The 261063-nt window shown below is 45.0% G+C and overlaps 7 protein-coding genes across 37 annotated transcripts; 4 read left to right on the top strand and 3 right to left on the bottom strand.

The window, feature by feature from the left end:
• The first annotated feature begins 42679 nt into the window (after positions 1-42679).
• SLC35C1 (solute carrier family 35 member C1) lies at positions 42680-46333 on the top strand. The gene is made up of 2 exons (XM_056492538.1): positions 42680-43345; positions 45077-46333. Exons 1-2 carry the CDS (start codon positions 42805-42807, stop codon positions 45634-45636), a joined length of 1101 nt encoding a protein of 366 aa, XP_056348513.1. The 5' UTR covers positions 42680-42804; the 3' UTR covers positions 45637-46333.
• Positions 46334-47364: 1031 nt separating this feature from the next.
• On the top strand, positions 47365-69849 carry CRY2 (cryptochrome circadian regulator 2). Of its 2 annotated transcripts, none has more exons than XM_056492706.1 (12): positions 47365-47593; positions 50325-50433; positions 53706-53848; positions 60744-60928; positions 62246-62334; positions 63394-63534; positions 64038-64349; positions 65409-65560; positions 65687-65889; positions 66355-66444; positions 66955-67093; positions 67578-69849. In XM_056492706.1, exons 1-11 carry the CDS (start codon positions 47397-47399, stop codon positions 67089-67091), a joined length of 1758 nt encoding a protein of 585 aa, XP_056348681.1. In that variant the 5' UTR covers positions 47365-47396; the 3' UTR covers positions 67092-67093; positions 67578-69849. The 2 variants fall into 2 exon arrangements, with proteins under 2 accessions (XP_056348681.1, XP_056348680.1); XM_056492705.1 differs by having other exon boundaries at positions 66952-67093.
• A 3560-nt stretch (positions 69850-73409) lies between these two features.
• On the top strand, positions 73410-96536 carry MAPK8IP1 (mitogen-activated protein kinase 8 interacting protein 1). Of its 2 annotated transcripts, XM_056494026.1 has the most exons (13): positions 73410-73513; positions 80486-80591; positions 86381-86611; positions 90002-90106; positions 90250-90331; positions 90835-91704; positions 92302-92377; positions 92790-92962; positions 93249-93358; positions 93481-93600; positions 94616-94686; positions 94986-95084; positions 95516-96536. In XM_056494026.1, the coding sequence occupies exons 1-13, from the start codon at positions 73428-73430 to the stop codon at positions 95586-95588; spliced, it is 2202 nt and encodes a 733-aa protein (XP_056350001.1). In that variant the 5' UTR covers positions 73410-73427; the 3' UTR covers positions 95589-96536. The 2 variants fall into 2 exon arrangements, with proteins under 2 accessions (XP_056350001.1, XP_056350002.1); XM_056494027.1 differs by lacking the exon at positions 90002-90106.
• FREY1 (Frey regulator of sperm-oocyte fusion 1) lies at positions 95792-97501 on the bottom strand. Its single transcript, XM_056494058.1, has 4 exons — positions 97218-97501; positions 96971-97044; positions 96705-96871; positions 95792-96016 (listed from the first exon to the last, which is right to left on the bottom strand). The coding sequence occupies exons 1-3, from the start codon at positions 97499-97501 to the stop codon at positions 96735-96737; spliced, it is 495 nt and encodes a 164-aa protein (XP_056350033.1). The 3' UTR covers positions 95792-96016; positions 96705-96734.
• A 414-nt stretch (positions 97502-97915) lies between these two features.
• On the bottom strand, positions 97916-104574 carry PEX16 (peroxisomal biogenesis factor 16). The gene is made up of 11 exons (XM_056494057.1): positions 104387-104574; positions 104237-104272; positions 103931-104007; positions 102557-102690; positions 102156-102262; positions 101725-101805; positions 100630-100782; positions 100222-100294; positions 99817-99936; positions 99543-99607; positions 97916-98439 (listed from the first exon to the last, which is right to left on the bottom strand). Exons 1-11 carry the CDS (start codon positions 104544-104546, stop codon positions 98381-98383), a joined length of 1065 nt encoding a protein of 354 aa, XP_056350032.1. The 5' UTR covers positions 104547-104574; the 3' UTR covers positions 97916-98380.
• Positions 104575-104599: 25 nt separating this feature from the next.
• On the top strand, positions 104600-127844 carry LARGE2 (LARGE xylosyl- and glucuronyltransferase 2). 3 transcript variants are annotated; one of them, XM_056494023.1, is made up of 16 exons: positions 104600-104677; positions 110101-110258; positions 121269-121442; positions 121724-121980; positions 122315-122397; positions 122648-122775; positions 123202-123369; positions 123525-123629; positions 123892-124004; positions 124112-124237; positions 124386-124541; positions 124627-124790; positions 125060-125338; positions 125680-125826; positions 125958-126153; positions 126270-127844. In XM_056494023.1, exons 3-16 carry the CDS (start codon positions 121325-121327, stop codon positions 126465-126467), a joined length of 2238 nt encoding a protein of 745 aa, XP_056349998.1. In that variant the 5' UTR covers positions 104600-104677; positions 110101-110258; positions 121269-121324; the 3' UTR covers positions 126468-127844. The 3 variants fall into 3 exon arrangements, with proteins under 3 accessions (XP_056349998.1, XP_056349999.1, XP_056350000.1); XM_056494024.1 differs by lacking the exon at positions 110101-110258 and having other exon boundaries at positions 104611-104677; XM_056494025.1 differs by lacking the exons at positions 104600-104677; positions 110101-110258 and adding an exon at positions 119455-119571.
• A 1123-nt stretch (positions 127845-128967) lies between these two features.
• Positions 128968-260648, bottom strand: PHF21A (PHD finger protein 21A). 27 transcript variants are annotated; one of them, XM_056494045.1, is made up of 19 exons: positions 260072-260648; positions 259343-259428; positions 229423-229463; positions 225546-225681; positions 221294-221326; positions 219114-219200; positions 160979-161179; positions 157390-157644; positions 155525-155611; positions 152994-153296; positions 151138-151236; positions 150003-150054; positions 149103-149182; positions 148610-148670; positions 146282-146304; positions 141351-141506; positions 139672-139747; positions 139235-139338; positions 128968-137931 (listed from the first exon to the last, which is right to left on the bottom strand). In XM_056494045.1, the coding sequence occupies exons 4-19, from the start codon at positions 225597-225599 to the stop codon at positions 137677-137679; spliced, it is 1926 nt and encodes a 641-aa protein (XP_056350020.1). In that variant the 5' UTR covers positions 225600-225681; positions 229423-229463; positions 259343-259428; positions 260072-260648; the 3' UTR covers positions 128968-137676. The 27 variants fall into 27 exon arrangements, with proteins under 27 accessions (XP_056350020.1, XP_056350021.1, XP_056350022.1 ...); XM_056494046.1 differs by having other exon boundaries at positions 153000-153296; positions 260072-260645; XM_056494047.1 differs by having other exon boundaries at positions 219114-219179; positions 260072-260645.
• Positions 260649-261063: the final 415 nt, after the last annotated feature.

Below are 261063 nucleotides of genomic sequence, written 5' to 3'. Positions count from 1 at the left end.
TCTGCGTCTGAAATTTTATGGTCTTGGGCAAAATCATTCAAGTGCTGGGCAAAAACTGACCCCATCCTCTCTCACAGACCTATGCCCCTGTCTGTGCCCTGGGCTGCTCAGAGGGCACTGAGCTCCCTCCTGGCAGTGCAGAACCTGTACTGCAGCCCTGGGAGGGCTGGGCAGGACGTGGTAACAAGGATGGGTTTAGCTGTTTATGATCCACAGTGGTGCTATTCAGAGTGTCCCATCTGCCACAGCTTCCATCTCCAGGGATCACAGGTGGTGCCCACAGTGCCAGGCAGCTCCATGGACTTTGATGGTCTTTGGAGAGTTTGAGTCAGCAAAGCTGCAGCCCTGCAGCCCAGCCCCACAGAGCCAGGGTGTGTGGGATTCACAGAAGAGCTGCTTGGTCCCAGCTGCCTTCCTCAACTGCTGTCTGGAGAAGTGCAGGATAATGTGCTCAGACAGTCAGTGATGGATGGCAGGGAAGTCCTCAGATGAGAAGGATGGCACTGCTTGTGGGGAGCAGGGGGGAGGCTGAAGGGCAGGGGCAGTGCATTCCCTGGAGCTGTGCAGAGCTGCTGATGTGGGAGTTATGGCCCTTTGGCATTGCAGCAAGGTCCCTAAAGGCTGGAGCTATGGGAGAAAGACTGCAGGAACAATTGGGAGCAGTAGCAGGGCTGCTGAGGGCTGTTTAGATCCCACTCCCAGCACCTTCTCACTGGATGTGTGGAACACACTGGGGTCAGGGTTTGTCCTGGAGTGCTGAGCTGCCCCATCATCCTGCTCCAGCTGCAGAGAGCAGAATCCTGCCATGGAGGGGACTTCTTCTCAGGGCACAGAAACAAGGCTTGGAACAAGGGAAGAGAAGGAGCAAACCTGAACCACCTTCTCAGGCTGACAGCAGTCACAGCCTGTCCTGGGAGGCCAGGGAGAAATGCTGTTTGACCCCATGTAGCACAACTTGGGTTGTGCTGGTGCTCACAGCATGACTGGGGTTTGCTTTTATATTGGTGGGCAAAAGAGCAAAAGAGTGATCTTCCTCCAAAGCATGAGGCAGCTCCTAAGCTTTCCTCCAGCAAGTTCTCCATTTCCCAGAAAACTAGGCAGTGTTTTTTGGGTGGAAATGGATACAGTAAGTCCATTACTGTCTGCAGGGCACCTGCTGCTTCTGTCATTTCTAACCAGCTCTGTGAGAGGAGTGTGTGGGAGTTACTCATTTCTGCAGTAATCTCTGTTTCCCAACAGCATCAACAAATGCAGGCTGTATCCAGAAAGTGGCTGGGGGAAAAGGCAGTGTGTCCTTCTGACTAATCTGCTTTTTCCCTGCTCAGATATGGAAGATTTGCCACAAGCCAGGGCAAACCCAAAATGTGTCCAAAGCCACACAAGAATAAACTCCTGTCCTATCCTCCCCTCTCTTATTCAGGTGGGAGGGAGGAAAGCCATGTGCTGGCATCCAGAGTTTCAAGCATCACCCTCTGATGGGGAGTCATGGCTGAGGTTCTGGTCCAGCAGAGTGGGGAGAGGCAGCCCCTGGGGCCACCCTGACCAGGGCACTCTTGGGTTAAACGTGAATCCCACCTAAGAGGGAAAGTGGGTCAGGGCACTCTCCCTCAGCTCACTATCAGGTTAATTTGATTCCTCTTAGTCAGAGCAGAAGGAAATTGCGGGCTCTGACTCCCACCCTTCCCTTTGATCTGTTTCGATTGCTGCAGGCACTTGCTTCTTTCTGCAGGGACTGGATTCAGAGCCTTAAAAAGCTGACGATGGTTTGCAAGACAAGTCTCTGGAGCAGGGTGAGATGGATTTGGGGGATGGGCCTGGGAAGAGCCCCTTCCCTCAGCAGAGCAGTGGCCTGGGTGAAAGCACCAGCTTTTTGCACATGAGCCCTGCTAGCCTTGCCTTGCTGCTGGGCTGCAGCAGCAGCTCCCCAGGGCTCACCATCACACCTGGACACCACTGTCCTCCCTGCAAAGAGCAGTGGTGAGTCCAGGTCCTCCTCTCCCTGGGGAACAGAGGCACCATGAAGCTCAGCACTAAAATGACCTGTTCCCATCTCTGCTTCCAGCGGTAGGGGAAGGGGAAGGCCATCCTTCCCTGGGCTGATGGCATGGGACCTCTCCTGCTCACCTAGAGCCTGGGAGGAGTTGGGCAAAGAGCAGCATGGTGCTGGCAGGTGGCACTGGTGCCTTTGTGTGTTTGTCCCATGTGCCACAGCTGCCCGTGTGCTGCAGCTTCCCACACTGCAGGTGTGGCTGTGCAGGCACGGGAGCTGCGGGATTCGCCTGCCCGAGCACCAGGCAGCGTGCATCCGTCTGTCTGTCCGTCCTGCTGCTGCCGGGGCTGGCTGCACGGGCTTCGGAGGGGGAGAGTGGAGCCAGCCGAGTGCTGCTGGTTTATTTTGCAGGCGACGATAATTTTCTGCCTGCTGCACACTCTTTAATTAAGCGCTCAGAGGATGTGGGGCAGAGGCGTAATGAGCACTCCGTTTGCATATCAAAAGGCAGCACCATTAATATCCCTGTGCTCAGGGGCTCCCAGAAGGCAGGCGGGTCAATGCCCTGCTCGGTGCGCTGGGGGCACCTGGGCTGTGCTGGGGCGATGGGCAGGGACGGGGAAGCCTCAGCTTCGTGCCCTGGGCTGCCAGCAGAAGGGCTTTGCCAAGGCAGGGAGGTAACAGGGCACTTTCTAAGCAAAGGGGGGTCTCACTGAGGATTTTTGGCAGTGTTGCCCAAACCCAGCCGCATCCCAGGCTGCTCTGCAGCAGTTCCTTTTCCCGACTCTCCTGCCAGCCTGGAGGAGTTGTCCCCAGGCGACCCCTTGCTGGCCAGTTGGAGTGGCCCTGGAAGGCTGCGCTGAAGCGGCTGATTGTTCAGATAAAGCTTATCCTGTTACCCAGGCTGCTTGTTGCCGTACGGCATTTGCACAGAGAAGTCCCTGTAGATCTCAATTTGGCCATGCTCAGACCGCAGGATTAAATGTTCCTTTGCTTCTGTCTCCTGCACGGAGGAAATCAGCTACCCGGGTGATGGTTTACTCCCACACATGCACTTGTCTTTCTCCTTAACTCTCTTCTAATTAAATATAAAAATTTCCCAGGGGATGGGAAAGACGGCATGCCAGGGCATCCTTGGCTCTCTCTGCATGTCTGGACACAGTGTGCTAACTGGGATTCTGTCCCTGCCAGGCTCTTGAGGATTTTGTCAGCAAGAGACTTGTTTTGAGCACTCGGGTTAGCCCATCCACTTTTCGGCAGGCTGAGCAGGCAGCCCCAGGTGGGACTTGTCTGGCAGGCACTTGGTTTCACTTCTGGAAAGCTGGGGGAAGTCTGTGTCGGCTTTGCAAAGTTCTGGGATGAGGAATGTGGTGCCCAGGATTTCTTCTGCTCTGCTCCTACTTTCTCTCAGCTCCCCCTGCTTCCGTGGAGCCTGTGTTTGTGTGGATAACCTCATGCACATGGTCTCAAGGAGACAAGGATTTGCAGCTTCTGGGGAAAGGGGACAAAAGAATTTCTAAGGCTTGATTTTCTGCCATGACCATCCTCCCAGTTAGAAAGGGCACTGAGAGATACTGTTAGGGGCTGCCTGTAGCTAACAGCACAAGAGACACAAGAGGGAAAAATGCCCTGGTGAAGGTGTAGCAAATACCTGGCTCTCTTTTCCTCCTATCCAGGTGCACTTGAAAATGCTTTTGGAGGACATAACCCTATCTGAGCAGGAATACATGCACTCCCTCAGCTGAGGAAACCCTTCCTGACTCCCCTGACCCTGCCTGGCTCCCCAGCAGCCCTCTCTGTCTGAGCCTCTCCATGGGCACGGGAAGAACAGGGAAGGCTTTCTAAAATACAGGAGCTCTGGTTTGGCAGCAGAGCACGTTAACAAAGGGAATTCTACTCTCCAAGTTCATTATCCATGCTGCCAGTCAACAAAATAAACTGATTTCTGTGCTGTCCCTCAAAAACTTTATATAAAAGCTGACCAAAGATACACTTAAGTTGATCATATTGCAAGGCAAATTTACTACCAGGTTCCTTTAAGCCAGTTAGAGGTAGAACAACACAATGATCAAATTAAGGGCACAATTAAGATCAAATTGATAGGTATGAATGTTCAAGTGCCAAGTGAACACAGCAGGTAATCACATCAAACAGTGAGGCTGATATTAGAAAGGATGACATGGTATTCATCTTCCACGTGCTCTGAGAGTCAGGGGAACAGCTGAATCACTTTCAGGTGAGGCTTCTGCCAGTGTCATGAGGGTATGGAGGCAGGGAAGGAGCTGCAGGACAGCTCCATAAGATCAAGCACCTGCTGCTGAGTGAAACTCCTGGTAGCAGTCCTCCACCTTGCTGAAGCTGAAGCCACTCGGGGTAGGGTGCACAGTGGTGCCTTAGACCTTTTGTGTCTTGGATTTGACTGTTGAAAAGACACACATAGAGGAATAAAAGCAGGTTTAAATGAGTATTAGTTCAAAGAGCTGATCATGGCCACCAAGCACTTCCTTGGATTGACAGGTCCTAATAATGTGTTAAATGTGGATATTGAGCGCTTGAATTTTAGTATTTTCATCCTGTCTAATGAGCCAGGTATGTGCTCCCTTCCTTATTTGCTGGGATCAGAGCAAAAAGTCCATGTAAACAAACTTTCCTGTCATCCCAAAAAGGCTCACTTCTTTCTCTAGAGGATTTTCTGAATTTTTGGGTTTGTTTCTTTTCTTCCAGCAATGCTGCTCTATCCCGAGCTCTTTTTCTTGGGAAGAAAAGGAGCTGCTGCCCATGAACCACCACAAGAAGGATGTATAGCTCACATGGGACCTGGCATGGCTTGCCTTGGTGAGCAGATGCCTGGGATGAGGAGGCCAGGACATTCCTTCATATGCATAGCAAGGTCTTGTACTCCTCCTGTTTTGGAGATCACTTTCCTGAGGAGCATTTGGCACATTGACTGTGAAGCAGGAGCATCACCACTGTCATATGTGACTGAAACATGGGGGCTCTCAGTAGTTACACTCAAAAAGGAGGAGCTGTTACAGTGTGTGTCCCGTGCAGGTGCTGGGTGCTCCTTAGTCCTGTCCCTCTTCACTGCCTGTTCTTTTCCTCCACTGCTTCAGTGCCTCATTCCCTTTCCCAAGGGGTTAAGGGCAGCCAGCTGTTCCACCAGCAGTTTTGGCACACAAGTATGTGGCATTAGGTAGGAGAAGAGGCTCTACCCCAGGCAAAGGGGATATAGTGGCCAGGGTGGCACAGGATTGTTTTTGGGGAGATATCCTGACCATCCTTGTTGTTTGTTAGGGACAGTTTAATTGAGTTTCCTCAGGGAGAAGCATTTCCATCTAATTTAGCTCTTAATTAACCCCGTGCATCCCAAAGAAGCTCCACAACCACTTGTAAATTAAATATGAAAAGCATTGTTTATCTAGGAATAGCAGCCTAATGGCTGCAAGTCTGATGTTTATAGGCACTAATGATGATGGATATGGGAGAGAGAAGTTGGGAAGCAAATGGAGAGGAAGAGTTTCTTTGCTCTTAAAATGTACAGATGCAGATGTGTAAGGGATATATTCCTTGGGCACAAATGGACTCTTTCCTCCCTTGATTAAAAATTAGTGTGAAAGAAGCACCAGGAGATTGGAGGAGCAATATTCCCACTGTAATAACTTGTGTCCTATATTGTGTTGTGGCAAGGTGAGCCACGGAGCTGGTGTTGCTGGAAAAATAGGAGAATCAGATCTTCTTGTTGCAATGGGAAATAGTTTTGTGGCTGATAGGAGCCAAAGAAGAGGAGACTCTTGATAGCAAGGTCTGTTCAGGTAGGAGCTGCTTCTGCGTGGGTGCAGGCCTGGGGCAGGGTGAGGAGCAAGGAGAGAGGCTGGCACAGCACACATGGGGCAGCCCCAAGCACAAGGCACAAATGCACAGAATGTCACCAGCAGCAGGGATGCTCTGGGTTGTGTGTTTATCTAATACAGCATCGAATCTCACTGAGTCTCTGGCCTCAAACAGCTATTTCCTGTGCAAAACCACCGTTATTTAATCTCACAGTGGGTGAAGCCGTGTTTTCCCACCTCATCCCTGCTTTTGTTTCAGCCCTTCTGCCAGGCAGCAGGGAAAACTCCACTCTCACATATTCTCTCTGCCCCTTGTTATTTTGTAAGGCTGGCTAGTGCCTCCCCTCCCCATCCCTCGGTGTCCCCTCCTCTTGCTGTCCCCATGCAGCCTGGTGCCACTTGTGCACATTGCCCGACCTGTCCTGGCTGCATGGAGCTTTCCCCAGCTGCTCCTGCTTTGTCAGCAGGGACTGTGGCCCGAGGTGTTCCTGGGGGCTCCCAGTTTCTTCTGGAGGATGGTACAGAAACCCCTCCCAGGTTTACAGAAGCCTGAAAGTTCTGTGCTGCAAAGTGCATTTCTTTGCATCGATACAATTTGTCACCGTGGTACCCATCCATACTGTGCCTTCGGGACTCCCTGACGCTCCTTGCTGCATCTTGTGCTCACGAATCACCTGAAAAATCTTGCACTTGTTCCTGCCTCTGGTCTCTGCTCCTCCATCCAGGCTGGTAATGACACCCCTGCATAGCAGGAAGCCTAGCACGTGTCCCGACTTCACCACTGCTGATCTTCTGCCATTATAAACCCAAACTATTTATCCTCTCTGCTTTGGGACTCCTTGCCAGGTTCCCATGCAAGAAAAAGATGGTGCCTTTTGCCCTCTGGCTAATTAGCTTTTCTAGCAGCAGTCTGGACAATCTTTTGTTGGAGGAGCTCTAAATAAATAGCCACTTGGTTGTTCTGCATCCGCCGCTGGGCTGATACGTTCAAGGAAATCTGAGAGATTAGTGCAACATGGTTTTCCTCTGAGGCACGCACACTGGGCTGTATTATGAGATGTTCTGTTTTTAATTATCATTCCAATCAATTTGGTGCACACAGATGTGCAATTTACTGATCTGTAATTCCCCAAATTACCCCTGGAGGCTTCATTTTTATTGTCAGTGTAACATTTGCTACCAACTATCTGCTGTTTGGTTTTTTTGGGGGGAAGGCTTTCTTCTTGTTGTTTTTTTGTTTTTACACCTTCAGCCATCTGCTCTCCAGAAATCCATTTTGCCTCATTCTTTTCTTTCTTGTTACCTGCTGTAATTTCTTGTTGCCAGGCAAGGTTTTGATTTCCCCATTTGGGAGTACCCCTGTGTGCAGCAGCTGAGCTGCAGGTACCTGGAGCCCAGTCTGGGCTGTGACAGCGATCCACTCTGCAGCCAAACCCTTTCTGCTGTAACCCCATCTGGGTTTCCCCTGGTAGCAGGCAGACACTGATCCCACTGCAGCTCCAGGTATACAGCTTAATTAATTAGTGCTTGTAGAGTGCAGTCAGGAGGTTCTGGGGAAGATGAACATGCCATAAGTGCCCTCTTTACAGAGAGATGTAATTGCTCCTCTCGGGGAGCTGCTGGTGTGAGGCAGAGGCAGCTAACAGACTCTGTGAGGAGGGGGGCAGTTGGCTATGTCTCCTCAAGGAGACATAATTTCCTCTCAGGAAATGGGGGAACAAAGCAAAGAAACACAGCAGGATGGAGGTGTCTGCATCTGGCCAAGAGCTCTGCCACCTGGAGGGCATTCCCTGTGGGGCCAGGTGCCAGTCTCAAAGACCCCAGTCCTGGCCATTCCTGGACTTGTCCATGCCCCAGCAGCCCTGGAAAATCCTCTCCTTATCCAAGCCTTGCATTTGTGTCCCCAGAGCATCCCAGACCCGAGGGTTCTCCTTGTAAACACCCACATCTGTGGCTCACAGGTCACCTGCTCAGCACTGGCCTCCTCTAGGAGATGCTGAATCTCACACTCCTGGGATGCTCTGTGTCCCATGGGGTGCTGCAGCCCTCCTCTGCTTACACTCTGTGGGTGCTTAATTACTAATAACAAATTCCTGAAACCTTGCTCTGACATGGGGAGCCACAGACAAGCTTGTGGCCCCTAGAGTCTCCCAAACTGGGCCTAGTCAAGAGACAGGGGAGATTTAAATCCAGCCCTTGTGCTGATGGGGCAGCTGGGCTGCCAGCACTGCAGGGGGCTGCCTGAGAGGGAGGTTTGAAAGCACAGTGACCTGGCAGTGGCAGTGAGTGCTAGGTTGTAGTTAATCTCCATTTAATTCTTTTTCAGATAATCCAGTCTCGGCTGTGGTCCCATGCTCCCTGACCCCTTAATCCTATTGCCACAGAACCAGTTTAATGGGGAAGCTGGTGAGAGCTTCTGTGAAATGGCTTGGGGCAACCCTCTGGGCCCCAGCTCTTTGTCTGCCCCACTTGCCTCCTCCATCCTGCCAGCATGGATCTGCCACTGACAGACCCCCTTTCTCCCCCTTCTCTTCTCAGCTCTCTTTCCTCCCCACTGGCTGGGAGAGACCCTCAGCCAAGAGCAGGCAGGGAAGGGGGATCCAGCTCCAGGCACTTTTACTGGGCAGCTGTGAGGTGATCTGTCTGGCAACACGAGCTAGACACCAGTTCTGCAAGCCTTGCTTGCTTGGAGAGGGTGATTGTGATGGACACAGCTGGAGGGGAGAGCAGAGCAGCCATCCCTCATGTCCCAGCTTTCAGGGAGGAGGCTGGTGCATGGAGAAGCAGCCAGTCAGCAGTGTGAGGACATCACCAGGAGGCAATTTGGGTTTTACACTTCAGAACTAGAGCTGATGGAAAAGCAGGTGGGTTTACAGTACCAAATGTCCCCCACTGTTCTGCTCCTTGCCAGGGAGCAGGCCACTCATCCAGGGGCCAGAGTAGAGCACAGCACCAGGGCTGGGTCCCCCTGGCTTTGGTCAGCTGGAAACACACCCACCTTGCTGTTCCTTCTGGTGCTGACATTTGTGTTTCCAGAGGGGCTGGAAGCACTGACCCTGCTGTGCAGATCCACACACACTGCTGAGGGTTTGCTTGGGCACTTCCCTGGCAGCACTCTGCAGCTCAAAGTGCTCCCTGGGGATGGGTTCTCTGTGTGTGAGGGACCCACGCTGGGGGGTCATTCTGGTGCCTTGCCAGGGCTTGCTGCCAGACCATAGAGGGCTCTGACCCTCCTCTGTGGCTGCAAAGCCACTCATTCATGAACAAGTGTTCCTGGGAGCCACACAGTCAAGCAGTGTTGTCCTCTGGGGACAGGAGCTGCCCCACCAACAGGCTGCTCTTCCTTGCTGGCTCCCCACCATCCTTCTCTGAAAGGCTGGTGGGGTTTGGATGCTGCCATGCCCTGCAAGTTCCCAGCAGGAGCCTTTACCCTCCACTGAATTTGGGAGTGAGAGCACAGATGTTCGGCTCCTTGGAGCCAGACAACAGGGAAACAACCTGTTCCTGTTCCTCTTCACGCTTCCCTGGACTGACACTAAGGGCAGATTCAATCATTTGTGAGCCCGGATGGGAGACAGAAAGGTGAAGTGTCCCGAATTGCCTGGGAAAGCTCATGTCTTTTCTGCCTGGCTCATCACCCTGCATCCCTCCTCAGGGGGAGTAAGGCCACAGAAGCCATGGGATCACAGGCAGGGGGTTCAATGCAGGCTCTGAGTGGCTCCCAGGATGCTCTTTTCTGTCAGCTTTTCCTGCAGTGTCTCTCCTTGGCTCTCCAGCAGTGCCCACAGAGCTGGAACCCCGTGGAGGTGGTGGATGGCTCTGCTAAAACCATCTTTTAAAGCTGAAGTTTTGCAAGGAGACACTTCATCTCTTGCTCCTTTGCTCTTGCATGCATATTCAGCCAGAAAAAGTGCTGTTCCCCTAAGGTGAAGTGGTAGGATATTAATTTTCTGAAGTTCTCGATAAGCTATTGAAGATTAATTTTAGGGAAAGCCAGGGGATATGATGGATTGGAGCCCAAGCTTGCTTAAATATGCAATATTAAAAATTGATCGTTGTCTCTCCTTGTCATACACCCTGCCCTGGTGTCTGGGGCAATCCCACAGTCTGACAAAATGCCAGGAAAATACTCAATAAGCCCCACGCCCAGCTGAGTGTAGATTTTAATAACTTGTGTTGTCATTATTATTTTTTAAATCACTTTTATGAGTTTTTGTTTTGTTTAATGCCTGGCTCTGTTGTGCAGATTGGCAGCTGGGGGCTCAGAAATCCTCCTCTACATGCCAGGCTGTGAGACATCAGCACCCAGCACAGCCTGCTTCCCTGTCCTCCCTGCCAACCCCAGCACGGGGGTGATGCTCCAGGTGACCCACGGAGAAGGCAGCCCACGGTGGGATCAGGGGTCTTGGCCAGGGAGACTGGCAGGTGCAGAGGGCTGGTGCAGCCTGGGAATATCCAGAGGAGGTGGTGCAGCATCATTCACACTTCTGAGGTTTCTTGGCTGCAGGAGGCAGCACTTGGTACACGGAGTGAATGTTGCATCTCTTACCTTCCTCAGTTGGAGCTCGTGGGCAGTTAATCCCTTTGCATCCACATGGCATTGTAAACATTCACTCTGGTATTTCCCACTTGCAGAGAAACAACAAAATTCTGCCAAAATATTGGAGTTCATCAAAGCAGTGAAGAACTGCTAAAGATATTTTTGAAGCTGGCTGCAGAGTGGGGGTCCCTCTGCAGCACAGAGCCCAAGATGACTCCATCAGGGCACTCAGCAGCAAGAAGAAAGCTCAGTGGGATTCCCATTCATTCCTGCCTGGCTGAGGGAAGTCCACCTATCCACTCCAATCAGAAAGCTGCTGACATGATTTTCCTCCCTGCAGTTAATGATTGCAGGAGGAGGGATTTGCTTGCATTTGCACTTCACAGAGAGCTGTGAGAAGAGCAAGAGGGTCCCACAGAGGTTTCAGGGAGAACAAGAGGCATGGTGTAATCTGGCATCAGGCTTTCCTAGCCAAGGTCCATTTTCTACAGCATAGCAATACTGAGATGCTGCAGTGCCTGATGCAACATAACCAACCATCTTCAGGGCCAGTTTGACCACTGGCCACTCCTTTGCTGTCCATCAGGGGTGACTGAGTTTCAGCTGGACTGCAGGGGCATGTGTGTGGGACCCTGAGGGGTGGCACTGTGACCTGTTTTGCCACACATCCCTGAGATGAGGTCAGCATAAGGAGCCAGAGTTGAATACAGAAGAGTAGCATGCTTGAGCAAAGAGCTGTTATTTGCCAAAGGTCTACTCTTCCCTGATTTGCACTTGGGCTGTAGTAGCACTTGTCCTAATGATTCATCTGTGCTCTTCATTGCAGCAGGCTTATGGTGAGGAGTGGTGTGTTTCCATAGCTCCCAGGGGTGTGCACACTGTGCTTGGAGTGCTGCAGCCCTCCCTAGCTCCTGCAGAGGGACAGGTTCAAAGCACTCATCTGCCCAGTCTGAAACACGCCAACTGGCCTCCACAGCTGTAGCCAGTGGTGGCCACCTTCTTCTCACCCATGTCCAGAGGCCAGGAATGGGGAGGCCCAGCAGGAAGGGTAGGACCAGACCATCAGCAAGCCCTAGCTTGGATGGACCAGCAGAAACTGATCACAGGCAGTGGCATGGTGTGTGTGCTGGGGACAGTGGTGATGCCAGTACTGAAGAGTGGTGCCAGGCATGGGTGTTACAGGGGCATTGGTGACTTAGGATGGCACAAGCTGAGGACACACTGGGTCACTCTGGATGACAGTCCAGCACACAGCTTTTTTTGTGACTACATTTAATGACACAATGGAGCACAACTCTCTGCAGTGTGACCCCCTCGATACCCAGCAGCTCAGGCAGGCGTGCTAACACTGTGCTCTTGTGCAGATAAACCCATCCTGCAGAAATATCAGCTCCATGCAGCACCAGCAGCACTGTGTTCCACCATTGGCAAGGCCAGGCAAGGGAAGAAAGACAGCAGGAAGGGGTAAGGAGTGGGGTGTTTCTTTTCTCCACCAAATGCAGTTTTATTTCTACGTTAAATATTTATAGAACCCTTCATTTAATATTTATAAAGTGAATGTCTTCGTGATAAATTACTAAGGAACACAACAGGGCAGCCTTACTGCTTGTCTTGGAGTGCTGGATGGGGACTGGGAGCTCCCCTTTCATCCAGTCTGCTCATGCCCTTCATCCAGCATCCCTAGGTGATACCTTGGGTTGTGGGACTGATAGAGGTACAGGACTGGGAAGGAGACTCCTCACTTTTCCTAGCCAAACTTAGGGTGCCTCTGACTGAGCTGTCTTCTCTCCTCCACCCTCATTTGAAGAGTGAGACTGCTTTGAGCCATGAAGTGCTGGGAGGGACCCTGGACTGGCATCAGAAGGGGTTTCCAGGCAGCCTGCAGCATGTGCTGGGGACAAGGAAAATAGGGGTTCAGAGGCCAGAGAGCAACCATGAACAGCTCTGGTTGGAGGAAGACTAGGTTTCCATGAACTAGGACAACATTCCAAGGTGACCTGAGCATCCTTTGAAAACTGGGCTGGATCAATGCTATTGATCCTCCTAATAATTTCCTCTCCAACAAAACATGGAGCAAAGCTCCTGAGCTCACAGACAAGCCATCAGCCTCCTGCCACAGTGTTCCAGGGTCTAGCCAGGAGCCCAAGGACCCCCATCCTTGTGGATGTGGACCACTGTGGCACCTCCAGTTCCTTCATGGTGACAGAGCTTGCCTCCCAGGGGAGTAGGGCAGTGTGGAGTGTCAGACCATGGCACTGGGGAAAGCACATCCCTTCCACAGTGCCTGCCCCACCCCTGAGATGGGTGTTCTGCACGGGGCAGTGGTGCTGGCAGGACAAAGCCATGGTTATGACGTTACCCAAGCTCTGCTATGGACCTTCCACACGGCAGCCACGCATCCCTGAGTTTTCCTGCTGCTGCAGTGTCATACCTGCAGCCAGCAAAGCAGTGGAAGCATCAGTGTAGGCAAAATAACACAAACCACCTGCATTTCAGCTACAGAGTCGCCAGCTGCTCTGGACCAGGTTAAATGACACTTCCCTGGAGCGTTTCAGGAACATTTTCTCTCTGGCTCAAGCTCCCTAACTAGGCCCAAGGAGGCAGCAAGGGAGCAGACGAGGTGGCCGAAAGCAATTTCAGCCCTTCTAAAGAAATAACTGGCATGTAACAGTGACAGGAAATTGTGCAATTAGTACAACAGGGCAATGTCAACAAGCTCTTAACGCCTGTTGTTATGGCAACACCAGGAAAAGCGATGTCGGTGCTGGAAAAATCCAGAGACTGAGAAATAACAGCAGCAGCCTGGGCTGCTGGGATGGCTCTGGCTGTGCCTGCAGGGCTCCAGTGCAGGAGCATCCCAAGAGCTGCCCAGGGATGTGACCACTGCCCCAAGGCCAGCCCCAACCCCGTGCCAGAGAGAGGATGGGCACAGGAATGTCAGATTTGTCTTTACAAATAAGCTGTGGGTCTGCTGGTAGATAAGGTTAGCACTGAGAGATCAAAGAAACAATGGGAAGGATTCCACTGATTGATGAATGGGAAAAAAAGATATTTGCCTTTACAAACAAACTGTAGGTTTGCTGATAAATGAAATTGGATATTGGAAGATGAAAGAAGCAATAGGGAAAAAACATAAATTCTGTAAGAATTAAAAATTAAAAGGGAGGGTTACATTAGAGGGGAATCTCAGGTGTCAGGCGTTCCAGAAATTCTGTGCCTCTCAAGTACCTCAGCCAATGGGGAAAGAGAGAAGGAAAGGCTGCCAGGAAATTGGGATAAAAGGAGGCTGCATCCTCCAAAACTTTGAGAGATTCCAGGGGAATGCCCCATGGCCTCTCCTTTTATTCGAATAAAGCAAAAAGGACTCCTCTGTCTCCTTTTTGGACATAAACCTCTGGTGTTTATGGATTAATTTTCCTGACAATGGGAAGAGGTACAGGACCTGACCTGGCATGCAGAAGCCAGAGCCACCAGCAGGGACCAGGGAAGACATTCCCGCATGCAGCCCCAGGAAGCTCTTCCCTGTGGCACTGCCCTGCAGGAGGGACAGCCTGGAGCAGCCCCAGTCATCCCTAGACACAGAAGTGGAACATCAAACTGTGGAGCTTGGCTCATCGTGCCAGTAAAGTGGAAATGAGTGAGCTGGTGAGAGAGAATATTGAGTGTTTTTCTGTTAGCAGAACTATGGTGCTTTGGGTCTGGCAGCACATTCTCTGATCCTGGTCAAATGTGAGCCAGGCCTTTCTAGCCCCCTGTGTGCCCCTTTAACCCAGCACTCTCCATGCCCACAGCAGGGCTGGTGCAGGGGACAGGAGGAGGCAGAGGGCTGCCCTGGAATTAGCTCAGCCCTCTGCTTCTGCCTGACCCATGCTCCAGCTGTGACCTGCACCAGCCCACAGACCCTGAGCCACTGGGCTTTCCAGCTGGAGCCTGGACTTGCCTGGTGATGGCTGAGCACAGGCTGTCCTCCCCCAGTGTCACCAGCCCAGCTCTGCACCCCTGGCTCACCTGTGGTGGAAGTTCAGCCACCTGGAGAGGCTGTGATTTGTGATTTGGGGTGCAGGTGGAGGGGGTCTGTGGAAGTGTGAGAGAGAGCCATTGATGATGGAGCTCAGAGCAGCTGTGGCACCCACCAGTAGAAAGGTGGGGGATTTCTCAACATGCACAAAATGTGCCTCCATTACCCTGTCCCAAAAATGTCAAAATGGAAAGGATTTGATTTCAGCTCACTGGGGCATACAGCAGCTCCCTCCCTCCCTCTCTCCCTGTGCTCCTGCCAGCCAGGGCAGGTCCCTACAGCAGGGTTCCCCCAGGAGTCATTTACACTCCTCTGTGGTTGTGCCCTCTGGTTTACCCCAGCATAAGCCCATGTGTACTCCGTTCTCAGCATCAGAGAGCTCTTGGTACGAAATTTGGTGCAAAAGAGCAAAGCAAAAGATTTGGGTTACTCCCTGCTCCCTTTTTGTAACATTAGATCTTTTCTGGACGAAAAAAGCATTTGTAAGAGGAGCATGAGAGACTGTAAGATGCTTTCAGAGGGAGCCAGGACTCCCAGAGTCACAGAGAGCATCATCCTTTGCAGCTCAGCTCTGTTGTTGAGGTCTCCTCTAAGGTTTGAGATGCCAGAGGGGCAGCAGCAGAAGGATGCTGGTCCATGAGAAGCTGCTGTGACATGCACACCCATGGAAGTTAGAAGCATATGGCTTCAAAGGGAGTGACATTCTGACCCCTTTGCAAAAAGCTGAGCAATGGAAGGATCAAAGCAGTAGAGAGAATTGTGTTTTGTTTAAAACTGTGGTCTTTCAGCAGCTTTTGAGGGAATCTTAAGAAAATGGGATCTTAAGTAATGGGATCTCCAAGAAAACAACAATGCAAACCTTGCAGTTGGTACAGTGAAGATGAGCAAAGAATTCCATGTGTTGTTTGGGAAATATTATTGCCCTTGAAGCAGTAGCTGACTTAGTCATTCAAGTAATTTAAGATGTTGGTGACTGAGTTTTTGAATACAAGAGGGTGCTTTTCCACCAGTAGAGCACTATGTGTTGTGCTTCCATCTGGCCAGACAGTTAACACCTTCCTTCATTCCACAAAGCTCCTATCGATTTTGCTGGGGCTGTTTGCAGAGCAAACGCTGTAGGTGTCTGTAAGGAGGCACAACTGAGTCCGCAGTGAGGTGGAAGCTTCTGGAAAGTTAATGAGCTGCTAATGAACGTGGCTGATTACCTGACGCTCTTGCCTGTGAAGGCAGTAACAGGACGTGTACCATGGTAGATCACTATAGCACAGCTTTGAAAAACCTCAGCACTGATCCTTCCCAAGTGACAGAACCATCAGGTCTCTGGGGTGATGTGATGTGGTCCATCAGCCCACTCTGCAGGTGAGGTCCAGGTGAAGGAGCATGACAGTAGAGTGCAGGAGGGTGGGGAAGGACTTGAGCTGCCTCTACACCCCTCTGCAGCTGCTACTTCAATTTCAGAAAGAGAAAACTATTCCAGAGAGATAACAGGGAGCTTTGATGAGCCTATTTCCCATCCCAGCCCACCTGCTAGGAAACATCTGGAGAGCTTCAGCATGACATTTCCTCCAGCACAACTGGCTGGTTCCTTTCTAGGCATCACAGTGAGCATCCTTCATTGCCTGTGGCTGTTTTGGTCCCTCACTGGTTTCCTGCCTGGGATCAGAAGCAAGGCAGGAGTGATCTCATATCTCGCACTGACCCTCAGTTCCATTTCATCCTTTTCTTCTTCTTTCTCATCATCCGTTTGTTCCCTGATCCCAAGTTATCTGCTGGTGTTATTTAGAACTGAGGGAGGGAGAATTTCTCTCCCTCCCAGTGAGCAGAGTCGCTCTCCAGCCCATGCTGAGCATCAGTGGACAGGACACACTTTGTCAACTCCAGGAGAGCAGCTCCAGCCTGTTATTACATTTCTTTCATCCTTGATCTTAGTGAGGAGAGCAAGTCTCTGATGCCACAAGCAGCCCTGGGATACCTGAGGGAAATCAGCTTCCTCTTGAAGACACCGTGGATGTCCTGTTCACTTACATCTGTACCCATCTCTACTCTGCATGAATACACAGAGGAAGAAAGTGGCAGTTTTGGAGTGTAGCTTGTTTGACTTCCTGATAAGTCTGTCTTGGGGTGACTTCATCCTATTCAGGAGGGAATAAAGTGAGTGAGCTGGAGAATGCATGTGAAGGAAATGTGGGCAGGAGGACAGCACACTTGGCAACACAGGAGTTCTCCAGCAGCAATCCCAAGCTCACCTTGGCACACTTGGGCTCACAGCAGGGAAGGAAAGATGAAAAACCTTTATCAGGATGATCAATTCTCCCCTCTTCCTGTGCTCCTGCTCTCAAAGACAACAATCCTGCACCAGGCAGCACTGTTGTTGTGGTGCCAGGACACAGGGCTGCTGCAGGTGAGAGTGGCAAAGGCTCTGCTCAAACACCTAGAGCCTCTTTGTGCTCTTGTCTAAGCCCAGGAGAGGTCAGAACAAAGGGAGTCTGAAACATTGGAAAGGGCTTGCTTCTGCAGCAGGAAAATCTCAGCAAGGACTTCTGAATATGAATGGTTATGGTTTGGGCAGAGGAAGAATGTGCAGAGAGCACCAGAAACAGGGCATAGGCCAGGGGCTGTTCCCCTGGGGCTTTTGCAGGTGATTTTTGCACTCTTGTGTAAAGTTTTCCAGAGGCTGCAGCAAATCTGCAGGTGAGAGGAATAATGTCCCTGAATCACTGTCGTCTCAAGAAGACATAATGTGAAAATACATGGTGAAAATAGTGTATGCAGTAGGACTTCTTAATGAATGGTGCAAAGAGGAGCAAGAAAGTAATCTGATTCACCCATCACCATGCATTTCAGCATCCTGGCTTTTGTGCTTCTGGGGCATGCAACTCAAGGGGCCTCTCCTTCCTCCAGTAGTCAGGGTTTCTCGTGTCCTGGCTTTTCCTCTTGCTCCCAGCTCAGTTTTCCAATCCTTTGATCAGCTGAGGCTGACCTCACCTCCTCCCTCCTCTCTCTGGACCATTCCTTGGATGATACTTGCAGGAACAAGAGAGAAGTCATCACTTCTCCAGCCCTGTTACTGAGTGTGTAAGTTCAGCTCCCAGAGCTTCCCCTCCCAGCCTCCTTGCTCCTTGGCCATACTGAATAAATGCTGGTTCTGTGCTGCCTCCTTTGATATCTGCAGAGGAAGCCTTTGCCAGCAGTGGATCTGTCTGATTTTTCTCACTTCACTGTGGCAGCTTTGGAGCTGCTGAGATCCCTGGAGACTCAGCAAGTCTTCAAACAGTCAAAGGAGCTGAGATCCGGTCTCCTGAGACATCTGAGCACAGCACAGCATCTGCTTTTTGATACAATGCTATCAAGACGTTTCTCTCTATTTCTTTTTTTTTCTCCAATTCAAGAGAATGGAGCTGGTTTCTCTCCTGCTGTTGTTGGGGGCCGTTGGAGAAGGAGGTGTTTTCATTTTAGCTCTTGAGTCAGAGAATAAAGGAGGAGGAGAAGGTGGGGGAGAGGAGGCAGGAAAGGAATATCTGAGAGGATAACAAGGGAGAACATCTGCTCATGGCTTTTCTGTAGGGTTGATCCTCTCTGAGCCACAGGAGGAGGCAGACAAAGGGCATTGTCTGGTGCTGGAAAGCAGAGCCTGGAGGTGAGCAGTGATGAAGAGGAGAGGGAGAGCAGGAAGGCTGCCAGGGCCAGGACACACCAGGGAGCCCAGCAGCACTTGGCAGGACAGGACTGAAGGGGTCACTGGCTTTGCTGAGCTTCCAACCAGGTGCCTTGACCCTTTGGCCAGTAAGCTGGTGTGGCAAAGCCAACCTGCTCCTTTCACCCATGCAGGAGAGGTATGAGTTTTGCCTCCTTCCAGTTCTGTGAGGCACCTTGTTGTACCTCTAATGCAGTGCAAATCCTCCCACAGGGCTTCCTGACCTGTCCTGTGCCCTGCCCTGCTGTCCAAGCCCACCTTCAGGCACTTGTGGCTCCCTCATCTTGGGAGCCACCTCTGCCAGTGCTTCCTGGATCCCAGTCCCTACTCCTGCCCTGGAGTGCTCCCCACAGAGACTGTCACAGGGATCAAACTGCTCAGATACAGTGATTCTCCAGGTTATCTGGATTGTCTCCTGCCAAGCAGCCAGGCCTGGAGCAGGATCTGGCAACATTCTGCCTTGAGTTGCAAGTTGCATTATTCCTAATCCCCATCAAGCTCCTTCTTTGGGTTTAGCTTGCAACCATTAGTATAAAAAACAGCCTTGGCATACAGTACCCCTCCTGCTTGGCTTAGCTCCAAACTCCTGCCTCACTGGACATCCCAGAGCCTTCTGCAGGAGTCTGCTTTGTCCCAGTTCTGCTTTGCCACGCTGTAATTTCTGCCTCAATATAACCACCTTGAAACCAGAGCCTTGCTGGAGCCCTCCAGGCACACTCTGTGTCCATGCAGGTACTCTCTGTTCACTTGCCTATCATGTCCCTTGGCACCAGCAGGACACAGGACCTTCAGCCAAGCTTCTGCTGTCTTGCTGGGTCATTTCAGCAGGGACCTTGCCTTCCCTTTGAGCTGGCTGCAGGTGTGGTGCCACTGATAATAGGCCCTTAAAAGTCTCTCTGTACATGCAGGGAATATGTCAGCTGTTAATACCCATATTTCCCATACTGCCCCTACTTATTCCCTGCTTCCACATGCATATTCTCTGACAAGCTTCCTTTCTTCTGCCTGAAGCAGGTTCATTTTTAATTCATCTGTGATTTCCTCTAGCTGCTCAGGGCACAGAGACTCTCTGGCTGCATCCCTGCATGAGAGGGAAGGGAGAAATGAAGGATGCTGGCAGAGTATGGCACTCCCCCCCACAACTCTGCACTTTATCTCAGCATCTTGAGAGTGCATCTCTCCCTCATTCTACCCACAGAGGGTCTAAGAGGCTTTTAAGCCCCTCTCACATAGGCATGCTCTCAAGTCTCCACCAATCTGTGGTGCTATTTATTAACAGACCCAGCAAAGGCTGGGTGAAACTTGTGAGTCATTAATTCAGCTGGAATGATGAGCTAATGAGAGGAACCTTGCAAGCTTCCCTCCCCACTCCTGGTTGTTCAGTGCATATTAATCTTCCTGTGTACATGTGCCAGCAGCATCCCCAGCAGCTGAGCACACTGCTGCATGTTTGCTTTATGGGCCGCTGTTCCCCGTGCCCAAGACCTCTGCTTGACTTGCTATAGTTCTTCCCAGCAAATTTGTTCCAAACCAGATGATTTAGTGGCAAGCAGAGACCTCGAGAGAGGGAGGAGAGGCAGTGCACATTAATGAAGCCCCTGTTAGCACTCGTGTGCTGTCACCTGGGTGGAGCCACAGCTGAAGTCCCCAGTTCCTTTTTGCCTGGTGGGACCGAGCATGTTCCTTCCTTCTGCACATGGTAACAGGCTTTGGGGTATGGATTTGTCCAGCTGGGCTGGATGGAGACACTTCAGCTGCTATAGGGCAGTCTCAGCATTGCTGAAGTATAATTAATTCTGTGCACTACCCAGGGGGTAGTGGGGAGTTTGAATTTGAAGGCTGTAAAACTCTCCAGGGTGAATGCATCCATCTTGATTTGAGCTTTGTGAGCTTTCCCAGTTGTATATCTCCTAAAAATATTCCCACAGAGTCACAAATTCCTGTAGAGGAACTGAAAGGCTGCCAACAAGAGGCTCACTTTTCTTACTTTCAGAAATAGCCCACAGCACTCTCGGGATCCATTGACCCCCGGCTGTAAACCACCGACCTGCAGCTTGTAGGGGAGGGAATGAGAGGGCAGCACTGTGATTTCCACTCAGATAAAGCTGTGCACTCCAAAACTACCAGGGCAGACTATCAGTTTAAAAACCCCTGGCACCATCAGGCCAAGGGCTGCATGCTCCCTGGGATGCTGGGAACGGGCAGCTGTCCAGTCCCTGCCAGGGTCCGGCACAGCACGAGGCTTGGCACACGCTGGGCTCCACTGCACATTGTCTACAGCGTGGTTTTCAGTTTCTCTTCTGACCATGAATGTTTGGTTTCTCTTTAAAGGAAAATTTCTACTGCCACCAGTGGAAGGACAGCCACAGGGTCTCAGCCTGGGCCAGGAAACAAAAGTGAGTGTGGTTTGATACCATCAAGCAACAACCCAGTTTTAGGTTTGAGCGTGGGAGGACTCTGCTTCTTTCTCAAGCTCAGATGGCTGCTATTGCCTGAGCCCTAGGAGCAGGATGTATTTAAATATTACTGCTAATTGGGAGTATTTTAAGTTTGTATTTCTCCTAAAAATTAGTTCTCTTGATTGGAAACTCTAAGTCAAAGCATAAAATAACTGTAGGTTGATAAACCTCATGTAAATGTAAGTACTCACAAAATGCCTGTTTATGGCTCAAAAGTAAAAGCTAAGCCAAGAACTCAGGAGGCACCCAAAACCTGGAATTAAACACAGCAGCAGAAGATGGCAGCAGCAATGGGCTAAGTGCAGCTAAAGGACTGTCCTTGGCTCAAGGATGAGCTTGGTCACATTTGGGAATCTGCTGCAAATACCAAAAAAGGAGAGAGGCTCATTTTCCACCCTTGTCCTAGCAGTGACATCTGCAAGGTTGAAATCTGAACTGCTGAAAATCCACAAGGACCCCATAGCCAGAAACCAAGCTGAGTTCATTAACTGCCTCTAATGCTGCCTTTAATAAATTGTATGGCTTTTAAATGCAAGCATATTTTGAGAGACCTCTTTTGTCTTGTATCTAGGACAGGTAAGACAGGATCGTAAAACCAAGTGCAGATTCTGACTTTGCACATGTTTCGGTTAATTACCATCCAAATTAAAGCTTATTCAACTGATGAATTTTTTAAAAATCATCTAGTGAATAAATGCAATATTAAGCCTTTCAACACAAAGTTAAAAAAAAAAATCCGAATAAATGTTAATTACATAATAGCTTTAATAAGCTGGTTTAACTACAGTGGAAGCTGGCAAAAAGCAAGTATTGGGTTTTGCTGACCAGCACCAGTCAGCTTGCTTCAGGAAAACAGGGAAGTAGCTCAAATGTGAAACAAGATTAGAGTGGATTATTTAAAGGCTTCCTGTTTACAGATTTAGATCAACTTGAATTGAAATCAATTCATCCTTCCTGCCTGGAAGCGGTTTGCTGAGGAAAACGATGATTTTGGCAGATCAGGGATTGTGGCAGGTGTGATTGCCCCTCATTACCTTTTCACATCTCTCCACAGAGAGGTGTTGTACCTAGTTTATATTTTTCAGAAGAAGGCTATGAGATGAGTGGATCATCTCTCAGTACTTCTACTGAAGAGACACTATTGAGCAAGGATTTCCATCACCCCTAGGATGCCACACTGCTGGATCATGCCATGGAGCTGCACGGTTGGCAATACCCTCGCCAGGTCCTCACCCCTGCAAGGAGGGAAGCAGGATGCTGGGTGCCTGCTGTCCCCAAGCACCCCAAAGCTGCAGTGACACACTTGTGTCCCCCATGTGCCCAGCCAGGAGAGGGGCTCCTGGCAGAGCTGCTGCAGACGGGGCTGGTGTGACAGGCAAATCCCCAGTGCCCCGGCAGTGCCAGATGCCTGGCACGTCAGTGTTGCTAAGAGAGGAGAAGTTTTAACGTGTTGATTAATGCCCTGACTCTGGGTGAGTAATTAGAATTAATGTGGGATATCAAATCAGGAAATCAGGCATTATTAGGAGGAATTAGTGATTTATTTTCATTTTACGCCTGGCTCACCCCGATCCCCCAACACAGACGGGGGATTTGGCAAGAGATGAAGTTCCTTACTTAGAGCACAAGGATGAAGAAGTAAGTGGTGATGGGAGGAGGAGGAAGAAAGGAGAGACAGCTCCTACATAGTTAATCTCATCACAGCCATGCCTCATCACTGCCTGTGACTGCTGGGAGCAAGGTGCAGAGCAGCAGTGAGGGACCATTGCCACTGCTTGGAGTCCCAGCCAACTGCAGCTGGAGACATGGTGAAAGCCCAGTAACCTTTTGAGCAGGGAGGTGCCATTCAAATATGGCAGAGGTAAATCCATGCCCCTACAGCATGGCAGGGCAGCAAAGCAGGGGGGAACCTCACTGGTGCTAATGCTGGGGGGCTTGGTCAGATGGGTCCTGCCCTGGCACAGCAATGGTGGTCAAGTGGGCTGCAGAACCTTTGCCCAAACGCCCTGCCACATCACAGCCACTGCTCCAAAGCTGCTGTCAGTCAGCACGTGGGTGCAAGAGCATGTGTGGCTGACAAACAGCTTGCAGCAGACAGATTCCCGAGGCACCACAGGGTGAGGGCAGGCTGGGAATCACAGACTCGTGGGATTGTTCTGCTTGGAAAAGACCTTTAAGATCACCAAGTCCAAACATTAACCTAGCACCACCAAGTCCACCACTAAACCACATTCCTAAGTGCCACATCTACATATCTTTTAAATATTTCCAGGGATGTGGACTCCAACACTTCTTTGGGCAGCCTATTCCAATGCTTGACTAAACCTTCAGTGAGGAAATTTTTCCTAATATCCAACTTAAACATCCCCTGGCACAGCTTGTGGCCATTGCCTCCTATCACTTGTTACTTGGAGGAAGAGACCAACCCCCTGCCTGGATACAACCTTGGTGAAAGGAGCAGGAATGCTTGGAGTGGCTTAGCAGGGACAAATGGCAGCAGAAGCATCCCACTAGCCTTTCATCACCCAAGCCCTGCATTTGCCGGGAGAATTTAAATGCTAATGAGAGCAGAGCTGGTGGTGGAGTAGGAGACCCAGAGCTGCTGGTGCCCAGCTGGAGTGCTGGTAGGAAGAAGCAGGGGGTAACCTCAGGGGGCAGTGCCCCAAAAAACTTCTTTTCATGATCAGACCTATTTTCAAATTCATCCTCTTAGGGCAGAAGTTTTAGACAGAATTTTTTCAGTCTTTCTTTTTTTCCCCCAAGAAAATGTCATTGGTATAGTTCATAGTACCCCCTGTAGCATCTCAGGCGTATTTAGTGCCTTTGATATGTGCAGTGTGCGTCCTCTCTCCCTCCCATGCAGTGGGAGAGAGCTTCAGGAGCAGTGCTCAATATGCACAAAGGCTGTCTCTCAAGAAGTTTATCTTCACCAGAAAAGGCAGGCAACCTTTCTATTTATAATTACTTTGAGCCTATAAACAGGTTAAAAAGCCTTCTCTCTCTTTCCTTTCTGTTCATTTGCCAGAAAAGAGAGGAAAGCAAACAAGCTGCAGCACTGTGTGGCTCAGTCAGGCTGTGTAGTGGAAAAATCCTGTGCTGTCCTGGGCATTGCAGATGGAGCCTGAGAGCCACAGCTCAGCCTTTACCTCGTACCTGAAGGTTTCGTCCCAGCTGAAGAGGCAGTCGATCTGCTCTTGCACAAAAAGAAAGCAAGACTTATTCAATGAGGTGCCCAGGAAGAAAAAGCAGTCCCTGCCCTGGCACACAGTCCTGTTCAGGGAGGCAAGGATGAAGAGCTGGGTTTGGCAGGGTATGAAGACAGCAAGAGTCCTGTCTACCAAGCAGGAGGGCTTGGGAGGTTTCAACCCCCACTAAGGTTCACTGACCATGCACTCTCCGAGGAGGCATAAGAAATTGCAGAGCTGACTGCTAAAATGCAGCCTGCTGTGAAACATCACAACGATTTACATGTAGATTTTAATCAGAATTGAGATGTATTTGTTTAATTAGCACCACTGCAACACAGGCTTGGATGGAAAAGCTTCACCAGGAAATCAGGTTAATGCAGAGCTGGACACTGAGCACCCCAGGAGAACAGGCTGCATCCAAAGAACCTGCTACATTGGGACAGCTTGATCACTCCTGCATGGGGAGCCAGAAGAGGCTTTCTAATGTGGCACTAGCAGGGCAATCAGCTCTTGGCTTTGACAGAAGATGCTTTAGCCTGAGGAAGAAAAGCTAGGGGCCATCACAGCAACCAGCAAGACCAAGTGTGGCAGGAAACAGTGGTTTTTCACCAAAAGCAGTATATGTCACTCAGTTGAGTTAAGTGAGGCTTAAAAACAAACCAAAAAAAAGCCCAACCAAACAAACACAAAGAGAAAGAAACATGTATTTAGAATAGTCTGCTTTCTCAGCCAGTGTCTGGAACATTTAGTCTCTGCCTGAAGACAGCCCAACCAAACCTGGAGCGGGAAGGAAGGGGTGATGCCAACTGGCACCTGCCAGCCCAAACACAAGGACACTCTTCAGAGCAAAACCAGGACTGCCTCAGCTGCATCTGAAGGGGCAGGGTCATCCAGCTGGGGTTGCAACATGCTCACAGTTTCTCTGTGATGGCACTGACAGTCCAGCTATGCAGTTACATGTAAGCCATACCAACAGCTAAAAGACATGAAGATATCACAAAAAACCTGCAGATGTCTGCATGTAAATTTTTGCCATATCAGTTGTTTCCAGCCTCTCAGAAAGAAACTGGGCATCTGCTCAGACCTGCTGGCAGAGCAGTGGCATTCTGGGGCCTGGGCTTGGGCACAGATACTGAGGGACACCATGGCAAGGAGCTGATGGGGGGCAAGAAGCAAAGCCATGGCTGGGAAGAGGGAAAGAGACAGAACTACACGAAGGGGAAAGCCCAGTACAGAAGGATGTGAAATCACCAGTGGGACAGAGTGGATGGTAAAGGACAGAGGTGCCAGCTGGCAGCTGCCTGCTGGCTGTGGAATAGGAACTGTGTCCTCCTCTGGCCATTTTCAGGGGGTAGCAAGGTGACAGTGACTTTCCCTGACCAGCTGTGAAGGAAAACTTGGATTACTGCAGGTGTCGCTTTCGGTGCTGGCTCCTGTACAGGGCAGGAGCAGGTTGAGGGTTTTAAATAATGAGGCACGATACGCTTGTGAGCTCAGTGATGGATTGAGAGTGGCATTAAATGGGACTCAGTGCCTGTCTTTATCTTGTCTTTAGCCATCACAGAGCGGGTGACATAAATGCTGAGCACTCAGGCCATGGGATCTGCTGCCTTTGCTGGCCTGGAAGCAGGTAATGCCAGCAGCAGAGTGCAGAAGGGGCCAGGGGCATCACAGACCCCACAGCCCTCTTTGCTCCTTGGTGCTCTGGAAGGTCCCTTCTGAAGGAAATGTGTTTGGAGGCCCTGTAACCCTGGCTTACTAAAAATTCTTCTTGTGCACATCCTCAATTCAAAAGAATTTGAGGAAGAACAAGAAAAATCAAAGGTTTTTTTCATACGAGGTACTCTATCTCATTACGTGGAGCTAAAAGATGTTCCCCCTGCCACTTCTGTCCTGATGACCCTCTTCCTTTGGTGCTGTCAGCTCTGATGTCACAGGGATGGGCTTGACTCACCCTGTCCAGGGCTGCAGCTCCTCCTCCCAGGGAAGTACTTCCACAGGAGCCCAGAGTGGGAGAGGGTGGATGGGCAATGCCCAGCATAACCCTGAATGCCCAGCCCTAATCCTGGGCTCTGCAGAGCTTGTCTCAGGGGCTGCCATCCCACTTGGCACATGGGCTGCCACGCTGCCTTCCACGGTGCCCCTCTGCTCCTTCTTGTCCAGGGGCTGCCAGACACCAGTGCCCTTCTCCCTTCATCTCCTGGAACCTGCAGGACACAGCTCAGCCAGCCCAAAGCAGGGGGCTGCTGAAACAAATCCCTAAGGAAGGGAGCAGCAAGTGCCACGTGGGGACAGGCCAGGGGCCAGAGCAAACATAGAAGTCAGGGCAGGGGAGAAGGCACGGTGGCAGGCTGGCTGCAGGCAGGGAGCTGCAGGCAGGCTCTGGCTCCGGCAGTGGCAGGCACAGGCAAGGCTGGGCTCCACTGCGGCAGATTGATAGGTGTCTGGTGGAAAACATCCTACTGATAGGCCAAGAACAAAAGGCAAACAGGGAGAAATGACAGCTGCTGCTGTAGCTTTTCCATCATCGGTGCCGATAGCAGCCGCAGCGCCTGCAGCCCCGCGATTGATGCGTCTCCGGGGACTCCGGAGCGCGGATGCCACAATCAGGAAGGATAAAAGAATTGCTTCTGGAACCCGGAGGAGCCTTCGGATCCTTATCAGGAACAAAAAGGACATCAATCTGGTGCCAGAACAGGCCTGTCAGGCGCAGCCACACGCTCAGCAGCCGGCCCAGCAAGGCTGGCAAAGCACATCCATGGCTGCCAGGCCCCCTCCCTCGCAGGAGAGCTCTGCTGCAGCCAAGCAGCAGCGGGCAGCAGCACCGAGACCCAGCCCCTGCTTGGCCAAGAAAATCCTTGGCAGGAAAGATGTGGTAAACAGAGCAGGAGATGAGGTTCTTTGGAGTCCCAGCTGGCTCTGGAGGGGTTGGCCCTCCGGGCTCGTGCAGGCTGACAGAGCAGCTGGCTGCCCCCTGAGCCCCAGCCGGAGCTGAGGTGCCTCCCAGCTGGTCCCCTGCTATCCAACCCCTCCAGTCCTTTGCACTGACAGTGGCAAGCATCCACTCCTCCACAATGCACAAAGCTGGCATTTCTCCTTCAGCTCTACAGTCAGGTTTAGTTTCTGGGCATGCTGAGAGGTAGGGAGGAGGCACAGAGCACACCTGTTGGTTGAAAAGCACCCAAGTGTTGTGGTCTCCTGGGACTCCCAGCCAAAGCCTGCTGCAGGAAGCCCAGCTGCTGCACCTCAGATCTGTGGGGGGGCCTGGTACTCACATGTCATGGAAACACAAGCAGCACCCTTTGTCTGCCAGCGCTCGTGGCTTGGAGCAGTGATCCCAAAGGACCTTAGTGCTGCCTCTCCTGATGCAACCTGGCTGGTATGCCTCCAGCTTCTTCTGGGGTAGGACAAACCAGCTGCTTGGTCACCTGGGCACAGCCAGCTCCTGGGCTGGCACAGCTGCCTCTCTCGTGGGTGGCCAGGGCAGCTGGGCTGGTGAATCTGGAGCTGGCAGAAGAATGGAGGCTGCTTTCTGCAGCATCCATGCCTCCTGCTGAAATCTTACACCCCCAGAGCCAGGTGTGGAGCTTCTTTACTCTCTGGTGTGCCACGACAGGGCTGAGGGGACCAAGGCTGCTTTCAGGACTGCACACATCCCCCTCACCCACTGTCCTCCACCCCAAAGCAGATGTAAAACACTTGGAGCACCATCCCCATAAAGCTAGGAAGAGTTGATTGACATCACTGTGCAAAGAGCTATTGCCTAATGCACCTGTGACAGCTATTTCTTAAAGTCCATTCCTTGTCTGATGGGGGAAGTAGGACAGCACATCAGCAGCCTGCTCTGAGCTGCTCCCCAGCCTGCAGAAAGGCTTGGGGACCATGGAGTGTCATGGCACAGAGTTATTCTGGGATGTGCAGGTACACCAAACCTCTTCTTTAAACCATGACTTTCCTGGTCGTGGTGATGAGCAGCAAAACCACGAGATTTGTGTGGCAGAAATGATTTTTAGCCAGAGAGGTGTTTTGTTTGGCTCTGTGCACACAGACACACGGCGTGCACAGCCACAGGGAGCTGTGCTGATTGAGTTAAGTGTGGCCAGACCTTGCTACGGTGCAGAACAAGTGGTAATGCTGTGTAAAGAGCTCTATGCTGTATGGAATTGAAGCCAAGAGAGAGTTTTCAACATCATGGGGAAATTACATTGTGGCTGTTTGAATGTCCACTGCTACTGCCCTCCAGAGAAGGCTGGAGATACTTCTCCCTCTTCTGGAACATTTGTCTCTGTGACTGTTTTGCATGGGCACTTCAGCTCATACAGGGCTATTGGGCAGCTGAGCTCCAGAGGAGGAAGGGTTTTGGGAAGGGTTTGAAGTGCTGCAGCCCACACACTGGCCATGCAGGGCAATGGTGGTGCCATTCACAGTGGGAGACACTTGGAAAAATACAAGGATTTGGGGACAAGGTTTTGAGACTCAAGGCAAGCTGGAGAGCTGTAAAGGGTGACCCCATTGCTGTGCCTTTCTCAGGATTTGCTTTTTCTTCTGCAAACCCAGTTCCCAATGGCAGGAGCATGTTTTTCTCTCTCTCCCACCTCACTTCACTTTTAAATAAGCTTCTATCCCTCACTGCTTGGAGAAACACTTTGAAAACCTGACCCTGATGCACCCTAAAAGCTCAGAAAGCAGGAAGTAAATAAAAAGAGCATTTTCCTTTCTAACTTAAAAAATCACATTTAAGAAAAAAGCCCAGCAATCTCCTAACCCTTCTTGCCCTGATTCAGGAGAATTTTTTTTCCTCTTTCCTTTCAAGGCTAGCGCCTCTGGGGGATTTGGAGTTGTGGTGGCAGTGCAGAAGAAGCCAATGTGGCCTCTGTGCCCCTTCCTGAGGATGTTCAGTGGTCCCAGTGGCTGACTAATGCTGTCACCTGCCAGCCAGCACTTAGTGGCTGTGGGGGACCATAGCACTGCTCTCACTGACACCCTTTCCTGATGTGGAGCTTTACCATGAGCTTGGATGCAGCCACAGAAGCTGTACCTGTGCTGAGAGCCTTGCCACCCTTCTCTGGGTCTAATTCATAGTCTGGCCAGGGGCTAATGCACTCACCTGGAGCTCTCTGGTGGCCAGTGGTCCCTGTCCTAGTCCCAGAACCCGTCCTGGGCACAGGGTTGTTTTTGGCAGAGAGGGCATCCAGCCCCCAGAGCATCCATGGATGAGGTGCTCCATATCTGCTCCCCACTTGTGCTCATCAGCTGTAGGTGCTGGCAGGAGATCTGGAGCTGGAAGTGGGCTGTGAGGCACTGGCAGGTAATTGCCAAAGCAAGCAGGGCTGCATTAATTGAGATGATGGCAGCCAGCAATGTGCTCTCCATTAGGCTTGGCTCTGCAGCAGCCTGTGGGGAAGCAGGAAGGACAGGGGGACAGGGGACAGAGTCTGCTTTGCCACAGTGATGCTTCAGGCAAGGCACTGCAAGGGGGCAGAGGGGAAAGCTGTGTCCCTCTGGGTGCTGTGAGCACTGTCAGCTGCACCTCTGCCACTCCCTGAGGCTGCACACCCCGCTGGTGTGGCTGTGCCTCCCCCAGCACTGAGCTGGCTTGGCTGCTGTGTGCTGGGGGAGCCCTGGCCAGGGGACAGTCCTGCCAGAGAGATGCCAGCGGCTGACGCAGCACAGGGTGGGAGGCAAGCAGCCATCTGTGACAGGCATGTGCCTGCCCAGCAGGGAGGGGGGAGCTGCAGCCCCCCTTTTCGCCCCCTCTCCTCCCACCTGCTCTAGAATCGTGCCTGGAGGTACTGCAGGCCCTGGGGGGATGCTGCAGCACCCTGTCCCCAAACGACTCACTGACGCACAGGGAAATATCACTCAGGCAACACGTGAGAGTGGGAGAAGAGGGAGGCGATGCAGGCCAGAAGCAAGGGGTGTGAGCAGAACTGAGGAGGCAGCTCAGGGCTGTCAAGGCAGAAATTTGGCCTCTCAGAGCTGGGGAGTGGCTGCAGACCTGGCTGGCTGAAGGTGCAGCAGGACAGAGGGGAACAGCACAGCCAGATGTGGTTCAGGTCCTACTGCCTGTGGCTCAGATCTTGCCTGGGGCCACCCTGCCAAGCTGCTAGAGCAGGGATGCTTTGGGTTAGCCTGGACTTGCCAGATCAGAGGGTTCTGCAGGAGCTGGGAGCAGTGGCCACAGGAGCTAATAGTTGCAAAGTGAATTGGAAAGAAAGAGGTTAGCTGCTGTGGTTTGTCTGCAGTGACCATGAGCAGGGCTGGAATGGGGTGCCCAGGAGATGGGCAGCAGCCAGTGACCACTTGTGCCATCCTCCCTGCTGTGTGCCATGGGCTGGGCTGCTCTGGAGGTGGATGCTCCTGAAACAAGCATGTGCCATCCACCAGGGATGTACCACTGCCCAGGGAAGGCTGTCACCAAGGTGAGGGACCTTGCTCTGTATGGGGGGCAGAAAACAGATGCAGCTGCCTAACACTGTGTGCTGCAGAGATCAAAGCCACCCTAATCACAGGTGGTGTTCTCAGCTCAGCCACAATGCTGCCCACTGAGCTGTAGGGGAATGGTTCAGTCAACAGCCTGAGGAGAAATGGTTCAAAAAAACAGCTGGTGTCACTGATGTGGGATGTGTGAGCCAAGGGTGAGGGCAGAGCCCTTCCCCTGTGTAAGAAAGAGGCTTGCAGGCACTGCATGGCCCAGAGGTGCTCTTTCAGCAGGCTGTCTCTTCCACACCCAGCACACAGAGGCGTGAGGAGGGACACCAAACATCTGCAGGAGTATAAACATCTCCTCTGGCCTTGACCAGGGGCTCAGGGACCCCCAAGGCACAACCTCACTGCATCCCATAGTGGGGCAGCTGGCAGGAGAAGGGAGGAGCTGGATGCAGCTGTTATGGCAACAGAAGTTCTCGAGATAGGGAAGGGAAAAGGCACTCTTTAAAGCATGTTTCCATGGCAACAAGCATCTTCAAAGGACTCTATAAAAACAGAAATTTAAAAAAATAATAAAAAGGTTTCCATAGAGGTGGGGACTTCTGTGAGCTGAGCTGCCTCAGGTGCTTTGAGAGTTAAATGAAGAGCCTGGGACTTCCTGGGAGGGGATAGGGCCAGCCCTTCAAGGCAAAGGGGAGTGGGGGGCAGAGTTTTGCAGACTGGGAGTTGTGTCATGCCCCCTTCCTCCACCCCATGTTTGCTGGTTTTTTGCTAGGTGCCATAGGTTTTTTGCTTTGTGCCATAGGATGGCCAAGTCTGGCAAAGACAGCAAGAAACAAATGGCCTGGAAGAAGCTGAGGGGAAAAGAAATACCTGTGCTCTTGCTTTGGCTCTTCCAGCCTTGCTTTCCTTACCCAGGGAAGGACCTCACATCGCTGCTGCAAGAGCTTGTGAGCTCTGCACCTCCCAGGGATGAGAGGCTGTAGGTGGTGAGCTTTGGGTCAACACTGGGAACATGCAGAGTGACTGCCTGCTGAGGACAGGGATGTGGCAGCATGGCCATGGCTGATGTGACAGCAAAGGGCAGCTGTCCATGGGGGAGCAGCAGTCACAGCCTGCTCTCTGTGGGGCTGGGATGACATGGGATGGCATGGCATGTCCACCCCCTTCCCTGCAGAGATGTGGACTCCCATGCCTTATTTTAACACTGCTGTTTAGCTTGTTGACTAAAAAATTCTTCGCTCAAGTGATCCTGATGCAGAATAATGCTCCTAATCCTGCCACCAGCCCCTTGGGATGCTGGAGAACAAGCACTTTCCTGAATCCATGCTCTACAATCACATACTTCCACTCCTTTGTCCCTGATACAATAATCCCGCACATGCTCCTCTACTTTTGCCAATAGATTTCGAGATGTAACCTTGCCTGAAGACTTCTTTGAGAGGCTTTTTTGTTTAATTGTCTGCCACAGCACAATATTATTGGCAAGTGGTGCAGGAGAGTTTGGCCTCACACAGTGTAACAGAGGCTAGAGGTATGTTGAAAAGGACAAGTAATAAAACAGAAGTGCATTAAAGGGCTTCCTTCAAGTGTGTAAGTGAGGGAGAGTCTACAAAACCAAAAGGGTGCAGCTTAAAGGACTGTCTGAGCTAGCTGGATACAGCAGGGCTGCTTGGCAGAGCATTTTCCTAGCTTGGAGGAGGCAGGAGGGGAATGATCCAGAGCAGGGCACTGACTGCCCAGGAGTGCCCTGTGCTGCTGCAAAGGCAGGAGGCACCACAGCTGGACTCCAGCTACTGTTCACTCCCTCCAGCAGCTCCAGGTAATGACACCAGGGTAAACCACTCACTGCAGTTACTTTTATCAGGTAATCAGAGTCACATCTGCAGCCCCACTAGCACAAAATGAGATATGAGAACCCACTGCTGGGGAATGTGGAGCTCAGCACGGGGTGTGTAACAAAGAGAACAGGGGGGATCAGGGTGATGCCATTCCAAATGTGCTGGGAAGTATGAACAAGGGATGAGCTGGGGATAAGATGCACACCAACAGACCTCACTCCTCTCCCTGTCAGACCCCAAGCACCTGCATCAGGACCAGGGGAACATGTGGGACTGGCTGTGCCTGAGATAATTCCCCTCCATCCTTGGGACTTGTTTTTCTCTAGCCTGTCTGCCTGTGTAGGCAGAGCTGGAGTGGGGCAGAAGTTGTGAGTGCTTGTTTTCAGTGAGCTCTTGGGAATTATCTTTATACCTTTTTAATATCCTTTGATGAATAAGTGGAAGCAAAGAAGGGGTGCCCACATTTTGGTTCTTACTATATGGACCCACAAAGAGCAGGGCAGCAGGGAAGCAATGCCACAAGATGCACTTCTGTCATTGGAATACAAGCTGCTGCAAGGAGCCCTGCAGCTCCTGGGTTATGTTACAGCAGCCAACAGCTCCTCTGTGAGGCGTAAACTGGCCCTTCTATGCTTTAATCCATGGAATAATTTTCAGGCTGCAACTTGCTGTGCATTGGAGCACTGTCAGCAGCCCTCTTGCTGCTCATATCCTGTGTTCTTGATACACAGAGAAAGATAAAAGGGGTTGTTTCAGTTTCACTGCAGCAGGAGCACTGAGCCTGCTTCCTGGGCCCATGCCCAGCCTGAGCCTGCTTCCCAGCCTCACACAGGCTTCTCCTCAACTGCATTTTACCTTTCTATTTACACAGAATCACAGAAGATGATGAGTTGGAAGGGACCCACAAGGATCATCAAGCCCATCTCCTGGCCCTGCAGGATCATCCCCAGAAGTCACCCCATGTGTCCAAACCTCTTGAACTCTGTCAGGCTGATGCTGTGACCACTTCCCTGGGGAGCCTGTTCCACTGCCCAGCCACTCTCTGGGTGAAGAACCTTTTCCTAATATCCAATCTAAACCTCCCCTGACACAAATACAGGCCATTCCCTCGGATTCTGTCACTGATCACGACAAAGAAGAGATCAGTGTCTGCCCCTCCTTTTCCCCCCATGAGGGAGAATTTTGCTGTCAGCCTCCACTCTGCCCTGGACTTTTTCTTGACTTGGGGTAGTGCTTCCTCAGTATCAAGATCCCAAGCTACACGGAGGTTGAGGATTTCAACTTACTAGTTTTGGGAGATACAGTTCCAAGTTGATCCCCTGTGCCCTATTCCAGCTCCTGTCCCCCCTTAGCTGTTCACAGGTTCTTCAGGTGCAACAGAACTGGGTGCTGGCTTTAAAGCATCCACTCCTGCATTTGCAGCATGGCCTTCATGCTATGCATATTCATTTAATAATAGCCAAGGCCCAGTGTATTCCCAGCCAAGCTTGACCTAAATTCAACAGCAAGGTTTATTCTGCAGCTTGAATTGCAGTGGGTAGGGGAGTCTGCAGCAGCTGGAGGAAAAAAGCAAACCTTGAAAGGGAGAAACTTGGATTGAATTAAATCTGAATCAAATCACAGCCATCTCCTCTGTGTTTCTTTCATTGGAAGTTCAAATTCTGTTTATTGTTCCCAGTGCCATAATTTTTAGTTTCCAGTGTGCTGCAGGATTTGCGAGCTCAAATGGCTGTAATTGTTATGCAGGGGAATTTTGATTGCTGTGGCTGCTAGAAATTGAGCAAGGGCTGTGGTGTAGTTTGGATGATGGTTTACCAGCTTTCAGAGTCAGCCCTCTGAAAGGTTACCTAGCAGTAAGGTTACTGCCTCTGTGAGGCAGTACTGGTTCGTTCTTTCATCACCTGTGGAAGGTGCTCACTGGGCTGATTTATTTTGTGTTACTGCCGTGACATTCAGGCATAAAGGGCATAAAGAGGTGTTCTCTGGGAAAATGAAGATATTCAGGGCTTCACAATGACAAGATAAACAGGCCTTACTCACGTGCTGTTAACCACTGTAACCCCAGGAGGGGTAGAGCAATGATATGCTTAATCCTGGCCTGCTTGGCCAACTCTAAACTTTGTTAGTCAGCTCCCTGGAGGAGGAACAAAGCTGCTCACGTATGTACAGCTCTAAGCTATTGGCTGTGCTCCAGAAAGCAGTCCTCTCTGCTGCTGGAGAAGGATGCTCACCAAAGCTTTGCTTGTGCTCTTTCAAACACAACCCCTTAAGAAATTAATGCTCAACAGATCCCACCTGAAATGTGCAGAGAAAGGAGAATGCCACATTTCCCTGAAAAGTGGCACGAGCACACTGTTGGCTTCAAGTGTGGCAGGAGCTTTCTGGGAGCTTTCTGTTAATGCCTTGTGCTGAAGAAGCTCTGGCATCCTCTTTAGCAAGGCCTTGGGTCCACCTCTACCATCTCAGCAGTGCTGGAAGAGACTGGGAACAGAGCTGGATGGAGTAGGATGAGGAGGGAGATGCCTTGGCTGGCCCTCCCCAAAAAAACATCAGAGCAAACCAAACAGCTGAGCAAGCCAGGCAGGAGTTTTCAGAGCCCAGTTAGGGGCAGACACTCTGCCCAATTGACCAGCAAAGCAGATGCCACAACAGATCCACTTCTTACCTGAAAAGCCAGCTTCAGCCCAACTGCAGAGAACAAAGCCAGAGCAAAGCAAAAGCAGATCACCCTTTGGTTTCTCCACCTGACCTAGCCTTAAAAACTCAATTTGAAGGTGGCATTAGGGAAGTAAGACATCGTTTATCAGGAGTGACAGATACAATCTATAAATTAGCATGCTCAGCCTGGGAGGCAGGAGGCAGAGATATCTATCACTTCCTCCCCAGCAGGCTGATACAGGCACACAAATTTGGCCAGTTCCCCAGAGCATCATCCAGTCTCCAGCAGATCTGACGACCCAGAAGTGCTGGGGAGGCAGGTGGGGATATTACATGGGAGAGACCTGGAGAAGAGTGGAGCTTCTGACTCCACCCCACCCTGTCCTCTGTGACCTGGGAACAAGTGGAGCCCCAGCCAAATGGGGTTCATGTCTCACTCTAAAGGCATACTACATTTTTAAACATGCTGTCAAGGCATCTGAAATAGGATGAGTTACAAAATGGCTGCAGTCCATTAGAGAAAAGCTAGCTATTTTAAGATACTTCTACATAGTTTGCACCCAAAAGAAAGGATAATCTATAGAATTATATTTGCTTTTTATGTGTATAAACTACTGTCTCTGTGCTCAGTAAATCTGGGGTTTTAGCCCAACCCTGGGAGATTCTGGGTGGCTTTTGGTGATGCCTGGCATTACTTTGTTGTAAAAGACACACAAGCAAGGACATGCACAGCACTGTCCTGAGGTGCTTGTCTCACTGAATCCCTTTTCTATGCAAAACCAGAGAAGCTGGCCCAAATGCTGGAAATAGGTTCATCAGGATGCCCCAGCACAGCCTCACTCCCACCCTAGATTCCTGAGTCTCTGAATCAGCCTGTCCCTGTGGGGAGGAATGACTCTGGGGTGGCTGAAGGGACCATTCCCTCCAAGGCACATGGAAATGAAATGATTAGGGAGCTCAGATGGTGCAGCCAGGAAGATTGTTAAAGGCCTCGTAAATAAGAGCCCATGTAGACAGCAGGTACTGTGGGGCTTTATGGGCCTATAAAACACCCTGAGCTGCCACAAAGGCTGGAAGGGTTGGGTAGGAAATCTAATTTCACAGGATTTAAAGCAGGTGAGAGAGATATAAATGTATGTTTTTAATAGTAATTAATGCTGCCATTCAGAAGCACTTAAGCAGTGGGTTTGGAGAGTTTCCAAAGGCTTGCCTCATAAATCACAGCCCTCTACCTGCCTGCTCCTAAGGGCTGGGCTACTGCTCCCTCACCTGACCTGGCCTTGGCAGAGGGGCATTTCCAGCTCCAGGCAGAGAGCTCAGCATCACTGCCCAAGCCATGGCAAGCAATCATTCCCAGCCATACTTTCAAACCAGGGGTCACCCTGGGATGCCATCCACCCTCTCTCAAGGTTATCCCCTCTTATTCAGAGATGGGGGACAAAGGAGCATCTTCTTCACTATTTTTTGTTTTTGTGGGCTGCTGGTTTTCACCTTGCCTTGTAGAGTCATTTTTGCTGCACAGGCAGCCGGGTCCCAGACAGTTCCTGCCTGGCAGGAGCAGAAAGCAGAGGCTGCTGCAGCCCACAGGGATGAGGTGCATACAGGGGGGTGCCCAGGAAACATTCAGGAACTGGGCAATGTATTTAATCTGTGATGTTTTGTGTGTCATACTGTGATTTCTAGTTTGTCACCTGGGCCTTCAGGGCTTGATTCCCTGCCCTTCTTGGGTGGTGACAGAGGCCAGCATGGGCAGCTAGAGATGTGCCTTAGCATCCCCATGCACCCCAGAAAGCAGTGGCAGAGCTCCCAGCCCTTGCTGCATTGTGTGCACCCCCTCCTGCCTCCCACGGCTGCACGAGGGTGGCAAGGTGACCAGCATGAGCTGCACCCCAGTCCTAGCCCCGGCCCCCAGCCCAGCCCCAGGCTTGTCCCACCCTGCCTGGGAGGGCTCCAACCGTGTGCCAGCCCTGCCCTCTAGTGTCCCTTCTGCCACAGCCGCTCCTCGCAGTCCAGCTCGTTCCGCAGCACCGCTGGTACAGATGTGCAGCCGGCACTTCGGTGGGACTGCTCCCAACACAGCTTGGCTCTCGCGCCAGGGAGCAGGAAAGGGGAACGATCCAGGCTCAGATATTTGCCAGATGGTGATGATGTCATTTGGGGTGGAAGGAACTTGCTACTACCTTTATCTCCAGTCTCTGCCCACGGTCAAAGTAGGTACCCATCGTTTCCATAGTCAAAATTCTGGAAAGGAAGCCAGGAGGGGACAAGACAACCAGGAGAAACCTTCATTACCTCTTTCTTATGCACTTCCACTTATGCACAGTGAGACTATCCTAGCTGGGGATACAGCATGCCCCAGATGCACAGAGGGTCTGAGATGTGGCCAATTTTATTAGCTGATGGGACACCTGCACTGCTTCCAGAAATAGCTCAGATTTGCAAAGCTCAGGGCTGCTTTGATGGGGTAGAGCCCTTGCAGAGGTCCTGTTGCCTCTCTACAGAGCTGAGTCAGCATGACTGCTCCAGGGACCTGGCACCAGATGTCCAGAGATGGAAGAGCCCAGGCAGTGCTGGTTTGGATCCAGCTTCAGAGCTAGTTTGGATCCAGCTGGGAGTTAGCCCCTTCTGGGCTGAGCTCCAGCAGATTCTGTGTGAGTGCCCCGTGTTCTAGGGTCCAGGAAGGTGTCTGAGCTGGGTGCAGCTGGATCCAAGCACTTTCCAGCTAGTGTCACCAGGCTGCTGCAGGACAGCATGTGGGGGAGGCACCAAAGCATTTTGCAGAAGCTGTCTGGGCCAACAAAGCTGGAACAGAACCACAGCTATAAAATCCACCTAGACCAAAACTGTTCCAATTCCGCAGTGACACCAGTCCCCCTCTGCACTGGACTCCCCTGGAGTTCCATGTTTTTCCACAATGAAACTGCAGCAACATCTATTACCCTGCTACAGCAGGAGGAGGGCTGCAGCAGTAAAACTCTGCCAAGGCCATTTCTCCTACAAACCGGGGGAGTCTGGAACAAAGCTGTATTGTAATGGGAAACATCAGTGCTAGCAATAGGTGTTGTATGAGGACAATACTAAGAGATTACTCAATTGTCTCCCCTGATTCATGTTTACTACCCTAGCAGACAGAGACCTGATTCAGCTAATCTGATCTGACACATCAATCTTAGATTTTGCATTGGCCTTCTTCTCCTGTATTGATTATCAGCAAATGCTAAATAATGGTATGACAGCTGAGACCTGTTTTTACCAGGTGATATCTGCAGTTCAAACTTGAAACCTTGAAAGCTCAAGCTAATTGTGATGATACACACAGCAAACCAGAGGAATCACCAGCAGGTCCAGTAAAGTATACTTACATGCTTGTATATATGTGTGTTGATACATGTATAAATCTAGATTGATATGTTAATTTGTAAGCTCTATGCTTTAGAAATGTCAGCATGAAGGATGTTTGTGTTAACTGGAAATCAGATGCCTGTACTTTTAAATACACTGCTGATAGGATTTTTTCCCGTGTCCCTTTCTAGATAGTGGAATGAGTCCTGTTTCTAACCCCAAACCCAGAAACAAGACTGGCAATGTTTTCTGCTGCTTTGTTTGCTCTTCTACATGACTTGCAGAGGGCCTATTCCTACAACAACACAGCGGTCGATATGTCCAGGTCCCTTGTGTGGCCAGAAATGCAATCTGTGCTGTCTCACCACCAGCTTTGATGTACACCCCAAAGCCCATTGCTGTTTTATCAGCCAGGCTGCTGGCTATCAGCTGATTTGCATGCTTTCAAGTAGGTCACCTAATTTTAGTGGGGAGAGCTCTCCCCTTGGAGGAGCAGCACCTCTCATAGTTAAAAAGGTTTTCTGATCACATAGGAAAGAAGTAAATAGGGTGCAGGAGTGTGTGTCTGTGGGTCTGTGTGTCTGTGTGCACGTCAGTAGCAGGCAGAGCATCAGGCGTGCAGGGCAGGCACCTCACAAGACATGTGAGCAAGGACACTACCAGCCAGATTTCCCTGCATAAAGAACCTGTCAAAGCTGCTTATTTTCCAGCCTCAGACCTCCACTGGTGATAATTGTTTATTTTGTAAGCACTCAGGCAACATGAAGCAGCACACTCCCAAGCCAGGAATAATCCTCACAATATGTGCTACCATGTTAACACACAACAGGCAGTAGGGTAAGAAAATACTGAGGTCTCATCTGCATATAGAAGTGAATCTTTGCTGCTGTAGCATAACAAACATGTTCTGTAGTGAAGTTAAAATTATTTATCTTCTCCAAAACCAAGGCTAAAAGGTAACTTCATCTGCCTGTAACTGCTTGCTTGTAAAATAATCAACAAAGCTGTAACAAGATCCTGAGGCCTGGAAACTTGAACCAGGCAATGCCAAGCATTAAAAGGAGTGTGCATTATTTAGTGGGAAAGAACCAGCCATCAGAATAACATTGCTAGTGCCCTATTGAATTCAGTCTCTGGAAGTATTTTTAATCAAAATTGATTTATTTTTTTTCTCATAGAAGATCAGGTTTAATTCAAGTAAGATTTAATTCAGGAAAGCCCAAGACTGATGTTGTACAGGAGGCCAGGCTATGTTGTCTAAACAGCTTATATTGGCATTATAACCTCCTTATTCCTACCTTTACTCTGAAATTTCTAAACCTATAACTTTAAACCACCTTTCCCCGCAAAGCAAGGCACCCTTGTGAGGCAGGTAGGCAGGCAGGGCTATGGCAGAGTAATTCTGCTGGTCAGTTTTTGCACCTAGGAAAGCCTTTTCTCAAAGCACTTGTCAAAACTATTGCTATGCTGTAGATAAGCTCTGCCTAGGGAGACTAACCAGCACAACTATCACAGAACTACCTCATTATTCAAGAACAAATCACTTTTATTTTGGAATACACTGTCAGCACCAGGGAGTTATATTGGCAGAGGTGAGAGAGTTATTCTGGTTGATTTTCCCATGCAGACGTGCCATACATGTGTGAGAGGGCTGTAGGATAATCCCCCAGGATAAGCAATGAGGATTTTATTGATTGGGATATTTCCAACTTCTGCAGGCCAAAGCAATCTTCTGTGCACTGAATGAGTGAACAAGACACAATGGGAGGGTTTTTTTGCCTTCTCCAACTCCTGTGTTTAGTTTAGAGAAGGCACTTTGCACAACACTAGCAAGTGACAGAGAAAAGAAATATATTTATATCTGACTCTGATTCTGCCAGAGGTACTGTCACTCTTGCAACATTAGTGGTAGGACAGGTCAAGTTCCTTGAAATTCAAGCCAAATTATGTGATGCTGAGGCCACAGGTATGTATAACAGGCCACGAGGACCTACAGAACCAACTGAGTGCCCTACACACAGGCTGTTTGCTTTCTTTTTTTCCTGACTCACACGACTTATGAGAGGAGTGCTGGGCCAGTCACTGGAAGAAGGTGGATGGGAAGGAACACAGGATATGAAGTAATGAGTAAGTGCTAGCTGACTTCTAGCAGCAGGATCAAAGCGTGGCTGAGCTGCAGGGAACACCCGCTGGTCATTTCAATAACAGCTTTCTTTCCCTGCCTTATTGCCAGCCCCTCTCAGAGTCACAATCTGCTGTTTCCATGGCAGGAGCTGCATCCACAGGATGTCACAGCCCATGTGAGCTCAGGCAAGCACCATGCATGGGGTGCTGTGCAGGCAGAGTGGGGAGAGTGAGCAGGCAAAACTCGCTTGGGGTTGCAAGGGCGCTACCAGGCACCTCTCACAAGGTGCAGGGCTGAGAGATGTTGCTCAGAATACAACTCTGAACACTCCTTCACCCTGCAGGGCACTTGGGTAGTCCAAAGCAAGCACACCAGCACCAGCTTTCTTTGTCCAGAGGGAACGTGACTCCCATCAGAGCCCAGATGCTCAGAAGGCAAGGACTGTGAGGAAGGGCAGAATCATTTACTAAACCAGCTGAGGCACCTGCAAGGAAAAAAAAAAAAATCAAGTGTGACTTCAGAGATTTGAGAAAAGAACGTTATGCCTGAAACATTTTCCAGCCACACCAACTGGCCCAATTAGGAACATCACTTTTCTCCCCACAACCCCCCTATACTTTTGTCCTTCCCAACTGTAAGAGCAGCAAAGATTGCCATGGGGGCCAATTAATGCTGCTGGCTTTGCTTCCAAAATCCTCTTAATTATGCCCTGTGCAAATTAGTGGGCCCCAGGACATTGCAAACCAGACAATTTGCAGAAGCCTCAGCTGAAATAAGTGAGGGTCATACTGACCAGTGTTTGACAGAGCTCACTGCTGCCTCCCCCACTACATGGAATCTGGCATTAATTTCAATTTATTTCATCCTGTCCAGCAGGTTGAATTCACAACATGCTAGAGTTTGTTATTGAAAGGCTTCTTTGTTATAAAGCAGCATTAAGAGAACATGGGATGTTTTGGCATGTGATTATGGGCAGATGGGTGTTTTATACCTGGAATGATGATGTGGGACTGTGGGATAACTGCATTAGCATGAGAATGTGTGAGGCCTATCCTAACACCCAGGCTACATTGAAAGCACTCAGCCTCTGTATTGCCTGCAATGTAGCAGGGTAGTGCACAAGTCAGCACAGGCTGTACCTCAGTACTGGAGAGGTAAATGGCATTGGCAGAGACATTCTCCTGGTGAGACATCAAAATTATTGATGCAGGAATGGGAACTAGGCAGCTGACTCTTGCCTGTGCTGTCCTTACTTGCACATGTCACCATGCCTACTTCATCTAAGTCGTATTGGGAAGGTTTTATTTACCTCCACAAAAATGCAAACCTGTTTTCTGTAAAGAAGACTTAGGCAGCAGAGTAAGCATACTGTGCTTTTGATGGGATGTGGGCAAAATCCATGCTAGCAAACCACTGCATGTCCAACACCAAGATCCCACTTGCTCCAGCCAGCACATGAAGGATGCTGACACGAGCCAGCAGAGCAGGGCTGTTCCTGACACAAGGACCACCACCAGTGCCCTCCTGCCACCCACTGCCCAGCCATGCCAGGTGGACACACTGCTGGTCACCATTAACACCCATGAGTGAGGCAGCCCCTCCCCAGCAGTCCCACAGCAAGACCCTCCCTCCTGGCTGTGGAGAGTGCCCAAGGATTGTCCTTGGGTGAATGCTCCTCATTAAACTGCCCCAGTTGCTATCTACCCCTGCTGTCCCAAAATAGGTTCTTTCACCCGGTGTGCAAGAACCAATCCACACACAGAGTTGAGGTATTTGATTTATATGCAGTTCTGCAGGGAAGGGGGTGCTGAGTGGCAAATCCACAAGGCCAGTGTGACAGCAACCAGAACTTTTCACTATTCACATATTTTCGCAAAGGTATTGTTTGCTATAGAACAAAGCTAATTCATTGGCTACAAGTTACCTAGATATTTTATTGATTAATATTCTATCTTCTATCGACTGACTATTTTCTTGCTTCTCGTGGTTATTGGTCTGCATGCTCAGTCTTTCTCTTCTTTTGGGTCAATGGGTTTCCTGAGCTGGTGCTCAGTGAGTTGGTGGTTGTAATCACCCCCTGTTAGAATTACTTTTTACCCGGTTGGAGCTGATCTCAGCACAGTTATTGAGTTGTCTTTATTAGTTTCTCCCTTAACTTAGGGGTACTGAAAAACATCCCAGGGCCTGTAAATTCTATATTCTTTGTGTGCCCTGTCAGCTTGTCCCCCAAGCTTTGCTAGCCTCCACCTGGGTCTGAGGTCGTTGAAACGTATGCAGACCTAAACCTTAACAAGGCTGTTCCGCCGACAAGTAATTTCTTTTTGACACTCCACTTAGGGCTTGCTTGTTCGCTGCTCTCTGTTCCACGGATTAAACCTCCTTTCTTGTTGATTCGGCCTGGAAGCACACAAAGTTCGGATATCGGAGAGCATCCTTTCTTAGGCGCTCCCGTATAATCTCACGGCTCTCCGGAGCGGCGCGGCGCGGCGCTGCCCCGGGGCGGAGCGGGCGGCGGGGCCGGGCCGGGCCGGGCCTTCCCCCGCCATGGCGGCGCGGCCGGGGCGGCGCCGAGCGGCGCCCGCGGGGCGTGAATAAAGCTCGGCGGGCGGGGCCGCGGCGCTCCGGGCCGCTCCGGGGCGGCGGCAGGACGAGGCGGGGGCCGGCGGCCGGCGCTGGCGGCCCGGCCCGCCATGAGCAGAGCGCAGCTGACGCGGACGGGCATCCTGCGGATGGCGCTGGGCGGCGGCGCCGACCCGCTGCTGCCGGCGGAGGGCGGCGGGGGCCGGCGGGCGCCCTTCCTGCTGCGGGCGCTGCGCATCGCCGTGGTGGTCTGCCTCTACTGGTTCACCTCCATCGCCATGGTCTTCCTCAACAAGTACCTGCTGGACAGCCCCTCGCTGCGCCTCGACGCCCCTCTCTTCGTCACCTTCTTCCAGTGCGCCCTGACGGCCGCGCTCTGCCTGGGCCTCAGCCTGGGGGCGGCCTGCGGGCCCCCCTGCTCCGGCTTGCCCGCCCTCCGCCTCGACCCCAAGGTGTCCCGCAGCGTGCTGCCCCTCTCCGCCGTCTTCATCGGCATGGTCACCTCCAACAACCTCTGCCTCAAGCATGTCGGCGTGGCCTTCTACAACGTGGGGCGCTCCCTCACCACCGTGTTCAACGTGCTGCTCTCCTACCTCCTCCTCAAGCAGACCACCTCCCTCTATGCCCTGCTGGCCTGCGGAGTCATCATAGGTGAGGGGGAGCAGGAAGGGCTGCACCCATCTAACATTGGAGAGACGGTGATGAGGTGTCTTTCCCTTGGGAAGTCAACCCCACCTGCATGGCAGCTTCCTGGTGGTGAGGTGGGGTAGCTCAGGGCTCATGCCTTGCTCTGTCTATGGCAAATTTTTGTGTCTGGAGGATGTAGGTGACGCATTAAGAAAAGAAATTACTCTCATTTGACATAGTTCCCTTTTTCCTTTGAGCACTAAAGCGTATCAACCCTCTAATGAAGTTTAATTGGCCTTACCTTTTTGTTTCTTCCCTCTGTACAGGCTATAAAATAGCAGGTGGCTTTCTCCCTGTTCCCAAGTCCTTGTTGATGATTAACTTTGGTAACAATGACATTTATGTCAGCACCACTGGGACCGTACAATAGAGGCAGCCAATTGGTTTTTACAATAGTCTGAACGCATGTGATGAAGGGTTAGCTGATCAAGCCGAGCATAAAACACTACGAGATCTAGTTGTGTGGTTAGGATGTAGGGCAAGGCATTGAGTGACTTAACAGGAATGCTTATAAATTGTCCATTCCAAAGGCAAAGTAATCCCAAAAGGTACCTTCCACTGAAGGGCCATTTGGATGCCAAGAGTGGTGTGCTGGTGATTTCAGTCTGGTTCCAGGTGTGCATGCGTTCATTCAGTGTTAGACAGCTGGATGGAATCAGATGAACATGGGAGAATCTCAGCTCCATGGAAGAAGTGAAGAGGAACAGAGCTACTGTATTTTCTACAAGTGATGCAAGCAATTGTCTTCAGCTAATCTTTTGTTCAGGCATTGCCCAGGAGTGTGGTGCCTGGCAGCCTGACAGGCTTTCTCTAAGATGAACACTCTGTCCTCCTGGCTCCATCTCCTTTTGCTGTGAGAGCGCTGCTGTGTGCCTATAGCAGCCTAGCTGAGCATCCTTTATGGCCTGACCCCAAGCCCCTCCTGTCTGTGCATCGAACCTAGTTGTATCTGGGCTTAGTTTCAAGAGTCAGGTGCTTTGCAGGCAACTTCCCAGACAACCTCCAACAAGAAGCACCTAATGGAAATGTGCAGTGCTCCTTCAGTAGCTCATCTCCCTTTTATGTTTTGCTTATGAGCTGCATGGGAGAGGTCTCCCTTTCTGCTCTGGAGATGCAAAGCCTGTAGCTCCTGTTTTGGAGGTGGTTAGACAGTGCTTTGCACATCAAAGTTTAGCATGAAGATACTGCACACAGTTTCTGCCTCTTTTTTGATCATGCTTAATATTACATCCATGTTTTTACTGTCTTTCCATCTTCTTCTCTGACCTATTTTTTCCTTCCTGTTAACAGCAGAGAAAAGTCTATAAAGCTGGGTTTATTTCAAACTTAGAAGAATATTTTTTCTATCTATGTGTCAGTTTTCAGCCTTCAATTAAAAAAAGGTCATCTGAAAATTACCTGTATGGAAAGAATAGCTGGAATAGTAGTTTGTGAACTAGTGCTGCCTGCTCATTGTGGGAATTAGTCCTCTGAGGTCGAATTACCTGCACAATAAATTTCCTGCGCTCCCAAAAGAAGTCTTCCCAGGACACTAGTCATGACATTTTGTGTGTTCACTTAATAGAAGGGGGAAGCCCTTAAGCCTGTTTCTTCTTGTTGTTGTTCACTAGAAAGTAAATTATGATTTTTTTGACTGTATATTTTTCTGTATATTTCAGCAGTTCTTCAGATGATGCCTGATTTGTTTGGTTGCAGGTGGCTTCTGGCTGGGTGTTGACCAGGAAGGAGCAGAGGGCACTCTGTCATGGACAGGTATATTCTTTGGGATCTTTGCAAGCCTTTGTGTCTCTCTCAATGCCATCTACACCAAGAAGGTGCTGCCTGTGGTGGATGGTAGCATCTGGCGCCTCACCTTCTACAACAACATCAACGCCTGTGTCCTGTTCTTCCCCCTCATGGTGCTGCTGGGCGAGTTCCGCACCCTCTACCACTTTGACAAGCTGGGGAGCCCCAGTTTCTGGGGCATGATGACCCTAGGGGGAGTGTTTGGCTTTGCCATTGGGTACGTGACTGGCCTTCAGATTAAGTTCACTAGCCCGCTCACCCACAACGTGTCTGGCACAGCCAAGGCCTGTGCACAAACAGTGCTGGCTGTTATCTACTTTGAGGAGACAAAGAGCTTCTTGTGGTGGACGAGTAACTTGATGGTTCTCGGGGGCTCCTTTGCCTACACGTGGGTGAAAGGACTGGAGATGAGAAAGGTGCAAGAAGATCCCAGTGTCAAAAGCGGTGAAAGAAATGAGACTGGTGTGTAGGTGGCTCCTGCACCTCTATTTTTGGGCCTGGAGGGGGATAAACCTTTGGTGCTCCTTTCCTCCTGGGGAGAAGAAGAGCAAGGAGCAGGAAAAATGCACCTGCAAAGTGTATAGGGAACTGTGTCAGGAACCAGAGCCAAAGACCTGACTGGATCATGTTTTATCTCACCCTGTGTCAGAGTTGGGGAGAGCATGTGTTGTAGAGATCAACTGGGGATTTTTTTGTGATTGTTTTTTTAAAATGGATGTTGTTATTTACCTAATCTGGGAAATTTGCATCTTGAGGGGGGAGGGGAGGGGTGGGCTCATATCAGACAAAGACCAGAATGGGAGCATTATGTAGTTAGGGATCTAGAATTAACTAAATGAATGCAATCTGAAGTTAAAAAATCCTGGACCTGCAGATAAGGAAGAAGCAAGTAGCCAGTCTGTTTGAGTTAGACTTCAGTAAACTGTTCTGCTGTATAAGGTTTTTGCAACAGCTGTTCTTCCTGTTGCCCCATTCAGTGCAGAGGATGGAAATTCTCTCCCTTCTGGCTATGTGCAAGTCTAAGTAACAGCAGTGCCTCCACAACACCTTTCCAAAGAGTCAGTATCACATCCTTCTGAGGTTTTATCCTGTATTGCTTTACACCTGACTTATCAGTTTGATGAAGCATGCTACGACTCAGGAATTAAACTTCTCATTCTCTCTGCACTGTGTCCAGTGAGGGAGAGCATGCTCGCTCCAGTGGCCTTTTTCCTGGAGGAGTGAGCTTGGCCTCCGAGACAGACCGGAGCAGAAAAGTTATGCTGAAACATTTGCTGCTTTAGGGTGGGGATCCCAGTTCACTGGGGGGTTCACAGCACATCTCGTTACCCTCTTTGTAGGGGTTGGGTTTCTATTGAAAATGGGGTTGTTACCCATTCACTTGTTTCAGGGAGCTTGTTCCGTGTTTACTTTGTAGCTCCTCTAGTTTTTGTGCCTTTGGATTTGTTCCTTTTAAACAACCCCGTGGCCAGCTCAGTGAATCCTTCAATGCAGTGAGTTTTACTCAACTGTATCAGTCCCTTTGCCTGGAACTTGCTGTCGGTCAGATCTGCAGAAATCTCTGCCCAACCCACCCCACCCCTCCATCTGGCTCTGTGCAATGTCTGTGTTGTGATTTCTGATTCCTGGGGTTAGCAGCAACATCCTGTGGCAAGCTGTGATGTTGCACCAGCTTTTTAAATCCCTGGCCCTTTTAAACATAAAGTTACTCAGCGATCCTGGGCAGTCCATGCCATTGCTTCATACCCTGCTCCATGGATCCTACATGATGTACCATGCCCTGTGAGTGATGTCTGGTCACACGTACCAAAGAACACTCAATTTCTGCCCAGAATATGTTCCTGTTGAATTTCGGCGTTTGGAAGGGACTCCTGCTCCAGCTTTCATGGCCACAGGTACCCTTTCAATGCAGGCAGGCATACGGGATCCTTAAACATTTTTTGTTGTTTTTTTTCTTTATTTTAAGGGAAGGGCAGATATGTAACGTTGGCCTGTCACGGCCATCCCTGCTGACTCAATTCGGTGTCGCTCTCTGCGGGTGGCAGCGGCGACATTTCCGGGGCGGTTTCAGGGACGCCGCCGCGCCGGCGGCAGCTGCGGCCTGGGCCGCTGGGGGGCAGCACGGCGACCCCGCGCGCCGCTCCGCCCCGCCCCGCGGCGCTGATTGGCTGCCGCCGCGCGCGCCAATCACGCGGAGGGGCGGGGCGCAGCCGCGGCTCGGGCGGCGGCGATGGCGGCGGCGGCGGCGGCCGCGCTGGGCCCGGCGCCGGCCCTGTGCCGCTCTGTGCACTGGTTCCGCCGCGGGCTGCGGCTCCACGACAACCCGGCGCTGCAGGAAGCGCTGCGGGACGCCACGTCCCTCCGCTGCATCTATATCCTGGACCCCTGGTTCGCCGCCTCCTCCGCCGTGGGCATCAACCGCTGGCGGTGAGTGGCAGCGGGCCTGCGGGCCGCGGTGGGACCGTGCGGGGCCAGGAGGCTCCCGCGGCAGCGCAGCGCTCTGGGCGCGGTGCGGGCCGTGGCGGTCAGGCCGCAGCAGTGTCGGGCGCGCTCACTGCTCCCCTCAGCCCTCCCGCAGGAGAGCGGCTGTGCCTTGTCCACTTGGCCTCGCCGCAGTTCTCTCAGCGGTGCTGCCCGCCTGTGTGGGAGGATGCCGTCGGCTTTATGTAATATCATTAGACTTTATCTGTGGGGCGAGTGTATGAGAGCAGCACCCGATGGGCGTGTGGCTTTGGGAAACCCTTTTCCCTGCATTTAGAGGCGAGTGCAAAGAATGCTCAGCTTGGTGGCTGCACCCCGCCTCCCCCCTGCCCTTGGGCTGCCGGGCGCGCGTAGGCATGTGCGCACGCAGCGCCCTTCCTCCCATCGCTCAGCTTTTTCAGGGAATACAGAGCGGCTGCTGCTGAGAAACTAGAGGTGAAGCTGTATGGGCTTTTCCTCTTCTCTGCAAGTGGAAAAATGTATAGCGTGAGTCATGTCTGTGCAAAGATCAAGACCTCATGTACCTGTAGCCAGTAACGTTACATAATGCTGTTGTGTCAAGTCTCAACAGCCTAAAACATTCGGAATCCCAGTCCAGAGGGATTCTCCTGGGCAAGACCCCTGCATACAGGTGAAGCCGATCTCCCATTACCCCCTCAGAGGAACAAGACAAGCGCCTGGCTAAAGATGCTTTGAGAGCCCTTGGAAATGTCACGTGGCTGTGCACCAGGGAAACTGTAGTTGTAATTGATTGATTCTGCTATGCACCTTAGCTTCATCTCAAGGAATGGGATTGTGTGGGTTATAGCTATGTGTTTCTAGAACTCTACAGCAGAGGAGGGCTTAAAAATTGCAAATGTGCAAGAGTTACCTCAGTGTAATCAAAGTACAGAAAATTATGAATTCTGTTATACGAGTCTGAATTGATCTTTTCATAGACCAGACTTTCTACAGGCAGTGGCAGACAGAAATGCCTTTCATGTGCTGCTGTTGTTGCTGACTGTCCTCATTTGGAAGAGCCAAAGTGTGCCACAACAGATAAATTCCTGATCTTTTTAATCCTTGTTTGTTTCCACCAATGTTGTGAAGGGAGGGAAACAGTTAAGAGTCTTCTTTATGTTGTAATCATGGAATATACGAGCAAGCAAAGTCTTTAAAAAATGTTTTCTTGGAGGTATGAAACTACTGCAGGTGTCAGGAATGAGCACCACTGGCTGTTAGGCAGAAAAAAAATGTTGGCCAAAGTTCCATTCATTCCCATTGTGAGCCTTGGCTTTGTTTTGCTAATTTTTTAATCCAAATATTTGTATTCAGAGTTCTGTTCTTCAAAGGCAAATGCTTATGTTTTACCTAGTTCCCACAAATTTATCATGTTGAAAAACCCCGTTATTTAACTGCACAGCATGTGTGAGCCATATGGGACTAACGCTTGTTAAAACTTTTAGAACACTTGGGACAGTCGATGCTCATACTTAATAAATGGAGAGTGGGCTGGGGCTCAGGGAGTGGTTTGTTTAGGTTACCTGGATCTGGTTCTGGGTGTTCTCCTTTGTGATAGAGTGCCCTTCCTTCTGTGAACCCTGCACCCTTTTCTATCTCCAGAAGTGCGAGCAGCCTTGTTCTATCTGTCAGCTCACAGTTCACGTTATGGGTGGTGCAGCCGAGGAGAGAGAAGTTGCCACTTTGCAGTGCAGTTGTAGCTTGGCTTTCATTAGCTGTGGGCGGTCTTTAGGGAGCTGAGGCGGGTGCTGGCTTTGAGAGATCACACTGCAGAGTGGGCATGGAGGAGTGAGGGGAAGGTGAGGGTTGGCAGGCTCACTTACAAAGGGTTGTGTGTTTGCCAGCAGAGACACTGAAGTTTTAAAGCTGGTATCTTCTGCAGAGTTAAACAAAGTGAAGTTACTATGTACGTGTGACTGGGAGAGCAAATATACATTTTGTGGTTTATAGCTTAGTGGGGGATCAGTAAGACATGCCATTAAATGCAGAAAGCACTTACATAGCATTTTAGGGGTTTGGGGGTGAGAGGGAATAGAAGAGTGTCTTGGTATGCTCTCATCTCTGTGTCTTCGTGCAAGGTGAATTGCGGTTCTCTTTGCAATTATTCAAAGTACAGATGATTCTCGTGCTCAATCTTGTGCTACTGATGAGCTAGGAGAGTACATTTCTCTGCTGTGACATGGTGTATTTGCAGCTAGAACTGTAAAACCTGCACAGTTCTTGCAGTATTTCATTACTTTCCTTGGAGTAATGCATCAGAACTTTTCTACTTCATATGCAAAATCCCTTTTTGCCCCAAAAACTGTGAAAAAATGTACAGTAGGGAATTACATGGTTTATGCTTTTTTCATTGTAACGTGGAGAGAAGAGCTGACAAAGATGTTCTCCCACCTCTGAGGGAGAATGTGGGAAGTGGGTTGCAGTAAGAAGAAAATCCTGGAAAACTCTTGGATCTGGTCAAGAACAAATTCCATATGAGTGAATGGGAGCTGGCTAGTGCTGCTATCTCATAAAAGTTGTTAGACAGATCAGAGATAAATATGAATTCTTGTTTTCTGGTTCTTGTCCAAACTTCCAGTTTGGTTTGGTGATGCTGGAGTTCCATGCAAATTCTCATTTTCCTTGTAGCTGTAACCCTGACTGACTGACACTAACTGCTGTTGTTTCTTCTCTGCAGATTTCTTCTCCAGTCCCTGGAAGATCTGGACAACAGTTTAAGGAAACTGAACTCTCGCTTGTTTGTTGTGCGAGGGCAGCCAACGGATGTCTTCCCAAGACTCTTTAAAGTAAGAGAACAATTTTTGGAGTATAATGAAGAAAAATTGATGACCTGGTGCTAAACTTGCTTTTACTTCCTAATGATTGGTGATTCCCTTGGCATCTCTTGAATTGTAACTAATTCTTCACTTTAACAAACTTTCCTGCTTAACTACAACTAATTAACTACTATCTATAAGGGCCAGATCCGTGCCTGAACTCAGAATTGCAAAGAAATGTAGTTGTAGGGTGTAACCTAGTATCAGGCTGCTCAGGCTTCTCTTTTTGGATGGTGATCCTGAACTTTTTTTCTTTAAGTCACCTCTCACAGGGCTGCTCTGTGACACACAGACCCTTCTTTGTTGAGAGCTTCTTCCCTAGTGGCTATTTGCTTACTGCACCTTTTATTTAGGAAGGCTGCTGGGTCCATAGACCTTTACAGACAACAGAAAAAAGTACACTGATCTGTATGTGAATTGCAAAGAGGATTTTGTGTTAAAATTTCAAAATTCAGGAGCTTTTATGTTAGCTGACTTTTCTTTTTCTGTTCAAGACTGCAGTTTAGTCATCTCAGCAGCAGGATGGATATAGCTTGGGTCCAAGCTTCCTGCTGATGTATTGTTTAGGATGTGGAATATGCAGTTACCTTGGTGATCAATAATGGATTAATGGGGTACATTTCTAAAGTGGTATGTCAGTACTGCAGATGTCAGAGCTAACAAGAGCATCTCCTTGAATATCAGGGCTTCTCATACAGTATCATTCTTCTCCATCCTGCTCTAAGATTGTATTTCCCAATGTCTTCGAAGCTTTTTGACGATGCCTTTGATAGCATGTCTCCCAGTAGTCCTGAGTTGGGGGTGTCATGTGGGCTGTGCCTTACATAGGGTTGACAAAACTAGTGTCCCCCAAATCCTACTATAGACCAGCTGCTGAGAAGGAGCGCTAAACTTGAATCTTCTTCTGTAAATGGTTCTGAGGTGTATTTTCAGGAGGAGGGCAGTTAGTACTGGGGAGAGGAGCTGGACTGTGCAGTGATACTTAATTTGGCTCCTGCATCTTAACACATGACACAAACTATGTGGTGCTTTTAGCCTTTTCAGAGTCTAGATTATTTTTATTTTTTGATCTGCAAATAAGTTCCAACTGATAGTAGTTCATGCCCTGTTTAGTTCAGGGTATTGACAGGATAGTTAAATCTTTATTGGAAAAAAAATGCTCATTTTAGTTAAGGAGCAAAAACTAGTTGGCAGAGTCTGGTTTGGAGAGATTGATTGTACAATCAGTCAGAACTGCTTTTTGCTGCAGTCTGTTTTGTCTGGGCAGATGAGCTGATGAGTATCTCAGATGTGCTGTAACAGAGCTGAAAAAAGTAGAGGGAAGTTTTGGTATTGGATGGTAAATGTCTAGCTTTGGTAGGGATTGAGACCTCTCCAGAGCTGCTGCACTGAACACTGAATCAGCAGCAGCTTATGCTTTGCTGTCAGCTTTTGTGGAGAGGAGAGTTATGTCACATTTGCTACTGCAATACTTAGACCTAATGTAATTTCTGATCTTGCTGCCAGTCACTGCAAAGGTGCTACTGTGCATGGATATGATACTGTGACAAGAATACTTGTTAGCAATGTGTTAACCTTTGCAGAAGTTTTTTGTCTCACTACTTCTGATCAAACATTTGTAGTTTTACCTCTTCTATAAAAGTGCACTCTTTGTTCACTGAAGTGTTTTCCCAATCCCTTTGGTGTTTTTTCCCCTAGCAGTGGCCTTCTCAAAACTGTAGGAAATACATGCCTTTAAAGTGTTGGATGCTTACCTAAATTCCCTGTTAGCCTTAATAGTTTTTTATTCCAGGTACTAATGTGTATTCCTTTGAGATCAAATCCATCTTTTTCAAGCCTTCCAGTTGATACTGGCTTTCTTATAGAAGAAAGAAAAGTTTAAAATGAAGCTGTTAAATCATGTAGGAACAGAGTAGAGCCTGGAATGTGTCTGTCTGACCCCTGCTCTGAGTTATGAATCCTGTCATGTTCTTACTTTGAGAAATGGGTGGAGGATCTCTTTAAGATGGACATTCATTGGTAACTCGTTAATTTCTCTATCCTTCCTAAAATTAATTTTGGGGCTGAATCTGCATGTTTGGAAATGTGTACAGTTGTTTTCTGCTTCTAAATCCCCTTCCTCATCTTTGGCATTATTTTTAATGATCTTCAGGGAACTAATCACATTTGTTCTTTGTGCTTTGCTTCTGTTTCGCAGGTAGAAAAGTCTCCTGTGTATACAGGGGTAATTTAGACTGTCTCAGCTGGAGAATATGGTTCTTAGTTGTGTGAGGGTTTTTTTTAAATGTCTGTAGATTTCTAGTTGTGTTTGCTAAACAAACCTGTGGGCTCCTGCTCTGCTTGATGGTTGTCTTGGGAGGGTCGCTGTGGTAACCATTAAACCTCTTCTCATAGGATTCATTTTCTGAAGAAAACTAGGCCATAGAGTTTGTAAGCAATCTGTGTTCTGTAAAGCCTGGAAGAGACTGATATGGCCTATACTGTGTAATTTGTAAGGGATCTGTTAGAGGTATGAAGATCAAAATAAGTGCATGGCTTGGCTAAGGGGGTTGGAACTAGGTGATCTTTAAGGTTCCTGACAACCCCTTCTGTATAGCATATAGAATTCTACAATTCTAAAATAACTCCAAAAAGGCAGGACTTTAAATCTGAATTGCAGTATCATACTTTCTTGTGCACACCAGTAAGGTTCACTCAGTTGCTGTCCTGTGTCTTGCAATTTCTTGATTCTTTCTGTTTGTGTTGGACATTGGTTCCCTATTGTGTGGTGTCTTTAAAGAGACATCAGAAAAAGTTGAGAATGTATTTGTTTTACTTAATGTCACCACATAAAAACACAGGGGTTGAGCATAACTTCTGTTGAAAGAGTTTTCTGAAATGCTTTTTCTGCAAATGCTGGAAGAGGGTAGTAAGGTTACTTCAGGACAGCAACAAAATGTGGTATTGGTAGGCTAAGGAAAACTGAGCTGAAACCTAAGACCAGTAATAGACAAGAACTGAACCTCCTCTGATGTGTTTTAAACCTGACATCTACAAATTTGCATAGCAGATGTGATGTTTGCTAGCACTGATAAAATTGTGCTTCTTTGGTTATCTCAAATCCAGATTGCTGTTCCTCACAGCAACACTCTAAAAGCTTCCAGAACTTTAAACTCCTGAGGAGTTCTGAAATCTTCATTTGTAATTGTGCTGGTTAGAAATAGTCTTCTGTTTGACAGCTGGGTGTATTGTTTTTCTTGCAGGAATGGGGAGTCACTCGTCTCACCTTTGAATACGACTCAGAGCCGTTTGGAAAGGAGAGGGATGCAGCTATCATCAAACTGGCCAAGGAGGCTGGTGTGGAGGTGGTGATAGAGAACTCCCACACCCTCTATGACCTGGACAGGTATGGGAAAAGGGCAGAGGTGCTGCCTGGGCTAGGCTGGGATTGTCATGTCTGCAAAGACTTCAGTCTTTTCCATTACACTGATCACGGTCATCCTGAGTGAGCCTATAAGGATTACTCTGCACACTCCACTTTTGATTAGAACACGTCAAAGTGCTGACAGTGACGTGAATATACAGAAAGGTGTTGCCTCAAGCTTATTAACTCTGTACTTAAGTGTAATTAATTCGCTCAGCTGTGTCCTATTGATTGCTTTCCTTGAGCATGTCCTCAATGTAATGGACTGCTTTTTTTTTTTTTTTAGCTTCATTGTAATAAAGGTAGTTGAGCTGTTGTCTCAAACAGGTTATGAAAGCAGGGCTTTTAAACAATGGATGTGTCAGGACAGCTGGAAGAAGTAGAACAAGGTAGATTGGGGCAAACTTTCCTTTTTCTAAAACCTGAATGCTTTTTCTTTGTTGTGTGTTTGCTGTGTTTGTTTTTTCGATGCTGAGTTTTAATATATTTACTTATATGTATAATCTGTCTATATACATTTAATTTTAAATGGTGGTGACAGTCTTTCAGCTAAGACTCTAGGGTATGCTTGACTTCAAAGTCAGTACAGTGTTTCAGTACTTACAATTTGCTTACAATTTGCTTGCTTTTTTTCTCCTTCCCTGGTGTTTTTTCCCTTTTTCTTTCTGATGTGACTTATGCCAGTAATGCTGAATGTAGATTTTCTCCTATAAATCTTTAACATCCATAATTTCCTATGGGAAGGAGCTTTTCAGATAGCAAATACTGCATGGAAATGTTTGTTGCTTGAATGAGGAGGATTCTTGAACCTGTGTCATGAGCAGGTACTGCTTTCTAATTCTGCATTAGAAGACCATATTTATTATCAGTGTTTCTTACATCCTCACCCCTCCAATGTCAATGGCCATCACATTCTTCTTCATGTCACCTATGTCTTTTCCAGTGGAGAGTTTCAGGTGGATTCTAAATCTCTTGTAAGTTTCATCACCTCTCTTTATACTTCTGGGTATTTCTAGAGGTGGAGAGCAGTAGTGAAAACAATGGCTAATGTACAAAATGTAGAAGCAGCATTGGTTTTTAGAGTGCTATGTGTCTTGTCTTTTCCTAACAGTCACTAGCATTATTTCTTCTTTTTTGAGTGCTGCTAAATATTTAACTGATGTCTCAGGACTTCCTTCCAGAATGGTCAGAGCTATTTGAGAGGCTGCTACTATATAAATAAGAGATTGAATAGCTATGTATATGGAGAAACAACATGACTAACACAATTTCATCTGATATTTTTGGCAGCTGGTTATGTGGTATATAGGGAAATTTTTAACGTACCTTTTATTTTTAGCTATCCCAGATATCTTACTGCATCAGTAAATTTTATCATCATGCTCTTTTTTGTCCCTTCCCAGATATTTTGTAAAAAATATTGAGCAACACAAGCCCAACTCAACTCTGTGTAGGATTTCTTTTCCTGTTGGATAGATTCCTTCTCTAATTATATATATTGAAGAATTTTCTGTCTCCGTGGACCTTTTCCTTTATTGCAAATTATTGTGGTTTCTTTAAACTTTTCAATGAGGGATCTTGTCGGATGGTTTCTCAAAATTGACATAGGATATATCAACTAAATTTCCTTTGCCTCAGGCTCAAATGTCTCTAATAGATTTTCAGGCACAACTTCCTTTTTACCAAGGCCAAATTAACCCTCTAGCATATTGCATATATCCATGCATTCACTGTTTCTGTTAGTGTTTTCTACCCATCTGTCTAATGCTCATATCAGTCTATTCATTTGTCCCTCTGATGCCCCTGAAATGTTTTTAAAATCTGAAGTTGTATTTACTTCCTTTTTTCCCTTATAGTATTTGGACAGTTTTATATTACATGCAGTAGCTATTAGTTTGTGTATTTCACGATGCCATTTACAATTTCAGGGTGAATATTTGGTGACCCTGGCAAGCTTTTCAAGCATAGTGTTGTTTTGTGGCACTTTTTCCTGGTCTCCCAATCTGTCATAGCATCTGATAGATTTTCTTTAAGAAAAACAAGAGTCCTAACCTCCCTAGATATCTTCATAGTGAATACATCTGCAAAAATATATGCAGGGGTTTTCTTGTGCTGTTACAGTCTCCTTTGTTTAATGAGTTGATCACCTCTTGGCCCTATAAATATCCTGAAGTGTCTATAAAGGGGGTGGTTTTGATTGGGTTTTTTTTTTTTTACTACTTACAGTTTTTTAAAAGATTTCTCAAACTTTCATTTAGATATTAGGAGGTGCAAGAAGATCACAGCTTTTAATTTAACCTACCAAAGTTTGGTGGGTTTCTCTCTTTGTCTTCATTTTCCCAAAAGATTCTGCCTCTCTTGTCTTAGCTGATTCTGTTCTTTAATTGTTTTGACTCTTGTGGTCTTTCTGAAATACTTTTTCACATCTGTATTGTATTGTTGCTCCTGGAAGGGTGTTAAATTGATGCATGCTAAAGTCACAGTTAGAGCAGGCAAGTGATAATTAGCATTTTCAGCTATATCTTAGCACTATCTAAGACTAAATCATGAATTGACGCTCCTTGTGGGTTCTTGATTTCTTGTTTCATGGAGCAGTCACTTATGGCAACTAGAAAGCTGGGTTTGGGTAAGAGATGGGGTGTGATAGATACCCCGTCTGTATGGATGTACCTGAAGTCTCCACTTGCTCTGACATTTCTTGGTTCTTGGCATCTCTGAGATTTCTCAGCAGGTGGTAATACGGTTTTGATACTGTATTTCTGCTGGAAGTCCCAGAGTATTTCTCCATCCAGCTGTGTTACTCAGATTTCTAACTCATGGTTTGTGTTGTCTCTCTGCTCACCCTAATGTTTTTCCTGCATAATTAGCAGGTGGTAATAATCCCTGATGGGGGCATCCCACTTCTCATCTTTCTTTAATCAGGTTTCTGATGAGATTAATCTAAATTGTTTGAAACTGGGCTGACAGTCTTTCACTACTACATAAATGAATTCATCACTTCCCATTTCCCCTGCAGTGTATTCCTGGTACCACCTCCACCAGCTCCTTTTAAACATTTGCCAAGAGCCTGTTCAGTTAACTTGTGAATTTGACCAGTTTTACCTAATAGGAAGATTATAATGTGCCTCTTGTTGGCACTGCCAGCATAGCTGTGTGATTATCAGAGCACCTTTCACCTCCTCTTCCCCAAAACAAGGACAGGGGTATAGAAAATGATCATTAGTGCTGGAAAATACTCCTAAGAAAATCTGGGAATTCCCAGTCAAGAATATCAATATTCAGATTATAGAAGCCAGACAGGAAAGAAAATCTCTTGGGTATCAGCTTAGCCTGCTCATAAGCCTTTACTTGACAATTATTTTGTCTGACAACTTCCAGATGACAGGTTATTTTGTCTCTTCCCTGGATCTGCCTGTTTTCTCCTCCTTAGGACCTAAATCCTTTGTAGTGTGTTTACTGATGGCCAGCACTGTGGTTTCTGTAGTCCCAGGCAGGCTGGGTTGTTCAGCAGGAGTGGTTTAGGTCAGAAAAGAACACCGATCTCTTGTGTTTGTAGCATACATCAAGATCAGCTTCTCCTCAAACACCCTTGCCTAAGGCTGAAATGACAGTAGAACGTGTTCTCATAGGAGCACGTACTAACTTAAAGGAGCCAAGCATGGGGAAGCACACATGCCTTGGTGCTTCTGCAGTTCAGTACACTATGCCAAAAAGATGGGTTATTTCTAAGAAGGTTTACTCAAACTTCTGCCTGCCACATCCTCTTCTGTCTTGCATGGTGCTCTGGTGTTAGGTGTTTGAGGCCAGCAGATGATACCCCACTGCTGATACCCAGCCTGTCATCAAGTCACTTCGTTATCTCTCATCTTAGAATGTGTTTCTGCAGAAGTTGAATTGTTTGTTCTTTGTTCAGCATCTGTTGGATGGAGAGATCAGTTGGTTATCTCTCCATCTCCTCTCTGAATCTGCCGAAATACCCCTTGTTCTGCATACACAGAGCCCTGCATGAGCTCTGTGGAGCGGGGATTTGGATCAGAGCAATTGCATAAGCTGGCAAGGCTAACGAAATAGTCCGCGTGAATTGGTGCTGGGTGTGTTGGGCAGCCTGCGTGCTGAGTGCTGGCAGCCAGCTCTTCCTCCTGCAAGGAAGCGGGGGAGCACACTCATCCATTGCCAGAACCCAGCCTTGTCCTTCGCAAGCGAGCTGAGGTGTCAGGGGTTTGAGGCCAGCAGCTTTCTAAGCCCATTAGCCATCCCGCAGGGGCACTGCTGTGGAGGTGATTCAGAAGGTGACACCTGTGGGGGCGTGCATTTGAGTCTGCAGACACTGTTGTCACAGGTGACTGACTGTAATCGTAGCAGTGCTGCAATTGTTTAGTCAGGTTTGGGTTGCCTGCTTTCCTGAGAGGAAGTGTGACTGTGTAACTGATGGTCAAACAGACCTTCATAACTTCTGGCATCAACATATTACTGTCAGATAGTGCTAGGTATCATATTCCTGCTTTGGCAGCACAGCCAGTTTTGGGTGTGCTCACTAACTAAGGTTAGGTTCTGTGTGATGAATGCAATGATTCTCTGTTCCACTTCAAGAAAACTAAAACAACTGCCATGTGTGGCAAATTGGGCTGGGGGAGATGGATGAAGTGGGGGTATTAAATCCTGGGGACGGACCTCCCTTTTTTTGTCACTGAAAGTCCTGTGAAAGTGTGTCGCCTGGATTAGAAGCTCTGTATGAAGAAGGAAAGGACTCCTACTTGGGGAGCTTCCTGTACAATTTTTTGTATAGTAGGCTGAACAGTACTACAATACCCAGGAAGTGTAGTATAATATCCCATATTGTGCAATACCTGATATTCAATACTTCTTTTCCTGGTGAAAGGTCCAGATTTCGTGCATAATGCCAGTGTCAGGTGCTATGAAATGTGCAGCTTGTCCCAGTCCTATCCTAAAATATTTGTGTCCCAGATCCAATAACTCTTTAAGAATTCAGGGCCTGTACTAGGTAACTTCACACACACTCACATGCTTGAGGATTTCAGGTACAGACACTAGCATCCATCTGCTAGTCACAGTGATTTGCTCCAAGTAGCTAGGTGTCCACAAAAGTTTTAGCTGTGGATCTTGTACAATGGTGTGGATCTCAGACTGAACGGCAGCTTTAGCAGGACTGGGCAAAAAAAGCAGTGTGGAAGAAGTAGCTTCCCTGCCCCCATCCAAATCACCTCAGGGCAAACATGGTGCAGCTTTGTCACATTTTCTCTTCCAAGCTCTGAATTCCTGGAAACAAGTGAGCTTCTCGAGAGTGCTGTAACTGGAAATGCCTCACTTCTCATCCAGTGGAAATGCTGATTTTCTGGGTATCTTTGGCTAGTCTTTCTTGGCTACTCACTAAGCAGCCATGGAGAAGAGTGTGGTGGGTAGTATTCATGAGTTCTGTCATTTCTTGCCATCTCTGGGATGGAACATGGAGACAGACAGTGAACAAGTGTATGCAGGAAAGCAGAGGAGATGCACTCTGGTGTGGTGATGCAGGACAGAATCTGTTGGCAACGTGTTGGCTGTAAGGCAGATGCAAATACATTTGTGTATGTCTCTGTGCCCACACCGTGGCCATGTTTATCGCCTGGCACTAAAATGTGCGGTACTTTGCACTCTGTGCGTATCCCGATGGCCTTCCCTCCCTGTGCTGTGTCTTTATCTCCCAGTGTTTACAACTTAAAAGCAGAAAAGCGGGAGGAAACTGCAGGAAGCTTAATGTTTAATCCGTTCAGCCGCGCTGCCCGTGGGGAAGGCTCGGTTTGCCCGGCCGGGTGTGTGGAGGGCCGGCTCCCGTGGCGGAGCGGCGGGGAGCCGGGTCAGCGCGGAGCACACGTGCGGGAGCGCCCGGGCCCGTGTCACTCCGCCCCGCCACACGTGCGGCCCCGGGGAGCGGCGGCACATGGCGCCCGCCCCGCGCTCGGCGCTAAGCCCGGCCCCTTGTATAAGCTTGTGATTGTCATGGCTAGGAAGGCTGCTGTGCTGCAGCTCCTCTGTGAGCTCTGGGTTTGCCTGCCTCCGCTTTATGCAATGCTGGCGAGCCCTGTGCTGTCGGCTTTGCTGTTAACTCCTTCCACTCCTGCAAAAGAGGGGTTAAAAATGGCGTCTTGCAGCCTGGGGAAGTTTACCTTGCGTGGGGGGCTTCTCAAAGCTCTCTGTCACAGGAAAATAAGACTACGTAGCCCCAGCAGGCTGAAGTAGAGGAATGGGGAATCTTGACTGTCTTTTTCCGTAGTGTGTTCTGAAACGGATCAATACCATGAGACAGGGCTGCTCGTGACCTTATGGCATGGAGGAGGATAGTGATCTCTCTAATCACGATGAGAGGAATGATGCAAACTGGGATTTGTCTCATCCAAGATAGGTGGAGGAGGGGTCACTAACAGGCTGAGTCTTCTGTGTCAGACAAGAAAAAGGTGAGAAGCAGGTTAGGATATCACAAGGTGTCAGGAGAATCGATGCAGGTCTAAGATTTGCCACCTTGGGGAGACAGAAAGGCAGAAATCAGATAGAGATTTCCTACAGGGGTCTGATGAGGAGCTCAGGGAGAGAGATGTGATGCTCAGCTTGATTCAGCTGGAGCTGTTTTGGTTTTGTTTTTTTTTTTTCCTATGGAGATGAGGAAGTATGTGGTGTTTTACGTATTTTAGGGTTTTGGTAGGTTGGTGTTAATATCCCTTTGAGGGATGCATCAAGTGAAATGTAGGTCTATAAGGATTTCTGCATCCAGACTGAAAGGCAATCCTGTGCAGAGATAGCAAGGTCTAGTTTGGATGTCATTTCCTTGTGTCTTCTGTGGTAGTGAGGCTGTGTTGTTTCACCTTGTTTATTTTATCTCCAGAATAATTGAGCTGAATGGCCACAAGCCACCCCTCACCTACAAGCGCTTCCAGGCCATCATTAGCCGTATGGAGCTCCCAAAGAAGCCAGTGAGCACTGTAATAAGTCAGCAGATGGAAACATGTAAAGTGGACATCCAGGAAAACCATGACGATGTCTATGGGGTCCCATCCCTGGAAGAGCTGGGTATGTGTCAAGAGTGAAGGAAAGGACTACTGCCAGCTGAAACAGGATCTAGTGGAACTGTTTCCAGTGGCTGGCACGTGTTCTCACCTGACATTGGATGCCTCTAGCCATAGAATGGCCTAATTTTTTCAGCAAGTGCCAGACCTTGTGATAACACACTGGCGTCCCTTGCACTGCTGTTGATGCCCAGCATCCCCTTTAGCATTGCTCTGAAGTGCTCTGCATCTGTCCTTGTGTTCCCTGCTATACTGAGCATGTAACCACTGTACTAGGATCTCATGTCCTCACCAGCTGCTTTCCTCCTGCTGCAGTCTCAGGCACGTTGTGTAACAGACCTGAAGATGTAAACTAACTGTGTACCAGGTTTAGATCATTTAATTAACTTATTGCCAAGCAGCACCATTTTGGGAACTTAGCAAGACAAAAGGTATTTCAAAAATTTCTTTCACTCATTGTGCTGTGCCTTACAGTCCTGTAAGACTTGAAGAAGGAGAATGTATAGCTGAGGTGTGAAGAATGTAAGACCTACATCAGGGAAGTGAATCTAAATGCAAGGGAAGAAAGTACTAATGCAGAATACTGTCTATGTGTCTGTGACTGGAGGCTCCATACCAGCTTTATAGAAAGTATCTCCTGGTACCTTAAGGCACGGTTTCAACAGTCATGTAAAAGCATGGGGCTTCACAGCAGGAGTATCCTAAGGGCTGCAGTCCTGCATGGATCTACTTTCTCTATGGTCTGGCCAAATGTGAGACTGCATGTAACTTTACACTGCTCTGCTTGCTGCCAGGGGAGGCTCTTCTGTCTGCCCAGAGCAGTGCAGGGAGACTGTATTATTGCTTTCCCCTTTGCAGTGTTCTTTTGCACTAATCCAGTGCCTTCCCCAGCACCAGCCTCAGCAGAATAGGAGCCTCACCAGGAGCAGCTGGGCTATCTAGTGAGCTGCTGATGTCGATGGCAAGGTGTTCTGTAAGGCAGAGCTGTGGAGCAGATGTTTCATTGCCAGCTGTTCTGGCCTTTGGAGCAGAGCCATGTGGGTAGTGCTGACACACCAGAGAGAATGCTGGCTGTGAGCAGTGGGGAAAGTCACCATAAGGCTGCCTGAAGCATTGCAGGGAGAGGCCCTTGAAGTGCAGTGTCATGAGCAGGCTCTCCCCATATCCTACATGATTTGCCTGCTGTACAAGGATTAGAGCAGCAAGTAAGCCACATTAAGCAACTGTAGTATGTACTGTCTTGCTGTTGTTAATGCATAATCCCATTTCTATGCCCTTTGTCTAGGCATGGCTTCAAATCTTACAAAGTTCTTTCTTTCAGGCTTTCCTACAGATGGTCTTGCCCCTGCAGTTTGGCAAGGAGGGGAGACAGAAGCTCTGGCACGGCTGGATAAACACTTGGAAAGAAAGGTAACCCATTATTTAAGTGGTGATTCCTGCAGTCTGTGGCTCCAAATGAAAAATGTAGTGTTGCCCATTACCCCATTCCCTGCTCTTCTTAGCAGTGCTCATAGCATTCACCTCTGGAAAGGAGTGTATGCTATTGTTGGAGATTCCTGTGATCTTAGATTTTGTGTGAAGCTGGGAAGTCACGGGCTTCCTCAGGTCCAAAAATTTATAGCAGTGTATTAAATATGCTGCTGCTTGAAGCACATTGGACTCTTTTCCTTGTTTCTACCTCTCAGTTTCATTTAGAGAAGTGCAAACTTGGAAATTCTCCTTTTAAGTTGTTCAGTCCCTGCTGCACACTGCACACCATCTTTTTACCTTTACCTGAGGTATTAGTGTGAGTACATGCTTATAAAAGAATGCCTTCCCCTTTTCCATCAGCTTCTTAATAGGGTGTCTCGCTGGCTGGCATTCCTTGAGCCCTTTGTTGAAATAATCAGATTTTGTTTCAGTGGTGCTACTGTTCTTGATTATAGTGCACAAGGCAAACAATTTCAAAGTAATGAAAGGTGACCCAGCTACCAAAGCATGACTCAATTTTAACCATTTTGTACTTCTTTAATGCTGTGTGGCTTGATGTCAGCTGTGAAAACCAAAGCATAAATGCTTGTGCTGAAGAGGGAATAAATTATCAACATAATGCTCCACAAAAGAGTGGAATTTCCCCAGTTTTCTTGTTCAGTGTGTGAAATGAGATAGACATACCTGGACATAAACAGTTGTGTTAGCTTGTATCCCTAGGAACTCTCAGGATTGTTAGCTCCTGTATGCAAAGCAAATTAATCTTCTTGGGCAAAATAACTGACTGGTTTAAATCCTGGGGCAAAGGTTTTGCATTTCTTGAATAGGCCATGGGGGTTGGGATTGCCTGCTAGTCATCTCTTCCAGCAGTGGCTGGAAATAAATAGAAGAGACTGGCTGTAAGATGTGAGTGGCCTCACCACCTGCACAGAGGCTTGCCTTTAGCAGTGTCCCACAAATACAGGAGGTTTTTGGCTCATTTCTCCTGGATCTGTCTAGGCATGGGTTGCAAATTACGAGCGACCAAGGATGAATGCCAATTCGTTGCTGGCCAGCCCCACGGGACTCAGTCCCTACCTGCGCTTCGGCTGCTTGTCCTGCCGCCTGTTTTACTATCGTCTCTGGGAGCTGTATAAGAAGGTGAGACAAAAGGTTCACCTGGAGGGCAGGTGAGATTTGAACATATATAGCATGATGCTGGTTGCCACACAGTGTGCCAGAATTGGTGCAGAAGATACAGTTGTCTCCCTAGTGTTTGGTTTTTGGGCTGAGCTTGTTGCTACTACAACAGGATACTTTTAGATAAGAGAGTAATTCTCCTGAATGTACTCACTCAGACCTTAAATCTGGTGGTACCTTGTTCTTCAGTCTAGACTTCTGTGTTATGAGCCATCTAGAGTCTTTTACTGTTAGTTTTACATTGTTCCAGTCACTTATCATTGTACTGAGTGAACCTGTGTCAGTGCTCTGACTTTACCATCTGGGCTTTCTGATAAGGGGTGATCTGGCGCTGAGCTCCTTTATGGCAGTGATCAGTAGCTGACATGGGAAGTGTGTGTAATGTAAATGCATGGGTGCCCCACAGCTCAGCTTCATGAAGCCAGTCCTTCCCTGCTTGTGAACAGGCTGTTCCCTCTCCGCAGGTGAAGCGGAACAGCACACCACCCCTGTCTCTGTATGGACAGCTTTTGTGGCGGGAGTTCTTCTACACAGCAGCCACCAACAACCCCAAGTTTGATCGCATGGAGGGGAATCCCATCTGCATACAAATCCCCTGGGACAGGAACCCTGAAGCCTTGGCAAAGTGGGCAGAGGGCAAGACAGGCTTCCCTTGGATCGATGCGATCATGACCCAGCTGAGACAAGAAGGGTGGATCCACCATCTGGCCAGGCACGCCGTGGCCTGCTTCCTGACCAGGGGTGACCTCTGGATCAGCTGGGAGTCAGGAGTCAGGGTGAGTCCTGGCATTTTCAGATATTTGCAGAAGGCCATAAGGAAAACAAAGTCTCCCTGGCACTTGCTGCAAGGATGGGCACACAGGTATGGCTTTTGCTTCATGTGTAAAAGGTGCATGGAAGAGAGGATTTGCTAGCAGGCTCTTGGCCAGCCAACAGCCTGACTTCTTTCTGCGTTCTACTGCGAGGCTCTGACTGTATCACAAGCCTCAAGTCACCATTACTAAATGTGTTTGGGACGCACTGGTACATCCAGACTTTGGGGTTTTGGGGGGCCTTTTAGTTTTATGGGGGGTTTTTTGTAAAAATTCTCTCAGTCCATCTGTTTTCTTTGCAAGTTTAATGTCACTTCTTAACTGGACCTTTTTCCTCATTATAAAATCCATCACTGTGCCGGTCAGGGAGCGCTCCATGACTGTGAAATCTGAGTCTAGAGTCTCTCAAGGAAAGAGGTAAAAGACCCTCCTCTTGGGCCATCTGAAGGGACAGACAGCTTGAACCTACCCAGTGTACTGCCCTACACAATAAGTGGAGGCAGGGGGATCTAGTCACAAAGCTAACAAAGAACGTAATTGAAAATGCAGCTGAAAGCGCAGCTTCTGTGCATGGATGTGAGTGAATTACTGCTGAAACCTTTCTGCCTATCGGTGGTAGTGTGCTCTGGGACCTTCAGAGGGGTTGTTTTCTTCTTGCTTTGGTGCATGTTCTTCTGTGCAGCATCCTCTCTTTCCCAAGGTTGGTGCTTTACTCTTGTTATGCCTGCCAGGCTAGGATCAATACCCAAAGCTTGCTGCAACACTAGGTAGTGATTTAGTCTGTAGCTGCATGAGAGATAAGCCATCACTTTATCAGTGTGAGCAGACTGTGCCTCTCTAAGTGAAAGTGTCAGGAATTGAGATACATTGAGCAGCCAACTGACTTCAGCCAGCAGATCGCCTCTGTGCTGCTGCTCTGTTCTCATAGTTCAGTGCCTGCCATTGGAAATAGCATCTTGGGTCCTACTGCCACAAAGTCCTGCCCAGGGAAGGTCTCAGTGCCTTTTCCTCCAATTGCTGCAGGTGTTTGACGAGCTGTTGCTGGATGCAGATTTCAGCGTGAATGCCGGCAGCTGGATGTGGCTCTCGTGCAGCGCGTTCTTCCAACAGTTCTTCCACTGTTACTGTCCTGTGGGCTTCGGACGGCGCACAGACCCCAGCGGTGACTACGTGAAGTAAGTGATGTTGCTGCAGGTGGTCTTTATTTCTGGGTCTGTAAGCTGAAGTCAATCAGTGGCTCACAGGTGCACGGCACTTCCTGTGCACTGTGTGTGCTACACTGCTTTTTACTTGTGTTGCAGGAGGTATCTGCCCAAACTAAAGGGTTTCCCCTCACGGTATATCTATGAACCATGGAATGCCCCGGAGTCTGTGCAGAAAGCAGCCAAGTGCATCATTGGGGTGGACTACCCCAAACCCATGGTGAACCACGCAGAGACCAGCCGACTGAACATCGAGCGCATGAAGCAGATCTACCAGCAGCTGTCACGCTACAGGGGCCTCTGTAAGTACCAGCCATTGCTAAAGTTTCTATCTTTAATAGGAGATAAAATGCTGTGAGGAAAGGTAGTGATTTAAAACAGGTATTACTTGTCTCTCTGGCCTGTCCGTGCAAGAGGAAGCAGTGCCTGCCAAACCTGCTCAGTTGGTTTCCAGGGAGACCTCCATTATATTCTCAGCTAAGAGTGGAGTTTGTTTAAGTCTGAGAGCTGCTGATAGCATGGCACCATCCATATACAACCAATGGTCCATTCTTCACTTTGTAAAAAAACTTAAGCAAGTGTACTCTAAATAAATTCTGCTGGATCATGGTGTGTGTCTAGTCAGCACTGGTTTAGTGCAGCTCTGAACTCCTCCTGCTTTGGGATGTGGATTGCTGGTTGGTGATCGCTAAGGTATTTCTGTGAAAAGATTCTCCCAGCCCAGATGTGTTTTGTTTCTTAACTAAGATCCTCTTGCTGTTCTCTAGGTTTACTGGCATCTGTCCCTTCATGTGTGGAAGATCTCAGTGGCCCGGTCACAGACTCGGCTTTGGGGCAGGGCTGCAGCACCAGTACAGGTGAGTTGAAGCTGTTTGTGTGCTTTTGATTTTCATGTCATCTTAAAGGTTATAGGCAGTAGAGGATCCTTTTCTAATAAGAAGAGGTTGTGTAGCTAGGAAAATATAGATTACATTCACATTCCTTTACAATTACTTCAGAAGTCCCCAGTGAGCCTTCATTTCTAAAAGGGCTGAAGGAGTAAGAGTTCATTAATGTGAATCTTTTATTGCCTGTGTGGGATCATATGCAGCCACTTGAGGGAGAAGTGCAGATCACTGTAGGGTTAATCAGGTATAATTAAGCTGTCCTCTGTCAATGGAGGATACTTTTGTGTTTGTTCTGGGTGACGTAATTCTGCTTTTAAAAAAGATTTTTTGGTAAAAGTTTTCAGGGAGGCTGTGACCAAATGTCTCTGTGCTTGTGCAGTCTTCTTTCTCCCAGCTGTGGGGCAGATTAGGTCAGGGTGTCCTTGTGAGGCCATCTAAACATGGGAACCATTGCAGTGACTATCCTTCCTTCTACAGCAGTGAGGCTGTCTCAAGCAGAGCAGGCTTCTCCAAAACGCAAACATGAGGGAGTGGAAGAGCCATGTCCTGAAGAACTGTACAAACGAGCCAAAGTGGCAGATCTCCCCGCTTCAGAGATCCCTGGCAAGAGTTTGTGATTGTGAGTAGCTCTTAGTGTGATCTGGCTTAAACTACCTGCTTCTGGAAGCTAACAGGGCTCAATCTTTACTCCCACCATTTTAATGAACAAAATAGACTTCCCTGTGGAGGGATGTGTAGGGCTCCTAAGTGTGGTTCTGCAGCCCAAAAATACAGCAGTGTGCCCTCCAGTTGTTTGGATTTTGTGTAACACGCTGTTAGCTCTGTTGCTGGTGGAGAGCGGTGCCCTGCTGCTGGAGCTGTCACGGAGCACAGCTGTTGGTGCATTTGCTCTTGTGAGGCTGCTTCTCCTTCCACAGAGTGGGCTCACAGCCAGGTTTTCCCCTATGGTGAGGGTATGGGCTACAGCAGGAGAGCAAGCAGGCCCAATCATCTACCTGCAATGCTCTACATCCCAGGAGGGAAGGAGCTGGTCACATATTCTGCCAACTTTTCAGTATGACAGGGAGGTCAAGGCAAATTCTCTCTTTTACTTTCTCCTACAGCCAGCGACAAGCACCTTGCAAGTGAAGAGGGAGAATGCTGAAGAGGTGACCAGAAGAGTAGGAACTGCTGACACAGAGGGACTGGAACTTGCCATCTGCAACAGAAAATCCAGGGTCTCATATAACTGTGTAATTCCAATAGCTGCCACAGAAGGGCACTGCATTACTTGTGCTTGGGAATATTTGGCTTTCTGGTCTCCAGAGAGCCAAATACATCTCTTCTCAGCCATGCCCACATTAAAGAGGGCAAGAACATTCTGTCAACTTGCTCACTCCCAGGTGTATCTTTCTTTTCTGACAATGGCTCAGTGCACATGACTTGATGCATTGATGTAGGAATCAGCATCTGCATGTCTCAGAAATAGTAAACATCCTTTGTCATCAATAGTACTTGGTAGTGATGTATGCTGATTAATTCAAATTATAGTAGGAGTTAAGAAGGAAGATGCTACAATGTCAAAAATAGAGTACTCATCCCACAAGAGAACAGGGAAAATTCAGTATTTCTTTCATTAGGCTAGGCTGACAAGAAAGGAAATGTTTTCTGAGTAAATCAAGGTAATGCTTATGTGGGATGCAAACAAAATGAAGGTCAACTGTAGCACAAGAACAGATACACTTGAAAGGCACTTAAAACTTTCCCTGCAAAAGAACCTTGCCACTGCGAGGTGAGCCATAGTGCTATTGCCTGGAATGGGCAGCTTCAGAGCTGTTTGATATCTGGGTAAGAGGAACTCTCTGCAACTCCCTGAAAGGAGGTTGTAGTTAGATGGGGGTTGGTCTCTTTTCCCAGGCAACCAGTGGCAGGACAAGAAGACACAGTGTTAAGCTGCACTGGGGAAGTTAAGGCTGGACATTAAGAAAGAGTTCTTCACAGAAAGAATGGTTGAGCATTGGAATGTGCTGCCCAGGGAGGTGTTTAAGAAAAGATTGGATGTGGTACTCAGTGCCATGGTCTAGTTGACGTACTGATGTTAGGTCATAGGTTGGACTCAATGATCTCAACAATCTTTTCCAACCTAGTTGATTCTGTGACTCTGAGAAGGAGGAATTCTTCAGAGAATAAGATCATGCCTTGATATGAGCAAAGCAGTGTCTCAGAATAGATCTGATCCAAGTAATAAGGAAGCTACACCTGGGCCCAGCACTCTACAGCATTTCCTTCCCTGAATGAGAGCTCTCAAATGGAGCCTGTGTCTGGTGTGTAGCCTGTGCAGTGCCTCATACTGCTAGAGGATGTATTACACATCAGCTCCCTGAAGTGAGTCTTCCTCGAGCTCAGAGTCCAGTGTCCATTTTGTTTGCTCTTTTCTGTGTTGGCATCTGTGTTTTTAATTTCCACACAGTAAACTCCTGTACCTGCCCACTGCTCCTCCTTGCCCCTTGTGTTCACACTGGTGCCGTGTAGCCTAGCGAGGTGATTGTGAAGCTTTCCTGGTTCTTAACCATACACTCCTTGCCAGATCCTGTTACTTGTCAGGTCAGCACAGTGCTGGCAGAGCACCTCTGCCAGCCACCAAGGAGTGCAAGAGAGGGTAGTACTACAGAAGATTCTCTCTTGTGGCTGTTTCCAAGAGGAATGACATTGAGTAGCTCGTCCCGTGCAGTGGGCTGCTGTTAGCACTGTTTTCATTTGCTGTCCAAAACCTTTCATCCCTGCCTGACACTGACAGTGTGGGGCTATATGTGAGCTTATGCAACTAACTGCTTGGGGAGTACAGGAGTTGTCTCCCACTGGGATAATCAGATTCAGTTTTGGAGCCTGTGTTTGAACCTAGAGCAACAGGGCTGTGAATAGAAACTGAGTCAAATGTACCTGAGAAACCTGAAGTGGTTGAATTGAGTCTGTGAATAAATTTAATGAATAGCTGAATAACCTTTCCTTCCCATTCCCTGGGGTATTGATCTTATGTTCTTTTTCCACAGAGAATCCACTGGGCAGACTGTGAGCAAGTAAACAAAGACACACTTTTCTTAACCTTACTTTCTTCTAAACTATTATTCATAGTCTGCCTGGTGGATAACCCAGTCATCAACAGGTCTTGTCCCCTTCAGTATGACCCAGCTGTTACTCCCATTGTCTTGGGGGTAGAAAGGTATAAAGAAAAAGAGATACTCCCCTACCCCCACCTTCTGCTGCAGAGAGAAGGAAGGGGAAAGACATGCACTTTGTACTCATAGGTTACAGAATTTGTGACTTCTGTCATTTGGAGAGTTTCATGCTTAGGCAATGGTCTGTAAATAAAACTTTTTATAAATGTCTTTAATCCTCTTTTTGCTGTCATCCAAATTATTTCACTTGGTAAATGGAATTCTTGGGGTTGGATCTGTGGGAGTAAAGAGTCAAAGGGTGGAGAGGCTACATCTCCTAAGTGGTCTAGAAGGTTTTGTGGAGGTGGGGGAGATCACATTTGCAAGGTTTCTGTTGGTACCTGGGACATGAAGGTGGTATTTGCAAGAGCTGCAGCTCAGGTAGTAGCACTGGGAATGACAGACACATCAGGCCAGCCAAAGAAACACGAGGGAAAAAGTTTCTTCAAGAAACCTTTTAAGTGGGCTGGGGTTAATCCACTCTGGCCTCTTCCCAACTGAAATTATAGACATGGATAGAACTGTGACAAGTAGGGAATGACTGTTCATTGTTTTCATTAATATTTAGAATTTGGCATATTTGGTTAAAGTACAAGATGGCAGATAGAACAAGTCTACACCTTGCTTAGCTTTGTGACAAGTTCTTCCTAAGTTGTGTGTGCTAACAGAGTTCAAAAAGACTTGGCCAGTTCATGAGGAAAGAAAAAGCCATCAGTAACTATTAGTAAAGATACCATCTTTGTTTCAGAAGCAGAAGAGGAGTGTTGGAGGGTGTTGTAAAGAAAGTAGCATGAAATGGATGCCAGTTTGGGGGTTTCTGTTTTTTGTGTCTCAGGGCAAGCTGGCAATACCTGACACAGGCACCCCCAACACAGGCATGATGTGAGCTCTTTGCTCAGGTAGAGGGAGAGTTGCCTTTTGATGCTCTGAGAGCAGTGGCTTTGGGATGCTCCCCAGGATTGTGAAGGTTCCTTTCAACTGAGGGGGGATACTGGGGCAGAGAAGTGCTGCAGAGCGTGAACAATTGTTCAGCTTGGGTCTCCTGTCAGTGATTGAGCCTTAGAAGTCACTAGCCAAGTCATTAACTGGTATTAAATAGACTAGACTTAGCAATCTAGTAACTAGCAAGGACGAAAAGTCAAGTTCTTCTGCATCCTGCTGTCCTCCTTGGTGCTCCTGTGTAGACCCACTTACTGGAAACCCTATCCTAGCAGAGTTACATGAGATATATTACTTTTCTTAGTAACCAGCAAGACTTAAGAAGAGCAATAGCCATGCAGTTTCTTGTTGAGGTTCTGCAGGGGCAGAAGTGCCTCAGTCATGGCATTGCTGAATTGTTCTCTTGTTTCTGTCAAGGACCTTCCAGTCTTGAAAAAGTAAAACTTCAGTGCTTGGGGTGGCTCACACAAGGCAAAAACGTTTTGAAAACAGCAGCCTGTGCCTTAGAAGATGATGAACCAGAATGACGGTAAACTCAGTCCAGCTTTTTCTAGCCAGAGTATAATAATGTAAATTAAAGCTGAGTAGACTGGGTTTGAGGTTCCTCCTCTGTGCTGGCCAGGATATTTCTTTTACCTGTCAAAGGAATGATGGTGATGTGGCTCAGGATTGCAAATGGGTAACCTTGGATTTCTAGCAGAGACTTCACTGCCTGCTCCATGTGCTAGTCTTGAAAAAATTCCCTTCTTCCATGTCTCTTCTGTCTGCACAAGGTAAGAGCTGGAGTGGCTTCAGGAGGGGCTGGCTGAAAGGTCTGGAAATAGAAAACACATCTGGATATGAAGAGATGGAGTTGGAAATGTGGCCATTTGAGACAGAGGGGGGAAAAAAACAGTGAAAAGGATGGCTGACGGAAAGACAGCAGAGTGCTGGTCTGGTATCACAGATACCAGATACTGCATCTGGTGGAGATCAGTTGGTTCAGCTGGGGGAGAGGAGCAGGAAAATTCTCAGCACATAACCTCTCCTCAGGTTTCCTTTAAGTCTACGAACAGTTGGTCTGAAGTGAACCTGATGGTCAGTTGGACAATTTGAAAGAGAAAAATCAGCAGATGCCTTGTGAGCAGAGATGCTGGCTAGGACGGAAGTGCAGTCTCTTAATTTGCAGCAGATGTGTGTGCAGTCTCCCAGGGGCCCTGTGCTCTACTGTGCATCTAAGGAATAGAGCTGACTGACAGCAGTGCAGCTAGAAAGGTCAAATTGGGTCTCCTGCCCGTCCAGCCTGAGCCAGGTGGTGACCTAACTAAAGGTCAGATCACTCAGGGGTGAGCTTTTGGTGCTTGGCATCCAAGCAGAGCTGCAGTGGTGGTGATCTGGCAGCATCCTTACCTTCTGCCTCAGGTCAGAGGCCAAATAACAGCCATGCTGCAGAGAAATCAAATTTTTGTAGGTGGGGTTTGTGCTTTGAGATGGAGCTACATCAAAGCTCCCTGAATGAATGCTGGTGAATTTCTTGGGTTCTTGGGTCCTGCAGGTAATACAGTTCAGTCAGTGCATCCAAATGGCAAAGGGGACACTTTAGATCACCCTCAGGAGGCTGCCCCAGGCTTACCTGCATATGGTGACCTCGGGCTGTGTTCTTGTCTCCATGCTAGTCCAGGAGTAACATCTCTTTCCAGTTTGTCTGGCAGGAGACCAAGACTCCTGAGAGAGAGCAGGACTGTATGCCTTGGAGGGCTCTGCTTGCTCTTCTCTGGAGGAGCAGCTGACGTCCTGGGTCTTGGCCAAGAGCTAATACCATCGCCTCAATGGCAGTCAGCTCTGTGGTGTGAGAAACACTGATGGGACCGGATATACCTTTAATGTTTGAAGTGCTAAAGGAGCACCACTCTTGGCATCCAGAACTGTCACAGACAGGGACGGGGACCACAGTGGGCACACAGAGAATAGGGGAAGTTCTCCTGTTCCTGTACAGAAGTAGCCTTGGGATCTAAAAACACTCATGCTGTCCACTTCTGTGCACAGCACAACCTGCACAGTCTTCTGAGATAGCCTGCAAAGCATGGGGAGTAAAGGCAGGGGAGAGAAACCTGCTCAGGCCAGTAAGGAGGAGTAGCAGCAATGAGTACCCACCCAAGATAAAAAGCTTCTTGGGACACAGCTGGATGCAAAAGTGGGTCTGCCCTTTCTGGGGAGAGAACTGAAACCTTGAGATGTATTTTTTCTCCCTCCTTTGTGCCTGTGGAAGGTGTGTGTATGCTGCTTTTTAAATTCCTTTTGTAGTGCTTACAGCCCTGCTAGGCTTGGACGGGGACAGGGTTTCTACTGGGGCTGTTTGTACTGGGGCTGCCAGACCTGTTGCCAGGTGCGGCAAACGTGCCATGGGTGCCAAAGCCCAGGGTGGCTGTTCCTGCTGCTCCTGCTGCCTCCAGGCACCTCCCCGCTGCCCAAGAGAGCCCTGCCAGTGGCCCTCTCTGTCCAGCCCCGAGCCCCCGAGCCCAGCCGGCCCCGCTCCCGGGCTTGCTGCTCCCGGCCTTGGGAGAGCCCTGCCCCTGAAGGTGCAGCCTGCAGCTGCGGGCACAGCTGGGGCCGGTCCCCGATGGGGTCGGTGCGAGGTGCCGCTCCCATCCGCGCCGTGCCCGTCCTGCAGCTGCCGCCGGGAGCCGCGGGATGGAGCCTCCGGCCGCGCCCCGCTGCCCCCGCCCCGGCGGCAGGTATGTCCCTCCCCGCCGGCACCGCCAGCATCCCCCTCCCTCCATCCCTCCTTCCCTGCCTCCCTCCCTCCCGCCCGCCCTCCGCCTGCATGGAGAGAGCCACAGAATGGCGGAGCGAGAGAAAGGAGCCGCATCCCCGCCCGCCTCCTCACCCTTCCTGGGGCTGCACCTCGCCTCGCCCCCCAATTTCAGGTACCGGCCGCCGTCCCCCCGCGGAACCCTCTCGGGGCTGCCCCTGCCCCCTGCCCGGGGCAGCGTTCCCCATCTGCTGCAGCCCCCGCCCGCACCGCCGCGCCGGCCCCTCGCTTCTTCCATCCCTTCTTCCCCCTCCCCGCGCATCCCCTGGGCCCCCTCCCCAGCCATCTCTTCTGCCCCTGCCCCCTCCCCAGCCATTCTTTCTACCCCCTCCCTGCGCATCCCCTTGGCCCCCCCTGCCCAGCCATCCCTTTTGCCCCCTCCCCAGCCATCCTTTCTGCCCCCACCCCCTGCCCAGCCATCCTTTCTGCCCCTACCCCCTGCCCAGCCATCCCTTCTGCCCCCACCCCAGCCACCGCTGAACCCCACCGCCGCCATCGCTCCAGCCCCCCATGGCAGCTCAGCCCGCCCACCCAAGCCATGCTGCCCTCACCCCACACATACACCACTGCAGCTTCCCAGCCCCCTGCTTAACCTCATGTCCCCCTCACACCCCACTCCTGCCCCCTTACCCGTCTTATCTCCTCTTCCTCATGGAAGGAAAAAAGCTTCATCTCTCTCCCCTCCCCAAGGAAAGCCTTTTTCTAGCCCTTTCCTAGAAATCCCAGGTGCTTCTGCTTCCTTCCTGCCCCTGTGAAACAGGAACCCCAAGTGAGATGGTGGGAGATTGCCAGAATTGATCCTCTTAGCAATACCAAGTGCTCCCATCGATTTGGGATGCAGGGGGCTGTGTCTCCTCTGAAACCCAATGAGCCTTGCCACAGGGACTTCCGATGGCATGGGCCAGGCCAGGGATGCCTGGGGCTTTTGGGGCCTCTGGTGCCTGCTGAGGGCAGCTCTGGGACAGGGATGGGTAAGGGAGGAGCCCTGCCCCTGCCTGCAGGTGCAGTGTTCACCTGCCATCAGGGGAGGCTCCTGGCAGCTGTGCCCTCACCAGCCATTCTCTCTGCTAGCCTCTGCCACCCAGGGGTGCTGGGGGGGGCTGCCTGAGAAGGGGGAATGGTACCAGCTGTTTGCATGCTGAGATTTTGGGTGGAAAGGAGGGGATGGTCCATACTTGGACCACAGCTCAGATCATGCCCTCCTCTGTCAGGCCCAGCCCCCGAGGCTGGGGAACCCCTGGGTCCCTGGGAGGAAACAGATGGGTGCAGTCGAGCAGAGGTGGCATTCAGGCAATTAATATTTGCAGGGCTGTGCTTGTGGAGCCCCTGTGCTGGTGGCTCCGGGGGTTTGGCAGCTGCCTCCGATTGCAGCGCTGCCTGCGAGAGCTGCTGGGAGCTGTTGCAACATGGCTGGTGTACCCTGAACGCTGCCTCTGGAGCCATCCTCCATGGAAAGGGGCTTGGCCACCGAGAGGCTGAGCTGTGAGCAGCTCTGGGCCTGCCTCCTGCACTGTCCTGCAGGTGGTGGCTGTCCCTGGGCACCCTCCTGCTCCCCAGCAGCTTGCCCTGGCAGGGAGAATGAACTGCTGCTTCCTGCTGTGCCTCAGACCTTTGGAAAAGCAGCCCTGTGTGCTGCCAGCCTGCTCCAGGGAAGAACTGACTGTGAAGGAGGCTGTGCAGCTGGGTGGAAAACTAGGGAATCAAGGCAGGAGTGCAAAACCTTCCCTGGTCACCAAGCTCAGGGTGTAAGTGGAAGAAATGCAGTGATGTGTCTGAGCCTGGGGCAGGGTCTGGCAGATCTCAGGCGATGTTGTGGCAGGGAGTGTCGTGTGAGAAGGGAGCCATGCTTGTGAAACACACACAGGCTGTGTGCATGTCCCAGGTCCTGCATTCCCTGCTGCAGGGCTCAGCGAGGGGCTGTCCCCCCCGATGAGCTGGACCCAGCAGTGGTGAGTGCAGCTCAGGGTGAAGGCTCAGACCATGGCTGGCAGTGAGGTGAGCCCTGCCCTCTGCCCCTGCTTGCTGCCTGCAGGATGAGGTGTTTCAGATTTCTGCCCTTTGGTGGATGCACCTGCACTCCCAGCTCAGTGGTGACATGCCTGCCCAAGCACTAGGTGATCATTGGCTTGAATTGAGAGGGGGCTTGGTCCTGGCCAGCAAGCAGACTGAAGCTCTGAAGAGACCAGGCATAGCAGCCTGGCAGTGATGGTTTGGTGTTGTCTGAGAAGCAGGAGGAAAAGGATGGTGAGGTGATCCCTCCTTTAGCCAGGAGATCCTCCAGAGGTGTCTGTTCATCACGACAAGAATAACAGCATTTTAGGAGACAGCAGTAAAAAAGTCATTCTCATCCAGCCTCCCTGTTGTCCTTAAGCTTCCCAAAGCCTTGCAGTGTGGTCTGTGTTCACTGGAGCTCCTTAACATCTTTCTCTGGGACACTGTGTTGCAGCTCCTTGCCCTGCTTTGTGGCAGGCTTTCCTGTGAGGGGCTCTCTGGGTTAGGGACCCCTCTACCCAGCATTAGAGGGGCAGGGAGGACTGGCACGACTGGGGTACAGTGAATGCAGGGCCCTGCAGAGCTCAGAGCTCAGCCTGCCCCACTGTCCCCAGGACTGTGGCTCTAGTGCAGCTGGCACCTGGGAGGGAGTCACTGGCTGATCCCCTCTATCTCCTTCACCTTTCCCTGATAAAAGCAAAGGACATCCATCTAGCTACTGGGCAAGAAGGGAAAAGAAACCCTCAGGGAGCTATTTCCATAAGTCAGGAGAGAGGGGAAACTACTCCACTATTCAGGGAGCCCTGTCAGAAATCACAGCCCTTTGGGAAGGGAGGAGGTCTCTGGGGAAAGAAGTTCTCTCTGTCTTGTAGGGAAGTTCAAAGACACACCTTCAGGCTGAGGCAAAAATCAGTGCTAGCACTGTGGTTTATTTCATATGTCTGCTGTGCTCATCTGGAGCTGTCAGCAAAGCCTGCTTGGAGGCAATGAATGGGCTGGGCATCAGAATGGGGCTACCTGTCTTGTGAGGGGAGACGAAAGGCTTGCCTTCCTCTGATGGAGAGAGAGGAGCCTTCCCATCAGTTCAAATAAAGCAGTCTCTGTGGCCACTGAGATGGAAGAAAAAGATGTAGGTTAGTATTATTTTTTCCACCAGTGCTGGTTACAGGACTTGCACATAGCAGACTATCAGAGTATGGCTCAGGCAGCTGGGCTTGTTGGAGTGCCCACCTTCATCATGCCATGCTGCCCTGGCCAAACCCCTGCATGGAAAATCCTCTGCAGCGGCAGTGGGCTGAGAGAGAGTGGAGTCAGGAGAGACACAGCAGCCAGGACTGATTATAAGGCTGTTCTTAGGACTGTGATCAAGCTGCCCCTGCCATGGGCAGGTGACATCTGCCTCTGTTCATGCACCCACATGTGTACTCTTGCTCACAGTTCCTGGGAATCCCAAGTTTATCAGTTCTCATGCATACAGCAGGGCTGCCTGCCTTCAGGTGCCTCTAGGCACATTCTTCAGGAAAGCACTCATAACTTGCAAGGACAGGGTTCTCCCACCCCCACAGATGCAGACAGACTCCCACATACCTGTGATGCCTTGGCCAAGGGAAATTGGCCAAAATACACATGTAGATCCTGCTCAGACTTTCACTGCCAATGATGGAGCTGAGAGGAGTCAGAGCTGTTTCATTTTGCTGGTATTTTTAGCCTCTTTGAGAAGCATGAGAGGAAGGAAGGGGTGTTTCCAGCACAGGGAGCAGAGGAAGGTAATGGAGAGCCTTTCTTGTATTTCCTAGGAAGTCCTGGAGCATCCATGTGAGAGGAGCAAAGGGTGGGAATAATACTGAGATAGAGATTTCTTTATTCATTGCATCAATTGAGGTTTCAAGCAGATGAGTGCCTCCAGGCAGAGCTGATAGAAGATGGAGTGCTGGATGCTGTTCTTGTGGGGCTGAGTGACAATGACCGCAGTATCATGAGTGACATTCACCAGTGGTGTGGCACTGGTGGGGAGAGAGCTTAAAACAGGTTAGGTCAGCAGGGCAGTCCGGGCCCTGAGGCATCACACACTTTAATCTGTCCAGGAGCAAAGCTGGGTCCCAGGCAGTGGTGGGAGGTTCACTCATTACTGGAAGCTCCTGGAGTGGGTGTCACTGGGGGCAGGAGAGCAGTGCTGTGATGGTGGCAGTGGCAGTGCCACCCCACTGTTTATCAGAGTGGGTGCAGCTCGTGGGGAGGTGCATCCCCTGCCCCACCTCAGAGTCATGGTGGGTGCCCCTTCTAGAGCTACTTTGGCCTCATCTTGATAGGGCAAGGAGTGAGTGGCTCTGAGAGGCATGGGGTGGTGGAGGATTATCTGAGGCCACTGTGCCAAGTTTGTCAGCAACACCTGACAGCCTCTCCTGGGAAAGACTCCTGTTTCCTTCAGCAGCAGAGGAGGGGTGGGGGCTGGCAGAGCAGCTCACCAGGTATTACTCTGGCCCTCAGCATGGGTTTGAGGTTGGAGGAGCCCAGGGATGGTCCTGCCTGAGGCAGTGAGTCAGGGAAGGGGCAGTGCTGCTAGCTGTCCCTTGGTGAAGGTGCTCCCCCAGGCTCGGAAGTGCAGCTGGCCATGATACCGTCCTGCTGTGCTGGAAACACTCTGGCCTTTGCATCAGCGAGTGGCCTGGCTCCACCTGGTGAGGAGCAGGACAGATGCTCCTGTCTGTGTCCCCCTGCTGTGGGGGACAGCAGCGCTGCAAGGGCAGGAGGAGGCCAGCTGCTGCGGGTTTCCATGATGGGGATAGCACACCCCCTGTGCCCCTGTGGGTGCTGAGGAGCCAGGAGCTGGAGCAAGACCAGGAGCCAGGCTGGCTGGCAGGCAGCGGCAGTCAGCATCCCAGCAGAGTGCAGGGACTTGGCGCTGGCTCAGCTGGGGAGGTTATTTTTTTTTATTTTTTTCCCCTCCAGGACAGCTGATTCCATCTATTTTTAATGAGCTTGCCCAGGTTGCGCAGTGAGGATACAGAGCAGCGCCGGCAGGCTCAGACTGCGACGGGGCAGGCGGAGAGGCGCCGGGCACCAGGGCTCGGCTGGCATCTCCCCATACTCCCCACAGCAGGTCTGGGGGCTTTTTTGGTGTGGGAGTGTGTCCCCCAGTGAAGGGGGGTCCCCTCAATGCAGCTGCCCTTGAAAATGGAGTCGAGCACCGAGGAGGAGAGCTGGCTGGAGGATCAGTGGGAGAAATGGTAGGGGATCGGCTGGGGCCAGGGGAGGGGGGACCGTCCCGCGGGCGTGCAGGGGAACGAGGGGCAGCCCCTTGCTCCTGGCACACCTCCCTCCTCCGGGAGTGGTGGCCACAGGACAGGAGCAAACTTGGCACGCAGCTGAGCCCGAAGTTTTCCTGGCTGTGCAGGGAGCTGCGTGGCAGCCAGGCTCCGGAGTGGCAGAAGGTGTCTGGACACCTCCTGCTGTGCCCCAGCCCTGCCAGGTGCTGGGAACGGCTCAGCATCTCCCCATTCCCGAGAGCACGGGCAGGGCTCCTGTCCCATGCTGGAGTGGGGTCACTGCCCTGTCAGGCTGCTCCTGCAGAGCCAGGCTCGCTGGCAGCCCCCCGGCAGAGCTGTGCCTCTGCCCGGACCCGCAGTGCTCCCTGCGCTCCCACAGCATTAGCAGAGCATGATGTCCCACCCTGGCAACGACCCGTGTAACCAGAGAGGAAATCAATCCGTGCTTTGAAGGCTCATCATGAGCCTCCTGCTCTGCATTCCTCCCTCCCATGGGCAGCAGGAGGAGGTAGGCAAGGGGGGGTCCAGTCATCCCACCCTGTGCTGAAGGCAGTGTCCTTGCACTCCTTGCAGGGGCTGTCCCCATGGGTATGGTTGTTCCCAGTTGTCTTCACCCCAGGGGACCACTGCTGGTGGGGTCCTCAGAAACAGAGGGAAGCTGCTGCTTCCCCCATGGGCTTCTCCTGCTCTTTTCCCTCTCCAGGAGCTGGGACAGGGGACATGTTACCCCTCCATGGCACTGGGTTGGTGCCACTGCAGGGGGGAGCCCCAAGATGTGCAAGCAATGCTTAAAGTGAGAGTGGGAGCTCTGCAGGTCACAAAACACCATTCTCATTCCTTTCTCACTGCACTGCTGGGGGCTTGGCATAGCCCTTTCACCCAAGTGTCTCCCAGCCAGAGGGGCTGGTCGCAAAGGGGAATGGTGGCAAGCAAAGCAGTGTCCACGGCCACTCCAGACAAATCTCAGAGGTCTGAGTAGGTTGGCCAAGGACTTTTGAGTTGGGCTCTTTTATTTATCTCTGTAGTAATGAATAACTGAGAAGAGCATTGAGGTACCACCATGTTGAAATGTTTTAGTGCTCAGAAGCCAAGAGCACCTCACCACTCCCCCGGGGCTCATAAGCACATTTTCAGCTGCTAAAAGGATCTCTCTTTTTCTGAAGGGGTGTAATGAGTCTGTGTGGCTGGTGCTGACAGCCCTAAGGGACCCTGAGGCCACGCAGACTGGCTCAGCAGCACCAGGGATGCCCATAGTCACACCCTGGGGAGTGATTTTGGTGCAGAGGGAAATCGCTGCCCTCTCTTACTGCAGCTCGGGCTAGTTGTGCCACGGCTGAGGGGTTTGCTGGGCTTACAAGTTCTGTGGGTCTCAATGTGGTCACCTGTCCCAGCAGGTCCATCCTCCAGATGTGCCTGTCACGACCTCCAGCCTTTGCCCTGGTGGGTATCTGTACCCAGTGGGACAATCCCAGAGGCTCCCTGGGATGGTGTGAGCAGGACAAACCTCCTGTGACAGGGCTGGCTGTACTGTCTCTTCCATGTTCTCTCACCCTGCATGTCCCTGCTGTCTTTGGTCAGGCAGGGGCTGCTTTGGGAAACACTCCTCCTGCCTCCCAGCAGCCATGGACCATGCCAAGCCCAGCCATTCCATAGGGGATACACCTATCCCCTCCAGGAAGGAGCTGCCTCCCCAGTTTTTCTTCCTAGTAGAGTCTGGAGAGCCTCTCCCGGGGTGTCAGTGCTGCTCCCAGCCCACAGGCAGCAGGGCACCCTGCACCCTCCTGTCACCACGGGGGCAGTGGGTGACCAGGCCATCTCCACCCCTCCAGGCTCACCCATGACATCAGCCTTGAGGAATTTGAGGATGAAGACCTCTCTGAGATCACTGATGAGTGTGGAATCAGCCTGCACTGCAAGGAGAGCCTGGCCACCCGGGTAAGTGTGATGGGGATGGGGGTGGGCAGAATGTGCCAGTGGGGCTGGCAGGACCATCAGCTCACATGCAGGAGCACCAGATCCCCAGACCAGATGCTTTCTCAAGGAGCCCACTGCCATGGCCCCAATCCCCTCTGCTGGGCACCTCTCCTCACTCCAACACAGTTCAGGTCCTTTCTGAACCAGCCTAACTCAAGTGACAAAAAAAGTATCTCAAAGCTGGTGCATCTTGGTTCCCACTGTGCTGTAGGGGTTGGAGTTTGTTCCTCAGGGATGAGCCCAAGGATTTGGTTGCAAATGGGGGCATGCCCCCGTTTGAGCAGGGGCACCTGACAAGCATTCTCAGGAATCAAGGACATTTGCAAGGTGGCACCAAAGGTCCCACCTGGGCTGTGCCTCCTGTCCCCACAGGCATCCCTGGACCTGGGGATGCAGCTGGGCTGGCATGGTGAGAGCTGTCCTCTGCTCAGAGGGTTCTGTCTGGCTTGCTAGCAAGCTTTAGCTGGAGCTGTTCACAGGTCCTGAGGAGGATGGAGACATGGAGGCTCCTGAAACAGGGATGAAGGAGGCAACTCTGATGCCAGCAGGCAGCAGGTGGAATAAGGATAGGAGCTGGGAAGACTGTGCAGGTGCTGCAACTGGGTCTCCCATCCATCTTAGAGCACACTGTCAAGAACCTGATGGGGTTCACACCACTGTTTGAACTTCCTTAGAATGCCATGGGAGCAGAAATGTGGAGATGAATTGATAGTTACATTGGATCTGGAAATATACAGGGTGTTAAAGGAAAAGCCATAGCCTGAGCATTCTCACGGCACTCAAGGAATCACACACACCACCTGAGATTTTAACTGCTGGGAGCAGAGTTTCTTTGTAGCAAGCAGCTCCAGTAAGCTGACAGGTGCCCTTTTCAACCCCTCACTCAAACACACACTCACTCTAAGGCTGACTCCTCCTCCTTCAGGCTTGACCCTGTAGCAAAGCCCCAGGCTGAGATTTTATAAAAATAAATAGTTTACTGTTACAGCACCAGGTCAGCTCAAGCTGAGTGCCTGTGGAGAAGGACCCTGAACAAAGAACCCCCTGGACAATTATACCCATACAACTCATGCACCCACCTCTCAGACACTCTCCATGCACCTCTTGGTCCAGTGGTGATTTTTAATCTGGGGTCTTCTAACATCTTACTGGGTTCTTTCTCTGTGTCTGTGCAGGCAGGCCATACACTGTTCTTATCTTGTGGAGTTACAGCTTCTGCTGACAGCTGGAGTCTCCTTGTCTTCTGGTTTGTACTTCTGGTGCACCTGCTCGCTGGCAGAGCATGGGGAAAAAAGCCCTAGGCTTGGGATAAACACTATTCAGCAACAACCACAGCAGCATCAGTGTGTTATCAGTGCTTCTCTCATAAGAAAGACAAACACAGCACTGCACCAGCTACTAGGAAAATTACTAGGAGAATTAACTAAATTCCAGACAAAAACATCTCTAGGTGTAAAGCCACAGCTTGTGGCCCAAGGCTTCAGCTGATCCAGCTACTGATGCTAGGCAAGTCAAGCTGAGCAAACCACATACTAGATCACACAGTATTGTAACTCTGAACCCAATCCAACTCATTTCACTTAAAACTTACTTATTTAAGCTAAGAACTAATACCTCTCAACACAGAGTTTCTGCACTTTGTCAATGTGTTTCCTGCTAAAGGATGCAAACGCTTGAGGAGCAGCCAAGTGGTTTGAGAATCACTGTGTCCCTCAGAGGAAATACTTCTTCTGCAAAACTGATAAAGACCCAGGGAGAACAGGAAAGGCACAAGAATTTGTCGCAGGTTTAAAATTAGAAAGTGAATTTGTGTCGTTTGGAATCCCTCACTGCAGGCAGGACAGTACAGGCAGACCTCATCCTTGGGAGGTGGAGGTGTCTTGCTGTGCTCCTTGGTCTACTTCGTGACCTTCCCAGCAAAAACTTGTCTGTTTCCAGATATGGGGCTGCTGCTCGATATCTGCTCCACCTGCAGCCTCCTCCTGCTCTAGGATGTCATGGCCAGATTTCCCTGGGACAGCCTGGGCGCGTGGGCTGTGCATGCTGAAGGGAGGAGGGATAATGCTGCAGGGAAAGCCAAGGGCAAAGCCAGTGCTGGGCATCCATGTGGGCACAGCCACAGCAAAGGCCTGGCATTGGGAAGATCCTCCTGCCTGCAATAGGTGGGGCAGAGATTGTGGGTATGTTGCTGGATTCTTCCTGTTACCCATCCCAGTTCCTCACTGAACAGGATTTTGTTGTTTTTTTTTTTTTTTCTTTACAGATTGAGAGTCCTTGGCTGAAGTTTAGCAGGGAGGGGAAAGGGCAGGGGGGTTCTTGCAGCTCAAGTGCTGCAGCCCTTCCTTGAGGGGGAGGAAAAATAGCTTCTTTTGCCCATTTGAAACAGTTTATTCAAGGGTTTTTGCATCCCTGTGCTGCAATACAGAGACCTGACCCTCAGCAGAGGGTTTGCTCAGGCTCTGGGAGCAAGCCCCGTGCCTTCCCTGGGGACAGCTCAGAGCTGCTTTACACAAATGTCTGGGTGCAGAGTCTGCTGGAGGTGGGAGGGGGATGCAAGGCTGCCGTAGGGGAAAGCAGTGAGTTATTCATAAACACAGCAAAGGAGGAAGCTTATCATGCTCAGAAAAAAAAGCCTGCTAAAAATATGTCCAAATGGTTTATATGGGACACAGAGGATTGCCTGAGGAGCAGAACTGAGAGTGGTGACAACAATGGCTGTGAGAGGGGCTTTCAATCCCAGATGTTGAAGGCGAGGGCCGGGGAGCTTTCCAAGGCGATTGCCATCCAGAGCGTGCTCGGGGCGACAGGGCACAGGATGTGTCTGATGGAAGCAGCCAGGCCCAGAGGGAGCAGCGTGGCTGGGGCTGCGTGCAGAGCATGGGCTGGCACATCAGAAATGGCCAGCAGTCAGCATCAGCATGATTGCACCGTGTGGGGCTGGCAGGTCAGCAGCGCTGGGACAGGGCGAGGGGCCCTGCTGATGCCCTGCCCGTGGCACAGGGCAGCACAGAGCAGCTGTGGCTAAATGTAGGTAGAAGGGTTGGTCACCCCTGCAGGGCCAGGCAGCTGGTGAAAGCCTGGCAGTGGTCTGCATTAAAAGGTCTGAAACAGCCATGAAGGTACAGATATGTGGAGGAAAAAGCAGATTTTTCAGCATAATAATACTGCTGGAAGTGCCAGGGGCTTTCTCTTGATGTTCAGCGCCACTGATCCAAGTGTGCTGCTGCTGGCAGCTGCTCCCAGAAGGCCAGTGGGACCCACTGCAAAGAGGGAAGCAGCTGCCATCAGCCTGTGATCTGGGGACTGCTGGGGAGCTGGATGTGTGGGCTGGGAGCAAAGGAGAGGGCAGTAAGGTGGCTGCTTGCCCCATGCAGCTTTTCACAGGCTGTGCCATGAAGCTGCCTCTGTGATGTGGGAGGTAGGACCAGCAGGAGCACCCCAGCATCACATCTGTCCCAGGGATAGGTCTGCAAGGAAGCACAAGTGTCCCTGTGACTGGCCTGGGGATGAGGTGTGCATCCTGTGTTCATCCTGCTGCAAGGTTTGAGTACTGCTCTCTTCACAGGGTGAAGGGACTTTGGGAAGTCATCTCATCATTTCATCTGTGCTGAGACATGACCATGCTCAGTCTGATCTTAGGTGACATTAGCTTGTTCCTAGAGGGCTCCCAGGCAGCCTGTTCTGGTGGGGCAGTGTCCTTGCAGTTAGAAAGGCTTCCCAATGTCTAGTCCCTGCCCTTGTTTTGCAGATCACTGCAGGTCTCACTCACATGGTAAGGTGATTGATTTCTGTGGGGTTTCAAAATCACTTTGTTGAGCTACAAGCCACAAATAATACTTGCAATGGCTGTAGTTTCCTCCTAGCTTTTGATCCTGGAATGCTGCACCCCTGCTAGGGTGCCCTTTTCTTCAGAATGACATTGATTTGTTTTTCTGCATCCTTCCAGGACTTTTCCCTCTGTGAGTTTTTGGAGTGATTGCTACAGGGTTATGGAAGCAGCATCATTAGCAGTCTAGTTTGAATGTCACCAGCTGACTCCAACACATCCACCTTGGCTAGGTATAATCTATTCAGTTGGCATTTCCCTCCAGTTCTTTTCCCTTGGTTTCCTTGTCAGAATCCATGTGATTTGTCACAGACAGAAATGCAGAATTTGTGGCATGAAGGCTAATGCTCAAAACAAGGGATTTAAATGTTTAAAGCCTCAAGAGGACAAGTATCAGTGGCAGTACTTCTCCAGTTGTTCACCCACTGCAGGACTTCAGCAGGGACACTGGAGGGAAATGACTCCCATGAGAGGGTTGGTTCTGTGCCTGCAGCAGGCAGAGCCCTGGCTGTGCTGGCTTTTGTCTGACAGTTCAGGAGCTGGTAGCAACCAGAGCTCTTGGAGTGGCTGCCAGAGCTGTTGGGGCTGTTTCTTCTCTCATGACTCAAGGGGCATTCTCCATGCAGCTGGAGGCACGGATAGTACCCAGCTGCAAGATCCTGCCCTTCCCCACCTCTGCCTGCTGCCGAGCTTGCAGTCACCACAAACAGCTGATAACACAGGCAATTCAACTCGCTGATGCCAAGTTACTGCCTCTATTGCTGGCTGCAGCAACTTGTGCATGTGCATGCTCCAGTTAATGCAAGGAGGGGGCTTGGGACCTTTAAACACACAGGGGGGACATTGGTGCCTCTGCACCCAGCAGCACAGCCACAAGGAGGGTGGTGGCTCAGCACTTGGGCCCAGCCAGGGTAGTGGGATGGGACACCTGCTCCTCACAGTCCCCACAGGCCACAGTGGCCACTCTGTTCCAAAAGGGTACAGGGGAAAGAGTGGGGCTGCCTCCAGCCAGAGCACAGCCACAACCAGCAGGTGACTGCAGAGCCAGTGCTGGGCATCCCTCCCATGTAGCCTCAGGTCCTGATATGAGCAAGTGCAAGGAGTGGGCAGAGAAGGCTTGTAAGATGAAAGATGGGTAAGACAAGAGGGAAGGAGCTGCTGGTCCAAGTGGGCATTACAGGGAAGGAGGACTCTGACTCCTTTCAGAGGTGTGCAGTGAAAATTTCATCCCCTCAGAGAGAAAAGGTAGTAGTAGTAGCAGTAGTAGTAGTGCAGTGCACGGTGCCAGTACCCAGTGTGGTGATGGTTCTCCACCTGTGAGTGTGTTCAGGTGTGATGGACAGGACCCCAAGCTCCAGGCAGGGGTGGAAAAGTCTGATCAAACTGATGACATGCTTGTATGAGTCCCAGCTGCCAGGACAGGAGCCAAGAAAGAGCGTAGTCTGCTTTGGAAGGAAGAATCATAGGGCAGCCCAGGCTGGAAAGGACCTCAAAGGATCACCTGGACAAACCTTTTGTGGGAAAGGGAGCCTGGGTGAGATGATCTTGTGCACTCTCTAGTGGCGTCTTGGAAATCTCCAGCCGTGAGGACTCTACCATTTCCCTGGGGAGGTTGTTCTGCAGAACGGTTGTTCTCACTGTAAAAAATGTCCTTGTTATGTCGAGATGAAACCTGGGTGTGCACGTTTGTGTGCTTGGTAGTGAACGTGACGGCTGCACGTCCCTGCAGACAGACACCTGCCGGGGATAAGGGAGGAAGGATGCTGCCCACACCTGCCTGGGGAGGCGGGGAGGGGGCGCGGGGCTCCGTGTGGGAATAACACCGCTGCCCCTTTAAAAGGCAGCGGGCGCGGTGGCGATGCGGCGCCCCGGCCCCCGTGGCCGGCCCCGCCGGTGGCCTGATCGCGGGCACTAATCCCGGCAGGGCCATGTGAGCCGGGCGGGCGGCGCGCCCCGGGCGGCGGGCGGCGAGGCCAGCCGGCTGCAGGCCGAGATGCTCCAGCTCGACCTCATCGACGCGGCGGGGGACACGCCGGCCGAGGAGCAGACGGCGCCCGAGCCGCTGCAGAAAGAGCCCCCGGCCGGGACCACCGAGGTCTACAGGCCGAAGCGACCCACAACCCTCAACCTCTTCCCGCAGGTGCCTCGCAGCCAGGTGAGCCGGGACGGGGGGTTCGGGGAGGAGGGTGCGGAGGAGGAGGAGGAAGGATGCTCGCGGCAGACGGGATCGCCTTTTGTCTCGGGCGGATGGAGGGAGGGAAGAGAAGGGGATGGTGGGGCTCGGCTGGAGGGAGGCAATAGAAGGGGATGGTGGGGCTCGGCTGGAGGGAGGCAATAGAAGGGGATGGTGGGGCTCGGCTGGAGGGGTGGCGATGCTCGGCGGGGCAGCCGCCCCCGCTGACCGGGGGGTCCCTTCCCACCGCCGCTCCTGTCCCCGGGCCGGGCACAGCTCAGGCCGGGCCGGAGGGAGCGATCTGCGGGCCCGCGGGTCCCCGATACCGGGGAGCCGAGCACGCCCTGCCGGGCCGCCCCTGCGCCCCGCCGAGCATCGCGGCTCTGCGTTCTCTGTGGGGCTGAGGCGCCGGGTGGCTCCTTCTTTCATCTCTGCTGCCGGGGTGGAGAGGGAGCACGCCGGGAATGGTGTCGGGACTGGGATGTGCCCCAGCAGGGTCCGTGCGGCAGGGGCAGGGTGGGAGCTGCGGATGCTCCCGTGGGATGGGGAGCGAGCGAGGCGTGGATAGCGAACGCGTGAATGAGCCATGGCGGGACGGGGCACCGGCCCAGGGCCGGCACCAGCCGCTGGCTGGGCTCCAGCTGCCCCGAGCTGGGGCAGCACCAGCTCTAGGGCAGGCTGGGGACACCGGGTGTCCCTTGCCTGGCAGTGGGGACCTGGTGGCCTCAGCTCCTGAGCGGTGGTGCCCGACAAGAGAAGCATTAATGTCAGAACCCCGTACAAAATCGGAGAGACAGAAAAGCAACGCCCAAAATGGTGGCCAGGAGGACAAGGGGGTTCTGTTGTCTCGCTCACGCTCCTATTTTGTAAAGATTTTGTGTGGTTTTAGCCAAGACTGCCTGCCCCACACAGCCGTGGTGTTACTGCCACCCCTGGGGTGGATGATGTTTTGGTGCCCCGCATGCTGATCCCCCGGGCAGCGGCTGGAGTCCCTTTGCTCTGGCGCTTCTGCAAACTTCACCAACCCACGCAAAGTGCACGACGTGCAGGGCTATTTTTGCCACCCTCCTCCATTCAGCTCTGCCTTCTGCCAAGTAGGAGGATTTTCGTCGCGGTGACGTTCAAGTGAGGAGCATGAAGAGAGAGGCAGGTGTCCCCGTGGGTGACAGATGGGGAGTAGTCGGAGCGGGGTGTCACCAGCCCAGCACCGCAGCTGATGCCAGCTCTCTGCCTGAGGCCACGGGCGGGAGGAGGAGGAGGAAGGCACAGAGCCAAGGATAGGCGCCCGCAGGCAGCTGGCACCAGGGACAAAGGCAGCAGGGCTGGGGAGAGGGGGTGGCTCCACCGAGCATAATGGACAAGGGGACAGCAGCAGCCTTGTCCCACCCTGTGCAGGGACCCCGAGGAGCAAGTGATACGTGGCAGCCACATCCAGCTGGGGGAGGTGGGGAACAGCAGGGCCCTCTCCCAGACACTCGGTCCCAGCCGGTGTCTGGGGGTGGGAGCAGGTCTCTGGAGAGGGATGAGGGTGGGGGAGTTGCAGAGATGGTGGGCTGGGGAGGGAAAGCTTATGGTCCTTTTGCAGGGAGATGGTGGAGGCTGTGGAGCTCACTGGGAGGCATGGGCACAGCTGAGCTGAGGACATGGGAAATGGGAGATGGGGGGCTTTGCTGCAGCTGGCAATGGGAGCCTGGAGCCTGGTGGCACAGGACTGCATGCCTGGCCCGGTAGGATAGTGCTGTTGGTAGGATCTAGTGAGAGGCTGGCTGTAAGGTGCTTGAGGTTCCTGTTCAGGCTGCTGCCTACCTCCAGCCAGAGACACTTTCTCCCTATCTTCATGTGGTGCACTGAGGAGAGGACAGGGTGCAGCCTGAAATCTGTCTCCACTTGTGTGACACACTCCATCCCCTTGACCTGCCCAGCTCCCTTCTCCTGCAGGTTGTCAGAAGAGGGACCATGGCCAAGCATCCTCTCTTGAATGCTCAGTTGGGGCACCAGGCACTCTGCCAGACAGGGTGTTCACAAAGCAAGGCATCATCCCACCCTCTGTTTTGTGAGGCCAGGATCTAGCCTGGTGAGGTCTCAGTTGCTGCTGGGCACTCTATGGTCATCATCCCAAGCAGGTGGTCTGGAAATGGTGAGGGGAACATCCCCACCTTCCAGAGGGCAAGAAACAGCTGTTGTGGCTGGCTAAGTTCATCCTCTAATGAATGCCTCTCCACCCTGGCAGGGCATTACAGACCCCTGAGTGCTCTGGCCCTGTGGGTGGGCTCAGTGGGCTGTGCCTGCTGCATTGCTGCCTCCTGCCCCAGTCCAGGCAGCCAGGCTGGCCTGTGTGTGCTGGCCCCGTGGCACTCTGCACGCAGAGGCCGTCGCTGTGACAGCTTGCCTGGCCCACATCCCGGCCATCGTGTCCCTGGGAAAGGCTAGCAGGGACGTGCTGTTATTTGCCTTGGCACAGGAGGGGCTCATGGAGGCCAAAGCTCTGTGAAGGGGGTCTCTCCCTCCCCACATGGAGGCAGGGATCTGGCAGGCATGGTTCAGCAGCATGTGACATGATGGAATTTTGGGGCAAAGGCTTCCTTCATGTCGGTGGGGGGAAGCAAAGTAAGGACAGAGTGCCTCCTGTGCTGCTGGGAACAGCTGTGGGTTGGTGATAAGGCCGTGAGAAAATCCAGGGAGTCCCAGCAGGGCTTTGGTACTTAAGCAAAAATGAACAGTGGAAAATGCCACTGCTGAAGCTGGGGCAGAAACACTCAGTGCCCGTAGGAGGGACTGGGAGTGTGCAGCCAGAGAGAACCTGGGGATGGAGGAGTGGATGAGGGCTGGCACTGCACCAGGCAGGGTGTCACACCCTGCAGAGATAGGCAAGGAGGATTTGTCCCCATCTGCAAGAGGGTCCTCATTAGAGAGGACTTGGTACTCTTTAGTCCCTGTGTCTTGCAGGGAGGCTGAGCATTGTGTTCCCTTGTGCACATGCATGGCCAGCCACCAAGGGCTAAGCAGGGAGGGCACAGCACCCACAGAAACTCACCCAAGCACGGGGAGCATGGATGGCCTGTCCCTGCCTCTTCTCTCCAGCTGCTCAGGATTGACATGTGCTAGTGAACTGTATATGTGTGTGTGTGTTTAGATTTGTGTATGTACACATTGTCTGTGTATGCCCCTGTATACACACAATATGGATGTCTCCAGGGGCAGGCATTAGTCTATCCAGCTCAGCTTCCAGCTGAGCAGCAGCACAACACCTGGTCCTTGGGATTTCCCCCATTTCATTAGCTGGGTGGTTTGAAGGTAGGCAGGGCTGGCAGGATGGGAGCAATGCATGCAGGCAGGCTCAAGTTTTGAATTTTTTGTCTTGGGATTGTCCAGCTATGGGCTTCTGCAGCCAAGTTTCCCCCGGTGGATGAATGCAACCCAGCTGGCTCCTTGCCCATCCTGTTCAGCCATCATGCCAGCTCTTGCAGCAGCAGCATGGTGAGATGTGGGGCTGGTGGGGGGTCTCCTCGAGCATCATGCCCAGCTGAGCAGGGTGCTGTGGGCCCAGGGAGGAATGGGTGCTGCTGTGCCACATGCTGTTTACTGTTTGGGCTGTAAGGCAGCTTTGTTCTTCTCCTCAGGACACTCTGAATAACAACTCTCTGGGGAAAAAGCACAGTTGGCAGGAGCGGGTGTCCCGGTCGTCATCCCCTCTGAAAACGGGTGAGTTCTCAGGCTTTTGGCCAGGGTCAGCTCCTTGCACCCTTTGATGGTGCTCAGGAGCCTGAGGCAAGTGGTGCTGGAGCAGGAGGTTGGGGAAAACATACCACATGGATGCAGGCTGCATGTCCATCTTGCTCTCTACAGTTACCTGAAAGGAGATTGTTAGTGAGCTGGGAGTTGCTCTCTTCTCCCAAGTAGCAAGCAGTAGAACAAGAGGAAATAGCCTCAAGTTGCAGCAGGGAAGATCTAGATTGGATATTAGAAAAAATTTCTTCATTGGGAGGTTGATGAAGTGTTGGAACAGGGAAGTCCTGGAATCACTGTCCCTGGAAGTGTTCAAAATTGTGTAGAGGTGGTGCTTAGAGACATGGTTTAGTGGTAGACTTGACAGAGTTATGGCTGGACTTGAGTGAGTCTGGGTGGCACCCCTGGACACCTTCCCTGCCAGGGAGCATCCCCCTCTGTGTGGCTGTCTACGCTGCTCTCCTCTCCTCTCCTTGCAGGTGAGCAGACCCCTCCCCATGACCACGTTTGCCTGAGTGATGAGGTCAATCACCAAAACAGCACAACCTCCACCAAAGACCGGGGCACCTCCACGGAGAGCCCGTGCCGGCGCTCAGCAGCCACGCAGATGGCCCCGGCCTGCGCGGCCGCGTCCCGGCCGCCCGAGAAGCACCAGCCGGGCCGGGCCCCGCCGCACGGCGCCAGCGTGGTGGTGGTGACCCGCGGCCCCGAGGCGCACCGCGACCGCATCCGCTACCAGACGGACGTCAGGCTGGAGGCCACCGAGGAGATCTACCTGACGCCCGTGCAGAAGAACTCGGACCCCCTGGAGACTGACAAGCCATTCCTGTCCCAGTCCAGTGAGAACCGCATGTCCATCAGCTCTGACATTGACACCTCCGGCTATTCGGCCCTGGCAGGGAAAACCAACCCCTCCATCAGCGAGGAGGACGAGGTGCTGGACTACATGTCCTCCCCTGACAAGACAAACCTGCCCAGGGCCGCCTGTGGTGGTGGGAACGGCGGCTCCCGGCCGGGGCACAACCTTCAGAGAGCCTCCGTGAGTTCGGACACCAGCGCCCTCTCCTATGACTCTGTCAAATACACGCTGGTGGTGGATGAGAACGTGCAGCTGGAGCTGGTCAGCCTCAAGCAGTGCTACTCGGGCTACAGCGACGAGAGCGACTCGGCCACGGTCTACGACAACTGCATCTCTTCACCCTATGAGTCGGCCATTGGCGAGGAGTACGAGGAGGATGCGCTGAAGCGTGACTCAGTCTGCCTCTCCGAGGACTCCACCCCCGAGGCAGACATCCACTTCTCCAAGAAGTTCCTCAATGTCTTCATGAGTGGTCGGGCACGCTCCTCCAGTGAGTGCTGGGTGCTGGGGGAGGTGGGCTGGTCTGCCTGTCCCTGGTACATGTTCAGGAGACAGGAAGCCACCAGCAGAAATGAGCCCCAGTTCTGCTGGCTGCAGCCTGTGGCTTTGTCCCTGGTGGTCCAGGAGGTATGGTAGAGCTTGGAAAAACTTCATAAGTGTCAGGTGGGGGCAGCAGTAGGTGTTTGAGGCTGCATTGAGGCTTGCCCAAGGTATGGCCATGCTGAGGGGATGCTGAATGAGCTCACAGGGAGTCATCATATTCCTGGCATGCCACACTCCTCTCCAAAGCCAGAAGAGCACTGGTGGCGTGCTCCAGCAGACAGGGTTTCCCATGGTGTGGCTGGCCCCATGCAGGTGTCACAGCTGTTTGTGGTGGTGCAGGGAGGTCTTTTTCCCAGCAGGAACTGATGGGCACCAGTGCAGTGGCTCCAGCTGTGCCTCTCTGTCCCTCCTGTGGCATCACATGGCTTTGTCTTGGATGAGCCATCCTGCAGCAGCCTCAGCAGACAGCCTGGCCCATGTCCTTCTCTTGGCTGTGATGCTGATCCCTCAATGCTGACACGTCCTCTTCTTCCTTTGTCCCCAGGTGCCGAGTCCTTTGGGCTGTTCTCCTGCATGATCAACGGGGAGGAGCAGGAGCAGACTCACCGTGCTGTTTTTAGGTGAGCTTGCAGGCACAGGCAGTGTACCCAGCCTCTATCAGGGGAAAACTGGTGCTGTACTCCCACCGAGGTGGGGCTAGCACAGACTCCAGTGTTTCTGGTGTGGGAAGCCCTGGGGAACAAACCAGTGCCTGTAGCTCATGCCCTACCCAGGAGCAACATTTGCCCAGGCTGCTGCAGGGCAAGACCTCCAAGGACAGTCTGAGAAGCACCTTGGGTGCTGCAATAGGGGATACCCTTGCATTAGGTGCCAGGATGCTGCTGCCTGTTGAGCCCAAACCTCCTCCAGTGCTTTATTTAGCGTGTCAGGTCCCCATGGTTACCAGGGCACTGCCTGGGTTGGTGGTGGGTACCCTAGCAGTGAGAAGGCCACCAGCACTGCTCGCCAGCCAGCTAGTGCCTCTCTGCCCAGGTTTGTGCCTCGCCACGCGGACGAGCTAGAGCTGGAGGTGGATGATCCTTTGCTGGTGGAGGTGCAGGCAGAAGATTATTGGTATGAGGCCTACAACATGCGCACAGGAGATCGGGGCATCTTTCCTGCCTACTATGCTATTGAAGTCACCAAGGACTCAGACCATGTAACAGGTACCAAGCCTCTGTCTGCAGCCTGCTGATATCTCCAGCTTGTACCACATCCTCCCTGCTGAGCAGTCTGGTGCTGAGCAGGGGGCTGAGGGGAGGACCAAACTGGGCATCAGCGGGGAGCGATGAGCGGGTTCTGCTGTGATGCTGGGAGTTGGTAGCTGCTGTTGGGGGACACATTTTCTGAGCAGGGAAAAGCACAGGGGTTGGAAGATGGAGAGGGGAGGTGGGGCTCAGCCCCCGTACCTGGTCACTGGAGATGATCCCTGCCATGTGCTCTCTCTTCCAGCCCTGGCCAAGAGCAGTGACTGGGTGGACCAGTTTCGGGTGAAGTTCCTTGGCTCTGTGCAGGTTCCCTACCACAAGGGCAATGATGTGCTCTGTGCGGCCATGCAGAAGGTAGTGTCCCACTCCACCCCTGGCAGCAGGAGTGCCTGCTCCTTCTGGCAGCAGGGCAGAGCCTCAGTGGGGAATTAACACCACTGCTCACGGGTCCCATGCCTTTGTCTCTCTCTCTGCAGATTGCCACCACGCGCCGCCTCACTGTGCACTTTAACCCCCCCTCCAGCTGCGTACTGGAGATCAGTGTGCGCGGGGTCAAGATTGCTGTCAAGGCTGACGACTCCAAGGAGCACAGCAAGGTAGTGCCGTGCTCATCTCATCCCTTCCCTGATTGCTGCTCTGAACTGGCTCGTGCCCTCTGTGCTACAGGCCATGGTTGCATGTGAAAATTAAGACTCTCCCCCCACATCTGAGGGTGTGAGAAGCCCTGTTTTAAGCTCACCATCAAGGTCTCCCATGCCTTACAAGGCGCCAGCTCTGGGCAGTGCTGGTAGCTGATGCTCTCACAGCTGCCAGGCACGTCACTGCACTGGGATGCTGCGAGCTGAGCTGTAGTTGTAGTCGGTAATCTGTCAGCTGCTTCTAAACCTTTCTGCTACTATTTTGAGTGGTGTCCTCCAGATCTGCCCTATAATCTCTTTATCTGGCAAGGCAGCCTGCTGATTAGCATTCTGCATAAGTAGCCTAGTAAAGCACATTGGGCTGCTGAGCAGAGGCAAGTGAGGGCTTTGCAGCAAGCTGTTGGGAAACCTCCCTTCCAACTGGGGGATAGGAATAGCTCACACTCTGACTGCTGTGAGAGAGCTGGGCTGAGGTTTCTACAAATCTTGCCTGTATCTAGAGGATGCCATCAACTTAGCTGCACTTAGGACTTATATAAATAAGTTTTCATTTCTAGCTGGTACCCTTTGACACCCAGGCTTGAATGACTTAATTAGTTCTAAGTTTTCTATTGACCTTCTGTTTGCTGGTGTTTCTGAGAGCCTTTTTAGTGAAGGAGTGCTGTGTGTGCTGGTGAACAGCAGCACTGACTCTAGCCTGAGTACAGTCTGACTCAGGGCCTCCAGGGAAATCCTGCAGGAGCTGCTGGCGGTAAAGGCAGCTGGGGTGAGAGCCAGCTGGGCTGCCTGGAAGAGCTCCCTTTGTTCAGGTGCTTGGAGCAAGCCTGAAACTGCTGCTGATAGCAGCCCAGGATTAGGCTCCAGTTACACTCCTCAGTCTCCAAGTGCCTATTTCCAGTGGCCAGAGACCAACTGCCCTGCAGAGGGTGGGGAGAAAAGCTCTGACAGTTCCCCTTTTTCTCTCTCCCCCCAGGTAAACAAGTGTAGCCATTTTTTCCAGCTGAAGAACATTTCCTTTTGTGGGTACCATCCAAAGAACAACAAGTGAGTAGCAAGGTGTAGTGCAGCTCCCAACACCAGTAGCTCAGCAGCGAGGCTTTGCTGCCCTCCTGCTTCCTGGGTGTAGGAAGGAAAGATGAGGTTTCCTTGGACCCCCAGTTTGGAGGGCTCCCCTTTCCCTGTGAGCCCAGTGCTGCAGCTCTGGACATGGGCTGTGGCATGACCCTGGGGTGGCCACCAGGATTTAACAGGGGGGTTTCAGGTCCCAAATCCCTGTGCTTAAGGGTGGGTACCTGTGCCTGCTGGTCTGCTGGTCCAGTCACATCCACTTTCTTTGCTCTCAGATATTTTGGGTTCATTACCAAGCACCCTGCTGACCACAGATTTGCCTGTCATGTCTTCGTCTCGGAGGAGTCCACGAAGCCACTGGCGGAGTCTGTAGGGTGAGTCCTGGCTGGACAGGGGAGGCTGGCTCATAAAGGACAGGAGAAACAAGAACTGAACCCTGCCATCTCCCCCTGCATGTGGGGCTTGGACCTGGCCCCAGGCTGGCACCTCTTCCTGCAGTGAGATGCTTGGCATGAGAGCCAGGGCTGACAGGGCTATGAGCATCATATTCCTGACAGTACTGGAACAAGTCCCAGTGCAAGGCTATGCAGGCAGATGGCTGAAAGTCATGCACTGTGCAGGGAATCAGAGCAAGGATGGAGACCCTGTGGCTCTGATGGCAGCTCTGGGACTAACGCAGAAGAGGTCAGGGGCTGTGGGGTCAGACAGGCCACAGGGTAGGGAGTGGGGGTCAGGATGGAAACAAGGATCTATAATGGCCTTGTGGGGAGGCTGCTGCTAAGCTTTGCCTGGTGCTGTGTTGCAGGAGGGCTTTCCAGCAATTCTACAAGGAGTATGTGGAGTACACATGCCCCACAGAGGACATCTACCTGGAGTAGGGGCTGGCACAGGCACCTCCTGCACAGGCAGGGCTGCAGTCTCACCCCTTCCCCGTGTCGTGCATGGACAAGAGCTGCTTTGAGCCTGGAGGAGGAGCGGGCCCGGGGCAGGGCTCCCCGGGGCACGGAGCGCCGCCTCTTTTCGTGACTCCCCTTCCTCGGGCTGGGGGGACGGGAGGGGGGAGGGCTGGACAAATTGTGTTCATTGTACAAAATATTCTTAGTTTATTCTATTGGAGAAGCACCCACTGGGTGCCCTGCTTGTGAGCAGTTGTGGGGGGGCAGTAGCGTGCTCGTGCCCTTTCCAGCTGCAGGCTGGGGTGACAGCATCTCCTTGTGACCATGGCACAGCTTCCTGTCACATCCATCTGGGGTGACTTTTAATTGCAGTGGCAGAGTCAGTCTCTTGCAGTATGATGACACAGCAGCTACAGAAAACAAGACCCACATGCTGGCTCCTGCCTGGGAGATGGGATCACCTCCCTGCCAGGCCCTGGGGAGATGACTGCTGGGCAGGGGTGGCAGAGGAAGCTCTAGTACCTCCTCTGCCAGAGCCAGAAAGAGATGAGACAGCTTTCCCCTGCCTCTGTCCCCATCCCCACCCCTTCCATCTTGTATCCATGCCCTGGGGAGAGAGAAAAATTCCCCTCATACCTCCCTGCAGTAACTATACCTTCGGGAGGGAAGCCTTTCTCTGCCCCTTTCCCCTCTCCCCCAGGATGCAGGTGGCAGAGGCAGGGCAGGGGCACCCCAGCTCTGTGGGGCTCAGCCCCTGCACAAAGCTGGGTGCCTGCCCAAAGTGGGGCAGGGAAGGGCTAAAGGCTGCAGGGAGCCGTGCGAAGCACCAGGGAGGTAGAAGAGCTCTCCCGGTCCCTGCAGCCAGTGATCTCTGTGCTTCAGCTGGATCTGCTGTGATGGCAACAACTATTAAATATGATGGTTCATGGAGCAGAGCTGCTGTGCTGTTTGTTTCCCACTACAAGGGGTTTGAGCCCTGGCTCCTCCTTTCCCTTGGGATCCCAAGAGGAACTGGAGCTTTGGCCCAAGAGCCCTGGCTGGCCAGAGACAGTATGATGATCGGAAGGGCCTTGTGGCAGCTGCTGCTGCAGCCCTCACCCTGGGCTGTGGGACACGGGGCACGCTGGCTCACAGGCGCCCATCATCGTAGTACTGCAGCAGGTCCAGCCCGTCGCGCTTGCTCTTGCCAGCCCGGCGCAGGTGCACTGGCCGCTCCGGCGCCGCCCGCGTGCTGAACCGGGGCTGCTTGGGCTTGATGCCGTAATCTGGGGGCGCAGCAGAGCTGGGCTCAGCCCTGCACAGCCACCCACCTGGAGGGGGGAGTGCATGGGAAGGGGTTCAGAGGGGCAGGGAGAGCACTGTACCATCCACCAGGCCAAAGTGCTTCTGTGGAAGCTCCAGGGGAGCAGAGAAATCGTCAGGAACTGAGTAGCTGTCCCTACGGAGGAAAACAAGGGCCAGGAGTGAGCCAAGGTCCTACAGCAGTTACCCAGGCTGGCACAAAAGCTCCCATGTGCTGCATCTTTCACCCAGTCTGGCCAGTTCTTGAGGCCTGGTAGTGCAAATCCCAGCCCTGTCAGGGGCCCTGGGGGAAGAGGGACGTGCCATCACCTCTGGTGCACAGGCTGTGGGAGGGCAGCCCCCAGCAGCAGGGCGAGGAGCAGCAGGCAGCACAGCATGGTGCACACTGACCGGTTCCACTGGTTCCGCAGCGAGGTCACAGAGGAGCCACCCTGGTTGCCCAGGACAGCTGCTGGGTGGGGCAGGGGACATGGCCCCTCCCAGGTGCTGCTGCTGTCATGTCCCTCTGTATAGTCAGAGCTCCAGGGCTGTCCCTGTCCCCCAGCACCTGCTTGTGCCTTCCTCTCAAACCCTCCAAAAGCAGACTCTTGCATCTCATCTCAGTAACACAGGCCTCTCCTAGGCCCTTTATTATACATAGCACAGCAGGTTTGCTGAACTAATCTCTTCTCTTCTGCCCTTGGCCAAGCCCCCAAGCACTGGCGGGCAGCCATTCTGCAAACCCTTTTACACACTTTAGGTGCTAGGAAAGCAGCACACTGCAGCTGTGTACCCCCGGGGGTGCCCCAGGACTCTGGGGGCTGAGGCAGGCATTGGGAATTACAGAGGCTATAGTCATCAGCTGAGCAACATGTGGAGCCCTGACTGACAGAGGCCACAGCAAAAGGCTGCTAAGGGACAGAGTATCCCAGGGCAGACAACTGCAAAAGCTGCTCTCTCTGACAAAGAGAGACCTGCTGGCAACCAGAGACAAGGGATCTCATGCAAAGAGGCAGAGGCTCTTCAGCTCAGTTCTCGCCATTCAGTCAGTTTATTTGACAGACAAATCAGCTCCAAGCAGATGGGCTAGGCCTGGCCAACACAAGCAGGTTGTGGGTCAACCTCAGTGCCTTGACCTGTGAGACAGTGCTCTCCAAAAAACCCCTACGCTGCCTGGCTTTATTATAGCACAGCTGTACAAAAGAAGAAAAATCAAGTGCTTCAAAAAAGAGGTTGCCTCATCAACCATCACTGCAGCCACAGAATGGTCCAGAGAAAGAGGTGGCCAGGGTCTTCCCACACGTTTAGTGTCCATCATTCATGCCTAGATCTGTTAAAAAAATCACATACAACCCCTCCCTGCTCTGCAGAACAGGAGCTTCTCATTTATGATTTAACTGAAAATTAGACATTATCAACATCCCTCCCCCAGTCTGCTTGCACTCCTTAGGAATGTCCAGCCATGATTTTAGCAGAGGGTAATCATCTTCTTATCAGCCCCAGTTATAGAAATAGATTTTCTGCCAAGCAGGCAAGTAATCCATCAGTGGCCCTGAAACAAGAGAACAGAGGGATCATACGTGTAGAAAGGCAATAATTTAAAGCTGTGTGTCTATGGGGTATATCCCCACTTCTCAAACCCCAAATCTCCACTTAGACAACACAGATGAACCCAAGAATAGAACAGTTACTTTTACCAAGATGTAAGGCAACACTGCAATGTGGTGCCAGAGATCAGAGCAGGACCAAGAGGGGCGTGAAACATGGTCAGCACACCATGGTGTGAGACACCAAGCACTCCTTCAGAGCTGACATGTTCGAACTCCAGTGGGAAAGGGGGTCTACAATGTGCAAGGGGAAAACCCACATGCAGGGAATCACGAGAACACTGCTGTGACAGGAAGAAGGAAGATAACTCAGCAATAGTGAGCAGGTGCAAACACAGAACCATCTGCTGTAGAGTGAAAATGCTTACGTTGCACAGGGCTTAATGCAGGCTCCAAAGCCTCTCTGAAATCACTAACTGGAGGAAGTGGCTCCTGAGCTAGCCAGCTTTGTGACCTCCCCAAAGAAAGGGCAATCCCATGATGCCAGGCTGATGTAATGTCACATCACTGCCATGAATCACTCCACAAAAGGATTAACATCATCAGCGGAAGAGTGGGGGAAAATGAAATGCTGGCCTATAATAAAGGGATCCTCTGGTGAAGAACTAGAACACAAGACCTGGTTCAGCCCTTCGATTTACAGTCAGTTTCTGCCTGGCTCAATACTTCCAGGCACCCATTTACTCCTCATGTCCACACTGCAGATTAGGGATCACAGAAGAGTTCAGAACAGGGCTGCAAAGTTGGGGCCCTGGTTTCCGAGCTGAGGTGCAGAAAGGACGCCCAGAACAGGCCTAGGTGGCAGACACAAGCTCTGCAGCCTCAGGGCACACAGAGGTTTACGACTGTCATCAAGCCAGGAATAAATTACCTTTTCCTTCAGCGTTTAAAAATTAGTCAAGCATCAACACAGGGTGCTCTAGTGCTACCCTCTCTAGGGACTTCCCAATTCCTTCCTTGGATTGGAAACCAATTGACAAATGTTCCAAACAGCCCTCATTTTTCTTCACCACACAGAAACGGGGATATAACAGTGAGACCCACTTACGTGTGATGAAGCCAACTCCAGGCACATAATCAGCCAACAAGCGCAGAAGGAGGAGGATCCTGCCCCTAGAAAGGGAGAGAGTATAAACAAGTTCAGCTGGACATCTCCTGCCCCAGCTGTTGAACACACTAACAGCAATGGCAGCTGTTACACAAGGGCTCAGATTAACCTGGTCAGAGGCACCTATACATCTTCAGATCTACTCACCCAGTCCCCTGATGCTATTTCACTGAAAAGGGAAATTTTCAGCAAAAGCCCAGCAAGGGTCCCTTACTCTGAGTATCGGTCATAGAAAGGAGATCTCAGCAGGTAGTACAGCAGCAGGATGGTTCGTCGCCTCAGCTCCGCCCGCTCTCGCCTGTTCAGGTCCTTCAGATCACTCAGCAAACTCAGACTGGAAGGACGAAGGCAGAGAGCTAAGTCACAGCAAAAGCAGCCAGCAGGGAAAAGAAAATGGGTTTCTAAAGCCCTCCACTCTCAGCTCCACGCAGAGCAGTCCGCACCAGCTCAAAACAGAGAGCGCTGTAAGTGTTGTAGAAGATGTGTCAATCTCTAAGCTAAAGACCAGCCACAGTGCATATTTCTCTCAGTAGGGCCTGCCCAGGACTGGGGAATGGGGAAGTCTGATGCCCAGCCACCACCAATCCAAGCATCAAGAAAGACTCTTCATCAGACTCACCTTGAGATGTCCAGGACTGCCGAGAGGAGCCAGGGCTTCCATGATCTCTGGCCCCATACTCCTAAACTCAATACTAGGAACACACAGTCAAGGAATTAAAATATGAGAAATTCCTAACAAGAGGCACACAGAGAAGTGATCTCCTGCATATCCACAAAGCTCTGCTAAGTGCAGGTGAACACACCCTAAGGCAGGGCCGGGGGCCCGGGGAAAAGGGCTGGAGGACTTGCACCCACAGCTGCAGCGGCTGAGGCCAGGCACCGAAGTGTCAGACAGGGAAAAGTCCCCTGCCCAAGGAGCGCGCAGGGAGCGGAGCGGGCGAGGCACTGCCCTGCTCCGGTCGAGCCCGCAGCACCCTCTGCTGGCACCCGGGAGCCGCGGGAGCCCGCACGGACAAGGGCAGGATACGGTGGAGCAGGGGGCGGGTGATGTAGATGGATTCTGCGATGGTTTCCTGGAGACCCAGAGGAGTGGGAGGCTGGTTCATCTCCTCCGCTCTTCGGCTCTGCGACTCCTCCCTCTGCTGGGGGGACCCCCAGTGCCGTGACTGCAGGGATGGGGCTGAAACAAGCAGGTCTGGTTAATAACACAAATAAACACAAACAAAAGCTATGTCCCAGCTGGAAATTACATGTCTGCTAGTTCACTGCACATGGCCCTGGAGCCCTTCGTCCCGCCAGCTGGTTGGATGGTGAGAAGAATCAGAAAAAGGTAAAACTGCATTTACATAGAACAGTTTAACAGCTGAAATAAAAATAAAAAACAAGAATAGTAACAATAACGGTAAAGAGAAGGAAGATAACAAAACCCAAGAAACACAAGTGATGTACAACCACTCACCATCCCAAGACTGATGCCCATCCCATTCCCAGAGACTGGCCACTCCCACATTCCCTCAGTTTATACAGTGGGCATGACTCTCTATGGTCTATGGAAGATCCCTTTGGCCAGTTCAGGTCATCCATCCTGACTATGCTCCCTCCCAGCTTTTTGTGCATCTCCTCACTAGCAGAACCCAGGAAACTGAAAAGTCCTTGACTTAGAGTAACCGCTACTTCTCAACAACCTACAATATCAGTCATAATAATGTCATCAACATTACTCTCATACTAAACCCAAAATAAGCACTGTACAAGCCACTAGGAAGAAAACCAATTCTATCCCAGCCCAAAACAGGACACCTTCCTGTGTCCCTGCTTTCTGCACTGTGAAGGTGTGAAACAGGAAAGCTTGAAGAGGTACTTGTAAGATCTGTACTCCTCAAAGCATAACCATGATGAAGAGCTCTCTGTTGCACAGCTCACTTGGGAAAGCACAGTTTAAGTGCTAAGCCTTGCAGCACGTCTCTGGTTGCTTTGACACCCCCACCTACCCACAGTGGACCCAGTGAGTGGCAAGATATGTCCCAATACAAGGTTCTACCCTTTACTGCTCACACTCATATCATCCATGAAGGCACAGAGCAGGAACTGCTCAGGCTGAAAAACAGGCACAGTTACTTACTGCTCTGTAGAGAGCGCACAACACGGCTGGAACGCCTGCCAACATAGGTCTGATCCTTCCCTGAGGAGCTGTCTTCCATGCCTGCAGAAGAAAACAGCCACAGGGGTCAGGCTTCAAAGCAATGCATTGAATTGCTGCCTGACATTGCCCAGGTCTAGGGCCTCTTTCCTCATCATCAGGCTACAGCATGTGCAGCCTGACTCAGACAGAAACTTTCAGTTTTGACTTCTCCATCCCCTCCTTCCAGATAGTAGGACAACCCTGCCACTAAATTAACTCGTCCTCTGCAAAGGGTGGAAAGTTCATCAGAGTACAGACACCTTATGGTTCCATGTGCTGCACAACCCACTGCTCTGACGAGTAATTCTAGCAGGACAAGACATGTGGCTCAGCAAGGCACCAAGCCAATGATGACAACACCATGGGCTCACCTTGAGGGTGGAGAGGCTGTTGCTTCTCCCTGTTCAGTGGCACAATGGGAGGAGACATCTGGATGCCAGCTTTGTACCACAGCAGGAGCAGGAGACGAAGGATGGCTCTGTGAACAGACATATGGAAGTCTTCAATACCTGACTATGGATTTGGGTTCTGTTACACTGGAGAGATGGCTTCCACAGAAGAGGGAAACACTTAGGTCTCCTCAGAGCAACTGGCAAGGTGAGAGGTGTAAGTGTGGCACAGAATCCAGTACACCATGAGGCTCCAAATTCCCCCAGCCTCAGGGACTGGCAGCTCAGTCCTGTGTGGGATTTTTTCCGGGGTACTATGGAGTGCCCTCCAGGTCCCCTTTCCGAGCGCACGCTGCCCCTTCCCCTCTGCCCGCAGCACTTACTTAGCCAGCTGGATGAGGACAATGATGGTCCACCGGCCCATCTCCCCCCACACCCTGGCTGTCCCCATCTCTGCAAAGACCTCCACGCATTCTAGCACACTCAGCCAGGTCAGCAGCTTCTGCTGGGGCAGCGACTGCAAAACACAGAGGGGAGGAGGGGGACAGGATGCAGGTTCTGCTCGGGAGTTAAAGAGGGCAGAAGCACAGCCCTGTCTGGTGGGACCCTCAGAAGTAAGCACCAGATGGCCTTGGAAGTCACAGCTCCAGAAAAAAAAGCAATGTCTTCACTGAGGCTGGAGTCTACACACAAGACCACTTATCTACCTCCAGGCAGGGGCACGAGACATCACAGTATCACATGGAGTTACTACTCCAAAAACAGGGAGAACATCACATACATGTTTTATATTGCCTCTACTCCAACTGACTCAGCAGGATAGCCTCCTGGGTTGTGGCATTGTGCCTGAGCTCCACAGCAAAACTGTCCCTTTCTCCTCATCCCAGAGTGGAGTCACAAGACAACCTCCTCTCTGGGAGTGTGCTTGAAGTAGAGGGAAGAGGACCCAGAGTCACAGCCCCACCAGAGTGAAAGTCAGCTGAAAGTCAGCATCAGTCTAGATTTCAGGCACGAACCCCAACAGTGCTCTTCCAGTCTAGTCTCTGCTCTCCCCATGGGAACTTACTACTGCTGCCAACCACAGAGTTTGATCCACTGAAAAGCATCAATAAACACAATACAGTTGAAAATTCTATCCAACTATAACCAGAGAAGCAAGTCTTCTGAATTTCTGTTACACATTTGATGCTCCCTTCAGGGAGCTGCCAACACCCAACCCACACATTGGGCAGGTTTGTAACAGAATAGCCTTGTCTGTAAAAAGCCAACCTCTTCCCCATTCTCCAAAGGGTTTAACAATGCAGGGAGCCAGCCTGGGGCTCATGCAAGAGAGACATAGTAGCAAGGCGCTTATATCTGATTTACTCAATACAATATGCAAAGGAAGAGTCTGACAGATGGAATCTGAGCTTCAGTGCTCCAGAGGCACTACTGTGTAAACAGCAGTGGTTTATTCATCAACACCTCTACCTAGCTCAAGTTCTGAGCTTCTCAAAAAAGCCTGTGGAGCTTCTGCTGCAAGTCAGGGCCTGATTTCTGTGGTCCAGGAAGTGCTCCGGCCACGCCTCCAAGCCAGGAGCTACGGGACAGGGCTGCTGTTCTACTTGCATTCAGAGGTTGCCTCTGGCTTCTCCATACCTGACCGCAAAGAGAGGTCACAGCAAAGACCTGTTAAGTTTCTACAGATACTCCCTGAAAGCTCCTGCAAGGAGGAAAGCATGTGTCCCAAATCCTCCTCCCACACACTCCAGCCTTACCACTGGCAGGCTTTGCTGCAGGTCCTTTCGGAGAATCCAGTCGTTTAACAGCACTAGGAGGTTGGAGGCAGAGTACACTGGAAAAGGAAGAGAACAACGCAGAATGGATGCACAGAAAGCAAGCCAAACCGGCCCTGCTGCCTCTGTCCCCGACAGGGAACGAGGGAAGGAGAGCAGCAAGATGTGCAGACTCCTCCCAGGAGCTGCCCGAGAATGCAGCCAGCCATGGACGAAAGCAGGGTCCGGGGAGCAGGACCCGCTGCACCGGGCAAGGACACAGCACCGGCCCGACCCGCTGCCACCTACCCAGCTCCGACAGCGCGTGCGAGTCCGAGAAGCGACCTGCGAAGGGAAGAGAGAGAGCGGCTACAGCGAGCGCCCGGAGCCGCGGGAGCCCCCGCTCCCCCCGGCCCAGACCCCGGCCGGACGGACGGAGGTTCGCCCGGCTCCCCGCACCTGGCAGCAGGTAGGAGAGCCCCCGCACGGTGCCCTCCAGCTGGGCCGTGGCGGCCGGGTGCCGCCTCACGTAGTCCTGGTAGCGCTGGCACAGCAGGCGCAGCCGCCACAGCGGGCCGGCTCCGCGGGCGCGGGCCGAGGCTGCCGCCACCGCCGCCATGGCGCCGCCGCCGCGCCGCTTCCGGGGCCGCCCCGCCAGCCCCGCCCCGGCAGCCCCGCCGCGCCGAGCGCCGAGCGGCGATGGGCGGTGGGGCGGCGCTTGGAGGAGCGGCGGCGGCGGCAGCCCGGCAGGTGAGGGCGGGCTGGGGTGCCCCGAGCGGCACCGCCGGGTGAGGAGCCGGGGTGCGGTCAGTTTTGGGGGGCCCCAGGGAGGAGTCGTTCCTCCAGCGCTGCGGCGGGCGGGGGTCTGCCCACGCGTGGGTCTGGCGCCCCGCGGGGCGGCTGCGGGCGGTGTGCACGGTACCGGCCGCCCGTCCGTCGGGGAGTGCTCGGGGGAGCTGTCGGGGCTGGCTGCGGCACCGGTAAAAAGTTCCCGGTGAGAACGGGAAAACGAGTGCGGGCGCCGGGAGCGGCGCCTGTCCCTTCGTCACTTGCCGGGGAGCGGCGTGCGGCACCCCAGTCCCAGCCGGGGCTCCATGGGCACCCGGGGCGCTGCTTGCCCTGCAGCGGGGAGCCTCGCTGCGCACCTGGCGTGGGGAAGGGTGAGGTGTGACCCAGGAGGCAGGGACAGCCTCCGCTCCGCTCGGCGCTGAACGGCCCGCGCCCGCCCGCTGGGTGCGGAGCAGGGGAGGTGCTGCCCCGGGGGCACGGAAAGGCTGGGGGGCTCGGGGACGGGGGATTTCATCCTCGCGTCCGTGCGTGACAGTGTGTGTCCCCGCCGGGGGCCGGGGCGCCGGGGCGGGCAGCAGAGGGGCGGTGGTCGCGCCGTGCGCTGGGGGCTCTCCCGGAGCCCCGCAGGACTCGCACGGCCCCGCTGCGCTCAGGGCTTGCCGCACCAGCACGGTGTCCGCGCTGGCGGGCGGGAGGAGGCGCGGGGCCCGCCTGCCCGCAGCCTGTTGCAGAAGTGGCTCCAGCCTGTGCCTGTGACCTCCCTCCCTCCCTCCCTCCGTGCCCTGCCCTGCCCGGCTGTGCCTCCAGCGCCCCTGCCCGCAGCCCGGCGTGGCTCCGCACGCTGCCCGGGGCAAAGAGCGGCGCTGCCCGTGGGCCGGGAGCGCTTCGTGGCCTCTCGGGTGCGCACGGAGCTGGGCCGAGCCGCCCCTCCTTCCTCCTGTCCGGTTACCTCCGCACAATGGGCACAGTGTGTGCCTGCGGCTTCCTCGGCGGGAATTACAGTTGCATGGGCAGGCACTTTATCCTTCCTGATCTCTCCTCTTCCCCCGAGGGTTTGTTTTCCAGCAGGCTGAGTTCAAAAAGGGCACGAGATACCGCTGGCAAGCAGTCTGGCGCTAACAAACCTTTTTAGTCAGAATCACATGGATTAGACCCAACCTTCCATTCACATGCAGTGCTACCTGCGAGTTTCTCCGAATTTCACGGTGGCTGGGTTGCTAGTGTAAGTGCGAAGGCAGGCGAGGTAGCACCCGAAGCCTGTGACAGAGTTACAGAGGTCTCCAGCACAGCTTACTGGGTAGGTGTGTGCTGCTGGTTACTCTAGGGGCATATCCAGTGCAGACTGCCAGAGCTTCTCTCCTTCAGAGAGATGCTCTAACTCTGCCAGACAGCAATCTGAGAGCTGGCTGCCGAGGAGACTGCCAAAGACACCTTGTCTTCAGCCAGAGGTGAAGCTTGATGCACAAAGTCCTTGTGCTACTCTGAACAGCGTAGCTAGATTCTGTCCCCGAGTAAGGAGCATTTTGACAGATGCTTCCTCTTCACCCCTTGCTCCCAAACTCTATCCCACTAACTGTCATGTCCCTTTTGTTCATCTCCTGCTTGCAGCAAGTGAGTTTGGAGGACAGTTTGAATAACCTCATGCTGCCTTTTTATGGTAAATATGTTGCAAGCACTGTAGGATGGGCAGCTTCTCAGAGCAGCAGCAAGTCCATGAGACTGGGCAAGACTTAAATTGCCTTGGCTTATGGTGCCCATGGTGTGTGTGGCAGCAGGAGGTGAAAGGCTGGGTTGAGGGGCTGGTTTCTCTCTTGGCTGTGCCCAGAATGATCTCGGAACAACTCTTTCCTTAGTGCTTACTGTCAGTCTGGGTGCTGAGGGCTTGTGCTTACTGGAAATCCACTGGCTGTAACCGAGGCCAAATAGTTCCAACGCTCAGATGCTGAGGGGTGCAGGCTCAGCACTAATGGTAAGAAAAGAAGCAAACCAGAAAAAAAAAAAAAAAAGCAATCATTCTGCCAGCCCATCGGTGGGTACAGTGCTGAAGTCCAGCTTGCTTGGCTACCTGTGTTTTCTCTTTGCTCAGATTCACGAGACCATGCTATTTCTGGGAAGCCTGACTCCAGGCACAGCACTGCCACAGGTATAAGGCAGCTCATTCTTAGTAAGCCTCAAAACACATCTTTCAGAGTGCTGGGTGAGGATGTTTTTGTACAGTACCTGCCAGGGTTGCAGCTGGGGAACAGGATGTGGGAGGATGCACTCAGTATATTGATGCTTGGCTGTGTCTTGGGAGATGGGTAGTTGGGGTGGGAAGTGGATATTCTCCCCAGCCTTGTCTTCCTGCTGACCTTCCCCTGCCAGAAGGGAAATAGCCTGGCAGTATGAGGTTGGGAATGTGGATCTTTCTGAAGTTGAAAGTGAAAGCAAGCAGCTGTGGTGAAGAATGAGATGGCCTTTCTGGTCCTATCTCTTTAGGGCTGCCCTTCCTGCCTTTCTCAGCTCTCACACCATGGTCTGGCTATGTATTTTCTTTGCTTCTGGATGAGCTCAGCCAATACTTTGGGATAGCTAGGGATAAATTATGACTTGCTCCAGATAACATACAGATGGAGGCATGTCCAGGGAGTATTTTAGTCCCTGTTACATGAACCCCTAGAATGGAAGGCCTTGTTCACTCATGGTATCCCACTGGAGGCCAACACCTTTCAGGAGAGCTCCAAATCTCTGTCCAAATGAGGAAACAAGGGCAATGAAGCACACCATGCTCTGAGCATGGCAATGCTGGTGGTGGCAGCTTGTACTTCTGATCTTGGAAAGGCCTTCTGGGGTCTGGAAAGGCAACAGCTGGCAGGGGAAGTTGCTGGTGTGGTACCTGAGTTCCTGAAGTGTTGCTGACAGGTCTGTTACTTGAAGCAGTAGTCTGACGGGAAGGGAAACCCAGGTCAAACGAGCTTAAGGGGCCTTTTAATGTGTGTTTTGACTTGGAGGCATTTTGTTGCTGTTCTCTGTCAGGGTGCCCCTGCCCTTCCCAGCTTAGCTCAGACTTGGCATCCCTGGAGAAAGGCTCTTTTTGGCTTCCCAGGAGGAGCAACATGTCTGGCAATGTGTGCAGAGCCCTGCTGCGAGATACTGACTGCCTCCTGCCTCCAGATGCCTTTTCCAGAAAGCCATTTAGAGCCACAGATTGTTACTTGGATAACTCCCTTCCCAGATTCATTAGCAATGTGCAGTCTCTCCTGTAATACTCAAATCTGCCTGTGCCAAAGGCTGAAAGGGAGAGGCCATGTCTTTTAATAACCATGTGTGATGCAGTTGGAAAAAACTTTTGGACACATAGTTCTCTGGTGGCCTGAGCTGATGGAAACACTCCAAGGGAGAGATACAGCTAGGCCCTGAGGGAGAGAGCACTGCAACTGCTTTTGGGTGTGTGAGGGGTAACTGCTTGTGGTTTCTGACCTTGCTTTCTCCCAGAATCACCCGAAGTTCCCCTGACCCCACCTGGAGAAGGCAGCAGACCTTGAGATCGGTCCCACCACGCTGCAGATCTTGCAGGTCCTGTGTGTGGTACTGTGTAAATAACTGCTGGTGGCTGGGCTGTGGCTGTATGATGTGGGCTCCATCCTGGAGATGAGGCTCCTCCATGTGCAAATGGGAACTCTGCTGTCCCAGTGATGCTATGGTGGATCCCAGTGGACAGTGCTGCTGTGTGACAGGCTCATATCCAGGTCTCCCCACTCAGTATTATCTCTGCTGAAGGGGCCTTTGCTTTTTGAACTCTTTGCTGTTGAAAATACTCAGTGTTGTCGCCAGCAGCTTCTGCTTCGTAGCCCAGGTGGAGGGATTTGGCTCTTACCTGCTGAACTGTTCCCTGGAAATATAAAGCTCTGATAGTACCTGGGGGAGGGCTGTGGGGTGCATGCCAGGAGGGTTTGGCACTCTGGTTCATACCCTGTTCCTACTGCTATCCATCTCTGAGTTTCCCCTTTTAGACCCCTTTGGTCTGAGGTGGGAGCTGACTGATTGGGAGAAACAGAGTGGGGATGATGGAGGAGACAGATCTTTTTTACTGACATCTGCTGTAGGGTCCATACGTGTCTTCTTTCACTGGCTGCCACCTTGTAGCCAGAACCTGAGGGAGACTCACAAAGCCGAAGTTTTGTTGGGCCTTGTTGCTGAGGAAGGGTTGTGCTGAGCAGTGCAGTGCTGTACTTCACTCTTAGAATTGCTGGATTTCACTGCTCAGGTAGCAGCTGTTGTTACTATTTTTTATTTCCAGCCCTTGTTGGGATTGATGTCACCTCCCTTCTGTCATATTGTGCTGTGCCAGCCTGGCCTGAGGTTTGCTGTGGCTAGGGGGGTGCAGGAATACAGCACACTGCACACTTGTTTCTCTGTTTGGGCTTTTAAAACAGTGGGACAGACCAGATACATGCTTTTAGTAGGTTTTTACCTGCTTTTAAGGTCCTGCTCCTGTTGCATCTTAGATCAATGATGTGTGGATAGAGAGTCTTCAAAACAAAATTCCCAATTCTTCTCCAGTTCCTTTGTCCCAGTATATTAGTTTATCTGTGCTTCTGTTCTGGGCTTTCTCCTGATAAGGAGCTAAGAATCCTTCTAGCCTGCTGGAAAAAGGGCTTATTCATTTCATCCTGCAGTTGCGGAATGTGTGTGCCCAGCTCTGTGGGAGTTGGAGGGAAGGGGTGCACTGTCAAGATGCCAGCAGAGGAGGAGGATTTCCTCTGAGGAGGAGTAACATGTGCAGACTGCTGTGTTCTCTTCAGCATAAGTTGCGTGTGCGGTGTTTTTTGCCTGCTTTCTCTCTCCTTTGCCTTTACTCCTTCTCCCTCCCTGTACATCTATTTGGATAGACTCTCTAACTGCCATTATGGGGCTGCCCAGGGCAAGTCACGGGGGCTCAGGTTACTGGACAGAGAGTTAATCCCTTTATTGCCTCACAAGTTAGACACTTGCTGCTGCTTTCATGTTTGGGAGGGGGCCAGAGAACTTGCATCCCTCCCCCAGCTCCTGATCCTGCTGAAGGATTGGTGTGAGGACTCACATGTGTTGCAATGGACCATGGTGACTGTGGCTTTGTCAGCAGTTTAGGGGACGTGTGTACAGCCCTCCTTGCATGGGTGGGGAACGTGCCAAGGACAGTGCAGTGAACTGGGACTGGGAATATGCAGCATGCAGGTAGTCATTCTCCCCTGGGCTGTCTGGGTAGCCTTGGGTGGCACTGAGCCAGGCTTTGTGACAGGCTGGAGGATAGGGACAGGACCAAGGTGTTGGGTGCTCTTATCTGTACTCTCAGATGTGCAGGGGCCTGTCCTCAGAGCTCTCCAGTGCAGTAGCTCTTCACGTGACTGTCTTTTGGGTTTCAGGTGACAGCAAGCTCCAAAACTCAAGTACAGCTGAGATGTCTTATCTGCCCTTCAAGCTGAGAATCCTTGGTTAGAGGGGGGTCCTCAAGGCACCACCAGGCCGTGCCAACTTATCCAGCTGTTCCTAGCCACTCCTGCAACATTGGCAGCCTTCAAAGGTTAGTTTATCATTTATGTTAAGTAGATGGTTTACATGGGGTTTTTCTCTTGCTGTTTAACACTTCTAAATCAGTAAACAGGGGATAAATGGCAGAGGGGCTTGGCTCTGTGGGTATTTGGGACCTGTGGGAGGCTCTGGAGACCACACTGGCAATAAGCCCCAATAACCCAGTTCTCTGAAGGGAAGGACCAGATTCTCCACAACAATCCTTTGAATAAAGTGTGATCCCATCTCTATGGCTGCTCCCCTGAGTGTGCGTGTTTGGATCCTTCTCCCCAGACAATACTATAGTCTTGTGTAGTAGGCAGTAAGTCACTGGGACCTGGACTGAGGAGCTGGAACGAGCTCTCTGAGCCAAGGAAAATGGGAAGACCCCCTTTTGAAGGCTGGGAGCTGGTGCTGGCATTGTTGTCTCCTAGCAGCTTCTTTCCCTCGGTCCGTTACATCGAGCGTTTCTTTGGGGCCACTGTTCTCAGTGGCCACCTCTCTCTCCCTGCCCCTCATTAGTGTAGGGCATGGCATGCCAGCAGGAGGGAGCCTCAGCATGTCTGCGCCTTGATCGGATTTGTCAAGGCTCCTTTCCTTTTCTTCCTGTTCATTGAGGTCTGAAACAAAGCAAACAGAGGAGAGGAATTCCAAAGAATAGGAGTGAGGGAAGAGAGGAACGCTGAAGTGACAGCTGCCCCTGCACACATGCACCCCCCTGCCTAGGTCTGGTGGGGCAGAGCTGGTGGCAGAGCATTTTGGGAGGTGAGGCCGTTCCTTGGCATTCTGTTCCCAGCTGCCTTTCTCTCTGTGCTGTAGGGCTCCTATCCTCACTGCCCAGGTAGCTTCCTGGAGCCTCAGGCTTGCTGCCTACTCTGCACAGGCACGTGCACCTGAGCACGGCTCGAGGGAAGCAAGGCATTATTTGAACTGCTTTGTTTGTCTTGGGCTGTGGAAAAAGGTTTCCCTCTTTACCTGTGTCAGGAAATTCTCCCCTACCAGGCAGATCCAAAGAAGCCCGACATGGAGCTGAACTCCTGTCTGGGTGCCAGGGCGGTGAGGCACTGGCCCCTCCCTGTCTTGGAGCCAGATAAGTGCTGGAACAAGGCCCTTTTGTGCAGACAGGTGTGTGAAGTGGAGACAAACGGGCTCTGGTGCTCATATTGTTTCCCAGGAGGCAGGAGGTTTGGGAGGGGAGTCATGGCCAGCCAGACAAAGCTGCCACAGGTAAAGCTTTGTCCAGTTTGATAGATCTCCTTGCTCCCTCCTTTGTGATCCCCAGGCCATCATGCAGTTTGCCCTTCATCTTGCCTCTGGCCCTCGCATAGATTGGATCAGGGAAGGCAATAGGATGCTCAACAGCCCCACTGTAAAGCACTTGAGGTGAAATACATCGCTGCTAGTAACACCCTCCTCCTTGCAATTAAACCGCAAGGAACAGCCTTTAAGCCACAGCCTCTTCTTTCCTTTGCTTTCCTTCTTCCTCCTTGTTCTCTACCTTCTGGCAATCTTTGCAATCCGTGGTTTAATTAAAGAGCAGAGCAAAGTACTTAGACTCCAAAATGTGCAGATTAAGGGGTTACTAATCCTCTTCCTCAATGGGTGCTCACATCCTGTCCAGCCTGTTATCAAGCTTCTGTTCCCTGAGTGGAAACTTGGCCAAACTTGAGACCTCTACCTCTCTTCCTGCTTGCTGCACTGAAGAGGAAGGGCGAGGGGTGACAGGAGAGCCATGGGGGAGAAGCAAAGCGAGCTGTGGGCTTACAAAATTCTCAAGGTGGGTTTGTAGTCAGCACTGGCTATCTTTGCTTTTTGTGTCCTCCCTGGTTTTGGTGCTCCAGGAGCAATAAAGCAGGGGTTTGGTGTTTTTCTTTTGGTTGTTTTGAGTGCTGTCTTTCTATTCTGACAAAATAACCTTTCTGTCAGAGGAAGAAACTGCTTCCCTTTGTGCATGTTCTTGTGTGTTTATTTGCTGGGTGATTTGGTTCAGGTGTGTGCCTTCCCTGTGCATGCACCCCTCTCTTGATCTCCCAAGAACCTCTTCTGTGCTCTTATTCCCAGTGTATGCCCAAGTGCTGCAGCACTGCTGAAAGAGCAGGGCTCCCTCACAAGAGTGGGGGGCTGGTGCCTGGCAGTGCTGCACGAGGCTGGTTGTATTCTCATCTGGAGAGGCTGAGATCTCTTTACAGGACATACAGTGTCAGTGAGAAGGGGAAGGTGGACTATTTGTGGATCCAGATGGAGGCACCAGGAGGGAAGAGGGAGTAGTGAGGATGAGTGTGGTGGGAAGGGTAGGACTCTTCCTAGAAGTATTCTGGAAGACCTGATCACAGGATGGTCTGAGCTCTTATGCCTCTCACTGCACAGAGGTTGCTGTGGACTACAGAAGATGGAGCTTTTGTCCTCAACCACTCATCTGCTGTTTGGTTGAGTTGAGCTATGCTGTTTCTTCCCTGCCTTTGTCCTTTGGTGTGCAAGTTCAAGGTTTAGCTCAGCAGTGTGAGAAGAAGAGGGATGGGAACACAAGGAGCAACAGGAAGGGAGGAGGGCTAATAATGGGTTTGGATGTTGGGAGTATTCTCCTTTCCACTGCCTGGCTTTGGGAGCTGCCTCCTCTCTGGGTTCCACTTCCCCTCCTTTTTTTGCCGTCATCAGTCACTACCTCATTTCCAGTTTGTAAGATGCCCTATATGTTTTCTTTGCAGGTAAGTTTTGTTCTTAGGCTGGACAGCAGTTTTTCCTCTGCAGTGTTGTCAGAGCCTCTTGGCAACGTGCAAGATTCTCTGTAGCTCAGAATCACTTCTGGTCTTACAAAACGCCCAGGGCACCCTGAGTGGATGGCACTATTGCTGCTTGGGTTTTTTAGAGCCTGCCCCGAGCCATTCTGGTTTGCTATTTATAGTGTGCTTGTTCCATTCCTGTGTGGAAGAGCTCTGCTTTCAGCCTCACTTGGGCACTGAGGGCATTGGTGCCAGGAATAGCTTTGGACAGGGAAGATATAGGAGTGGCTGCTTGAGCACAGCTCCCAGTTTGGGCTGGTCCCTTGTGGAAGAGGTACCAGGTTGCCTCTGTGAGCTCAGCTGCTTTCACCCAGAGAAAGGGGATTGCCTTTCTTTGTCAGTCAATGCCTTGTGTGTCATTGCCTGCTGGACTGGTTTGGCATTGTGAGAGATGGAATTTGGAAGAGTTGCTCCAGTGACCAGTACTAGCAGGACTAGTGAGGGACCACGGTGTCATGAGCCGATGGCATGAAGCTGTATCAGGAGAGGATTAGGTAGGTTATTAGGAAAAACCCAGAGGGTGGCTGGGCACTGGGACAGGCTCCCCAGAGAAGTGGTCGCAGCACCAAGCCTGACAGAGTTCAAGAAGCTTATGGACAATGCTCTCAGGCACATGGTGTAATTTCTGAGGTTGTCCTGTGCTGAGCTGGGAGTTGGATTTGGTCCTTGTGGGTCCCTTCCAACTCAGGATACTCTGTGATTCTGTGCTGGGAAGCCTTGCTCCTAGCATGCCCTCCAAGGAGAGATAGTGACCTTGTGTGTCCTGAACAGCTGCTCACTGGGTGTGTGGATCCCTTCTGCTGGGGTACCTGCCATTCCCTGAACAGGGCCCTGCTTTCCTCCCCCCAAGGAATTTTTGCTAACCCCAAGGGAACTCGAGCTAAGGCCTGAAAGGCCTTAAAAAAAAATCAACACCCTCCTCAGCACTGCTGCTTGGGCAAAGCTGCTCCAGCCTTTTGGCTCGTGATCCTCTCAGCTTGTCTGGAGACCAGAGCTGGACAAATAATTAATTGCTTGATTTAGTGCCCAAAATGAAAAGCTGGAGGGAGAAAAACTTAACACAGACAAATTTGAGAGATCCTTTATCTTTTCTTTTAAATGTAATGCAGCTCAATTACAAAAAAAAAAAAAAAAAAAAAAAAAAAAAAAAAAAAAAAAAAAAAAAAGGTGCAAAATGAGACTTTTTTGCTGCAAAAACAAAGCATTTTGTTCTTGTCCAAAACTTGTAGTGAAGGAGCAAATAGCTCTGAGCTGTCTGGAAACTGCAGTTTTCAATCAATAACTATTCAGCCAAAAACACTTACCCAGTTCTGCTGGTAACAATGCACAGCAGGCACCTGACAGCCTGGCTCACAGCCATGCCCCTGGCACCTCCCCAGAGGTGGATGGTGTCCTACCTCTTGTGAGCTTTTCCAGGTAGAGTGCCAACATGGCGTTGTTGGAGTCCCTTTGTCTCCTTTTTTGCTGTAATTAACCTAATTAATTTTGCCTGAGGTGATGCAGACTCACCAGCATGTGTAGGGGGGGTAGGTTTGGCCTGTTGTGCTGTGATATGGTCTCCCTTGTCCCACAGGGAGCACCACCTGCTGCAGGATGCTCAAAAGCATTTCAGGGGAGCAGGGGGATGTGGTGTTAGTCCATACCTATGGGCACTGCTGGCTGGGGTGTCAGTAGTACACAGAATGAATTCCCACCCCTTGCTGTATCAGCCTGCTAGGATGTCTAGGATGATCCTGCTAAGATGGGTGGATGCCTGCTGGGTGTTCCAGCTGAGCCAATGGCAGAGCTGGAACTGGTGGAGGGCTTGCTGCAGGTTGACTTGGATAGAAGCTGGAGTTCCTGGCTGCTGACCCTGCTCGGCTCTGGCCCCAGGAACTGTTGCAAGCCACAGCAGTGTAAGTGTCAGGAAATGGCAGAGGGAACAGGTATTGATGCCCATAGCACATCCGGAGACCAGGACATGGGGAACTTAATGGATTCTGAGCTGGCCATTAGCTGCAGCACAGACATCAGCAAAATGCAGATAGTAGAAACCTAACCCCATCAGAGAGAAGGGGAGCTGGAGATCAGCTCCTGTTTCAAGAGGCAGTTGGGGTCCTCCTGCACAGTGCCCAGGCCTGGTCCCTCCTGTGCCAAGCCATGCTGGGAGGGCAGGGAGGCGTGTGGAGGAGATTTGATTCAGGACTCTGTGGCCTCTGTGTCTGCCCTCAGTTAGGCTTGAGCTTCACCAGGCCCAGAAAAAGACCAGTCAGTGTTGGTACTTCACCTGTTGAGTATCCTCTTAGTATCAAACGACTTGTAGTCTAGAGAGGTAAAGCTGGAAGCAGTCTCTTGAGCACCTCCTCTGTGAGTTTCTTGGGGTCCTTCCAGCTTCTTCTTGGGCTTAAGAGGAGTGAGAGCACTTGGAGATGGTGTTGCTGTCTGGGTGGGCCCCCTTTACTTTGCCTTGTGGCACAATGCAGCTGCCCAGCTGTAAGCACCGTAGGATGTCTGGCAGGCTGAAGCCTCCTACACCAGGCTTGCACATTCTGCTGTGGCACTGCTGTCCCTGCGTGTGCCCTGCGTGCCCTCTGTGGCTGGGGCTCTGCTAGGCAGCTGAGCCCAGTGCCTGGCTGTGGGCAGGGAGAAAAGCAGACTCTGTCTAGCAGGGCCTTGTGATTGGAGTCCCTGCCAGGAGGAGCTGCTCCCCTGATGCATTCCTGGGTTTCAGACATGAAGAGGTAAGCAGCAAGGCATTCCTGTGTCAGACCCAGCCTGAGCTTGCTGGTTTCCTCTGGAAACAAGGAACAGTCTGGTGACAAGTGTCTCTGCTTCAGTAGAGAGGCTTGGAGCTTCAACACCCTTCAGAGACTTTTAGCTCCTCTTCCCCAGGTGCTGTGCTTCTGCCAGAGAAGGAGAAGATGGCTTTTCAGTGTGACCTCTGCAGAGTAAAAAACTGAACTCAGAGCAGCAGAACTGTGTGTGTGGTAATCTTACAGGCCTGAGAAGACCTTGATGATTGAGAATGAGCTGTAACTGAGGCACAGCTGCCTGTTGTCCCAGGAAGATCCTTTCCGGGATTTTCTCAGCAGCTTGGTGGTATCCAGGGCAGTAGGGAGATGAGGTGCTTCCTCCTTTCACAGCAGGTGTTGGTATCCAACTCTGTGGGTGCTGCTGGATCCCACCTCTAGAACATGGGGGCTGTTTTGCCAGAGGTTGCTCTTTCCAGGGAAACTCTCACTTAAGGTTTGCTTATCATAAGACTGGGGAGAGAGGGACGGCAAAGTAATCCGGAGCATGGGGTTTTAATCCTGCTCTCCTGGCCAAATTCCATTCCGCCTCTGTAAATTCCTGTAGCTATCCTGCTCTGCACTGCCTGTGTGGTATCTGCTGGCTGGCACAGCCCCCCTCAAGCAGCTTTTCAGGCATGGGGAGCAGGACAGGGAGGTGACCCTGAATCATAAGGCACTTTGTCAGATGGGTGCTGCAGTACGCACTAAAGGTGATCTGCTGAATGAGGAACCAGCCTGTCCCCTCCCATCTCTTTGTAAGAGCAAAAGTGATTATCCCCAGTTGCCTCTCTTCAAAGTGTGGTGCCTTTTCTGAGTTGCCAGTCTGGTTGTGCAGTCCTTGTCACAGCTTTCGGGCCCTTTCTCACCTTCTGCAAACCTGGGAAGCTGTTGTGTTGGGTTTCTAATGAGGCAGTCTAAGCAGGTCAGCTAAACTGTCACTGTTCCAAAAATGAGACCTGGGAGAAGAATTTGCAGTTTCTGTCACCTGCAGCTAGGTAAGACAACAGGCACCACAGCTCCATGAAATCACTCCTCTCCTGGCTGCCCTGCAGCTCTGTACTGGGAACAGCCAGGCTACCTCTTCACTCATAATGCCTGGTGGGGAGGCAGTAGAGGGGGCAGCAAGTCTGGGGCTGTCCCTGAGCCCCTTCAGGCCACTGGCTTGGTACCCACAGACAGTGTAGTTGTGCCTCAGCATCCCTCTGCAGCTACACAGCTCTAGAAGAGACAACAGACTAAGACACCCACTCTACCATGGGCCTTGCTGCCAAATGTGATGTTGTGGGAAAACAGAGCTGCTCCCCTCTATGCTTGCAGGGCAGGAGGAAACATGGTAATGTGATGGCAAAATTTCCACTGCCAGCTTTCCCTAAACATTAACTGCTCACCTGATTATTACTGAGCCGTAGAGAGCGAAGGCCATTCAGGCTGAGCGATGGAGCCTAAAAAGAAAAGGGGATTTCCTGCAAGAAAAGTGGATCTTGGAGGAGTGGAGTGCCAGCACATGGACAGCTCTCAGGGGGAGCCTGGGGCAAGCAAAGTGGCTGCACTTTCCCAGGAATAAAGGTTGCATACAGCCAGCTTTGGGCTCCTGCCCACACCTCAGAGGTTGGTGCGAGCATGCACTGGTGTTTGTGCAGCTGCCCAGCTCTGCTGGCGTGACATTCCCTGTCCCCTGGCCATTGCCCTGTTGTCACTGGAGGCAGGGTGTCCCAGGCATGAGACAAGACTTAGGTCCTGCCTCCCCCTTCCCTGGTTTCCACTGTCAGCTTTTTCCAGCTGGAGAGGGGACAGGAGTGCCTTTTTCTGTCCCAGTGGCTGTGTCTCCTGATGCCTGCTGAAGCAGGAGCTGCTTGCTCCTGGGAAGAATGTGGGGGAGGGAGGATAACCTGCTGTGAACAGCACTTCTGCCCCGCACCCGCTCTGGGGTTGGAAGGCGGCAGTATTGGGAAACCTCTCATCTTACTGCTGGCTGTGCTTGTCTGGTGAGCAAGGAGACTGAGGAGGGAGGGCGGAGAGGCCCCGTGCCTTGACTGCAGGGACGGCAGAGCCAGGAGCTTTACCTGGGAGCTTTATGTGCTGTGCCATGGCTGCTGGCACCCCTTGTGCCAAGGGGCTGCTTCCAGCCTTGCCCTCTGCTTGCCATGCCTCTAATGTTTCACAAAGGAGGAGAGGCTGTGTAGCTGCCTTCTGGCGTGCCATCTTCAGCCCCATGAGCACCCTAAAAATGCCCCAGCCGTGCCTGTGCTCATGTGCCTGTTCTTGCCCTGGCTGGAGAGGGCCTGGCTGGGTCTCAAAGCACTCGCTCTTGGTGCTGGGAGCAAAGGTATGGTGGCCAGGACAAGCGTGTGGAGAGGCCGTGGAGGTCAGCTGGAGCAGGAGCTGGTTTCCTCTGCTGGAGCGGTGCTGTTGGCAGTGGGCTGCAGGAGCTCTGGACTGCTCCCCAAGCATGGGTAAGCCCTGCGTGCCCACTCCCTCTGCTCTGATGGGTGCCTGGGGCAGGGCAGGACGGCTCCGGGAGCTGAGCATGTGCCCGGGGCAGGGCGGCTGGGGGAGCAAAGGGACGGGCCCCTGCCCTGGGCTCAGAGGAGCAGCAGGGCAGCCCGGGCGTTTCCTCTCCCTGCCGGGCAGGGCTGGGCTGAAGCGCTGCTGCGGAGCCGCTGCCTGTCGTAGCGGGGCTCTGCACGGCCGAGCAGCGGCTGCCCGAGCGGGAGGTGAGCGTGCCTGCCAGGGCAGCCACCCGGGCGCTGCTGTGGCTGCGCGGGCAGGCCGGGGCGAGCCGCCCTCGCCCGGGGCTCTGCGGTGGGGCAGTTCACATTGCAGCGGGGTGCTGTGCCGGCGCTGCTCCGCATCCCGCTCTTCTGCCTGCCGCCGCTCCTGGCGTCCCCCAGCCGCCCGCGGCTCTGGACACCCGCGGCAGGGCTTCTCCTCCTGCTCCAGCCCCGGGGCCGGCGGGGAGCTGCAGGTACAGCCTCTCTCTTCATAGTTAGCATTCCCAGCCCCGGCCTCCTGCTTCTCCTTCCACCATCCTGCTCACTCCTGGGGCAGGTCTGCTTGAACACTGCACCTTTCCAGTGAGCCCTGCTCTTCTGGGCCAGACCGAGGATGAGACAGCAGGGGACCAGTTCTTTCCCTTTCAGATCCATAGTAGGGCTTGCACTCTGCTTAGCTGATGGGCAAGTGCTCTGAGGGTGGCCAATATCTCTTCCCTCTGTGTAGCAGTAAAGGTCTGCATCCCACCCTCGCTGTGTTTGCATCCCAGATAGGCTGTAGAGCCATTCTTCGCCAGTCATGGGGAGAACAGGTGGGCTCTGCCACCATCCTGAGGCCCCCAAAGATCTCTCAGTGAGGACAAAGTCTCCTGCACCTGCCCCAACAGAAAAGGCAGGTGCTAGGAAGGGGGTAGATAATCCTGATGCTTTCTTTTTTCACTCTGAAGGAGGCATATTGAGTCCTGGGAGTGGGAAGGGGGCGGAAAGGAGGACGGATTCCTCCCAATTTACTTTGGGCAACTCTGTGTCCCTGGCGCTGGGGGCTCTTGAGTAGAAAGCGAATTTAATCTCTTGTTTTGTTTGTTCTTTCTTCCTCTGAAAGGGGGGCCGGCGGGGTGTGCGGGGGGAGCTTGGGTTTGAGAGCGAGGAGGAGGGGGAAAGTGTCAGATCTAGAAGGGAGGAGTAAAGGCAGGACGGGGAACGGCAGCCCGGGAGGGAGCAGCAGCAGTGAGCCCAGCCGGCTTGGGAGGCGCCGGGGAGGGAGGAGGCGAGGGGAGAGGCAGGTAAGGAAATCAACGCCTGGGGGGAAGGCGAGCAGCCAGGTGAGGAGCAGGACAAGGGGTGGCAGGAGGGGTGGGGGTGCTCTGAGGTGGGGGGTGGACGGATCCTTACGTGCCTCTGGGAGAGGTTTTGAAAACTGACTTGCTGCTGGTCCCATCTGGTCTCGCAGAATTGCCATCCTAGTAGTGTGGTCACATTCAGGCTGGGGACAGAGTACCATTCCTGCAGTGAGGGGCCATGGGGGCGAGTGGGAGCAGTGTGCCATCACCTTCTCTCTCCTTTGTGCTAAAGTTGCTTCCCAGCCCCTCGGCTTCCCCAAATGCTGGTGCTGGCTGACCTCCCTGGCCTTTCCTCACCATGCCCCCTCCAGCCTGGCCTGAACACCCTATAACTTTGTGTGAACCTCGGAATGTGGGACAGGAGACAGGTTGGCAGCAGCATGTGGAAGACCTCGGCATGCCCAGCATGGCCCGTGGCTGTGGGAGAGAAGGGTGCCTGGGCCTGGCGTGCTCCATGTGTCAGCTCCCCTTTCCCTGCGCTTGGCCTGCTCCATGGAGCACAAAGCAGGTCAAGCCCGGGCCCGGCTTGCAGGGAGCTGTGATGCCAGTAGACACCTCCTCTGCCAGGAAAAGGGGTGCAGCTGTCCGGCGCCGTGCCGAGTGCCACGGAGCTCAGTATCTCTGCTGGGCTGGCGTGGCCATGCCGCAGCCCTTGCAGAGCCCGGGTGTTCCTCCCTGAGGGTGCGTGGGGCCATCCATCCATCTGCAATTCCTGCAGCGGGCTGGGGCTGCACCCGGCCGCAGGGGCCGCGGCGAGGGCCGGGGGGGGCGGTGTGTGTGCTCCTAGGCTCCAGCCCCCGGGCCCCATGGGCATCTGCACATCAATGGGCTCCAGCGGGGTGTGTGCAGGGGGAGCAGACCCTAATCCGGCCCATTCAGCCCGACGGCAGCTTTTGTTGTCCAGATGTTGCTGCGCCGAGGGCGCGGAGCCAGGGCAGGGGTGCGGAGCAGGGCAGGCTGTGGCGGGCCCGGCGTCTCCTTCCTTCCCTCCCCGCGGGGCCTCGGCCTGCCCGGGCACCGGCTCCGCGGGGTCCCGCAGCGGGGCCCTGCCCCTCGGGAAGCGTCCCGTCGGCAGAGGAATGGGAGCGGCCAACACGCGTGGCGGAGCCGCGGCGGCCTGAGGAAGCCGGGGAGCAGCTTCCCACCAAGTGTTTGGGGTTTTCCCATCCAAGTGGGCGGGCGGCGCTTGGGTGCGGGAGTTTCCCGAGCCTCTCGGCCCTGGTGGCCGCGCTCCAGCCGAGGCGGCGGGGGAGGCACCGCGCCTTGCCGCGGGCAGGCCCCGGGACCGCCGCCGGGCTCGGAGGGGGGCTCAGCTTTATCACCTCTGCCCTCCTTCGTGAGCCCTGGGCCTGTGGGATGGCAGGCCGCAAGGCACAGAGCTGGGGGAAAATCGCTTGGAAACCTCATTTCCTTCCTATCCCCATTTCCCTCCGTATTTGAGGTCCCCCCCACAGGCTCTGCAGTCCTGTCTGGATTGTGGGACAAGTCCGGGAGGGTAAGTGTTCCATCATGGGCAGGTAATGGGTGATTGTTTCACTGCTTCAGTTGCCCAGGTACTGTCCTGGAGGGAGTAGGTGATAGGGAGATGTTGGCACACCTGGGTGCAAGCTACACCTCCCTCTTTTCCCTGTCCCTCACAGGCTCTAGGATGCCAGGGCCAGCCGGACTCGGGTTGCCCACCTGATCCTTGTTGCCCATGTCCTGCCAGCACATCATGTTGCGCTCCTGGCGCATGAAGCTGAAGTTGCTGCTCGCCACAGTGACCCTGGCCATTCTCCTCTCCTGGCTCTACCTCTTTGTGGGCAGCCTCGAATGTGAGTGAGTCCTTCTTGTCCTCCTCAGATCAAGGGACAGTCTGCAAGAGAGGGTGGGCAGCGGGGGATTAGGCCTTGGGATGGTTGCTCTGGCCATGCAACACTGCAGGTGTATATGACTTGAGGACATCTCCAGGAGATAGGGGAGCAGAGCTGAGATGTTGGCTGAGCACTTGTGAGACGTGCTGGGATCTCTCAGTTGTGTCTCTGCCCCACCACCACTCACACCTGGGCTCTCCTGGGCTTGCCATGCCCTTTGCCTCCCCCTGTCTCTTCCACAGATGGCCGCTTCCTGCTGCTGCCGCCATGTCTGGGCGAGCAGCCGAGCCGGGATGTGGAGCGGGAGGCGCTGGCCTCGCGGGTGCGCAGGGTGGAGCAGGAGAACCAGCAGCTCCGGCTGCAGCTCAGCCAGGCCCAGGCGGAGGGCAGCGATGGCAGCCCGCAGTGGGGGGCTTCTGCTGAGGACAGAGACCCCCCTGGGGGTGACAGGAGCAATCACACGGCCTGCCCCAAGCAGCGGACAGTGCACAAGTGTGAGGTGGGTGATGGCACCAGCACGTTGGCAATGTGGATAGCAAATGTCACATGGGAGGCTGGGACCCTGTGGAGCATGGATGTATGTGCAACTCACCTGGCACCACTCTCCCTCTGCTCAGTGGGTGAGGGTATCTTCCTTCTCCAGAGAAGGAGACCAGACAGGAGGAGTGGCAGCAAGACTTCTGCTCCTCGTTTCTGAGTTAGGGAATTCCCACCTCTCTTTGGGGCTCTTTCTGCATGGGAAAGGTTGGGCTTTGAAGCTCCTCCCTGTAGTGTGGTCCCAGGGAGGAGCTGGGGTGTCCATTCTCAGAAAGGCACCGTTTGTCTTTGGGCAGCTCCTTCACGTCGCGATTGTGTGCGCTGGGCACAATGCGAGCCGGGACGTGGTGACCCTGGTGAAATCCATCCTCTTCCACAGGTAATGGGGAGATGTGCCAGAGGCGTGCTGGTTGGGGTTCTCAGATGAGCTGCTGCAGGTTGCAGTGGGGCAGTGCTGCAGAAGAGAGGCTCTAGAACCTCTCTCTATCCCTTGTACCACTGCTTAAAGGGACAGAGGTTTTTTTCTCCATTTGCCTCCTCATCTGATGTCTGTCCCACAGAAGGGATGGGGGACTGTGCCCCCTTCATTCTGCTGTGATGCTGAATGTTGCTGTGCTTGTCTTTGACAGGAAAAACCCCCTCCACTTTCACTTCATCACCGACTCGGTGGCCCACCAGATCCTCCAGACACTCTTCCAGTCCTGGATGGTGCCTTCCGTCCATGTCAGCTTCTACAATGCCGATGACTTGAAGGCAGGTGCTTGCCCTCCCTTTGCCCTGTCCCAAGCCAATGCTTAGAGGGTCAAGGGGAGCAGCAGAGAGGGACGAGTGGATGGAGGGTGATTAATTTTTCTTGCTGATCCCTGGCTCAACCCCTCCTCTTTCCGGGCTTGTTGCTGGTACTGCTGAGAGGAGAGCACAAGACTGGTACTGGCAGGGTGGGGAGGTGCCTTGCAGTAGCAGTGCCTCTGTGGCAGAGCTGAGTGCCCCAGTGAGACACTGGGGTCAGGTGGGGGTTCTGTTTGCTGGAGGAAAGGCTCCAGGTTCAGCTGGCTCCACAACTCTGCATGCCCTTCTGTTGCTGGCCTCCTCTGCACGGGGTGCTGGGACACGCAGCTGTCCTGCCTGAGAAGGGAAGGGGCATGACCATGCCCAGCCCTGAGGTCTGTTGCCTTGCAGCCAGAGGTGTCGTGGATCCCCAACAAGCACTACTCCGGCATCTATGGGCTGATGAAGCTGACTCTTACCAAGGCACTGCCCTCCAACCTCTCCAAGGTCATTGTCTTGGACACGGACATCACCTTTGCCACCGACATTGCTGAGCTCTGGGCTGTCTTTGGAAAGTTTTCTGGTGAGGTCAGGGTGTCCTGAGGGCCCTGGCAGGGCCTTGGATGCTGGGCTCAGGGTGACAGTGCCTGCGTGCCGCAGTACCAGCACAGTGGGTTTGCTTGGGCCCTCTGAATCAACAGCAAGATGAGCTGTGTCCATGTCCCTCTGTTTCCTCAGAAAAGCAGGTGATTGGGCTAGTGGAGAACCAAAGTGACTGGTACTTAGGCAACCTGTGGAAAAACCACAAACCGTGGCCAGCCCTGGGACGTGGATTCAACACGGGTGAGTGTGGGCTGCCAGGGTGGAAGGTGCAGCCTCATGGCACATGCAGCTGAGGTGGCACTTGGCACAGGGGGACTGGGAGAGGCTGAGGTAAAGTAGCAAAGTGGTGGGCACAAGAGGACTGCTGCATTATCGCAGGGTTGTATGGGTGGGCACGGAAAAGTGGCATGTCCCAGGGCTGAAGGCATGCAGCAGCTGTGCCTCAGCTCTGTAGTGGCTGGGTGCTCTCTCGGTGACCCAGTGCCCTCTCCCTGGCACTCAGGGGTGATCCTGCTGCTGCTGGACCGCCTGCGTCGCCTGGGCTGGGAGCAGATGTGGCGGCTGACGGCGGAGCGGGAGCTCATGAGCATGCTCTCCACCTCGCTGGCTGATCAGGTAACTGTCCCTCCTCTGGGCCAGGATGGTCCTTCTGCATTCCCATAGCACTGCTGGCACAGGGGATCTTCCTCATCCACCTGTGCTCTCGCCTTTCTCTCTCCTAGGATATCTTCAATGCAGTGATCAAGCAGGACCCATCCCTGGTGTACCGGCTTCCCTGCTTCTGGAACGTGCAGCTGTCTGATCACACCCGCTCGGAGCAGTGCTACACCGAGCTCTCAGATCTCAAGGTGGGTGGCGTTGTCGCTTTTGAGACTCAGAAGGGCCTGAAGGACAGTGCAGGCACTGGAGCTCCAGGGGAGTCAGCGTGGGGTCTGAGGGCTTGGGGAGCCTGGTGCTGCTGACTTCCCTTACATGGGGTGACACACTACTGCTCAGGTGATCCACTGGAACTCGCCCAAGAAGCTGCGGGTGAAGAACAAGCACGTGGAGTTCTTCCGTAACCTCTACCTGACCTTCTTGGAGTATGATGGGAACCTGCTGCGCAGGGAGCTTTTTGGCTGTGCCAGTCTTCCCAGCCCACCCAGGGACCAGGTGAGGCTCACTGCAACTCTTCCCCAACCCCAGAGCTCTGGGTGGGCAGAGACCTCATGCAACCTCCTCCTTCATGGCGTTGCAGTTGCAGCAGGCGCTGGAGGAGTTGGATGAGGACGATCCCTGCTATGACTTCCGCCAGCAGCACCTCATGCAGCACCGCATCCACCTGTTCTTCCTGCAGTATGAGTTCCTGGCCCTTCCCAACCCCACCGATGTCACCCTCGTGGCCCAGCTCTCCATGGATAGGTATTTGCTAGTAGGACTGGTGCGAGGTTGGAACCCACCTCCACTCCTCTGGGCAGGCTCCACAGCTTTGGAGCTACCAGGGAATGTCATTTCATCATGCCAGCATTTGGCAGTGAAAACAGCACCCCAAGCTGGGAGCATGAGCTCTTCCTGCTCCCTCCTGAGCGGGCGTGACTGGCACGTGGCTCTCTGGAGGCGCCCAGCTCTGGGTTTGGCTCAGAAGCTGCCCCAGGGCAGGCTGTGCTCAGGCTGTGCCCTCTGCTCCCCAGGTTGCAGATGCTGGAGGCCATCTGCAAGCACTGGGCCGGCCCCATCAGCCTGGCGCTGTACATGTCGGACGCCGAGGCGCAGCAGTTCCTGCGCTACGCCCAGGCCTCGGAGGTGCTGAGCGCCCGCCGCAACGTCGCCTACCACATCGTCTACAAGGAGGGGCAGTTCTACCCCATCAACCTGCTGCGCAACGTGGCCTTGGCCAACACGCAGACGCCCTACGTCTTCCTGACCGACATCGACTTCCTGCCTATGTACGGCCTCTACGATTACCTCAGGTAAGGCTTCTTCCAGCTGGCTCTTGCTCAGCCTGCCGGGTTCCCCAAGCACCAGAGTTTTCAGGAAACGCCCTGGGCAGCAGCTCTTAATAGGCAGAAACTGTTTCCTTTGTGTTCAGCCTTGAGGTCCTGCCCTTAATTTTGTCAGACACCAGCAGATGGGGAAGGAGCTGTGACTGTGAGAGTTGCCCTGTTCCTCCTATCCCTGTGTGGTACCACTGCAAATTCTTAAAACCCATTAATACCTGTGTAGAGTGGTGGGCAGGCCGGAGGGGCTGAGGAAGGAGGCTGTGGCCATGCCTCACAGTCAAGGAGATCTCACACCCTTCCTGCTACCACAGGAACTCCATCCAACAGCTGGAGCTGCCCCAGAGGAAGGCAGCTCTCATCGTGCCGGCGTTTGAGACCCTGCACTACCGTCTGACCTTTCCCAAATCCAAAGCAGAGCTGCTCTCCATGCTGGACATGGGCTCCCTCTACACCTTCAGGTAAGGACTAGCACTATCCCGCCATCCCAGCAGTGTACCCTTGCCTTGGGGCTGTGTACCCCCTGTCTCAGGGGGTAGCAGACCCCCTGCATCCTCTACTGTCTCAGTCTCATTTCCATCTCTCCCCACAGGTACCATGTGTGGCCAAAGGGCCACGCCCCGACAGACTATGCCAAATGGCGGACGGCCACCGTGCCCTACCGCGTGGCATGGCAGCCAGACTTTGAGCCTTACGTTGTAGTGAGGCGAGACTGCCCCAGGTATGACCAGAGGTTCGTGGGCTTCGGCTGGAACAAAGTGTCCCACATCATGGAGCTGGATGCGCAGGTGGGTGAGGGGCTCCTGGCACGGCGAAGGCACTGGGTGCTAGGGGCTTGTGGCTGGGCGGTGACATGTTGGCACCACTGAGCTGCTGATGGTAAAGGCTGCTGCTCTGTCCCCAGGAATATGAGCTGCTGGTCCTGCCCAATGCCTTCATGATCCACATGCCCCACGCCCCCAGCTTCGACATCTCCAAGTTTCGCCTGAGTGCAGGGTACCGGGGCTGCCTGCAGACGCTGCGGGAGGAGTTCCACCAGGACCTGTCCCGGCGATACGGGGCTGCTGCACTCAAATACCTCACTGCTGAGAGAAGCCTGTGATGCCTGGGGACAGGGTTGTGGGGCACAAGCAGCACACTGGAGAAGGGAGGGCGCAGGGCATCCCTCCTGCCCCTGCCCACCGCCGCAGCCCAGCCCGAGGGAACGGAGGCGGCAGCACAGCCTCTCCAGCCCGTCAAAGGGGTGCCTGTAGATAAGATGGAAGACGTCAGCTGCAAGAACAGCCAGTGCCTGCAGGTCAAGCTCTGCAGCCTTCCTGTGTAAGAGGGAAACTTCCCCATGCCAGGGGTGAGGTCTCCTCCCTTCCTTCTTTCAGCGGATGTAGATTCCCAGTCTTTATTAGCTTACCTCACCTTGAGGCCTGGCTCCTCCAGAGATCTGGGAGCTCTACCTTACCCTGTTCTGCCTCTGCTCAATGATCCCAGGTCTCAGTCCTCCACACAGCCCTCTGGGGCTTTGGTGAGTTAGAGATGAGGTTGTAGAGCAACCCTTTACATTCTTTGTGGAGCAGGCTCAGAGGAAACCCAACACCCTGGGAGGAATGGCCAGGGAGTGCTGTGAGTAGTTGGAGCCTTGGTTCAAGCCCACATTGAGGCTGTCTGGTTAATGGGGGAAAGTATAATAATATTTCCCCACCTATATGGATGCAGTCTCTAGTGGAGCTGGCCCCACACAGGTGCTGTGGGAGTCTCTCAGAGCAGGAAGAGCTCCCAGAGCAGGATGGGCTGTCTGCTGTCCCCAGCAGTGAGCTCCCAGGATGGACCTGCACCTCCCAGCTGGGAGCAGCCATGCTGGTGACAGACCCTCTCCTGTGCTGGTATTGCCCCACAGGGCAGGGCTGCCAACCATCCCCATGGGCAGAACAACAACTTCATGGGCCAGCACAGGCTGGGAGAAGTTCCTGGTGGGGGCCACCCTGCTCCTCCTCTGCTCGCGGCAGCACAGTTGTTGCAATCAACAATCATGGCTGACACTGGACAAGACCATAGCTGATCACTGTGGCAAGGAGCCCCATGCTGGGGAGCAGCTTGACTGGACACTCTTCTACTGCTATCACACACTGGAGCACAGAGGATGCATTGCTTTCCTCACACTATTTAAATTATTTAATACTTTTCTCATAAGAATTCAGTAATTAGGGTGTCTGGGTTTTTTTTTTAATCTTTTCTTCTTCCCAGATGATTTTGCTGGTGGCCCTGGAGGCTCTCCAGGGCAGTTGCTGCTGCAGTCTTCACTGTTCTCTTAGCTTTGCTCTGGGCTGCAAGGGCCAGCTCTGTACAGGGTGAGGATTTCCGTCCATGGTGGGAGCGGCTAAGAGGAACCATAGAAAGCGCGGGGTATGGAAAGGGCACAAGCGCCTCTTGCTTATTCTCTCTTTTTAATTTAATTTTTAAATTAAAGCTTTTTTATTCTTTTTCACTTTGTTGTTAAAACTGCCTGGTTATTAATTTTTTTCTGCTGTGGGCCTGCACGTGTCCTTCTGCATGAGGAGGGAAGGCAGCAGGAGGAGAGCGATGTAGGAATAGCCCGAGGCACACAGGTGCCCTGTCAGCTCTGAAAGGGCTGCTGCTGCTGACTGCTGATGGTTCCTGTGCTGCAACGGGCCCCTGGCAGCCCGCCTGCACAGCCAGCACCCCTGAACTGGAGCCTGGGGCATCATGGCTTTGGCACAGAGACAGTTTAATCACACCCAAGGAGAAGAAGGTGTGGTTTCATGTGGTGGTGCTGCAGCTTGTCCCTGAGACTTAACTCTTGGGAATAAAAACTGGCTCTGAGGCCCCACGAGACGCCAGCCTCACATCTGCAGGGGGAAGGAGAGGATGGTTTGCCAGGAGCAAGTGTTGAGGCTTTATTCGGGAAAGGGCTGTGAAGACATTGCTCATCACTGTGAAGCTCAGTGCAGCTCCACCTCACAGTCCCTAGCAGGCAGCTTTTGTTTAATACAGCCCAAGCTCACTGATACTGTGTGCTGCTGCACTAAGAAAGATCAGAGGGGTAGATCAGATCTAGACAATGCTAGAGCCAGTGTGGAGCAGTGCTGAGATGGAGCAGGCCTCTTCCAGACAATTCTTTGGTAGATAGGAGGCAATAGAAACGCTGGCTCTGTGGTTGTTTTGGAAGGTGTGCTGATATGCCTATAGCAGGAGGGCTGTACACCACCATTTTCAGATAATCCTTCCCAGCCTAGACAGTCCCTAGCCCAAAATGTTCCTGCAAGGGTGGAGGTACCTGGAAGTAAGCCCAGCTTGGGCTGGTGTCCATGTGCCCTCTGCTGGGCAGCATCAGCTGGGAGGCACCAGAGAGTCAGAGCCAGGGAGATTGTCTGAGCTGAGCACAGCCCCTTTTGGAGCTCAAATTCATTTCTCCTAACGTAGTGCCCTTCTCCCTGCCAGGAACACGAGCCAGGGTGTTACACAGCCCTTGCACAGAGCCATGCTCAGAAACCACTTCTGGGGCTGGGGACTTGCTATGGGCTCTGCTACAACCACTGTGCCTATGGGACCCCTGTCCCCACCTGGTACATACAGCTAAGGAGACAAGAGATTTTACTGTGTTTTATTTAGTAAAATGTTAAAATAAATAAATACAAATTGATCAGATGCTCTGTACCCCCTCCCCCCAACTTTAATTTGCTAAAATCTAAACACATTTGTACCAGAACTGAAACCACAAGGAACTTGAAGGCAGCAGATACTGCAGATCACTATGAGCATCAGGCTAAAAAAAATAGAGATATTTAAAAAACCCAAACCAGTTCACAAGTGGGTGTTCTCATGGTGTGATTCTGTGACAACAGAGCAGTACCAGTCAGAAAGGGCATTTTACACCAGGGCCTCCAAGGAAGGGACATTGGTGGGGAATGGAGCAGCACAGGTGCCACTGGCTCATGGAGGACAGAGCCTGTGGCTTTGCCATTAGAAACCCAGCTGGGAGAGAAGCTGCCATCAGCCTGTGCTGCACCAGGCCCATGGCTGCAGGGACAGCACTGCCAGAACTGGGGGCTGGTCACCAATATCCCCTGGAGAAATCAAACCGACTGGGGAAGGACCAGGCTCAGACACAGAGCCCTTCAGGGTGAGCTCCTGCTCTGGACCCATGCCAGGAGCTGCTTTACAGCTCAGTCTTGGTGAAATGGGGAATGGGATGAAGCATGGCACACAGGTGGGGTGGTGGCATCAATAAATCTACAGAGATGGTGCTGCTGTGATGGCAGGAACATGAAGCCATAATTGAAGCCTGAGTATTTTCTCCTAAAGAAGCAGAGCTGCCTTCACAACCCTCCTGCCCTCAGCTGCAGACATGGGGGGTGTTTGCAGAGTAGAGCCAGTCAGTTCCCTAAAGAAAACTCTGCATCGGCAGCCACCCCAGTGCTGCACCAGACCTTGCAGGTGGCAGCAGCTCACCACCACCTGTGTACACTGCTGACACAGCAAAGTGTTTCCCTCCCCCACAGGAGGCTGGACAGGTCAGCACTAGCAGGCTCCCCTGCTTCCTGCTGTTATCTTGCTTAATCTTTGCCTAACAGAGTTTGGAACACATGGTTTGCTTCTGTGGGGCTGTGAGAGGAAGCCAAGACACCTCTGACTGTGTAAGATGGCATTTGGGGGGACCCTGCAGCTGTAACTGGAGTGAAGCAGCCTGTGGGTCATGACTGACTGCTGCTGGTTCTGCTTGTGTGGGGCTGCCAGGCAGAGTCTCAGAGGCTTATATAGAAGCAAAAACCTTTCTTAAGGAGGGTCTTGGCTGCCTGTCACATATGACATCAGGAGCGTCAACACACCTTCTGGAAGGGAGAGCTAAGAGGTAAGACACTGCCTGGCTTTAGAGTCAATCACTGCTTAGATGTCAGTGATAATTTAAGTAAAGAAACATAAGAGAGTATGATTAGAAATTACACATTAGCCCAGAACAAGCAGAAACATGCAGCCTCCCACCATCACCCAGCATGGGGCTTCTTTCAACAGTGCCTGCAGCCATGGAAATCTGCTCTTCCAGAGTCAGAACTGCCAGTACATGCCTCACAAAGGGAAACATGAGGCACAGAGCAATCTCTTTCCCTACCCCAGGAATTCTGGCCCCACCTGAGATGCCAACTCCTGGATAACAAGCCAGGGGAACTCCTGTCCTTACACGTGCACAGCATGCACCCAGTGCTCCTGCAGTATCAAACCTCAGTGCTGGGGATCCAAAATCAAGGGTGGCCACAGAACACAGGAGCTGCCCTGTGACACTGCCTCCCTTTCCACCTGAGCTATACCCCCAAGGCTCACTAATACCTGGTTGCTCACTAAGAAAAGTGTTTTCCTTGAAGCACAAAGGCATCAATACTTCATTTGTTTTCCAACAAAACAGATGTAAGAAGGCTGGTGACAAAAGGGTGAAGATTGGTTGAGGTATACTTTTGCCAGTGTAAATTTAGGAAAAAGAAAAAGGATGCAAAAATGGTGCTGAGCTGATCAATACTGCTCACTGCTGCTGCTGCCTTTCTGTGCCAGCTCTCCACCCACGACAGACAGCGCCACGCTCACAAGGCTTTTGAGTTCCCCAGGCACTCCTGATGGTAAGCAAGTCCTTAAGTACTTCTTCCTTTCTAGAACCAAGGACTGGGTTGAGTTTCTCCATCTGAAGCCTTTGACACATGCTTGGATACTAGAGAGTGAAGAACACTGGTTACACAGGAGAGCTGGGACAGCTGTTTTTCCAGGAGGGTGCCCAGGGTCTGGTTGCTTAAGGTAGCCTAGAGACACGCCCTCAGCTCCTCACAGGTTACATTAAACTTAACACATGTCCCTTGTTTGGCTGCACTGGTGAAATGCTCCTTTGCACGTGTCCCTAAAGAAACCAGATCCTGAGAAAACAGGGAGGCATTGCTCACACAGAGGGATTTTGGCACAGAACTGCCAGATAATGACAGCCCAGAAAACAGGTATCTTCCACAGATACTCCAGGAGGTGGCTGAGAAGTACCTGAATCACACATCCTACTCCACATAATCTTTTTCAATCACACAGAACCCAGGACTTCTGGGAGCTGATGCTGGTTTCAGCTAGGCTCATTGTAACACTTGAACAGGAAGGTGCAGCTGCACCAGCAGAGCTGAACCTTTAGCTATTTTGGGAAAGTTTATAGCCAAGAAAATCTTTAATTAATACAGTCCAGATTAGAGTAGGCTCTAGCAGCCTCAAGGTCTGCTTGATCTGCCTTATCCCCATGTTGTAGCTTAGAAGTCAAATAAGGTTCTCATCAGGATGGAATCACTCAGCAGCAGAAGCAGAGCTAGGGATGACTTAGTGCCTACTTCTTTTTCCATCTGCACCTAAGCAGCTCTTTTCTCCCACCACACCTGCTCCTTTTGGAATAGAGACTAACCCATGTCAGAAATCGAGGTAGGATAAAAGAGTGGTTTTGTTCTACTCATTCCATTGAACTTTCAAACCCTGTAACTGCAGGGATACCTCTCTACTCAGAAGGAAGACCTATTCCACTTCTGGATTTTTCCTACCCTCACTTTCTCTTCTCATGTTTTTCCATATTTTTTTCTCTCTATTCAGCTTTACCCATGTAATCTGTTTCCTTTGCTGCTCCTGCTTTTTCTCTCTTATATTCCATCTCCAGCCCTGTACCACTTCTCAAAAGAGGCTTCTGTCCTTTAATTTGTCCCTTTCAGCATCCACCTCTGGCCTGGGAAGATGGGAAGTCCTGGTCTGGCTGTTCTCATGAGATACCCTCCAGGGACTTGCACAGCAGTGTGATTGCCACAGCACCCGTGCTCTCAGCAAGCATCTTTTCCATTCACTACCCAGGTATTTTAGTTATACTGTCAGGGATACAGACAGATTCCCACACAGGTAAGCTCTTGGTTTTCTGATACAAGACCACAATTAATTAACCTCTGGGAGAGGCATTTGTTTTTTCATGGATCTTTAATTACCAAGCTTACCAGTGCATGGTATAAATAACTTTCTTTATTGGCAAGTTGATCAACTATGTGCTCAGCCTATACAAGACACAATGATGCAGAAAGTTCTTGTCCCAGATAAGACAGAAACAGGAGGGAAATAGGAGCTAAGGGTAAAGGATAGAGAGACTCATATTTTTCAAGTATCAACATTCCATTCTGTAGGAGATTACAAACAGGACTGAGGCTTAATGAAGGATCTGAGTAAGATGACAATAACCTGGAGACAAGACATCTGCGGGTCTCACATTTCCTGACCCCATCTGATTTTTGGGTCATTCCCTGGTTCAGGTCTGACCACTGAAAACAAGGATCCAGCAGAATGTCACTGCAAGGTTTGCTCACACCCCCTCAGAGACCAGTACCTAGCTGGCTGCTGGAGGGTCCTTTGGACCTTTCACCTTCTGAATGCCAGAAGCTACAGAATCCATAGTGCTTGGGAATGGCCTTTGCTGAGGTAGTTTGTTGGCCAGGCAAGCCTAAGTGCCAAATGAATTAGCTGCACAACAAAACATCTTCCTCTTTCTCCAGGTTCCTGACACCTACACACTTGCCAGAAAACTCTTTGCAGTAATCCAGCAAAGTTGAATTTGCCTTGGATCTCTAGAATTCCAAGGCAGGACAACAGGAGGTGAAGAAGGGACAAAACGGTTCTAAAAATATGTAACAAACTCTGCCCAAAGGGGCATGTCCACACGGAAGTGTAATAACCTCTGGTATTTTGGTGGTTATTTGAGCAGCTCACTGAGAGAGGCCCTCAGTAAAAGAGTAAATTTTTGTTTAACATCTTAATATGTTATTTTAAAAACACATTTCATTAAAAGCATGTGTTCATAAATAGTGCTTCAGAAGCAAAGAGGACAGGGTGCAACCCAGCTTAGGAAAAGAAAAGAAACGTGTGCACTGCAAATTCACAAATGTTTTCTGCTGTAAATACACATGAGAAACAAACGACAGAGTTTATTCTCTATATTGTGGGCAGCTACACAGCTTGGTGGAGCTAAGAGGGAGGTTTCTCTCCAGGTTCTCCTGAATGCTGACCATGCTGCTTTTCAGGACTGTCTCTGCAACAATACACGGAAGATGACTTGAAGCCAAGGAAGTCAGAATTAGGTTTCACATTTCTAGACATTTGGAATACAGACTGGCTTTCTTAAGCCTAGTGAAGATAAAATGCAATATTCTTTTTTTCTGCCATCAATAAAACTAATAGATCTACACATAAAATTATTGCCTCTTTAATTTCCAGGTTTTTAATTCATATCCCCACTGACAGAAACCCGCTTGCAACATACAACAAAGCCCTGTTTTGCTCATGCAAAATATTAGTTCATCCCACCATGTGGTAACTCCTGGCTAATGATGTCTTGGAAGAATCAGCCACACTACTCACCCTACCTTCCAATCATCCCTAGAAGTGTTGCTTGCTCCATGTTTTGTACAGCACTAAACCCACTGCTGGCTCTTAACAAAGACAATGAAAACACCAAGATGATACTAACTCTTCTAGCCAGGTCACAGGCTCACTTTCCCACTCTGAACCCAACACATCTTTTCAGCTGTTTAAAGAACAGATTGTACAGAGAAGGGAAAAAGAAACTTCTGCAATGCTTGATCTACTTCTGAGTAAAGGAGCAGAGTGACTTCTTAAAGCCCTTAGCACTTTTGATATGAGATTTCTTTGTGGTCTCATTTCTTCCCTTACAACAGAGATTTAAAAGCCACTCGTTTCCCACCAATGACAAGCAATGCCATAAGAATTAGTTAATGTCTTGATGGTAGTTTGGAAATACAAAACCACAGCCATTATGACAGCTTCCTAAAGAGCAGATATGTTAGTACAAACTCATTCTATCTCAAATATTACATGAGAAAAAAAAACCCAAACCAAGGCAAACTCAAAAGAAAAGCTTGAGCTTTAAGCTGTCACTGAGTTTAAACTTCTCCCTTGACTGGAATCTCTTAGAGCAGCTAGGAAAAAAACCATTTCCCCCTGTATTTAGCAAACACCAATTCCTCTTCCACCCTGTTGTTGGTAATTGGCTAGAGATAACCCAAATTTACTGTGTCTACACAGCAGCGTCATGGCTAGCATCAGTGCAGCCCTGGGAATGCTCCTTGCCTATTGGATGATACTGTTTCAGAGCCAGGAGATAAAGCATCCCAACAGGATTAGTGAGAGAGAAAAAAAACTACCTAAGCATCATCAGGAAGTCTAAGATAATTTTTCTGACAAGTAATGATTAACTAAAGGCATCCTTTTACAGTCTGGAACACAAATGCTGTAACAAAAGGGATATAAAATCTGTACTTATCTACTTGGATTCTGGAGACAAGCAGATGCCTCAGGAAAGCAGTAATAGCTGTTTTAACATCTCCTGTCTGGTTAACTGTGTGCAAATTCAAATATGGCCACTATGAATTTCACTTCCATCCTCTCCTGAACTGATCCTCTCCGTCAGCAAAGAATACAGAAGGACTGTTGAGTCTCCAGGCATAGCCTCCTACCTCCAAATAGTGCAGTGCTTCCAAGACAGCTCAGGTTAACACAGAAATAAGAGCGTGACGACCACAGACTCAGCATCCCTGAATCACCCAAGTGTTCAGCTGAAGACCAACATGTTCCAAAAGGCAGCTTCTCCTGAATATCTGGCTGTTAGCTGATGGCTCATATTCTACAGAAGGCTCATGCTCAGTTTGTTTTTTCTCTTCAATCCTTGAAATAGACTGTCCTTTGTTTAAAAGCTGTGGGTTGCTGGCCTAGTGCTGCCCAATGGTAATGACCTCATTGGTAACTGGATTGATGGAAGGACATTTTTAGTATGATCCATTTTGACAGTGTCTGCCCAGTTATCTCCTTGCCACTTCTGCTAACTTATCCTTCCAGCTCTGCTAGTTCCAGAACAGAACTCAAACATCAAAAGACAGAGTCAGGGTTATCACTGGTTCGGCTGAGAAGTGCGTGTAAGAGTCACTTTCCCAACTGAGACAAATGTGAGAACTCAGGATTATCAGTTCTGAGCTCAGAGCTGACAATAATGCACATTCCTACAGAAGGAATAAAAGTCCTTAAAGGGCAGAAGGGCAACCTAAAGGAGAGGGAATAAAACAGCTCCAAGAACAGCTCCATAGAACAGCTCCAGAGAAGCCCACTTGGCTGGGGCAGCAAAGAAACTCTCTCAGGCTAAGTTGTATCTGGAGTATTCACTTGCTCAGAAATGCATCCTTGAAATGCAAAATCTTTTCTACCTTCCCCTATGAACAGCTGAGCAGGTCTGCCTCGCCACCCAACACATGCTCTCAAGGCCACCACACTGGGGACACTGCCTCACCTTGTGTATGCAGTGGCTCAACTCTGCTCCCATGGGAAATAAAGGGAGTTTTCCTGGTGCTTCCAGTGGAAATGGACTTTGCCCAAATGTGTATATGCAGTAGTGAAACTAGACAGCTCTGGGACACAGCTTGATGTGACCAGAATCTGCACCCTAAACTGAGCCAGACCCCACAACCAGGAAGCACAAGGCAAGCTCTGCTGTCCAGAGTGAAAGGATTATACATTAGAGATGAACTTCTTGAACAAGAGGAGATAACGGAGGGTGATTTCAGCCCAACTCACTGTCTTTCATTCTCAAGCTTGAATCAGTCTGTATCACAGAACTATTAAAGCCTTAAAGAAGCATACTGCCAACTGCTTTTCTCTGGGTTACAAACACATGGAAGAATGGGAGAGAGATGGTAACAGCAGAGACAAGCCTGGGAGATCCTCCAGGTGGGGTGCGATCCAGCACTGTAGGATTTGATTCTCTTTAGACTTTAGCCAGTAGATGTATGGTAGAACCTATGGAAACTGTCCCATTAGATTTTAGAACACAAACACAGCAGAATGTCATCATAAATAAGCAAAGTCTGTGTTAAAAAATTCTAAGTACACAGCATTTTCTCCAGTTCTGACACCTTTTTAATAGAAATCACTTGTTTAGGAAACAAATAGCACTTTTGTAATTTTTTTTTACAATGTTTCTTACCTTGATCTTATTTTAAGTAACACTAGGAAGACCTCAATATCTTTTATTTTCCTTTTTAATTTAAAAAAGTTGTTTTTTTTCCCCCAGATACAAAGATTTTGCCCTTGCATAAAAAAACAGTGCCCAAAACGATGACACAAGGACTCACAAAGACTCACTGTATCTCACTGACACTATTACTTCTAATCTATACCATGCAAGGTCCCATCTACCTCTTTAATTAGACTGTCAGCCTGAAAAACAGCTTTTCTATTCCTTATTTAGTTCTTGTTACCAAAAGAAGAGAAAGGAAGTGAAAGAAAAGGACATTTCTCTGTTGAGTTCACACATCTGGGTTATGTGCTACTTTGTTCAGGATACCTTTGTTTTTTATAAATACAGAAAAGGGATGGAATCTCATTTTCAAGTAATTGATGCACATTTTCTCTTGGGACACCTCCATCCAATGTTCCAAGCTGACCCTGGATTCTGGCCCTCTATTTTATCACTCCCAAAACAGACTTTCTGGATGAGTGTGAGGACCCACAGGCTCTCAGGCACATGGTGTGATTCTTGGGGTGTCCTGCGTAGGGCCAGGAGTTGGACTCTGATCTTGATGGGTCCCTTCAAACTCAGCATATTCTATGATTCTATGTGCTGGTTACTCAGTGAAAAGTCCATCTCCTTTCCTTTTGTACATCTCCTGTCTAAACAATAGTAAATACTGCTTATTTGATAGACTTGTCCCTTCTGGGCACTGGGATTTGATAATTTATATTTCTGGTTTTTTGGTTTAATAGTACTGAGAGTTTAGAAACAGGAAAAGCCCATAGGCTCTTTGGACTTGTTTTTGTTTTCCCCTAGCTAAACAAACTGTTCTGCAAATAGGAACTTGAAACCTGCTCTCCTCCCTTATCCCTGCTCCTCACCCCAAACAAAAATAAAACAAACCTATAGTGGCTGTGGAGGCTGCTGCAGGCACACACTGGTGTAAAATATAGAGAGAGTAAATATATTATTTCACTTGGCATGGTGCTGGCAAAGAACCCCCAGCTGGCACTATTCATGTAACATGATCCAAACTTCGCATGTACACACAGAATAAGAAGGATCAATTGGCAAACTCCGGTGCCGCCTGGCACAAGCATCTTCACGCTCTCTCTGGAACCAAAGAACTAAAGAATTCTGCACTTTCCAGAAGAAATCCAGTTTTGCTTTTCTAGAGTTTCTTTATTTTGCTCTTTCTCCTCGCCGCCACCTCCCTTGGCTCCTTCTTAACTTCACTGTGTTATTTAGTCTCATCGCCCTTGTTACAGTTCACCATGCAGCTCTGGGAAGGGGAGGGGGCTAAGGTGGAGGTGGCAGCATTAGTATTGTTAGTGGAGTCCATGCCGTTGGAGATGGCTACTGAATTGACCTCAGAGTTTATGGGTTTTGAAAGGTCGATGCCTTGGATGAGGCGGATCAGCTGTTTTACCTTCTCCAAGGAGCTGTGCATCTCCTTCTGTTTTGCAAGGATGGTATTCTTCATTTCCATGCATTTCTACAGCAAAGCAGAAAATCAGTAATAAGTTTGAGCTTATGAATGAAAGAAGGCAAGAGAAGGAATATGATGTTCACAGATCTAAATGTAAGTAGGCAGAAAAGACTGCAGCTGCAACTTCACTATTCCAACCTAGAAGAAAAAGAGTCTCTAGGCTATGTTCAGAGGAAAATTCATATTTGCAGGCTGAGGAAATAAATTGCCAAGACATAGCTGTCACCTGGTATAGCTCCCTTTCATTCCAAGGTCTTGTGCAAATGAACACAGACAGCTCCATCCTTTTGTGTTTCCTTTGAAGGAAAACTTCCAAGTGTGTGTTCTTACTATTTTTTCTATTAGTATTGCATTACTGAAATTTCTTTAACTCAGATCTGCAAGCTCAGGCATCTCACTGCAGCTGACTGCTGACAGCGTGTGTGCAAACCATTAATGGGATACAGCCTTTGCTTTCACATACGTTTTAGTAGGAACATCACTTCCTTCTCTCAATAAGTAAAAGGGCACTTGAAAAGGAAACCAAACTCCTCTTCACTTGAAAATCTTATTTTGTGGCCACTTCATTCTCTTAGAAGTGGTACTAACATAGCTAGCTCATCAGCTAAATGTCAGGGCAAGGTAACTTTAAAAAAGCCCACAAATGATGTCTCAAGAGTGAAAAACTGCTTATATATATATTTGAAACTCACAAAAATGGTGGAACAGTAGCTATGTCTGTTACATTCAGGTTTTTACATGAATATGGCAACCTTCCTACATCTTTAAAATCTTTTATCCATGCTGATCTCCAGACACTGCTGGTTTTAGCTTTACTGTTTTGGACAGGTCTGATGTAAGTATGAACATTCTCTTTGCCCATTGCCAATCCTTCATGCTAAGGCCTTGCATCTGCTTGGGTAAACACTGAGAAACAGTGTTATTGTCTAGTGCTGCTTAGGTTACACTCAGCTACTGCTAACCAGAAAGAAGGTGACAGTCCCCAAGACTGCTAACCAGCCACTCACAATCATTTTATTTGTATTGACAGCATTGAGGAGTCTGTAAACATGGGATACTTTTGCTCTAATAGGCAAAGACAGGCAGCCTGGAAAGTACATCTGTATCCAAAATGTCTGTAATAATGAATCCAGCCTTACAGATGTTGCCACACAGAAGACTATGCTTTTTTTCATTATGTGATACTGACTAGGGCTGCACCAAGGAGGGGATGACAGGTCTAGTATATGAAGTTGCTCTATAATAGTTTTCACCCTGCAGTGTGGCACCAGAACACAGGTGAAGGGTTATTTGGAAGGACAATACTCACTGTTATAGAATTGCTGAGCTGTTTGACCTTCTGCTCTAGTTGTTCTCTTTCCTGTTTTAAATCTGAACTCCATTTAAGTAGTTTCTGTTTTTCCTCTTCTTTTGCTGAAAAACAGAGTATTACACAGAATATTTTAAATATTTCTCTTACAATAGTGGACAGAAGGTCTAAAGTGCTTCATGTAAAGCGGGGAATTGTGTTTAAACTAATGCTTAACAAGTTGTGCTCTGAATCACTCCCAAAATTTTACCTACATACACAAGCATAACAGACTTAAGAAATATTTAGACTACTATTTTTACTTCGCTAGTGATTACGGTTATTTCCTTTTGTATGACAAAATTTCCTTTTGTAAAGGAAGTACTGTTCCATCCCACTCTCAAAATAACATCTTCCATTATTAAAAGTGAAAAGAAAAGCATTCATCATTTTCTTACCTGCTTTATATGCAATATATGAATGAACAATTGCTAAAGTTCCTGGCCATGGGATTGCTTCTTCTTTCTTTAGCATCTGAAAGAAAATTTTCATAGAGATTTAGCTGGTAAAAAACCTACCAGAGAAAGCAAAAAGGACAGAGAGAAGGATGGAAAGACTGAGGATTTTCTTTCATGGTTATCATTAGCCTCAGCCCTGTTAACATGAAGCTTCACAGACCTGATCTGAAATTTAACAGAGGGAATTATTCACAACTGTATTGTGGCTCCCACAAAGCAAGCCTATTTCTTACAAATGTCAGCATTTTCCTAAATTCCCTCCATAGCCACAAATAAAGTCTACTAATGATACTGAACAACTTAAAAGAGGAATGAAAGAATAATGTATCTGAACTCAAAACTTGCCAGGAGACATAAACATTACTTCATGGTTCAGACAAATTGCTGATCTTAATTGTTCTGGGAAAAAAGTTTTCCTGCTACAGCCTAGTCTCCACACCATATATTCAAACATCACACTTCTGGCTAGTGAAACATGAAACTGTCCTATCACCTCTTCTTATCAGAATCATCTCAATAGATTCGTCAAACTCTCTTTATAAGGGTAAAGGACCATTTATGTCTTTCAGATCCTTCCTACATTTTGCTTCCCAACAAACTTTAAGAGGAAGGACAAGTATTTTTAGTACGTGATCAGAAGTAGTGTCTCAGAAGACAGAGGACTTGGTCAGTTTACAGTGAAGTTACTCAAATTTTGTCCTTAATTTTGTAGGAAGCTATCACAGAAACACGAAGAGGAGGGATAAGGTGAGAGTAGGCAAGAGCAGGAGTACCCAAGTCATAATACTCCCTCCTCTCTGGCAACTGCTGACCAAGTCACTTGAGTTTTGCATTTTCATTCTTCTGAGCAGCACATCATAGGTCTGGCTGTTTTCTTATGCTACCACCTGGCACACCGAAGGCCATGTGAGTGACCAAGCAATGTGCTGGGTTAGACAGGACACAGCTTCAGACTGCCTGTCATCAGCAGTATTTTGCAACTTCTAGAGTTCCATGAAAAGATTTGGAATACAACAGTTTACTTCTTCATCTTGTAATCCCAATGCAATTAAAAACAAATATTAAAATATAACCTGCTCACTTCAACTGTACATTTTCAGACAGTGATCTGGAAGGAAACTCTTCACCTATACTCATTATACTGATGCTGGATGATATTATTAAAGAGATCACTGAAGACAACCTTTCCAATGTTTGCTTATACAAAGAGAGGCTTATATGTTCTCTATCTATTGAGATAGGCTTGTGCAAATGTTTTATTTATTTGTCCAGAAGAATATACTAATAACTTTTGAAGAAACAATGAGTTTAAGATGAACAGCAGCATTTCTATGGGTTGTAGATAATCTTTCCCAAAAGTCTGCATATGTTGATCCAGAAAAAGAGTAAAAACATAAGGGTAACAAATAAAGACCCCAGATTCAGAAGCAAGATCTGACACACATTCCAACAGAGGTAATAATTCAATGAAATTCACACAAGCCTTATTGCACATGAAATAGATTTGTTTCGTGTTAGGCTGTCTTGGTCTAAGTAACCCAAGCAATCTGGTTACTTCCTTTAACACCAAAAAAATGTTCACACACATTGTACACAGCTCCCTGCCTGTCAAACAATACCTGGTCTTGACATTTGGGACAGATCCACATGCCCTTAGGAATGGTTTTCAGAGGTGGGTCCAGACAATCCAGGTGATAAACACGTGAACATGTGTCACACATCAGCAACTGCCCGCTTTTTCTGCAAACGCTGCAAAAATCCTCATGGATATCACCCTACAAAATAGTGGAGAAAGGGTTTGGGTGAGAGGAAGCAAGAGAGAGAAGGCAATAAGTGAACTTTGATGTTTGATATCTACATCTTAGTTGAATTCAAGGTTTACAGCACAAACTCTAAGAGGATTCCAAAAGGTCAAGCCCTTTTTAGACTGTGAAACAGGAAAACCATGCCAGATGTCAGAAACGCTGACATCTGTCCTCCCAAACACTCCCTCTGTCCTCCCAAGGCAAAATAGTACAGCAAACATTTATTACTATAGCTTCTCTTAACAATTGTTGCCCCACAGCCTTTCTTCTTTAAGATTCTCTCTTTACCCTGATCTTTTTATTTGCCTGTAGTGATGAGCTACCCACTTTCTTAACCCTCTTGATTTTTGGATGTAAGCCCAACTCCACTCCAGGAATGCTAATTTGGCTGTCTCTTGCCAGTAATAGCATGAAAGAAACCCCAGCTGAGTGATTTAAAAGAACGCTGTTAAATATTTAGGTCACCTTTAAAAATGAAACTGTAAGGAAAAGGTGTTGTGCTTCTATATGAAAAAGAATAGAATGAATCATGTTCTGAGACAATTCTTTTTACTTCACTTGGGCTACCTCAAGTTGCACCAAAACAGCTGTGACTCAAAACTTTCTCATTCTCTATAGAGAGTGGATTGTTTCATCACTAACACAGACTGAGAGACAGGATGAAAAAGTACCAAGACAGATTTTCTATCTTTTTTTAAAAAAAGAAAGAATGGAAAAAATGACTGGTAGTGTCTTTTAAAACAACTAGGTTTAGTTACTGTTGCATTTCCATCAGAGAGAGTTCTTTTCTACAGCCATTAACATCCCAAAAAGGTAGGTTTGATTTTTGTTTCTTTTTCTTCTCTCTATCTCCTCCTGCTTTGATTTGATTTTTGAATGAAGAGGTATGATAGAAAGGTGGCTCAGTGTCCATAGATGAAGCAAGGGGCACCCCACCCTCTCCTCTGACCAATGGGTTGACCTGGCAACTCCACATGTTCAAGGCCCCATCTGGTGTCTGAAGTACACACTTGTCCCTGACTTACAGTGAAGCTTCACACACCCCCCAGATATGCAAGACTGCAATCATAAGATGCATGTGTGGAGCAGAACTGTGGGTACACACTCTCCTGTATGAAATACCAGTGTATGCAAGGTTTCATTTTGGCACAGATCATCTCTTCACACATGTGAACAATTTCTATAAGTTTGGAGGGACAGCAGATTTGGCCGTGCACTCACACATTTAGGTGCCAGGCAAGAAAAATTACAGTAATTTCAACTATGGATGACATAATACACATGTAAAAAGAATGACACATGAGTAATCTGCTCAGGTTTCTACTTCCCAGCTCGATTGCTGATGAGGCCCTTCTTCAAAAGGAAGGCTATTCTTAATTCCCAAGGTTAACACTGATTTAATGTTTTGTAAAGGAGCAATCTTCAGTGAATTTTCAGTGCCATGTTTTGGATCCATAACTGAGTTATGGTATTACTTCACCTTAAAGACCAAAGATTCCTCAGTGTTAAATGAAGATCTAAATGAGTGACATTTCATGCTTCTTGTGAAGCGATGTGTTGTAACCAGGCTGGGAAGAGCTCCTTTCCCTCCATCATGCATTCTCTGAGTATGAGGAGAAGGCACCAGGCAAAGATATCATATAAGCTAAAATAAAATCCTCTTCAAGATAAGGAGAAGTTTAAGAGGGGAATTCTCTCATTTTAGAAAAAAAAAAAAATTATATTCTAGATAATGATGTATTTTAAAATGCTTTAGTTGCCACAGACTACACAATAGCTCTTGGTAACAAAGTGCAAAATTACTGGTGTGCTGAAAACCAAACCTGTTATGTCTCATACCCTGCAGAAAGAGCCCTACAAGAGAGACAAACGTGCAGTTTCTTCTTGAGGGGGAGACATTTAGAAATTTAGACCCAGAATATCCCAAATTCAACTGAGTGCTGCAAAACCTGTAGTGATACAGGTGACCAACGTGCAGTGCAGCTGAATGCATGGAGATGCCAACACACATGCACAGAATTCTGTTTTTGGTAAAATGTAAAATTCAGGGCAATTCCTCAGATTTAACAACTATCCTTACCAAAATCCCAGCCACTGTCTGATTCCAAAGAAATACCCCAGGTCTTATGGGCAGTTAATAAATATATTCATAAAGAGGGGGCTGGAATTGTTGTGGTGATATGCACCCAGCAACCTCAGCTTCTGAAGCAGCTTTGTGTTAGGCTACAGTCAGCCAACTCAGGCTAGAGCCATGCTCAGTGAGGCTGCTCAGAAATGCTACAGCCTAAAGTGCAAAGAATAATTTCAGAACAGATACCATAAAAGGTGATTTAACGTCACTTTCTGCTCTACTTCCTCTACACAAGGGACCAGGAAAGTAAATTTAAGCTTTCTGGACAGCTAACAGCTTTCTTTATTTTGATAAAGTGTCTAGAGCAGCAGAGCCTGGCTTTAGGCAATAGAAATGAATAACACAGTAACAAAAGCAGCTTGTGTGCTTGAGTTTGTAATATCTATACTTATATGTACATTTCACTGGAATAACATGGGAAAACAAAATATTCTGCAACAGCAATTGTTCATGATCATATAAATAAAGATGATCATAATGTATGATGTAAGTGAATTAAATTATCAGAAGCAATACCAATTCTGGCATATTCTAACTTTTATGGGCTTGACTTCGCAATCTCACTGTTCTACAATGCTCCTCTCAATTGAAACACTGTTTTGATATAAGTGTTTACTAATAAAAAAGCATTTTGTGACCAAAGACTTGAATCATTACTAAAACAGAGACTTTTGCACAATTCTTACTGCTGAGTAACTGACCTCCAAAGGCAATTGCCATCTTCCAGCTGAATATGCCACTACTGCATGAGGGAAACTGCACATAAGCAAGTGGCTCACAAGTAGCTCACATAACCATTTGGCAAGACAATTGCCAAATAGGAAAAAAGAAGGAGGGGGGAAAGGGAGAGATAAAAAAAAAAAGAGGCTTTGCTCAGTCCTGCCTACTGCATTATTTCCTTCCTCTTCCCTGGTCCTAGACCAACTTTCTACCCTTTATCACCAATCCCATCTTAAGTTTCTGCTTCATCCTCCCTTCAATATTTCTCCCTGTCATTCAGAGAATAACATTTCAGGAGAAATTCAAGAAGGCTGCTCTGGTATACTGTGCCTGATGTCAAGTGCTTGGCCTGATTTGCAATTTTCATAGGCTGGTTAAACACATGGATTACTCAAGTGCTAAATCAAATTTCTATTCTAAAGCCTATAGGAATTAGACGCTTAATGCAAAAATATTTTAAAGATATGCAAAGCTGCAGTTTTCTTCTTTATCTATGTGATGAACTGCTCAATTATTTTAACTTCTGAGAGTTCTGAAATAGCCTTTTCCTTAGGCATACACTTGTGTTTTCATTTTTAAGTGTTCAAAGTTTCAAATCAGAGTCTTTATCTACAGAAAACGTTTTCTGTCCTATCTAGAGACCTTTCTATATTCACATTATCTGCTAAAAGTGTAGACCCTCTTCAATGTGACATGGTGTGGCCTCACTGCCAAAAGAAGTGATCTTGATTTCTCTATATGCCTACTCATTTCACCCTGAATGAAGCTGGCACAAGAATATTGGTGTCTATAAAATTAACTGGATTAGGGTGTGATCCTGGCTAAGACTAACAACATTTAGCTATGTCAGTTCCTTTATGCAGATCACGATATGGCCTCAGATATATCTCTGCAGAAACAACACAGAAGGCATTCAAGGGATGAGAAAAGACTGCTGGTGACTGGCAGAATAGGTGTGCTCAATGGTAGGCACTGGCATAAACTGTGGCATGAGCATTTCAGTGGATCCTGAATTCTCCATCAAGAAGAACTGCAGAAGAAGATTGTAGCAACAGTATGAAGAAATAAGCAAACACCTTTTGATTCTTAAGCTGTGCCCTGTAAATACGAGACTTTTAAAAGCAAGCTCTTAAATGAAAGCACACTCCACCTCCTGAGGACAGTTTTATCCCCACTGAAAAGTCACAACACACTTTCTGCTAAATCAGTGCCACAAATGCTGCTCCTGGCTGTTGTGCATGACGAAGCAGTTTCCATCCTTCTCTCATCGTAGAAACACAACTTTTTGTTATTATGGCCTGTAACTAATACTTTTCATTCTCCTCTTCCCCACCCGCCCTCACACCCCCTGGCCCTTTTTCATGGATGACAGATTCAATTCAGTCAGACAAGATCTCAGACACTACACAAAGGAAATGAGCTCATCTAGCATGCCTGGTGCTTCCCAATGTTTCAATCCACTGAAGGAGTTATAAATAAAATTCCTACAGGATAACAACATAGGTGCAGGAGGAAAAAAGGAAGGGTGTTAAAAAAATGCTGGACTGTCACTGCACTGAATCAGAACAAATGATCAGGGAGATTAAAGAAACAAAACCTGCAATGATTTTCCTTGTGTCTGTTTTGTGTACTTCTAAAAGTAACCCCCTCCCCAAGAGTTACTTACGTCTGTGGAGCTGGGGCTAGGCAGGGACACGGGCTGAACAGCTGCGGGAAAAGTAAATGTGGTCTCTGTCTTTTCATTTTCAGGGGAGTCAGGATAACTGGACAGAGGGGACGTGGGGGTCAAAGCCCCGAACCCCAACACCGTGTTGTATTTAGGTGGACGACCTACATATTAACAACAGGGAACACAAACGAAAAAAAAAAAGAAAGGAAAAATGATCTTACATACCTTTGGCCAGTGGTCCTCATTGGCTAGCGTGAAAAAGGAAATGATGTAGCACAGAGAGGAAGTTAATATAAAAGTTACAAGTGGAAGGACAGAAGCAAAGATTTAAACATTTTTTTAGAAATCTTTAAGTAGAATTTTGCAAGGAAAGAACATTTAAAAGATGTATTTCAGAAGGAAATAGAAATAAGCTTTGTAGAGGGTCAAAGAATCATTCCCACAAAAGCAGCATGGGGACAGTTGCTACTCACAAAAATGAGGCTATTCAGTTTTTAGGGGAAAAAAGCTACAATAACTATTATTAAATCCTTTCTGCTGTTATCCCACACCTCCCCATCTTTCTAGTGCCAACATAAATCTACACATAGGTTAAATCCTTTATCAGAGGCCAACACTCACCACCCCACTACTTCTCCATTTTTTAAACCTGTTAATTCACAGATCAGCACTTTCTACCCTACTGGTACATTTTTAAAATTAGGCTACCTAAGAACAGATCTTATTTTCTAACCCATAACTACTATCAATTTTAACCTATCACTGGTCTTCTACTGTAACTTACTCCAAATTCTGAGCTCTTTCTCAGCCTAGTATGCTTGATTACGCACAATTTCTATATACTCCTTAACACTAGCAGTGTGTAAAATATCTTCATAACAATTCTTATAAAATTATGAATGCAAAGCAAGACAGCAAAAACAAAGTATGCAACCATCATTTCTGCCTTCCTTCTCCAGTGTAATTTGTGGATATGTAAACATAAAAGACTTAGGATCTAGGAATAATTCCCCAGATCTTATGTTTACAGATTGTCAGTCTATACCTATTAACATGCTAAACCTTGCATTTAAGGTCTGGATCTGTTCCAGAACGGACTATGTCCTTGGAAATGGATTTCTGCTAGTGGTGTCCATGGGTGAAATTTCTGACATGCTCAGCACCATCTATAATTAAACTAAAGCTCTCAAGGGCAAATGCTTACAAAAGCTTTTCACTCAATATATTGCTGTATTAAATTACAAAACAAATGTATACTTCCCAATCTTTTGTCAATTGAAAACATGTGCTACTAATTTGGTGCTGATGCAACGTAAAGGCTCACAACAGGGTGTAAAGAAAAAAACAGAAAGTAAAATAGTTGCAAAAACAGGCTAAGATAATATCAAGTACAAACTCATGCAATCATTTTCATTGATATAGTAATTGTTCATTATAAGGTCTAAAATAAAATTAAGAAATCGTTACCAGAAGAAGGAACATTTACTTATCCACAGAGTAAGTGCAAAAACTCTCTATTTAAAATCTACATCGAATAATTTTAAAAAATTCATTTAATATTATTAGGGAATAGCAGTAGAGACATATCTTTTATTTAAAAACAGCAGAGCTGCAGCAGTGTCAGCTTTGCCACATTGTCTGCTAGACTGAAAACATGGATCATATAAGAGAATATATTAAATTAGTATTTCATCTTGCAGCCAAAAGACTCAAAAGATAATGAAACTGGTCAGTGCTAGGTGAGAGACTGGGTTGATTTTTTTAAAAATCTGATTTATTGCCTCTTTTAGACAGAAAACTCAGGAATAGAGAAGGTATTATGAGTCTTTAAGGACTGCAAAAAATCATCAAAATCAGGCAAAGATTGTCAGGTAGGTGTGGTTGAGGCCATGTACAAATAATGGCATCACATTCTCCCCCATGCTGGTCTGTTTCACTGGTTTCACCACAATCTAAGTCTTAAAATTTTACCTGTTCTACAGAAGGATTTTTTCTGAATAATACTGCATGCCTATATGAAAGATTATCTCTCATTTAAGGACAAGTGGCACTCTGGTTGCAGTTAAAGTGCTTAGTACAAGTACAATAGCTTTTCTCACTCAAGGTAAGTTATTTTCAAGGACCCATCCCTATTCCCAGTGGGGAATAAGGCTTTGTCACACTAAGTTTCTTCTCCTATTCAGGGCACAAATGCTTTTTCCATAACCACTTTCTTCTTGACAGTAACAATACAATCTAGTCATTAACAAGGGGATCTTAACAGAAGCTTCATATCACTAAATGATGTTTAAACATCTCACATCTCTAGTGAATATCTAACGAATTGGGTGAGTTTTGTTTGGGGTTTTTTTTGAGAGAGAAACTGAAATGAAACATTGTGCTGCCTAATAGATCTTGTTATGCTAATCCCTAGAAGTCATGGCCTTTGCCTACCATGGAAATTTACTGGACAAATGAAGTAGTGGAGAGTCCTTCTTGTCTTTGAACTGACATGGGGACTACAAATGCAATGTGGAGGAAATGGGCAGGGAGACAGGTCTGGGTATACCTCACCTCTTTTACGTGTCCCAGGATGCATTGTGCTATTCAGGTACGTCACTGTACTCTTCTTGCGCTGCAGGAAGAAAGGAACAATTTCTGGTGGGGAACATTTCTGGCAATAACTATAAGCAGTGGCTGAGGAACAGCACAGTACTAAGAGATTACTGGCTTTTGTATTTTCTGAAGCACACCTTCAGAAAGGTTAGTTTTTTCACACTGCTTCTGACATCTGCACTGCTTCAGACTGATGTGAAAGCAGACCAACACATATTGCCATTTGGCGTGAGCTTTATAAAGGAGAAGGCAGAAAAAGATGTAAGTACTAGAAGGACACCCCAATGTATTTAAAAATCTGAGGGTTGTGTCATTGTAATGGCCTTCTGAACTATAAATGATAGCTTGCCTCTCTAGTTAGAACTGAGAAAGCTTAGAAGGTAAAAAGATGCTAGAAAGACACTCAAGATCAGAATGAAAATATCAGCTTCCCCCAGCAAAAAATTAATACCTCAGGCTCAAAAACGGCTCCACTGTACACTGGATTTGCTGTTGTTCTTCTTTTCCTCTCTTGTCGCTTACTTTGGATTTCTTGTAAAACAAAGCATCCAGGTTAGAAAAAATGGATCTCAGAAATTATATCAAGTCCCCAGAATTCAGTTTACATGTGAGAAGAGCTGCAAAGAGTCTACAGAACACCAGTCATGCCTGGTATAGGCAACTATGCTACACCTTTAACTTCTGAAGGTTTGAAAACTAACACCTGACAAGGAATACAAATACAGTGCTCACGTGACTAATGAAATCTTTGCCTTCTTTTCACCAACTAATCCACAACTAAGACACTTTAAACTCATGGTCAGTATAACTGGGATCTAAAAAAAAGGCCTCTGGTAACCTTAAAAGTTGATACTTAAATTACTTAACCTTAAGTTGATACTTAAAAATACAGTACAGAAATATGCAGGCAATTGTAATGATAGGCTGTCTTTCAACATATACGATTATAAATTTAAATTATAAATCAAATTATAATGCATTAACTCATTCACTACAAATTACAGTCCCATGAAATCATGAAATAAATGAAAAATCTAGATATAGGTTACAGTAAAATTATCCATGGTGTATCTTTGCAGATAGAGATATTGCCACAGATTTCTTTTCTACCATCAGAGCATACACTTTCTTCCCAGCCTCTGCTCTCTGGTGCATAAATAACAGCTTTGTTTCGATGTCATAAGAAGACCAAAAACACATGCACAACAAGCTAAGTTAAATCGAGTACAAACATACCAAAGGTACTATTGTACCAGAAAATACTGCTTTTAATACAAGAAATATTTTTGAATCCTACTTCCAACTCAGAATGACATGGAGCTGAACAACCAACCTAAGACATTTTTCCTACCTTCCAGGTGGTCATGAGTAACTAGTCCCAGAGACACCATGAAGGCAAGTTTCTGTGAGGGGTGAGAAAAAAGATCATGAAAAGTACAACTGTTAGGATGAGTCATTTATGCCCTTTAAAGACAGCTGACTAGTAATCAAGCACAAAAAAAAAAACACAACTTAGTGATACTTTGCTTCTGTAAATCCCTTTTCATTCATGTATGTCAAAGTTCTTGAAAAAGGATAGACAAGAGTCCCATTTTCTAGATGGGAACCTAGACTAAGATACTGGGAAATGCCCATTGCATATGATCACAGAGTTGGCAGAGCTGGGAACAAAAGAGCAGTCTCTTTACTTCCATTCCAGCACTGAACTGATGATCAGAAAATACTAACACAGTTCAATTGCCAGAAAAATATTGCTAGTTTAAGATCATTCTCCATCTACTGTGAACTACAAGGAGCTAACTCTAGCTTAGATTTGCTATTTGCTAAGTGCTATGGGTTTCTTAGAGGATTCTAATTTTAATGCAGGAAATGCAGAGACATGTAAAAATCAGAATTTTGCTAACTGACAACAGTTAGAGCTCACACAATAGTAAATTTGAATCCATCTATGGAAACAAATGTAGCAGAGCATTTAGTTGTAATCAGTTCCAAAGCTCTTCATGGCAGAAACACTTTAAGAAATAGTCATTCTGTCCTCTCTTTCACCCCAAATTAACTGGACTAAAACACAAGCAGAGTGTGAATATACATGACTCTTTCCTTCTTGCTCACCAGAGTAGAAATATTTATAAAGGAAAACAAAGACATTTATTCAGCTTTGAGAATAACTCCAGAGTCTAAAACCTCAAAGGAATGGAAATCAACTCCATAATCTAAACCCCTGTTTGAAGGAAGTATCATAGAGAAATGACAATCTTCTAACTTACAAAAGACTTAGAAGCCAAATGCATTCCAGAACTGAAAAATGCAATGCACTGTATCTACTTAGATTTTTTATTCTGTAGCCTTATCAACTATCACTGTCCAACAGGAATGTATGGAATGTTAAAGTTAAGAAGTCTTGGGGAAAGAGAGGGAAAAAATACTTTCTGAAGCACAGTGTCCTTTTATTTTCTTAAAAGAAAGCTCTGGGTATGTTCAGATACCTGTGGATTTTCTTCTCGTTTTGGCTTCGGTGCAGCAGGTGGAGTAACTGTACGACTTTCTGTTTGCTTCTCTTCTGTTTCCACATGTGGTTTAATAGTCTGAAAGAAAAGAGTGTTTCTCTCATTCAGTGATAAGAATGACTTTTTCTACTTTGACTGTTAAAGCAAAACAAATACTTTCACAGAAACAGGAGAAAAACGTTTAAAGCTGGCAGTGTACTAACAAAGACTTAATTGAGGAATCTGGTGTGAGAGGAATGTTAAATAAGGTATTTTCATGTAACAAAGAATGAAGCAGCCTTGTCACCAATCCATTACCCCACAGAGCCACACAAGATACAACAGTGATTTTAAGAGTTAACTTTGTTACAGAAATATCACCATAACGTATGGGAATAACAGACACTTCAAGAAAACTCATCTCATGAAGACTTCCACTTAGAAACCATTCTGCATGGCATATACATTTTCTTCATTTTTTTCATGGCATATACTTCTCACTCCTCAGCCTTCGTATGTTATAGAATTATAGATGGCTCAAAAACTGTCTCTCTGAATCCCTCAGTCTCAGTGGTTTCTGAAGCCTTTTTCTTTTCTCAGTCATAAATCTTCTGCATGACATTCCTCAGCCTATAGCATGGATGTTGAGGCTATAAACTGAGTAAGGTAAGCTACAGAGAGACAGACTTTTCCCCTTTATGATATGGAGAAACTATACAGAAAAATTAATGCGTTATTGAACCACCATTATTATTCTTTTTCTGTAGTTGCCAGTAATAATTCAAAGAGCAAATGAATATTGCTTACACCAAAAGGAACAGGCATCAAAAGTCAAATATTGTACAAATACAACTTCAAATCACATGGAAAGGGCAGACATTGCTGAGTAACCTGTGGAACAGCCCTAAGGTATCCAAGAACCTACTCTTGAGACTTCACAAGCAGAACTGAGCATAAGCACATCTTTCATGTACATGATTTTCATAGTGTCCATAAGTATTTCAAAAGCAGAAAGAAGGTCTTTCAAGGCATGTTAGTCTAGGAAAGCTTTATAAGTGACATATATACTGCTATTATCTATAAAAATTACATAAATATTACTTGTTATAGCATGCAATATAGTATACAACGTTACACTATTACTAACACACAATATATGAAAGAATTAAAAGTGAATCAGAATATTGCTTTACTTGAACAGACTGGCAAGGACTCTCAGTTGCAATCCACACTGACTTAAGTAATTTTTATTTTACAGACGTCTTTTCTGGAGAGAGACTTTAAATCTAAACATACAGAACTCTCTGCTTCTGAAGGTCTCCTTTCCACTCATTCAATCCAATTTAGACCCAGGGAACTATCAGACTTCAGAAGCTGAGTGAGACTATTTTGCGTCTAATCACAAGATTGCAAGCTCAAGGGATCACGGAAGAAATGGCTTCATTTATCCTATTAAATATCCCTACAATTATGTGAATTTTTTCCTTTCACATAACCACCCTTTGAAAAACAAAAGAGCTTGATATGAAAATGGATTTCAGCACTTGTATTTGTTCTTCAAGACACTAGTCAAACCCTGCAATGTAGCCTGTTTATGAACTACTGACGTTTAAACAGTAGAGGGAGCATAAAAACACTGAAGCAGGAGAAAAAGGTGCCAAGGGCTCATATTAAAGGAAATAATGGTAACTTCTATCCCAAGAGCTGCCAGTCATTCCATAATTTGTACTGCCATTGGAACATTAATATCTCCAGTATCCACTGAAAACTTCTCCCTGGATGCCGTCCTCTCCAAACCTGCAGAGTAAAGCAATAAACCCAGTACCTTGCATTAGTAGACACTTTAGACACTTTACCTGTACCTGTTTTTCAATGTTTGGTTTGCTGATCTGTACAGTCTGAGGTCCAGCGAGCCTGGTACCTGGTGCTGCTATCACGATGCTGGTGAGCTGTGCCATAGGGAAAGTTTTGGCTATGGTTGCTGTCTGCCCGTTAACTACACGAACTGGATGTATGGAGTTCTGAGAGTTGGGTAAAGAGGTGGGTGTGAACTTTGTTGTCAACATCACAGGCCTCTGAATAAGCTGAGGAGCTGCAAGCATTGGAGGAGGTGCAGGGGCAATAGGAATGTTATTTTGGGCAACTGGTTTAGGTCGAACCTACAAAAATAAAATAAGAAAAAGAATAAAAAAATGAAGAGAGGGATTTGTACATCAGTACTTCAGATCAACTTTTAACTAAGTCTTTCAATTCATCCTGTATAATGTGCAGGAGGCTGCTTGATTTTTTTTAGATAATGCAATTTTTAGTATACTGTCCCAAGTATGTTAAGAGAAAAAAGCACCACATTTTCAAGCCTACTTACATAAAACCCATCCATAACATTTGCATATATAGTCACCGTCCCTGAAATGGTATTTGGATGCACAGACACTTATACAGAATGTTTATTGCCAAATGCCTTATCTATATCTAAATTAACATCTTGGTTTTACAAGCCAAAAAAATCCATGTGATATTTACAGGCATAGCTGAAGCACTCATGTTAAAAAGTGTTTCAGGGCTTTGTAATGAACCTCCAAGAAGTTATGAACAGTTGACTGTGCCCTGAAACAAATAACTTTTTTCAGCAAATACCTGTTATCTGTTAACTCTATATATTATTTAATACCTGCACAACCAGTCTTGATACGCAAAAGAGAGTGACAAAGTTATGTATTAATCCCTTACTGAAAGTGCTGAAGGTACAGGTAAATGCAATCATTTCTGTTCTTTCACAAGAAAGAAAAGAGCCACAAGAATCTTCCAAAACTCCATCACCAAAATTTGCTTATTTCTTGTCACTGGTAAGTTTGTACTTAACAATGGACTTAATATATCATAACAAAGTACAGAAGCAGAGCACATTACTTCAAAAATAAAGCTTTTTTTTTTCCTTATTTGATTCCTATTGTCCACTTTTAATACTAGATAAAAAGCATTTTACCATGAAAAATTAGGTCACATTCCACCAGATCTAACCATACCCAAATCTTAATCAGATATCAGCCTTTATTTTCTCATTTTGCAATAGATTTAGACTTTTATTCACACTACTATATATTTCATATAAATTAAGTAGTTAATCCAAGATAATTTTTTTAACATAAAGAAGCAATCAGTGTCCTCTTCAAACCGTGAAAAGTAAACCACAACTTTTACTACTCAGCTGAAAACAGAGGTCTCTCTCCCTTGCAATACAGAAATACTTGGGAATAATCAAGAGACATCTCATTTCTTCTTTTTTCGCTCATGAGCAGCAACCAACAATCAATTTTAGGCCTTGTGTGATGCTTTGATTTTGATGACACCTATTCCATGGGTTCATTTCATTTATTGCAAACAAGATCATATATAATCATCATATGAAAATTCATAACTACAAACTCATACAGGCTGGAGGGCAGCTGAGGAGGTCTCTAATTTGACCTCCTGCTCAGAGCAGAGCCATCACTAAATGCAGATTGGGTGGCTCAAGTCTTTGTCCAGATAAGTCCTGTAAAATTTCATGGATGGAGCTTTTACATGTCTGGCAAGCCTCTTCCACTTCTAACTGTCCTCAAGGAGAGAAGTATTTTCTTATATGCAGTCTAAAACTTCTCTGTTCCAATTTATAAGCATTTCCTCTAATTGTCCTGCCAAGCATCTATGTCTCCAGCTTCATTTATTTCCTTGCTGATACTGAAAGAAACTGCTGTTAAGGTGCCTTCAAAGTCTCTTCTCCAATATTGAAAAACCCAGATTCCTCAGCCTCTCCTTACAGTCATATATTCCTGTCCCCCCAAGCTATTTTAGCAGCCTTCCTTCCCATGTTCCATTCAAATTTATCAACAAGAGATTCCAAAACTGCAGGGTGTTTATTGGACTTAGTTGTATGATTGCTGAGGAAAGGTGGATAATCTCCTTCCCTGAATCTACTGGCTGTAATCCTGTTGGAACAGCTCAATAGGCTGGTAGGTATCTTTGCTGTTAGCACACACCACTCATTTAGCTACCATCAACCAAGACCTTTTAAGCTGTGCAGCTCCTCAACCAGTCAGTCCCCAGCTTGTACCTGTGCAGGGGGTTAGTCCATTCCAGGTACAAGACTTTACCTTTTTTCATGCTAAGGCTCAAAAAATTCCTGCTGGCCCCTTCCTTTATCCTGTCTAGAGCTGTCTGCATGTCAGCACTGCTCTGAAAAATATGGACTGTGCCCTCAAATTTGTTATCATCTGCAAACCTGTTGAGGATGAATTGTTTTCTCCAGCACATCAGCAATAAAAACCACACAATGTTCATCAGAAGTCTCTTCTATCTAAGCTATAATTAAGTTCCTCCTCCTATTGTTTGTTCTCTGTAAACTCACCTGTGGAAGAAAATTTGGACGAGGAGTAAGTCTGGGAGGAGGGATGAACTGCGGCACTTTTATGGGCTGAGGTGTAGCCTGAACCTGCTGTAAGAAGATAGGAAAGCTCAGTAGCAGGAAAGAGGAAAATTCAGCTTTGAAGTTTTTCACCAAAATCAACACCCTGAATGTACTTTCAGAACTCAGTTTTCACTGTAAATAATTTTTCATACCAAGAGGTTCCTCATTAGAAATGTATTAAAGACAGAACTAAACCTTACTTTCTATATCCTATACACCTTGCTTCTTAAATTGCAAGCATATTTCCTTTTATTTCAACTGTACGAACTACTGTGGTCTGCGATCTAAAACCATTTCACTTAATGATAATAAAAAACTCATATTTGTTTTAATCATTAAAAAATGACATTACAACAGACAGAAAATAATAACACTTTGATGTCCACCTGTATTAAGTATGGTCTTTTCAGAGTGAATGGCACACAGAAGAATGAGAGACGATCTCATGCAAATAGCAAAGATCTGGAAGTTACAACTTTTAGGAATATTAATGAGACTATGAGGGGTTCTAAATACACAACCTGAAATTTTCAAAAGTAGGCCATTCATTTGAAACAATAAAGATCTGACTTTAAGGAAACCTAAGTACTTTCCTGAAAGTGTAACTGAAATCAGCTGCATGGAGCTGCCACATGATTAACCACTGAATAGCACTACCAGCTACCATAAGTACTTGGGGAGATTCTCTGAAATTAATGTCCTATACTATACTTCTATACTTCTGTCCGCCCACATAAGATTGCAATTTTCTTCAAAAAGGTCTTGTACTGATTAATTAGTACTTGGAAAAATATTCTAATAGTTTTGATGAAATTTGCTACAGAAACATAAATCATGGACTAGGATTAAAACAGAATTACCTCCTCAAATCAAAGTTATTCAGCAAGGAAATGAAGCACAGACACAAAGAACAGATGACAGTGGAGCAAGGGATGACACGGGAAGAGAGAACAGCAGAAAAAACTCCACTCAAATAGTCTTCTCTATTCTGATCACAAACATATGCCTCATTAGGAAGCAAAATTACTTCCATCTGCATTAAACTGTATTTTAATAAATATGGCTAAATTGGATTTACGTTTAATAAAGCCATAGCCTTTACTTCAGAAGTAAAATTTCCCTTTTATGTTGTTACATAATGCCTGGTTTCCAGAGCAAGAAGCCTATATAATCCAATTCTGAAACACTGGTTCTTTTATTTCTATGTGGCTAACTATTCTGGAAAAGACTGTTTCATGTAGCCAAAGCACAAAATTTGTATTTCCAAAATATATGTTTTTAAAGAAACAGCATCTGTTTATGTGTTTGAAAACGTGCTGAGTGAAGACATGGTAATGGGCAAACTTAAGGGATGTGTCAAACACCAGAGACTATATCACGGAAAGGGAACAACAAATTGACTCAAAAAACCCTAAGACAAGGACCCAAACTGATCAAATGAAGAAAGTCTGACATTTCCTTTGCCTAGGAAAAGAGTAGGAATTCTGCAGAACACAGCCATACAAATTCAGTAAGGGCAAAACAATCACTACTACCCCATGACTACAGTTACTAACAGGGAAAACTTTACATAGAGGTGATGACAGCACTGATTTAATTCTACAAAGCAAAACAGTAATAACAACCCCCCATGGAGAGAAGATGTTTTTCTTACAGACTATCACTTTAGCAATGTCAGCTAGAGAAGACTTGCACCATGTCCCTACTATCCTCCTTTCTGTGAGAAACTCTGGTTTTTTTTTCCAATAGCCCTCTTGTTACCCAAACCCACACATATCTGCAGGGCAAACACATGAAATGCTTACCAAAGTTACAGTGTTTTTTGTCACTATTTGGACTGCCTCAGCTCCTGGCCCAGTGACCTTATTTGTTGTCTGGAGGTTGACTGGTGCATTCTGCGCATCAGTGCTGAGGACTGCTTTCTGATTGTTGTTGATAGCAGTAACCATGGCAATGGTAGGTCTCTGACCCACAACAGAGGCAGGCATGGTCGCAGTTGCTGCTTTCAAGACGAGAGGTAGTGTCTTAGTGGTGATCATAGAAGCTGTAGTTACAGTTTTCTAAGGGAAACAGAAAATACACTGTAAGAGACAGAGACACTCCATATCAGACAGGACGTGGGTTGGTTAGTCAGAAACAATAGACAGCATGAGAAAGAAAAGGCAGCTCTGAGCCTATCTACCTGCTGTTCAGACAAGCACATTATCTTAAGCCTCTGAAAACTGGATAGCTAGAAGCATTCTCATTTAAGGCACCTGGCTGGTCTGTTTTAGTCACCTGCAGCATTGCAGATTGAATCAAAACAAATTCCTGAGAAAATACAATTAAGCATAAGTAGTGGCATATGCATTTTGGATCTTTCAGTTTCATATTACTTCCAAACATGCACTGTCAATATCAAACATATAAGGCAGAGGTTTATGAAACACAGCAGCAAAGTATCTTCTCACCAAGGAAAACTCCTGTTTTCAAATGGAAGCTGTAGTCACAGTGATCCTCACAATCAGAGGAAGAGGGGGAAAAACATTCATAAGTTGGTTTCTTTAAAAATAAAAATATATCTTTTTTTTTTGGGCATCCCTGTCTCAGCTTCAGCGATACATTGTTACCTCGCACTGAACTTTCTTTCCTAAGAGTATTGTTGTCCTGAAGTTGTAAGAGCTGGCTGTTAGTCTGCCCAGCTGCAGGCAATTAAGTTTAACTTCTGTGGAATGGGCTAGTTTTGGAATATGTATTTGACACCATGATTACTCTTGGCCTGTTTTAAAAAGAGTGGTTTTGAATCATGTAACACCAGCATTTATCTGAAATGCCTCAATACATCACGCCCAAAATTCCAAAGCTGAAGCAACTATCATTTCACAGATTTGCGAAATGTACTGTCTTCCAAGATGCTAAGATAAATGGACATTACAAATCTAATTCAAAAAGCAACAAGGTGAAAGTTTCCATATATAATCAGAACACAATGCAAACAGAAAACTTACGACAAGTGACACTCAACAGAATGGCAAATGATCTTATTTCTTTTCACTTTGGTGTAAAAAATCCATTGCACCAATGGCACTGCACCTTCAAAACTTAAGTGACATAATCGAATGTTGTTAAGTACTAAATAACCACCATTCCCTCCTGATGACAGCTCTGTGTTCTACAGATGAAAAAATGGAAAACCAGGGATCAGGCAGTCTTTGTGTTCTGAACATGCCTGATTTAGACTACTTGACTTTATCATACAAGACCTTTATCTTTTTTCTCATAAAATAATATATTTCCAGATGAATTCTTTAGTATTTTCACCAATACTGTCCCCTTCAACAAAAACAGTTTACCTCCACAACTCTAATTTCATATTAATTAAACTATGTCCCCTAACTGTTAATTATGCACAAGTGTGAAAACATTTACTGTATAATGCCAAATCAAAGGATAATTTATGCTTCAGTTTCATACATTTATAAAAAATCCAGACATAATTAAATTTTTCTTGTTGCAACACAATTTTCTTAACTTTTTATCTGAGATCTAACAAGTTTACCGACCTCTGCTGCACCTTCCCCAAAGCAAGAGACTACATTCCCATAATGCAGTAACATTATTCAAGCTTTTCCAATGAGATGTAACATGGTATCATTTTCACAAGCATTACATTCAACCATAAACATTTTAAAGAAAGGTGTAATCAATCATGTAATACAAGACTGTGACTCTTCCAAGGGGTTCTATTAACACTGCAAGTACTCAGCGTACAGTTTCAGTCAGACCACAGAGCTTGAATATCCCTGTTACTTTGCTGAGCATTAATTAGATTGCTTATTCTAAAAAGTAGCCAATGCATTCATCTATACTGAAGTGGCATTCATAGTAATTCTGCATTATTTCACATAATATTGCAGTAATATGATCTTTTAGCATGCTTGTTGCTTATGAAAATTTTAAAAGACCTTCTCATTAGACATATTATGTATATTAAAGTGTCACTGTTAATTATGGCATATATACCTTGATTCCTAAATTTGATTACTCTGAAAACAATCACTGAAAGCATTCTCTGTACTGAAACAGCCTTGAAAAATGTGTTATTTACAAAAGCATGCATGAACAAACTTCATAGAGAGACAAAATATTTGACTTTTCTTTGCCGAAAGAGATTGAGAGACAGTAAGACAGAGGCACAACCTTAGATGCAAAATGTGCAGAAACAAGTGCGGATACTTCACTATTTTAACAACATAAATAAAAACAGAAAAGCGTTAAGGATAAAAGCTGGCTTATTTATCCAAGGGACAGGACAACCTGCCTTCAAATTTGTAACTACTTTCCAAGTACTACTGTACAAGTACTAGTCAGAAGAGTGTAGCAGTTTTTTGACTCTTTCGCTAGAGGGCTCTTTAACTTTGAACAAAACCTCAATTTTTACAATCCAGGAAATGACCTGGAAGTTAATGAATGATTGCAAAGTGTGGAATACTGAGAAACACATGAAACTGTGGTTGCTCTCATGTTACTTGACTGAGAAACAGAGATCACTGATACAACAGTGATACATTGTTTGCCTATAAATACTTTATGACACAGTAATATTTGCTTCTTTGCTCCATTCTAGCTTTGATAGCAACTTCTTTTTACAGAACACCTCCCTGCATTTTCTAGCTGTTTTATTAGCACACTTTTGTGAATTCAGATATCTGAACAGGAGAAACTTGAAATTCCCCTCTTAAGCAAACCACTTTCTCTGTTGAGTTCTGGGATTACATCTCTAAACCTATACTGTACTGAAATACAGTTTACCTCCCCAATAAAGACCCTATTTTCTAAAACTTGAACTCTGTAATTAACACTGCACACTTTTAGACAAATCCTTGAAAATTCAAGCATTACTTGGTATGATTTACATCTGTTTAAGAAGAATCAAGCAGAAAGAAGAAGGAACTATGTTCTTGCATTTGTTCACATTTTTAGGGGGGACTTTGTTAGTAATTTAAAAATAAAGGATTTAAATCATACACCTCATACAGTGTGTATAAAGTATTTACTGATTCTTTAGACCAATTAGGTATGGTCAGACTCATTCACACACCTAGGGAAAAGACAGGCTCATTTGCTAAACTTTCACTTATTTTTAAGAAATGTGATACTGCCACTCTTCTTTTCTGTGGGGTTATGATTCAACTTTTAAACTATACATTATTCATTGTATACAACTCAGATTGGAGATTTTTGCCAAAAAAACCCAGAAAGACACATATCTGTGTGTGCATAGAAGAAGAAATTCGTATTGGTACACTAGCAAGCATAAGTGAAAGTTTGCAGCTTTCTCTCTGCACTTTTCCCTTTTTTAGTTTTCAGTAAACTTCACCTTTAGTAAGAAAAAGAATTGCTGTAGCTTTTTACCTGTGATCCTATCACGTTTGGAGAGGGTGCCGTGGACTGTTGCTGCTGTTGATGGTGATGCTGCTGTAGCTGTTGTAGTGGTTGTGGCTGTGGTGTCTGTAGTTTGTTTTCTGACTGTGCCAATGGCTGTATTTGAAATTTACTGTCTGGTTGTTCCTGTTTCACTATCAAATTCTTTCGAAGCTGTTCCACCACTCTTTTCTACCAGAGAAACAAAATCATAAACAGAAATGATGACAGTTATTTAGCTGCACATACTAGTGAAAATAATAACACTTAAAGATATATTTTTTTAGTGAAAATAAGGAACTGCTCAGAAGCTTAGTGGGATTTCTCTTTTTGGAATTTTAAGTATTGGTGTTATCTAATAAAATTGTCAGTGTAAAATTGGCCACAGAGGAGTATTACAGCCCAGAAAGGTGATCTCACTGTTCTTGTAGAAACCCACTGGCCAAAATTCAGCCGATTCACAAAACACTGCAAGACCTCAGTAACCTATATTTACATGATTCCACGTGCTTGACTCCTTCAAACATGCACCACTCCTAACCAGTGACAAGAAAGAACTTTGGGTTGAAATCACCCAGCTGACTTCAAGGCAACAGGCATGTAATTATGTACCAGGCACTGAAACTGAGAGACAGCCAGCCAATTTGAGTGCAAAGAAGGGCATGGATGCATGATCCTTCTCTTCAGTATTACTGTCACCTGAATAAGAATCAGCCAGGGCTAACAACATGGGAGAAAAATGGCACAGTTCTATTTCTTCCAGCTGATGGGCTTCCTATTACATTTTAGCTTCCAATAAAGTCTGAAATTATTTTAAAAAGAGGTTTCTTCTCCCGGTAGCCATTGTGGATCTTTAGAGAGCAACAGGATTTAAGAGCACACCAGGTGACTTGCAACATAAGATCCACGTTATCTGCATGGATAATAATGGCTCACAATTTATGTTCCTATTATACTTTTGTGTGGACAACAGTGAAAACACTGAGAGTTTTTATACCTTCTGCAGGCATGAGCAAAAATGGATATTTTTACACTACACTCTAACCACTCCCAAATTTGGACAGCTTTAAAAAGATTTAGCTATATACCTAAACCCCTCTGATCAAGAGCATATGCACACTCCCAATCAATTACACAACAAGGCTGTCTTTGGAAAAGAACAATGACGTCAACAAGCATGGGACAGGCTGAACCAAGAAAGCTCTGGTGGAAACAGGAATGATCAGGAAACCTCTACCAGAGTCAGGTGCTGACAGTGGATTGCTTGAAGAAGTTGTACTTGTATGGAAAAGAAAGTTAAAAATAACCATTTTGACAACACCAAATACTTTGATATTTTTGTTTTGTTTGTTTTGAAGCATTGGTATTCAGACACCATACTAAACATAGAGTTGGAGAAAAAAAACAAAAAATCCAGCTATTTACTACAACTGGAAGAATATTTTCCTCAAATTTCATTCACACATGGTTATGAAATTCTGAGCTAACAAAATATCTGTTTTCTTCATTTTGTGGATATACAGTAGACTTTTGGTTTTAAGTATCTTGCTTATGATGAGCTAAAAGAGCACAATGCCTCACACAGTAAGTGCGTACCACTAGCCCAATGAAGATAACAAAAACGGCAGGTTTCCAAATAATCAGATTTGAAAACTGGAACTTTAAAAATAAATAAACAAATAGAACCCACAAGCAACAAACTCCCCATCTGTGTTTCATAATGTCAAAATGTGTGAGTTCACATGATTGACCTTTTAGCAAAAGACTGAATTCAGCAACTTGAAGGTACAGAAAAAGGACTGCCTGGCTTCTACAAAACCCACAGCCCTGCCTGAGGATGCCTGCTCAGCTCTGACAAGAGAAACACAGGCCCAATCTCGCTAAAAATTCAGGGAGTTAGTAAAGGACAGCAGCCTGAATGAACTATTTTACCCTGCATCCAGTGAAGTGCTAAAAGCTGTCAAAGCCTAAATGCTGTAAATTGTTTGTTCCCTTCTGAAACAAGGATAAAATAACAGAAGTGCAGAAGGCATTTCCCTAATTCAGATATTTCACATTTTTAAATGTCCTGTTTCTATCAGCTTGCTCATACAGTACATGTAATATCTGAACCATCATTTAAAACTGCTTTCTGAAAAGATCAACCGTGTTAACATGCGAATCAAAGTGCAGCGTCAGCAAGCAGATACAAGAGCTGAAAACACATTTCCAGAGAGTAACCCAAGGGGGAGGAGAGGAAGAGGCAGCAAAGAGTAGAGGAAATAATGCAATGTACTTTTAGAATACCTGCCAAAAAATGGACTGCACATACACTACACAGGAGGCTAAAGAATTACCATACCCAGCATGAACAGGAAGGGACTTTTAGTCTTCTACAGCTGCCAGTATGAAATTCAGGGATAATGATGTTCTTCTACTGATTCCCTGACTGGAGGAAATCAGCAGCAAAGGCCCAAGAACGAATTTCCATCTTGTTCTTTACAAAGGGAGGAACATTGGTGAAAAGATTAAAAAAAAAAAAAAAAAAAAAAAGAGAGAGGGAGAGGCAGGCTGAGGACTCCTCTGCCATATTGCTACAGCAGGACAAGAGCCAGTGAGGAGAGCAGGGGAGCAGGAGCGAGGTGAGTCACATGGCATTCACACACTGCCTGTCCCAGCCCTGGGCCTGAACCACAGCCCGCAGAGATGGGGTAAAACAGAACTGAAGCACAATTTGTATTAGCGCCTTGTGCAAAAACTGAGGATCAGCATATTTGGCACAAGATGGATAACGTGAGTGGAAAAACGCTCTGGAACTCTACACTATCCTGTTGGAGGCTGCTGAGAGCTGCCTGGCAGCAGCATATCCTGCCATCCATATCCATTATGCAGATATTAAATTGGAAGGAACATCTAATGCTTTTAAGATTCAGAGAGTAAAACTGAAGTTTGCACTGCATGCCAATAGCTTACGCAGCTTAATAAGCTGCTTCTACCAACTGTCAGTAAAAATACCACACTGAAACTACAGAAATCATTTTACTATCTGCAAGATGTTGGGATTATCTGTTTGTTCGTAATTATCAAGAGAGACAGTCTGAACCGCATATTTCAAAGTCCACGTCTGAATTAGCAAAACCAGACGAGTCTCTCAGGGTCGCACCTACACAGGACCTCGGAGCAGATCTCCCAGTTTCAGCGCTGGCCTCTGCGCGGCTCAGCCCACGCCGCTGCTCTGACTGCACGCAGCGCACGGCTCCTCGGCAATCCTGCTGGCAGTGCTGCTCTGCAGCCACACAAGCGCCCAGCACGTGTCTGTCTGCAGCAACCTGAGCAGAGCCTCCCTCCTCCGGCAGGGAATTAATGGGAGGGTGCTATGAAAGAAACTCTTGTTTACTGTCAGACTTCATTAACACTGTGATTTAAAATTGTTCCTCCGTTATTTGACTGTTCTTAATCAATTTTAAAGACTGTGTATGCTGCAGAAAGTATGTTGGTATGACAGATTTGCCAAGGCTGACATCAAATCCTAGCTGCATGTCTTACAGACTGAATGCCAGTCAGATTCAGGTGTTCTAAAAATACCACATAATTCTTAAGAAATATTCCTAATTCTTTAAATGTAATCATTGCCATTTTTCTTTCCCACTCCTATTTAAGAATATTTAATTCTTTAAATCTGACAACTTCAACATTTTAAATGGAAATTAACTCAATCACAAATACATCATCATGCACACAACATAAGTTTTCTGCATGTCTTAAAGCTCTAGCTCTCCTCATATTCCTAGAATAGTTTCTTTTCCTGCCATAATATGAATACATAAAAAGCATTTGTCTTTCAAGTTTACTGAACCTTCCTCAAAACGGAATGCCAATCCTGTCTTTACATCCACAATGTGAAAGAATTTAATAATCTTATCCTTTCTTCCAAGCTGTATTCTACCCAAAAAGGAACTGCCAGCCCTACGCAATGGTTACTATCAGACTACTTGCAAACCCATTTGTTGAACATACCCTGTAACTACACTACATCATCTCAGAGCTCTTGCTGTCTTGACATCTTTATCGCTAATCTCATCAGGAACCATTCACACCACTGAGTTCGGAGACTGAGACATCTTATATGACCCTTCCTTAAAGTTAATAATTGCAATCAATATTGTGACATTTTGCTATACCACTTTCTCACTCATGCCACAGGCCAGATCCTAACACAGCATTGGAAGATTATTTTGGTTTGATTAAGTGGAAAATAGATCTTCTTGATCATGTATCTGTGCCAAAAGACATGTCCATGCTCATATAAAAACTACCATGAATATGTCGTTATAGGATAAGCAAAGTACTTGAAGCAAACTTAAAACTAAGTACAGTTTAAGGTTTTTATCCTTATTAGCTAAGCTATATTTCCTTTTCAATCAGTCAAGCAAAAAAATAGTTCTCTCAGTGTATCTCCCTTTTAAATACTACACCCCTGGTTGTATTTGGTGACACATTCTCCTCTTCTTTTAGGAAACATGTTCAGAAAAACACCCATATCTAAAGAAAGGTCTGCTTTTAAACTTCAAAAATCAATTAAAATATAAAGATATTTTAAAAATGAGAGAGTAAACCAGCATACTAAATAACCTTGCAATGCATACGCTTCATATCACAAAACCAAAGCTGATGTGGTTTGAACTGCTCAGCTGCCTGCCAGTGACAGGCTTTCTTGCTCTCCCAATCTCAGGAAGTCAGCTATTATGGATCCTCTCTTCCCTGTGCCCTCTAGTGACCAAGATGTTCTCTGGGATATAAAAGCTTCCTACTCCTGCAAGTGAAATGGTTAAGAGGAAGCACTGATTTCAAGTATGCTCCAACTTGGAAGTGGGGAGGATGGAGGGAATTTCACTACTCTGCTGTCTTCCTCTCCAGCCTCCCTTCTCTGTCAGTTCTATAGCCTGTTCTATACATGAAGAGAAAGAGACCAGAATTTCCACGGCAGAAAGAAGCTAAAAGATTTTGGAGGTCTGGTACAATTAGTCTTTAACCTACAAAGAGTGTGCGTTTTGGGAATAGAATTTGGGAATGGAAAGATTGCAAGCAAGGAGAGCAATTGTACACTCATCTACTGCTTTAAGATGGTATCTAAAATTTAAAATAGTGAAATCCAATTATAGAAATTGATGACGCAGAATCTACACCAGTAATGAAAAAAACCCTTTTGTACAAACTGGCTTGAATTAAATTCCATTGAAAGAATGATCTAAGGACTATAGAGATATTTTCAGCTATTTCTGTGGTATCCTGTATTTTTATGAAATTCTGTGCTTGTGGCGGTGCTTCACTTATAGCTAGATACGCTAGATCTTTCTATCAACTAGACCTAAACCAACTAAATTAGAAAGAATTTTACTTCCAGAAAAAAGAGTGATACAAATTCCTACTTCTTAAAGGTGATCAAAATAGCACCTATATCATTCAGTCAGAAAAGGCTCCCCCAGAGCAAGAGGAGCTTGAATGCAGAACAGAAATGTAGCTGTGGGACTGGGAGGCCACTTCCACCTCATACTCGAATGCCTGACTGAAATATGCACTATTTCTTTTTATAGCTGAAAAACATGGATTTTTTTAAAGCTTTAGTTAAAATACATTACCCAGTCAATGCTGCATTGCCAACATTCCCATAAGTGTCCCAAAGAGCATGCGCTGCTTTCAGCTCACAGAAAACACAGATAAAAGCAGCACAAAGACACAAGGACGTCTGCATGTCTAAAAGAGGTTGCAGAGCATGTGAGGGCAACTGGATGCTTCTCCTCCCTCTGCCATGATGGTCCTGTAGGATGAGCTTACACTTACAATACTGATGAGCACTGGAGATGAACCACTTAATTTTGGTACCTCTCAAATTCATGAGTTTGCTTTGCAGTCTCAATATTTTTAATACAATTTCTGATTATGGCATCTGGTACCTTGAGTAAAACGGAATTTACATAAAATTTAATTCCATAAAAATCTTCTTTAATGTTATTTGAGATAAATATTATTAGATAGTGTTGGAATTATGTGAAAAGTATTTTTGTCATTAAAAATGCTGGTAGACTCATCACAATTATATTTTAAATTAATTCCTACAGATGTCATTCTGAAACACACAGTTTAAACATGAACATAAAAATTTTGAAAGAGATGCTGAATATTTCCTTTATGAAAGAGAAATACCACTTAAAGCTACTAGAAATCATTCAGAAGTGGATTATGACAGTTCAGAAAATAATGTTCACTCCTTCACTCTTAACAGGGGAGAATGTTCAATTTTTTTTCATTTAAAAACATAGCTAGAATTATAAATTAAAATTGTCAAAAATAGCTGTTGTGCTATTCTGCTTCATGTGACTTCTTGATTGCTTTATTTTCAGTACCGTGTCTTTTACCATTTGCAGCACCACAAGACCAATTAATTTTTTGAAGGGAATGCTGTACTGAGAAATGCCTTATGCATCACTGTCTTCTTGTCTTAGAATATTTCCTCTTGCACAAAGCAGAGTACAGAGAATGAACTGGTAGAAGAAGTACACATACAATGCTTTCCTGCAGTTTACATATTAACTAAGTGTAATATCTAGCTTCTTACCCCAGCATGCATGTTAACAGAAAGAAATTTGCAAGAACAGCAACAATAATTAAACAATGAAGCAATTAATGAATGGGGAATTAAGTGTGTGACAGCACGCAAAACTGAACAGGAAAAAGAGTTAAATTAAGTACTTTGAATGTAATTAAGACATCATGAAATTAAAGGAATTAAACTAATTTTAAAAAAAATTTGACAAGATTTGACAAAGTTTGTCTTGCTTTAGGTTTTTCTCCTTTACTAAAATACTTTCAACTACAAATACAAACTGGTAAAAGCATATGGAGACAAGCTCATTGTGAAAACACTGAAGAAATTTAAGAATTAAACTGCTGACTACACTGAAAAGGTGCTCATTTTAATTTTATCTTGCCCATCTTATTGTTCTACCCCCATTTGTCTATTTCACAGAGAAAAAAAAACATTCTTAAGGGAAAAATAAAAAAAGCCATCTAGACATAGCTTCAGAAATGAAACAAGAGTTCTGTACTTCAATATAAAAAGTCTGTATGATCTCCAACTGAACCCAGTTTACTAGAAGCATGTAATGCAGTCTTGTAAAATCTGTTTTAGACTGAAGCCTAAAATACAAAATCTCAGAACAGAAAATACTGTGGATTATTATTCTTATGCACGAGAACACACAGGAACAGCTACACCCATGGGAAAGCCATTTGCATCTATACACAGTAGCTGTTTACTAAAGCTAAACACCTCTGCCAGGCCAGTCCCACTGTTTCTCTTCTTCTACCTGTGATTTACCTCATAACATGACATCCTTTAAACTGAATTTGTCTGCATTAAGCAGGCAAAGTAGAGCAATTTAAATAAGGAAACTTATTTCATGTTTTAGAAACAAACAAACTAAAGAGAAGTATACTTTTCAATCTGGTAACTCCTCATATTTTGAGTAACTAAAAGGGAAAGAATAGTCATAAAGTAATTTTACAACATACTACTGCACATTTTAATGTGCACAGTATCACGGTCCTTGACTAAAATTTAGTTAGCTTCAGCAGGGTTCTTGTGCATCCTACATTCTCATGATTGAATCACACCTCCTCTCTTCTTCACGAAAGGAAACACAAACAGTTCATGCTCATGTGCCTCAGGCATGATCAGAAATATCAAGCAAGATGACTAGTTTTACTAAATCACATAATAGAAATGCATTCTTTTGTGAACAGAAAGATGTGGATACTCAAATTCTATCATCCAACCCCCTATTGACAACTCTGATTTTGGTAACAGCATCTAATATTTCTTTTTCATAGTTGCTTTACAAATGTCACAAACCAAGACCAGCATTTTCCCTGTTGTCAATTAAATACTGTTTAGTGCTAGTTCAATTAAAACCTATAATTAATAATATCACATCACAGCTCACTGGTGATCTCTACTTCATAAGCAGAATGAGCAAAAAGTCACAGCTTAACCCCACCAAAATGAGAGATTTTTCTCTTCTTCCCAGTAATGTGAACAGTATATCAAATACAGGTGTTTTGTTCAGCTAAACATACCTGCTGGCCTATTCTCCTTAGTTAACCAAGGACAATCAAAACAAAGAAAAATGCCTGCTTCACAGAGAAGACATCAAATTAAATCACTGCTGGCCTTCAATTGTATCAAGGCTTGTGGACCAGGCAACAGTGACTCTGAAAAGTAATGCTATGGGGCTCTTCCTTGCCCTCCCAATTTAAATGGTATGGGGAGAGGAACTGTGTTTATCTTGGCACAAAAGATGCATTGCTAAGTATGGCTAAAACTACTCAACAACTGAAGATTTGCTGAACTACCACTGCTCCTAAATTAAAACACACAAAAATGGGCATTCTCCCAAAAGAATGGAAAGCTACCTTTTTTCTTGAGGGATGCAGAGGTACTGGACAGTTCAAAGGAAGACCACAACCATAAACAAGGATCCAACAAACTATGCTGTGTAATGTGAAGCTTACTGAGGCTTCCCATATCCAGTTTATTGAGAGGTGGCTACTCCCTGAGTACAGATATTAACATATAGAAAAGAAATCCAATTATGGGAGAATATTTTGATTCTCTAAGAAATGTAAAATTATGATTCTGTATCTGCAAGTTGAAGGTAGACAAATTTAACCCAGAAACGAGATGCAGATATGGTTAAATGCTGGACCAGCCTAACATGAGAGGTAATGGCCTACCATAGTTTAAAATTTCTAGAAAAGGGGTATAAAACTTTCCAAATGCTCCATCTGAGTTTTGGAGCAGACTGTAGAGTAGATGCGAGGGGGAGAGGGATCTGGTACTTGGGAAGCCTCTGCTCATTCTCATCTCTTACAATGGACAGTGCAAGTGCTATCACTGTTCCCAGCACGCTTCTCCAGCACTGAAACTCCACATAAAGACAGCCTTACTCTTCAGAACATGAACATGTCCAGAGGCACAAACAACTAGATATACTCAAGGTTCTTTCTTCACCTTCTTCTGAAACACAAGACTCTGGCCACAAGTAGAGAAAAAGAGGCTAAGCAAAACAAGTTTTTCTTCTTCCTTTGACTGCCTTTTTTTTGTATGCCTTCCTTACATACTTAGACTTTTACTGATTTTAGACTTGGAATGGGAAAAAAAATTCTCCAGGTCAGACTTCCTAGGATGTTTTTTGCCTTCCACTGCAATGCAGGATACGGATTGTCTGCTAGGATTCCCCTGAACAACCTGCTAACATCGCAAGAGGCTTCAAAATATTTGGCAGCACAATCCACCACCTGTTGTCTGAAAAACAAAGATGTGGAAGTCAAAAATTTAGTATACTTGATAACCAAACCGTCCAGTTCTCCCTGAATCAAAAGACATCAGACAGGATTACTGCAGTAGAATAGAATAGCCTCTAACACGCAGAAAGTTAAATCGGTAATTTCCTTGTCTTTTGGAACTGATGTGAGTTGTCTTCCCTCTACTTCCCAGCTGCAGTTTCATAATTAAAGTTTATCTGTATTCTATTAAAAGAGAAACAAAACAAAACGAAACAAAACCAACCCACAACTGCATGCTATAGACTAACGACAAAAAAAACATTTTAAGAACATGATCGTTTTCAACAGATATACATAGTACCTAAATTAATTCAGAGGATCAGGCACTAGTACCCAATCTTAATTTATGTAATCTCAAATTTTGTTTAGTCCCTGGATTATAAATCCCAGTAACTGTTCCTGCTTCCTCTAGACTCTTCTCTATGAAAGCTTAATGCCTTGGTATCAAAGTAGTAGGATGGTGCCATCACTTCATCCTGCAAGGTACTGGTTATGTGATACGCAGACATGAAGAGGGCACAAATAGCACACAAACATCTTTCTGCTATCAGTGGATACTTCACAGGATAATGGATTTGAGACCTGCTATATAAGTATGGACAATATCCTGCATGAAAAAGGTACTAATAGAGTTCACATAAAGGAACATAAACATTCCTACCCATAAGTTCATACTACTTCTTCACAGTGTGCCTGCCTGTTCAACAGTTATACTGTCATAATTTTAGACTGTTAAACCTCTGCTCTAGGGTTTATAAAAGATCAGAGTACTTGTCACTCTCAGTGCAGGTAGCGTGAGATAGAGTGGTTGAGCAGTTCATTCTTCTTTCTAATTACACTCCATTAACCTTCCACATGAGAGCTCCCCTGTGCTTTCATACCAGCAGCACCAACTGGCAGTGTTTGATAAGGCTCAGCAGCGTTTGCAGGACCAGCACGTGTAACTGAAGGAACACTTCAGCTCGGCAGCCCTCGTGAAGCTGCGCTGGTGCTCTGTCACTGAGCTGCAGTCAGATTCAGCTGAATTACACAGATGGACACCAGCCTCACCCTACCCACCTCCCTCACAACACTACCCCTTGATCTTCAGAGATACATGATTTATCAGAAAGCCAAATGCAGAACTAGAGAATTATTCACAATGGAGAGCCCAACAGTTATCACACTTTCACCTCACTGCAATGACCTGCCAAGAAAAATGTATTTAGAGCACTACAGCATGCAAGGCAATAGAAAAGAAGTTGTCGTTACACTATAATTAGATCACGCTAGTGTATGCAACCAGAGTACAGAGAAGAAGGAAAATTACTTCTGAAATTTCGATCTTTTTTCAATGCACTTTCAGTATCTGGGGTTTGTTGTATTTTCTGAAGACCACACTGCTTACAAACAGCATTATATTTCTCAATAACCTTCTCAACAGTGACCACATAAATGAACAACTTTTCTAAAAAGAGAAACTTCTTTGATTAATAATGTATTCTATGAGAGTTTTAAACTCAGTGCCAGGAAAGCTATTTTCCATGTGCATGAAGGTAGATTAGCATTTGTGTATACTGAGTAACAGTGTCAGCACATGCTTACACAGATAAAAGGGAAACAAATTTGGAAGGAGGGATTGTAAACAATCTGGAACAGAATCCAAATTATTTTAAAAATAAATGAAACATTATAAAATCTACACTTCTGAATGACATTTTACACAATTCCTTGAATTTTTTAACTGTTTCAAATTACTTCACAACATAAAGTCGTACATGGATCTGGTCTATATAAACGAGTGATGGCAATACTCTTTTTGCTATTATAGCTCCATTATCCTTTCCCACACCTCTCCTGTTTTTTAGCATATTTTGACACTTGCATATGTATGTATCTCCATAAATAAATATAACTTACTTCTACTGTAGGTTTCCCAACCTTCAGCTAATATTTTGAAATTACTGCTGTTTTCTAAGACTTGGTAAGTTGGAAGTGTCTGAAACAAAATCTGTTTGTGCTACAAGCCAAGCAATGAATCCAGCCCTGTCCTTGTTCAGAATGGTTCAGGAATTTTATTTCAGAGTTCTGGTGTGTGTTGTCAAAGATCCCCTCCAGTACAAAGAGAACAGAGGTGGTTCTTCTCTTATAACAGGGAGATAAATACTGCTTCCAAACCCACCTAAAAGTAACCTGAAGAGACTTAGTTTGCAAGGGTGATCATAAAAGACTGTTACACCCACCTTCTACATTTATAATAGATTTTGGACCTCCTTTCTCCAATTTTCTTAAATTTAGTCTAAAGATGCCAATTCAGTCTTTAACGCAATTTAACTCGTGCCATCTAAGCCTGTAATATACAACAGAAATGCAGAATTTGTGGAAGTGATCAACCACACTGAATCTAAAAATGTCAGGCTACTGAGGTTGCCTCCTCAGGAAAGCTAAATAGGCAGAGGACAGTTAGTTCTTACCTCTAAGACACACTTGCTCAAAGTGTGAACACAAGTATCTTTTTAACAACAATTTTTTTGAAAAATAATGAATTATCTTGTTGGGATACATTTGATATGAACAAAGTGCAAGATTAATTCCATTGGATATAATTTCTCTACTAAAGATCACTCTCAAACCTAATAAATTTGAAACAAACAGGTTAGGACATTGAAGAAATTCAAGTACAGCATCCCTATCTCCTGTTCTGTAAAAATTTATCCACAGTGCTTCAACACTATAATGCAATATAATCCTGTTTGATCGAGCTAGGATTAAAATTTGTCAGACTAGGATAACACTGAAGGAAAGCAGAATGACATTTCTGTGCCACACTTAGCTCTTACTTCTGTAAAAAAGGTTTTCACAATGAATTTTACCCAGTACCTCTATAACTTGTGCTCTCATATTTTTCAGAGTATGTACTAGAATCATGACTTAAAGCTCTGAAATTCCTGGCTAGTGTTCCTTCATCTAGTGTTGAAACTACTTTCAGAATAAAGTATTGAAGAGGTGCTTCCACCTCCTGGAGCAGTCAGCTGTTGCTGCTAACCCCATCCTGGAATACTGTTTTCTGACAAGTCGGCTATGCTCACCTCTGAAGAATGCAACACTCCAGCTGATGGAGATTTTTTTAACTAATCACCCGAGAAATGTACCTCTTTAGAACTTTTTGGTAATGTTTGCTATTTTCCCAATACCTCTTACTATAATAATATTTCAAAAGGAACTATTTCACTCTACACTGTCTTATTATTCTCTTTGTACAGAAGACTTCTCAAAAATAATCCAAGCACCTTCCTTTTATATTACATCAGTGCAGAAGATTTCTTGAGCATTTGGGGGGCCCATGAGGTGGGTGAATAGATCTTTTAACCCAGCACGAAGAGGTAAGAAAGAGAAAGTAAGCTCTCCTCTAATTCCTCTTTATACAATTCTCAACAATATAATATATGTGGTTTTAGGGAAGACCAAGATTTCTTCTGTGCCACTTCAGGCCCATATTAGATTTAAAAGGCAAATTAGCTTTAAAAAAAAAAGATTAAACAAAAACATTAAACATATTTTCATCACATAATGAAGTGCAAGTTCTTTTTCACACCATATGTTTGACTTGCTACTTACTGCAGAAAACATGCAATGTATAACCGGATAAACACATTTCATTCTACAAACTGGTCTGACGAGCTAAACCTGCACTAGGAGGTATCAGACAGTCTTAATGAAACTCAGAAGTATTACTTCATTGACATTCATTCAGCATTTCTTTCCTGACAATTCAGTTACAAATCTGTTCAGAAGCGTTAGGTCAAAACCCATGGACTTCTAAGAAACAGCATCATTGGGTCTCTCATATTTCTCTAAAGACACCTATCACATCTCTAACAGCTGTAAATCACAAAACAGTAGTTTTCCTCCACATGGTTTCACACAGACTTTTTTTTTTTTTTTGCACTGTTGAGAAGGACTGAAAGATTATAGAAACCTAGCAACTGAAGCACAGGTTGTTGCAGCAAACCATCTTGCGTTTTGTCCTCAGGTCTGGTAGCTTTACTCATACTAGGATCTCAAGCTCTCTTATTAACCCAGAAAACTAAAAAGTTTAAAGTGTGCTGTCTTTGCAACAAGAGTTTAAATAAAGTTTTATATATGTAATGTTTACCCTTTTAAACTCCTGTTTATAAAAATAAGCCACCACATAACCCTCTTTCTCAGATAACCTCCACAAAATGAGAAGCTGGAAGGAGCTTCACTTTCAGGGAGTAGGTTCTGTGGGATCTGAGGCTGAGGGACTATTAGATGAACAAAACAACTACCTCTGAATAAACCAAGTTGATGCTGAAATGCAGGGCTACTTTGGGTAAACAAGCTTCAGGGTTTCTTTTTGTTTTCTAACAAATACAACAGGGCACATATTCAAGAAAACAGAGCATAATTATTTGTTTGTTTTGGTAAAAGTATCCCCTATTGTAATTCATCTGGAGTTGAGACATCATGTAAGCAGACGAAAGAGGCTTTTAAAAGATCTATCCTACACACTTTTATATCACTAAATACATGCAAGTGCATGTTAGTAAATAGTAACCTAACTTTACTTTGAAAAAAGAAACACTTTGACCAAAAGCTGAGAAAACGTCAACCAATTGTAACAAAAATGTCAATGTGTAATAGGTGTTGCAGATATTTAAAAAAAAACAAAACCAAAAACCAACCAAACAGAAAAACCTCAACCCATTAACATGCAAACAGAAATACCTGACTTTGCACTGCATAGTCAGTATTAATATGAGCCAGTAGACAGTCATGGCAATTGTTTGGAGGATCATATAAATATGTTTGTGCTCAGTTGGTTAGAGCATGGTGCTAATAACGCCAAGGTCATGGGTCCCTTTCAACTCAGGCTATTCTGTGACTCTGTATCAAAATCACAGTAAATCCAAAACACATCTGTCAGTTTGATTAGGAAGACAGTCAAGCTGTCACTGATTGTGAGGAAGCTCAGAAGAAAACAAAAGAACAATATCAAAAAACAAAACCAGAAAACACAGAAAAGAGAAAGAAAAAACAGGTCTGCACAAGCAAAGAGCACTCACAGATAATGTAAAGCTGAATTGAAAAGTAGTGAAGTCAGACAAGCAAAAATTAGTCCTTTCTCACTGCCAGGGAGGACTTGTAGAAGAAAGCATTACATTTTATCAGAATGACTTGAAAAAAAGGGCACACTTCAGTCATACAAGTACCTTTTAAATTCCCGTCTCACTGATATGTCAGGCCTATTCCCAGAGGGAAGTCTGAGGTGGCACAAGTAGTAGTGCAGGGAATACTTTGAGATTTTTTGCAATGTATTTTCACTGAAGAAAAAAAATCGATATTTCATGTATATTTCATATATACATAAGCAAGAACTGAGCAGTAAAGCATGCTTGATTTAACCCCACAGACCCATATTCTTAATGGTTTTTCCCATTTTGCTTCCTTGCTGTTAGGTTGTATGATTAGCACACAATGCTCTGTACACCAAAAACCAAGTTTGCTAAGATCTTCTGAAATATTTAGCATATACTAGTACTGTGTAAACAGTAATAATAATTCAGAGACCTTTTCCTACTCTGCACTTTGAATATATTTATTATGAGCTAGACAAATAATGCAGGATAGTAGCATTCTGTCTCCACATTCCTCATCTTCCTCTTCCAATTTACCAGAGCAATGACGAAAGAGGGAGTTTTGCTCCAAGCCTTTAACTCTTACAGCAGCACAGATTCTCACACTGAATTGCTCTCTGAATTAGAGGATTCATCTTTTGCACAGGGCAGAAACTCATTTCCTTAATCAATTTAGAGAAGATCAGAAGCCTGCCCAGTGACCCACATTGCTCAAGAAACTGCACAAGCAGCAGAGGCTATAGAGGCAGCTGCTTTCAGGCCAGCAACAGCATGCTCAGCATGAACAGACTGTACTAAGATTTTTCTCCCACACACAAAACCAAACTGTTCCTGTGCCCCCTTTGTGCTGACGGAGCCTGTCTCTCAGTCGATGAGCAAGTCACTATTTAGAAAATTATTTCTCAACCTATTTTGGAAATCCACAATCACGTACAATTGGCAGCACTGGCGAGTATTCAGCAGCGATTTCAAAGGTTCTTTGTCCTGGGGAGGAGACAGGACCATTCACCAGCATGTCGGCAGAACTGCTGAGTACACAGCTGGAGCATTCATGGGGGAAGGGAAGACGCGTGTGATTCGGCAATTATATCAGTTAAATGCACAGATTTGAAGAATGATCACTTGGCATTTCTACTATTTTGCAAGTGAAAACTTTCAACACATTTGCCAGAAGTATTTGGCTGTTTTTTCTTGTAAGAGGATAGAAGATCAGTGCAGAGAAACATTAAACCACATGGACGTGCTACATAATTGGTTCTTTCAGCCCCTCGCAGCGCAAATGATTTGCAGTAACATGCTCTGATCTCCTTACTAGTTAACAGTCCAGTCCAAGACAAATACATCAAGAAAAGATAGAGAGGAAAAAGCTGTAGACAAGATTAACCACACAAGCTTGGTTTTTTCATGATGCTCACATTTTTTTCTATTACCCAGCTGCTAGATATTCAAGAGAAAACAGGGTGTACTGTAACAGCTACTACAACAGGCCACAGGAGCACAAGTCCAGTAAGAACCCTTTCTGTTTGGATCTTCACAGGGCTCTCACTTGTACAACAAAAAATGTCACTTTGATGCCCTGTTTGCATTCCATTTTCAACAACAATGAGGAGGATGGAGGTCTCTGGTTTCTATGACAACCCAGATGGGCCACAATACAAGATACTTACAAATGTTCAACTGCGGGGATGCCAGATCAAATTAAGCTAGAGTTTACATTACTTCATAGAAACTAAAATAAAGGAAAAAACCCAAACAAAACATGAATGTCAAAGGAAGGATGACATTTCCTTGGTACATTCCAAAAGATTTCTGGAAGTAGGTGGTAAAGAAAATAAGGATTTTTCCCTATGAAAATAAATAATATTGTCAACATAAGCAAATTGAAACCCTCATTTACATGAGTAAATGTTTTCATTAAAACTAGACTGCTGGAAAATTACCATCAGACATTAAAGGCGAAAAACAGATCCCAAAACATGATTTTATCAATTTACTTAACTCATTATGAAATTTCTAATTTTAATCCATGTTTTGTAGGGTTTGTTTATTGCCACAACTTGTATTTTGTGACATTGTTCAAGTTCTTGTTGTTTACCCTGATCTGGTTTTTTGTGACATTTTGCAAAGACATTCATATGTAGAAAATAGCCCATATTTTACTTCAGGAAATTAACTTAGCGAGTTATTTTAGTTCACATTAACAAAACTAAAAAACATTTAATATGTTCTCTTAGTAATTTAACTGGCCTGTTTTTACACAGGTGAGGTGATCTTACTTCTCAGACACATTGATTAACTCAATGTCCTTGGAAGGCAACTGTAATAAAAAACGCCAGCCAGTTTTGGCAACAAGAGTAAAATGTCTTCTGAAGAAACACCTGTAAAAGCTTTTTCTAAGATTTTCAGATGTGACATACACAGATATGTTTCCCAAAACAAACCAAGTTAAAGAATTTCTTAATAAATGTGTACTTTTAGGCACATTATTTTGAAAAATCTTCTGCTCCAAGTTAAGGTATTGTCTTTCTATTTAGTCACTGTTCTATTTCAAGTTACTCTCCATTCTCTCTTCTAACTTAATCATCAAGTAGTTAATAATATTCATTCAATATATGATAGCCAGAAAGGCTCATATTACAACAGATAACCATAGACTTTTAGAGGCTTATGCTCTTTGGGGAGAGGGAAGAGAGAAAGGCTTAACAGCTGTGCCTAGTCAAAATAATCCAAAATTAGAGGGACTGTAACATTTAAAATTGGAACACAGAACCTTAAAATCTGGGTCTGTGCAGCTGTTGTAACACTTTATTTAAAACTGCAGACACTCTCTCTTCATAAATTGCTCCCCTCTGCCACACTGCTACCCAGTACTATTTACAGAACGACTCCAGTCTGGCTTGCAAGTGCCACCTCATCACTCAGGAGCGCCTGGCGCTGCCAGCTGAGAACAACCACCCCTCACATGGGTCGGCCGAGCTGCCTGGCAGTGCCTGAGCCTCTCCTCCTGTTCTAGGAGCTAGGAGCCTGGGATCATGGAGCTAGAGAACATGCCCAAGGTGGGCTCTGAGACGTGCAGTTGGCACCTGCCCATCACCTGCTCCTCAGCAATCTCTTCCGCCGCAACTGTCCCCTGAATGCAGGACAGCCTGACGCTCCAATGGCTCTCACTATTGAAAGGAGCACAGCTGGAACGTGGCATGGCAGGCTGGGCTGAAGAAAAGCTGCCTGCTCTGTGCTCCCCAACTCGTGCAATGGCAAGCACCAGGGAGACACACTGTGGTGATGCTAACAGCATTTCAGGAGAGAGTGATTCAGGGATTTGCAAGGAGCTCCTGCAGAATGACCAGAGTGCCTCAGGACTGCAGGGGGAAGAGCTGAGGGCTGAAATTACACATCTATTATAACAATTAAAATACCTGACAACTCTGCACAGCTAATGGGAATATGCTGTGACACATTAGGATGCAGAAATGTAACCTGGAGGGGCTTGGTTAGCCTTAAACTTGGACTACACTGCCTAGACTTCAGATATACAGCTGGGCTGTGCTCCCATATCATATATAACTGCTACCTGTGTTTCACATAGAAAGTGAAAGACAAGGAACAGCATAATGAAAAAGAGAATTTGCAAAGTGCTAATGCTTACTAAAATTTTAACAGCTTAACAGGAAGAGCAAAATGGACTGGAAGTAAGTAGGAAGGAGCTGTAAGTTGCAAGCAGTGGTAGTGTTGCAGTGAAAAAGCTGCTTGATGTCATACAGTAAAAGTTGCTTTAATCACAATTTAGTGTAAGTATCGTGAGACTGAGACAAATAACCAGGCAAGTGGTTTCCTCTCACAATGTCTACGGCCAATCACACACCAGACACATTTCATAGCATGCATAGCACTACTCTGCAGTGATACTGCACAGATTAAAGTTTTGTTTGCAAGTTACACAGCATCTTCTATTGCACTGGCTTGATCAGCTATAGATTTCAAACAAGCACAGCTGCATAACTGATTGGTAACTCGTATAAGGAATTTGTACCTAGGATGGTATTCAATTCTTCTAATAATGTAATTAAAAATAATCTCTTGCACTATCAACAACACGAATGTACTAAGTATTGCTCAGCATGTGCCCTGTCTTCACAAATTCCAGACAGTTTAGACTACTTTACACATCTAAATACTTTTGCTGCTGTATTTTCTTCAAAAATCAATTAGAGTACTAAACACTTCTGCCTATTGTTTTCTGCCTTTGTACTTTTCCCCATATCTAGTCAAGCGTACAATGTATGCGCACACTAAAAAAAATATGTTCTCCAAAACTTTCCTCTACAAATGTTTCTGTATTAATTTTCAATTAATCAGAGTCAGAGTAAGAAACCTGAATAGTGACATTCTGGCAGTAAAAAACAAGCACTGAAAATAAACTGATGCTGTTCAAACTAGTGGCTGCTCCACACATCTCGAAGAAGATCTCCAGGATGTTTGCACTGTAAGACAAAACTCACTTTAACAGAACATGGAAGTTAGTAGCAAAAACTCTGATATCCTGAAGGCCTGGTCTTCAAAGAAATTAACTATTTAATGCACATGAGTAATCCTTTAGATTAACCCCATCCCTCCCTCAAAAAAAACAAAAACAACAAAATTGCTAAGTTTTGGTGGGGTTTTTTTGGTGTTTTTTTTTAATGAGCTGAAGCTGCTACAGAACAAAAAAACTCCAAAATCTCACAAATTTACAAGAGAGTTAAAAATAATGGATACTGCAAAGAAACAAACCAAACAAGATAAACAAGAAGCATCTCTTCTACCGCACTTTTTCCTCCAAACGACTACAATGCCTAACAAGTCATCCAGTGGTTCATCCTGTTTTATAAAACTTTCTTCTTCTTGGAAGATACTGAGAAAACTCCAGCTGGAGCGGAGTTTCGATCTTCACTTTCCAAAAGGATACCAAGCCAGGGGCGCACAAGCAGTTACACACGTAGCTGAGAAGGCGGCAGGCGCTCGCACGCAGCCGCCCGGGTGTCCCCAGCGCCGCGGCCGCAGGAATTCCGTCCCGTCCCGCCCCACGGGAGGCTCCGCGGCGCCGCAGCCGGGAGGGCACGGCCGCCATCTAGCGGGGACGCTCCGCCTTCCCTCCCTCCCTCGGCTCTCAGTAGGCACCACTGGAGGTGGAAATTTGCAGAAATATAAAAAGCGCACCGCCACTGTTGAACTTAAATTCCCACGCGGTTTTTCCGATCTCAAACCACACCTAAAGCTGTCTGCAGTGAAACTGAAGCGCTACTGTTACGCTGTAAAATTTTCATTCACGCTCATCTCCTAACAAAACTGTTCCAGATTTAACTCCACAGTCGGCACTAAACCTCTCTTGTGTGACATTATTTACTCCTAAGGCACATTATGGCGTTTGCATAGGCTCTAATAAAAGAGCGAACAAGACTTTAGAGACTTCCAATGCCAATCCCATTCCAGCTGCTGTGCACTGCTCCAGTGGTTCATGGCAGCTGGAAAAAAACAGTGGGAAGAGCAGCCCAGGCACCCCACCAAGCCAAGGCCTCTTCCTATATGTGGCACAGCTGGTACATGAATTTGGGCACTGCTCACTGCCAGGCACAACCAAAGCTGAACTTTACATCGACTCTCAGATTTATGCACCCTCGTGGCCAATGGAGGTACACAGCCAAGCAGGTGTTCAGCAAAAGGCTTTCAGGCTTCTCCAACTTAGAGCTTAGGCTGGTTCAGTTTCATCTGTCCTCAAATAAGAATAACATAACCAAAACAAACACTTATCTATAAAAATGTGAATAAAATAATATTACAAGAAATCTGGCCCTGCGTTTCTGTGAGTTATGGCAAAGTATGATTTACAAAATCACTGGATATTCTGAGTTTGAAGGGACGCACAAGGATTAAGTCCAACTCTTAAGTGAATGGCCCATAGAGGGATTAACACTGCAACCCTAGCATGATTGGAACCCTGCTCTAACCTGCATCCATCGAGAATGGATGTCTGATGTATGTCCAGATGCCTGAAAACAAATACTAATTTCCACCTGCTCCTAACAGCAATCTGCCTGGCCACATCCATCACACAAAAGGTTTCACACTCAAAAACAGCAGACACCTCTACTGCTCGCCTGACAGCCAGGACTCTAACAAGCACCACACGGAGATGTGTGCCAGTGCCAGTTGTCCAACAGTTACTCCAGGTCTCTCCAGCATCACATATTTTAATGTTTCAGATCTTAGAGTTACTAAGTCCCCTCAACAGGCAAAGCAGAAGTTGAGAAAAAGGTTGTTCCACAAAATACATGGCCGTAAGGAAGGTGTGGTGAACTCTAAGGCAAGGAATGCTCACTCACTATTTGTGTTTCTGTTCTAACACTTTATTATTGAACATGGACATAAACCATTCAATCTGTAAGGGTGACAGATTTTTTTTTTTCCCCCCGTATAGACAAATTAGTATAGATTGCTCAAGGGTATTTCTCATGAAACACAGTCCCAATACAAAAGTAAAAAGACTCATCCAGTCAGCATTTAAGTCGGCAGGTCAAATCCATATATTTGACTGTCCTGCATAAAACCACAACTCTAATCTGGTGCTTCTACTCAAAATAGGAGGAGGTTCTAGGAAATCCAATGCACATTCAAACATTACTTTAAAAATAGCTGTACTTTTGGCAAACACACCAACAAATTGCTTTTGTTACTTCTCCCACTATTCCATTAACTCCATCAAGACAGAGCCATGCTGAGAACTAATGAAAGGCCCTTGTTTCAAACCTTTCTGCAATCCACTTGCACAAGGACTGAAAGCATCATATTTATTATGATAGCCAGGAGCAAAATCTGTTGTTGGTTGGTTGGTGGGTTTTTTCTTAGTTTTCTTTCATAAATAACTGTCGGATTTAATACACATGAATATTTTCTAAAAAAAAATAAAAAATCATCATTGACAAAAATACCATAACTGAAATTGCACGGACACACAACAGAAGACAGGTGTTGGAAATTTCACTTGCTTCTCATGTATTTTGATGATGTCCCACACACCATATGTCGCTGTGTGTGGAGGCTGAGGCACCGCCCTCCTCTGTCCCAGCAGCTCTGTGGGAGCAGGAGCCCAAGGGGCTGACGGGTCAGCAGAAACTCCAGCATTGCAAAGAACAAGAATTGATTTTTCTTAACTCCACAGTTCTGAGATTAATCAGCTGCTCCCAAACTTTATAAATAAAGCAGTTAAATGCATCCAAGCACTTAGAAAAAACTCCTCCTTTCCTCTCTCCTGACGTTTTTGCACTGCTTCCAGGGGAAAAAACACAACTGTCAGTACAATTTTTTCATATACTAGAGACTTTAATCCTAACTAGGTCTTCTGTCTGTTTACATTATTAAGCAAAAATAAGCCTTTAAAAGTTGGAAAAGCTGAGTTAAACTGATATTGGTGAATGCAAAAAAGATTGAAAACATCAACCTTTTTATCCTTTAATTTAGGTTTGAACATGTAAGAAGGAATATGCTACAAAAAAAAATCAAGATAAAATTAGAATCCTTTGAAAAGGAAAGGAAGTTTAAATAAGGAACGTGCAAGCATGAACTTAGCTAAAAATAACAATGTAGTAATTAAGAAAACTTATCAGAACACAGACTCAAACAGAAATGTAAACATTTTTCTGTTTCATCTCAACAAGATCATGTCTCTACTTAAAACAGAAGCACCTTTTTAAAAGAGCATGGAAACCAAAAGAACAGAGGTTTTAAAAATGTGACAGTCAGATGGTGAACAGAACACTCTACTAAATTGTTTTCCGGGATACTGTTGGAAATCACTGATTGAAGAGCCTTACTCCAACAATCTTGTTTCAGGAAGCTACCGTTTTTGTTCCAGTACATTACTGACTTTCTGAGGTGTTATTAATAATTAAACTTTTCTTTTAAAATTACTCATTAATATTAACTTTGTCTAAAGTCTTCCTGGAACCTAATATTTTTAAGGAAAATAAAACAGTAAAAATACGCTAACCAAAACAGTTAAATAAAAGAACGCATTTAATTTAAGAAAGAATCTACTTCCTGTAAATTCACTTTCCACAATTCATCCTCAGCTATACAAAAAATGTTTTTAGCCTTCACGTTTTACACCCAGGAGAAATGGAAAAGTAATTGCAATTTACCAACCCGATCTCTAGTTTTGCTTCCTGTAGACTAATAGAGAGACTAAGAAAGCAAAAACTGCAGTTGAAACCACTGTATAGAAGCCTCAAACCTAAAAGGATAGCAAAGTCATTTGTCACCACTTGCATATGAAATGTGAGGAATAACCATTACTGAACTGGATCCAAACACATTGTACAAGAAAAGTCAGTCTAGCTCCCGGAGCTACTGAGTTTCACTTACTTCATTCTTACTTTTCTAAATTTTTTCCTATTGCCTAGTGCATCACAGCTCCACACTGTGGAACCAAATGCTTCTTTCTGACTAATACACACAGACTCAGATGACCATGCTAGGGCAACTTCCATACATTACACTTCAGGAGAGCTAATACAAAATAATTATTTACAACACCTGGAATCCCATCAGTCCAAATCTGCCTGAAGAGAAAGAATGCCTGAAATCACATCTTTTCTGCACACTTAGGCATCTACCCACATTACTCTGGCAATGCTTGGCTGCACATGTCCTTGTGGCTGGAGAACTTGCCCAAAAAGTGACAGATGACATTCATTTCCCCTTTCAGCTTAAGATAATATAAAAGTACATCTCTTTTCCCCAAGAGCTTTCTAAACCAAGGACACTTCTTATCTCCCCTTCTCTGCCTCAACGTAGAAAAAGAACCCAAAATTTACAGGGATAGAATGAAAAAGAAAGAGGAAGTATAAAGCAGAGGAATTTCTTCTGAGAGAGAATGCTACATCAGCACCACCATGTTTGTTTTAATTTTGTCTTTAATATCACCAGATAACATACATATAAAGTACTCCCATACAGTCTGGCTTATCAGGACTCCCCCCTCCCCCCACTTCTACTCCACTGCACACAAACTATAAAAATCCATCTTCTACATTCATTCAGTCACTGCCACGTCTCCTCCCTAGGAGTGAACAAAGCTCTGCAAGACATCCTGGAGGCATATTCCTACCCAGACTCTACCGAGAATCACACGCAATGGCTTCTGTCAGGTTTCAATTTAGTGGGAGGACTGTCTTAAAGCTCTACCTGAAAAAGCTACGTGTTACCTACAGGTTCCATCTGCTTCACTTGAAGAATCAATTAAGTCAATACTATTCCTCAGTCTTCTTTGGATTCATTTATTAACTTCTGTATCAAATAGTTCTGGCATTTTTATTTTACTTTCTTATTGAAACACTGTATACAAAGCAATGAAAAATTGCATAGAGAATGTACTGAAGAGAACTCTTAGAAATTCTCTAATATCACAACTCAGAAATTCTGGTCTGCAAAACTCTACCAACTATAAGCAGAAAACAACATGCAAAGCATTAAATTGTTTAAAGCTGTTCAAGTAAGTCTCAGAGTCTAGTTCTTTAAAAGCCTTTTCTATCCTCAGTTGCCTCAGAAAAAAATTAAAATTAGGTTGTTATTTGTGGATAACTACACCTTAAGACTACAAATATTTTTCCTTGTTTCTCACAGAGAGGAAAAAATGCTACACAAGATGACAGCTTCCAGCAAATAAGCACTGGCAGATGAGTCCAATGGGCTTTCTCATTTGCATTTTGTCCATAACAGACTTACAGAGAACTCTCACATAACACACGCCACTAACTGCTGTTTCCCCCCTCCAAAAACCTTATTTCCAAAGCAGAAAGCCAAAGTATAAGCAGTAGTTTTAAGAAGAAGTTACTAGAAACTACGAGGCCTGACTGTACCGGGTGTCTGACCAACAGGCCATGACAATTCTCTCTGCCATTCAAGCTGAGGAGCAGCAGCTGCTGTTCCTTCTCAATCCGTACTAAACTTCTTCTAAAATGTCCATCATATCGATTAACATTTTTTCTAAACTTCTTCTAAAAGTACCTAGTCAAGTTCATTTTCACATTGAAGTGAACTCCATACAGCACAAACAGAACCCACTTAAATCAGCTACAGAATTCCCAAACCCATATGTGGACGGGAAAAATCCAAATGTTGACTTTTGATAATTTCTTTTTGTTAAAATGAACATTTATTGCATGTTTTGGGTTCTGAAATGCACTGCACTAACACAGAATTATAGCAGAAATGACTGCAGTTCCCCAAGCAAGGATAATGAGTGTTTGTGTGTAGTTATGCAGATGCTCTGTGTAACTCCAGGTAGACAATGTGAAGGCAGTATGAACACCAACTGAATGCATGACAGCAGGACACCTTCCTTTTCTTCATCTCTAATAACCTGCAGGCGTCCAGCCTGCTTCTCATGGAGATGACAAATTACAATAATATAGCTCAGTGCAAAGCACTGGAAAAAGTTACAAGACTTGTCAGAGCAATGTATCTGTATCAAAAGCACATCTTCACTGTGACAGGATTCCAGTTAAAGCTACGAAAGAAGAGGGAGAGTAAGCAACAATTCAAAATTAAACTTCCAGAAATATACAGAGGGCAGTATTACCTATTTGAAAGTCAGCTCCTTAGAGGGAAATAATGTTTTGAAAGCTCAGGCCTATCAGTGAATATCAACATTTTCTGAAGTTTGAAGTATTGTTGTTGATACATCAACACAATATTATTTTTTTAAATAGCCAGTTTTGAAGTTCTCCATATGGCATCAGCTATGGCCTTGATGATTAAAAATTAATATGGTTTCTTTCTGTGCATACTATGACAGACACATTGTATTGTCTGAGGGCTAGAAATTTTGCATTTTAAATAGTTGGCTTTTGCTTTAACTTCTTGAATATACACAGAAAAGCCACTTCACATGTTTTTTAAAGCATTCTAAAGCATTTCTGGAGTGTCAGCATTCTCATTTGCCACTAGAAGCTCTTTCTGATGAGCTCAGGACTTCGACTTCAAATCAAGTTACATCAGAATGACATCAGCTGAATATTAATCAGGGTAGATGCACAAACAGGTGTGACAAAACCATGCTGCGACTAAAACAGGAAATTCTAGTTCATATCAACTCCCCCAAAAACTATCCATTTAAGTCTATCCAATAAAAAAATCAGAGTAACCTATTGAACATATTGAAATGACAGAAGTTTTCACTAAAAACACCATGCCCTGTAGAATCATCCTCTTGAAAATGCAAACAGCAAAATGTAAACTATGAGGTTAGCATAATTCCAGTATGGAGAATTACACATTCACTTCTGGGTGCTGATGGCAAGGCTGTAGTTACATGCTGCTATTATACACTGCTATACTACTGGAAGGCTCAGCCTGGTTACTACTCATTTCTCCAACTCTGTTGTTTCAGCTGTGGCTGGAATGAAACACACGTGACACAGGGAAGGCAAGGAGGTAATCTACAGCCAACAGAATAGTAACAGCAACCTACAATGTTGGAGCAAAGCACAACACTCTTGACCTTTGCTTTTAATATACCTCTTTCTCCAGGTATGCAGATAAAAAGTGAATATCCAGTGACACTGGATGGATAAAGTCGTGACATTAAAGTCGTGAACAAAACAGATCATGTGGACAAAGAGAGACTTGGGCAATGCTACTGCCCTGTGACCCCTAGACACAAAGAATCTGTATCTACTACTACACTATCAGATGAATTAAATTAAAATCTAGGGTACATTTTATTCATTAAGGCGCACAGGAAAGTTCGCAAACTTTGATTTTCATTTTTTCCTTTGAATAGAAATATCTTCATTTAAACAGCTGAGTTTTAATCTTTTCTGAGTTTGTATTTCTTTTTAACTTTGTAGACAAAAAAAGCTGGTTCACACTGGCAGTGAATCTATAAGACAATACAACAAAAGTCCCTAAAATTTTTACCAATTTTTTTTCTAACTCAGATCAATATAATTCTGAAGTAAAAATAAAACAAAACATACATTTATTCAAATTATGCACATATAGACTACTATGTTCAAAAATTATTATGTCATTTTACTAGACCTTATTGTTTTAATCTATGACTATAATTTGTGGCAAGAAGACTATTAATATTGTACCAGAACACTACACTTCTTTTAAAGAAGATCAGTACAAATATATTGAATGTGTTTGAAGGGAATGGAAGTTTATCAAGGATTGATTTGCATTTAAAACAGATGTATTAAACAGAGAAGGACCATCTGATAAGACAAAACTGAACTGTTTTTAGTAAACATGTCCTTCAAGCTTTTCTTCAGCTGCTTTTTACTTATAGATTAAGACAGAAAACATTTTCTTCATTATTGTTTTTCAGCTCTTTATGAAGCAATTATAAACCAAAATCAACTGAATACACATAAATGAGGAAATATGCTCTTTACCTGCAGAAGGGACTACTACTGTCATAATTCAATTTAACACATTTTCATGAGGCAGTTCATTTGAGTTCTTTAGGATGTCAAAAACAACCTTGCACTGTTTAATATTATCTTTATTAAAATCAGATTTATTCAAATTGAAGCAGGGCATGACATTGATTTGCAATAATTTTAAGTAGGTGCATTTCAAAATAAAAGGAGATATTTAAATGAACAATCTTTTCTTGGCTTTTTTTTTTTAATTATCAACTGCTAACTACTCATCATTGAACACTACACATTTATTTATAGGATGAACCAGGCAAATACCTAATAAAGTACAGTAATACTGCTGGCAATATTCAGGCCTTTATATAATGTTTACAAGCATAGTTAATCTTCACAATAACCTTGTAATGTTGGTAGGGAGTAAAGTATTCATTATTCTTTAACTTCACATATGGGAAAACTGAAACAGAGAGATTAATTTAGAAACAAAAATCAAGTCTAGGTCCCCCAAATGCAGTGTCAAGGCTGAAGTAAAAAAAAAAAAAAAGACTAATTTTAAAGGCACTAAAATCAATAAAAGCAGATGGGGCTCTGAGCCTATGAAAACAAGTTTTCTCCAGGAGTATGACTTTAGACTGTCATCTACTATGTCATCTACATCTACATCATCACCATATATCACTGTGGGATAACATTTTTATTACATTATAATATTGTATTATTACTATTATATTTTTGAATTTTATTACATTGTTTTCTGTAATTAATGAAATGGGTGCCCAGCTCTGTAGCATGTTTGGCCAGGTCCTGTTACAGTGTCTAGGCTGTTATCTTACCTACATTTTTCTAATAATTAATTACAACTAGGAATGCATGTTATTTCTTCAGATACAGAAACACAGAGAGGCCTTTATTTAATACTATGAAGAATAAAGAATTGTACAGCGTGTCAATGCCACCTTTGTCAGAATTACAGCAACCAAAGCACCAGCCTGGAATCATTTTTGCTTTGGTTTAAACATGAAGCACGACAAAGCTGGCTGCAGACTCACACAAGGAGGACACCTTCCTGCATGGATTTCTATGGTACAGAAGTAGAGAGACTACCATTGCCTCCTTTGGCTATCCTGATTATTCACCACAGGAAAATGGTATATGCTCTGCCATATTAGCCCAAGGTAAATAATTTCCTAGCAGGACATTGGTGCTCTTAAATTGTCTTTATTTCCCTTTAGGGCACAGCATTTTTTTCTAATAACCAGTGAATGAACTTATTCTCAGCTTCCATCTTACAGATCTGTTTTGATTTTTTGGAAAAAACCTGACCTTGCTTTGGGTCAGCACTTTCATTTCAACTTTGGTTTATTCCATTCCCCATGAACAAAAAGTTTGTTAAAATAATCACAGAAGGAACACTTCTTTGCATGTGCTGAGGGAGGAGCGGTGAAATGAAATGTATTCCAACACATAACTGACTTATGCGAGCACACGGAAATGAAAAATACACGTACTTGCCCAGAGCTGGTCTGGTCTTTGTTTCTGGGCTGGAACAGACTCCTGCCAGGGACATTAAAATCCAACGAGGAAAGGCAGTGCAGTAGCAGAAATATGACACAAGGTGGTGGTCACTGAAGCACGGAGGAGACGAAAGGAAGCAGAAAACCTGGCTGGGGAACGCCATAAAATGGGGATGTTGGCTCCAACTGCGGTATCTGTCTATCGGGCAGGGGATGCTCTAATCGAAAGCACTTCCTTTGAATCTAAGCCAAAAACTTAAAAGCATCGGCACAGCTGCCTGCATTGTTTTACTTTAGATTTCAAAAGGGGAGGAAAAAAATCCAGAACTACCCCCTAGCTCAGTTCACAAGCTCTACCAGTTTTCTCTGGCTGTGCCTGGAAACTCCTACAAACACACAAGCTAGCTAAGCAGACACACATACACAAATGTGTGTGAACGCTCCCCAGAGAGTATCCCTTTGGAAAAGGGCATGTGTTGTAAACCTGGAATTCCAAAAACTTACTATCAGCTTAAAACTTCAGAAAAATTATGTGGGTCAAAATGCCTTAAAATAAAAGCAGGAAAAGTAAAACACCAATATTTAACAGAAAGCCTTTTACCAAGCAAAAAAGGTTTATAGAAACCAGAAAATAAGCAAAGAACTCACTATAGAATAAGAAGGAAAAATGTAAAAAATAACTCATTTCATTACTGGTGTGATTGAAGAGGTTACTAGAGGCAAACACATAACCTTCAAAGGGAAAACTCACCCCCCACAAACCGTAGGAGGAAGCATCAGTTATGACAGGTGAAATCAAAGATGGAAATAAGGAGACATGAGAGGAAATGTGAACAGAAAATTGTAGAGCTACACCAGCAATACCAAGGCATTCCCAAAATGCATCAAAGCAGGAAGCTGCCAACCTGATGGGCTGCTGAGGAATCAATGGTTGGCTAAGGTCAATAATTTGCAGAGAAATCAAAATTATGTCGTTGTAACAGTCTTCTTCACAGAAGATGAATATATGCCTGTAACTTTATTTCTCATATATCTTGCTACAAAAAGGGAGATGCCAAAGAGATGATGTTGGAATCAAGATGATAAAAATGAAGAAATAGGCACTGAGAATATATATAAAATACCATGAAAGTATGAAGGAATTTAATAGGAAGGACTTGAGAAAGTGACAGAAACAGGCATTTTATATACACTATCAGATTAATATGTAAACTATAACTATATTAACAGATGAAAAAGGAAATTCTAGAAATTACAGCTTAACCAGCTTTTCTTCAGTGTAAGTTATTTTGCTTAGCTCAGACAAGCCTGTCAGCAATGACAAAGCAAAATCCATCAATAAGTATATCTGACATTGCAAAAACTGGAATGTTTCTTTGGGAATCTCAGTTTTTACACAATGTGAAAAATTATTTTTAAAAAAAGCAAAGATATAATACACAAATGGTATGGCACTATATGAATTAACAGTAGGCCTAGGATCCTGAGTATGTGTCCTCCTAATTCTGATCTCAGAAACAACCAAAGTGTAATTAATTCAGTAACAGACAAAACAAATGAGTAAGATTTAGAAAGATTTTAATATGAATTAGACTTACATAATTGATTCAGATTGAGTGAATTAATGCTACAGAAAAAACAAAGTCCTCTTAGCCCTTTTAAAAAGTGAACAGCAAAGGCATGTTGAAAAAATTTTATGTAAATGATTTTTTGATAATAGAAAATAAACTAATTTTGTATAATAACTTTTAGAATTCATAGCCACAAGATAGTGTGGTGAAGATCTTGCATGCATTTATTTAGGTATAGGCATCGTTATGTAAAGAAAAGACTCTTTCTACCCTTTTATTTCCCATTTGTCCCCAAAAGACAGAAAGTCTAATTTTTCCCAAGGATGAAGCTACCAAATCAATTACAATTTCATAGGACATTTTGAAAGCAGGAGAGCTAATTACATTATTTTACCTGTCTCCTTGTCAGGAGTACTCCAAACAGCAGATCAAGATGCAATGCAACACTCCAAACTGCTTAGCTGTATATCAGCCAATTTAGAATAATCTTACCACGAAACAATTTCAAATGTAAAAAACTGAGTTTTTAAAAAGATTTCTGAAGCTTGCCAGAATTTCAGAGTAAAGGAGCTGTGGCTGCTGGCTAGGTAAGAGGCTGGAGAGGAATGACCTTTGCATGAAATCAAATCAGTTGGTAAAACTTCTGCATATGAGTGGTGAAACAAGTCACTTGGGCTCTGTGCCTTCTGTGTTATGCAGACACCCAGGCAGAAATCACCTCCAAGTGGAATAAATGCCTGCCATTATATTTCCCCCATGTGACTTATAAATGGAATTGCCCTAGTGCTTAAAAAGGTACTTTTAAGGCATTACCACTAGGTGTGTTTAAAATGTCAATTAAAAATAAGGAAAAAAGCAAAACATGAAACAGGCTGGGAACTGTTAGCAATCCATTTTAATATGCAGCCAAGACTTGTGTGATATTCAATCTTACCTAATGTTATTACTTCAGATGGCATTCAAGACATGTAAACAAGCCCTACTACCCCAACAGGTTTGATTCATACAAAAATTCAATAACAAACTAGTAAAGACAGCTTCTCTATATGAAAGCACTACACCATCCAAAAATATTTTAAATACTTAAAATTTAGCTTGGTCCATTTATTTAATTTCCTTAGAATGTGAAAAATTTGCATTTCCTTAAGTACCAAATGCTTAACGTGTACATACAACCAATCACATGGGTCTGTGATGTGTTACAGCCCAGCCCAGTGCTCCAGCTACCAGCCTGCCCCATTATAAATAGGCTGCCAATCCGGGCAGCAGCAGCTGTCTCTCATCATTCTGCTTTCTCCCTCCATTTCTATTAGATTTCTAACACAATGTAGTGATTTCTGCATATTTCCTCCACACTCTGCAAATGGTGTGACAAGCACAAATGCATTTGCTTTTAAGATTATTCACAATGAACACAATTCTCCACTAACCCGTTACTGTTTACCTGATATGTATATGTGTACACACTAACTGGGCCTGCACATTTGCCTTGTTTGCTATAAGTCAAATGTTTAATATTATAACTCAGCTGTCTTTAGAGAAACTGAACTGCCTGTGCTACTAGACACAGATAAATAATATACTCATGCCTGAACACTGAAGCCTGCAGCAACAATCACAAGATGGTCCAGTCTGTGCCTGTATCATGCAATCAACACAAACTATCCAACTCAGTGAGGTACTTCTTCAAATACCAACACACTGAAAAGCATACCTGGAAGTCTGTCAGCTCATTTATAAACTACATATTAAATAAAAATCAAAATTATTATCAAAACCAACTTATTTCTCTATTATGCACAGAAATGCCATTAAAATACTTTATAATAATTACCATTCTGGAGTGCTTATATAAAGAGTGGTTCTCAGAGTACAATTCTTAATACAAAAAAAATAAGAAGTGATCTCTGGTTTTACATTTTCTTGTATGAAGTCTTTACACTGTTTCTACTTGAACACTTCCTTTCTGTCCTTAGGAGTATCTTCTCTTGACTATACTTTGTCAGACAAATATTAGTTTTATCTCATCCTGTTAACAAAATTTTATGTTCAGATACCACTATATCAGACTATATTCTTACAAGTTTTATTTTTAAGATAGAGTACATAAGTCAAAATTTCCTTGAAGGTCTGTTAATAATTATAATACTCCAAGTAACTGGGGATGCAGTCACAATTCTACACACTCCTTGGCCAAAAAATTCAAAGTCCACTTGATTTAGTGGCTATTTCAGTAAAGGTACATTATTTCATTTCAATATACACATATGCTATTACACAGTCTTTACTTCAGAATTTTCAGTGTGATCAATTTCAAGACTACATTTCCTACTGCACATTTCCTCTGAAATATTGAAATAAACATGTACAATGCACCTTCTGGTGTTTAAAGTTCAAGAAAGCTGGAAGCAGATGCTCTCAGCAAAAGACATTGATCAAGGTTAATCTTATGACTTCCTTCTTTTAGAGCAACACAGGACCGAGTCATTTGCTTCACACTTTTGCAGGCAGGATCCTACAACTAGAGACAAAACAGCATTGTACCAATAAAAAGCACAAAAAAATCCTCAAGACCCAACTACCTGCACTCTTATGCCAATCTTAACAAGATCATGCTGAACTAGAATTTTCAGTTGCTGCCAAAATTTTACCATGACTGAAGTATCAATATAGGTGACACAGACAAGTAAAGAAATAATGAGCAGAACTTTTCACTTGCTCTTCAAGTTTTGTCAGTATTAAAAAGTATAGATTCCTATTCCTGCCCAGGCCCTTACTGATACAACACAGAAACTCATTACTAATCTTTGCAAGCATAATACAGATTCTGAGGTTATATCTGCTTAAACCCATTGTATAGCACTGGAACACAAACAACATATTGGTTGGTTACTTTCCATCAGCTGGGGCTCCAGCAGAAACCATCTCATAATTCTCATTCCTGCTTCTATGTTCTACTCTTCTGCAGCTGACAACTTGAGGCTACTTAGTCCCAAGTTTTGCCACTATCAGCTTTTAAGAAATTTGAAGTACTTGATTAGCTGATACGCTGCAAAATGTAACTGTTGCTGGTAATGTCTTAAATGATTCTAGACATTCTTGCAGATGAGTATCTGTCTAGGCACTTAAAGGGAGCTGGTAATATGAGCAGCGTACAGTTTATAGATACAGCAACAGAAGTTACAGAAGGAGGAATAATAAACAGGAAAGATTTTTTTTTTTTTTTTTAAATAAAATCCAGCTCAGCTCCATAAAAGCAGCTGAGGAGTGTGCTGTTAAATGGGACTTGAAGGTGGCCAATCTAAGCACTTCTAAAGGTGAGTCCTGGGAGGTCACAGGATGCATAGATGGTAACATGGAAGATGACATGGAAGCAACTGCCTAAGAAGTGACAGATGGATGTGTGGGAACATAAAAGAAGTGGAGCGAGTGGGGGAGAGACAGGAAACTCATCGAGGAACATAAGTAAGGAAGGGCAGGATTATATAGAACTTTGAAAGTACTGAAAAGAGCTCAAATCTGATGCAAATATGGGTGGTGAACAGTAGGGGGAAATACAAAAATAAGAGTGACAATTAAATCAGCAAGCAGGAAGCATTATTTTAACAGCTACATGTTAGGAAGTGAAAAAAGTCTCTATTCCTTCTGTCATAATAGACATGTCTAGAACAGAGCTGAAGATAGTGCACTGGTTAAGACAAGGCATGAAATAAGGCTTGCTCATACGCATTTTTTTTTAAAAAAAGCATGTCTTAAGATGCTAAGAAAGCAAGCGCCAGATTTATACCTGACCTAGATGACTACAACCAATGGAATGAACATGCTAAAAAAAAATAAATCTAAAAATTGCACACCTGAATAACATAGAAACTGAAGACTGTATTGTCTGTAGCAGAAAAAGAAAACTAAGAATAAGAGACAGAAAGAGGACAAGAGATGAAACTTTGGCCCTACTGAAATAAATATGAAAATGTTCATCAGCTTCACTGCTATCTAGATTTTTAAAAATGAGATAATTCTGGCCATTTTTCAGCTGATGACATGGTATCTGGCAAACACCATGTGAACAGCTGCCTAATACTGGAAAATGGACCTGGAGATATCATGGAGAAGCAGAATAAAATATAGTTTCTTAACATATTCATATTAATAAGATCTCATTAAATAACTGGGGAAGAGTCCAGAGATTATAAAAGGAGCTAAATTTTTTTTTTTTGCCTTGTATCATCTGAATATCAAACTTCAGATATTTTTCACTATTTACATTCCAATTTTAAAAAGGACTACTCAGTTTAATTAATTCATTTTACCAATGTTTCAAAACAAGCAGACTTGTATTTCTACCAGTGCAATAAAAGACTGAATACTGGAAAAGTTTTGCAAAATGTTTGCTCCACATTCTTTTCCAAAGAGCTGTAGAGCCTGGCTATAGTTTTATACTCTATTAAACCTGCTGCAATCTTTAGAAAATAATTTCAAAGTTAGATAAAGACAAATTTTTCACAATGGCCCAAATGACTACAAAGTCTGTATTCAATTTGCACAAGGTGAGTAGATACTTGAAAATCTGCACCTTCATGAAAGTCAGTAAATACTAACTTTGGAGATTTATTCCATTATTCCTCTCGAATATGAAATGGACAAACCCAGGCTGACTGCAAATAAAGCATATTTGAGAAATAACCAAGGCCTATAAAAAGCAAGACTAACAATTTGTTCCACAATTAAAAAAAAAAAAAAAAGAAACCAAAACACTATTAAAAGCAGTTTTGTTTAGACAGCAGCTCCTGTGTTTGCAACACACATATCAGAATCGACAAAGCTCACCAGAAATGAATTTTTTTTACACAACTAGGATGCAACAGAAAAGTTGACAAAAAACTTGGCAAATAATGTTATCACATTAATTGCCTGGTTTAACTACTCTTAGAGATGTTGCTAATGGTGTGTTTCCAGGATTTTGCTTTTACTTTCACTTTTACATATGGACTAAACACCTAAATACACTTGTTTTTCATTCCTAATATGCTAAGACAATTTTTCACCAATTCAGTGAGTATTCACCCCAAAGAGCACTTCAAGAACTGACTCTATTTTCTAACTGACACTTTTCCAAAAGTGTCTGAGTCACATTTTTAGATATGGGAAAACTGACAGCAGGACCAATAAAAGTGCTTAAGAACACACCCACTTCCACTATTGACCGGCATTTTTACATTAATGAAAGACATACACTACAATTCACGTCTTACACGATCATTAACAATAATAATTTTTAAATATTCGAAGTTTTTGGTGTAGTGATTAAAAGCATTATGAGCACTGTCACCTTTATTCTATTTGGTATCTTTAAGAGTTTATTATCAATACTCTTCAGAATGACTGCAGGGAATGGTGCCCTGAAGGTTGCTTTGCACAGGCTGTCCACAGTTGGAGCATGTTTCCGGGATCTCCTCTGGACCGTGTCCATTTCAAGATCTATAGTTTCATTTTCTCTGACAACAGAGGTAATTTTTTTATTTAAAAGATGAAAGGCAGCTTAGAGTTTAATTATTTCTTAGTGATATTCAGAAAACACAAGTGTTTAATGGGATGCTTGATTCTGTACTCATTCAAGTAAACAGAAAATGTTTTTACTGATGAGAATAACATCTGGGGAGGAGCTGGAATATACTACACATTGTACCAAATAATTAGCAATACACAAAGATAAACTCTTTGATATGTTAATTGTATAATGTAAATATTCTGGTCCATTTGTCAGATGAGACTTTTTGTAAGTTATAAAGTTAAATAAAAAATTTTTAAACCTTTATTGTTAAATACTGCTGAATTCATCCCCATAGAATTTATTCAATAAAATTTATTAATTTCTGCTTCATTTCAAGACAAATTCAAACAAACTTTTAAAGTTTCCGTTAAATAACTTTGATCTATGTTCTTAATCTTCTTAGTTTATTCAACCGGCTTTAAAAAGTAGGAAAATATTTGTTGAGACCTTTTTCTAATCCAGAATTTCTCCTCAAAAATTGAAATTAAGACTATTGTTTTTAACAACAAAATAGTCTGTTCTTCTGTAAAATGAGCTAAATAATATAGAAAGGTATCCTTAGAATTAATCAGAAGTGAATATTTAATATAACCAATGACATGAGGGCAAGAGAGAGAGGATAAAACAACAGTGCTTGTGGGCATCTAACTCCCCTGTGAATATTGTGACACATGTATAGTGTATTTAGCACTCCTATTATATGCATCGACAGGTAAACAGGTCAAGTTTTCAATAAAAATAAATGAGTACAATTTTCTGTGCCATTTTTATTCTGATATTCATGAGTGGTGTTGCATATATTGAAATTTCCCAAACAAGCAGTGTAAATTGATGTGCAAGTTAGCCATTCCAAGCACTGTACCTATTAGTCTACTACTTCTCTAAATTTAGGTCACAAAAAAATATATCAGTCAATAGAACAGCGGATAATTCTGTTCCAGAGCCACATCTGTTCACAATCTGATGTCATTGTAAACATCAACTTACTACATTGATTTTGAAATATGATACAGGACTGAACTGGCACTCAACATTCAACCTGTTCCTTCCCTCCACTGACAGGGCAGCAACTGCAACAGAAATACCTTGGCTACTTTAGGGCAGAGCCCTACCTGCAGAACTGCCAACCACTCATTCTTTTTCTGTCCTCCCAGCACAAAGCAAATAACTAAAATCCACTGCCTTCTAAGAGCTTCTCCCAGAGCAAAGAAAAGCCATCATTAAAGAGAAACAGACAAACCAAAAACAAAGAACCAATGGAGGACAAGAAAATCTCAATATTTTTTTCCCGAAGAAGTTGAAAATTTTCTAAATTAGATTAAGTAAATATGTCAGAGTGAAGATCACTAGCAGTAGATCAGACCATATCTTCTCTCCTTCCACTCTTAATTTTATAGCAAAATGAAGCATGAAAGTATGTTCCAGATTCACATGTGAAACTACTGAACATTAAGACCTTGTCCTAAATAGGTGTTTATATTTGTAGGCTCGTCTACACAGATGGTTCTCCACCTACACACATGTAGACGGTGTCCAGACACTATGGCATTATACCAAACCAATGGGATTATAACAGAATTTGCCCTTCCCTGTGTATGAGCTACCAAAGTAGCTTATAATAGTATTTTGTCCCTCTTGCATATGAGACAATTTAATATTCAAAGGACCACACAAACATTAACAAATTGATCTGGAAAGTCTTTTTTAAGTTAGTGTACAGACGTAAATTCTACAAAGTAGAAATTTTGCATTCTACAACCCTGCATGTTCGAACAATTTTTGCACTTTCATTTCATGCACTAGGGAATAAAATCTTCATTTTATGTGACTTCCAGCATAATTACTTCTAAATGAATTAATTAAAGTGAATAAGAAAACAGCAGAACAAGGCAAACTAAGCCTATACCACAATATACTTCTTTTTCCCATTTGCAGCCTTCTTCATATGGCTTTGAATGAGGTCTCTTCTCTTCATGTGTGGATCTCTCATGGTATTTAAGTTTCAGGAGACTACATCTACAAACACTGCCACACAATTCCCCAGGTTTAATATAGTATTAAATACACACAATAAAAAGTGCCAAAAGATTAATTTCAAAATAAAACTACCCACTTTCAAAAATCAGCAGTTTTTTGTTTCAAGTGGAATATGAATATTTATATCTAAAAGCGACGATGCCAGAAGCAAACATTCCAAACAGGATTACTGATGTGGGCATTTCACTTCAGCACCCTGAAGGACATTCCTCTAATAATTTTCCTAGCCCTCAGAACTATAAATTGCAGATTAGGTGGCTACGTGTGAGGAAAACAATGAAAAATTAATCTCTTAGAACTATAAAATGTGCATTTAATGATTTATATCAGTCCACTTAATAATTGAATTTGCAGTAAATCAAGGGAGCTGGGCAAGTTTGGGTTTGTTGCTAACAGCTTTAAACGTGTTTCCATCTTTGCCATACATTAACAGAGCTTTCTCGCAGGGCACTGAGGTTCAGGCCAGCATAAACTTACCACTGACTGAAACCCATTTCAAACCTGAGATCAATTGCTCAAGGATAGATTGATTCTTACAACTTTTAATGCATTATACTTGAAGACAAGAAGCTGAGAAACATTACATCCTACCCAAATCTCCACCAAAAAAAAATTAAATCAAGACATTTTTTCCATCTAGATTATGCCATCTTTAAATTCAGCAGAAAGTAAAACTAGTTTGCTAGTCTTTGATCACCCTCCTTTGAACTATCACCCTGTTGCAAGGAACTTCAACCAAGTTGCAATTCCCCCAGTTTAATAGTAATGCAGGTTTGTTTGCAAAGTATGTGCTGTTAAAACATTGCATCTTATAATGTTTAAATTTACAATTAGCTTAGAATTGTTTTTAATTGCTTTTGTTGGGAGAGGAACAAGGGTCCTGCAGCAGCTCTTTCTTCCTTAAATTCACTATTTCACTTGCACAAACATTACTGCCTAGTGGAAAAGCTCTTATTACCTTGCACGCATTTTCCCTTGGAAGACCAGACTATATCTGAAAGTTTTTCCACATATGGTGTTCCACATATAAAAGATTTTTTAAAAAATACAATCTTTAAAAGGACATGATTTTAGAAAATAGAAGACCTAGCATTTATACACAGCTGTATGTATAGGTTATAGATATGGACAGCATGCGCTTCCATGTCCATGCCCATATGTGTAGTATCAGATCACATATATTCAACAGTAATGAACTCTCTGCATACTCTAGGCAGTTTGTAAACAGAAATTAATGTATCTTCAGCTACTTAGTCACTTGATGAAATACTCTGAGCCATGTTTAATTGATCAGGGATCTAGCACAGAAAAGCAAAAGGCTTTTTTAAGTACATCTAGTGAATGACAGGAAAGTAGGAATTAGAATTCAGAGCAGTTCTTAACTTCCAGACTATGATTTTTTTTTTTACCTACTCACTGAACAGAACGTGCTGCAAATGTGTTCTGTGAAGAAGAATATGGTGAAATAGTAAGGGGAAAATACAGATGGTAGACTGTTTTTTGTCCTCCTCTTTTTTGTTTTAAACTTCATAATGAGAATGACCAAAACTTAGTTCCCCCTTCCCCTCTTCCTTTCATGAGTACCCTCTCAGTTCCTTCCTCCTTCCAAGCAATAGAAAATCATTCTCTGAGCAGCTGGGATGCTTTAGGGTGAACAACACAGATCAGCATATCACAAGTGTAATTAAATTTTAAACCAGCCTTTTAAGGGGCAGTAGTTGAACAGAAAGCCCTTTGTATTTTTATCACATCAACAGCACTAGAAATCAAACTTGCAAATTTGATTATCCCTGGTTTGAAGGTTTTGCACATTACAGAGCACCCATGTGCCCTTTCTGCACAGCCACAGTGTGCCAACATGCCCTTTTCCACAGTATGTGGGGGAATACCTCCTGCCTCTTTTTCCTAAAACTCTTTGACTCCTTCTCAGTCAACTGTGCAAAATGTGGAAGCATTCACAGATGGGATGAAGACGCATGTAAGTTACAGGAAAATACTGCAGATCTTATGTTATTTATTGTGCATCCTTAAATACAGACTGACATCTGCCAGCTTACAGTTAAGCAAAATTCACATTTGAATCCACATATCCAGTAAGCAACCTAGTCAATAATTAAATTATGTCACATGACATGTATTTGTATGGAAGGTAATAGGACTCGATGAACGTTTACATTCAAGGGCCAACCCTTGCTAGAGCAGGACAGTCCACACAGCCAATGTCACACACAGGAACCAAAACAATCAGCAGCCACAGCTGGCCCAGCACGAATGTGCAGATAGCGCCACTATCTCAAGTAGAGACCAAAAGGAAAGGTTTGGTGGAAATCTGAAACAAGGATAAAACTCACACTTCAAGCTGGACAGAAGAAGGGCCTTAATTTCCACACCACCACATCCCTGAAGGTGAGCTTAAGCACTTTGCATATTAAAGCTGCAGTTTGCTAGTATGACTGGCATGCAGATTCAAGCTGATTTGAGCAGGGATACTCTTGCTATATCCCAGTTACTATCTTCTCACAGGTAACAAAGTACCTACTATTTGCTGATAGGATTTCATAGCTTGCTTTTCTGTTTTATACAGTAAGTGGTATGTCCTTCCCAGTTTTAGAACTTGCCTACGCCTCCAGATACACAATGGAAAGAAAGTACAAAAAGCCATTAAAAATCTATCACAATACAATGTTATTCAAAATCGGTTGACTAAAAAGATTAGTTTAAAAAAGTCTGATATTTAATGGAGACTCTGCTGCAGCACCTAAGGTGAGTTTCAAAGTATGCCATTTTTAGTGAAAGTTTCGTGTGTGCATTTGTATAGAAGTTTGTATAGAAATAGGACTGTGAAAACTTCTGAGAACTAACTAGGTTGGTTCTGCAATAAAAGTACACACCAAAAGAATTATTTTCTTTCATTAAATTTCATTAAATGCAAGCAGCATTGCTACTGTTTTCACTGTTTTTCCAGAGTCTGCATCTTGTCTTCTAGGATGGCATGCATCTGTATTTTAAGAGCACAATCAGTCCTTTAATATCACTTGTATGAGATTATATAGTTACTCGAGAGTTTTTAAAATGCTCGAAATACTGAAGAACATTTCTAGGTTATTGAAGTTTTCATCTATTATTGTTTGTTCCTAAAGTAATGGCTTAAAACCTGACTAGCTGTTACACACAATGGTAAGCTGTGCTTTTCTGTGGTTACCTATTTTACCTGAAATCCCCAATTTCTGCAAGCTTTACTAGCATTCAGCATGACGGATTATGAAGCCACATGCTACCCCATCATCTTTCACTGTAATTCTTGTAGGCTCTCTCTCCCTCTCTATAGCTTGTACAAGACTGTGTGTTCTGCAGTCAATTCACACACCTCACTGAACAGCAAGAGCACATATCTAGGCCCACAGCAGGGGGGTTAATTAACTGTGTAAGGGACAGAGCTGGCTCTAGAGTTATCTTTTACATGTATACAGAGAATAAACTAAGCTGACTCTCAGGGGGAAATGCAGTAAGCTTTGCACTTCTCATGTTCTCATAAAATGGCACTAATTTAAAAAAATAAATACAAGCAGCAGCTCTAGATTCTACTTGAGTAAGAAAGATCCCATCTGAAACACCAACAATGGAACACATAGTTTAAGACTTTTCAGACTGGAATAAGACCTTGCAGATGGACAAATGAAAACATTTATCTCCTTGTCATAGCACCTGTTCAGATCTACTGCATTTAATAAAGGTTGGATGCACAGGAGAGAGACATTGATTGCTTACTTTCACATTGAGTTAGCAGACAACACAGTAACAAAAAATATTTGCATACAGCACCCCTCCTTTTGGTGTTAACGCTAGCAGAGCTGCAGCAATGTTAATGCCCTGAAGAAGTTTTAGAAAAAAAAACCAAACACCAGTGTTTTCAAAACATTCTCCTAAAACATTGCAATGGAGGGGGCTTTCCATCCCAGGAAAATAAATTGTCAAATATACAAGTGAACATATTAAGACTGATGGCACATGCACTGAGATCAGACAGGGATACTAAGTAATACAAATGGGAAAACAACCTATACTTCCATTGAAATAATGCAAGCCCAGTCAATCAATCCTTTTGGGAGAGTGGCATCACTCTGTATTCATGAAGTACATACGTGCTTTGAGCAGGAGGTTGTACTAGATGACCTTTGTAGCTCCCTTTGTACCTACAGATTTCAACTTACCCCATCAAAACACCAATTTTTGTATCAGCCCAGAATGAACATTAGAAAAATAAAACTTGCATTATATGCTCTTGAGTATACCCCAAGCCTGAATTTCTCTATCTTTTTCACTTTCCCATCTCATAACAATCTTATTTCTTACCACTGAGGCATAACTCACTTCCAAGAAGCATCCTACAGGAGTTTGTGTCTCCAGAGTCATACTATGTGCTCTATTAACAGCGCATTTTGAGGAGGATGAAATAGAACAAATATAAGCCCAGGTCAAAGGATGTAACAATGCCAACCCCCACATAGTGAGCATCTCTGAGATGATCTAATTTGTGATACCTAGACTGTTGGACAATGGGAAGTGAATTTTCTTCAAGTTTCTTTTTTCATTGTAGTGATTGTGGTAGCTTGGTAGGGTAGAAAGGAATTTTTGGACTGTTTTTAAGCACCATTATGTTAGTCTTTGTCATTTACAATTCTTTCCTTGCAGACCTGGCTCCTGATTTGTCCAGGAACATCCTGACTGCATCAGAATGCAGCATGTTAAAAGTTTCACAGATGTCTTTCCTCCTTACCTCACACCCTGCTACCTTTTAAAGCAATTATGATGGAGAATTTGCAGGGGGGAGAGGAGCAGAAAACTCAGAATCTGCCCTACTTGGAAAAAGCAGAAGACCTCTTCTAAGTGCCTGCTCTGAAAGGTAAATTTTAATTAAATCAGAATGCCCATATTCTCATGTTTTATCATTCTTTGAGTTTCTTGAGCATTTTTTAATGATCAAGGGATAAATGTCCTAAGAATAACTGCAACATATTAATCTATAATAATGTTCTACAACATTGGACTGAAGTTACCACCTAGAATTCTTGATTCTGAAAGTGATTTTGTAAGTCACAATTCTAGCTTTCTGTTGGACTCAGCTACACTTTGAAACATAAGTGCAGAAAAGTTGTCTTCCTCAGTAGCTCGATCACAAATTTAAAGTCTAAAAAAAAAACCACCAAAGCCATCTCCCCTGTGGTGGTTTGACCTTGGCTGGACACCAAGTGCCCACCAAAGCTGCTCTGTCAATCCCTGTCAGACAGGGGAGAGAGAAAATATAAAGAAAGTGTCATGGGTCAAAAAAAGGACAGGGAGAGATCACTCACCAGTTACTGTCAAGGGTAAAATTGACTCAAAGAAATTAAATTTCATTTACTAACGATGAAATCAGAGAAGGATAATGAAAAACAAAATCAAATCTTAAAAACACTGTTCCCTCCCAACCCTTCCTCCTTCCCAAACTTAATTTTATTCCTGATTTTCTCTATCTCCTTCTGCCTTGAGGAGCAGGGAGATGGGAATGGGGATTATGGTCAATCCATCACATGTAGTTTTTGCTGCTGTTTGTAGTTTTTGCTGCTGAGAACTCCTTCCCCTACTCCAGTGTGGGGTCCCTTCCATAGGAGACAGCTTCACAGACTTCTCCTTCCCACGGGCTAAAGCGCATCACAAAGTGCTCACAGTAGGTCCCTTCTATGGGGTGGCATCCCTCAGGAATGCATTGCTCCAGAAGATTCCCTGTGGGGTCACAAGTCCTGACAGCAGATCTGCTCCAGCATGGGCTCCCTTCTCAGGTAGACACGTCCTGCCTGTGTACAGGGCTTCTCCAGGGTCCCGCGAGGGCTTCTCACAGGGTCACAGCCTGCTTTCAGGCCACCACTTGCTCTGATGTGGACTTCTCCACAGGTGGACCTCTGCTCCATGGATGCCTCCATGGGCTGCAGAGGCATAGCCTGACTCACCATGGTTTGCACCAAGGACTTCAAGGGAATGGTTGCTCCAGCACCTGGGCATCTTCTGCACCTCCTTGTTCACTGACTTTAGTGTCTGCAGATCTATTTCTCTCACACATTCTTACTCCTCCCTTCTCCAGCTGCAATCTTCTTCTGCATAACATTTTTTTTCTTTTTTCCTTCTTAAATGTGTTAACCCAGAAGCACTACTACCATCACTGATGGATTCAGCCTCAGCCAGTGGCAGGTCCATCTTAGAGCTGGTTGGAATTGTTTTATTGGATGTAGGGAAAGCTTCCAGCAGATGCTCTGAAAAACCAACCCTGTAGCCTCCCTGCTACCAAAACCTTGCAATGCAAAACCAATTCAAACCAGATGTCCCAAACAAATAGGTTTACTGTTATTTAAGCTGAATCAATGCTGAAGGACTTAGAAGGAAAAAAACACCCTTGTTTCTATTCCAATTCACACGTAAAAAATAACCCAACAATTTTTCAACAAGCTCCAAGTACAGGACAAATTCCCACTGTATCTATGGCTGTGTAAGACCACTGAAAACAAAAGAACTGGTAAAAAAGCTCACATTCTCCTAGGCAGAACTTACCAGCTTCCTCCTTTTTTATAACTGGGCAGCAGGAATGAGGATAGCCACAGTAGACCACCACTTAGGTCTGATTTTCTGTTGCCCATATATTGTTTTATTCAAAGCCAGAGATTAAGCAATAAACAAAGACTGACTGTAAAAGATTTCAGACAGTGCATTGCTTCCTGCTTGGACCTACTGCACATGATCTATATAAACCCTCAGGATTTGCAACGTAAGCTCTCAAGCAGAATTTAAAAGTTATGTCTCTCCAACTAATTCAGCTTGAAATTAGCTTAACAAAAATCGTAATACTGTAAGAAATCAGGTGCTCTCTGCTATCAGCTTCCAAAAAGTCTTCTCAGCTGTTTTTCGTAACTCAATTCGTAACTCAAGTTACAAGAATTCAAGTTCTTCAAAGAATACTCAAGAACTACTTTAGATTTCTTTTTGTGCTTCATCTTCATACTTATAGCATTAGGTAATACTGAAAATAGTATCAATTGTGACAAACAAAATGCAGAGCTTCAACAGAAATTTTCCATGTGCCTCTGTAACAATCTCCATACTCCATATACTTCAGTTCTAGTCATTTGGGTGCACTGCCTCATGCATAGGGCTACTGTATGAATCAGCTATTCCAGTGGGAGAGGCAAGAGAGACACAGTCTACCTTCCTTTCTGCCATTTAGGAGCTCCAAGTACATTTATTGGATCTGCATCCCTGGAAAAGGGAGACTACCAAACCAGAGACTGGGTTCAAAGCTGTAGTTGCACAGCTGTTTGGTCCAGGATAAATACAGTTGTCAAATGAAAACTGTTTCATCCTTTGTTTTGGTCCTTCCTTTCTGCCACTTCCCTTATGCCAAAAGCTGTGTTCATTCAGCTGCACACAAGCCAAGGCAGCAAAATGAATCATGCTCAAAAAGATGGCACATCTGAGAGATAGTCTTTAGCCAGACAACTTCTTGACTCCAGTCAAGAAGTCACTGCACAGCAACATGAGAACTAGTTCCAGCACAAGAGAGGAGCAGAAGACAGCAGCTAGACCAGGCAGGAAAACAGGTCACAGTTTCACAGCAGCTGTCCAATTTGAAGCATAATCAAAGAGGCCATTTAATCACAACCTGCAAAATTATAAGGAATGGGCTACTAACTCAGTTTTGTCTCTGAAATACAGTGAATGTGATGCCTTGGAAGCTCTGGCTCTAGAGGAAGACAACATAAAGAAGTGCAATCTGACTTTCCTTATTTCTGCACAGTGCTTCACTAGCTCCGCACAATGACACTACAAAGTGTTATCCATCAGCCCAACCACAGGACGTTCTTAAACAGATATTGCTCATCAACCTGCTTACAGTCTTTCAAGGACCATTAGGAAAAGACAAAGAAAATAGCAATTTTTAAAAAGCAGGCTTGGAGGGAATTTTCTGTGTAAGTCAAGCATTTATTTAAAAAAGCAGGTTCTTCTCTAGTCTGAGTTACCCAAGGCCTGTTACGAAATTAAAAAGTGAAAAAGCTTCTTAGAGAAACATTTATGTTCCTTAATGGGCAACACAGACAGAGAATAACTCTTTCTATACCTCATATGCCACATATCAATTAAATGATTTATGGAAATGCACTCTGCCCTACAAAATAAAAGGCTTCAAAACAGTCTACATTTTTTAGGGCAGGCAAGGTACCAAAATGCGCTGTGGAAAAAAAACCAAAAACATTTAAGGATACTTTCTTATTACTTTGTTTTCTATAGAACTTAATTGGACTCCTTACCAAAGCAGTTTAAATACAAATGTTAAATTACCTGAAGCCTTATAGTAAGCTATTTTTATTTCTTATGATACTACATTTGCTACTCACCATCTTTACATCTTTCCCAGCACACTGAAAGCACAGGCCTACTTTGGGCCATTTCCCAGTTGTAAAACCACCACAGCATACAACAGTGCAAACAGGATATGCACAAGCTGCATCATCCTTTCAGGTGATGCATCCCTCCCTCTCTCCAAAGTCTCTACTCTTTGCTGACTTCCAGAAACAGTAAGTGGGCTACAAAAAAGGCTTCTTTTCCAGTGAACAGGAATAGTCCAAGCAGGAATGAGGCAAAAACATGGTACAGTTGGGCAGCTTCCCTTAAAAGCAGATATGAAAGCAGAAATGGACACTGGAAAACACCAAGAAAATAGAAACAGGCAAGCACAATGGCAAGTGTTCTGAAGAGCTGACAGTGCATTTGGATGTAACTGCTCTTGCAATCCAAATCCAAGCACCAGAGGCAAAACTTTCTCTTTTGGCATCAGCACCTTATGTCATTACTTCTTTAGTAATAGAGAGGAAGCTACAGCTAAAGTTACAAACACTGCCGACCAAACACCACTAAGGCAGGCAAAGATCATGTGAGAATAGGCAGAGCTCCTACAAAGCCTTAAAACCAAATTACACATACCTCAACACCCAAATCCATTGATAAGAAAAAAGACCCAGTGACAACACCAAGCTCAGTGCAAACTTTCTCCTCAGAACTGGCTGCTAACAGGGCCTCTCCAGTCCTGCCTTCCTCACTTTTGGTTGAGACACACTCCTGCCCCTGTTCTGGTCAAGATAAGTGGATTCGTCTTTCAGCCTGACACAGCAGTAATGCTACCAAGTCTTGTAGAGTTTACCAGGTGAGCCAAGGATTATTACAGCACCCAGAATTTCTGCATGGCCTTAGAATGTGATGCTGGTATTAGATACCGTTAACAGAAAATTTAACGTTATAGAAGTCTATACAATTAATTTTCAAAATATTAGCTGGGGAGGGAAGGGGTAAGGAATCTGTTTTCTGAGATTTACTGGCTATCCCAATCTGTTCAAGTGAGCACAAACACTTTATCCTATGGGTTGTGGATACAATTGTAATGAAAATGCCCAAACAAACAAGAAAATGCCTCAAAGTGGGGTAGATTTTTAATCAACAACCAAATTCTCCTCTCATACAGAAGTTTATGAGACATTGTGTAACCAGTAAGTCAAACCTTGCCTTTTTAAGGAAAGGACTTAAACTAAAAATATCTTAGACTATTTAATATGGGTTCATACATGTAACTAAACACAGAAAAATCTCTAGGACCATAAGCAGTAAGATGAATTTTTTGTCTCAGCATTTTCTAGTCCTAATCAGCATTTTGCAAGAGCTGATCATTAATATTTTAAAGGCAAATAAAGGATGTAATGAAATTTTGGAGACATCTGACCCACTAAAATATTTTTGAAAGCTAAGGCTCAAAAGGACTGTATGTGTGTCAGTTAAGTGGGTCTCCTGCTAACTCAGGAGAGGTCAGAATTATCTGCTAAATGCCATAATACACATGGTATTTAAAACACACTTTTCTGAATAGAGAAATTTAAAAGCTAGCAAAACAGACACCATTCAAGATAATTAAGTGAACTATGAAGGTGAATGAGATTTTACCACTGCAAATCTTCAAATGATCAGCAATTTTCATTCAAGCAACTTTTGAATAACTTGGAACCCACAAAGATTATTCTCAGAAGTACATCAAGTTTAGTTCCACGTAGCTAAAAACAAATTATGTAAACCCATTATGAAATGACAGAATAAAGTGTTTACATCACTTAATACAGTAAAAGGAGATAAGCAGGATAAAGAAAGAGGAAAGGGCAAAACCTGTTTATTTACCCTTTACTTTCTAAAAAGTGCTACCTAGATTACTTCATATGCACCGTGCAGTAGTGCCACTGCTTTGAGAGCACACCTGACTATTGTAGGGGATGTACAAGCTTATTAAACACTAACTTTTGCTCTAAAGGAATTTAGTTTAAAAGTGGCATTTTCATTCAAAACTAAAAAGCAGAACAAAAGAAATAGAGAATTTCAAATTGGAAACTTTGTTCTTGAGCATGTTCTTGAGCAGAACTGTCTCTTGCTATTCAAATATAAACCCCAGCATACTATACATGGACTTAAATGTATCACTGTCACATTGCAGTCCAAGGTACGCTATACAAAAACAGGTACAATATATTAGTGTCCCATATAGTGCCACACTACTGCTCCATGGTCATCCTACAAAACACTTTATTGTCTGCAATCTTACAAGAAAAAGGAAGGTCAAGGGATACAGAAGCTGACACATTTTTATACTACCATAATGCATCTTCCCACAGCAAATGATAAAAGGAATACATCTGGCATTTACTACAAAGACACAACAAAACCATCAGCTGTATTTTTACCTGGTTTATCCAGGAAAATGTAATGCACAGCATCAGCAAGGTACATCTGTTTCCAAAAATGTTTGGCTATTTATTTACTCTCTTCTAAGTACTCTGTTTTCATGACTACTATTACACCTAGCAACTTTGGGGACCACATAAAAAAAAATGTTTGCAGATCCATCCAGCTGGCAAGCTAGTTTGCCCAACAGACCATTTTGCTTGTCTGCTGTTGGTGACACTGCTTGACTTCTTGCAGCACCCAGAGACATCTTCATTCTAAGTGCCAGTTTCTGTGAGTTCTTGAAGGTTTCCCTCTATAGCTTTCCATGTAAGTGGGCTTTAAAGGCCTTCAGGTTGCTAGTCTAAGAAGAATAGATGAAAAGCTGAAGATTAAAAATGGCATCATATCAGGGCTTACTGAACTCTAGCCATAGGATTTATTAGATTCTAAAATCTAAATTAACAATCACTGAGGGCCTGACACAATGCTCCTATTAGCAGGAGATGCACACAGCTCTAAACAAAAGGTTGTACAGAATATTCAAGAATGTAAAATTATCTGCAAATTTATAATAACTTCCACATTTCATAACTAAAAGCCCACTCCAAAAGATCTTTCCATTAACAGATCAAGACTGAATTTGTAGTATCTACATTTCTCATCTAACTAAACTGCATTTTGCTCAAAAATTAAAACCTCTGCAGAAATTCCATTCTTGATTCTTGAAATTGTCAGAAACAAAGTTATGCAACTACCTGAATGCATTTAAAAGGAATTTGAGAGAAATTACTGAGTCTCTCATCAGTTCTCTGTAACTGCTATGAATTTCAAATCTATTTTGTGACAGTCACATCTAAGTGAATATTTAAAGGAAATTAATATACTAACTTAATAAACTAAGTTTCCAAGTTTCAAACAGAGAACAGTACCTTTAGGCCACACAATTTTAATTGCCCAGCAGACAAATGTTAAGAGCTTAGTGTAGTGGGATGCTGTATACTGCTTTCCCCAAGTTTTACTTGGGAAAATGGGATACATCTGTTTCTTGAGATATATGACAAAATTTAGAATGAGTTGGAGAACCCAAGAACCTAATTTTGTCCAAGTTGATTGCTGAAGCATTTATTACTAGTCCAAAGGAGTGTGTGGAGCTTTTGATGCTAGAAAGCTGCTGACAATCATGCACTTCCACAGCACTCTGGGCTGGCCACAACTCTAAAGAGCCAACTGCTGCTCTGAAAAACTGCCATACTAGACCGAAAATGAAGCAATTTATAAAGAGAGTGAATGGATATGGAGCAAGACTCCACAGGCTTAAATACTGCCAAGTATTCAAATTTTCAGAAGTCTAAAATAAAAGGATAGTCACTTGCTGTTCTGCAGACATCAGGCAGCTCTAAAGCATATATCTCAAAAATTCACATCACATATTATAGTTCCGATGTAATTTTTTTGTTTTCAAAAGAAAAATAAGATAAACAAGTTCTGCCTTCTACAAACAGTACGAACAATCACTGAATAAGGAAAAAACTGGCTTATTTCTCCTTGCTACACAGGGCAGTCTGGGTTCAACACTTTAACACACTAATGGCCATTTACTATTGACACATTGCCAACATTTTACTGAGGAAACCTTGAGAAAGAACAGGCAGGGGAAAAAATAAAGTAATTATAACTTAACTGTTTCTAACTTGCCTAACTTTGGAGGGAGTTCACAGGACAAAGAAAATATGCTCATTGCAACTTAAGGGCTTTCTCCTGGCTAGCTTTTAAAAGTCTACTGTAAGAAGACACTTAGAATTAAAAAGATACAGAATAGAACAAGAATTATTTTTCATGGAACACATCAGATAAATTCTATAGGGAAATCAAGTAATGAGCTGAAGCCTAATCTTTCTAGTAGTTTTTTGTAGTCAGTAAAGTGAGAGTTGCCTTCACAAAGCCAACACAGAATGGTAAAAATTAGGTTCCCTTGTCTGAATTGCCTCCTGGTGGTGTCTCCACCACCCTACTGATCCCCCACGTTTGGACTTCATTTCAGCAAAATTTCCATTCGAATTCCACAGTCACCATAGCCTAAATCAATGGGTTATGATTGTTACATTACTGTTAGTGGTTTAGCACAAAGGAGGAGATAAAGAGAAGCTCAAAGAATAATGGACCTAATTAAAACAAAACCACACCAAGAAAACTTACATTTTTTTCTGGCCACCACCTATCTTCCCTGACGCTATGTCAGATGTCTCTGTTAACTTGCAATCTAACAGCAGGGGAAAAGTTGCTCTAAAGGGACTATATGCTTTTTGGAGTTTCTGAAGGTCAGAACAAGCATTTGAAAAGTTAACTCAGATGTGAATAGAATCATAAAGAAAGTGACTCTGTATAATGACCAGAAATAGGTGAATTCACATTGACTTGGCCTATATTTGAAGAAAACAAAACACTCTTAATTCCATGAACAGAAAATGCATACCAGATTATCACCTCAGTGAACATCAAGATTTTCTAAGGATGAAGACTACATTCTCTGTCTCCAACAGTGCCAATATAGAAAAGAAAGCACAGAGACTTCATGAAACTCTGTGAGGAGCATTCTTACCTTTTAATACTTTAGGTTCGTTTACCCTTTAAGCCCTTCAAGACTATCACAGTCTCCACAATAAAATAGGGAAAAAAATCCATAGGGAGTAATAAGGACAAACATTCAGTTAGAAAAGTGAAACCCAAAAAAAAAAATCTTTTCATAATGTGTACATTCATTTGGTCTACTCATGCTGCCCTAATACGTCATTTCTCTAAATAAATTCCAGAAAGGTGTATTTCCTCTTTATTTGTCCACTACAAAAGACCCTTAGTCCATCTGTAAAAGCCAGTACAATTAAGAGAAAAAAATTCCAAACTAGCATTGCAACATTATCACACGCACCTCAGTCCTTTTCGAACCTATGCACCAGGAGTTGAAGTGAGTGGTTCCTCAAAGCCTTATGAAGGTGTAACACATGATCCATACGTGGGAAAACACCAGCTAACACTGTCTACCTGAGTCAGTCTTGTTCTTGGTGTAGTACCAACAAATAAGATACCATTTAGTAATAAAAGTATTTCGACCTATGGCTGTACTACAGTCAGTAATGCATAGCACAAAAAAACCCACATTTCAGGAAGTGGCTTATTTTCAAATGAAGTACCAGGCAGCAGAGAACAAACAGAAGAGACAAGCTTTTGCCTGTACTCTAAATACTGGACACACTTTCTTCTCCTCTCCAAAATTCAGCACACTTCATGAAATTGGTGACCAAACAATTCTGATAGCAACTAAAGATCCATAAGGCTCTGAAAACCAGATTCCTGGATTTGATTCCTTTTCTAACTTGTAATAATAAATCAAAATACTGTTTCTGTGGCTGTGAGGTTATTTCACTGAGGCATGCAGAACAGAGCAGAATGAACTTTAATCTGTTTTAACTTATAAAAATTCATTAGTAGATTTGATCGCTTTTCCCAGCATACAACTAAGAGGCGTTTAAGGGTGCTATGCAAAACAGCCTAAATCCCAGCTATCATCATCTAATGCTTCACTTGTTTTCCCTTCAAGTATAAAAGGGAATAGTAGGCCTTGAAATAACCACTGATGTGTGAGGTTATCCAGCAAGTCAAAACATGCAGGAGCATCTAATAACCAACTCTCTCCATCAGTAGGGGATTTTCAAGGAAACACTGTAGTTTAATTGCCCATTTTCTATCTACAATGTTGATTTTCAAGCAGAGCAGGCTATTTTGGAGTTATGCCCTGGCTTATAGGAAGATGAAAGATGTATCCAACTAGGTTCAATTTAAAAAGTTCTCCAGCTGCCTCCAAATCTGTCTTAAATACAGCATGAACTCAAAAGTTGAGCTGGAAAATCAGTGTTGAGGGAAGAGTAGCGGGGGGGAAGGTGGGGAGAGCTTTTCTTCTTTTTAATGACATCACAAAATGGTCACTTACATTTCCTAAATTGAGTTACTCCAGTTTTAATGTACATTAGATATGCAAAAATTAAGTTCACAAGCCAACAGTGAGAAGTCTAGGTGGAGTTACATTAAGAGAAGAATGGGAAATCCAAGTTTACATGCCGGTATGGGCTTAATCATGATTTAAGCTTTATAAAAGGTCTGAGACAGCTTAGCAATATTTCAGTCATATACAAATGATTATAACATCTGTTTTGCAAGAGAATTTGTGGCAAAAGAGGCAGCAGGGAGAGATGCATCCACTCTGCCTATCTACAATCATCTGTGCAACATCCAAAATTTGCTTCAGCCAGTATATCTTGAGAATATGGAAGATGATAACTTAATGAGAAGTCATTATATTCCCATTTTCACACAATATTTGGATGCAAATTAAATAAATACCAGAGATTAAAATAGTAAGCTTAGGCAGATTTTTCAAATATTCACCTCTAAACAGGTGCTGTTCACACCGATCAGAGGGTTCAAAAGGATCTGACAACTGAGGCAGTTAGTTAACTTACTTCTCCTTATGTCCAGGTAGACCAGTATCTTTTTGACAGGAAAAAATGACTGACTACTTCAAATCATCTAAGAAGGATTCTACAAACAGGGGTTTTTTTAATGTATTTTATAACTGCTTTATAAACAGTTGGCATAAATGTGCGCTCGCAGTTACATGCAAATTAGCATATTTTTATCATTCATGCCATTTACTTAAAAAAGATCAGTGTTTAGAAATATGTACAGCTCCAGATAAACAACTGGAACTGAAATTAAGCATCACCTGCTTCAAGGTATTAGTAACTAAACATTCATATGGGATATCTGCAGACTTGATCTATTACTGATAGAATAACTGACATTTTAATACACCCTCCATCAATCGTGGAGAAAGGAGGCATCAGAAACTCCAGACAAAACTGGCAGGAATAAGTAGTGACCTTATTATTAAATTCCAGATTTTTAGTCCTAAGTTCTGGTGGTGTTCATCTGGTATAGCTACAACACACAGGCATACCTTGCCTACCTTCTTATGCTCAAGCATGAAGTGCTGTTTCCTACCTGTTAACTGTACCCAGTTTCCCTCCTGCTCTCTAGGTTTCTGAAGCTTACAGTCCTCTCACCAAAACACTGATGCTTCTCTTTACAGAACATGATGGAACATGTTTCGGGTGCAATTTTCTGATAATGTGCTCAAAAAGCCTCCATAAAAATTCACCTTTACTATGATTGACAACTGTACAAGAAGAACAGTCTCATAGGATGAATTTATGCACATTATCAATCTTTTCATTACTAAGTTATGGTACCTGTAATAAATATAGCAACAGTAATGCTTAAAAGCTATTTCTGATAGTTTTTGGAAACTTGTTATTTAAGTTTCCTTTGTCAATCTAAACCACATGTTTACATTTATTCAACTGTACAAAACCACAGTTAAATTACTCTGTCATTTTTTCTACCCATCCCAAATCCTCTTTCTCATTACTTGCTATTTAGTGGCAAGGCTAAAAGGAGTCTCACCCTGAACACACAAGACTTAGAACAACCTCATCAATCTCAATCTGCTGTAAATTCTAAATAGAAGCAAAATTCACTAGATTTGCCTATTCATAATAATAAACTTGCTTTTACAGTGTGCATTTTTTCTAATTATATTCTACAGTTTCAACTGCTCTTCACAATAAAGTATGTTAAAGTTTCTCCCCTGTGAAAAAATAAAACCAAAAGCGTCTCCATATAGCATATATATGCTGACAACTATTTTTGATTACTTTTTCCTGCATATACACAATTCTTCAGAAATAAAAATAACAAAAGGATACACTTATTTATTTTCACGTCAAGAGGAAATACATGAGAATACTAGTTCAAGTTTTCACAACACTATTCTTAAAGATTCAATGAATTATAGGAAGAGACATTTACATTTTATTTTCAAATATAAGGGAAATTATGATTTCTTTTGTACATGCTTATCACCATTACCCTTTTATCATAGAGTCAAAAGACTATTTGTGTAAGCTTTCTTTCATATTTAAGACAGAATATTGCTCTAACTTTTCCAGGAGTTGTGATAAGGACACATTTAGAAATTCCTCTATATCTGACACGATATTGCTAAAAAAACCCACGCTTTTTTGCTGCCCACATGACCTCTTCCTTGTCTTCCAAATAAAGTACTATTATGATACATACTCAATCATTTAATTAACTATGGGGGGAAAAAGGGAAGGAGAAAAGGTACTACTTCAAGATTGCATCCCTCCCTTCTTTAAACTAGCCCTGCTCTACCTCAGCCTTTCACCAGTGTCACTGGTAACAATTTCCATCTCATCTCACCAAAACAAACAAAAAAGAAATAAACAATAAATAATAAACTAATAAACTTCCTCATGGAAAAAAAAGTTTAAAAATACATTCTTTAAGTTTTCATATTGTTAAGAGTGTATTGAACCTAGACAAAAGCTGAGTAGTGCGAAGTAACTGTGGGTAAAGTTCTACAAGTAAGAATGCCAAGAGAAGACACTATCATAGAACAAAAAGTGAAGGAAAAAGTGCTAAGACTGTGACTTTCTTCCAAAGATGTGAAAACACAGGAAAAAAGCAGTGTTCCAAAGCAATAGAATTAATTCACATTTACAACTCAACCTCAGATTTAGCAATTACAACTGTTCTGAAAAAATCACTCTTAACCTCTGTTAATTAAAGAGGGGGGTTGAAAAAGAAAGAGGAAACCATTTTTTAAACCAATGCATTCAGAGTTTCCAGACTGCAGCTCTCACATTTATAGCTGAGGAGCAACACTATTAAACTGAATTCTCCTTATTGCCCATAGATTAGAAAAGAAGTAAGAATAGTTTAGAACTCTGTGAAAATAATACAAAGAGACTAGCAGAGGGAAACCAGCTAATCTGAAGGACTCAAGCTTACTGCCCTTCAAATGCAAGTTATCTTCAAGCAAGTTTTTTCTCTTTCTGCAGTTTTCCTTTCAAGTGTTAACACACTCAGCATACATTGCTCCATCGTCTCTCAGGTGTAACAAATCAAAGTCTTTATTTTCACCTCTGACATCTTCCAAAAACATATGAATATATGACATACCTTATGCTGTACCAGTTCAACCCTGCATTAGCTAACAATTTTTTTTAGGTTTAAGCCTACACACTGTATAGCCTACTCGCTTTCTTTTTTGTACTTTGCCAGATCTCCTCAATTTCACAAACTTCTGAACAGAACTGTCATTATTAATTCTCAGCAAGACACCTAAGCCACTATAAATCACTGCAGCGACTGGCAGCAAGTGTCAGCACTACTCTCACAATGCTTCAGAAACAGAGGGAAGTCTTAAAGCAACTAAAAGCTTTTAGCTAAACCTACCGCTGACTTGGTTCTTGCACAAGTCTTCATCCAACTTCATTAAATAAGAGAGCAAAGAAAAAGCATGCATTAGAGTGACATAACATTTCACAAGCCAGAAATATTTTATTATTCTGACTCTAACACCAGCATCTCAGCTCCATGTCTCCAAGCAGGGACACCACACATGCTGGAACTTTAGTTTCTCAAACTTCATTAAAAGGTTATTGAACAGGGACCATATGCATCCTATAACTGCCCACAGTGGAGCTGGGCCCTCAGAGTTTATTCACTGGATATCAGGCATCAGAACTAAATGGCTCTAACCAAGAGTACAGATAACACATTGCACCCCTTCTTAACACAAGCACTGTATGATGTCAAGCATTATATTTACTGTGCAAAACCGCCTATTTCTCCATGGTGTGTGAAAATGAAATTGTTGATTCATATTCAACCCATAAAGCAATTGATAATAATGATTTTTTCCTGAAGAGAAGTGAAAGTGAAAACAGAAAAAAAGGGCTTTGTTGTAGTCTCCAAGGTGCTACACAACTGCATTGCTAAGCCACAGATTTCTATACAACAGATTCCTGCAAATAAAGAGGGAGTGAGCACTTCTCTGCACAGGGAAGTTGTGGTTCTTTTCCCAGAACTTACATTTATCGTGATCATTGCATTTTAGCAGTCATACTACTTTAACAACATTATCATCTGGAACACTGGCAGCTCTGCAGTCCAGTGGTAGAGATAACAAAATACTTAAACTTCAACAATCATTCACTGTTTTTCTGATAATTAAACACACAAAAATACAAAGTAGCAACCTACTGTGACTTCATATGGACTGTGTGGTAGAAGTAAAATCAAACTTATTTTTCAATATCTTTTAGAAACTTAACCCATGTTCATCCCATGAAGAAGTGTGCTTTAGCACTTTGAGTTTAATAGAAAAGATTAGCTCCATTTCTAGTGATGGGTAATTTAAAATACATGTTAGTATAGTCCATTCAGCAGCATAACTTTAGAGAGTTATAAATACAAGTTTAAAAGGTATGGCAGGATGTACTTGCTTTCTTACATTCCACTCAGTGTCTCTCTGCCTGTCCAGGCTCATCACGTAAACTGGTAGTCAATACAGCTTGCTTCATGGCATCAAGACAAGCTCATTTTGAAATTATCATGGGCATCCAGAGCTTACCAGAGAATTCTGAAAGAGCTTGCTGTGAGACATAGCCACATGCAGAGGCTCATGCTGGTTTTAGAGAATAAATCATCTTCAAGAGAGGCATGCTATCACATCAGTGAAACCTCAGTTTTTGTTGTGCTACTGTTCTCATTAAAAAATAATTTTCCTTATTATCTTTATATGTTTTGTTGCAGATTCACTGTTCCCCTATCAAATCATACTATAATTTTTCAGTAAAGGAGATTTCTAGATAAATGTTAATCACTGTCTGTCCATTTTCTTAGGGATAGTGATACTCAAAACAAAACACATGCAGCAAGTAACAGATGAATGGAGGTATCTAGTTGTGACACTCATGCATTTTACCAATGCTCTAAAATTTTTCCCTCTTCAAAGGTCTAATCTATTGACCTTATTTTGTTCCATTATTGACATACTAAGGAATACAATTAAGGGACTACTTAAGTTGGTTAACTAGGGATGGGATAGTGTGGTGTATGAGGGGTTTGAGCATGTGTTGCTCTTTTATGTTTTTAAAAACAAAAGTGAGAACAAGTTTTGTAGATATCTCAATATTATACATTTTTCTTCTTGTTATTCACAAGGCCCATGTTCAAGTTCAACAGTCTTTCTCTTAAGCATTCAGTTGTAATTATTACTCATACTTAAAGCTGTCAAACAGAATTCCTACCAAATGGCAACCATAACATAATTGTGCTATAATTTACCATGGTAAAATTTTCAAATTGTTGATTAAGTACCCATAACTGACATACATTTAGGTGGTCTTGACATTAAGAAAAATTCCAGCATACTCACCATATACACAGTGGACCTACTAAGTCAAAATCTAGAAATTTGCCTAAACCAGAATGGTTGAGTTTAGAAGATCCAAGATAATAAAGAAAGTGATAAAATTAATCTGTTTTCCCATCTCCCTTTAATATAAATCTTCATTTCAATACAAGAAAAATTGCTACAGATTCCACTGATTAAACTAGTTTCTCATTTGACAGACTCATAATAATTCATCCTATCCTTTGTTAAAAAAACCAATAAAAATCAAAAATGTCTGGTTGCCCATGCTTATTTTTGCACTTAAAGATTTAGCAGCTCTCTTGGAAGTTAGGAAAAGAGACATCTTTAGAGCATAGTGTTAAAAATACATCTCTGTTTCCTTACCTGTTTCTCACTCAGAGCTGTGATTTTGGCTTGAAGTTCATGAAGTTGTTTCTTCAAATCAGCGTTCTGATTAGAAAGAAAAAATATCTGTGAGAAAGATATTCCATTTGTTAACAAAGAGTAGTAGCAGGAAGGTGGGTTTTTTGTTTGTTTTGTTCTTGCATAGTTACTACAAATATAGCACCTCTGGATGTAAAGCCAATAAAATTCAAATGGCTCAACAAAGCCTTATTTAAGTTGCTGAGTGCAACAATAATCAGAGGACCTTTCTAGCACTCAGAGAGATAGCCCAGTTTGGAAAGAAGATTTCATTAAAACATCCATTAGTGCTTATCACATTATAAAGCGCATTTGTACACTTCATCAAGTTTACAAATTAAACAATAAATGTTTGTTAATATGTAATATAACAGTATCATACTGTATATAACAGTACACTATGGTATGTTATCTAAAACATTCTCACCTATGCTACTTATGCAAACACATTTACACTTAACTGTGTAGAGTATCAAGCATATCTATTAAATCTTAACTGACACATATATAAGTTGAAGACTAATATACTTTAAGTCCTTATTTCCATGTGTGCTTATGCCTTAGACTGTGCTAAAGAGAACTACATTTGCTTTGACACATCATTCATATCAGCACTTTGCTTGCAGTAGCACTTTTCTAAGTTTCAGATTTTAAAGCCAAAAGCAACACTAGAAAGATACAGATGGAAAACAATTTTTACAAGGACTTTTTCTTTTCTACTGAAATAAAAAAAAAAATTAAAGAAACAACTGTCCTTAGTTTAAAACCTGTGAAGCTCTGCAGAAACGTGACAGGAAATCAGGTTTTCCTTTATTTTTCTCTTTTCCCACTTTTTTATTCTCATTTATGTTGTGAAGCTTTTATACTAGATTATTCAGGTTTAGTCTACTAGGCAGAAATATTAAAACATAAGACTAATATCATCACTTCATGCATATTCCCTATTTTTGTAATCCTCCATTTTTGAAATGCATTTTGATCTCATATTGCACATAGCCTCCGACTCCAGCAAAACCAGATATTTACCAGTCATCCTCCCTTCTTCTAGATTCTCCTTAACAATTTGGGATAAAAACGCATTAAGAGCGTTGGAAGCAGGGACCAGATTTACTTTTCCTGACTCTAGGAACTTTGCATGGCTGCTTGCAGCATGACCTCACTTTCAGCAAATATGAACTGAAAGCAAACTGCTCTGCAGACTAATTGTTAGCAGACCTGCCCAGTGAATAAGAGCAGCAGATCTTACCCAAATCCCATCAGAATAAGAACGTTCAAAAAAACACATTTCCCAATACACCCTGCTTAACCCTCCCTGCCAGAGGTTTAACTGCCAGTGTTATTAAAAGCTGTCTTCTCACTTCACTGAGCCCAGAAAAAAAGAAGTACATTCATAAAATTACAGGGCATTTACTACTGTATGGGGATGGAAGCTCTTAACAGCAAGACTCAAGTGAGCGGCCTTTATCCCTCTACTCTACATTTCAGACTGGTTTGAGAGCTCCACAGAACTCCCCATCAAGCATCCAGGAATTTTTAATTGCTATACAAAAAAACCCAAGGACCTTACACAGTCATTGGGAAAGGGATGACTCCTGCTGTATATGCAGGGAGTCCAGTTATCCAACTTCAGTAGCTCTGAAACTTCCCAAGGATAGGTATCCATTCTATGGCCACTACAGGGCTGGTAAGGCACCCAAGGCAGGCAATCTGAACACTAACTCAAGCTATACCGTTTGGACTGAATTTCTTGGATAGAACATTCTCTCTCTTCTTGTACTGCAAACTTTCTGATACTTCAAAAAGAAAAAAAAGTTATTGTGAATAATGACAACTTTTGTAGAGAGCAGCTTCCAATAGAATCAGAAACTTACTGCTCATCTGAACTGCACCATAGTCCAGAAAAGTTGCTTGCTTTAAACTATTAGGAATATGAGTCAAAAAGCTCCATTATAACAAGAATTTTGGTTTTGTTTTAAACCATCCAACAGTCATTGTCCAAAAACTTATGAACAAGTTTTCTTCTTAATACTGTGTTAGCAAGTAAGAAGGTGATCCAGAAATAACTAAAATTCTCAAGTTTCATGCACTGTTATTTCCTGCATTTTTAAGTGATATTATCCAATATAATAATAAATAGTTACCTGTGGATCTTGCTTCATTTGGGCAACCAATTTCTAGAAAGAAAAAAAATGCAACAATACAATGAAGATTTTTGTTATAAATCTTGTTGAGCAATTAAAAATTCAGTATTTTTAACAAACCTTTGTAAAAGCAAAATATTTAATTTACAGCATTTCAGTAGCAAAGTCTGGAGTCCAGCATTATAACACTTCCAAACCCATTCTATTAATACAGTAAAAGTACTGTATCAAGCCATCACTTCTGCTTCTCCTAAACAGCTCTTGAACAAGTGATGCTTTTTAAAGACAATTTAAGCCAGCTGGGTAAGATAATCTAATAGTTGTGTCTCCTCTGGAACTGCTGCCCTCTTTGCTTGAGTCCCAAGAAATACAAACCACAGATAACTGCTGCAGGCACAAAAGCTGTTTGTATATTCAAGGGCAGAATGCTTCAAGTACTAAAGCTCTTCCTGTGTGTTGGCTTGGCTGGTACCAGATGGAAGACCCATGTTCAGAAGTATCCTTGCCACTTTTCTCCCTCAGAAAGAGATTGAGATCGTTGCAGAAGAGATGCCCTCCACATCCAAAGGAAAACAGACAGATTGTTACCATTCACTATTCTTCCTCCCTCACTTCCTTCAGGCAGCTGCAGGAGAATGCTGTCTATTGCTAAGCAAGGGAAAAGTTACCAAAGAAAACCAGAGCCCAGAATGAAGACACAACGTAAACCAACTCCTAAAAACTCCTAGTACCTTTTTAGGTAAATTTGTAGAAATTTACATCACTAATGTTTTCAAAGACTATGATTTAGGTTTAGTAGCTACTAACACACATTCCTTTCATCGATCTGCTTGAATTACTTTTTGAACCAGGAAAACATTCTAGATTCTGTGACCACAAGTTCCCAAGTTAAATTACAGGACTCTTATGTAAAAGCATGACCTCCTTTTTCTTTTGAATCTGTTCCCTTACAATGCAAGCATGAAGGACTAATACAATTATGAAAAACCAGAGATGACTTGAGTCAAGAGGAGTTGGAACCTGGACTTGATGACCCTTACAGATCTCTTTCAACTTAAGACATTGTATGATTCTATGGCTGCTTCTCTATTTAGCTCTTTCTTGCATTTTTCCATACCACATATGCCCCCATCAGTCCTCACTTCTTCAGATTGAGAGACTCCTCATGCACAAATCATTCCTTTGCTTTGTTCACTCTTAGCACTCTCCATAATTCTCTGGTTTGTCTCTAGCATCTGGAGACAAAGTTTAAAACTACAACTACATACAACACTCAAGTACTCCGTACTGCAAAAACTCCTTCCACTGTGCCAACAGCCAGTTCACAGCCTGCTATTACAGATGTAAAACTGGGCCTGTTTTTCCAAAGTGCATCACTTGGCATTTATCTACACTGAGTATTATTGTTTCATCATGCTGCCATTCAGCATCACAGGAATGCACTTAGCTTATTTTTCCTTGGTGCTTCCTGCCACATTGGAGCTTAACAAGCAACAAATCTGTTAGTTTTTATATAAAGTGCTCCCGCAGACACAGTCATAAGACAATACAGTCAAAACTGTAAACTCTACACAAAATATTGGTAAATTTTTGGATCACACAGTACTACGTCATGCAATCCTAAGGAAAAAAAATTATTCTTAAACATTAGCTAAATTTAAGGTATTTTAAAAACCACTGATCTTTTTGCCATGAAATAAGAGAACGACAAGGATGCTTTAGGTTCTTTCCACACATCACCTTGAGGAATCATCTATGAAACTCAATCCTTCTGTAAGAATAGCTAAATATAAGTCCTTTAACACCTCTTGTGATCAAAACTATGAAGATAGATTGCTTCAAACTTATCTTAATTAAGTCAACACAGTAGCAGAATGAACTACTTAGACTTGATGCATCTCTTTTCAGGACAAGCAATATAGTCTTGACATGGAAGACATTAGAATATTCAAGTTGTACACTCATATAGAAGTGATCTGGTCACGTGTCATTCATAGTGGATTCTCTGACCATAGAAAGTAGACAAAAAAGTAGCTTTTATTGAATAGCTAAACACCTTTTTTGGGTTTTTAGTGGTAGATTTAGATACACTTTGGCAAAGCAGCATTATGAAAGCTTCAGCCAGAGTTCTGGAATTGAAACAGAAGAGGCAAAACCCACTTGCTCAGCCATGTAAGCAGTCTCAGGCAACACACTGCATCAGGAAAACGGGAGGGTTTGGCTACAGAGCTGAGCTGAATTCCTTATGCTCATCACAGACACCTGTCCACCACTTCCAACAGGACAACAAACCATTGACTGTGTGAGTGTTGGCAAGCTTTGTTAGGGAGTCCTCAGAAAAAGAAATACTAGAGAAGTAAAAGATGACAAGAGACAATTCTTCATAAATCCTGAGTGAAAAGAAGGAACATATTATATCTCTTTAGGTCACAAAATTCAGAGCTATACAAGAAAGTTCAGGCATTTCATTTGAAGATTTTTTTTTTTTTGGTGCCAGAACCAGTTTAATTTCTATCAGTGTGCGTGCTGACAAGCAATAACCACACAAGCACAGTTCACAAAACCTTTACTGAAGCACCCAACACTTTGTTGCAAGTGTTAATTTCCACTGTAAATATATAGATTTTTTCTTAGCCTTAATTGTAGAAATATATAGCATCTTGAATTAAAAAAGACAACCTTCTGATATAATGGTTCTTCTAGTTTCAGCAACTAAAACCAAATCTAATTCTTGTTGATTTTTTTGTGCAGAGCTCACTTTTAATGACAACTGGGCAAAGTTAAAGCAAAGAAAGTCAAAAACCCTACCAACTTTAAGCTGCTAAAGAAGGATCTTTTTGGACATTTCTCAGTCTTCATCCCTGTTCATCAGTGTCACTATGAAAACAGATGCTAAAGATTATTCAAAATTCATAGTCTTAAAATTTTTTGTTCACTTGGGCATAAAGGGGAATGAAGATGCACACAAGGGGTAAATGCTGTCATACAAACACGAACGTGATTAATATTTTGATTGCTTTACAGTAGTTAATACTTGAAAAAATTACTTACTGGCCTTAAATATTTTTACGTCTGCAGCAAAATGCCATTGGTAATTTCTGAACTTCCTTACCTCCAGAACAAAAACTTTATTGAAGTTTTGAATACAAAGGCCTTGGAGTGACTGAGAACAGCAAAATACTCATCTGTAGTTCTGGAAATCCATCCTTAGCTTTTTCAGGTTTTCCTCCCTGGCTGTAAGTTGGATTTTGTTAAAGCAGACATAGCTTGACTTTACTAATCCACCCAATCAAGTTCTTGCAATATGTGCATCTCTGCAGCAAGTACTGAACAAGCCATATAGATCACATCTTAGACAAGTCACCAAGTAATTTTTCGAATTTCCTATGATGGACTACACTGATCAGTTACTTATCATATATTTCTTTTATCCCTGTGTAACAGTTGTGAGTTTCAGATTACTGAAGAGCATCAGAAATACTTGGAGAATTGTGATTAGAAAAGGTCTCATTGTTAAATTTAACATTTCAAGTTGGCAGCTAGTCTGTAATAATGGCTGTAATATGGCTGTAATAATTTTCTTCCAGTAGTTAATATGCAAATGACCTCCTATATTTACTAAATTAGGTTTTAATATCATTAGTAGTAATAGTTCATCACTGACATTGTAAAACAATGGCAATCTGCAATCCCACTGCCACATAGTATTGAACAGGTTGCCAAGCAAAAAGATCCAACAGGTAAAAATTAACAAAGCCCAAGCACTATAACACTTTGGCTATCAAAAATATCATTTAGAGGCTACTAAAGTAAAAGATATTCCAGAAGAGAAGTGCCAGATTAAACTATGTAGCACTAAATACATTTCACTTCAAAGACCCTCCACCATATTTCTCCATTGCCAACTAAATACTGAAGTTGGCTTCAGAACATCAGAAAAACCTTCCAGACTGAAGCTGAACATGGTTTTCAGAATGTTTTCATTACTGCTACAAAATACTAAAAAATACTAAAAAAAAAAAAAAAAAAAAAAATTTCCACCCACAGCTTGATATGTAGATTTTTCACATTTGCTAAAAAACAACAGGTGGTCAGGTCAAAATGGCGAGTATAAAATTCTGAAGTAGTTTCAAGCTTATAAAACAATTATTACTATAGCTGAAGTCCCATTGCTTAATGCTCCCGTTAGTAGTAATACTGTCAGCAGTACTAATGCTGCTTTTGCTTTAAAGCAAGGAAGTATATAAATTACCTGGTGAACCTGAATTTCCACTTTCAGAGCCTCCTGTAGAGTCTGCAGCTCCATTCTCTACCTTCTCCACTTTTTCTAGAAGTGTCTTTGCTGATTCCAGTGCCTTTAGTTTCTGTTTTCCTCTTTAACACCAGTCCTATAGAAAAATAAAGGGTTTGTTCTGGTTAGTGAAGGAGAAGAGTTAATTTGAAAAAAGGAGATTATAGCACAACAGGAATTCAACAGTGAACTATATTCAAATGCAGCCTTCTAGCCTAAATACAGTCAGTCTTTTGAAGACAAGAAATCTGCAGGCTCTACAAAATGCCTGCCTTGGAGTCATTTAGCCAAATTTGTTACTTCCCACATATCCCAAAGTTGACATACTTATCCCTTATCTTAGTTTGCAGGCAGCTATTTCCTACCAATATCCTATTGCAGTTGCATATTAAATTAAGAAATTTAACTACCGACAATGTTTTAAAAATCTGCGTAGATGAAAACTTATTCTGGAGAACAAAATTCAACAACCACAATAAATAGTTAAATTGAATGTACTGCATTAACACACTTCCATGATACTATAGAGGCATTATTAGGTGGGACAGTGTGCATGTTATTTAACACAAGAACATTAATATATTAATAACTCATTGCCTAAAGTTTGTGCCAAGTTAGTAATTTCAGTTGAAATCTGTTCTGAAGGAACAGAAGAGTGATATTAATCAGCACAAGACATTTTAAAAAGATTAATTTTATGATCTTTCTAATCTTGGAAATCTACTTGTAGATCATGAGTAAGAAGTTTAGCATCTTCATTTGTACTACAAACAAATTAATATCCCCAATCTCTGACATAGAAAAGCATCATCAAACAAACTTCTGAAAGCTCTTAACGCTGGACAAGAGTTGTTGTTTTTGGTTTTTTTTTCAGAAATATGTTAAAAGTACCGGCTTCTGAAACAGGATTCTCATATGTTCAAATCACAGTGGAACCTCTATAATAACATCCATGAATACATATACATGAAAGTCACTGGCAAACATTATATAGTGATTTTTACAGTCACTTCCATCCAAATACCACAATTAAGGAATTGCTGGAGTGTTAAAATAGTTCCTGTTTTTTACTATTTGAAAATTGCTCACAATCATTGCACAGGTGTTGTTGCGAACTCAGAGGCCTTCCTAATGAGACTACAATGTTTTCAAAAGGATCCTGACAGCTTTGATTAGACATGCAGGCTGTAAAAAGAGAGTAATTCCCATAAGTTAAAGAACTTTATTTTAATGTTGTCTCACTTCAGTAAACTGAAGTAGTGGACAAATTTGTGAACTCCTGAAAATAAAAATGTTGAAGGTGTGTTTTGTTTTGTTTATTTATCATTTATCTTTTCAAACAGAATTATATTACAAAAAGAGAAGACTATAAAGGGGGGTTAAAAAGCGTTATATTTAAACTCTTTGTCCGTGTTGTCTGCTGTTAGCTTTAAGTTGCTTATTTAAATAACAAAGGCCTGATCAAATTTTCTAGCCAACACATGAAATGACCTTCTGCAAGGGCCTCTCCCACATGTGACACAGATGAGTGAAAACAGCTGCCTTTGCAGCACTAGTCTCTATAAAACTGTAATCTGTATCAAGGGATACATGGAAATTACATATAGTTCCCTGTCCTATTACCACAAACAGTAATGAGAAAACAGAATCACGGATTATTACTTTCACTTACTGACAAGAACAATTATAGCATGCTTCAAGTCCCTACCACTGCAGTTTCAAAAGTCATGCTTCAGAAAACCACGTGGGAGACTGGTTAATAAAACTGGATCCCATTGCAGAGGCTAAAAGTCTTTCTAACCCTTGGAAATTCAGTTTCAGGGTAAAGACAGGCAGATATGGTCAGTTTCTTTCTCAGAAGGCACACACAATGAATAGTTCGTATTGCTCTGTAGCTACATGCTAAGTTGAAAGTCGAGTGCAGAATAGCAAAACAGTTATCTCAACTGAGAACATAAAAAATATCCATCACTTAAATATATGTAACTGTAAAGTCCAATACATGTTCATAGCAAATATATGGTATTTCTGTAAGAGAACATATAATGATTGAGCAACTTCTATTAATGCACAACTTAATTTGACATAGAAATTGTAGTATTGATGGCTCATAGAAACTAATCCAAGCTAATTGCATTTATGCCCTGAATAGCTAGCAAGATTTCTCAAAATTAGTTTTTAAGAGGTTCAAGAAAAAAGTGACACTGCCTTGCAGAAAAAAAGTAGTTGCTCAGCCTAGCTATGTTTATAGGGGTATAAACACGAAAAAAATATATTTGATTTAAAAGTTTGGTGAAGTTGTCAAATTCTGAACATGAAATGCATACAATTGTTTCTTTCTAGAACACATACTTGCAGCTTCCCTTCCCAAGAAGGAATAACTAACTATTCAGTTATCCCTGTCTAGAATTTCCCCGAAGTACCCTATACACACATACAGTGTTTAACAACCAATACAGTTTAAAAAAAACAAAAAAAGAACCAAAATAAAAACCAAAAAACCCCAAATCATTCCTTACATCCAGCAAAACCAAACTGCTTTTTTCTGGTTGACATTGAATAATGTCTATAAATATCTGTCAGGGCATCTGGTTAAATATTGCTCATACTTCCTTTGAGAGGAGGTAAAAAACTACATACGTGGTTATACAGTATGCCAGTGCAAAGACTTTCAGTATTTTTGAACTTTTATTCTTTTAGACTGAACTTAAAGGGAAGATTTAAAAACTTAAGTTTGGTAGCATTATAAACTACCTATAATACTACATTCAAAGAGGCATAAAACCACCTCTGAGTGAATCATAGAATATGGTGCATTTTCCACTTTACTTTTACAGCAGTGGAATTATTTCTAAAATAAAATAAAAAGCTTGTAGATGTCTGAAACCGCATGGATGGCTTGGCCTGCAAAAATTCTTTATCTCATTATTTTTGAAGGAAGACAAGCAAATGCCTTGCTCAATGCCAGAACTGGTGATTTCCAAAAGGAAGGCATAGGATTCAGGAGTACATGCACCTCTTGTACATCCAGACATACTTCCAAGTCGCAGCCAGGAAGAACACTGAGCAAGAGGTAAATTAGGCATTTTTGGATGGATTTCAACTATCGGAGGCAGCAGTCCTCCATTCAATTTCTTGCTGGCATTCATTTATTACCAATAATCACTTATTTCTTAAGTGGTTGCTCCAAGACTTATAATTTCATACTCAGGTAAGTGCCCCAATGCACTGCATATAGACTATTTAATATTCAAAGACTGAATGAAACTTTTAACTCTACAATAATCACATAAGTGCATTCACACTTCTGTTATCTCAATTAAATACAATCTACATGAGAACCTCTAAAATATCACAGTACTATTTCAACAATGGCTATTTTGGAAGCTACACTAGAAACACAGCTGACAAGGCATATATATTTATATAAACAAAGGTAGGACACACACAAAGCCATGAATGCCTTCTGTGTGTATGGAAGTACTCAGAATAACTCAGAATTTTAGAGACAAGTCTTTCTGAGCCAAAAACCCCTTCAAATAAATTTGGTTTTCACATTACACAGGAAAAAAAACCCAACTTAATAATATTATTATTTTTGAGTAGATGAATTTAAATGTCCATTGTCCTTGGGCCCAAATCTCAGCCTTACAGAGATTTTATTTATAAAACTGGGGCTTCCATCAGCAACATTTAGTTTTTAAGATTTAATTCCTGAATATAAGAATAGATAGAATTTCAGTTTCAGTAACCATCAAACTTTTCCAGGAATGGAGTCCAGCTGTTCATATCATCTATTCTTAGGTAAGCCATTTTACCCTTGGGAAGAAGTACTTACCAGTTTTGAGTAAGTTATCCCTTTCAGCTCTCTACCCCCTCCTACAAAAGAAAAACAACAACAACAGAAAAAAAAAAAAAAGATAATTACAAATATTTAAACTAGAGTTTGAAACAAAAAAAAAAAAAAAATATTTGAAAAGTTGGAGAGGGAAGGGCTGGGATTTTAGAAAGGGGTTTTTGGTTGTTTTTTTCTTCAGGGGAGTTGGAATATTTTTTTTTAATGCTGAAGTTAACTATAAAACACCACTTTAAAAGAAAATCTATTTGAAGTGGCAGGGAAAACTAAGGAGACCTACCATTTTAACCTGGAATAAAATACAAACTATTACTGTTACTAGGGGAAGAAACAATTAGAGATACAAATTTTTGTACCTCTGTGCAAGGTCAATGTCACCCTCGCACAGAGTAAAGGCCTCTCCATTACATTTATTAAGATCTATATCGTAAGCCCTGTCAGTTGCCACAGCTAAATGTGACGAGGTTACCCACCCTAGACGTTTGCTCATCATCTCTGCTAGAGGTTACACCAACACCAAAAGATGGTAAAGCAGGTGATAGGTCAGCACAGTCACTAGAGCTCAGACCCCAGAGTACTGCTGGGGACTGAAACAAACAGCAGCATAAGCCAATATGGTGAGACACGAAGTGTGGAGGCCAAGAAGGAGAACTGCCCACTACGCTGCCTGGGTCATGGTAGAACATTGTGCAGAACAGCAAGGTAATACCTCTGAAATCACCACATGAATCATAAAAAAACTCATGAGTCAGAGTTCTAAAATGATAGTTACAATATAAATAACTCATATGCTCAATTGCTTTGTCTGATGCTAAAAAACAGGCTCCAAAATACTCCCAGTTTTCTAGTAAAATACTAGAATATTAGCACATTTGAAGCTTTAACTTCACAACTAACAAGATCTTTGCAGATGTTTCTATCCACACGTAAGTCGTCAAGAGGCTGTAGTTTAAGCCCCAGTCTTACAGAAAGATAACAGCAGTCGAAAGTCACAATCATCTCTCACTCCCTGGAGACCAGCACAAGTGGAGGTTTTCCATTTACTAACCAGCAGAACTGGGTGCTGAGGACCACTAAGAACAGAAAAGGGAACAGGAAGCCTACTGCTGGCAGTAACAGTATTGCCAGTCTCCTAGTCTCAAATTTTATTGTGCATTTTGAACCACAGAATATTACAGATGATGTCTAATTTTAGAGCAATTTCAGGTTAGTTTACATAACATCCAGCTGCTAGCATGATAGGTTATGAACTGGGAAGTATGGAGTGATTTGAGGTTGTATTCAAAGTAAGTACACTTGCTCTGGATACTGCAGAATTTTAAATATGTCATTTTTGAGGGTGCTGAAGAAACAGGTATTATTCTCCCATAGACTCTAGTGTTTCTTCTTGGTATTAAAATCCCTTTTATCATCTCCACCTCTCACGATCAGTCAGTCACTTAATATGTCCAGAAACCTACAGAGGAAGCCCTTTCACCATGCAAGTACTAAGTGCCCTCTTCAACAAGCAACTACAACTCTCTGTCCACTCTATTAATAAAATAATAATAATAATAAAAAATCTCACTGCTCTAGATTATTGCCTTTGGAAAGCTAAACAAAACAGTCAGTACTACACATCTGCAAATGCAGTCTTAGAATAAATAAGCACGCTTTTTATTTAAAAAAAGAAAAATATCAATTTACTTGTAGCACAAGTACACACAACCTGACAAGAAAGCTGTCACTTAAAAATAACAGCAACTGTTCCTTCCTTCCTATTTTCCCCCCACGTAGAGACTCGCCTCCATAGCAGGACCATCAAGATGGAACTGTGCAGAAAAAAGCTGCGCAGTTACAAACCTTCAGATTGCATTTAATCTTGCTGCAACCCCAGACTCAGAAGCCAGGTGCTCCCAAGGACAAAGTTTAGAACATAAGGAGTTTAATCGTGACTATCCAAGTGAACCACTGTGTTGCCTTGGAGAAGTCACTTAGAGAGGACTTATATAGGGAGTGGAAATACATTTGCATCCTCTTCTGTACATAATTTACTACAGGCTTTTTCTAAATGTTTAGAACAGTTAACCTTTGAATGTCAAATCTCTGGCAACACAAAATTCTGACCTCACGCAGGTATACTATTTTTACTAACATCCCTGCCTCGTTAATAGGGAGGAAAGCACAAAAAATGAAGTATCAATTGAATTTCTTGTCATTCTGAACTTTTGATTTGCATGGCTTTTTAAACTCAACTTCTAAGTCTTATAACAAATAAAAAACTGGTTTCTTCATAAGCAATGCACTAATGAGAGCCACAGAAAATTGTGCCTGATACAGGCCAGTTTTCTTAAATAGACAATTGAGACAGAGAAATGAAGAACAAATACCCTAATATTGGCAACCCCAAGCATGTTAAACAGATTTAAGTTTTCAACTGCTTTAGCATTTTTATAGTAGAGAACAGCATACGACCAACTATATCTGTAATCTGGTTCTTGACAAGTTCCTGTATTTGTGGATACTGGGAACAACTGGAATAGTATTAATGAAAAAGGGATAAAGTCTGCTCTGTAGATGAAATGAGGTTATTTCCTCATCACAGCAAAAGTATAAACAGAAACTCACACTGCCTCTCTCATTCTCACTACAAAACACATTACAAAGTTAAGATTAGACAGCTCACAATCACTCATATCAATAGAGAAGTCTGAAGAGTTTAGCATTATATGGGATCTCTAACAAAAACTTCAACAGCAGAAATGTATACAAAATCTCAGCTATCCATTTTTCTGAGGTAGCCTTTTGAAGGCTCTAGAAACATGCTGTGAACGGTCCAAGGCAAGAGCCTGCAAGGTTAACTCTCAGATTATTACAATATATTCTGCAATATTTTGGGGGTTTTTAAACCCCAGGTCTGGGAGTCAAATGAAGAGCACTGCCTTCTTCCCAAAATACATATATGATCTGTGACTAGAAAAGTTACTAATTTCATGGGACGGTTATGATAAAACTAAGATCTCAAAACTCCTGTGTTTAAGGCTTGATAGCACCTGAGGACATTAGAAGAACACATGGTAGTGGAAACATTTTAGCATACAGCACCTGAAGGTTTAAGACTATTTAAATACTAATTATCTGTATATTAAGATGTCTGGTTATAACAATTAGATACTTATTACTACCTTCAAGTTACACAATAAAGTTTATGCTACTGTAAGCAGAGACTAACTTGGAAAAGCTGTAAAGAATTAAGTGTCATGTTCAGCAAGTTTTTCTTTAAGTTCTTCCTAACTCTAGAAACTAGCAAATGTTTACTTGTCAGACCATGGAACTCTATACATCCATATAATGTTACAATATTTAATTATGTATATTTTACTTTTTGCCAAAAGGATCTTGGTCTTGTTCAGTGCACAGAATGAACTCAGAAAAAAGAAAGGACAGGCAATTGTGAATCTGATATTCTTTCACATTTCAGAAAACTGCTCTAGAATATGAGGGTAAAGCATTACTAATTTGTGTGTGTGTGTGTGTGTATGTGTGTGTGTGTATGTGTGTGTGTGTATGTGTGTGTGTGTGTGCCTGCACAAAATTTAGAGTTTTTTCTCTGGACTTATATTTTTTTATATGAACTCCTCAAAGCAACAGTTCTCCCTCCTATATTTGAATGACATCCTGTATATAGAGAGCACTCTATTGCTATCTTCTCAGAAAACAAGCCATAGCAGATACTTTACTGTGATTTTCAAGTCAGCAACTCATATTCCTTCACAGGGCAGGATTTCTGCGGTCTTAAGAAGACCAAACACAGGCCAGACAGAGTATATAACCAATTTCAAATTACATTATTATTAGGTTCATGTTTCAATGACCATCACTAGCAGCACTGGTGCTGCTGCGTCTGTGGTAAAAGCCTCCTTTGTGCCAGTGCACAGAATCTGATCTTCCTCTTGTGCTGCAGCTGGGAGAATTCCCAGTCAGCCCCAGTAACACATGCCAGGCAGGTGGTAAAGGGACAGGATTGCTCAAGATAACTGAGACTGAAGTGTACAAGCCATGCCTTCCAGCTTGTCCATCTGTACAACTGCTCAGTTCTCCTCTTTCCTTATCCCCATAAAACACTGATAGATGAACTCCCCTAAACTGGTCAAGGAGCCTGGATTTTCTGCTTACGCATGCAGACAATTTACAGGATTCAAACTACAAACTTCAGTTCTACCTAAAAGTTCTTCTGCTGTTATGATTCACCACAAAACAAATAGAGTTTGGACTTTAACACACCTGAAGCTGACTTCACTTGGGCATAGATTGCTTCAACCCTCCCTGAAACACTTTATAAAACCACCAAACTAAGTTTAAATAGAAGTGTGCAACACCATCGTTTGTCTTTGCAGAAGCAGTACTATATTTAACACATAGAAAATGAGCTAGAAGACTTGTTACAGTTTTAAAAACTATCTCTAGTGTAAAGATAAGACCACTTCACGATCTGATTCTTAAAATATCAACCAAAACTAGCCATGGCACCAAACATGGAAACAGCTGGCAACAGTTGACAATTACCCTCTTAGCTCTTGTCCTACAACTACAGCTCCATTGGGCATTAGTAACTTTTCCTGAACACAGTCTTCCCTAGCATCTTGGGGGTGGGATGGAGTATGAAATCATACTCTCTGGCAAAATGATAAACGACATTTGGCCTAGTAGAAAGTCAGCACAAACATGTTTTTAAATCTCAAAATCACCTCTGTCACTTGAGCAGATTCGAGATATGTTGCTCTACACTCTTTACCCATGCATAAGCCCCTCTTCTTTGCACAGTCTTAAACTACTTCTCCTACTTCTTGAATCAGAGAAGCCTCTCTAACCCATTAGTAACCATTAGTAAGCCTGGCAGATGTTCTTTCTGACTTGGTATCAAAGGTTCCACATTTAACCTAACAATTAATAAAATTACCAAGAATGAAATTCTCTCTCCTTTTTGCACCCAGACACCAGTGTGCAGGGACATTTTACAGCACTGTTGCATTCAGTAGTTCCAGTATTGCAGAACCAGTAATTCTCACTTTGCTCAGTGAGTTCCTATTCACCAGGTTCAAGGTAAATACAAAATAATCTTATATGCAGTGTGGCTAAATTCCTGTTCATGTAAAAAAAAAAACTTGCAAGACCTGGACTTTTACTTCAGTGAATTTTTAAAAACACTATTTAGCTAAACACACACCAAGAGAACCCTCAGTACTAATTAGATCTCTGTTTTACTAACAGTGCAACAGCAAAGTTTCATATTTGAAGTAGGGAGCTGAAGAATCTTTTGCAAAATTAAAATATTTACATGATGTGAAGGTATAAATCAGCAGAAGGGAGAGTTTGGCATTTGTTTCTAAAATTTTTTTGCTGCATTATTCGATATTCATTCCATAAAGTTGCTGGAAACATGGGTTGTTTGGGATTTTTTTTAAAAAAACATTGTGTAACAATTTACCTTCAAAAATATGTCAGTTAATCTGATAAATCTTAAAATTGTTATGAATTATTTTCAAGTATTTACAAAGTATATATACCACTGGGAAGGAAAATAAGATGGCAGGTCAACAAAAAATGGAAGGAGCTGTCCCCTCCTAGCTGTAATAGCCCACTGTTTGGTCTCAAAATTTCTATGAAATGCAAAGGGAAGTTATTTGAATGTTTGTGGTTTATGGTTTTGTTTTGGTTTTTAATAGCATGTCTAGCAAAATCTGTTTATTAACCTATATTGTTCTTAACCTGTGTTGCAAATTTCTCATTCCAGTCCCTCAGAAGTTCCTGCCTTCCTTTCGTACTTCAAAGACAAAAGACTGCTTGAGAAAAAGGGGACGAAATGGAGTCGAGCGGAGGAGAGAAGACTCTTTCTAGAATGAGCACACACCATAAATCCTAATAATTTATTTAAAGATAAAGATGCAAGGAACAAGAAAAATTAAGAAAACTCTACCCCAGTACCTGTTAAATTTTTCCTCTGAAATTCCATTAAGAAAGGAGGGATCTCTGATTTCTAGTTTTATCCTGTTAAACATGAGAAGAAATTTCTCATTGAGTGCCAAACCCTTTTTCCCCTCCAAGCAACCCACTTTATCTTGAAAAGAACTGGCTTGTGGGAATGATACATTAGTGAGGCAGAAGTGCCTTAAGAGTTTTGGGAAGAGGTCCAGAGTACAAAAGGGGATCTGGGTAGTGTTGCGAGACTACAGGCATGAAATGCAAAACTAGAGGTGCCTCTGAGTATCACTGGAAGTGCAACTGCAGAGAACCTCAGGTATGTGCACATCCTGCTTGTACAGACTATTCTTTGAATTTTATCTATCTGCCAGAGACGTTCAGAGGACACAAAAAAAAAAAGCAGAAGAGCAGCCAACGCCTCAACAACACAGACATGATACTCAAGGACAGCCTTGGCCTTCCATTTCCACGGGGAAAGAGGTGCTGTTACCGCAGTCGGCCAGCAGGGGGAAATGCCAAACAAGTGAAGGAAAAAAAAAAAAAAAAAAAGTTAAAAGAGAAAACAGTAAACATGAGGAATAAAATTCAACAAACGACACACACATCCCCTCAGCTGAGATGGAAGGAAGAGATTCTGCTCTTGGAGAGGGAAAGCATGAGAAATGGAGTATTATATGACTCAAAGCATTCTTCCAGAATTTAGAAAGGAAACAGTGAAAGTGCAAGAACAAAACACAAGCAAGTAAAGGCAAGCTTTCAGTTTCGTGTTAGCACAGAGTGACTGCAAACCAAAGTTTTCTTACATCTAGCGTTTTAATGAAAAGCAAAATATTGTGACTAAACAACTGAGAGAACTAAGCTGAAAGATTATATATTTTTAAAGGACTACCCAACATGAATGTATGAATTAATTTATTTAAAGTGAGCACACATATTCTAGAAAATCATTCTGCATTACAGAAGACTTCATATTACATTTATACAGAATCCCAAGAGTCTGGACTTCTTTTTTTTTTCCCTTCTAAGAGATTTCAGAAGAGCAGGGCTCCAATTAAGAGACCCTGAATTTCCTTCTACCTTATAAATATTACCTATACAGCATTTCCATGCCTACCAAGTATAGTGAAAACTACTTAATGGAAGTGTCAGTTAAGTGAATAAATCTGTGTTAAATGCATTTTGATGAAGGGCAATTGTATGTAACACACAAGAAACAGACACAATTCCACAATGTATTTTAAAATTAAGAAATAAAAAAACAAAATGTGATAATTTGTTGAACAAGAAAATTTAGCGAGCATTTGCAATAAAGAAAAAAAAACCCAAGTCCTGCAATCACAAGGGCTTTCTGTTTAAAATATCACTGGCTGAGAATCACAAGGAGCAGCAGTGAGATTTTCAGTGACAGATTTAGGGAGAAAAGCTACACAAGCTTCTACTGGTGTTACTGTTCCACAAATATCAGACAAAAGCCAGGTACACATGTAATAACACGTGAACATTAAAAATGCAGGTGTATTTTGATTAGTGATTATATGGCAGGGTACCTTAAAATAACAAGTAATCTTTTATAGTTTCGTATTTTTAAAGTTCTTTCAAAATCAGATGCTGTACTTTCAGTAAAACTCTTGTCTCAATGTGTCCATGAAATCGAAATGACAGTTTGCCAAGAATGCACAAGGAAAGTTTAGACTAACGGTATATCAAGAGACCTAAGTGAAGCCTAGTTCTGCTCAAAGTTTATAGTTCTACCTTCAGTTTCTTTATTATTTAGCCTACAAGCTAAATAACACTCCCACAGTCAGCTAATCTAGCTGACCAAGGCGCTCTCCTTCATTCCCTCTGCCAGCTGCAAGGTCCTACCTCCAGCAGTCCCCATCTTTTCCAGGAGGAATGGTGGGCGAGGGGGCATCACACTCCACAAAAAGTTGAAGTGGTTCACAGATTGGTCAGGGGAACATCATGAACAAGCTTAAGCAGTAGAAACACTGTGCTGGCAGCAGCAGGGACACCATCCTTTCTTCCTTCAGCAGTTAAGTTCCAGCGTGCTATACTGGGTACAGTACTGAGCACTTTGCTGATTCTTTTCAATTAAAACAATCATCAAGAAATGACCTTTCACTTTCCCCACGTGGTCAGAAATTTGGCTTGTGAGTCACATTTTCAGTGACAGAGTCACATTTGAACATCCCTTTAATTTTGAAACTGGAAGACCTACATGACATCTAGGGATAAAGATGATCTGAGTTTGGCAGTCTTGATTCCTTTTTGTTCTGCTTGTTACTCAGGCAGAATAGAAATCACTATTATTTTCTGTGCAACCTCATTATGGCACAGGCATTCTTTAAATATTAAGATTAAGCCAACCTATGCTGACTTGGCTATGGTCAACTTCCATGTCAGTATAGTTCAACAGGTACTGGCCCACACTTAGTCCGTCATAATTCTTACAATAAATTGGATTCTTCAATTTAATTATTTCATAACATGCATTAAAAAGAAATAATTTAATGTTTATAAGATACAGTAGCAAAAACTTGAAAATTAGCTGATAATATACATTCTTGTATTCTGTATTTCATGATACTTAAAAAATACTTACAAGAATATAGGAGTTTGCTTCATCTTATGTAGAGCTTTCATTTTACAGGAAGCGACATGGCTCAAAATGAAAAATCATTCATAAATTCTTGCCTTTACAACACTATAGATCACTTGCTCTAATATGTTAGGCTTCAAAATTATTGCCAAAAGACAATATGAAAATGATTTGTTGGAGAACAGATGTTCACATGAAAAAAGTATCAAAAGAACAATGGTTTGTTTCTTAATCTGTCTTCAGATTTTATGAACAAGATGAAAAAGGTAATGCTTCTCACCTGCTAAAAGTGATTTTTTTTTTTCCAGAGCAAATACTGGCAATTTAATTTCACAAAGTTCTACGTAAAACAGACACAGACTTCTGTTGATTCTGTCGGGTGCTCTGAACTCTGAAAAGGTGTCTGGGACCCTCTGCTGCTACCAGACAGGTATCACATTTTCCTCTCCTTTTGACTACAACATCTGTTCTAAGTACAGCCTGCTTGCATTTAGTAAAAAAACATTCTCATTCTATATTTGCATTTGATTCCCTTTTTACCCAAACTTACTTCAATTTCACCAACTATTATTTCATTAAACCATGTTGTCATCTTGGCATTCCTGATCTCCTGAGCAGAGAGACCAGCAAAGAAAGAAAAATAAAAGGAAAAAGACCAGCTTAAAATCCTCCAATAAGTACTGTATTCCCTATGTAGAGATTAATTAGATAAGGATCAATAAGGTTTCCAAGAGTTTCTAGTTTTGTGTACTGATAAATTATGATAGAGCATATAAAGCTATCAATGTGTTTCACACATAGCCTAAATAAAAAGGCAGTAAACAGAATTAGGTAAAACACACTTGTTTCAAACTCTGAACATACCAGAATATTGAAAGCGCCTTTCTCTCCCCCTCCATCCCAAAATAAAAGCGTGAGTGAGAAGGGATTTCATTACATTCTTAGAACTGTGAGGAGCGAAGTCAAAGGCAGCCAGTGGCGTTTAGCATGCAGGCTGTACACACTCCCAAGTACGTCACACTGACAAAACACGCTGGCGGAGCTATCTGCCTTCCCAAGGCCTCCAACGCACTGTCGCTAGGCCTAAATCAGGTAGCACTGTGTGCTGTGCTGCTGCAGATGAGCAGGAGTCCACCCCTTCTCCCCATTTCCTTTAGATTTAACTACCAGATTGTTCCAGCATCAGCTTTTTCTCTCTGCTTCCTTCAGCTGTAATGACTGTATTTAAAAAGACGACAGCATCACAATTTACTGTGCAAGATTCAGCCCTAATCTTTTTCCTTCTTTACTACACCAGCTCCCCTGCAGCTTCTGAGCCATTGTCGGCTGTTGTTTTGTGTTCCTTGAATGCAACAGGACTTGGCCTGCCAGGCTGCATCACTGTTTTCACAGCACACCTCTAAGAGGAAGAAAATCTCCTCTTCCCTGCTTCCTGCTGAGCACTGTGAATATTTGGATTTTTCCTTTCTCCCAACAGATACACAAGTCCAACAATGTTGAATATTCACACATTCCTCTCTTTCAACACCAGTTCCTTCTTTCCCTGTTTATTTTCATACAAAACTATTAAATGAAGGTGTAACTAAACTGTGGCCCAAGTACCTCAGAAGTTCTTTTACAGAGAATTTGATTCTTCTGCTAGGGTAGTTCTATTCTGACAACTCCTTTGAGCCATTTACTTTACCTAATGCAACATTTTCCTGCTCTTAGGATTTCTAATTTACCATATAGCTTTGCAAAACTCACGTGCAGGACAAAGAGTTTTGTCTCTGTAAGTCATGAACTCATTCATTCAGACAAGATGGAATAATGGTGTGATAAAAACCACAAACTCATAGTTTTGCCCTGGATGATACTCACGTGAACTACTCAATGCAACACAGCCTCATGGGACTGACACAAAACTACTGGGGAAACACAATAGCATCAACTAAAGTATAGATGACCTCCCAAAACTCACCTTTACCAGGCCAAACAAAACTGGGTAACCTTCTGGAGGTCAAACATGTATCAGAATACTTCATTAAATAAATAAATACATAAACACACACAAAAAATCCCTTTAAAAATCATTAAGACTTCAAGGTAAGTATAGAGATGCAAACTTTACCCAAATAGTGGAGGCAAAAATTGATTGTATTTTTTTCTTAAAAAAAATGTAATTCCACACTCAAAAAAAAATCAAGACAAAACCCAAAAAAAAATCACCAGTTTGTTCCTTCCAGGGAACAGTTCAACTCAATTCCAAAAGGAAAGATTTTTCTGGGCAAAAGTAGAATTTTCAGTTTTCCAGAATATATACAATTTTTTATATATATATATATAATTATTTAAACAGCGATTTAACTAGCTCATTGCAATGGAAACCCTGACTTCAGAAAGTATTTATGACAGAGTCCTAATGAACTATTAGACAACAACCTACACAAAAAAGATGGACAAGTGAGAACAAGTTTATACACACACCTTGGAAAGACCTGTTTTCTATTCTCCATTACAAATTTGTTCTGATCTTAGCAGCTGTTTCCTTCTCTCTATTCTGCACAATATACCTCAACTAAATTACAAATTTTGTTTCAGTCCCTTGTCTTTCAAAAAACACCTGCCCTAGAAGGAAGGAAAAGAAGGATACCACTCTCCACAGTCTTTTCAGTCCCCTCTGATTAAAAAAAAAAAAAATACATGCTTGTTCCAGACAGAAGGTATTTAAGTTTCTGAAACCAAACATGATAATTTTAAAGAATTCTAAAACCAGAGGTATTTAATGTAAGTAACTCCCAGTGAGAGTCCCTCTTGTCATTTTAACCTGTGCTAAATGGCATATTTTCAAATAATCTATTGGAGAAACAGTAAGAATTTCAATTATTTCAGCCCTTTCTATTTTCTCAAGTTGCATTACCAAGAACATAACATCTGGCACAAGTTCTGTGGGGGAAGAGGCTTATACATCAACCTTTCACAGGCTCCAGTCCTGAAAGAGGGCAGAACGGTAAAAAATACTTTTTTCTGAAAAGGACAGGAATGGTTGTTTACTGGTCAGATCAAAGGACCTTGGGATCAACAGTAACATGTGTTGCCAATTTCTGAACTAGTTCATTTGACTTGCCTCTGTCAAATCACTAAGAGTTTCAGCTTCCAAATACTAAATAATGATACCTGATTTATAACAATGCAAGTATTAATTTCTTGGCTTTGTATGTTTTTAGAAGTGTCTGTTCACTAACACACAAAACAATGCTTTGTCCAATTAGTGACCAACAAACAAAGCAAGTTTCAGCTGCTTAACTTCATGAGCTACAAAACCAAAACACATTATTCAGTCTTCTCATTCATGAACATCAAAAACTGTCAGTCATACTTTACAAAAATCTGCAAAGTTCTTACTCAAGCATTAAGGTAAGAGCAATTTTTATGAATTGAACTTTTTGTGGTTATTAAGTTCCTGCTGCAGTCACACAGTACACTAGAGAGTGTTCAAATTCCTCAACAGTTTAATACTAACCTACTAAAAAAACATTTTTTCCACAACTTGCAAAGCATCACAAGCATGCACCCACACAAGAGTACAAAGTGCTAAAGAGCTTCTGAATACAATCATGTAAAATTATAATTCAAATTACCAGAGGCAATTACAAACAGCAAGAAGTTGAAGGATTGATTTCCCCAATAATAACATAAATCACCTAGATATCTGAAAACTTGAATAGTCCATGCACACTGAGCAATGCCAAAGTAAAGGATGCAATTCCTACAGCAGGTAAATCAGCACTACCATGTGTTGCCAAGTTCTAGACTAGTTCATTTGAATATCCTCTGTCAAGTTGCAGTCTGGATGTCACATCTGCATGTTCCTACATGACATATTAGTCTCCTTGTCCTGCAGGTTAGGAGTCTTCTGGACAGAAGTGTCTGTTGTAGCCCTTCTTCCTACCCCCCAGATATAGAAATGAACACTCACGCACTGCTGCATGAGTTTAATTATTTAACACCAAATCAATACTTAGAGCAGCAAACGACAGGTAAATTCATATATAGAGAAGCATAATATTCAAATGAAGCATTACTTTTAAGCAGTATTTATTCTCTGAGAAGTGTCTGTTCCCACAGTTCAACCTGTTAATACTAACTTCCCCCCATCATAAAATTAAGATATTCTAGTTAGACAAGGAGTAAACCTATGAAAGTTAACACATGTCATTTGCCTGACAGTCAAATTGCCTTAAAACTCATTGATATCAATGCTAGGTGAGTGAGAAGTTTTGAGTTTCAAACCAGAGTACCAAATTTAAAAAAAAATAAAAAATCTACCACAATAACAAAATGAGATGGGCAGTGGATTCTTGGTATCTATTAAAATAAACTCACAGCTGGTCTTAGTAAAGACATAACAGACTTGGTTAAAAATGCAAGACAAAGACTTCCACAAACTGGAAGAGAAAAGAACTGAAGAAAAGATACTGGGATGAGGCAGGATGTAGGAACAAATTATGGAGGGAGGAATGAATTATATCACCCTTTGAAGGTGACATAATTCATGATACTAAGATTACAAAGCACTGGCCATTTAAACAAAAAACCCAAAACTTAGAAAACAAAACCACACACACACAAAGAAGAAAAAAAAAATAAAAAAAAACACAACAGCAAGACCCCACATTTCTAAGGCACGCTCTCTGCCAAGTATTCATATAATAGATTGCAATCTTAATGAAATTAAGCTTTTGGACATCCAGCTTCAAAGCAAATGAAAAGAGATGCTGGAAGACCTACATCTCAAATACCAAAAGGTTCATACACCATATTGCAACAAAAAGAAGTAAACCCATTTGTACACCTCATACCACCTTATAGTAATAGCCATGAGGGTACCTACACAAAAGTAATAAAGAAAATAAAAAGAAAGAAAACACTGAACAGTGAAAGAGCAGGGAAGTTACCACAACAAGGATCAGGGTTAAGTCTGTGAACATACTTTTAATTTATCTGGCAAAAAGGAAGATTGCACACATTGTGATTCTCTCCATTATTTCAGATAGTTGTAATTAAAGTAAACTTCAGAGAGTTACAGCGGATCTGATAATGCCAAATGACTGGTTTACATTTGTCATTTTGTTGTCCCAGGTCAAGAAGTGCAAAATAATATACTTGGAGGAAAAAATAATCTAACTATAAATACACGATGATGAATTGAAACTAGGCATGACTACTTACAAAAAAGATTTCAAGATTACTGCAAGAAAACTGTTCAACTCTCAGAAGCAAGAAGTCTGAGAAAAGTCTCAGAAGGTATTAGAAACAGAACAGAGAAAAAACAGGGTACATTCTGCTGTGATACATGCTGCACATAATTCTGGATGCTCCACCTCAAAAAAGGGAGAAATAGAAACAGTACAAAACGGAATGACAAGAAGACAGTACGTTTAAAACAAATGAAACTATTTTTTTCTTGCACCAACCTATCACACACACAGAAAATGCAGGTAAAACTGCATGAAATTTGCTGCTGTGCAACACTATGAAAGCCACAGGTATTTATAAACTAGTTCAAAAAGGCAGCAAATTCACTTATAAATAGTTTGATGTTGCTATTCACAGTGCAATAGCACAAATGCAGCTTCCATCTCAGACAGCAGCTAAACAACTGTCAGAAATCTACTGTTAATATTTCAGCAGCTGACAGAATGCACCCATTTCCTACACTGTTCAGTCAGATGCTGCTGCTAGACACTGATAAAGGCAAGATGCTGGATTAGATGGACATTTGGTCCAGCAGAGTATGTTAGTTTCTAGGTTTAATCACATTGAGCAGCCATACTGGTGTATGTCTTGGTTTGTTTTGGAGATTGGTTTTATGGTAAATAAACCAGGCTATAATTCAAGCACATAATGTTAAAAGCAGAAATAGCAACTTCTGAAGCATAAATTAAACTGGTTTGTGTAATATAATGCAACACTGAAATAAAGCCATGAGCAAGTATTGAGGGCTATAGAGTTTTTTTGGTTTTATATAACCAACCAGACTGATGAAAAATTCTCCTCCAAGCCCCTCACCAATCAGACTGTCAACATAAGGAAACTCAGGCAGTCTCTCCTGGCTGAGAAAGACTTAGAAAGCTGGAAAGCAGCACTAAACATAAGCAATAGATGCTTGCTGCAAAAACTGCCAAGACCCATTTAAGACTGGCAACAATTTGGCATCCTCCCAGCTGACCAGAGGGAAGATCTCCTGAACCAATGGATTCAAAAGGAGCATGTAAATTAATGTCTGACTCCTCTCCAACAAAACTGACTTTGTTTCAGGTCCTGCCTGACCCTGGAAGAGTGCAGGATGCTCTCTGTTTTAATAAGGAAGTCTAGGTGAAAAAGTACTACTGTCACAGAAAATGCATAAACTCAAGCTGAGGCCCAGGACAAACATCGAACAGAATTTTGCTAGAAGAATTGCTAATCCTGATAGAAAGCACTGCCTAAACAATTTGGTGAATGTCTGCTTTCTCATCACTGTCAGCTTCCTTCTCTTCTGACAGATGAGCTTTTGAAGATAGCCAAACTGAAAGCCATGTAGGATAAACAAACAGGTCTCAATCAGTGGGAAACAGAGAAGTTTAATTTTCTAAAGCCCAGAATTACAACAGGTCTGGAAAACAAAGCAAGTGTCCAGTATATAAAACCTTCCAGTATTGCTTTAGGCAATAAGATGAAGATGAACATACCCAATAAGCTTATCATCTTTACCAGGAACAAGCAAGTATCAAGGATAAAAACATGCAAAAAAACAGAAGCAGCTTTATGAGCAGTTTCATGAACTCACAGATACTGCCTCAATGAGATTACTGCTCATCTACGCTATTGAGAAAGCTGACCACAATCCAGTTTATATGAGAAAGATCCAGTTTACATGAGAAATCCCTTAAGCCACATAAAAAGACAAGAAAATAAGAATTTCTGGCTATGTTATTTTTTCCCTTCATTTCACATAGGGACTATTATAATTTTGTTATTTAAATAACCATCTCCTTATGGAATCATAAGAGGTTGGTTTGGGGTTCTTTCATTTTGTTTTGCAGAGGAGGGTATCATCTAGACCAGTAATAGCATTGAAATTGGTCTTGCTGAAAGAAAACAGCAACACAATGCCCTTATCATCCTAGAGATCATTGGTGTAAACTACACCAGCAACAAATAGCACTACAAACTAACAATTCAAAGAAATTGACACCCTTGTTTGTAGTTGGGAACTTTTGATTTACTAGATGTTTTCTCACTGCATGAGATGACATAGGCTCAATGTTTCAGGTTGAATTTGTTGGTATCCCTGAGAGAAATACAAGAAGATATAATCATGTGTGTACTGAGTTTATTCATGCTTCAGTACTTCTGTTGATCATCCATGGGGCAACATTTCTCTCTTCTCCATCCCATCAGTAAACCCATCAGACACGCATAATTTGTCCTCCTGATACATAACTTGGAAAGTTTTCTTCTCAAGTGCTCCATGTCTAATTGAGAGTAACTTCTAGTGTAGATAAAGAATAGAAGAGCTCCAAACAGTTCTTCTCAAATCTCATTCACATTTTTTGCTCCCAAGAAAAAATAAATGCTTATCCTCTGACTGTCCTCTCAAGTTCAAGGTGAGTTTCTGCTCTTTCCTCATATCTACTGATACTTCTTCAACTACTACTACAAAAAAAAACCTCTGTTGATTCCCATATATTTCAAAATACATTTTGATTCCTCTTCCTTCATTTTCACAGATGGAGGAACAACTGGAAAACTGTACAGATATCTCTAGATTTATGCACATTTGCCTGCAATTCCAAGCCATTAGTCCTAGTGATGATGAAGGCTGATCTTCCAGCACACTACAGTTTCCATGAAGTTGCATACTTCACATTTCCATGATACTTCCACACAAAGCAAAACTTCCTTCTTTTGCATACAAAGAACAAGAATTGAAAGTCTTCTCTCTGAAGAATGCAGTGCCAGCCAACAATGTCTCTTTGGATCTCAGGCCTTTAATACCAAGGCAATATACCCTGCCCTGAGATTTATTTTACAAACATTTCATTAAGGAGTGGTGATGTATGCGGGACTAATTGCACATAAACAGGAAAAGTATGCCAATCACTGAATTGTTAGCACAAGATACTCTCTGAAATTTCATTACACCCATCTATAAATCAAGACATAACCAAAACAAGAATTCTACTTCACAGAAGTCATGCTGCACAGTATGATACGTACTGGTTACTTAAGCTGCCTTGTGTTTGGCCTTGAAGCTGTCTCCACAGTTACAGAATAGAGATGTCACAACATACAAATAGTTCAGTAAAGACACTGTACTAACCCAGCTTACTGATGAAAGACAACTCCAGGCTTATGCAGAAGCAGTCTCAAAACATGAACAACTCTTAACGAAACATTAGAGGGGCATATGCCAAAGTTTCTGTGTTCCACAAATACTCTAAGACACTGGCAGAGACACCAATGGCTGTAGCTGGAGATTATCCAGAACAAGAGATGCATTTGAAAGATCATGATACAATATCCCACCAGAGCCCAAGAGCTAACAACATGGCTTGTCACAGACTAGCCATGTTGTTAGAGTTCTAGAGTTCAAAGAGTTCTAAGCATGAGAGTCACGGTTTTAGATGAGACATTTACAGAAAATAGTGAGGCGTATAACAAAAGAGAAGCCATACTTTCCATGTTTGCACTGGAATATAGTGCCCTTATTATGCAGTACTAAGAGTTCGTGGAAGCAAGACTGGACCCAGCCAGCTGTGACAGATGCAGAAACTTGAGTATTGCTGACTCTACTGATTTTTCACTTGGAAAAGGCATTTCTCCAAATTAACAGAACAAGATATCTGTCCCTGAACAGTACTCACTTGGGAGGATTGAAGAATTCTGCTCACATAAGCTGTACACAAAATAGTTTTAACAAGCAGTTAAGACTTCAGCAGTGACGACACTCGTTGCTCAGTGTTACTTTTGCTGTGCACTGAACCATTCCACCCAACAAGATGTGTAAAATCCTTTGTACCACATTCAAAGTGTGGCACAGAAGCAGTATGCAGTAAAGTTACTTGAACCTCATTCACATTTAGGACATAGACAAAGTACATTTAGGAAATGTTTTAGAAAAAAATCATACCTACATGATAATATACAATTTCTTGTATTAATACGTTGCAACAGAGCTAGAAAGGTAAACAAAATTTCAATAGCAACAACCACCATCACCATCTTTCTTCTCTTTTTTTCCACATTCTCCAGAACTTAGGACTCTTTCTTTGCACCAATGCTTACCCATGCAACTCAGATTTTACTGGATTTCAAATTCACATTTATTATTATCTCCCCATGCATCAGAAGGTCTCCCATCCACATTCAAGTCTTTACTTTTCCTTCAACCCAAGATAACAAAAAAAATATCTCCAACACTTAAAAAAGAAAAAAAGTACCCTATTTATTTTGTACAACCAGCTTTATAAGAATCTCACTTCCACTGGGACAACACTACCTGTTTGTACACCACCCATACCTAATCAGTGTATCAGTTTCAGGCTCACTTTTGTTTACAATATAGCAACATTAAGAATATGAATTAAGCAGACAGTTTTCTGGATTAAATACACAAGGGAAGGTCTCCATTTCTAGTTTAAGGTCTTCAATAAAATTACTGCAATGCAGAATAAATCAATTTCTCTACCTCAGTTTCTAATCCAAACATGGGAATAATGCTACTTACCTGACTGACCTGTTATCTTTTAAGCAGAGCAGATTCTCAAATAACAACAAGCACACCTATACTCCAGTGAATAAACTATGCTGATTCACAATAGCAGATTGCCTGGGCCAAATTCCATGTTGTATTAACAAGTCAACAGGAAGCACTCCAAAATTATTACACTGATGTGCTCTGATCTTCTTTCTCCTACATACCAGTCAACTGGCATTCTCACTGCTCCCAGTACACAGGTATCAATCTCAAATACTGTCTTTCCTTTCCCTTTTATTATATTCTCCCTCCTTACCCCCTAAAAGACTTTTTTTTCTTCTTTCTTCTCCTCAAAAGTATACAAATGGGAACTGTAGCATCTGGAGAATGGTATTTGTAGCTGGGGTAGTCACAGTCAGTGTGGGAGTACTGATGGTAGTCACTAATCTGAGAAGAAGAATTCAAGTAACCTTACATTTCGTAGTTCTTTTCTTCACAAAACCATGATTATTCAATACAAGTAAAAAAATTTACACACTAGATTACAAACATAACACTGAATCACTGGGCCAATCTAACATGGAATCATATAAGCATACAATTAGCATTTAATAGAAGAAAAGTGCAAGACTGCGGTACAATGGAAGTAGACTTCAGATACAAGAAAATTAAGTGTCCAAAACAGCTTTACTCACACTGATTGCCACAGATTTTTAATTGATTGTTTACTTAAAGTTGAAAGAATAAATTGTAGGTTTATCTAATTTTAGTGGCTACTATAAACAATTGAAAGGCATACAATTTTCAACCTTCAATGCTGACAGAGAGTGAAAGGGTATCACAGAGCATGGTATGATTGCACTTCCTGAACAAAAGGCTGGCAGTTTTAAGAAGGTTATTGTGGCAGCCAATTATTTTTATTCGCAAGGGACTAGGGTGCTTCACCAAGAGAAGGCAGTAACATGCTGCTGAGGGACACTCCTTCACATCCCCTCACACCATCATCACCACAATCTTCTCCTGCTCTCCTGGGATTCAATGATTCCATGTACATAACAGCCCTATTCCAACATTGTCCTAGAAGACAGAGCAAACCACCACGAAGCAGGAAGTGTTATCACAACAGCAGAGACCAAGATGAGACAAAACAGTGTGGAGCACCAAACTAGTACTGCATATGCCAGTATGCATTTGTATATGCTGATATGCAGTTGTATCAAGACCAGCACACACACTACTGCATTATCAGTGTAGTGCCCATCATTATAGAGACTGCTTTGCAAAGTTATTCTTTGAACAAGTTCTGTTGTTTAAAAATCAATGCTCAGATTTTTAATGATCCTATTGTTGTACTACAAAAGATGTTTAAACACATCTCTCTACACACAGACACATACACACAAATTCTCATACTTTGTCCTTACATGTTCCTCTCCTTGCCATTTCAAGAACAAGGTTTGTTTGTTTTTTGTTTGGGTTTTTTTTTCCTTTTTATAATGTCTTTGAGAAAAATCACAGTTCCTATCAATTTAAACTCTGGTTATTATCCAGTGGGGTGAAGCCATGAGGAGCAGGAATATACAAGAACATGTATTGTATAATTTTAAGTCCCCTTCTAATATAACTTCTGATCCCCAAGAAACCCATATGAGTCTTACTGTCTATTGGAATACCAAAGAGGTGTCATAGGTGAAGGATTAAAATGCATCCTGCACATGTGAGAATATGGAAAAAGTATGTTTAAAAATATGCAGATAGTATTTAACTCCATTTCCTAATTTATGCAAGAACTTCTGAAGAAATTACAGGAGCTTCTGGTATACCTGAGAGAAAAGAACTTGCATGTGTAATGTATAATACTTTCCATACACGAGCAGGGATTTAACAGATACTTCTGCCCTTCTCTAGTTTAAGTTTTCAAAAGTCTTAGAGTGAGACAATCTATATACATGATGATGAAATTAACCAATATATTACCAATGAATTTAATATAAGGAAAAGCCAGCATATTTTAACAAAAACAATCATGAGCACGGAAGTGTAGATTAAGTTACCAAAAGGAAGGCAGAAAGCAAGCCCAAAGTGATAAGGAATTGTACAGTTTTATCTTACTTCAGGAAGGAATAAACCTAAGATCAGTATTTTTGCTCATGCAATTTTGTAGCAATGATAACGTCAGTGCAATACAATCTGAGGAAGGTATTCGCAGTGTCACTGACCTACACCAAACTAATAGACTCTGTAGCTGAGAAGAAACTGCTACCACAGTAGGGCACTGACCTGGCACCTGCCTCTAACAGGGCAACACCACCAGGTTTTCACTGACTGCAAAGACAGCAGCTCATCACCGAGGAAAAAACATTTCATTACACTAAACACTACACAGGTTGTTCATCAACAGCTAGGCATCCAAATATAATTCCTTCAAGAAGTAAGGTGGAAGAAGACATCGTAAGTCTTATGGCAAGAAAGAACTGCCATACGCGGATGAGAATTATGGGAAGGGAGGCTATTTCCATGTTTATTTTAGAGGCTGACATCCAAAAGTAGAGCAGATGAAATACGCCTAATTGCAGGTAGAAAGTGAAAACTAAGTCTGATTCTGAAACAAGTGTCATAGTAAGAAATCCACTGACTTCAGGAGGTTTCTCTAAGACCACAAAATAAGAGTTATGGTGTGGTGGGATTCCTCCTTGGGAGAAGAACTGCAGTTGGCTCAAGGGCAGGTACATTCAGAAACAGCACAAACCTTACCAGTGCAACCCAATTTATTTCTGACCAGAAGCACCCTCTGAAAGGGTAAAAAAGGGAAGCTCAGGTAGCCACATCCTTTCCATTTGGGGTCACTGACAAAAGAATCATTAATACAGCAAACTCATTCTACACACAATAGATTTACATGATGAAGATGCTTATCAGAGACAATTACTGCAAGCTAAGCAGCAGTGAAATGTGTCTGGAGCTCCAGCTAGATGCAAATTACCAAAAAGCTTCATTATTAGAAATATAGGCCACTGTAATCCTTTTAGAGTTATGAAAAATGTTTGTTAGTGAGGTTGGGACACTGGATTTTTATTGTACTTTTAATTGTTCGGGCTTTATTTTTTCTAAGTCCATCACAAGTCAGGTTATTCAAATTTCAGACTAAATATTTCAATGGGAACAGTTTTGTCACACTGGCAAGAGGGATAGACAGAAAGTATTCCTTGGACACATCAAGGACTAATTTCTGGCTTTCATGCAAAATTTTGTTGCGCTAACAAATTAAGTAAAAGCCTTGAATAAATACATTCCAAGTTCTTGCAAAGCATCACAAAAGCTCAGTATTAGCCACTATTTAAAGGCATAGAAAAGACACTTGGAGACAAAGTACCCATCGTGAGATCCCCCAGGGATCACCAGCAGCCTCTTAAACAGGTGCCAGATTCTTCAAATTTTGTCCAGTGCTTCAGGCCTGCAAAATCCACTTAAAACTCTATTTCAGGGGGAAAAGAATGAAATCCTGGTGCTCTCAGTTCCACTGTGAAGTCTCCCGTTGGCTTGAGCAGAACCATAATTTCTTCACAGATCAGATTTGCTCTTACGAGATAAGAAGTACTTCTAGAAGTTTTTTATTTACAACTATGCATCAAACCCTTTTGTATATCCTTACTTCTCACTTTCCTTATCTAGGATACCCTGATACAGCAGCATTACAAAGGGCACTGTTGCAGGCTCTCTACAGAGGGTAAAACGTCCTTGAAGGACAAGATGCATCACCTTTCCAATACATATAGATTTATCTTGGTTTCTTCTCTTGCCCGTTGGGTAGGCCCAATCAGCCAATGAAAGGAAAGTTCATCCTTGCACAGCAACAATGTCAGCCATTCTAATCATGTCAAGATTCTAATAGCAACTATTTCAGCTAAGTGCTTGATCCGTCAGCAATTTGCTCCACATGGGCTGCGAAAGGGCTGGGAACACTTAAAGAAAACTATATTGCTCTTTACCAAGTCCTGTCCAATTACAGCATCCATAAGGTTTTAGACAAATCCCTCCACCTTTTTGTATCAGTTTTAAACAGTGTCAATAACATACAGTGTGTACAATGTATCAGTGCTGACAAAATACAATCCTGCCTCAAGGAAGCTACTACCACATAAATATCTCTCATATATATAATCTGTATAGGTGAAGGAATGAGCAACTTTTTTTCGGCTTTGAGTGGTTTTTTTGCACAACTATGAAGCACAGGTGAATTCTGAATTTATAATGAGCAGAATTTCTGGACAATTACTAAAAGAAGAATTTTGTCACACAGACCTAGATATCAGCTAATTATGGTGATTACAAAGAAGCTACTTTCCACCATTAGAAGCTTGGTGGTCTTAATCCTGCTGCTACTTATATACATTCTGATTTCAAGCATTCAGCTATTCTCTCTAACTTCTGAAGGACTTAGTGTTAAAATAACATGATTTCTTGCAAGACTGGAGCTCTAATTAATTTCCCAAAAAAAAACATAAAAACAAAGCGTATTTCATATTGTCTGACACCTAAATACAAGCCTATTTATATTAATATTTCATACAAACTGAAGAACAAAGAAATTGACAGGGATCAGTTAAAGTTAAGTGTTTGCTCACTTGAAAACAAACTGCATTTTCCAAATCATGGCACAGAAGATTACAGCAAATACTAAACTTGTTCCTTGATGAAAAACCTAAATCAAATTAATGTTCACATTAACTTTGGCAAATCTGACTGAGACTGTTGTGTGAAAACACACAATTCCTATGGATATAAATAAAGTATTCTGAAAAGTTACTGTTCTTTTATACCTACTTCAGAAACACTTCACGTTCTTTGATGCAAGTCTGACGTGAGTTTGAGCGCAGCGGTCAGGACTAAACACACCTAACAAAAGCTGCCAGATGTGTTCTGCTTCTGGTGGCACCTGCCAGTACCTGTGTTTGTGACTGTGTCCCCTTGGGAACCAGAAATGGAGTCACTAGCACCCACAGCACGAACACAAATTGGGTCCCCTGCTCTGATGCATAAGGCAGCTATGTCATCACTCGCTCTCAAAAAACACAGCAAAGAAGTGAGTTGTCATCAGTAAAAAATACTGTTAAAACTCTCTTTCACTGTGTGAAAAGAAATCCACTGTGACCCACCGTCCTCCCAGCAACTGGAAAGGACAACATGGCTACCATACTGCCAGTAACAGAAACCCCTTTCTGCCAAATGTTCCCATCCATAACATTGCTTTGAAAGACTAAAAGTCCCCAGAATATCAAATAAGATACTTGCAATCACAGATGAAGCAAGGTGTTAGTACAATTAATACATTCTTTGTACAAAAACACATAAGCAGTTGGAAGACTTCCTTCACAGACTGCTTTTCTCTAAACATATTACCCAACTATAAACCATTCTTGACTTCTAAAAAAACAAAAATACCTGACTGCTACACAGGCTTAAGCTGACCAACAAAACTGGATAAGGTATTGAGAACTGCATTTCTAGAACATGATAGCATCTTTTACTCTTCACTCCAAATTCCCAACTTCTGCTCAAGAAAACTACAGATCCCAGGATGCCCTAGGACAGCACAATCCTGGCAGGTCACTGCAATAAAAACACAGCACTGCACACTGGGGCCTGTAGTTTCCACGAGCACATTCTTACTCAAGATGAGACCAGATGTAGGCCATATTGCACACTTCCACCAGCCTGCAAACAAGACACACATCCCAAACAGGAAGACTGCTGCTGGTAATCATCAGGTAAGCTGGATTGATACCCAGTTCTTGTGTGTTGAAGTTAAGAGGCCAAAGGTTTCAGCAGAAATAAATATCAGCTAACCAAGAGTCCTCATAGAACAGCAGTTTGGCTACTTTCAAACATGCACAGTTTGTTGTAGTTTTTTAACATCTTTTACTGAAGTGCAACAAGAATTTATGGGGTTTTTCTCCCAAGACTGCTACATATAATAACATTAAAGTGTATTCTTTTGAATAGCAATAGGAAAAGTATATTTGGTGAGAGGCATATTCTCTCTGTCCAGAATCCAGTTATCTGGAAACAAATTGCTCTCCTCCTCCATTTCCACAATGTGCTGAAGCAGGGGCTTGCCTCTCTTCTGAAAAGAAGTGGCTCTTAGCTGAAAATTAAATAGCTGTGTCTCAGCGTAGGCCTCGGAGAGGAATACGCTGTACTTCAGTAAAGGGAATGGCAGCTCCCCCTACCAGTCTGTTCTAAAAAGGTTTTAATCGAGGAAGGAAACAACCAGGGAACAAAATAAATAAGTCCTCCTCGTTTTTTCCCCCTCCCACTTCCCTTAACTCTGGATTATTATTATTAAAGCAATTTAAAAACAATAATATGCATATAAAATTTCATCTAAGAACTTACATGCTTCCCTAGTCCTTGTAGTACAGTCTTTGCAGCATTTCCAGGCTAGCAGGCAGCACCTACAGAAACATGCAAAAGGAAAAGGCTGGCCCAAGAGAAAGACAGCATCCCAGTGCAAGAGAAAGAAATGGTGATGCTTCAGTCGCGTGAAAGTCATCCTGATGCACTTCCCTATAGAGGCAAGAGGCCTCAGGAGCATCTAAAGGTTTTGTCAATACAGCAATGCTGTCCATAGGCCAGACAGCTGTTGCCATAGTTACTATCAGCCAGCTTATCAGAAAATAATTATTGCAATTACTCAGAAGTTTTGTTAAAACAATTTAAAGCTTCAAAAGGATACCACTTGATCTCTTCAATTAACTGTTTGCAACTATGCTGCCTTTGGGATCCATACAGTTAACTTGAATCTGCCGGGTTGAAGTGGAAGAGGAGAAGGAATCAATGCTCCTTCTCCCTTTCATACTGACAGCTTATGTTTCATACGCAGAAACAAGGAAGCTGAAGCACCCATAAGCTTGGCTGCTCTGCTAGAGTTCTCTCACAGGCCATCTTAGAGTCACAGGCTTAAATCTGCCCTCATTTGTTTTAACTACTCACACATACATACTGCAATTTCAAGGAACACACTGGCTACGTTTCCAAAGCGTACTTTTAATTACACATGCAAAGGTAGACAGAGGCAGGTGACAACTTCTGTACCAAGTGAACTTTCTCTTTTGTCCTACAAGTGCAGTACTATCAGGCGGAAGGGCGGAATCAGAAAACACACATTTTAAGAAATCAGGCATTAAAAATGCATAAGAGCTGTATGAACGTGGCCTAAAACACAGCTCACATGAAGCAGAGCCTCACTGCTCCTGTACCACTTACAGTTGCATTCCCACCAGTAACAACAAACATTAGGTTTGGGCTGGGGTCTGGTGGGGGGGAGGCAGCATGTTTGTTTTGTGGTGTGCGGTTTTTCAAAGCATGCTTTGAGCATACAGCCTCTAATCAAAAGAGTGAGCATTTGTAATGACAGCGAACAAGAAATCTCGGGCAAGAGGGAACAAATAATAGGTCAAACCATCTAGGCAGAGCTTTTAAGGTATGGGGAACTTGATAATTCCATCAGAGATATTAAACTGGTGTAAAAGGTATACCAGAAAACAAATGCTACAGATGAGCCTGTATCAAGCAACACATTTTTTCCTCAAAAACCTGGAATGACCAAAGCATTAAAATAAAAGATTCATGGTGAAGTTGGGCTTTGTTAAGACAGTAGATAGGGTGGTCCTCTCAAACCAAAGGAAGGGACCTGTGAGAACTTTCTACAGCTATAAAAATTATTGTAGGGACAGGTGACTCTAACTGCAGAATCGCCTGAAAGGTGCAAGTGAACCTTTCCTCATCACTAAGTATTTTTTTAAAACTCTTCAGATTTCTACACATTTTACAGCCATTCTATGATCTATGCTTTTGTGAAGTTTTGACATAACAAAGCAGAATCAAACAAACTTTAAATCATGCTTTTACAATTTCAGTCCAGAGAAGAAACTTTGTAAAGTGCAGGAGCCATAAGTAAAAACTTATGAAGGAAACAAAGCAGCTATTTTATTTTTTTTTAATCAGACTCTATGCACCATAAGGAAAAAAAAAAAAAAGAAAGGAAAATTAGAAAATACAAAGTTGCCCCCCCCACACCAAATGTAAATAAAATTCTTTTTTGCCTGCATAATGCATATCTCTACTACCAGCACAAGTCAGACACTGGCTTTGTGCTACACTGAACATGAAATATTACTGTAAGATACCTATAAAAACTATCCTTATATACCCTCTAATTACAGGGTATAGAAGTAAGTACCAGCCCTTTGCATTTGGCAGGCATCTCAAAACCCTTCTGCGCTCTGCCCCACCTTTCCACTATATGGTTTGTTCCTAAATAACCTTTGTGCTGTTAAAATACATCAGAAACAGGATGTGAGCTGCTTTCTGGCACAGAGTAATTGAACAAGGGCAATTCACCAATGTACAGGAGCCAGGCCTTTTGTAGAGTCCTACACTTCTAGTATACAGCTACACATGTGACTGCACAGTTGCGAGCATAAAGGGTGAAGGGACATTGAAGAAATATTATTAGAAGCTTAATAATAGGTTTTAGCACTGCCCCTTCTACACAAGAAGCTTTTCCTGAAGAAGATGCTTTGCAGCTCACATCCCTGTGAGATGGCCCTCCAAAAAGCAAAGCTCTATCACCCTATGAAGTTCTTTCTTGTATTTAATATTTTAAACAAGCACAACCAACAAACCCAAAACAGTAAAAAGGTTAGGGTCACCAACACATGTTTCTCACATGACATTCATCTTGAGTTTCTGGTACCCATGCAAAAAACACATGAAATAAGATAGTCCATCAAGGCTTCTTCAAACTGGACGAAAATAAAAGAGAAATCTCCATTGCAAACAACCGGCAGTATCAATTCATTTGACCAAATAAAATTCATGGCTCTGAGAATAAGGATAAAGGAACTGAACAGCTACAATGTGTTCATTATAAACAAATTCCATTAACAACTCAAGTGATAGCCAGGCTCACTATCAAAGCTTTCCAACTGCACACAGAATTATTCAACTTCTTAAGGACTCAATAAAATACATCTTATTTCCTAAAAAAACCAAAAAACAAACAAACAAAAAAGTCCATGAAAATTGTGTCCTTTGTAAGAATCCACACCAAGATATTTTAATTTTTTTTATAGCATAATTTCTATCGTGATGATTAATAGGCACGCACAAAACCTCATCTCTAAATAAAAAAGTAAAGTTGGAATAAGAAATAGTTAGGATCAATATTTAAAGCTGATACTTAGGATCAATATTTAAAGCTGAAGCTGAATAGCGTACAGTGAAGAGATACATTTACAAAACCTAAACTTAAAGTGAAGATTTCACTGTTGAAGCTGGAAAACACAATAGTACTTTTCTCTAAGCAGCCTAAGTTTTAATTTCCTACTTTTGCTTAAGTTCTTTGAAGGGGAGATTTTTTATTTTCCCTAAAGGAAGAAAACCATTTTCAAATGCCTGCTTCCATCAACAAAACTAGTTCAGGATGCACAGAGAGGAGAGCAAAGATTAAAAACTTTCAGGTAAAAATCTTAAAAACACTAAAGGCAAAATAATTATTAATAACAAAAGACTCCTCCACATAACATTTTGAACTACACAACATGTTAGCTTCACTAGTTAAATGAAAAATCACCAAAACCCATAATGGGATCCACTCCAAATTTCTTGTTGCTCAGGTCACTCAGGCTAAAATATCAGGATATGACATAGCTGACATCCATCTGGTAGCAAAGCACCTACCTTCTGCTGGACAACGGGTCTCTTATGACTTTGAAGAGATACTCTATACACAGTATTATACAACGTGAAATGAATGGATAGAGGCTGCTCCATAATCCCTCTCTATCAGCTCAAACCCCTAGCTGATATAACTATCATAAATAAACTCTCTATCATAGTGAAGTTGAAAGTTTTAAAAACATTTTAAAATCTCATCATATATTTTTTAAATACAGTTTTAAAGTTTCATTTACTGAGTTACTGAAGTCCTTTCTAGAAAACAACAATAAAAAATGCCCCCAAAGAAAGTTTCATTTAGCTATCATGAAGCATGCACAGATATAAACAAAATTTCCAAAGACTGTGATGTTTCTCCTAAGGTATGATAATTAACTCCTTTAACTAATATGGGTAGTTATGCTATTTTTTTATTTAAGATCCTATTCTCAGTAGTAATTTAACATCAGTATTTAATAAAAACTATAAAGTTGTATTCTACACAATCACTAAAAAGTTTAATATTAAAGTCCTGTCATTACCTGGTAAGTTCTGTCATACCCTGGTAGAAGTAATGAATTTTAGAATTTTAAGGGGTTTTTTTTAAACAAGGTATTGAAACACATGTTATTTTTTTTCACAAATGAAGCCTCAAAATAAACCTCCCTTCATCAAAGTTAGAAATTCCCCTGCTATGTAGCAGGTCTAGCCTCACCAGCTAACTCTGGGAAATCACAGGGAAGCCAAATTATAAAATTGAAACTAAGCAGGTGTCTTCATTGTTAGAAGTGAGCACAATGAGAAAGGGGGGGGGGGGGGAAGAGAGGAAATTAAAAAAAAAAAAAAAAAAAAAAAAAAAAAAAAAAAAAAAAAAGAGTAAACAGACAGCCAAAACCCATTTTATTTCTGATACCTGAAAATCTACAGCTAAGCAAAAAAGATGCAACTATCTGCACATATGGGTGTACAGGAGTATCCATCCTTTAACCTGATAACAAGTAACAGCACAAGAAAATTGCTTGACCCAAAGAAGCCTACCTCCTCCTCAAGCCCTGCCATTACAGAACGCACATCCCCACCTGATTTCTCCACGCTCAGACCCACCGTACATCACGGCACACAACTTTCTCGTGACACGCACGTTATTACCCCCAGTGGGACCTTTTTACATGCAGTCTCCACAGTGAACAAAAGTTCATTGTCAAGCTTAGTGCTTGGGCCCAAACAAATATCCAAGAGGATAAAAGGGGGAGAAAGGGAGAAAGTGTTCCTATCTGCAATTATAAGATTTGCAGGCAATCACCGTTACTTACAATTAAAAAGTGGGAACAGGTGTAGCAGATACCATACTTTGATAGCTGAACAAAGAATATTACAGCACGTGACTGAAATGTGATGACATTTGTTCACCAATCGAAAACAAAAGCCACTCTCCAATGGCACTCTTTCCTCCACCCCCAAGAATTAGGAACTTAGAAATTTCTCCATATTGAAACACATCTGTTCATAGCCTTATTTTTTGACACTTGAGAAGAAGTTGAATGAAGATTAATAAAATACTAATTCACCCAAAAAAATTCAGCGTACTAACCCACCAGCACCCACCAAACTGCAAAGGTGGTTGAGGAGAAAGCTCTACCGACAGTGAAGCACGGAGTAATAAAGAACAGGAAAAAACAAAACACACACCAGCACCAAAAAAAAAAAAATTCCTGCAGGAAGGCAAGTGAAGAAAGGAAAGGAACACGCATAAGAGGACTACACCAAATGGCAGAGTCCCACATAGAGCCCCACTCCACCTACACGAGCGCAGGAGGGAGGGAAACAAACCAAAATAAAGAAGTGTCTGTGCCCAGTGCTGGGGCAGGCGTGGGCACCCCCGGCCCCCGGCCCCGTACCTGTGCGGGAAGGGCAGCCCCAGGGCGAGGGGGGCAGGCCCGGCTCCGGAATAACAAGTTGCTGAAGAAACGGAATTTTCCCGGCGCTGCTCGGGCCACAAAGACGAATGAAAGGAAGGAGGGAAGAGGAGGTGAAAAAAAAAAAAAAAAAAAAAAAAAAAAAAAAAAAAAAAAGGAAAAAAGAGAAAACCGCAGCAGCGGATTTACTACGAATTATCCATCACCGAGAGCGGCATCATTTCCCAGATAATAATAAAACTTCCCCGACAGCATCGCGGCGAAGGACCCGACCGAGAGAAAAGGGCCTGGAAATAATCATCCTGAAGGAAACCGGAGGGGAGGGGATAAGCCTCCCTCCCCCACCCCATCCCCAGTGCAATGTGTCATCTCCTTCCCCTGCTCCTCCCCCCAACCCCAATGTGTCACCTCCTCCTTTTACCCCAAGTGTCACCCTCCTCCACCTCTCCCGCTCCCGCTCGCAAACTTCTGCCGGGGAGGCCGGGGGGCCGCCCCGGGACGCTCCGCTATTCCCCGCCACCCCCCCGAGGGAGGGGCCGGGGGCCGCGGCGAAGTTGCTGTTCCTCATCGCCAAGTTGGCCGGAGAGTGCGGGGCGCGCCGGCGCCATCCCGGGGGGCGCGGGGGGAGAGGGGGGGACGGCGCCCGGGGGGCGGGGGGGGGGCAGGGAGGAAGAGGAGGAGGAGGCGAATCCGAAAGGTGGGATACTACACCCTGCTGGCGGCGGCGGTGCTGCTGCGGGCCGGCCGGGGTCCCCCTGGCAGGACCTCTCTGTGAGGGGGAGGACTCTTCTTCATAGGGGGAGGGTGCCGGCGCCGCCGCTCCTCTGGGCCTCCCTGTCCCCCTCTTCTGGGCGCCTCTCTCTCTCTCCTCCTCTCACTTTCTTTAAGCTAAGCGGGGAGTGGAAGATGGTAGGTTGCTCCCTTCTCCTCCTCCTCTTCGCTCGCTCTCGCCTCTGTGGGGTCCTTTTCCTTCCCCCTCTCCGCGGGGGGCTCCTCCTGCGGCGGGGAGGAGGGAGCGGGCGGGGAGGGCGGCACGAAGCCGAAGAGGCGCAGGAGGAGAGAAACTGTAACACAAAAACAAGCCGAGAAGCTGAACTCTTCTTCAATCCCATTCACCCGGCCCGGCCGCAGCACACCGCTCGCCGGGATCCCTCCGCCGCCGGCCTCCCTGCCTGCCTGCCTGCGGCGCGCTCCCGACACGCCGCCGCGCGCGCCCCCGCCCGCCCCGGCCCGGCCCGGCCCGGCCCGCCGCTGGAGACCCGCCGGGGAAGCGGGGATCAGCGGGCCCACGCTCCCGCTCGTCGTTGCGATGGCGGGACGCCGCCGGCCGGGCCCGGGCCGGGACGGGGGGGGGGAGGCCAGGAGGGCGGGCTCGGCGGCTTCTCCTGAGGGGGGACTACTTGACGTGTCGGTGCGGCGAATTTATTTCCCTTTGCCTAAGGAACGGGCTGTGCTGCGGCCCCCATTGCCTAGGGAAAAAGCCCGGATGTAAAGTGAGTGAAACTAAAGTAGAGTGAAGTAGGGCACCAAACTCTGCCGGAGCAGCGGCGCCGCCGGCCGCGGCCGCGGGGGGCACTGGGCGGCCGCACCGCTCCGCACCGCCGATACCGGGCGGGCGTGAGGGCGCGGGGGCCGGAGAGAGCAGTGCGGGGGCGGCCGGGCGCCAGCCGAGACCCCCCTGCGCCCCCCCATACATACACACA

Source organism: Oenanthe melanoleuca, chromosome 5 (genome assembly GCF_029582105.1).
Source record: "Oenanthe melanoleuca isolate GR-GAL-2019-014 chromosome 5, OMel1.0, whole genome shotgun sequence".
Lineage (NCBI taxonomy): Eukaryota > Metazoa > Chordata > Aves > Passeriformes > Muscicapidae > Oenanthe > Oenanthe melanoleuca.
The sequence above is the reverse complement of the archived record's forward strand: the minus strand, read 5'-3'. Positions and strand labels throughout refer to the sequence as shown.

Coding starts and splice junctions, on each gene's coding strand:
- LARGE2 (XM_056494023.1), top strand. CDS start 121,325: ATGTCCTGCCAGCACATCATGTTGCGCTCCTGGCGCATGAAGCTGAAG. Junction 125,339..125,679: donor GGCCTCTACGATTACCTCAG/GTAAGGCTTCTT, acceptor CTGCTACCACAG/GAACTCCATCCAACAGCTGG. Junction 126,154..126,269: donor TCATGGAGCTGGATGCGCAG/GTGGGTGAGGGG, acceptor CTCTGTCCCCAG/GAATATGAGCTGCTGGTCCT.
- MAPK8IP1 (XM_056494026.1), top strand. CDS start 73,428: ATGGCGGAGCGAGAGAAAGGAGCCGCATCCCCGCCCGCCTCCTCACCC. Junction 73,514..80,485: donor GCCTCGCCCCCCAATTTCAG/GTACCGGCCGCC, acceptor CCACCCCTCCAG/GCTCACCCATGACATCAGCC. Junction 90,107..90,249: donor GCTCTTGCAGCAGCAGCATG/GTGAGATGTGGG, acceptor TCTTCTCCTCAG/GACACTCTGAATAACAACTC.
- CRY2 (XM_056492705.1), top strand. CDS start 47,397: ATGGCGGCGGCGGCGGCGGCCGCGCTGGGCCCGGCGCCGGCCCTGTGC. Junction 50,434..53,705: donor TCTTCCCAAGACTCTTTAAA/GTAAGAGAACAA, acceptor TTTTTCTTGCAG/GAATGGGGAGTCACTCGTCT. Junction 60,929..62,245: donor CCCATCCCTGGAAGAGCTGG/GTATGTGTCAAG, acceptor TCTTTCTTTCAG/GCTTTCCTACAGATGGTCTT.
- PEX16 (XM_056494057.1), bottom strand. CDS start 104,546: ATGGCGGCGGTGGCGGCAGCCTCGGCCCGCGCCCGCGGAGCCGGCCCG. Junction 99,608..99,816: donor TTCTATGACCGATACTCAGA/GTAAGGGACCCT, acceptor CTCCCTTTCTAG/GGGCAGGATCCTCCTCCTTC. Junction 98,440..99,542: donor TGGAGTTGGCTTCATCACAC/GTAAGTGGGTCT, acceptor CTCTTGTTTCAG/GGCCACTGATGGATTACTTG.
- FREY1 (XM_056494058.1), bottom strand. CDS start 97,501: ATGCAAGAGTCTGCTTTTGGAGGGTTTGAGAGGAAGGCACAAGCAGGT. Junction 97,045..97,217: donor CCACAGCCTGTGCACCAGAG/GTGATGGCACGT, acceptor TTTCCTCCGTAG/GGACAGCTACTCAGTTCCTG. Junction 96,872..96,970: donor GCACTTTGGCCTGGTGGATG/GTACAGTGCTCT, acceptor CTGCGCCCCCAG/ATTACGGCATCAAGCCCAAG.
- PHF21A (XM_056494028.1), bottom strand. CDS start 225,599: ATGGAGCTGCAGACTCTACAGGAGGCTCTGAAAGTGGAAATTCAGGTT. Junction 219,201..221,293: donor AAATGAAGCAAGATCCACAG/GTAACTATTTAT, acceptor TCTTTCTCACAG/ATATTTTTTCTTTCTAATCA. Junction 146,218..148,609: donor TCCTGGGACACGTAAAAGAG/GTGAGGTATACC, acceptor GTTAATATGTAG/GTCGTCCACCTAAATACAAC.
- SLC35C1 (XM_056492538.1), top strand. CDS start 42,805: ATGAGCAGAGCGCAGCTGACGCGGACGGGCATCCTGCGGATGGCGCTG. Junction 43,346..45,076: donor GGCCTGCGGAGTCATCATAG/GTGAGGGGGAGC, acceptor GTTTGGTTGCAG/GTGGCTTCTGGCTGGGTGTT.